Source organism: Theropithecus gelada, chromosome 15, assembly GCF_003255815.1.
Source record: "Theropithecus gelada isolate Dixy chromosome 15, Tgel_1.0, whole genome shotgun sequence".
NCBI lineage: Eukaryota > Metazoa > Chordata > Mammalia > Primates > Cercopithecidae > Theropithecus > Theropithecus gelada.
In genome coordinates, this window is record NC_037683.1 from 59,703,368 (window position 1) to 59,991,725 (window position 288,358).

The following is a 288,358-nucleotide window of genomic DNA, read 5'->3' on the forward strand; positions in this document are numbered from 1 at the left end:
TTGGGGGAGTCAAAAGTTATATGCAGTTCTTGACTGTGCAGGAAGCTGCTGTCCCTAACTGCTGCATTATTCAAGGATCAACTGTAAATAGTGTTTTTCTGAATTTTCTTTGGCTATAGTATGAAAGAGAACTATAAACAGTTTTATATCTAGATTTTTCATTTAACAATATGTCTGGCAGATCTTGGAATATCTGCTTATATCAACTATTTTATTTTTTCAGTTGTCATGTATTATTCTATTTTTAGATATACTATAATTTATTGAACAATTTCCTTATTGATGAACATTTGGTTTGTTTTTACTATTTTCCTAGCACAATACCACAATTAACATAATTGTGCATACATGTTTGTATATATTTGTGATCATATCTGTAAAACAAAGGACTCATAATTGCTGAATAAAACAGAAAGTGTGTTTTGATTTTTGACATTCTCAACTAATCTTCCAAAAAGTTTGTCCAATTTACATTTCCTCCACTACTGTATAAATATGACTGCTTCTGCATACTTTTGTCAACATAGTATTTGCCATATATCTTGCTTACCTCTGCGAGTGGCTGCTTTTGAACTATTGATCACATGGTTAGTGAGGAATGACAGTAGGGTAGTGACCATAAATTTGGAATGAAATGAAGTGTCATACACAAGTTGGAATATGAAGTAGAGTTGGTTTATTTTTATTTTATAAATATTTCAATAATTCGACATTTAAACATCTCCTCAAAATAGCATGAACGTTATTCTTTATTGAATATTACCAATATTCCAAATATCTTTGCAGCTCTACTTTGGGTATGATCTTCAGAGTCAGTAGCCCATTCATTTTTTACTTCTTCAGTGGTAACAGTGTCTTTTAATGACAGATTTTATTTTCCTGAGAGCCAAAGGCATTTACAGCCAAGTCATCTAATAAATAAAATTGGTTATCAAGCAAGATAAAACGGTTTTGGTTAAAAATGAGATGTATCTTAAAATGATGTGAGCATGTGTGTGTGCACACACACGTGCATGCACACACACGTGCGTGCATGCATGTACATGTGAGAGAGAAACAGAGAGAGAGACTGAGAGAGAAACTAGGTCTGAATGATATTTTCAGTGAAGAGTTTAAATATGTTTTATGCTAGTATGTGTGAAAAGTTTCCCAAGGTCACAGCCCTGAAGGACGGTTCTCATTTGCATGTATACATTGTGGTGTGTTTGCTTTAAAAGATTGATTGTTTTATAGCTATAACTCATAAAGCCTGTGGTCATAAAACACCTCACCCCATCTTGAAGGCAGGCCACCCTTGTGTAAATAATGGTATCACATTCTAACTTAGCTGAGACCACTTCTGGCCATGACATGGCTAGACTCCACTCCGTACCCAAGTAGCCAGGACTACCTCTAGTTCCACATAATAAATGTGAGTGATAGCTTAACTAGAAAAACAAGAGAAAAGTTAGGTTTTTTAAAAAATAGAGGTTAAGTGATGAGAAATTACTGAAAAAAATTTAAAGACGGAAATAAGCACAATATTTGTTTGTTATAAAAGGCGTTACAATTAAACAGAGAGAGAGAGAAGGAGAAACAACTCTGTCTTGATTCTGCATCTGCTGCTTACCAGAATGACCACACCCTGACTTGTCCCACAGCTCTGTCTGGTCTCAATTCAGTTCCAACTAACTTAACTGTCCTCTTTGTCATTTTCCAGTGACACTCCACAAATTGGCTGCTTGTTACTTTAGAAGCTTCTAATCTCTTGAAACTTTGTATTCTGTACCTACTACCTCCACATTTTGTCTACCCATTCCTTTCTTAATCCCCTTAAAATGTGGGATTATGGTTTCCTGAAAAAAGACCAGACTTTACATCAAATAGAAATGGATTAAAATCTTGGCTTTTAGCTGTGACCTCAGAAAATGCAATTAATCTTCCTAACCTTAAAAACATATATATTGCTGATTGTTCTAAATTGTTTGAGTAATATATGTTCATAAAAAAACTGAAAAAAGATTATACAAGGCAAATGTCCATCAGTTTGGTGTATTTGTCTATGCATATGATACCTGAATAAGTTTTACAAAATGGGAACTAATACAATATTTATTGTCTGCAATTTGCTTTGTTTCTATTTATACTTTCAGTAAATGGTTATTCAGCCTCTGCTTACACATCTATCTATACGGAACAAGAACTACACAATTGCAAAAATAGTCCTTTCCATTGTTGTTGTTTATGGTCATTGTAGTTGATTTTAGAAGGTCCTCTCTATTTGTTTTAAATCTTCCTCACTCTATTTGCATACATTTGACCTATTTCTGTCCTCTAGAACAACACAGATAAATCTAATCCCTTTGCCACATAACAGCCTTTAAACATTAAAAGTAAGCCCTCACTTCTCTCTGACTGTCTTCTTCTTCAAGTTAAACAACTTCAGGGTTTTTTAAATCCATCTTCTCATTCATCATTACTTCTGGATCCTTGGCCATCCTAATAGCAGCACCTGCCAGCTCTTTGGCCTCTCTTACCCCTCGAGACTGCCCTCAGTTCCATCCCTCACCTCTTTTGGTGCAAGCTTATTTCTCCCTAACTTCTACTGAAGTTTTCACTCTGTTTTCATTTCTCTCCTCAGTTACACTAGCATTTCCTCTAAGAACTGAAACAAGACAAGGATGCCCACTCTTAACATTCTTATTCAACACAGTATTGGAAGCCCTAGCCCAAGCAATTAGGCAAGACAAAGAAATAAAGGACATCCAAATTGGAAAGGAGGAAGTCAAATTGTCCCTGTTTGCAGATGATACGATTTTATATATAGAAAAATCTAATGACTCTACCAAAAAACTCAGCTGATAACAAATTCTGTAAAGTTTCAGAATACAATATCAGTACACAAAAATCAGTAGTATTTCTATACATGAACAATGAACTAGCTGAAAAAGCAATCAAGAAGGCAATCCCATTTACAATAGCTACAAAAACAATAAAATACCAAGGAATAAATGTAACCAAGGAGGTGAAAGACCTCTACAACTAAAACTACAAAATACTGATGAAACAAATGGAAAAGGACATAAACAAATGGAAAGATATCTGCTGCCCAAAGCAACCTATAGATTCAATGCAATGCCTATCAAAATACTAATAACATTCTTCACAGAAATAGAAAAAAAAATCCTAAAATTTATATGGAACCACAAAAGACCCTGAACAGCCAAAGCAATCCTGAACAAAAAGAACAAAGCTGGAGTTATCACACTACCAGACATCAAAGTATACTACAAAGCTATAGTAGCCAAAATAGCATGGTACTGGTATAAAAATAGACACACAGATCAATAGAACAGAACAGAGAAACTAGAAGTAATCCACATATCTACAACCACCTGATTTTTAACAAAGATATCAAGAACACTCAGTGGGTAAAGGACAGTCTCCTCAATGAATGGTGCTGGGAAAAACTGGATATCTATATGCAGAAGAATGAAACTATATTCCCATCTCTCACCCTATATAAACATCATTGCAAAGTGGATCAAAAACCTAAAAGTAAGACATGAAAAATAGAATTGCTAGAAGAAAACATAGAAGAAATGCTGCAGGACCTTGGTCTGGGCAAAAATTTTCTGAATAATATCTTAAAAACACAGGCAACACAAACAAAAATACACAAATGGGATTATATCAATCCAAAAAGCTTTTGTACAGCAAAGGAAGTAATCAACAGAGTGAAAATACAAACTACAGAATGGAAGAAAATATTTGCAAACTACTCATCTGACAAGGGATTAATATATAGAATATATAAGGAACTCAAACATCTCAACAGTAAAAAAAAAAAAAAAAAAAAATCCAATTAAAGAGTAGGAAAATGATCTGAACAGACATTTCCCAAAAGAATACATACAAATGGCCAATAAATATATGAAAAAATGCTCAACATCCCTAATCATCAGGAAAATGTGGAATTGAAGCCGCAATGAGGTATCATCTCACCTCAGTTAGGATGACTATTGTCAAAAAGACCAAAAAAAAAAAAATGCTGGTAGAGATATGGAAAAAAGGGAATTCTTATACACTGTTGGTGGGAACATAAACTAGTACAACCACTATGGAGGACAGAATGGAGGTTCCTCAAAAAACTACAAATAGAACTATGGATTCAGCAATCCCATTACTAGCAATTTATTCAAAGGAAAGAAAATCATTGTACCAAAGAGATATCTACAGACCATGTTTATTGCAGTACTACTCACAATAGCCAAGTTATTGAATCAACCCAGGCATCCAACAACAAATGAATGGACAAAAAAAAAATATGGTATATATACACAATGGAATACTATTAAGCCATGAAAGCCAATAAAATGCTGGATGGATGCTCTTAGAGGACACTGTGTTAAGTGAAATAAGATAGGAACAGAAATTTCCTACTAACTCCGCATGTTCTCACTCACATAGAGAAGCTAAAAAAGTTGATCTCATAGAAGTAAAAAGTAGAACAGAGGATACTAGAAGCTAAGAAAAGTAGGGGGAAGGGAGGGATAGGGAGAGAATTGTTAAAGGATACAAAATTATAGCTAGATAGAAAGAATAAGTTCTGGTGTTCCACACCACTATAGGATGACTGGGTATGCTATTTACCCTGATCTGATCACTATACATTATACATATCAAAGCACCAATATGTACCCTATGAATTTTGTACAGTAATTTTTTATTTAAAAAAAATAACTTTGAGCAAAGCATCAGAACCCTTAAAAGAGGATATATCTTGTGTTTCTTTTTGTGCAACCTCTACCCACCTACCCATCACCCTTGCCATTACCAATCCAATCTATCTCCAAGTTAGTTTGGTTGACGTAAGTGGCTATTTCCTCTTTTTTTTTAAACCAATACATTTTATGTGCATTGTTTTGATCTTTAAAACATTAGTGACTATGTGTTATGAAGTGAAAAAGTATTATAACATGAAAAGAGAGCTGTTTTTATTGTCTCAGCCCAGTTTTATTTTGTAAATTTGTATGTATATAGTGTAGTTGTTAAAATCGTTACTCTAAGGTTAGACTGCTTAAGTTCAAATCCCAGCCAATTACCAGCTGTGCAACTTCTTTATGCTTCTGTCTCTTCATATGTAACAAGGGGAAAATAGCAACCACCTTATAAGGTTGTTATAAGGATTACATGAGTTACCAGTAATATATGTAAAATGCCTAGACAGCATCTGGCACTAGGTAAGCATTATGTGTTGGCTATGGTGATGATAATGATGATGACGATGATGATGGTGATGATGATGATGATGGATATAATGATGATGGAGATGATAATGATGACAACACAGGAAAATATACCAGAAAGACATATGCCAATATGTTGTGACTTCTTAATATTTTGAAACAAGATTATTTTTATAATAAAAAAAATTAGTAGAGAGATACAGGTTCCAGTCCTGTTTCTGCCACTGCTTTTATCTATAGGCTTGGGCAAATCACTTTTCATCTTTCTGTGTTTCAATTTTCTAACCTGTAAAAGGAGAAAGAAAAGGTAGAAGTGCTTACAACAGTGACAGTAATACCATATAATCCTAGAGCCCTTGACATTTTACAAAGCACTTACTTATGCAGTAGCTCATTAGGGAACACACATTAGTATCTCCCATGCTCTCAGCCTCATGTAAAAATCATTTAACCTGATTTGCAAAAACAGCTGACCAGTGTGCTGCAAAACATAAATCTTGACTCTGACCCTAGCCTTCATGTAGTAGAAAGCTTCAAAGGCCTCAATAGCTTATGCATCCCACAATGTTCAACGTGCTGTCTGTAAGATACTGGGAAGAATGAGACAAGAAAAGAATAAAATGAAGGCAATCATATTTATGAAACATCTATAATATAGATCATTATAGTATACACAATCTTTATAACTCATTGAATCTTCACAACAACCTAAGTGGAAGATTTATTTCCCATATTTCAGAGATAGCTTTCTCATAGAGGTTTAATATCAGTGCCCAGGATCACACAGCTACTATATGTGATCATATAGGTCACACATATGAGCTACTATGTGTTCATATAGGATTTATATGAAAGTCTAGCTGAACCCAAGCCCAAGTTCATGCTAAAGTTCTATGCCACCTCACCGAGATTTGAGAGTCACTGGGTTTGGGATGTTGGTTATTGTTTTAACTTTACTGCTAAGCCTCAAGCCCACTGAAGAACTCTGCTAGATAAATGGTACCAAGAATGTAATGCGGTAAGGGAAATTATTTTACTACAAACAACTAGCCTATAGATGGCGACAGCTTTCAATCATTTCGGACCCAGACTGGCACTCATCATGAAAGTTTTAATCCAAAAATGTCACGTATGTCAAATGCGCCCTGAAATAGCCAGACCTCCCAAGTCTGTCAGGTAGTGACTGAGACAGCTATTGAGCAATGATAATTCTTCCATACCTACGGTACGGTAGAGAACAAACACTTCTGAAGGATGGTCATTGTTTCATATAACAAATATTGGCAGTGAATAAGCTCATGACCCTTTTTTTTCTTCCTTGTTCTTCCTCATTTCTCTTTCACCAACACACTTCTTTGCTCGCCTAACTTGATGAATTATAGCCCCGAGGGCACGTGAGAGTGAAGTCAGCATAATATACATTGCTAAGAAGTTCCGAATCAGTCAAATGGAACTTGACTGCCTCTTCAAAGGAAGTAGCATAAAAAGGAAAGAGCAATTAATTTACTGTGTTTGCCTAACTCCATTAAGTTGGAACGCCTGGCCTTGAATAAGAAAAATCATAATTACATGTTAAGATATATCTGTGTTATCTTCATGTCATCTTAATGAATGCTTACTAGATGCCAGGCACAGTGTACTATATATTATTGCACTTGGGTCTCACAATAATCCTATAAGACAGGCACAGTTATTATACCCATATTGAATGAGGAAACTGAGGCACAAAATTTTACGTAACTTTCCTAATGTCACAGAGAAAAGACAAATGAAAAATGATAGCATAATGATTCATACTCCAGCAGCCTGACTCCAGTGCCCACTTTTTCTTAAAGCAAGATCCTGATTGCCTAAGGACAATGGTGAGATAGGCAGGTATGCACCCCTAAATAAGAACTTTTTTCTTTAATCATTTTCATAATATCTCCCCATCCATTTAATAATCCTATATTCGGAAGTTCGTGTGATGAAAATGGACAAAAGGATTAGAGTATGCTAAAAAGCAAAGGCCACAGTGATTTTGCATGTGAATTTCAGCAGCAGAGTCACCCACCTGTTGGATCACAGACCATACTTGTATTGGAATTGCCCTGAGCTAGCTTATGGTGAATCTATTTAAGGGATTAAGTTTTATTCTTCTTATTACTTGTACTCCAAGTCTGGACCATGAGATACATAGCTGTTAAAAAGGAAAGGGAAAGGGAAAACCATCAGCCTATGGAACAAGGCTGTTCCACTGATTTGTTGCAGAGAATAAAGTTCATAAAGCTTTTAACTCCACAGAGGTTCTTCTCTTTCCATAAAGTTACCCTTCCCAAAGCCAAGGACTGAGAAGGAATGACGACAGGAAAACAGGTTCCTTGTTGTCTCGAGTGGCTTATTGACATCTTTGAGATTTTTCAGACTAAGTGACACCCATTTAGCTGGCTATGCCCTTCATAGCAATAATTTTCTTTGGGTACTTTCTCCCTGTTGAGAGGGAGTGAAGTGGGGTGCGGCAGGGAACATACCATAATATGAGTCTCTCTCTCTCTCTCTTTTTCCCTCTCTCTCTCTATCTCTCTCTATCTCTATCTCTATCTCTCTCTCCCTCTCCCCATTTTCACTTTTAGTGCATGTAACATAGGAGTGAGCCTATTCACACAGCTAATTGAAGGTGACTATGTGGTGCAACTAAAAGGCAATGTGGAGAGAATGGCTCATGACAAGGGAGCTAGCAGAGTCCCATCCTGGGCAATTCTCTCGTTTGTTAGAAACATCTGCCAAGAAGGCATGTGATCATCTGAAGAGAGCACAATCCTAGGAGTCAGAAAGTCAGGATCCAAGTGCTACCCATCCTGCAGTTTTAGGCAAGCTCCTTCCCCTGTTGAGACTCCAATTGCCTCCTGTTACAAGACATAAAATCTCATTAGATTGGCAGGAGGAGCTAATGAAATCATACACAGGCAGATACATTCTGTAAACTCCAGAGGCCTGTGCCAAATGCTGGCTGTGAGTTTATTTTTCAAAGGTTTGAACTTGCCTCTCACTCTAACCGGGACCTTGTCCTTGATCCTTGAACCTCTTCCCAGGCCCATGAGAGGTAAAAACCTGATATTGCCTTGGGTGTGACCCCAGTCAGTCTGGCTAATAAACATTCCTTCCTGTTTCTCCACAGTGACAAAGGAGGAGGGCAGCAAGGTCCCAGGAGAGTGGCAGGGGCCACACCAAGCGAAGACCTCAGCAGGGGATAGCAAGAGTTTGCTGAAGCTGAGTCAGCCCCCTGTTTTTTTTCCTATTTAAATAATTCACTTGCTAAGGCAAACCAGTCTGAGATGCATGAACCCTCCTCTGCCTCTCCCATGAGCTTCCAAATGAGTTGCTGCTGTTTGTTTTTGTTTTTCCTATTTTCCTTCTCTTTCCTTGGAAACATGATTTCAGGGTTTTCAATTTCACGTTAAGATTCCCCCCACCCACCCTTCATTTAAGTGCCCTGGGAGGAGGGGTTGTCATATCAAAGAAACACTGTGCTGATATTCTTAACTTTGAATATATTTAAATGGCCGTGTTAAATAGTTGTTTATATTCCTTAAGCTTCCTTATTGATTTTGCACTCAAGTAGGTTAAATTAAAAATAAACAAAATTTCAAATAAACAAAATTTCATAGTATATAATACACTGAGAAGTCTGAGCTCTTTAGAAATTAAGCTCTAAATATGTGAATTTTCTATATCTTAAAAGGTTTATTAAACACTCAAGACTTTTCCAAGTCTTTTGAATGGGAATTTCTTCTGCATATATAAGATGCATAATATTTTTCTTCATAATAAAATATAGCCTTTTGTTCATTATTAGAAGTCATTCCCCTTACATTCTTTTAACACTCCCAGCTTCCATTTGATCTTCCTCCCATATTTATGTGAGGTCAAGTTTAGTTGAGGCCTTTCTTCCATGTTCTGCTTAATCTTCATGTACATCTGTAGTCATAATATTCTTTTTAGCCAAGTTATTCAGGAAGAATGGTTTTACTGTTTGGTTACATCTGGACAGTTATGACATTCCCCAGTTTAAAACTCCCCAGTAACATCTCACTGTCATTAGAATAGTAACCAAATGTCCTTCCATGACCTACAGGACCTTTTATGGCCTCAGCACTGCCTATTTCTCCAATCAGTCTCCCTTTCATCCACTGTAGTCCCACATTGGCTTTGTCTCTGTCCCTCCAATGGGCCAAGTTGTCTCAAGTTCTCTGTACTTGCCATTACTACTTCCCTCATTTTCATCTGACTATCTCCTTCTCATTTAGGTCTCGGGTCAAATGTCACCTCCTCAGAGAGGCTATCCCTGACTCCCACTTCAAGCAGGCTGTATCTTCCTTCCTGCTCGATTTACATCCCACTAGTTATAGCACTATCTGAATACTTTTATTTGTTTTCTCATTTACTAGTTTGTATGTACATTATTCTCTGTCAGGTCTGTTATGCGTTGTGAGGGAAAGGCTTTATCTGTTAATTAATGTATCACAGTTTCCAGAACAGCTGTGGCACATAGGACCATTCAGTAAATACTAGTTGAAGAAATAAACCCTGGCTCATCTCTCTACCTACTCAAATGTATATCCATTTGATATACCCCCCCATATCATGGGGAGTCCAGACTGCCTTGTGTCTCATCACACATTGGGTAATCTAGTCCAAATTATCAATTATAAAAGTATCCTCAGATGGTTGTCAAAACAGTAGGAAGCTGATCATGTCCAATATTGTTTGATCCAATTTTGGAAAGAGACAAAGAAGTTAAGAGAATGTTGAGCACACACTCTAATTTATTGGGCAGTTCTTTTCAAACTTTTCCAAGACATAACTAATAGCTGAAAATAGTAAATAATGCTTAGCCGAAGGGATTTGAACAGGAGCATAAAGTGGTCCCAAGGGCTAAGTATCTTTGAGTTCTCATGATTCACTTATAAAATTCAGATGAATTTTTCATCCTAATTCATTACATATCTTGGTTTTACTTAATAGAAAATAAAATTTCCCCAAATTATTACAGATAAAATAAGTCCTCTGACACAATATGCCCTGTTTACCCCCAGAAAACTACCAATAATCCCCAAGTCCATGTGATCCAAGCTGATAATCATGTAGAAATGATTCTGGAAGAACCTTAATGGGAGCACAGGTCCCACCCATGCCTTGCTGGCCCATGTACTTGTTCCCATCTTCACCCAAGAGAGGAAACACTCTGGAACTAGGGCAGCATAAGTGAAGCAGAGTGAAAAGGAATGTGAAGTTTTGAGAAGAAAGAAAAGGCTAAAGTGTTTCTCTTTCTGCATTGCTTTTTTCAGGTTTCTCTTTGGAATCACTTCCCTGCTGTCTTTCTTTCCATTTACTTGGTGATGTAAAAGGTTTAAGTCTCCCTTACCCCTGAGAGGGGAGACCCTAGAGTGATCATATATCCCAGTTTTCTCAGAACCACTCTAGTTTATGCATGCATCCTGGCATAAGTGTTAGTACCCTGTTTTCATTTGTACAAAATATGCTCACTAAGGGACACCTTCCCCACTCTTGCCATCTTGAAAGAATAAGTAGAACCAAACTAAAGAGGTCATGCACAACATGATGTAAATCTTCTTCAGCCTAACTTTAAGCCACCAAGGAAGAGGAGTCCTTTTGACTCAGACACAAAAGCATTTGGAATCCAAACATTGGTACATACTAATGAAGTTTCCTTTGTCTGATATATCTCTACAGTTGGGCATCTATAATCACCATTTGGTGCTCATTGAAGATTGGGGGTTCAGGATTCAGGACATCTTGCAAATATTATAATAACGTTTCTAAGGAAAAGACAGAAGGAGCAACCAGGATGGTAAGCGAGAATTTGGTTAACTGAAAACCATTGGGCTATGAGTTAAAGTATTTTAAAATAAAGTATGATAAATGGAAGTATTTAGTCAGTAATGCAGCATAAATTTAATTGATTAGCTCTTTCAATGACATGGCTCTTGAAAGCAGGAAAGAAAAGACCATTATCTCATGAATTCACACACAAAAAATTGTTTGATAGTAATTATGACAACTATTGCAAGAATAATAATAGACTGATGGTCTTAGCCACTGCCTCTGAAATTCATCACCAAGTTTTTTCTGAGTCCATGCTTTCTGTGGCTGCTCCCAGCCAGTTACTAAGCACAGCAGATGTACTAAAGCAAGTTCGTTCCTGAAAGATGCAGTACTCTTCTGGCGGGCAGCTTTGCCTTAAATACTCCCAATCAACTTTGTCAAAACTTTCTTAAAATTGAAATCTTAAGGGTTTTCTTCTTTGCCTTCCTGTCCTTTCTCCTTCATGGGGATGAGTCTTACATAGCAGCCAGACAGTCTGCCCAGGCTCCTCTAGGTACCTCTCCATTTTCTCCCACAAGGTTTTCCTCAACGAATCTCTTGCACATCTAATTTCATCTTAGCATCTTTCTCTCAGAGGACCTGAACTAACATAGTGATTCAAGTAGAGATAAATATAAGGGGCAGGAGGAATCAGGACTTTTAATGTATTTAGGATTATTTGATCCAAGACCAAGAGGGAGAGTCACAGGTGATTGTAAGAGAAGTTTGACCAGGTATAAGAGGGAACTTTCTGAGAATAACTAGGTCATGACAGAAGTGGTTGTGACAGTGGGAGAGGAGGTTGGAGTAATCAAGGTCTGAAGTTGTTCATTTGCATACTTGATGCTACACAAGTTCCAAAGGCCAATTAGAGAATCTGAAAAGGTTCCATTGTTTTTGGTAACATGTAGAGTTAGCTGATATATGTGGTTGGATCCTTTTAAAATGACTCAATGTATTTTTATTTGGACTCTATATATAGAGTCCTTTTAAGAGAATTCTATAAATTTTTATTTGGCCCTAGTGGCATGTGGCTTGCAATTTTTACATTTGCGATTACAAGGTCTTGCATAATTAGAAAAAGTAAAATAGAAAGTTGACTATTTGTATCAGATATTGAAATTTTCAGCCAATAGGAACACATTTATTATAAAAGCAGTAACTTACATTTTTATATTCCTTCACCATCTTCAAGTGTGTAGAGCTTTGTATCCCCAATGAGATACAGTAATGTTTGTATAACTGAGTTACACATTGTTTGACATGCTATTACATTTGATCTTACATCTACGTTAAGATCCTGTGAGGCAAGCAGGGCAAAGAGCATTAAAACTCACTTTTGCGAATAATGAAACTGAGGCTTAGGAGAGTTAGCAAATATATGCTAGAGTCCAACCAAGAAACCAGGCTGTAGCAGGCAGAATTTCTAGGAATGACCCCCAAGATTTTATACCCTAGTCTCTGCAGTGTGCGAATGTGATGAGACATCATTGAGTCCTGTGATCGACTATGTTATATAGCATAGTTAACCTTTAAGTAAAAGATTATCCAGAGGGATGTAATCTGATCCCATAAACTCTTAAAAACCTCTTCTGCTGGTGGCAGAAGAGAAAAGAAGTTACAGAGCTGTGACTGAAAGGGAAGTCAGAGATTTTCAAAGAATGAGAAGGATTTGATAGGCCATTGCTGGCCTGAAGATGGAGAGGATTATATGGAAGGCTTGGTAAGGAAATAAATTATGCCAGCAGCCTGAGAGTTTAAAACGGACACAAGCTCCAGCTTGGGAGAACTGCAGCTTCCATTGATACTTTGATTTTGACTTGTGAGATTCTAAGCAGAGAGCCCAGCCAAGCCACACAGTGCCTAGATGTCTGACCCACAGGAATTGCAAGATAATAAATGGGCGTGATTTTAAGCCTCTTAAGTTTGTGGTGACTTGTTATAATGCAATAGAAAACTAATACATCAGTTTTCTCACTTCGTCACTATTTTTATCACATCATCCCTCCTCTTACCCAAACAGCAAGCAGTAAACTGAAGCACAGTACCAACCTTCTAGTTTTGCTGATGTGACTTTGTCTAGAATTAGGTCTTACCTCATTTTCTTTTGTTCTGAACCTGTGGACTTTCACTCATTTTTTTAAGAAGACAAGGCTCTCATTTTTTCACATTGATTACTTTTTGGAAAATATTTCAGGTAAATTATACATAGTTCAAGAAGAAAATATTATAAGATTAATTTTTGCTATAATAGTTTGGAAACACTTTAGAACTCTATAATGTACTAAAAATGTCATGGGGCTTATTTGAGCTATATAGTGAAGAATTACTGTTTTTGTTTGTTTGTTTGTTTGTTTGTTTTGAGACAGAGTCTCGCTCTCTCGCCCAGGCTGGAGTGCAGTGGCCAGATCTCAGCTCACTGCAAGCTCTGCCTCCCGGGTTCACACCTTTCTCCTGCCTCAGCCTCCCGAGTAGCTGGGACTACAGGCGCCCGCCACCTCGCCCGGCTAGTTTTTGTTTTTTGTTTTTTGTATTTTTTAGTAGAGACGGGGTTTCACCGTGTTAGCCAGGATGGTCTCGATCTCCTGACCTTGTGATCCGCCCATCTCGGCCTCCCAAAGTGCTGGGATTACAGGCTTGAGCCACCGCGCCCGGCCAGAATTACTGTTTTATCTGTCTATTCTACTACCTTCTATAAATTGCACTCCCTTTGTTTTGAGAATGCTTTTCTCACAGTCAAGCCAAGTGATTCCAAGAAAATATCCATGTTTTTATATAGTCCCATCAGCCACACATAATAGTATATTGGTCCAGAGATGGGCAATATCTCCAATCTGAGACAATCAGACTTTCCCTAGGTAATTTTTAACTTTTCACCAGAAAAACCATAAGCTAATCTCTCACCAGTGGTGGATGTTGTAGGATGTAGAACTCGGGAAGTGCTAGCAGCAATGTTTCCTGCCATGTGTGAGAAGCCAATCTACAGTGAAAGAGAAGAAAGTCAAGCCAGGGAGAAAAGCCGGAGCAAGAGTTGGACATTGATCCCTCACAGTGGTTGAACCCCTTGTTTTGGTTGTTCTAGAGTCCAGCTCTATGCTTGTCCTTCAAAATGGTTTGATTGTTCAGTCCTTTCTGGAATTCCATTAACCAGTATGTTTCTTCTCTTACCTTAGTAGTTCAAGATGAGTTTCAGCCACTTACAATCAACAGAGATATGACTCATACAACAGAAAAATTTTACTTTGTTTTCCTTTGAAAATACTTACTGTGGTGGGAAAAACCTCTAGCCAAGAAACTCATCCAAGTTTCTCCAGGACACTTGTGATTCAGCCGGACTTCCATTTTTATTCCTTTCATGTCAAAATCAGAGCTTTAACACTAACTGCCATAGTTACTGGGTTGTTTTTGCTCACTGCCACACCAAACACTCCTTCCAAAATGGTTTGTTCATATAAACACTTTTAACTTTTTAATGCTATCTTGATTATAGCAGCCCATAATTTGTCAGTGTCACATCATAAACATTTACTGGGAGCTTGTCTCACTTATCTTGTTATCTACTTTTGAATTTTTTTAATTGGCACTGAAATTAAATGCATTTATAAGTGTTAGGTATTGTGAAAGAGATTTGGTAGGCTAAAGAGAGAGAGAAAAAAAATGTATTTCATTGTAAAAACCTGTCTTTCTATTTCTACTCATATTCCTAAAGGAAAAATGTTACATCAAATATATATAGATAATGTGAAATTTATAGTTTTCACATTTTGACATCTGATCACTTGTAAGAAAGAGATAATAGTGCCAAGTATGAATTCATTCTCTTGTAATTAGCTAATACTTCACAAATAGAATCATAATATGTGCTTTGGGTGATTTTTTTAAAATGGAAGGCATTAGTCAGACTGAGCTTTGTTGAATCCCTGCTCTTTAGGAAGTTATTTTAAATTGTCCAGACCTTCCTTTTTAAAATAAGGATTCATACAGTATTGTGGTTAAGGATGAAAACTATGGTAACAGACTGCTGAATTCAGACTTTGGCTTCACCACCAACTCACTCCGACATTAAACAAGTTGCTTGGTGACTCTGGGTCTCAGTTTTCTAGTGCATCTTAAGGCAGAAAGTCAAACAGACAGATAGATACATACATATATATGTCAGGTATGTACAAGAATGTTCAAGGCCACATTGTTCATAACAGCAAAAAAATAAATAAATAAAATGGGAACAACCCAAATATCCAACAATGGTAGAATAAATTGTAGCAAAGTCATCTAATGGAATATTATTCAGCAATAGCAATGAATAAACTATAGCTACACGCATCAATATTGATGAATCTCAAAATAAAATGTTAATAAATTAATCAAATCTTAGAAAATTCATACTATAGAATTGCATTTACATCAAATTTAAAAACAAGTATAACTAAGCCATGTATTATCTAGGGATATATACATAGATGGCAAAGCTAAAGAAAACAAGTTAATGTTTGGCACAAAATTTGGATAGTGATCACTTTCAAGAGTAGGAGGGGGAAGAGATTGGAGAGGGAATACAGGGCATCTAAAGACAGGTAAAATTGTATTTTTTTAAAATGAGAGAGGTGTATAGGGTTTTTGAATTTTAATTCTTCTATAAACTCTAGATATATGGTTTATGCACTTATACAGGATGATTTCAAGACACAAAAAATAATCATAGTAACTACAACATTTTGAGAAAACTAAACAAGATCCTACATGTTTAGTGACAGTGTGTAGCATATACTAAGCTCTCATTAAAAGATGAGATCCATAGTGATGATGCTATGACATACAGATATTTGTACCACTTGCAAGAAGAAAATACCAAAAAGCAGTGTATCTTCATCTGTGTACGCTGTTGTATTCCAAGACTTCTGGGAATCTATGTTAAATCCACAGTCCTATTAGAATTGTCAAGTTAATGGTTTTCAAACTTTACTCATCCAAGTGATAGTACCAGAAGAGATACCTAGATTTTCAATCACAGCTAAGAAGTCTACCTGGTTAAATAACAGGCACCCAGTGGATGTTCATACTGACAAATATGAGATGTTTAGTTGCCTGATATCAGAGAATTCAGTTCAGCCTTTAAGGAAAAATATGATCAACTAGTAACTATATCTTAGAAGAGAGTAATAGTGGATTAAGTATCTACTTCAAGCTATCATAACTAGGGTCTAGTCATAAAATAATAGAATTGTAAAATTAGTAAATCACCTTAACCATCACCTCACACAATTGCTTATTTATAGCTGAAGAATCTAACATTCAGGGAAGTCAACTGACTTCTAGTTAACAGTGAGTTTGTTGCAGTGTCAAGACTAGAATACAAGTTAGGATGGAAGCTGCAGAAAGGATCCTACTGTTGGTGTTTATCAGACCAAATAGAAGGAAAGATAGGAGGTCATTGGGAGTGGAAGGGAAAATGAGTATGATTAGGCATGGAAAATCTTGCACCAGCTCCCTTCAAAGGGACCATACCAGTTGAAATCCACTAAAGGTACCCTACAATAGAAGCCTGATAAATCACTATTTGGGTAATACTTTTGAATGATCTCATTTAAGGCCAAATTCCTGGAAAAAAAGACAGACACAGCTAATACTAAATGGCATACAACATCTCATACGTAATTTCAGAGAACTCAGCCTCAATCACACTCTTACCTCCATCACCAGCATCTAATACATTTGATGGGCATACAATAAAATACTTGCTCTTACTTACTCTGCTCTTGAACCATGTTTCTCCCTAGCCAGTCACCGATCTAAGGCAGAGTTGGTCATTATTCCTTCAATAAGTACCCACAGGAGACCTATTAGGGTTAAAAGCTCTGTACTAGGCACTAGGAATTTGAAGAAAAGTGTTTAAACAAATTCTATTTACTCTACCCAATCAGGGGAGACGGCGATTTATTCCAAAGAAAAAATAGACCAACAAGAAGTAACTCTGTACAGATGAATCCCCTCAACCCTTATGTGGCAAGGACAATTAAATAAAAGCTCATAAAGAACCTTTGCTTGCTTCAGGACCTTATCAGCTTGAGCCAGCTGATAGGGAAAGTGGGTATTATGGCTGAACTCTTGAACCAGGAAAGGACCAGTCCAAAGTTTCTGTCAGGTGACGACCTGCAAAAGCACTTTCATTCCTTGGCTTATCTTTATGACTGAAGAATGATTGCCTCTTATTTGCTGTAATGCTTAGAAAATATTAAATTGCTGAAGGTGTCCCAAGAGAATTTTTCTTCTAGGGAAAAAAATAATCTCATAAATTCAAGGTTAAATAAAGGAAGACAGCTTAGGTTATCAAACTATGTTTTCATCTTTCAGTTTTGGGGGTTTTCTTTGTTTTATTTTGTTTTGGTTTTGGTTTGGTCTGATGTTCAATGGTTTGGTAGCCTTTGTAACAAGAAAAACAGCTTTTGAACAAAATCTAAACCCTTACCTAACCTTTATATTCTAATCTGTTGTTGCTCTGTGGTGTTTGTAGTAGTCCAAAACAAGGAAGTATGACCTCATCAGTTATTCACTCACTGCTGTTTACCAATTTAGTGAGTTTCATTGGAAATGGACAATTAAATATAATCCATTTGGGAGACTTTTTAAGTTGTGAAACTGCTCAAATTTGTTTCTTTGTAAATGAAAAGGCTGAGTTGTATACCAAGTATTTTTCTAAAGGAATAATTCAGTGTGCAAAGCCAAGTTTAAGCCTCCCTGTTTGTTAAGGGGAGCTAGGTTTGAGATCCTCATTTAGGACTGTGACCAAACTGTATGATTTTGCACTGGTGTAGCCTAAGTACCTTATAACTTAAATACTGGCACAGCTGAAGACAGAGTCGTAACCATTTATTGTCTATGGAATGGCCATACCACCCTGAATGTGCCAGATCTCATCAATAACTATTTATTGAATGACCAAGCAATGTGCATAGACAAGTGTTCAAACCATTAGAGTAATACTCCCTTCTCAACTGATTTATTGTCAGAAATACTGAGTTAAATGGAGTACCCAGTCTACCTAAAAGAAAACAATCAAGAGACAAAAGCTGTTCAATCAAATGCCAATCTCTGGAGCCCACTGGGAGAAGCACTGACTTATTCAAAATGGAGCATCAGGATACAGTAAAGTTACTTTTCAGAGATTAATTCTATTATAAAGAAAACAGAGTAAGAGAGATAGAAGGCCCAAACAAATATATAACAAAAAATACACCTATCAGACAAAGTCACGGCAACTTCTTTTTAATCTCAGAAATTATTTCAGTTTAAGAAAACATAGTCAGAAAAACTAGGATTTGGGGTTGTATGTTGGGTTCTTCATTTTGGTTAACTTTCCCATTGATGGCTGGTTTGTTTCTTAGACCTTGACCCAACAATTCATTGAAGTTCTTTATCTGAGATGTAGAATGCCTTACCTAATATATTCCTCCTCTGTCCTTCTAAGCACATATTGTCCCTCCACAGGAAGTTCACCTAAAACTAAGTAATACAGTCAACAAGTACCTCATGTGGAGATTCCCCCTGGCTGCCTGAAGACCACATCATGATACCAATCTCTTATCCTTTTGGAAGACTATAATGACCAGTCAGTCATTCTTTACAAGACCAGAAAATTGCATGTATGGTTGCAGTGCTGGGTGGAGAAAGTCAGGACAGGAGAAAGCAGCTTTAGGTCATCCGCTCCAAGGCCCCTGATGTGGAAGGAACAATCACCTAGTACACATAAATGATCATTGTAATCCCCAGTACAAGGACTCAGGGTGTGGGAAAGGAAGCTCAGCTTGGAATTTGAAAGCTAGAATTGCAAGGTAAGAGATCTGAGAGTTTCAAGTGGGGAGGGTTTCCAGCATTTCAGAGGAGGCTGCTTTGTTTGTTTTCAGTCTAGACTGAGAGTGCAAAGGCTTAGGAAATATGCTTTAGGTTTGAAGACACCCTGGGGTTGTTTTCTTTCTCCACTTAGAGCCCTGGGTAATAATGCACATGCCACAATGCCTGCACTCAGAGCTGACTAAGGCTACCGATGTTACCCCTCTTTCTCTCCACGCCCAATCAGTAATGAAGGATGATTACCACTGGCTTCTTAGAACCACTTTCACATCGCCCACACTACTGATGTCTTCGATATTTCAGATGTCTCAGTATTTCTCACCTGAATTAGAGCAACCATCTTCTAACTGATCTCCCTGCTGCCAGCATCTGATCTGCACTCCATACTACCTTCTAAAGAGCAAATTTGACCACAAGACTTCCCTGTTTAAAAAGTTTTAGTGGCATCTGATAGCCTTTACTATGAAATGCAGACTATCCTAGTACAGTTTCTGATAAGACCATTACCTTGGTTCGAATCCTGTCTTTGCTACTTATCAACTTGGGAAAGTTTCCTAACCTGTTTGATCTTACATTTCCTCATTTATAAAATGAGATAACATTAGTCCTGTTTCATAAGTTTGTTGTTAAGATCCAATGAGATACTCCTTTTAAAGAGTTTAGCACTGTATTTAGTTTTCCGTAACTTTTGGTTATTATTACTATTGTTATTTTACCACCTTATTATTAATAGCTACAAAAGCCTTCCCAAAAACTGGCCCCTTCTCCTTCCCCAGTTATGTACTTTACTACTGGTTCATCAATAATCACAGCTTTTATATATGAAGTGTCTACTTTGTGCCAGTCCCTTATGCCAAGGCATTTACATATATTATTTAATCTTTAACAACTTTCCAAATTAGTACTAGCACCTTCACTTTACAAATAAGAAAGCTGAGAATCAAGAGTCAAACAACTTGGGCTGGCCACAGTGGCTCATGCCTGTAATCCCAGCACTTTGGGAAGCCAAGGCAGGCAGATCACCTGATTTCAGGAAATCCAGACCAGTCTGGCCAACATGGTGAAACCTCATCTCTACTGAAAATACAAAAATTAGGCTGGGTGCAGTGGCTCATGCCTGTAATCCCAGCACTTTGAGAGGCCAAGGCAGGTGGATCACAAGGTCAAGGGTTCGAGACCAACCTGGCCAACATGGTGAAACCCCGTCTCTATAAAGAATACAAAAATTAGCCTGGCATGGTGGTGCGTGCCTGTACTCCCAGCTACTCAGGAGGCTGAGGCAGGAGAATGGCTTGAACCTGGAGGCGGAGGTGCAGTGAGCTGAGTTCATGCCACTGCACTCCTGCCTGGGTGACAGAGCAAGACTCTGGCTCGAAAAAAAAAAAAAAAGATTATCCAGATGTAGTGGCAGGCACCTGTAATCCCAGCTACTCAGGAGGCTGAGGCATGAGATTCGCTTGTATCCAGGAGGCAGAGGTTGCAGTGAGCCAAGATCGTGCCATTGCACTCCAGCCTGGGTGACAGAGCAAGACTCTGTCTCAAAAAACAAAAGAGTCAAACAACTTAACCAAAGTAACCCAGTTAGTAAGTGATAGAGTCCATAGTTGAAATCAAAGCACATCGTGCTCCAAATCTGCTTTTTATGACTACACTATGCTGTCTTTATCACACTTTTCAGAAAATTGCCACAACAGTATTTCTGGGCCCACATGCTTTTTCAGGACATTAGCATTTCTCCATTCAGAGGTGAAATTTATGCTCCCTCCTGAACCTGGGCAGGATCTTATAACCACCTCAACACAAGAGCGACTATTGATTTCCAAGCCTTGGTCCCAACAGGCAATATAGCTTCTGCCTGGTACTCTCTTTTCAGACATACACCTTCGAAGGACTAAGCTGTCATGTCAGAAGTTCTGCTCTCTGAAGCTCCCATGCTTGAGAGACCTTGTGAAAATATCATGCAAAAATAGAGTTGCATGAAGAGCTCCAGCTACCCAGACCCTCTTCATGTAATCATCCAGTCCCAGCAGACACTGCGTGGAAGAAAGGCGAGCTATCCCAGCCAAGCTCTGCACAACTTGCAAATTCATGAGCTAAGTAAATGATCATGTTTATTTAAGTCACTAAATTTTAGGGTGATTTGTTTTGCAGTAATAGAAAACCAGAATATGCACTGAAACCTCCAACACTAATCACTTTCATTTCCGCTGATGATATACCTTCCATGGTCTTCATATGTGCAGCTGCCTCTGCCTACAAGTCATCACGAGCCCACAATATCCCAGCCAGTATACACATACCCTCATTTAAAGAGTTACTTTGCTTTCAAGAGTCAGTGTAACTGTTACGGTTTCAATCATCTTTCTTCAAATTGGTGTGTAGGTGGTTAAGGACCCAAGCTTCTAGTCAGAATACCTAAGGCTAAGTATTTTTTTGTTCACTCCTTCCAGGCTGTGGGTCTTAACCTCTATAGACCCCTGTTTCCTCCTAAAGAGAGTAATAGTAAAACTTCCATCTTAGATGTACCGTGGAGATTAATTTATAGCTCCTCGCAAAGTCCCTGGTATTTAATATTCAGTGGTATTCAATATATGTTGCTCTTATTAGAGCACTATTATATTGCTCTATTTATTCTGCCATTTTCTCCTCTAAAGTGTCTATTTATTCTGCCATTTTCTCCTCTAAGCTGTCAGTCATTTGAGAACAATAACAGTGGATCTTCAATGCCCAGCACCTAGGATATGCAAAACATATTTTTATTAAATAAGTAAATGAACAAAAAAACAAACAAATGGTGAATGGATGAATAAATGAATGAGTGAATGAATGAAGGAAAGAGTAGGTAAGTATAATCTGCCTTCCCTTTAACTTCGTATACCCAGCATGTAGGAGAGGTAAAGTGGTAGAGATTTCCGGTTCTGTGGGAAGTAGTCTTAGTGGCTGGCTGCATGCTTCTCTTCATGTCAGGTCCAATTTTTCTCTTTTCCTAGTGGTGCTACAGTACCACAAACATTATTTCTGAGACTCCTTCACCCCCAAAACCATGTAGAGAGCATCCTCACTTGGGCAAGTGAAATGTTTTGATCCTGACAATCCAAACCAGATGGCAGGACTGTAAGAAAAGTCACTTCCATAATCTCACATGGCCTCTAGCTACAGGTTTCCTTTCCACTTCTAACCATTTTATAGCATGCCATCTAGGTGCCTGACCTTGCCAAGTAAAATCCAGTGAATCTTTACAATGTCATTCCTCTTTACGGCCTCCACGATATGGCAATGCCATATGGTGGCAATGCTATAGAAGGGACTCTGCTCTTACCTGATAAGCAAGTTTGCATTGCACTAAGCAAATAATTTGCCTTCTGCCTCATGTATATTTCCCTACTAATATCTGCTTAAGGAAAAAATTGAGAGAAATTATTAAAGAGTAGCACAATATTGACTAATAAGAAAGATGAGAAGATTCTACATTTTATTTTTATTTCACAATAGAATTTACATATATGTATATTTATAGATAAAATTCTGATAAGAAAAGCTCTCAAGCTACAGATATGCTGGCTGAGTTGCAATAACTGTCACTGAAATGCAGTGCTATTCCAGTACATCAGTGTTATGTCAGTACATTTTTATTTCAATAGCCAGAAAACCCCAATGTGCCTGTTAGTGTTTGGTATGTCCCCTTGCCTCAGCATTTAAAAAGCCTAAAACATTTTTTAAAGGAGTACAGTACGGGGCGGTTGGCTATCCACTCACATAAATTGTTTTCAAAGCAAATGTGGAGTTTATCTTATTGCTGTTATTATTGTAGGCTCTATGTTTTTTATAACTTTAATCTTATAAATTTAATTATTTCTACATTCTTTCTCAGGAGGAGTTGTTTGAAGTCTACAGAATGCTGAGGTTTAGAAAGATTTCTGAGGTGTGGCATCACATCTTCTGATTGGGCAGCATTCTCGAACGATGTGGGCCTTTGCTGCTGACTCACCAGAGGGCAGCAACTTCGAAGCTTGATGTCAGCATGCAGGAATGCCAGGCACTTCTCTCTGGCAACCCCCAGCTGTAGCCCAGAGTTAAGCAAAGCTTTTTGGGTTAGCCTCTGACCAACCTCCTGGCTGGACTTCTCAATGCCCCAGTAGCCAAGCTCCAGAAAAGAAAATCCAGATCTTAGCAGGGCAACACTGAACTCTTCCAGCTATATATCAGTGGTGATAATGACATAATTGCCCCGTCGTAGTTGGGATATGTGGGAAAGTGGGTATGGTTTTCTGGGAAGCCCTCCCTTCTCTTCACACATACACCACACACACACACACACACACACACACACACACACACTTTTCTAGAATGAAAACCCCAGAATGCAGAAAGTAACCTGTGAATAGTCACTAGTAAGATTTCTAGGTTTCTGGATAGATTGTGTTTTGTTTGTACTCCTGATTATTTGACCTGCCTCAATTTTCCCACATTTCTGACTGGCCCAAGTGAAGCCTCAGATGAGAGCGAGGACCATCTCTGAGGTCCATTCCACCTTAATAGTCTATCATCTCATGAATTTAGCTAACTGGGTACTTTCTGAGACGACTGGCTTTCTAATGCTGATAAAGCAGGGCAGAGTTGCCGGCCACACCCTTGCTAGGCCCAGATCTATGAATACCTATTTTTGTATGCTATCTAGTTTCACATCTCTCCTGCTCTCTGCACCATCTCCTCACTTAGCAGAAAAGAAAATTTTGGCTCTAAGATAATTAAAATGTTTATACTTGCAAAATCTTTTAGATTGTTTTTGGGTTTTAGGTGAGTGTCTTACAAGCAGCCACCTAAAGGAGAGACTAAGGGAAGAGAGTACAAGGCCATATGAAAACAGAGACAGAAATTGGTGTGATACAGCCACAAGTCACAAAACACCTGAAGCCACCAGAAGGTGGAAGAGACAAGGAACAGATTCTCCCCAGGAGCCTCTGCTGAGAGCATGGCTGTACCAGCAGAGGCTCTTAGGGAGACTCAAATCAGAAGTCTTGATTTTAGACTTTCTGCCTCCAAAACTGTAAATACATTTCTGTTGTTTTAAAGCCATCAAGTTTGCGATAGTTATGGCAACCATAGAAACCTAACACAATCCCTGACAGAGAATCATGTAGATAATGTAATGAGCAAGCCATCTAGCAGGGAAATTCTGGTTTTAGTATCCTAGATAATTTTTCAGTACTAAAACTGATCATTTCAAAGGCAGGGAAAAACCAGAAAGTGAGAGTGGCCTATAGTAAAAATAAGAGCAACTGTGCAATTCAGAGGAATCACTATGATTCAGACGCATCTCACTGTTACCATGAGCCCAATAAGGCCAAATCTTCCCATTTTTATCAAAGTTTTATCTTAAATTCCCTGAATTTTAAGTGTTTGTTTAAAAAGCAAACAAAACAGCACTCTATGGGCACAACCAAATGTGTTTGAGAGCTGAATTATGACCACATGCAGTTGGTTGCAGTCTCTGGAGCTAATAGACCCTTCCAACAGTGTTTAAGGTATGTGCCATAGACAATTCGTGACAGAACCAAGAACAGGGCCTTGTTGTCCTCCTTCAGAACCCAGTCTGCTAGCCCAAGTCACTTACATGCAAGCTCTCCCCATCCTTGGTATAGTCAGAGATAAATATTTTGTTGAAGCATGAGATAGTGTATCACCTCTTGCTTCTAGGCCTCACTTCTTAGTTTTTCTATGGTAGTTTGATTTCTACTCTTGTACATGTAGTCCTAGAGGCTGTGTGTGTGTGTGCATATGTGTGTGTGTGTGTGTGTTGAAAAGGGTTAGGGATAGAGGCCTTGCAATGAAATGTGTGATTATTTTAGAAGGAAAAGTAAGAGAAAACAAATTATTCACCAGAGAAAGCTGAAAATCAGAAACCATTTTTCTGTTCTTATTTTGTCACAAAGCATTAACAGATATGTTACTAAAGGGAATGATATTTAGGTCAGGTAACAAGATATAAAACTGAAATATTACTTAAAATTGACATAGCATCCATAATTTACTTTATTAAAAGTTGTTACTTCTGTGGCCATTTATCACATTTCTAGAGCTACCTATCTTTCAGTTTCAAACTGAGTATCTTATAAACGCATTATAAAGTAAAACAATTCAACTAGATTGACTTTTTCAGTCTGCCTATGGTGTTTAAGAAGATTGTTGGCCGGGCATTGTGGCTCAAGCCTGTAATCCCAGCACTTTGGGAGGCCGAGACGGGCGGATCACCAGGTCAGGAGATCGAGACCATCCTGCCTAACACAGTGAAACCCCGTCTCTACTAAAAATACAAAAAATTAGCCGGGTGAGATGGCGGGCACCTGTAGTCCCAGCTACTCGGGAGGCTGAGGCAGGAGAATGGCGTAAACCCGTGAGGTAGAGCTTGCAGTGAGCTGAGATCTGGCCACGGCACTCCAGCCTGGGCGACAGAGCGAGACTCCGTCTCAAAAAAAAAAAAAAAAAAAAAGAAGATTGTTATGAGCATTGAAAGTAATACACAGATTTATAACTCTTGGTTGAGTCTGCAGTGAGGAGGGAAAGTTGTAATGAATATTTATAATTGGTCCTTGTGTTATCATGGAAACACATACTCTGAAAATAAGAAATGCAGGCTGTTGAAGGGTCTCTCTGAAAGTAGAGGAATTTTAAAGATTTTCAGAAATACAGAAATAAGTATTTCTCCTTACTGATGGATCGTTATCCTCAGTCAAATTAAAGTTAAGAATACAAAGAATCCTAACAAGTCAATGATAGGAAGGTAAGCAAGCCAATTTTAAACTGGGCAAAATATTCAAATAGACATTTCATCACAGAAGATACATGAATGGTTAATAAGCACTTGAAAGATGTCCGACATCATTGGTCATTAAGCGAATGGAAGTCAAACCCCCAATAAGGTACCACTTCACACCCACTAGGCTCACGCCTGTCAAAAAGACAGGCAATAATAAGTGTAAGCAAAGATGTGAAGAAGTGGGAACTTCCATACATTGTTGGTAGAAGTGTAAACCACTATAGTCACTTTGGAAAACAGTTTCTTAAAAAGTCAAATGTTAATTTTCCATACAACATCCTACTCCTAGGTGTCTACCCAAGGAAATGAAAAAATACTTCCACACAAAGTCTTAAACATAAATGTTTATAACAGCATTATTCATAAGAGTCAAAAAGCAAAAACAGCTGAAATGTTCTTCAATTGATGAACGGAAAAACAAAAGATGGTATATACATACAATAGAGTATTTTGTAGACATAAATAAAAAGGAATGAAGTATCATACTGATATTTGCAATGTTTATAAACCTAAAAAACATTATCCTGAGGGAAAGAAGCTGGACATAGAACACCACCTTTTGTATGATTCCATTTGTATGAAACATCCAAAAATAGGCAAAGCTATTAAAAAAACATGGAAAATTATGGTTGCCTGGGGCTGGAGATGGGAATGGAGATTAAATAAATGAGCATGAAGGATCTTATCACGATGATAAAAATGTGCTATAACTGTTGTAGGAATCGTTACACTACTCATTGAATCTACTAAAAATCACTGAATTCATGCACTTAAAATGGGTGAAATTATAGCATGTAAGTTGTACCTCAATAAAGTTGTTTTAAGAAATTAGAGGAATAATTAAAAGAATAAAATATAGTCAATAAAACACTATTGCCTTTATCCCATAACCAATCTGTCAACAAACGTGCCAATGGTCCTTTCTAAATATCTCTTACTTTTTACCTTTTTAAATATTTCAAGTGCATAATAAATAGTTCAAACTATTAAATGTATAAAATAGAACACAATGAAAAATTTTCCTACCACTGTTCTCCTTCAGTCACCCAATGCCCCCCACTAAAAGCCACCAGGGTTGTTAGTTTCTTGTGTATCATTCTAAAGACGTTTTAGCATCCACATTAAGTTTATGAATACATACATGTGCATCTGTCCATGCAACCCTTTTTTCACAATTGTGGCACACTGAGTATGTTCTGCACATTCATTTTTTTTACTTAATAATTAATACCATATCAGGATCTAAATGTGGCTCAAATCTTTTCCCTCTTTACCACCCCACCACCTCAGTATTTCTTGCCTGGACCATTGTATTTCATCTAATTTGAGATGCTATCAGTTATATGACACACTATTATTTGGGGGCCCTTAAGAGATGAAATAATGCTGCCAATTAAATTATAACATGCCATTGATTGTAAGATTCGTTACAATTTCAGAAAGAAATGAAATATTTAAAAAGTATATATATGTGCGTCTAAAAATAATACAATATATAATTAGAACAGTCTCCCAAACAGTTTCTTGCTATCAAACCCAGCTCCCCATCAATTCATTGTCTCTTACCCTGCCAAAGTAATTTTTCTAAGTTTTAGATGGGATCTTTTTATTCCTCTACTTAAAATTTTGTAGGCTCCCATTGCTACAAGATGAAGTCCAAATAACTGAATGTGGTATTCAAGACTCTTCCCATTTCCGGCCTCCTTTCTCTCTACTACCCTGTTCTCTAGACATGCCCAGCTATTGGCTATTCCTCAAAAATGGAGCGTTCTTTCAAAACTGTGCTTTTGTACATGTTGTTCCCGCTCCTTGGAATACACTTGACCCTCTTTCCTCCTGGCTAAATACCATTTGTCCTCCAAGACTCATCTCTGGGAAAACTGCCATGAACTTTCCCAGTTCAATTAAATGTCCTTTCTGTACTAACACCCTCATTGTGCTTAATTCCATCAAAAGCACTTCTTGCCTAGTATTAGGCTTCTTTGTTTCCTTGACTGTCTTCACTACTCTTATTTTTCTTGCATTACAAAAGATTGCCACAGTGCCCGGAACACGGTAAGCATTCAGTAAGCATTTATTGGATGAACGTGTACTTTGGCCCCTAGATGTAATCAACACATCTGCAGTAATGGAGGTGTGGTCAGCACAGTGTAGGGGAAAGTACATGGGATCTGAAGTCAGAAGATGCCAGTTCTGGGCTCTGACATTTCTAACTCTCTGATCTTAGTTTGGTCATTTAATGTTTCTAAGACTTGGTTTCCTCATCTAAGAACATAAACCTACAAGGGCTTGCTGAAGGGACTCAATGAGAGAAAGTGTCTGAAGTAACTGACACAGAATTGGTGTTCCAAATAGGACATCTTTTGTTAGAGTGACTGGAACATCCTATGCTATAGAATGCATTTGTTGTACCCTGAAAGCACACATGCCACTGACATGTTGGTTACGAGTGGACTTCGTTTTTCATTTTTTATTTTACTTTATTTTTGTAAAGGTGTTACATATCATGTTGTTTCAGAAAGCATGGTGATAAAACACACACACACACACACACACACACACACAATTCTTGCCCATGGCATTTTCCATAACCCCTATAAGTAATAGTTTCTTTTAGATCTTTCCTGTGTTTTCTTTTTAAAATAAATGCTAACACATTTAAAGATATAGTCCCCTCTTGGCCGGGCGCGGTGGCTCAAGCCTGTAATCCCAGCACTTTGGGAGGCCGAGACGGGTGGATCACGAGGTCAGGAGATCGAGACCATCCTGGCTAACACGGTGAAACCCCGTCTCTATTAAGAAATACAAAAAACTAGCCGGGCGAGGTGGCGGGCGCCTGTAGTCCCAGCTACTCGGGAGGCTGAGGCAGGAGAATGGCGTGAACCCGGGAGGCGGAGCTTGCAGTGAGCTGAGATCCGGCCACTGCACTCCAGCCTGGGCGACAGAGCGAGACTCCGTCTCAAAAAAAAAAAAAAAAAGATATAGTCCCCTCTTTTTTAGTATATATATAGTAAATATATTTGATATATTTACTATAAATATAATATAAATACACACATATATAAATACATATATACACACACACACACAGAGAGAGAAAGATATTCCATCTACATTATCTACATTCTGTTCTGGTTCTGAGGGCTGGTTTTCTTCACTAAATATCTAAATGGACTTTATGAGCCTCTAAATTTGCCCAGAATGATTCTAATCAAGGAGACAAGCATATGGAAAGAGGGATTTTATTTATTGCTTCACATCACAACTCTGAACTATCAGCAAGAGGTAAAAGCTTTGACTCATAGCCTCAAGTCTTTCTAAAGGGAACCACAAAGAAACTGCATGACTAGAACAGTAAAAAACTAAGTTTGCCTTTTATATCAGGCCAGGGTCAAAGAAATTGCAATAGGGCTGAAAGGGCTGTGAAGATCTTATCTCCTTATACTGCCTTGAGATTAGAGGAATGCAGCAGAAAGCACAAACATGCAGACTCATAAGTCTTTAGCACTACCTGCTACCTGCTTTTTATCACATGAATGACATGTTTTCCAGAGAGCCTTCACCTTTAAAGGACAATATTATTCTTAGAATTATAAACAAGTTCCCTTTTAGGGTTGTGGCTCAGGTACAGAATAGGATTTGCACTTTTTAAAGCTACGTCTGTATGGAAAGCAAAAGCTAGTGGTATAAGGGGGTGATCTGGGCTTTGTAAGTAGTTATTATTCTTTCAATTTTGTTAATCACAGCAAATGATAAAGTTATAAGCACAAAGGTTTGGCAAAATGTACGCATTAGAATAACAGACCTTCATTTCATTGACAAGTTTAATTATGGCCCAAGTTGCACGTATCCTCTCTCCCTTTTTCTGATTTTTTTACTCACCTAAGTCACTGACCTGAGTTCTTAAACTCTCATATGAATGGCCCCAGTTTAATCACTGTGCTCCTCATTCCCAAATTCCTAACTCCCACTTCCTTTACTGAAGTTCTCCACCTGGGTAGGGAAACAGACTAGTTAGGGGAAATCCGATGGGCTCATCAGCACAGGCAGCAAGATCACCATCTCATGCTGTAAATTACCATCACCCTGACCCAATTGTCACAGCACACACTGCAGAAAATTTATCAGAAAGATTAAGAATGGGCTGGTGAAGAAGACAAAAGAAACTCCCTGATGGCCTTTGGTATGAATGGAAGACAGGACTGCATCTGACCACATAAGCCCAGAGAAGTGGGAGCCTCAGCTGGTTTTCTACACCATATAGGCCACAACACTGCAAATCCAGTAGGCAAAGAAAAATAAGGGCAGGGATCTCTGGGAACCAGCAAGCAAAGGCACAGAATCCAGCAAGGCGAGGGGGATGGGGAGGGTTATGAAGGCAAGCAGGTGATGCCTGAGTCTAATAGACTGATGAGCGAGCTGGAGAAGGCCAGGTGGAGGAGGCGAGAGGGAACAAGACATGCTGAGGCACTAAATCTCTGAGTCTTGAAATAACATGGGGCATTTTAATAACTCCACATAGTTCAGTGTAATTGGAGATGGAATGCCAGTGGGACAGGGCCAGGGTCATGGTGAAAAATTGGAGAGGTGGCCAGAGACAAATAACAAAGGACCTTGAGAGAGCATACTATATATCTTGTATTTTAACCAGAAGGCACTACTGGAAGCCACTGTAGGATTTTAAGCAGGGAACAAGAAGATCAGATTTAAGTTGTAGACAGTTCACTCTCATACCTATGTAGATTATGGATTTAAGCACTGTGTCCATAGCACCTTCCATACTATGGTGCATTAGGCATCTGTCTGTCTCCACACTAAGCTGTAACCTCAATGAGGGGAGGGAGCATGTCTGTTTCTCATTATTATATCTCTGGTACCTAGAACAATGCCAAGTTCATAGTCATGAATGAAGTGTGTCCATCACAGTCATGATGAATGGTGTTCAATCTCATTCAACTTTTTGTCTCTAATGCTCATGCAGTACTTAGTGCAATGTAGGGAACAGATAAAGGTCAGCTGAATAAATGAATAAATGCTAACTTCTGCCTCACTCTCCCAGTCTCATCTCTCAACATTCCCCAATATTTGTCCTATTACAATAAAATTGTATAGCTTTCCCAGATGCACTGTATTGTTTGCCTTACATATACTATTCCCTCTGATTAGAATTCCTTACCCTTATCTCCTATCTGTCTTGCGAATTTCAATTATGTCTCAACACTCAGCTTAGATTTGACCCACGGGGGAGAAGCTTTTTGTAATACCAATACCTCCCACCACTATGCTGACCCACAGAAGGCTCCTCTTCATCTACTTGCTCCTTGGTTCTTGTTGTGTACCTTCTCATTTATATGGTTTTTGTTGCATTCATCATTTTGCACTATAATTTATTTGTGTATAGCTCTAGATTTTGAGCTTCTAGAGGGCAAGGACTGTCTTATTTTGCTTCCTCAACAGTTCCCAGCCCAAGCCTCAATCATAAAGAAGATTCAAATAATGTCTTGTGAAATTTAATTGTCTATTTCTTGAAGTTAATTATATTCCATCACCTCCTAATTTGATTCATGTTTACTCTTCAATATATAAAGCAGTTTTTTCTTTTCGTATTCTAAAGTCATCTCAGGCTACCATTAGCATGAACCCTGGGAGCTGGAAAATATTTCTGTGGTTCACATAATCTATTGCCTTTGTGATTTCCTATGTGTCCTCTCAACTTTTGTGTCTGAGTCTCATAAAATAGCCCATTCATCTTTTGTTATATTTGCCTTTCAGAGCCTGTCTTTATCCAAATTATCTTGTAAGAAGCTACAGGGGTCACAACTGTACATAGCATTCTAGGGACAAACACAGGCTTCCTATCATTGTACAAATGAAGAGCAATGTGTTTTTGTCTCATTTTCAAAATTTTTCCAGTGACAATCATGATTTTGTTGACTTTTGAATTAGAAACAATAGTTTGAATAAGAATCTTTGCAACAACTGTTCAGTCTCCTTTTCATAAACAAGAGTTCAATGTCCAGTGCAGAGGTCTCTTTTCCCTTAGTATCTGTTTTCCTTAGTGTGATCATGGGCATTCTCCACTATTTGCAAGAGTTTCTTCCAACCCCGGTTACCAGGATCCTGTCCCACATGATACAGTCTACAACTCACTCCCTCCAACTAAAATATATTTTAAAAAACTAGAAATTGATTCTCTTTCAGTTTTTTCTAAAATTAATCATTTTACATTTTGCATCTAATTTCCACTCTCACGATAAAATAATTATCATTAGCACGTGTAGAGTGCTAGATTTGTGACACACTGTTTTAAGTGATTTATATTATGTAAATGGCAGTCATTTTAATCCTCACAAAATCTCTCTAACATCCACATTATTTTATCCCTATTTTACAAATGAATAAACTGAGGCACAGAGCAGTTGAACAATTTGCCGTAAGTCACAAAACTAGCATGTGGCAGAATGGAGATTTTAACCCGTATAGCCTGACTCTGCATAAAGCTGAAGCAGGAGGAAAGAGAAAAGAGAGAGTTTTATCTGAGCCTTTCCAATATCAGGGTCACTTAGGGCGGGTATCTAAACTTGCTGAGCCTCAGTTTTGACATCTGTAATGTAAAGATAGACACCTCACGGTTTGTTGACTGTAGTAAATATAACCACACATGTAAAGTATCTGGCTGACTAAAAGCGCATAACAAATGTTGCTTCTTTCCTCACCCAGTTAGTTCTCTAGTTTTAGGTCATGACAACCACTTTAAAGTCACTATTGAAAACCATAAAGCTTCCCTTCCCAGCCCTGTCCTGTACCAACTGCATGAACTGAAGCTCCTGTTTCCTTTCTTGTAATCTGGCAGCCATAAAATCCATTATGAGGATTAAATGAGGTCATGTTTGAAAGGCAATTAACATAGTGCCTGGCATATGGCAAATGCTCAATAAATGGCAGCAACTATAGCAGTGGTGATGATAAAGAAGAGGACAGGATTAGGAAGGATTATGTTGATAATGTCTTCAGCTTGATTCTCCCTTCTTACCTAAAACAAACTACCGTCTGTCCTCTAGAGCTATAAGAAATGGAAATGCTGTTCACAGTTAACTTTCTTCAGGGAGGGAAATGACTTGAATCCTCAGAGATAAACTCTCTAGGACAACAGTTTTAACCTCCTAGCACATAAAATAATCTGTGGCATTTAATAAGATGTCAAATAGCAGGGAAACATTCGGAAATTCTGGCCAATAGAAAAGTTCTATGGCCCAGAAACCCAGACATTTAGAGTTTGAACCAGCTCTTGGTGATTTTCAGTTGGTAGCTCTGGGACCACACTAAAAACACTGCCCTAGGATTAAATCAGTGTATTTATTCCTTTAAACCAACACCATTTTTAAGAATCTAAATGGGATTTTCAGTAAGATTTAAGACTAACTTTTGTTTTAAGGGGATTATTTATAAGGAAGCATTTATCACTCACCAACTTAAAGCATTTGTGCAAATATAACATACTTCAATGATTGAGAATAAAATCAATAACAAAATAGACACTCCTTTGACAAATGCAAGTGTATGCGTTCACATGAGAGCCTTAACAGAACTTTTAGTCTATTTTTATTACCCCATACAATCTAGTCTTAGATTTCAGTCCCCGCTAGACTATATATAGTCATATCAAATATATACCTATTGTTACATAAAGGATGATGGGTTGATGTTTTCTGTAACCCACAAAGAGCTAATCATGTTTCATTTAAACTACATTTCTCACACATTCATCAGAAATGTTTTAATGCACTTCAGAAAGTTTACCCAGTGAACATCTCCAATATTAGTAAAAAAGAAAAAAAAAGTATGCATGGAGAGCATCACTTCATAGATTAAGAAGTTGGGGAAGGAGAGTTTACATTTTCAGAGGCCACAAAGAAAGTCAGCATTATAATTTAATTGTCATCAAACTGATTCTGTGCTCAAATCCCTGGAACACGTTTGCCACCAACTAAATTCAGTCAATCTTTATTTGCTTTGGAAAAATAAATTTTGAATAAACATTTGTGGCTACTACTACAGTTTCATGATATTATTAAGAAATTAAATCTGAGGCTGGCATAGTAGCTCATGCCTGTAATCTCCGCACTTTAGGAGGCTGAGGCAGGTGGATCAACGGAGGTCAGGAGTTAGAGATCAGCCTGGCCAACATGGTGAAACCAACCAAACAAACAAACAAACAAACAAAACAAAACACCACAAAAATTAGCCAGATGTGGTGGCCCATGCTGGTAGTCCCACCTACTTGGGAGGCGGAGGCTGCAGCGAGCTAAGATGAGATCATGCCACTGCACTCCAGCCTGGGCAACAGAATGAGATTCCGTTTCAAAAAAAGAAAAAAATAAATAAATTAAATCTGAAATTCTTCCAGAGACAATTTTAAGCTCACAAGCCAGTGCGGCAGATAATTTCTTCTTTACTGACCTGAAATAAAGACACTTGATATTTGAGACACTTGATAACTTTTAGATGTCTCTAGCCAAGCCATGAGTAAACTAAAAACTAAAGGAAGCTGGTGGGTGTTTTGTAATATAAAACAAGTAACTTCACTTGCAGATACTGAACATCTAAGTTTTTATGAAGTTTTTCTAACATATTTCTAACATTTGTTATGTAAATAATTGTATCAGGTGAATATCATCAATTCAAGATTTTTTTCTCTTCAACATTACGTTGATCAAGTACTTTTAAGTCAAATATTCCTTTTAATGGTTGGAAGTAACATGTTAGAATTTAGTCATTTATAAATGTTTGAAATTAATCATTGGCTCAATCTAATACCAAATTTAAAAAAAAAAAAAAGTAAGACATTTAGGGGGGCAGAGTAGCTCATGCCTGTAACTCCAGCACTTTGGGAGGCTGAGGTGGGAGGATCTCTTTGAGCCCAGGAGTTCAAGACCAGCCTGAGCAACATGGAGAAAACTTCTCCCTACAAAATAAGGAAAAAAAAGAAAAGAAAGAAGTTAGCCAGGCATGGTGGCATGTGCCTATAGTCCCAGCTACTTGGGAGGCTGAGGTGGGAAGATCGCTTGAATCTGGGTAGGTCAAGGCTGCAGTGAGCTATGATTGAGCCACTCTAATCCAGCCTCCGTGACAGAGTGAGACCCTGTCCAAAAAAAAAAAAAAAAAAAAAAAGTTCAGTAAGTTTTTGTGGTTCTTAATACAAAACAAGTAACTTCACTTGAAGATAATGAACATCTAACCTATGAAATTTTTCTAATTTTTTTAATATTTGTTATGTAAAGAATTGTATCAGATAAATATCATCAATTCAAGATTTTGTCTTCAACATTAGTTTGATCAAGTATCCACTGAAATTTGCTCCAAAGACTATTCTGGGTCTTATTACATAGTTAATGTGTTAGTCCTACAGTTGAATTTTTAACTATTATCTTTTGAAATTAGAGATTAAAGTGATCTACTTAATCTTGTTGCTCAACCTGTGCCTTTTAAAGGAAAAATTATTTGGCTAGAAAAATGTCAGGGGGTGTTTTTAAAACGAATGGACCCTCATAAATTAGAATCATGTGATATTTTTGCACAGTTGACAATGTAAAAAACAAATGCCAAGTCTCTGAGTTTCTCTTTGGCTGGACAAGCAGGTGTGTGGTATGCTGCTGATGCTGATCCATCCAGACACTCAAGTTCAGACAAAGACAATCCAAAGTTCCCAGTCACTTCTGTTTATTTTAGCAAAGGGACTCATGTGAACTCCACCCAGGTCTGGGAGTCTGCTTACCCAGGGATAATTTTTACTAGGTACATACAGTGGTGTTTCAAAGTTCACAAGGATAACTTTATAGGGTTGGGTGATTTTTTTCTTTATAGAGCCTGAGCTAATCTCTTGAAGCCTCCTGGAAGGCAATATCACTGTAACTTATGTCTATTTAAAGTAGCTGTTGAGAGGACAGTAATTATCCACTTTAGTGTATTTAAATTAACATACCACTCTTACTAATTGATAGATATATTCAAAAACCATGTTTTGCACTTAACAGCAGTTTGGAGTGAACTGAATCACACGGTGACTTGTAAGAGAACACATGTAAAATACACAGAATGCTGGTTCTCAGCCTAGGGCCTGTGAACCTACTGACCTTCTGTGAAAATTCGGTGTGTGTGCGTGTGTGTGTGTGTTTGCACATTTGTGTATGTGTGCAACTGTGCATTCTCCTGAGTAGAAGAACCATGGTTTTCCAGAAATTCTCAATGGGGCACATGATTCCAAAAAGGTAAATACCACTGACATGGAGAGAATAATAAATTATTACTGGTCCTTGCTTTAATATCAAGTATAATAAAACATTGCAACATTCGCTTCTTACGACCTTTCATAATCCCACCAATCAAAAGCTGATTGCTCCTTAAGCCCTTCTCTTCTCCTCAGGGTTTCCTGGAGCTTTGCTCCAGTACATATCGTTTGGGACGCCAGGCCCTTGAGAGGGCTCTCTGCCTAGGTCAGCTCCAAGGGGAAACCGAGCACACCACATGATTTTAGAAGTCACAGCATGACATTTAGGTAAATTCATATATTAACAGATATCCTCCTTTCCTTTAGTTCTTCCGATTGTAGCAAGGAAATATTCTCAGTCAGGGGAAGGATTATTTTACCACTTCTATAACACTCCTTAGTCTCTCCTTTCAACAGAGACAGCAAGCCACAAGCTCAGAGTCTTCATAGGAAACTATATCTGACAAACATTTAATAACATTACTTCACTCATGGCATTTCTTTTTATGACAGTCTTCTATTTAAGGCAAATGATATTGGTTTTTAATTTATAGTTAGTGAAAAAGTTTCTCTTCAAAATAAATGGATTTAATTTTTTAAAGAAGAGACAACTTAAGGAAAAATATTTCTATTAGTGCAGATGATATAAGGATATGACAAAATCAAAGAAGTGGTATGCAAATGACAGAAATTTGGAAAACATCAGACTAAACAATTGCTAATCAAGTCATGCTTTTATTTTCAAAAGATTGACAGTCTATTCAATTTATTTAGGACAAATACAATCAGCAATAGAAATTTCCACTAGGCATTTCTGAAAAATAAGCATAAACTGTGAGAGATACATGTAGCATTGACTAGTTAGGATGCTTTCAGATACTTATAATAGAAAACACAACTAAAAGTATCTTTAAAAAACTAAGGATTGGCTGGGCGCCGTGGCTCACACCTGTAATCCCAGCACTTTGGGAGGCTGAGGCGGGTGGATCACGAGGTCAGGAGATTGAGACCATCCTGCCTAACATGGTGAAACCCCGTCTCTACTAAAAATACAAAAAATCAGCCGGGCGTGGTGGCGGGCACCTGTAGTCTCAGCAACTCGGGAGGCTGAGGCAGGAGAATGGCGTGAACCTGGGAGGCGGAGCTTGCAGTGAGCCTAGATCGCACCACTGCACTCCAGCCTGGGTGACAGAGCGAGACTCCGTCTCAAAAAAAAAAAAAAAACCCAAAAAAACTAAGGATTATTTCCTGATGGTTCCACGGTAGACTAAGTCAATGGTTTAATGTCATCAGGGATCCAGGTTCTTGCTATAGTGTCCTCTGCCACCAGTAGCACGTAATTGTGTCCTCAGACTTGTCCCCTCATGGTCTCCAGGTGGCTGCTACATCACCAACTCTTCACCCAACAGTGACCAAAGTCAAGAAAGTATAAACTACAACTTTTTGGTCCCTTTCAAGGGGAAAGAAAATTTACCTCAAAGTTTCCCATATTTGCCCTCTCATTTCATAAGCAAGGTTGCACCTCTTCTCCATATCTAAATCAAACATTTCCAAGAAAAAGGAGAATTACCACAATTGCCTTAGCTTACTCCTGATTCACCTATAGGGGCTAAGGAGGGGCTAAAGAAGATCATGTGACTAGTAACTGACCAATAATGGGGTTCTCTTGGCAAGGAAGCATGAGGAAAACAACTGTTGGGTAGAAAATTCACATGGCTTGCCATAGTGTGCATTAACATAGGTTGTAATAATTCTGGGGGGGCACAGAGAGGCTGATAATTAATGTCGGAAAAAATATTATTCAGAATCACAAATAAGTAATACAAATCTGGGACATATTGATAAAATAAACACAGTAGACACAGTTTGGAATCTAATATTTTTTTAAGGTTCCAGATAGAATATAATCTCAAAATAAATAAATGGATAGATAAACAAATAATATCTGGGGTTCAAAAAATATTGATTGGCTGATAATCCTTCTCTCCTATCCCAGCTGCCTCAGACCCTGTGAGCAGGAGAAAGATACGATAGGGCAAACTAGGGCAATAAAAATGTGGGTTACTGTTGTTTTTAAGAATTTCATATTTTCTAAAAGCTTCAGAGAAGTCATGAGGATAAAATTAAGAATATTATTGAACTCTAGTAGACATTTTCACTTTTTAACTTTTAACTTACCTGTGAGATAAGTGGACGGGCATCTTCATCTCACATGTGCACGGGACTTGTAAATGTTTTAATCTGGCCCTGACAGGTAAATTTCTCTCCAAAAAATACTGAGTTTAGACATAAACCTCCAACTCACCTTTCTCAAGTTACTTGTGTTTTAAATACTTTTAGTTATGCTAATTTTTAAGCATAATTCTTGGCTTTATTCCGTACTCCAAAAGGAACAAAATAAAATAAATGGCTGAGTAGGATCTGAACTGAGATATGAGAAGACAGGAAGGGCCATTAAACAAATAGTGATCAAGCTTCTTGGGGCTATCAAGTTCTTTGTATCTATTCTGATTTTCATCTCAATAGCTCTACCACATTGAGATTTTTATGCCAATTTTAAATATGTAGAATTAAGGAACAGAGTAGGAGAGTGATTTGATAAAGTTTATAAATCTAGTAATAGTAGAATGAAAATTTAAATTCTGGAAGTTTAAATCTTCTGACCCCCAAGGTTCATCTTTTTCTATTGAACTATCCTGCCTCCGGAGGGATTGTGTTGCCACATACTTAAGGACAAAATCAAGAGGTTGTGAAATTGAATCAAAGAAATGGGCTACGAGATGCAAAGAAATAGAAAAACAAGACAAAACCTAATCCAGACAACAAATAGACATTTAGCACAGGAGACCCGAACACTTGTCGAGACACGGTCAGAGAAAGGAGGGAGGTCAAGGATCAATAGTGACTCCAAGATACCCTGAGATCTAAAGAGAGGGATCTTTTTTTTTTTTTTTTTTTTTTTTTTTGAGCCGGAGTCTCTGTCGCCCAGGCTGGAGTGCAGTGACTCTATCTCGGCTCACTGCAAGCTCCGCCTCCCGGGTTCACTCCATTCTCCTGCCTCAGCCTCCCGAGTAGCTGGGACTACAGGCGCTCACGACCACGCCTGGCTAATTTTTTGTATTTTTAGTAGAGACGGGGTTTCACCGTGTTAGGCAGGATGGTCTCGATTTCCTGACCTCGTGATCCCCCCGCCTCGGCCTCCCAAAGTGCTGCGATTACAGGCGTGAGGCACCGCACCCGGCAAGATAGGGATCTTTTATATGTTCCTCGCTGTGGGGCCAGAACAAGATGTAAGTGTGGCAAGGTCCGTGGGATAAACAGGCACACCTGAGGAATAAGGAGTGCACCTGGCAAGGTGGGGTTGGGAAAAGCATACCTTGAGGGTAAGCTTGCTTTTTCCTATTTAGGTGCGATTTCCTTTGCCTCATACAAATTAATCTGTGGGCAAACTAGCTACCTAACTCTTAATTAACTGATAAACTTTTTTCTCCTTGATCCTAACCCAAGTATTTCCATGTCTTATACATGGAAATATATAAAGAAGTTCTTTAGAGATAGAAGTTCTTTTTGTCATGCATTTTAGTAACCACACTTTATTGGGGATTATCAAAGCTATGAGAGTGTTACGAGTTCTCTGTGGAAAAATGCTCACTCTACTAACATTTCTTCTGTTCTCATACCAAAACACTGTGCTGGTGTTGCCTGAGTTGTCGTCTGGGTGTTAGTGTTATCTTAGATATCTGTCACTTATGGAGATTAAGTATCATATTACAGCTGCTGGCCCAGATGATTCCACAATTTCATTTGTATGACTCAGCTTGTGGAAAAGAATGCAATTTCTTTAGTTTATCAGTTTTAACCAGCCAGTCTTCATAATGAATGCCCTGTGCATTTTTCATAGCCCTACTCATTCTTACATTGCTACCAAGAAGGCATGGTAAATGTCTGTATTTACCTAAACTTGAAGATAAACAATGTTACTGCTGAGACATATTTTCAATCTGGGATTACCAAGAACCCATTTTAGTTTCAACCCAAAGTTGGATATGCCCCACAAAACAAGTTGGGAGGTCAAATCATGCAACAGAACTCCCAGAGACAAAAACCAATGTCACACCCCTCCCCACCCGCTTTCTCTGAGAGTACAAAAAATGTAGACTACCCACATGCTGTTAAATAAAGGTTGAAAGGTGCTTTGATCAGGCTAATACTCTGCTCCCTGGGAAGTACACAAACTCTTTTATTAAATATAATTTACTACATGGCCAATTTCTCAAGAGAAATTCAACTGACTTTTAAATACACTTTTCTGTATTTAAACATAATATGACATTAACCTGCAAAATCTAATAGTGGTAGATTATATTCTTCTTTTATGAAGGTAATATAGAAGTTATCTGCCTGACCTAGGAACAACCCTTTTGTGAAATAGCCCAAAAGCTCTAAGCCTAGAGTCAGAAAGAGACTTGGGCTCAAATCCTGGCTCGATTATTTGACTATATTACCTTGGGTGTGTTACATAACGTGCCTAAGTCTCTTCATCTAAAACACAGGAACAATAAATTTTACTTTAACAATTGTTGGTTTGAATCCAATGAGATGGTGCAAATAAGTACTTATAACAATGCATGACTCTTAAGGAACTATTAAGAAATGGTAACATAAATTTTAAAAGCAAAAGTTTCAATCAATGGTCAGAAAGAGATTTAAGATCACAAAGATGTAAAGTGATTATTTAATTATTGAGGGAAAACTGAAGTTTTGAGTATTTTGAAAATTCCATGTAAAATATAGAACAACCACCACCCAAACACCAGTGTCCTCTATATCTAAATCTACAGCCTTGACTTCTGTTCTAAGATTTAGACGCTAATATCCAACTAAATCCACAGGACCAGACCATCTCAACATATCCAAAACTGAACTCAGCATCTTACCTACCCTCCAAAAACTTCATTTAGTCACAAAATTCAGAAACCTGGATGCCACCCCAAAATCTTTTCTTTCTCTCATGCTCCACCCCAAACCTCTAAATCAAGGCCGATTGAGCTGTGGTTCTTGAACCTGGCAGAGCTTCAGCATCACCTAGGGTGCTTTATAAGAATACCAACTTGTATTCCAGAGATTCTGATTCAGAAGATTCAAGGTATGCCATGGGAATCATCATCAAAAATAAATAAACAGAACCTCCATGAGAAATGGCTACTCATTGAGATCTGGGAGCCACTGCTGTAGTATACCTTCTTACCATATCTCATATCGGTACCTTCTTCTCTGTCCCAGCAGCAGCATTCTTACCTCTGACCCTCCTGTCTCTCTTGAATGAAATCATTCCATAAGTGGGCACTCTGCATCCCCTATACTCCATCCCATTAATTCATCCTTCCCAGTGCTTCCAGATCCATTTATCTAAACCCAGGCTTCAGAGAAAAATACATCTAAATTCAAATCCCTGCTTTGCCAATGACCAGGTCTATAGCCTTGAGCAAGTTAGTTCATCTCTGTATGATGCAATTTTCTCATGAGAAAAATGGAAATCTATTAAATGTGATTTAGATGGGATAACATATGTATAGTTCTTAGTACAGGGCATGGTATATAACAAGCTATTAGTGTTATTATCATTATTGTTTTTGTTATTATGACACAAATCTAATAATGTAATTCATGTTACATGTCCTCTTCCTGCTACCAGTCTTCTTTTCAGTGAGAGAATCCCAGGGTTAGGCCTTCTTGATTCCAATTGGCTTTCTCAAGTCTGAACCTCTAACAATCACTGTCGTGTGGCATCTTCTAATGTTGCACCTGTCCTTCCAGATTTCTTTCCGTGGCTTACACCTGATTATATGGCTTAGTCAAATGGAAATAGTCTAATTTGGTTTATGCCCTGCCCATGTCTGACTTACCTGACTATCAGCAAGCCAGAGTCGGGTATCCTGACTCCACATGAAGTTGGTAAACACAATCCTCTACATGTTTTCTATAGTGCCCAATTCACTACAGGTATAAAATATATATAATTATATGCTCCTCCTTAAAAATAAAATTCTGACTAATTCCTAGCCAGTACTTAAAGCTTAAGCTCCAATAACAGTGAAGTACTGGCTAGGAATTAGTCAGAACATCAAAATCATGATACGTTTATCTATTCCTTCATTCATCAAATTTTGGAGTGCAGTGGGATTCAGATATAATGGACTCAGTTCCAAGTCTGACTCTGCAGCTTTCCACATGTGTGATCTTGGGCAAGTTACCTAATGTCACTGGGCCTCTACATCATGATCAATAGAAGGAGGAAATAACATTTTCTGATGAAATTGATGTGAATAGTAAGCCACTAGCACACTTTATGCCTTGTACAAGAAATCAAAACACAGTTATGCTGCTACTGTTATATAAAGAACAATAATGAGGGTGATGACAATGTCATAACATATCACTGCTTTCAAGATCCGCTGCAACTAGCAGACCAGCAGAAAGAGAAAAGTACAACCAGACCAACAGGCCCAAAACTATAAAAATCAACTCTGCAGTAAGGCTGGCCTGTAAGGAAAGTGATTGATCTTGTGAATTAAAGTGTTAGGGAAAACAAGTGAACTGGGGACCAGCTTAAAGAGATGTCATTTTCTTAGGTATAGGTAGATCTGGAGGATGAGACCAACAAGAGGTCAATACCTTTATCAGGGAGTAAAACTTTTGGATTTCAGAAAGGTACATGGTGGTTGAAGCAAGACCTCAGCCACTGGCTGGGGGTATGTGGAGGAAAGGAGGAGACAGAATAAAAAAAACTCCTGGGAAAATACATTTGTAGGACACAAAAACAGCAAAAATGATGATAGCTAACTTTCACTGAGTGTCCATTATGGATTGGGTGCCACGTTCTTCCCTTCTACATTTTCTCTATTTTTCACAACACTATAAAAGATTGGGTGCCATATGGGGAAACGGAGTCAAAGGAAAAAGTGTTAAGAGATTTTTCCAAGATTACACAACTAATAGACAAGCTTCCTAGGCAGGAGTCTAATCATGAAAGCACTCGAAGGGGGAGTTTCCGCTCACTGATCATGAGCCTGTCCCAGGGACTGTGTTGAATTAATTTGCATGCTGCGCTCAGAGCCACAACTAGTTCCCATTTCTGTAATCCCTAAAATCTCTTTTCCTGGGATCAGGCCAGGCAGGGCCAAGCCTCTGGAGTAGAGAAGAACTTAGGTGACTCAAGTGTCAACTTTGGGTTGGTAATACCTAGCCTAAACAACTCTATCTTTCCAAATCACACAAGAGTTCACTCATAAATCCACCAGACTCTGTCCATCACTTCAAAGTAAATAACCTCCCTGAGAATCAATTCTAGAGAGTTAATCCAAAATACTCAAGACACATTGCCTCATTAGTTATAATGGGGAAAAAAAAAAAAAAAGCTAAAGAACAACATATCTGACAACATGGGAATGAATAAGTAACTTGGGGCACAACTCCATAAAAACAGCCATTAAAAACTTGCATGACAAAATGTATATGACAACTTCAAAACAATATGAAATAGACTTATGATATAAGCTACAGTTTTAAAAGGAGTCAAAATTATATTGCCATATTGACATAATTATGTTTTTATTTAAAGCGTAGAAAAGAACTAAAAGAAAATAAAATGTACTGCAGTATGAACAAGGGTTGACTCTAGGTAGTGGGACTGGAGATTAAACTGTTTATTTTTCTGCTAACTGGCATTTTATGATATTTTTAAGAAGCATAGGCTAATTCTCATGCAAAAAAACCACAAAATATTTCAAATAAAAAGAACTAGCTTCCTAAAAAGTCACAGTACATTTGGAATGGTTTCTGAGTCCGGCTCAGCCCACCCTCCTATTTTCTTTGTAATGTTGCTGTAATTCCATGGCCCAGCAGTCTGGTGGCCTGTGGTCATCAGAACTATCAAGTAATTTCCCTGAAGTTTTAAAGGTTTTGCCATTTTCTCCACTACCTGACAAAAAGCCTTCAACAGGTTTTTGGCTCTGTAAACTGTCAGAAATATAGTCTTCCTCCCAACAGCCCATTTCCATAGAGTGGTGTAGTAGAACACAGGACCACACATTGTGTTTAGTTTTCTTCTTCCTTATGGGCTCCACTAGAACTCATCTGTAAAGCTCTCCTTAAGGACTCTCAATCCAAACAGGGCTGCCCCCGCTGCCCCTCCACATTGTATTCTGAAGAGAAGTAGCTAGGTCACAAGCTCACATCAGCCAATGATAGCTCAGAATCTTTAGCTCAGAAGGAAACAGATGCCAACTTGATCATAGTGAACACGGAAAATATCAAAGGACCCTTGTTACTCTCTTCTAGTGGTCGGTACATTTCTAAGTTTCTGTTCCAAAATACTTTGGCAGCCATTTTACTCCAGGGAGCCAGGGAGGGGAAAGTCTGTTCTTGCAACATTACCAAACAGCTTGGGGAAAACCCAATCCTTTCACACATAAACAGGGCTGGCTACATCTGACTGCACAGAGCCTGCCAAACTGGGATTCCTTAACAGCTCACGCCTTTGGTAATTATTCATTCAGTATCATCTGAGATTTAGTCAAGAGCACAAGACACCCCAAAAGGCTTCATTGAGACTGGTGTGGGACACACCTGGTTTTTGTCACCTCCTGTCTGGCCTCCTTTGATGAACAGGCAGATTCTGTCAAATTCATTTTCATAAGGCATTGCTGCTCGGTATGACTCTACCAAAACCACACCAAAGGCATGGGGGGAGAGGTATCTGGATTACTAGAAAGACACTTTGACAAACAGTAGGTTTTCAAAGAAGTGTGACAAATGCAATGTGAGGCTAGATGAACACAAGAAGATTAAGAAGAAAACAAGCTTTGCCAGTGGAGAAGGGACATGGGCATCCGAGGTGAATGTAGATCAAGGATGGTGAAGGAATCAAGAGAAGAGTAAGAAAATCTGGAGTAAAGTCCTATTCTGAAAAAAAGGAAACACTCACTTTTTACCTCACTTTTGGTCTGTATCTCAGAGTGTAAACAGTGTTGAGGAGCCCCAAACATTCCAATAGGCCTCAATTCACTTTTCCACAAGTTGTTCCCTCACCCAGGATGAGACCCAGCACATCCTTCAGCCTTTTTTTTTCTTTCTTTCTTTTTTTTTAGATGGTGTCTCGCTCTGTCACACTCTGTCTTGCTCTGTCACCCAAGCTGGAGTGCAGTGGCACAGTCTCAGCTTACTGCAACCTCCGCTTCCTGGGTTCAAGCAAGTCTCCTGCTTCAGCCTCCCAAGTAGCTGGGACTACAGGCACGTGCCACCACACCGGACTCTTTTTGGTATTTATTTTTAGTAGAGATGGGGTTTCACCATGTTAGCCAAGCTGGTCTCGAACTCCTGACCTCAGGTGATCCACCCACCTTGGCTTCCCAAAGTGCTGGGATTATAGGCGTGAGCCACTGCGCACGGCCCCTTTTTCAGCCTTTCTCTCCTTTCCAGCCTCCAATGAAATTAAATGATCTCCAATATTTATGTTTTTCATTGGTTTCTTTTTAATTGTGATAAACTGATTAGAACTGGGGAAAATAGAAATGAAATATAAGGCCAACTAGAAAAACATTTTCCAGATATTGACAACTGCTTTGGGGTGAGTTCTCCCCATCTCTCTGGTAAGACTTCCATAATGGTGATGTTTTTCAGTTCTCTGGGGAATCCAAACAAACTCAGTAAAAGTGAGTGCCATTTAGTAATGCTCCTCATTTTACCAGACAATGGGGAAACCCAAAAGATCATACATGGCTCCTTCTCTTAAGCAAATAAGAGTTTCAAAACTCTGCATACCCAAACCTCAGCTAAGATTATAAAAAATCTCAGAGCTGATTTACAGAGTGAGAAGATGTATATTTTACTGCTAATGAAGAAGATGTCGAAGGGAGATCAGTTATTTTAAAAACCTTTCAGACACTCTAAGAATTTGTTGCTCAAAACATAATCCATAGAAACTTACTAGAAATGTAAAATCTTGGACCCTACTCCAGACCTGCTGAATCAGAATTTAGCATTTTAACAAGATCTCCTGCAGATCTGTTGTTTGCTAAAGCTTGAGATACACTTCCCTAAGATTTCTCAAGCCTTTTTATTCCTCTTGTTCAAATTGAATGCAACACTGCTTAAAATATTGGAAGGAGTAAGTAAAGGCCTAACTGCCTCAAACAGTATAGACGCAGAATCAATGGCATTTGTTATTTTTATTTTTTGGTCAAAAACAAATGAGAGACATTTCAGAAAGTGCAACAAAACTAGTCAAATAAGTACAGGAAGAGGGAAAATGGGGGTTTTAGTTACTGATAAGTTTGATATGAGTCAAGTAACTGTGGCTACCAAAATCTAAAAAAAAAAAAAAATTTTGAAATCAAGCAAATATAAAACTAGCAACTGCATTAATAGAAGGATAGCATGTAGTCTAGATCAAAGAAGATGACTGCCCTATTCTATCTTATGCTAGTCAAATCATATCGTAAGTACAATCAGTTCAAGACATAATAAGAAATATAGACACAAACAAAACATATTCAATAGAAAGGAACCAGGATAGTAAAGTTGAAGTCATGTCTGAGGGAGAAAAAAAGTTTCAGGGCTTGAAGATGGATTAAATAAAATATTTGGTGAAAAAAACCTTAAAAATATGAAGCACTGTCATGTGGGGGGAAAAAACGGTCTATGGTTAAGCATTTGAGAATCATTAGTCAAGACATCTGAGGACCATTCAAACCACAGAGATTTATTGTTTATAGATTTTATTGAACTTTCAATACATCATCTGTAAAACCCAACAAGATACAGAAGCAGGTATCATTCTCCTCAAATTACAGTATAGACAAATTTAATACAGCTAATCAGTGATGGATCCCGGTATAGAATGAAGGTATCTGTGTTTTTGTCCAAAGTGCTTTTATCACCCAGCTTCGTAGGAAATTCGTAGCTCCATAATCATCCTGGAAGAAAAGGAGCTAAAAGTGACCAAGAAAAATTATTTTGATTTTTTTTCTTCTTTCCTATGATCCAAAAGGGTTGTTACTAGCCTCAGGTGACTATTCTGCTCCTGAACCATGGCTAACGGAGCCAAAGAACTGAAATTTTATTTTCATTTAACCTAATTATTTATATTAAACTGATATTTAATTCAGTTATTGGAAAACTTTAAGTATGTTGAGAACAACTTGGATACATGTATCTATTTTTTCAACTGCAAATGTTATAAAATCTAAATATTATTTCCAGTGGTAACTTAATGTCCTAAATGGCATGTACTGTAACATATACCCCAAATTTTAAATACATACATGAAAAAAGTGCAAAATATTTCAATATTTTTACATTCATTATATGTTAAAATACTTTAAATATATCGAGCTAAATGAAGTATATTGTTTAAATTATATTCAGTAAAATATGCCAGATACAAAAAGAAAACTATTGCATTATTTTTCATATGTATGGAATTTTTTTAAAAGTCAAATATACAGAAATAGAGAATAAAATAGTGATTACCAGAGGTAGGGTGGGTGGAGGAAATGGGGAGATGTACCTCAAGGGATACAAAATAGCAAATATGTAGGATGAACAAGTCTGGAGATCTAATGCCCAAACTGCCAACTATAGTTAATATTAGTGCATTGTAGGCCAGGCATGACGGCTCACGCCTGTAATCCCAGCACTTTGGGAGGCCGAGGTGGGCAGATCACTTAAGCCCAAGGAGTTAGAGACCAGCCTGAGCAACATGGTGAAACCCTGTCTCTACAAAAATTAGCCAAATGTAGTGGCCCGTGCCTGTAGTCCCAGCTACTCGCAAGGCTCAGGAGAGAGGATCGCTTGAGCATGGGAGGTGGAGGTTGCAGTGAGCCAAGATTGTGCCACTGCACTCCAGCCTGGGTGACAGAGTGAGACCTTGTCTCAAAAAAATAAATTAAAAAAATAATAAAAACAGTGTATTGTATTCAGGATTTTTGCTAAATGAGTAAATTATAGCTGCTCTTGCAATGAGGGGTTGGGAGTGGGAAGGGAAGCTGGTAACTATGTGAGATGATGGAGATGTTAATTTGTTTCACTGTAATAACCATTTTACTCATAGCATCATGTTGTATACCTTAAAATATATTTTTTAACGTTAAATTAATTTCACCTGTTTCTCTTTACTTTTGTAATGTGGCCATTAAAAATATGTAGTTATATATTTTGACTAGACAACCCTGTTCTTTGCTATTTTGAGAGATTATATTATTTTTAGTTCTTTGCTTATGTTAAGCTCAGGCTGGGTGTGGTGGCTAACACCTGTAATCCCAGCACTTTGGGAGGCCGAGGTGGGTGGATCACCTGAGGTCAGGAGTTCGAGATCAGCCTGGCCAACATGGGGAAACCCTGTCTCTACTAAAAATACAAAATTTAAGATGGACGTGGTGGCGGGCACCTGTAATCCAGCTACTGGGGAGGTTGAGACAGAATTGCTTGAACCCAAGAGGCAGAGGTTGCAGTGAGCTGAAATCATGCCATTGCCAGCCTGGACGACAAGAGCAAGACTCCATTTAAAAAAAAAAAGAAAAAACTCCAATCTGAGGATGCCAGTACTTTACTTTCCTATCAATCATACCTGACTTTAAAAGGACAGACACAAATTCTTCCAAAAAGAGCAAGATCACCACTGCTTCCTGCCCTCACCCTTCTTTGTACTGTAGTACAAAGATTTGAGCAGAGCCCCCATTCTTAGAAATGTATAGTTTCTCTGCTTTAACAGTCCCAGATAATAAAGTGGTTCATTTCTGGGATGTATGAAATACAAAGGGGAATTTCTTCTCATCCCTGCTCAATTTCACATGAACGGTTGTCCCTTAGGTGTCCCACCTCCTTTGCTGTTGCACCCATAAGTGCAACTGATGATAGAGGCACCATCACCCTGTTCCTTTCTTCTTTTGCAGAGGAAATCGTAAATGTCAAGTTACATGCACTTGAAAGCCCGTGTCAGAAAAGAAGTCACAGATAGCCTGGTGCTTCCCATCCCCACTAAATGAAGACCCAGAGCCCACAATTTGGGGGTTGTGATTTTAAGAAACCAACTTGGCATATGTCATTCTTCTGCTTATGTCTTGGCATATGTCATATCCTATCTCCACAGGATAATTCCTGTTCATCCTTTGAAGCCCAGTTAAGAACTTCTTTTTACAGGAAACCCTCCTACATCCCAACTGCTGAGTCTCAAAGTCCTCTCTACTTTGGTCATATACTATGACTCCTTCTTTCATATTCATCACCACTTTTTAAGTTGAAGGTCTCCTACAATCTCCTGACGTGTAATTCCTCATCATTGCCTGACATTCTTAAGGTAAAGGCCAACAGGCAAAGACATCCTGACTTGAGAGAATTCAACTAGTTAACTGACCGGGGGATAGGGAGGGAGGTAGCCTAGAGTCTATAACATTGCAGTGCTTTCTAAACCTCAACTACTCACATGTCACCTTCATGTTTTTTGTCATGCCTGAGTTTCTCCAGAAGTCTTATTAATATTTCTCTTTAAATCAACTCACATTTTTTAAGTAAATGTAATTAAAGAAGAAATTGTATATTGCTACCATGAATGGAAAACATTTTTCTCACATGAATTAAAAATACATAACAATCACAATAAAAACATTTGTCTATGTACCACCTAAAATTCTTCCACCACCAATGGTATACTTATTCTTTACTTGGAGAAGCAATAGTCTAGAATGTCAGTAGCAGATCAGCTGAAGTCTGAAGTGTGGATCAGAGCCTGTGAAAGCCTTCATGGCAAGCTGGTCTGTCTGGCATAAGAGAAACCAGATAGAGCTTTCCAGGACAAGGCTTTCACTTAACCATAGTCCACAGATATGCACCTCACTTGCCTGGAATCAGTGCCCAGGAGAGGTAGTGGGTGGGGAAGAACAGGAACCTAGTAAAGTGCAAGAAAAGCAGAATAGTCCGAAGAAAGTCACTCCCCAGCCCACTTTACTCTCAGCTTCCAGCTCTCAGCAGTGGCTTCTACATGAGCAGTGTGCTGTGATTGACAGCTTGGATAAAGATTTTCAACAGGGAAACAAAAGGAAACAAATACATGAAATCTGAAGTTCACTTACATATATATTTACATAAATATGTTATGTATTCAAGAGTGACCAGATGCATCTCTGAAGTACTCCCTACATACCTCCCCCTATGTCCTCTTCATCAAAGACTTTATGTGGTGATAGTTTTATAATCCCCCTTAAACCAAGTCCTGCAGATAAAATAAATTGGGCTTGATTTTTTCTTCTAGTCAAAGTACTAGACTACTAGGGACTAGTAGGCCCTCTTTCTTATTTGGGACTACTAGTTTTACCAAAACAACATAGTTGCTCATTGTCCATGCATTTGAAATGAAGCAAAACTCCTTCCTTTGGAAATGTGATCTTAAAAATCATAGGACCTCAAATTTTATTGAAATCCTCTAGGTGCCAAGCACAGTGGTTCACACCTGTAATGCCTCTCATTTGGGAGGCCAAGGTGAGCAGATGACTTGAGCCTAGGAATTCGAGACCAGCCTGGGCAACATGGCAGAACCCCATCTCTACAAAAATACAAGAAACTAGCCAGGCGAGGTGGCGGGCGCCTGTAGTCCCAGCTACTCAGGAGGCTGAGGCAGGAGAATGGCATGAACCCGGGAAGCGGAGCTTGCAGTGAGCTGAGATCTGGCCACTGCACTCCAGCCTGGGCGACAGAGTGAGACTCCGTCTCAAAAAAAAAAAAAAAAAACAGAAAAGTTATCTAGCTGTGGTGGCACACACCTGTAGTCCCAACTACTAGGGAGGCGGAGATGGGAGGATCACCTGAGTCCAGGAGGCAAAGGCTGCAGTAAGCTCTGATCATAACACTGCTCTCCAGCCTGGGAGACAGAGCAAGATCCTGTCTCAAAAAAAAAAAAAAAAAAATATCTAGGTATGTACAGTGACTTTAGATCTAGACTGCATTGTATTTTTATTTACATGATCTTATTTCAATATATCTTATTTCATAGATATAGTAAGAACAGTCAAAGGAACACTGGTTTTAAAAATAAATGTAAACTAAAATAAACAGATACCGCCTAATTTATCCATAGGGATTTAGACAGTTAGGGTAGTAAACAGAGTTCCTAGTAGCTAAATGGGTCAAAACAACAGGCAGTTTCTTCATATCAAATAAAACTAAGGGTGCTGCAAAACAGGTTTTTTGGAGGCAGATTTCCACGAACTGTCAATCATTCTCAGTTAACAGAAAATTACACCCATATATTCTTAGAAATCTCTCTGTCTCACCTCACTCATAGTGCTAGGGTGGTAATGTTCCTCTTTGAGGTGGTGTATATTAAATACACATGGCTTGGTGTGAAAATGCTAGGGGATTTTTGCTAATTTTGCATACTTCCCAGCCTAGATGCAGAGTGCTTTTAAAATATTTTGCAGGGGTCAGTTATGGTCAGATAATCTTTCTGAATTGTGAAAATATTGCTCTAAACAGTAACAGCTCTTTACAGAGAAGGAATTGTTTTTTTGGTAGGAAAAATATTGACAATAGCCATCTATTTTCAAGAGTATACCTGTTCCTTTTTACTCTTTAGCCTGAATCATTAGACAAATATTGGTTTTCTAGGTCCCTTTATAAAAGTATGAAGACAGTATTATTCTCACAGAAATTAATAAGAGAAAATAATATTTTAATATGTGACAGGGGCCAATATGGATATAAAACAGTTTTCACTGTGCAAAAAAGGAATGGTCTGTAATATCAACTTTCAATATCAATTGTGCCATAATAGCATGAACTTTCACACTTACGATTTGTACTCTCATAAACACTTTCATATTTATCTCCTTTCAATTTCTATGAAATAGGAATATTATTCCCGATTTAACCATGAAGAAATAGAAGTCTGGAGAGCTTAAATATTTCCCCAAAGACACAAAGTAAAGATAGTGGTCAACGAGGGACAAATTCTACCACTTATTCTTCTAGTCAACTGAAATTCTAAACCTGTGGAGCATCTTCACACTGCACATCAACTCAGAAGTTAGGCTGTCTTGTGCTTCTGGCATTTTGCTTCTCTGGAGTCTAATATGTCACTAAAACATGGTCCAAGGAAAACCTGGCTGAGACTATATTATCTAATGACATTTATTCTGGCTGTGCTATAAATAATCACCATGTTGTGCAACCCTTGGAGGGAGATATCACTATTCCCCTTTGATTTATGACAAAACTAACTAATGCTTAGACAGCTTAAGCTATATGTGCAGGCTCACACAGGCAAAAATTATTAGAGATGAAACGGAACCTGGCTCTAGTAAACTGCATAACTAGTGGCTCTGCCCTGCCCCTGGACTCTTCAAGTGAGATTGAAAAGCTTCAGGGTCATTTTCAAGCAATGGAACTACTCAAAAGTAGACAAGCTAAAAAATAGGCCAGATCTGGTCTTTACATAAACTAGAAACTTGCTTTGGTGAATAAAATTAATTGCTTCATTATAAAAATTATCTAAAAACTCTATCAAGCAATTAAGTGCTTATAATAATGTCATTTAGAGAAAACTGTTAGCAAATTTTTATTTCCCTCAGAGGCAAGTACTGTAAATGGGCCCAAGTTACCCACGGTGATGGTACAGGTCTTATCAAGGCCTATGATCCAAACCCAATGATATGTAGGCATGAATGTGCTTTTGAGGCATTTTTAGTTCTTAATCCACCTGCACTGCTCAGGACTTTCCTCTGTCCCTCGCTCTGACTGCTGAACACTTATGGTCTTGCCTCTCAGACTGATGCAAAGTGACAGTCTAACACTCTTTGCAATTCTGCTCTTATTTGAAGATTCCACATGTCCTAGATTAAAAGGCATTGTTTAATGCTTTGGAAGAACAAACAATATCAAACTGCTACTGTGAAATACAAAAGTAAGCAATACTGACTAGAAATAACTATTCACTTTTACATCACCTAGCTTATAATTGGTGTTCAGTAAATATTTGTGAGGTCGAACTCATTAATATAAAAAAAAATTCAAAAGGAAGATTTTGTCAGGATATATAGCAGCATATAAAATCCATAATGGATACTTTAAAATTGAGTGTACTTCTATTTAGAATCGTAGAAGTTAAAGAAGATTTAGACATACTCATAGCCAATAAACAGAGTCCCAGAAAGAAATACCAAGGGTCGCAAAAATAATTAGTGGCAAAAGTGAGCTATGAACACAGAATGCCAGATTCTTGATTCAGTGCAATGTTCTTTTGACAGCACTACCACTTAAAAAATGTCATCTTTAAACTAAACTGAATCACACTCTCAAATACATAGTAGCTGCAAAATAGATTTCTAGGTACTTGTATACTTAGGCCCTCATATGTAGATGCTTTGAAAATTTGCAGTGAGCCAAGATTGCACCACTGCACTCCAGCCTGCGCGACAGAGGAAGACTCCGGGGGGAAAAAAAAAAAAAAAAAAAGCTAGATATTTCTAAGCCTGGCCTTTGAGTCATTAGACCTGGGTCCTCGTCCCAGTTTTTCACCAGCCATTTGGTAGCAAGTCACTTTGTCATACTAGATATTAGTCTCCTAAGTTGTAAAATGAAGAGGCCAGATGTATCTCCTAAGTTGCAACTGAATTTTTTTAAAACTGACTTAAGCAAATAATTCAAACTAACTTATCTCTTGTAACTGAAGAGTACAGAAATAGACGTTTCAGATGTGGTTTAATCCAGTGGTTTGACTCACATCACCAGGACCTAATCTTCCCCCATCTGTCTGCTGTGTCCTTCTACCTTGCTTTCAAGGCCCATGTATCACAAGATAACTGACAGCTACTCTAGGCCTACATCTTCCCAAATTCAAATCCTTTGGGTCAGGCAAAATCAATAACTATGCTGAACAAAATGCCTCTTATGTCACTTATATTTGCATTTATTGATTCTATGAGTTTCTGTTAATGTCTATCTTAGTTTATAAAATATATGAACTGTTTTGAGGAATCTTAATATCTCACTGTGCACCAGAGGCAGGCATTTGTTACACTGCTGCCATGGCTGGGACCAGTAACTAGCACTTCACCATGTGCCACCACTTCAGCTCTGCCTGATGGTAGTTTCCTTCATGTACAGTGTTGTCACATGTCATTTGGCCTTTGTACACAGTCCTTCCTCTGTCCAGGATGCCCTATCCTTCCTTGTCTCTATGTAAAATGCTTATTTGCCCAAGCATCACTTTCCCTGGGAAATCTTCTCTCATCATTGCCCTTCCCTGAAGTGAAATTGACCACTCAATTGTACTTAGACCTTCCTACCTGCCTTGACTGGACTATGCATCACATTATATTCATTTGTTTACATGTCTTCTCCAAGGACTACTGACATTTGAAGGTAAAAAACTATGCCTAATTTATCTGTGTTTTCCCAAAACCAAATACAGTGTCTGAAACAGCAGTCATTCAATAAATTTGACTGAATCAAATCAATCAATTAACCAATTAACTCTAATTTCTCCAAACTGGAACATTACTGACTCCTGTTCTGTCACCTAAAACACAATTTAAAATAATGCATCTTTCTCTCAACTCCACTCCAACCCTTGGCAATAATGAATGGTTTTATAATCATATTTTCATGAAGCTGAGCTGATCTTGCTTTCTACCCATTGTTAGGATAGTATTCATTTGGTTTTCATAAAATGAGTGAGATTTACCACCATTAAATCTGAGGCACCTGAGTATTAGATAATGCACTTTCCCAAAGAATAGAAAGAATCACTTGAACCTGGGAGGCGGAGGTGACAGTGAGACAAGATTGTGCACTGCACTCCAGTCTGGGCGACAGTGAGATTCCACCGAAAAAAAAAAAAGAATAGAACAGTGGCTACCAGAGACTGGGGAAGGAAGAAGGAAGGGGAAGAAGATGGGAAGAGGCTGGTCAATAGGTACAAAGTTACAATTCAATAGGAGGAATAAATTCTAGCATTCTATTGCATAGTAGAGTGACTGTGATTAACAATAAGGTATTGATATTACGAAAGAGCTAGAATAGAGGCTTTTGAATGTTCTCATCAAACAGGAATAATAAATGCATGAAGTGCTGAATACACTAAATACCTTAATTGGATTATTATATAACATAAAAATGTATCAAAACATCAAATTATATCCCATAATTATGTATAACTATAATGTCTACTAAATAAACAAATAAAAAGCAAAAAGAAAGACTGTTTCTCAGTACTTATACAATCATATATCTCTCAATGAATCATTTTCCTAGGAGTTCTTTCCTAGGAAAGAACTAGAATACTGAAATACTTTTAATAGTTTGTTGAGTGCACAATTTTGTCACTAATCTATATTCCTCAGCTATGACGGTTAATTCGAGAAAAAAAATTCTATGTACTTTGGGAATTTGTTAGCTAATCATAATATTCCTGCTACTCCTCCATTATCCATGGGTTTTGCTATTCCTCTAGTAAATTACCCAAGGGTTTGCCAGAGGTTATTATGCCAGAGGAGTGCCAGGTGCAAAACTTAGGGAGCGGCAAGACAGGGGCCCAGGAATGAAATTATTGCTCTGTATGACCTACCCATTTCCCACTCATTATTTCACACTAAAAGTAATAATGTAAAAGGGGCATCTGAAAAAGCCTAGAAAAGGGAAAGAAAGCTAACATGTAATGACAAGAGACTAACCACTGCCCTTATATCGGTTATAAAAGTGTGTAAATGAGTTTCTGATGGCATCTATAGCTGCTAGCAAGGACAAATCCCAGAGCATAGGTCCCTGGGGTAATTCCCATGACACGCTGTAGTCCAGGGGCCCTGATTGCCTGTACTGTTGACTGGATGTGGCTACTACTTGTTAAAGCCCATTGAATAGGTTAACCACCAGTTTACTATCAGTCTTACTTAAGACCAAGGAAATTAGTGGAAGATACTATCTAAGCTTGATTATGTTTCATTTGCTTGATTCACTGTTTATGACTTGGGAAAAACAAACAAATAGATTCAGAAAGCATGTATCCATGTTTACTAAAGAAGTTCATTCAGTAATGCAGTGCTTATCTTATTAGCATTGCAAAGCCACTTAAAGACCACAGACTATGTCACTGGAAAAGAGTTCAATAGAGACCTCCTACGAGTAACACCCTTACACTTCTGCTATGGAAACTACACCTTTTAGATTCCTTCCATAAATCATGCTCAGGCTTGGTATATAGTGTCTCATCTGCCGGGACACTCTTCTCCCACTGACTCCCTGATCCTTCAATTTCCCCTATTCAAATCTTATTTTTCCTTTAGTTCCCAATTCCCCAGTGATATTTCCCATGATCTCCTAGATTAGATTATATTCTCTTGCATTCTGAGTTTTCCTACCCTAACACTTATCACACTGGATGTTATATGTTAAATGTTTGCCTTCCCAAATTGATTGTAAATTCCTTGAGGTCCAGGACCCTTTCTGTCTTGTTCATAGTTGTGAACAAAGATGTATGTACATGGAGTTATCTGATTAAACTTGGAGAGAATGAAAAGAAAGCTTTTTTCATGCTTATACAAAAGGGGAAAAGGGAGATCTCTGAGAAAGAGAAAAAGTGAGGACAAAACTGATATGTAAGTGTAGAGTAAGCCCCTCTCATGTGTCAGACATTGAACTATGAAGCTGGGGGGCTACACAGACCCACAAGTCATGGTTTGTGCTCAATAAATTATTGTTGTTATCTTGAGTCAGAAAACAAAAGATTGATGAAACAGGATATTTGGATTCCTGAAATAGGGAGAAGAGAATGAGAGAAAGACAATTTTAAGAGAAAAGGCAGATTGGAATGCTTTTCCAATTTCACTGATTCCTTTGCCTTCCTCACCTGAACCCTAATGTACATATTGCCTTCAAATTTGTGTTTTGTTGAATTGGAACATAAAGGTCTACTTCTTAAGATTTATGAAAACACTTTAGGCTCTTTACTTCTACATTATTGCTTTCAAAAAAGAGACTTTAATCAACAAGCATTTATGAAACCCCTGCTATGTGGCCAGCATTGTGCTAACCACTGTAGGCTGTATACTTTGAAAGAGATGCTTTATTTTGCCTTCATATGTCAACTCTCCACATCCTGCCTAGACATGTAGTTACACGTGTGTGTGCACGTGCACACGTGTGTGTGTGTGTGTTCTTTTTATTTTCCTTTAAATCAGCACTCTGTAATGAGAATAACACATGTTGGTGCTAAGTTAGGTGAGGAAGCTAAAATAGTTGCTTACATGACTCAACCCTGCTCTTGTTCTATGAAGCTTCATTTATTTGACATCCTGTCCTCATTCTGAACACACAGCCTTGGCAGCACTGAGTACTAAAGATAACAGTGATTAAGTCCAGTCTTCTGAATAAAAGATACAACATTCTGATCTGCTCTCTTATAAGAAAAATCATGCTTAGTCTCCATCTGAATATTAGAGATTGTGCAGGGTTTTTGTTTGTTTGTTTGTTTTATTATTATACTTTAAGTTCTAGGGTACATGTGCACAACATGCAGGTTTATTTCATATGTATACATGTGCCATGTTGGTGTGCTGCACCCATTAACTCATCATTTACATTAGGTATTTCTCCTAATGCTATCCCTTCCCACTCCTCCCACCCCATGACAGGCTCTGGTGTGTGATGTTCCCCACCCTGTGTCCAAGTGTTCTCATTGTTCAATTCCCACCTATGAGTGAGAACACGGGGTGTTTGGTTATCTGTCCTTGTGATAATTTGCTCAGAATGATGGTTTCCAGCTTCATCTATGTCCCTACAAAGGACATGAACTCATCCTTTTTTATGGCTGCATAGCATTCCATGGTGTATATGTGCCACATTTTCTTAATCCAGGCTATCATTGATGGACATTGGGGTTGGTTCCAAGTCTTTGCTTTTGTGAATACATTTTCTGCCTTACTAATGCTGCTTTCCTAGCTTCTGAGAATTTCTTTTCTTTTCAACAGAATTAAATCATTTATTGATTACACATGATAATGGATGATACACAAGCTTCATTCCCATCTATAATTTTATCTGGTACCATTATTCAATTTAGATATATTGCATAGGATGTGCTAACGATCAATTTTATAACCAATAATTCCATGATTTTGCTTGGGTAATCCCTTTTAATGGTGAACTTCAGGTCACAATAGTAACTATCAGTTCAACTACACCAAGGTTTCCGAAGACAATGGCTCTCCACCCAAGCAGCTTGTGTATAAATTCCAAATAGAACCTGGCATCACCCTGAAGGAATTCTAACTTCACACTGTTGGGGAAATTTACCAAGATTGCTTCAGAGTAGACTAACTTTACACAGCACATTTAAAAAAAGACATTTATTCAGCATCACGATCAGACTATTACATTTAGCAATCAACAGCATGGGTGCAAAAAATAAAAATCTACATTAAAACCCTTTGTTGGAATGCTTTACACTTTCCACAGAACAGAAACTAAAATAACCTGTTACACAATTAGTCACAAATACAGTCCTTGAGTTTTTTGCCCATACACATGAGTGTTTGTCTAACACATGTCTTCTTTGTAGCAGCTAGGCCCTGCCACCGCTGTGCTTGGCTGAGTTCACAAATCTGTTGTAACCTGTAGCTTCCCTGTTGCTTCTCTGGCTCCCCTCTCCTGCTAAGCTTTGTTTCCTAATTAAAATCTTCTGCCACTGCCATAGCTACTGCTGCTGCTGGAACTGCCATAGCCACCTTGGTTTCGTGGTTTTGCAAAGTATTGGCCTCTACCGCCATAGGGGCCAGAGCTTCTGCCTCCAAAATTTCCTCCCTTCATGGGTCCAAAATTTGAAGACTGATTGTTGTAATTGCCAAAATCATTGTAGCTTCCACCACCTCCAAAATTGCTTCCATCATTACCAAATCCATTATAGCCATCCCCACTGCCACCATATCCACCACCACCATGGCTGCCACCAAAGCCACCACAACCACTGAAGTTTCCTCCACGACTGAAGTTGTCATTCCCACTGAAACCACCTCCACGACCACCACCAAAGTTTCCAGAACCACTTCGACCTCTTTGGCTGGATGAAGCACTAGCCATCTCTTGCTTTGACAGGGCTTTCCTAACTTCACAGTTGTGGCCATTCACAGTATGGTATTTCTGAATGATAGTCTTATCCACGGAGTCATGGTCGTCAAAGGTGACAAAGGCAAAGCCCTTTTTCTTGCCACTGCCTCAGTCAGTCATGATTTCAATCACTTCAATTTTTCCACACTGTTCAAAATAATCTCTTAGGTGATGTTCTTCAGCGTCTTCTTTAATCCCACCAACAAATACCTTTTTCACAGTTGAGTGGGCACCTGGTCTTTGAGAATCTTCTCTTGAGACAGCTCTCTTTGGTTCCACACCTCTTCCATCCACCTTCTGTGGCCTTGCATTCATGGCTGTATCCACCTCCTCCACAGTGGCATATGTGACAAACCCAAAGCCCCTGGAACACTTGATGTTTGGATCTCTCATTACCACACAGTCCATGAGTGTTCTCCATTGCTCAAAATGGCTCCTCAGGCTCTCATCAGGTGTTTCAAAGCTCAACCCTCCAATGAAGAGCTTTCTCAGCTGTTCGGGCTCTTTAGGAGACTCTGACTTAGACATGATGGCAGGGAGAAGAGAGATTTTAATGATGCTCCTTCCACGGCATCCACGGGCAGAAAGGAGCTTCTGAGAATTTCTAAGACCCGATGGTAACTCTATGCTAAAATTAAAATTCAAATGTTCTTTTTCAAAGCTGCACCATCTCTTTGCTATTGTATGTTTATTGCAGCACTATTCACAATGGCAAAGAGATTGTGCAGTTTTAAAAAGGACATTCGTATTTTAATTTTAGTATCAAGTTACCATCGGGTTTTAGAAATTCTCTGAACCTAGGAAAGCAGCATTACTAAGGCAGAAAATGTAATTTGAACAAGAGTTTTTGGCTGAGTGCAGTGGTTCATGTCTGTCATTCCAGCACTTTGGAAGGCTGAGGCGGGTGGATCTCTGGAGACCAGGAATTTGAGATGAGCCTGGGCAACATAGTAAGACCCCCTATCTACAAAACAAATTTAAAAACTAACCATGCATGGTGGTGCACCTGTAGTCCCAGCTGCTCAGGTTTTAGCCTGGGAGTTCAAGGCCGCAGTGATCTGTAATCATGCCAATACACTCCAGCCTGGGTGACAGACTGAGGCCCTGTCTCAAAAATAAATTTTAAAAAATAGAATTTTAAAAAAGCTAATGTTTACCTAGTAGATTTCAGGTCTTCATCACCCACATTGCCCTCACAGTAGAAGTGCAAAAGAAATGTGCAGGTGATTCAAATGGATATAATCAGACAGAGGGAGATAATTCAATATGAGCTATTAGAGAAAGAAGGCGCTAAGGTTAATCAGCCTTCCAGGGAAACATGAAGGCTTAAACAAAATCAGTGATAATTCGAAGAATTTCTGTGTCCAGGGAGTACTCCTGAGGCGGAGTTTCTACCTGAAGCCAAAAGGTCACATTTATGCTCAGAACGGTACAAGCAGATGCTGAATAGAAAAAGAATATATCACAGTATATTGTAAATCAAGTGAGTAAAGAGAATATATAGCATAGACTTGTTTCTCCCAAGACTGACTCACATTTTCTAAAAATAATGTGTGCACCTCTTAATAGCTGACCTGGAGTGTTGTACTGCACTGAATAATTGAGGTAGGTGTAGCTCATTACTCCACGGGATGTGGTTTCTGCAGAAAAACAGTCTCCATGTTCCAGGCCTTGAAAGGAAAAAAATCACTGTCAGTAGAAAAGTGATGATAGAACAAAGCTATTGAATCTGCTTGGGAGCTACCTTAACAAAAAGTTTGTTTAATCACAGAAGCTTCCTTTCCCCTTCCAAGAAATTGTAATAACTCAAGTAGTCTCAGTTACATTTCAAAGGAAGTAGGAGGTATTAATACATCTTGGTTAGAATCATATTTGCCTATCTTCATGAAAGTCTAGACAACTCTGGACAATGTAAAACTGCAATTCTCAAAGTCTAGTGGTTACTTTCTTGTCCAGTCATCAAGGGGGACCTGGAAAACTAGACCAGGCTGGCAATCTTTGCTTAGGGCATGTCAGTCCACGCCATTTCACAAATGAGCCAGGAGCTAAAGATGTCCTTAAGACTGGAAAGAGGAACCTGGTGGGTGGCCTAGGTGGGAGTCTGGGCTTTGTAATAGAAAAACACAGAGATGGAACTTCTGGATGGGAGAAACTGCTGAGGGAGGTACTCAAACTCCAGGGAAGGATGCCAGTCCACATCAAAACTACATAATCACTAGAGAGAATCAGCCCAGGTGCCAGCTTACCACTATAAATAGAGTCTTGGCTTTGTTAAAGGGTAGCCCTAATTATCCTACGGAATGTGTTACAGATACAGTGAAGAGCACAAAGAGAAATACATCAAAGGTGTGGGTAACAATAAAACCTAGCATATATATCGTAATTTAGAGTTGTTAAAGTGCTTTCCCACAAACAATTGCATTAAATCCTCACAACTCCAAGGATGGAAGAAATGCAGATGTTTTATTAACATTATTGTTACGCCCACCTTTTAAATTTATCATTAGGCTAGAAATGAGATGTTATATGAAAACCATTGTGTGTTTGGCCACTCAGCTCATCATGAGTCCATCCCAGGGAGAAAAGTCCAGATGCCTCCACCATGCACACAGGAGGCAGCCCATGTTCAGATCCTCAAGACCCCAGGCTCCACACAGTGAACCCACCCACACATGACTGGGCCAAATCCTACCTCAGACCCTCAGACCCTCATATATCTGTCTCTAATTGACTCACTCTATCTTTGGCATATTTGTGGTCAATTAATTCCAATTAAGGTTTCCATTCCTATAATCCTCATATGCTGAAAGAAAGTCAATTCACCTCCCCTTATTCTTAACCCTTTATTGACCTTCCTCCCTTTGGCTTCTCCTCTTTTCATAGCACTATGCCATCTGAAATCTTATTCCTTTATGTGAAAGAACAGAACCCATCCCCAATAAGCTCAACATTTTCTCCCCACACTATGCTGTGTATTTCATCTGACACAGAGCTAAGGGTAGGAATGACAATTTATTGGTTCCTTAATGCCACTTTAGGACCACCACACTTCCACCTTGGTACTCATGCCATCTGACTATGCCAGTGTGTATACTTCTATGTTTGTGTCATAATACCTCCTGATCACATTCTTCAAGACACCATAGAACTCTTCTCCCCCTCAACTCCAATTTCTGTCATCATGCTAGAAAACCCCAGTGTCTTAGTGGGCAATCCACCCAACACCCTTGATCTGTTCCTAGACCTTAAATATTCAATAACAAATCTCCTTCTACTCAAGTTATAACCCCTGCCACTTCCAGAGATACATCCTGTGTACCTCCAGTGTCATCTCCAAGGTGGCCACAGGCAACGTCGGCAGTGGTTTTGTGGCAAAATAAAAAGCCTCCATCACCTATGAGAATAAAAAAAAAAAAAAACATCCTGAGCTTCACTGTCACCAAAAATAGCTCTGCACCCAATATCATAACTGCAAATAACACACTCTCTGCCTCAGCTGCCTGTCCTCCAGGGCTCACAAAATCCTCACTTGCACATGTCTGCTCTCCAAACTCTTTGAGTCCTCCAGCTTCGGAGTCTTCATTTCCTCACAGGCCACTAGCCTTCCCCAAAACAGATAGTTGAAGTTGAAGAAACTAGTTGTCATCTGAACTGGTCACTCATCAGCAACCTCAAATCCCTTCATGTCTCTCTCACTATTGCACACACCTGGCAAACTCCTAACACAGGATCAATGCGATCTTGGTACCTACAAGGCTAAATACTTCTAAAGACATTGTTACAATAATTCAGATTATTGTCACAACAAACATATGGTCTCTGATCTTAGGACTTCAATTAATCTCTTCAATTTTTTTACTTCATCAATTCTATCTCCTACTCTTGTAGGTATTTTATTTTATTTTTTTTTTTAGGTTTTCTTTTTTTTATTTTTATTTTTTAAGTTTTCTTTTTTTTATTATTATACTTTAAGTTCTAGGGTACATGTGGATAACGTGCAGGTTTGTTACATATGTATACCTGTGCCATGTTGGTGTGCTGCACCCAACAACTCATCAGCACCCATCAACTCGTCATTTACATCAGGTATAACTCCCAATGCAATCCCTCCCCCCTCCCCCCTCCCTGTGATAGGCCCCAGTGTGTGATGTTCCCCTTCCCGAGTCCAAGTGATCTCATTGTTCAGTTCCCACCTATGAGTGAGAACATGTGGTGTTTGGTTTTCTGTTCTTGCAATAGTTTGCTGAGAATGATGGTTTCCAGCTGCATCCATGTCCCTACAAAGGACACAAACTCATCCTTTTTTATGGCTGCATAGTATTCCATGGTGTATATGTGCCACATTTTCTTAATCCAGTCTGTCACTGATGGACATTTGGGTTGATTCCAAGTCTTTGCTATTGTGAATAGTGGGTTAAACCTATATATCTCTATTAAGGAATCCCACCAACACCTGCCTTCCTTACTTTAAGCAGACAACATAATTTTCTTCTTCATTAAAAAATTGGTGTCTCAAGAGGTAAGAGTAAAATCAGGGGAATGTGGTATCACAAAACTGAACTTTTTGTGAAGAATCCTCCATCCCCTCTATGAGGACACTAAATAGCAAAGTTATCAGAGCTACCCTAGGCTTTCCTCTTTCCTCATCTTTAGAGGTGTGCCTCATCTGCTCCTATAGCTTCAATTATCCTCTTGATGTAAAGGCCTTTGGAATCTCTATTATCAGTTCAGACCTCTCTCCTAAGCACCACTAAAACTTCAACTGAACATTTCCACTTATATATCCAGAAACATGCCTTGAAATCATATGTCCAAAATTTATATATAAATCTCTCTCTAAATAAATAAATATGTATATGTGTGTGTGTGTGTGTGTGGGTGGGTGTGTGGGTGTGGGTGTGTCTCTGTCTTTCACACACACACATGTCACTTTTCTTATCTCCTCAGTCAAAGGCATCACCACCCACTTGTTTGAGACAGAAATCAAGGGAGCCAAACTTGCCCCCTCCCGCTGCTTCACCCAATACAACAATATCTACTAATATTATCTCCAAACCTTCTCTCAAGCCCAATTTTTAACTCTGTTCAAATAAGGAAACTAAAGCTGAGAACGGTTTAAAAAAAAAAAAAACTATATAATGTTACCCAACTAGGTGGTGGAGCCAACCCAGACACCCTTCAGTCTCCAAAACCCATGCATGAGATGACAGAATATCACCTCACTTAGGGGAAATTTTACAGCCAACGATATCTCCAAGAAACACGGATAAGACTACCTCAGAACCCCAGGGAAAGACGCTTGGAATCATGTAAGGAAATGTCTTCCTCATGTAGCCCCAGTAAGGGCTGCCAAGTCACAAGTGACACAGCCCACAGTCCTGGCTCTAAAAGAAAACAGAATAATATTTCCAGCAGAGCTAGCCCAAAACATAACATCAACCTAAATTTTCCTCAGATAGAACACAAACTATACCTCCACATCAGGCTATGCCCAGAAATGAGGCGTTAGCACCAGGGAACTGTATGCTGTAAATACTTCCTTTTCTTTTTTTTATTTTTTATTTTTATTATACTTTCAGTTCTAGGGTACATGTGCACAACGTGCAGGTTTGTAACATATGTATACATGTGCCATGGTGGTGTGCTGCACCCATCAACTCGTCAGCACCCATCAACTGGTCATAAAATATTTCCTTTTCAAGAATGCAGTATCTTCAATTGTATACCTAAAGACCCTTTGGAAAACTATTAACTTTTCGTAAGCTAAACAAAAAGAAATTCATTCATCATGCTAATAATAGCATGGTGCATTTTTCTTGTCCAGAGGTTATGGAGGCTTTAGTTGAACTAGCTCTAGAACTAATAAAGAGTCAGCAGAGATATAGAAATATCACCATCCTCTGCAAACACTGGCCCAGTTCCACCCGTATCCTCCCTTCTCAGACGCATTTCACTCACAACGTCAGTAACAGATGTCTAGAGACTCTAAAAAATTGTTCCAAAATTTGTTCTCTTGTGAAGAGATTATCTTCTTTCAACTTAAAAGTTCTTTGTAGGCTTTTGTTTAAATTATGAATGTGTCATATCTGATAATAATATGAGGATAAATATAATAGCTAGTACTTTTTAGTACTTAATGTCAGGCACAAGCCTAAATATTTTACATACATACATAAGTGCATATATAGATATACATGTAGAAATTTAATCTTGACAACAAAAGTAAAATCAGGTGCTATTATTCCCTCCCCCTTTTTATAAAGAAGAAAACTTAGGCAGACAGAGGAGAAATACCTTAACCATTACCACATGCTTTGTAAGGTTGGGACAAATAAACACATCTAATTTTCAAATATATTAAGAACAATATTATGAATATTAATTCCTGTTTCCAAATAGATTACTCTTTTAAACACATCTCTACTACTTATCTAATGATATCTAGTTGTTATTAATGGATGAATTTTGTATCTAACAGGCTTGATTATTATTATGCATTTTAAATGTCATTCAGACACATATTAATAATGATCCATGTTTGTAGCCAGGCCCAATTATATGCTTTTTAAAGATCTTTATATTTTTCTTCATGATGTTCAACCCTCACTTTCTTATAAACACACAATTGGTTCTCAAATTTAAAACTATAAATGGGAGAAAATTGAGTTTATTTGCTTATTGTTTTCCCTTTTGGCTAGTAAAGGAAAAAATGTCATCAGATTTTGGCTAGCAAAGGAAAAGATGTCATCGGATTCCTGGATTGTTGTTCCCAGAGTTCCAGAAATGGGAGGCCTGGGGAAGGAGTTCCAGACTGAGAACTTCCAGCTGTGATGGTCATGGGTGCTGTTCGCCAAATATTTCAGTTCTCCCACAATGTTGGCTTGGTGGGGCCATCTAGCTGGTTTCTGGCCAGTTGCAAGAAAATGAAATGTGCTTCACTTCCAGACCAGATACTAATTATCAGTACAAGATTCTCAAAAGTTTGTTTTTTTTAAAAAACTTGTGGTATAGTGACATGGTTTGCCTATGTCCCCACCAAATCTCAACTTCAATTGTATCTCCCAGAATTCCCACCTGTTGTGGGAGGGACCCAGAGGGGGGTAACTGAATCATGAGGGCCGATCTTTCCTGTGCTATTCTCATGATAGTGAAATAAGTCTCATGAGATCTGATGGGTTTATCAGGGGTTTCCACTTTTGCTTCCTCCTCATTTTACTCTTGCCACTGCCATGTGCCTTTCACCTCCTGCCATGATTCTGAGGCCTCTCCAGCCATGTGGAACTGTAAGTTCAATTAAACATCTTTTTGTTCCCAGTTTCAGGTATGTCTTTATCAGCAGCATGAAAACGGACTAATACAATAAATTGGTACCAGTAGAGTGGGGCGTTGCTGAAAAGATACCCGAAAAAGTGGAAGTAACTTTGGAACTGGGTAACAGGCAGGGATTGGAACGGTTTGAAGGGCTCAAAAGAAGATAGGAAAATGTGGGAATGCTTAGAATTTCCTAGAGATTTGTTTAATGGCTTTGCCCAAATTGCCAATAGCGATATGGACAATAAAATTCAGGCTGAGGTGGTCTCAGATGGAGATGAGGAACTTGTTGGGAACTGGAGCAAAGGTGATTCTTGTTATGTTTTAGCAAAAAGACTGGTGGTATTTTGCCTCTGCCCTAGAGATTTGTGGAAATTTGAACTTGAGAGAGATGATTTAGGGTATCTGGTGGAAGAAATTTCTAAGCAGCAAAGCATTCAAGAAGTAACTTGAGTACTGTTAAAGGCATTCAGTTTTAAAAGGGAAACAGAGTTCAGAAAATTTGCAGCCTGACTATGTAATAGAAAAGAAAAACCCATTTTTGGGGGAGAAATTCAAACCAGCTACAGAAATTTGTGTAAGTAGCACAGGGCCTAATCCCAAAGACCATGGGGAAAATGTCTCCAGATCATGTCAGAGACCTTCATGGCAGCCCCTCCCATCACAGGCCCAGAGGCCCAGGAGGAAAAAGTGGTTTCATGGACTGGACCCAGGGTCCCTGTGCCATGGGCAGCCTAGGGATTTAGTGCTACAGCTGTGGCTGAAAGAGGCCAACGTATAGCTCAGGCTGTGGCATCAGAGGGTGGAAGCCCCAAGCCTTGGCAGCTACCACGTGGTGTTGACCCTGTGGGCACCCAGAAGTCAAGAATTGAGGTTTGGTAACCTCCACTTCCATTTCAGAAGATATATGGAAATGCCTGAATGCCCAGGCAAAAGTTTGCTGCTGGAGTGGGGCCCTCATGGAGAACCTCTGCTAGAGAAATGTGGGGTTAGAGCCCCCACAAACAGTCCCTAGGCACTGCCTAGTAGAGCTGTGAGAAGAGGGCCACCATCCTCTAGACCCCAGAATGGTAGATCCACCAATAGCTTACACTGTTCATCTGGAAAAGTCACAGACACTCAACACCAGCCCATAAAAGCAGATTGGAGGAAGGCTGTACCCTGCAAAGCCTCAGGGATGGAGCTGCCCAAGACCATGACAACCCACCTCTTGCATCAGCATAACCTGGATATGAGACCTGGAGTCAAAGGAGATCATTTCGGAGCTTCAAAGTTTGACTGCCTCGCTGGATCCCTGGACTTGCATGGGCCTTGTAACCCCTTTGCTTTGGCCAATTTCTCCATTTGGAACAGCTGTGTTTACCCAATACCTGTACCACCATTGTATCTAGGAAGTAACTAGCTTGCTTTGATTTTACAGGCTCATAGGCAGAAGGGACTTGCCTTGTCTCAGATGAGAATTTGGACTATGGACTTCTGGATTAATGCTGAAATGAGTTAAGACTTTGGGTGACTATTGAGAAGGCATGGTTGGTTTTGAAATGTGAGGACATGATATCTGGAGGGGCCGGGGTGAAATAACATGGTTTGGCTGTGTCCCCACCAAATCTCAACTTGAATTGTTTCTCCCAGAATTCCCACATGTTGAGGGAGGGACCCAGGGAGAGGTAATTAATTCATGGGGACTGGTCTTTCCCATGCTGTTCTCTTGATAGTGAAATAAGTCTCATGAGATCTGATGGGTTTAGCAGAGGTTTCTGCTTTTGCTTCTTCCTCATTTTTCTCTTGCTGCCACCATATAAGAAGTGCCTTTCGCCTCCCACCATGATTCTGAGGCCTTCTTAGCCATGCAGAACTGTAAGTCTGGTTAAACTTCTTTTTGTTCCCAGTTTTGGGTCTTTATCAGCAGCATGAAAACAGATTAATACATATAGCGACCAAAAAGTGGCAGTTCCATCAGTCGAAGTTCCTAAGTGACTTCAGTGAGCAGATCCCCTGCAGATGATTGATGGATATGTGCCATGAGTAAGAATAATTCTGTGTATTTTAAGCCAGTGAGACTTTGAGGTTGTTTGTTACCACAGCATAACTGGGTTTATCGTGACTGATTCAACCTCTTTCTGTTTACATTTGGGCTTGTATGATATGCTCATTGTCAAACCTAGAAAGAAGCAAAGATTCAAATGGCAACAGAATAGTGTTCTTCTCCTAGAAAATGTTTCTAATAATTCCATTTGTCCTGTGTTAGGTCCATGTTTTTCCCTGGTGTATCTTCATGCTTTGGATATCAGTGAAGGTGTTCATTGGAGAGACTGAGAAGATATGAATGTAAGGGAAAAAAGTAAACAAATGGAAATTTGTCAGTACCCACCAAAATAAACTTATCTTGAAAATTGCATAAGAATAGACCATGAAGCAAGGGAAAGGCCATCTATTTTCAATACTGGTTTTCACTGGGTTTGTTTGTTTTGTTTTGTTTTATTTTGTTTTTGAAATGGAGTTTCGCTCTTGTTGCCCAGGCTGAAGTGCAATGGCACAATCTCGGCTCACTGCAGCCTCTGCCTCCCACGTTCAAGTAAATCTCCTGCCTCAGCCTCCCCAGTAGCTGGGATTACAGGTGCCCACCACCACACCTGGCTACTTTTTTATATTTTTAGTAGAGACAGGGTTTCACCATGTTGGCCAGGCTGGTCGCGAACTCCTGACCTCAGGTGATACATCCGCCTTGGCCTCTCAAACTGCTGGAATTACAGGCCTGAGCCACCGTGCCCTGCCTATCACTGGGTTTTTTTTGTTTTTTGTTTGTTTGTTTTTTGTTTTTATTTTTGAGACAGGGTCTCACTCTATCGCCCAGGCTGGAGTGCAGTGGCACTATCTCAGCTCACTGCAGCCTCCACCTCGCAGGCTGAAGCAATCCTCCACCTCTGCCTCCTGAGTAGCTGAGACTCCAAGTGCCCACCACCACAGCTGGCTAATTTTTGTATTTTTTTGTAGATATGGGGTTTACACCATATTGCCCAAACTGGTCTTGAACTGTTGAGCTCAAGCAATCTGCCCACCTTGGCCTCCCAAAGTGCTGAGATTACAGGTGTGAGCCACCACACCTGGCCAATACTATATCATTTTCTACAACTACATCTTTAAGTCTTCCTGAGTGTGGCCAGCAGAAATATCGTTTTGACTAGATGCTGCATCTACCTTTATTCTTTGGCTCAGAATATTTAATTAATTTTGATTAAAAATATGAGCTTTTGAAGATCACAATCATAATTGTTATATTCACCATATAATAGATATACAGGAACATGTACTTGTGTATCTAATCCATAGCACCTGAGTCTGTAAGCCAGGAGAATGTGAAGCCTCTTTTGGAAGATGGAACAAAATTATAACATACTGAAGAATACATAGCTCTGCTGAACAACTTATGAGTTAACTTCTGGAAAGAAATCAAGAGACAACCCCTGTAAAATTAATATTTTAAAAATAATATTTATTTTTATCAAAATAATTCACATACACTCAGAGGCAAATATTACTATTACTATCTTATAACAAAAGCAGCAGTTACCTATTTGGGGTCAGGTAGAGGTAAACTCAAAATAATATGCCATTTTATGGCAAGAGTAAGAAAAATGACTAAATCTAGATTAATCCCTAGTTTTGAGGACTAAGCTACTAGGTGAATGTCAGGTTCTTTAATTAAGATGGGGAAGACTGGTAAGAGCAGGATTTCCAGCAGAGAGGGAAAGCAAAGAATCGAGAATTCTAAATTGGACATAGAGATTTAGACATCAAAAGTGAGGATGTTTAGTAGACAATTTTATATACAATCTGGAGTTCAGGAGATGGGGCATGGGTAAAGTTACTGGTTTAGAGGTCACTTGGATGTAGATGATATTTAAAGATATTTGAATGATAGCAACTTAAGAGAAGAGAGGTTAAGAAAACTGAAGCTGACATCATTCAACGTGTAGCATTCAGGCCAAGGAAGAGAAGCCAGAAAAGAAGACTGAGAACTGTGGCCAAGAAGATTGGCAGAAAGCCAGGAGAGGTGGTGACTCTGGAGTAAGCAGGGGTTCAAAAAGGAGACAACAGTCACCTGTGTCCATGCAGCTCACTGTTATACAAACCTAGCCGTCCTTTATTTTCCTGCCTCTAATCTATGTGGCAATTTTCACTGTTCCCCTCCAATTTCTTGCCACTGTGCTTTTGTTCCTATTATTCTTCTGCATTGGAATACCTCCTTATCTGTCAAAATGCTCTCTGTCCGCCGGGCGTGGTGGCTCACACCTGTAATCCCAGCACTTTGGGAGGCTGAGGCGGGCGAATCATGAGGTCAGGAGTTCAAGACCAGTCTGGCCAACATGGTGAAACCCCGTCTCTACTAAAAAATATATATATTTATATTTTATTTATATATAATATATAATACATATGTAATTTTATTTATATTTATATTTATATTGTATATTTTATATATATATACACACACACACACACACACAAAATAGCTGGACGTGGTGGCGGGTGCCTATAATCCGAGTTACTTGGGAGGCTGAAGCAGAAGAGTCGCTTGAACCTGGAATGCAAGATTGCACCACTGCACTCCAGCCCAAGCGACAGTGCAAGACTCTGTCTCAAAAAGAAAAAAGGAAAAAAAAATCTATCTATCCTTCAAGACCCATCAAGAATGCCATCAACTTTGTAACACATTTCCTAACTCCACAAATAAAATATACTCTCTTCCTTCGTACTATCTGATAGCCCATTGTATGCCAAATTTTATTCTGATTTGTACTGTAATTGTTTGTATTCTTTATTCATCCTCCCTATATCCCAATATAGGCTCCCAAACCCCTCATATTGTAGCTGAGTGTCTGGTATGCAGTAGGTCCTCAATAAAAATTTTCACTGAATCAAATCCAAAACTATAGAACCCAAGCCAGAAAAAGTATCTTCAAAGGACAACCTCTTTTGTCCGTTTAGATTTCTGTCTGCCAGCACGTGGATCACCTGCACCCAAGCCCAAGAATTATTTACTCATATTCCTGGCCCTCTATAGAAAAATAGTGAAAGAGACCAATCAGAGAAAACAAAGGTTTTTTTCAAGTTATCTTTTTTAAAAGACTGTGGCAAATAAAAACAAACAACAACAACAACAAAAAAGAAACCAACCAACCTACCTATAGGAGAATGCTGGCAACACTACTTATCCTGCTTTGGCTGAATATGTCCTGAGCTAATGGCTATTTAAAAAACCATTTAAACTAATCTTTCCCCCAGATCTTCATTATGAAAACGGCAAGTTGCAAAAGCCCAAAGGATGAAACAACTTTTGTTATCCCTGAACCTAAAACTAAGCTACAAAGACTGTCCTAATCCAAACCTTAGGTTAGAAGTCAAACAGCAGAATATTAAAAACCGCTAAGAGAGTAGATCATAAAGGTTCTCACCACAAAAATATGGCATGCATATGAGGTGACAGATATCTTAGCTTGATTTAACCATTTTACAATGTATACATATATCAAAACATATATCATACTGTACACAATAAATACATAGAATTGTTATTAACTATACCTTAATAAAAATAAATAATTTTTTAAAAAATAAAGAGGCAGAGGCATCTGATAAATAATAAATATGAGTTTAATAATTTTAAAAAGTCAGGCAGGCCGGGCGTGGTGACTCACACCTGTAAATCTCAGCACTTTGGGAGGCCGAGGCGGGCAGATCACTTGAGGTCAGGAGTTCAAGACCAGCCTGGCCAATGTGGTGAAACCCCATCTCTACTAAAAAATACAAAAATAAGCCAGGCATGGTGGCAGGTGCCTGTAATCCCAGCTCCTTGGGAGGCAGATGCAGGAGAATTGCTTGAACACAGGAGGTGGAGGTTGCAGTGAGTTGAAACAGAGTGAGACTCTGTCTCAAGAAAAAAACAGCAGCAACAACAAATAAAATAAAATGAATAAAAATAAAAAGGCAGCAGAGCAGAAAGAACACAGGTTTCCACATAGGAAAGAGGTGGATTTGATTTTCAATCCTATCATTTGATATGTTTGTAATCCTAAACAAATTTGTCGGCTTTTTCAAGCCTCAGTTTTCTCACTAGAAAAATAAAAATAAGAATAAATCTCTTAAATAATTATTGAATTACTGAATTACTATGAAAAGAAGTGCCTGACACAAGGTAGGCTCATAATCAGTTATAACTATTTGTATTGTCACAAATCCTAAGAAATTGTTTGTGGCCTTTCAAGTATTGTCTGGTGATTATTTGTAGTCTGATTTAATAATATGTACTACCAACTGAGCACCTGCTATGTATCTTATGTGTTTTAGATTTGTAGACAAATGTTGCAGCGACTGAGAGCATGCATTCTGGCATCAAACTGCAGAGATTCACATTCCAGCTCCATCATATGGTAGCTGTGTGACCTTGAGAGAGTTACTTAACTTTGCTTCTTATGTCTGGATTCTTCATCTGTAAAACAGAAATTATAATAGTACCTCTCTCATAGGATTGTTGTGAGGATTAAATGAGATAGTGTGTATAAATTATTACCAGCTTATAGTGTGTGCACAGTAAATGCTAGCTAAGGTTATTATTATAATTTCTGTTTTACAGATTAGGACCCTCAGCCCTAAAGAGGGTCAGTAACTTATCCCAGGTCACACAGTTAGTTAGGAGTTTTTTTTTTTTTTTTTAAATTCAAGGCTGCCTTATTGCAAAGCCTATGCTTTTTCACTAAACCATCTCTTTTTCTGTTACGTATGTCCTAGGTAAAAATCCTTATTTTTTCCTTCGATGGCTATAACAATTAGCTAGTGACAGTCTACAAGACATCAAGGAGGACCTAAGGAATAAAAGACAGCAACCAGGTCTAAAATGAATATATGTTACTATTTCTTCTTCATATGCACCATAGTAGTATACTGCATTTCCATTAGAAGTTACGTTAATAAGAAAATTTTTTAACGTTCTTGCTCCAAACATCAGTACATACTTGCATTCTCTTACACTGGGAAGAAAGAAATTGGTAGAAAGAAGTCATCTGGAAGGTAGCTCTGGCTATGAGTTGGAGGAAAAGGGAAGAAGGAGAGAGAAAAACAAGTTATCAATGGTACACATAGTCAGGGCTAAAACTTTATAAACCAAATAGAACTTCCATAGACCTAATGATCACTGAGAATTATCTGCCAAGCTGCTAGGTGAAACACGCTGAAAACCAACCTGGGCCTATGGCGAACATGTTCAGCTTTATGATTTTCTTCATCCCCTCTTCTGTCTTGCATGATGTTGCCCCCAACTATCTTCTAAAACTAATCACTCTTTCATGGTCAATGGAAACTTAGAAACCTAGATTCTCAAACTTTTGCTAAAACAGCCCAGGTCTTCCTAGACATTTGTAGGTAGATAAATAACCTAGTGATAAGGAATATACATTCTGTTTAGGTCCATACTCCAGCTCTGCCCCATATTAATTGTGCGATAATCCCAACTGGTTGTTTTGTGCTAAGACTCCTACTTCCTGCACTTTCAGACTCACATACTCAGAGCCAGACAGCTTTTGAGAGTACAAGGTGATAACTACTGCAAATTCACAGAAGATTACCTAAGTATAAATAATCAACCTAACCTCCCTCTTCCTCTAACATTTTCTCACAAAACTAAAGTTTGGAAACTCCTTTTCTTAATGCTGGCGCCAGTTCAACCACACTCTAGAAGGTATTGGTTTCATGAACTACAATGCGGAATCATCAAAATAAAGGGGCAGCATGAGAAAAAATGACAGCATGGGGCTTTGTGGTGTATAGATTTAGTTGCTTATACAAGAACCTGGGAGGGGGAACCCCCCAAAAGATTAGTCACTTCATTTTATGTTGCAGAACTCAATTCAGGTTAACAAAGTGTTGCCAACAAAGGAGATGAGAGAATGGCAGCATTCACTTGCTCTGGACTGAATAAACAAATGCGGGATTTGTGGGCTGACTAATGTCCTGGGATAAACCAGGCAGTCAGCCAAACTCTAGGAGTTTTGATGAAAAGACAGCAAGCCCACACTTTTCTTCATGAAGAGTGCTCTGTGGGAGTATTGATGTCCACATGGGCAGCCTGGGTCTTCAATTTGCCTTAAAGATTCGCCCTTATCCAGCCACAGGAAATTCTCAATGCCTCTGTAATTGAACACCTAGATCAAATGACAGAAGCTAAATTCCTTCTTCTTGAGAAGTGTTATCTGTCATGCATCTCTTCGTAGAAACATGTTATCATTGTCCTTTTTTAAAAACTACATTACTCTGAAAATATACAGTTAGGTCACCAAAATGTGACTCTAGCTTTTCGTTCATTCATTTCATTCACTGAGTACCTACTATGCTCTAGGGACCATGTAGGGCTCTATATATAGAACACTTAATGAGTCAGACATTGAAGCCCCCCAGCCAGCCTTAAAATTTCAAGGGCACTGACAAAAGTAATATAGTGTTTGTTATTTCATTTCTTGGTTGGGGGAAACTATTAAAATTTGCAATATTTTGGTGAAAGAGGCAATAAGTTTTTCAATTAAGGTCTTAATATAAGTTTGTAGGGAAGTCAGAAATGAGAATGTGGAGTTTCCTTTTATCTGGCCATCAGGATCCCCCACCATGCTGTGAGGACCACAGTCATCATTTAACCTCAGGCTAAAGTAGATTTTATTACAAACTGTGCAGCTAGTGAAATGTCAAGGGTTGTTTCACAGGATCTTAACTAACACAAGGAAAACGTCCTAGCAGCAGCTGATGCAAACTCCTGTAAATGTACGCATCTAGTTTATCTATCCAGGTTATAAATAGACACAGTATATTCAGGTTGAAAACAAAATCCCTGGAGTGTTTCAATGTGAGTATAATATACCTAGAAGCAAAAACTTCACTGATATAAAGGATACATTTTATGAATCTCCACAAAAATCTCTGAATTTTTTATGAAATTTAGGGCCTTCTTAAGTAGTGTTTACTACATAGAGCTTTCATAGTTCCGATATGAATACCTACTCTCCATGATTTATCAACCCTTGAGAGTCCCAGTAGGATGCTGACAAGTTGCAAATTTAGAGAATTAGTTTTAAGAAACATTGTATATAACTGCCTTTGGAAGAAAATTCAGGTAGATTAGCAAAGATTTTAAGCAAGTCCTTTCACAAAAACCTGCAGAATTTCAAGGAGTCTGGGGTTTATGAAATCATCAAATCAATAGCAAGTTTAACATATTTATGTTAGTCTTATAAGCATAACTCTTTGGGAATAAAGGTATTACAAAAACAACGTTTGGAAAAGGAGGCTAGCTCTTGTTCAATTACTGTGAAGAGCAGAGAATTGAAAGAAAAAGCTACACACAAGTTGGAAAAGTGCTACTCGCGTTTAAAAAATAGAAAAAGAAAACCTGAGATTGGGAATGGATGATAAGCAAGTAGCAGAAGCAACAAAAAGTCTCTTTCATTTTCAGCTCAGGGGGCCTCTTAAAGGAGCAGGCTGAAATGTACAGCCCACAAACCAGAGGAAGGCCTGCACAGGAAGTGGAGTGGAAATTACAGTTGAATGGACTCTGAAACAGGATGAAGCCAGTCCATGTGAGGTTCATGAAAACCAAGTAGACAATATGAACATCCAAGTGTTTCCTTGTGTCATTAATTCAATATTACATTCTGATTTCAAACACCATGGAACCACAGTGAAAAAGCTGCAAAAACAGTAGCCGTTTTTTCAAAACTTCTTTCTGCTGTTTGCTTGTCAGAGCCCATCAGACTCTTCCTTGAGCACTTTGCAGGGCACAAACTGGATCCCACTGAGGTGAACTATTTGAAGGGTGATACCAGATTTCCCAGCAAAATTAGATAAGCAGATTGACATGACAAGAAGCATGAGGTAGCAAAAGGAGCTTCCCTAGACCGGGCCAGCGAATTAGGTGCCAAAAGCCTGAGGTGGTTATTAGCAAATGATTACCACCTCCAATTGTCTTAGTACAGACTTTTCACTGCCAGAAAACTGCTAGAGCAGAAGCTAGCCAAAGCAATCACTGCTCCCCTAGGAAGCATTCACTGGGAGCTCTTGTTAACATCCCCACTGTTTGAAAGTGGCTAGACAGGACAGTGGCAGCAATTCCTATTGTCAGTTAAGGAGAAATTGCCCAACGGGATTTTAACTGTTAACTGGATTTCAGCCATGCTGCTCCCAAATACTCCTTTCCTTTGGTTACCTTTCAGCTGGGACTTCCTTGGCAGCCAAAGAAGTATTTCACTTCCACAGTCATCAGAGCAGTACAGAGGAAGAAAAACTGAAAAGCAGTCAGGACTCCCTGTCTCTATACGTAATCAATTGCAAGGCCTCTGGCCAAGCCAGGCTGCTTTTCTGTGTTCCCTTCTCCTTTAACCATAAAACAGGATAATATAAAATCTACCTCACAGGATTATAGAAAAAGTCATAGGAAAGAACAGATGAGCTAAGTGCTATAGAAGGTATACACACATTTATGTACTTAAGTCTATGTGTGTGCATGTATGTGTACAGTACATACATTCAACTTTTTAATGTTTCCCAATTGTATAAAAGAGAAATACAGACTTACCACTTAACTGGTTAAGTAATATGGACAATCTGGATATTTTAGAATAAAAATTCACCCCTTGGTTTGAGGAAAAAAAAGGCAATGTCTAAATTGTTCAGACCATTTTTAATTCTGCAAGTCCTAGCCATGGAGTTTACACAAGACTAAATTTTATGATTGCTAGGAAGCCAGAAAAAAAATATTTTAAGGAAAAATAATAATAGCTACTAATTATTATATGTTTACTATATGCTGGCCAATCTATGAAACACTTTACAGACATTGTTTTGCTTCCTCTTAGTCACAATCTTGTAAAGTATCTATTATTTAACAGTACTATACATGATGCCTTAAGTGTATAAACAAATTTATTGTTGGAATTGAGATTCAGACTCAGGTCTGTCTTACTTCGGGGACCTTGATCTTAATCTGAGCCATCTTGGCTCTCTGAAGAATGCCATTTTTCTCATCTATCCCTACTCTAGGATTTAGCATTTTCTTTTGCTATTAAAAGTTGGCCCATGTGCCCTGGCCGGTGTGTGGGCCAGTCCCTGTGGGGCCCCTTGTGTAAGAGCAGATGTACTGGAGGGTGACATAGAGAAAGCAGTGTGCAGAAAGAGTTCTAAAAGCAGAGGACAAAAGAAGCTTCATGAGGAAAGCACCTTTGGGATTTATACCCAGCTTTAAAGGGCTGCATTTCTTTGATAAATGTCACAGAGGCTTGTGTTTAGACAGAGCAGGAAAGAACTCTTCCTGTACTCTCCAGCCATTCCATTTAGACTAAAACTCTTCTTCAGATGTTTGGGATGAGCTGCTTGGCAACTTTTATTCAATTAGGGTTCATGTCTAAAAGGTTGTTTCATATCCCCCACCTATTACCTCTGATGGTTTCTTTGGAGTTAGATACATTCCAACTGGATCTCCCAGTTTTGTTCTAGAAAGCAGTACTGACTTGGGAAAGGATTCCAGCACACCTACCAATAATGCTTGAACCCTGGAAGAACCACATAGTGTATTAGCCTAGTTATTAGATATTATTTAGAAACACCACTGGAAAACACTTAAATAATAGAATTTTAGAATTGAGATTGATACTAATAGGTAAAAAGCGAACATTTGTTGAGCTCTTACAGAATGGCAAGCATAGTACTATACCTTTTACATGGATTATTTCATTTGTCTCACACTATCCCTATGAGGCAAGAATTGTTATGATTTCCATTTTCAAATTAGAAGACTAAGTTTGCCATTAAATATTTCTCATTGTCACAACAGCCACCAACATGACAAGAAAGAGTAGACCTCAGGCAAGAGTATGCAAAATTTTCACAGAGCCATCCCTCCTTGACCTCCCCACTTCTCCTGTGTTCTCCCAAATGTCTTATTCCATCATCCAAGGTGGTTACAAATTTCATTCATTTGTCATACTTTTCCCCTGACATGGATTGGATTGGCGACTGGTTATCTCCCATGAAACTCAAAAAAAAAAAAAAAAAAAAAGTAAGACCTTAAAAGAAGAAATGAAAGATATTTAACTCTAAAAGACCTGAGAATGAACTATGACTCCAAGAAAAGTATGTATGTATATGTGTGAAACTGATTGCAAAATGAAAAGATCCAATGGAGACCTCTTAACTGCCAGACTAACCCCATGAACAGCCTCTTCCATGCAATTCAATGGAAATTATTCCACGGGAGTTATGGGAAAGAGAAGAAGAAAAAGTTTTGTTGAGAAATGCAGGATTGGGAGAGTTAGGCCAGCATGATGAGGAGCTTTGTTTGGTATGAGCACTTTAACCAGATCTCTCCCTTTCAGAGCCTGCCCCAGCTGAGATATTTCATACCAGTATCCACCTTAGAGGCACACACTTCTGCTGAGTGCATGGGCAATGGGATTAGGATGGAAAGACATTTACAGGATGACAGTGTTGAAAAGTTGTTGAAATCCAGCTCTAAAATATATCAAATTATTTATGTCATCTTTTGGGTTTCCAACTCAATATTTTCTCATCTAGGCCAGGCGCAGTGACTCACACCTGTAATCCCAGCACTTTGACAGGCTGAGACAGGTGGATCCCTTGAGCCTAGGAGCTCAAGACCAGCCTGGGCAACATGTTGAAAATCCACCTCTACAAAAAAAAAAAATACAAAAATTAGCCGGGCATGGGAGTGCGCACCACATAGTCCCAGCTACTCAGAAGACTGAGGCAGGAGGACAACTATAGCCCAAGAGGTTGAGGCTGCAATGAGCCATGATTGTGCCACTGCATTACAGCCTGAGGACAGAATGATTCCCTGTCTTTTAAAAAAAAAAAAGTTTTCTCATCAACAGTGTCTAACCACAGCAAAGCTGGATTGCAAAACCTCCTTAAAGGGAAAATATTTAGAAAAGAGTTATTTGGTTCTATATTCTTTGTATCTAATTAGCTATGTTTTGTTATGTATATGTATAACATCTTCATAAAATGATGGAAGGAATTTTGTACTGTATAAATGAGCTATAAGAATCATAATAAATAATAATATATGTCAGTATTTGTAATGTACTATAATGTTACACTCACTTCATAATTTTTGCTTGACTAACCCATCACAAGTGCTAAGTTCTTCAGCTCATTAGTTCTTGGAAGCATGGAGTTACTAACAGTAGTGAAGGGGTGCCTCTTTAATGCTCAGGTTGAAATTAAATCACAGAAATAGTTGCTTCTTTCCCACCAAATCACCAGCATCCAGTCTTTCTCTCTGAAACTTGTGAGGATGAAATATTTATATCAGCATATAAATGGATGCAAATAATGAGTCTCTCCTTTATACATTTTGCTGCAACAATATATAAATACAAAGTTTTAAGGCTTGGGAAAATCTATTGTGTACAGACAAAACAAAGAGGAAGAAAAGAAAAAGGAATGGAAAGGAGATGAGAAGAACAAAGCAATGCTTGAGCAAAGGAGGGAGATGAAAGACTCTATTTGTTTCATGTCTATTATTGTCATGAATTTACCTGTATCACATGGATTTTATCTTTATTACTACTCCAGAAGCAATTTAGATCACCCTCATGTTTCAGAAAAATAAACTAGGGCTCAAAGAAATGAAGTAGGCTACATTACTAAAAAGTGCTAATCACAGGATTTGATCCTAGGTAACTGTGATTTAAAGAATCTACATTTTCTTTCACTGTATCTCATTACCTCTCTTTCCAGGAGAATGCTCCTTTGATGTGTGTTTTTCAGTTCTTTAATCACAGATAACATATATCTGGTGGCCAGAAAACAGAAATCTTTTCTTTGATCTCTGCTGTTGAATCAGAATGAGGCTTATTCTCATCAAAAGGGGGACTGGATGTAGGAGAAAAAATAGGCAAATGTTAATTAATCCTTTGGTTGGACTGTGACCTAAACATAGCAGATATTTCCTAATCCCTCTTCATAAACCTTTTATCACCTTGGCTAGTGTATGAAGCAAAGAAATACATTGAATATGGTATACCTATACTCAATAAATAGAACACAATAATAGTTCCACCTTTCAATTCTAATACAGATGCCAATGCCTGATTTAAACCTATGCCCCAGATCCTCCTGCCTTTTTTCTCTCTTGAAACAACTATCTATACACAGTCAAGTCTCTATGACAACCTTAGCAGTTCCTTGACAGAGCAGGCAAGTAGTCCAATGGTTAAGTACATGAGCTCAAATTCTGGCTTCATCACTGATGTGGTCTTTCACAGGAAAATTATTTAACTTCTCTATCTTTCTGTGGTTTCTCAATATCTGAAATAGTGATTTATTATGATGATTTATTTCATGAAGTTACTATTAAAATCAAATTAAATGATATGCATAAAGTTCCTAGCATAGTGCCTAAGACATAATGGGTGTCGCTGCATTCTCTTGAATTATTGCTAGATATAGCCCTCTACTTTGTGAAGTAGACAAATTACAGTACTTTGAGGTAGCTAGGGAATCATTTGGATGACTTCCATTTGCTACAGAGAAATTTATTTGGAAAAAAAGAAGCTGAAGGGTTTCTCAGGAGACCTGAACTATTGAAGTTGTCCCAAATTTTCTTCTTACATTCTAAGTCCAGTGCAAACAAAGTTTCTGTCTATTTAATGTTTAATATTTAATATAGCAAGTGAATTCATTTTAGGTCCAATTCGTGTAGTATAGTATTGTGTTATTATAGGTACATATAAAATATTGTTTAATAAATGCACCTTCTGATTTATGAGCATTTTGAAGAGCTTGGACCACAATCTTGAACAATTTACTTTATGGTAGAAGTTTATAGTGCTATATCTTCACTTTTATAGATATTACTAAGTCTATATGTTTATTTAGTTTTTGGTGAAGAGTATGACACCCAAGGATGACTTTAGACTTTAAGTGATCTACTTTTTGACCTTCATTGTGACCAAAAGCATGAGCAGCCTATGCATTCCACCACTTCCTCCATCAGCACCACAGCTGCCACCAGGACAACTACTGTTCCCCCAGCCTATTTTGCTTCCTAAGTATTGATGTTTAGAAAAAAAATTGACTAGTTTAGTGAAGCTAAACTATTGTACATTTGCTGAGATAATACTATGCATTTCCATTAATAATGAATACTTGTGCCAAAAGCAAACTATAAGGGTTATAGTGACGATGTGCTGGATGAGAAAACCAGAGGATTCAAATTCCGCTTTCACCAGTGATTAGCAGTTTGGAGTTGAGTAAATTAACCTCTCTAAGTCTCAGTTTCTACATCTACTAAATCCAAAAAAATTCAAAACAGTGACTATTTCATTAGATTAGATATTTTGATTAGTGTTAAATGTCTAATATATAACAAACACTCAACAGGTAGTAGCTATTCTATGTTAGAATACAAGCAATTCATTTTTACCTTATCATGATACTCATATTTCCCCTTCTCCTATTTTTCCTTTATCCTCTTAATCCTATTGCTCATGTTTGTAAAATGAAATCCTTTGTGTAGGGAGACCACATATTAAAAGAAAATAAATACACACACACACAAAAAAAAATAAATTATATTTTTCCAAAAGAAAAATACTTCTCAACAAAAAAAGTTACAAAATAAGTATTAATCATGTGAAATGTATGCATGGTGGAAATGGATCATTTAGTACTTTATAACTTGAATATAGAGTAGCATTCTCAGGAGAGAGTCAAAAAGGTTGTGTCAGCATCCTAGTGAAACATATTCAGGCACCTTTTGCCTTCAAACTTCTTTCCCAGCCAAGATGACAAATGTGGGTTAAACATTTCCTCTCTTACTGACTCATTTGGCAGAAAAAGAAGTCCAGATACCAAGAGGAATAGAAAAAAACTGGTGGGGATACAGGCACAGGAAGGAGGGGGAGGGAGGAGAAGCATGTCATATTTCATCAAGTTATACAAAACCAATGCAGAGGATTAAAAGAAGGATGCATTGACTTTCACAGGTAAAATCTAGGTTCTGGAAATATAACAATTTTTAATGTGAACTTCACACCAAGGAATATTAATAACTAAAGTGTTTTTTACAGAATCACTGTACTATAATTCAGTTATTTACAGGATAATAACATACACACACACACACACACACACGTATATACTTACACAGGAAAGCCAAGGATCAAAACTCCAGAGCATTCACACTCATGTATACTAACAGACCCAAAGTTACACTTTAATTGAACTACTGTGAAAAATAATCAGAGTAATTGTTTGATAACTTAATTATAGGATATTCTACTCTGTTTCTAAGCATTTTACAATCTTTATCTAATTTGTTCCATAATAATTGCTGAAAATAAGTATGTTAATCTTCCACCATCACATCCAAATTTTTGTAAAATAATCAGGTGTGAAATCTGAGCTGACTAAAAAAAAAGTACAAATACTAAAACATCATGTCGTGTTAGTTATACCTGACCTAGGCAAAAAAAAGTTTGACTTCCACTGTTCCTTCTTTCCTGCCCTTTTGCCTCATATTTATCTGATATTCATGCCTAAAATTTGTTGTGAAGATAAAATAAGATAAATGACATATGTAAAGTCCTCAATAAACAATAGCTCTTATTACCATTGCTATGGTTACTATCATTATTTCTGTATTTTCTTTTACCATTCCTCACACTTGAAGGTGAATCTCATGGGTAGAGTTTCCCAAAGCATGATATGTGTAGTACTACTAAAGGCAAGATTTTGGATGCATACAGACAAAAAAATAATTTAGTAGTAACATATTTATATTAAAGTATATTTAAAACTTTTTAACTAGCACATCAACCTAGTGATGTAACAGATATTGTTTTCGGGGGCTTTGTTGTTGTTGTTGTTGTTGTTGTTTTTGAGTCGGAGTCTCGCTTTGTCACCCAGGCTGGAGTGCTGTGGCGCGATCTCGGCTCCCTGCAAGCTCCGCCTCCCGGGTTCACGCCATTCTCCTGCCTCAGCCTCCCCAGTAGCTGGGACTACAGGCGCCCGCCACCTGGCCAGGCTAATTTTTTGTATTTTTAGTACAGACGGGGTTTCACCATGTTAGCCAGGATGGTCTTGATCTCCTGACCTTGTGATCTGCCCACCTCGGCCTCCCAAAGTGCTGGGATTACAGGCATGAGTCACCGCACTCGGCCACAGATATTGTTATTATTAAACAAATTTAATTAAGTTGAAAATCATAGTATATTTTCAGAAGCATAATAGTACAGGTGGTATGTGAATAGCATAATCATGAAGATGGTACTTAAATAAAGTTTGGAAAACAATGAAATAAAGCATAAACAACTGCTTTCACAACCTAAGAAGTGGGGAGGTAGAGTCACATTTTGAAAGAAGCAAATCTGTCATCTGCTATCTTATAAATTCCTGAGGACACATAGTCTTCATCTAGGCAAGTATATTAATATGTGCTCAAGAACTGAACACTGGATATATCTGAAGAAAATCAAAACAGCACGTGTGTGTCTGTGTGTGTGTGAATAGATTTTGATGAAGAAAAAAAAATCTTATAAAGGCAGCGAATGTGGAAGAGCCTTAATTTGTAATTCATATCTTATTCAACATCATATGTTTTTTACTGTAGAAAAAAATCTATGAGTATGAAACAGCCTTTACCAGTGACTAAAATCCATAGAGAAAAAAAACTCTCAGATTACTAATAAAAGTGGAAAAGTTTTAGCCAATTATCCTTCACAATATTGGAAAAATCTAAGTACATAGTAGCACTCAATACATTTTTGCTAAATGAATAATTGATATGGCTATTATAACTACAAATAACCTAAAGCTTCAAAACCAAATAAAATACAGACCTGATAGCTCCTTACAATTTGGGGGATGGGGAGAAAAGATGGTAAAAATAAAAATATATAGAATTACAATTCCTGCATAAACATGTTACAATGACAGCCTGTTAATAGGAATATCATAAAACTCTATTGTGAATAGATTTTCCAAACATGTATACATTTAATAGTCATGAAAACACATCACTCAGTCGTATATATTAAGGATATAATTGATCAGAAGGGTTTAAGTATAGCCATTCTTGTGTGATTGTATGAAAGAGTCAGAATTCAAGAAACTTTTGCAGAAACGTAAGGTTTTTTTGAGAAGTAAATTCAGTGATATCTATTTTGCTTTCTTTAACATAATAATACCAAGGTTAATATTATGGACAGTTTTTAAAATCTTACTGTTGAGTTTGAGTACTTGTGAAACAACATTCTGAAGACACCCAAAGACAGCACGAATGGAGACCCCCTGGACTGGTGCTTCCATTGGGCCACAGTGGTGGCCATGGGGCAAGGTAGAGTCTGAGTACTTTAGGGAGGGTGGAATTTATTCTTGACTCACAACCAAACAGATGAAACAGTCTTCGTGCATTCCTTAATTTTATCTGTTGCAATGCATAAATACATTTCTATGCCATCCTCTTTTATGAGCATTTTTTACTTTCTGCTTTTTAAAGACAGAAATAATAAGGATTTGGATCACTGAGCTCTGTGAATTGTAGTATTTTTCACTGAGTATTGTAATTGTTTGTTCATAGACCCTTGAAGGCAGAAAATGTCTAGTTCACTATTATATTTCTAGTGCCCAGTGCCTGAAACATAGTTGGTAAATATTTGTTGAATTAGTTAAGAAATGTATGAATAAATGTTTTGGCCCCTAGACAGCTAGTAGATGAAAGGGTTTAGGAAAGAAAATAGGAAAGAGAGCTTCTGAAGCCCAAGTTCACATTATTTATTTCTTGGCCTCTTGTGCCTACCAAGCCCAGCACTGAATGAGCTAGCAGTGATCTCACCCGTCGAACCTGCTGGGCTAGTCCTTCAGCAAGTGAGATGAGTCTGTCAACTCATGTAAAACATAGTAAACTTGGCTAACATATTCCCAGAACAGTGTGACTGCTCTCACCATCCAAATCTGCCCTGGTAAGCTAGATCTAATTATCCACCATGGAATTTGGCCAATTACACAGAGATTATGGTATGTTGAGAAATATGAACTTTAGCTACCCATAAATAAAAGAACAGGAATCAAGGCCACTCCCTATTGCTTCTGGTGATTTCTGAATTTTTTTTCAAAACAGACAACAGTTGCTTTGGAGTCTGTGAGTTTCCTTCTCAAGTGGATGAAAACATAAGTCAAACTGCTTTAGATTTTTATGTAAAGTATCTTCAAATTTAAAGAAAATACAGTTTGTAGTGTTTTTTTCAGTAAGAGTCCAACTGAAGTTCAAAGCCCTAAGGAAGTGTTTTCACCTTTCAGCAGTAGATTCAGAGAGCCTAACTCTTTCCATTTACAACAGAAGGTCACCATGCACATTATCACATGTTTATGCAGTAGAACTAGACAAAGTTTAATGTTCCCTTTTATATCTTTTCCTGGTAAACAAAAATTGTGTCAGGGTTATTATGCATGTGTGATATTGTGAAGAAACTTTCTGGGTACAGTGGGGCAAAGTCTTCTCCATAAATAAGCCAGGGTTGATTGGCGTTTTCACTTTGAAAAATATCGCACAGTAGGATCTCAACAGCTAGATAATTTTCACAGTACATTTTATTTTTGTTCATTGTTGTTATACACAACTCTTTAGGATCACACCTACTGAAGAGGTTCAGGTACATCTGTAGCATTTGCTCCTCTCACCACTTCAGATGGTCTATTTTTCTCTCTTTTCTTTTTCTCCTAATATACTTTTCTGTTGCATTAAAGGACACCACTTTCCAACACATCTTCTCTTTATCCCAGTTTTACCGCTTATACCATCAACATTTCTGGTACATCTGTTTTCTGTTTTCATTGAAATTTTTACTTTTGCAGGCAGTTATTTAGTGAGAGAGAGGGAGTGGTGCGAAACCACAGAAGTGACTAAGAAAAGTCAGAGAAATCAAATCTGATTCTACATGCAGTGAGCAACAGCATAACGAATGCTGGGTTGAAATGAGAAAGCCTAGAGATACATTCTAGCACCAAAGCTTACCGTGTGGCCTGGGAAGTCAGGGAACCTCCTGAATACTTCAGTTTCCACATTTATATAATTAAGATGCTAACACTGACTCCATCTGACAGAAATGTCAATAAGATGAAATCCGACTGCATGAGAGTTTTATGTTGCATTAATTTGTAAATCATATATCTCTATATTCATGTGAGTGTGGCTGTTCATGATGTTAGACGCTCAGCTGCAAGGGAGGCATTCGTGCATACACAGTCTCCAATCTTCTGTTTACCTTCTGTTTACTCTTGCCTAAACTGGACTAACTCAGGAATATCAAGGAGTTCATTCCTCAGAAGATGGAATCCATATATCTGAACAATCTGACCATCTCTACTGTACCCTGCACAGTTGCTTGGCTTCATATAATTTCTCCCAGCCTGCTTCATTGACAGTCCGATGTTGGTTATGATCTCCTTCTCAACCCACCACCCACATCTCTACTATAGTCTGGTTGTTTGTGAACATCTGGATTGAACTAGAATTGAGTAGAGTAATGATGTTTTGGAGTCAAATTGACTTGTGTTCAAACAATGGCACTATGTTGAAATAGCCATGAAAGCTTGAACTTGTCATTTAATTTCTATGAGGCTCCATTTCCTAATTTATATATAGATGGCACTAATATCTACTCCATAGAATGCTGATGAGGAATAATCAAGATAATACATGATCACAGGCTCTTGCCTTGATCAACAGTTACAGTGGTGTGTTAGTCACCTAAGACTGCTGTACAAAGTGCCACAAACTGAGTGACCTAAAAAGAGAAATTGTCTCACAGCTCTGGAACCTAGATGTCTGAGATTAGCAGTTGGCAGGGCCATCCTCTCCCTCAAGGCTACAGGGAAGAATTTATTCAAGGTCTCTTCCCTAGCGTCTGTTAATTTTGTGACTTTTAGCAGCATAGCTCCAGTCTTTAAACAGCATTCTCCCAGTGCATGTCTCTATAGCCAAAATCCTACTTTTTATAAGGACACCATGATTAGGAGCTTCTCCTATGTCAGTAAAATCGCATCTTAACTAATTATATTTGCAATGACCCTGTTTCCAAATAAGGTCACATTCTGAAGCACTAGGAGTTAGAACTTCAACATAGTCATTTCAGGGGAACACAGTTCAGCCCAAAACAAATGGAATGAAAAAAATTTGAGGGCCTGAAGATTTGGCAAAGTTTATTTAGGAGCTGAGAGGTCAGAAAAACCATGCAGTGTGCCATAGTTAATTGCTCAGCCACTTCTTACTATAATCTGTTTTTTTAAGAGACTATATACATTATACAAATATCTATTATCAGTTGTCATTCTACTTTGATTGTGGTGATGTGTATTTTCTCATCCTAAAAATGGAGGAAAAAATGCTGGCCTCTACCTCCTAGAAGCTTACAGCCAAAATATTACAACAACACTGCTATGCATGCAGATGTTAAAACACAGAGTAAACAGATGTTGCACAATTAAGATACAGCTAAAACAGTGACCGAGGATTTACATATGGAGAATTGACTCTTGTTGCCACAGGAAGGTGAAGGACAAGAACGAAAAGAAACATTATACCGGTTTCATAAAGACAGGACTGCTGAGGGATTTGAGATGGTCCTTGCAGGGAGAGAACATGGGAAGCTCACAGGAGATTAAACCACTGAGTTGACATGGCTTCCTCTGAGTGAGATATTAATGATTCTAGTTCCACCGAGCAATGAAGTCTAAAGCTTTGGATCCCTTTTTAATGATTCTTGGCCTTAAAAAATTAGATGTGGTTTAAAATTTTTGTCATTTTAAATATTTTTTAAGGTATTGTTCCCTAGAATTATTTAGTAAAGAAATTTCTAAATCCCTAAACCCATTTTCTAAAATTCTAAACCCATTAAGAATAAATATTGACAAGAAAAAAATGTCCATGTCCTAACTGGAAAGTTTTTCAGATAAATGAATGTTAGGATCTCTTCCAGAGTAAGTTCCACTCCAACATAACCAAGTCAACAATGAAATTACTATTTCTTGAATACTTACTATGCACACACTACACCAGATATTGCTTGTAGTACAAAAGGAGATAAATAATTGTTTTTTAACTTTAAAAATAATTGAAACAAAGGAATACACATGCATACTTCGTCTTTACCAAATAACGGATTTTTTCTAGACATTATCCCCCTCATTAAAAATGCATCAGCATTGTTGGTCTCTATCACTAACCTGTTATCCTGTGGGTTCCTTGACAGAAGAAATTACATCTTGTCCATATCCAACTTGTTTCTTAAACATTAAAAAAGAAAAAGTAAAAGGACTGAATTAGTACAAAAGAATAAAGTTTTATTATAGTGCAAGAGCTCAAAGTAATATCCATCCCAAGTATGGATATTTAGAATTGTTCAAATATTTGTGTTATACTCTCTTAAAAGTAAAAGATTTTTAAAAGAGGCAGCTGAGCAATTAAAGTAAGATGCACTTTGTGGTTGCTTTGAGCTCATAAATCTTGAACAGATTTATCAAATCTGCAGGGGCAAAATAGTTAAGCTTGGTAGATAATTATTTTTGAATAATTAAATGAGTAAATAATTAAATAAATTAATTAATTCTACTAAAGAAATCAGAGAAAAGTTGAATTTCATCTCTCTCCTCTAGGTGGCAAACTCATACCTCCTACAGTGTTTCACATTTCCTGTCTCCTAGAACTGACATTTGAAAATTGCACTGAAAAAAATCCATAGTTTTACATCTGTTATAGTGTAGAAGTAAGCAAATATAAAAGTATTTTCTCCAAAAAGTGCTTCCTTTAGTTTTGCATCTTTAAGCTTCTTGTCAAGAACATTGTTTATAGCAAGCCATTATGAAATATGATTGTGTAAGTACTATAAAGAAATAAAATTGTGCAAGAGGCTTTTCAAAGCACTTGTGCAAGACTGCTTTGAGTACCTTCAGTTTTTCATTGCCTACTCTTAGGAAAATATTATTTTCCCTAACGTTTATTGTTATTCCCTAGGGTATTCATTTTCCCCTAAATATGAAAACTAAGCCCCAGATATATTTTTCCCAGATTCACTATGACCATAACAGACAAAATTGAGTAACAGCTTAATGTGTTATCCTCTAAATTGAATATAGAACAACCAAAGGAGATAAATTAATCCAAATACCTTGCTTTGATTTCCATTCACACCAATATACGAGTTCCCTGAATGAATTAAATTATGCCCCCCAATCTCCACTTCCCTTTGTGGTGACATAGTCTGTATTTTCTTGTACAGGAAATATGACTGGAAAATGTCTTGAAGTGTCATGAAAGCTGAAGAGCAAAGCTAAAATTAATCTAAGAGCACACCAAACAGGAACAGCAAGTATCGAAGATGCCTGCCCTGTTTCCAAAAGTAAGAGGAGATAAGTAAAAAGAACAATGACATGTTATAGCCCAAGAGCTAAAATTAAATGCATATAAACAATTCTTGTGGAAACTAGAAGCCAATGTAGATTACGCAAACCAGGTGGAGTCTTGCCAGAACATGCCAGGAAAGAGTCACCCAGCATTGAGACATGGCTAGAGATAGAAGGGAGGTTAACACTGGGAAACTAGAGGATTCTGCACTTGGATGGCAGCTGTTAAATTCTACATTAATACTGAATAGTATGTACTTTAAACCCCATTTTTCTTCTTTATCCCACTGAAGAAGCTGTAAGTTAGTTGTTCAGATACACAAATCCAAATGAGAATTTCTAGTTTATGTATGATTTCTCTAACACACATTTCTTGAACAACCACTTTAGGCCAAGCCTCATAATAGAACCCAGAGTAGAATCCTTGAATAATTCAAATATGAATAAAGCATGCGTGATCCTTGCCATCAGAGTAGTGACGAAGCCAGACATGTACACAAATAATTATATGAGGGTGGTAAAGGGAGAAGGGGAGAAAGAATGCACAGAGGCAAATTGGTACATTGATGTCAGGGTGTGGAAGAGCCACCTTTCAATCCCATCCTACATCTGGAACAGTGGCAACTTGTTTGACCAGAATCTAACCACAGTATTAGTTTTGGTAGATTTTGAGTTACACCTATACAGCTGGGCCTCTAATGCAGCTAAGTCATGGAAATAGGCACAAAGTAGATATGATCATCTATAATACCTCTCCAAAGGCATTTTAGCCTTGTTTCAAGAGATCATTCTCAAAGGTTTACATGAAGGCAGAGGAGTTACACAAGAAAATACCACCTGTTAAATGGACACACGACTCCTAACTTTGCCATTAGAAGGCAAATATAAACCTTTTAAAATAAACTAATAAGCTAAAAATATATTAATAGGGGAATGCAAATAAATTATAGAATAGTTCATAATTTTAAAAGAATGAGGTAGCTCTAGCATGGAAGTAAAAAAATATGCATAGAAGTGAAAAAAGCAGGAGGAAACAATTTAGGCTGTAGACTGTTATTTGATGCAACTTACACACTATTGTGTATTACACCGCTAGAATTATAATGACAATTTTTTATAATTTGGGGGGACTTGGATTTGCTATTTAACCTATCAAAAAATTGTGTCTTACAGTATTATTCAAATGTAGTGTGTGAAGACTTATACTATTGGTCCTAAGCACTACTGGTTGTTTTAGGCTTTTTCTCTGTCTCTGTAGCTGCTTTGCAAGCATTATCTTCATGTTTACAGCATTCAATCTAATTAGCCCATGCACAATATAACTTCAATTTGAAAGGAGAAAAGTGATTTTTGACCCACCTTTTGTTATTAAATGGATTCCCTGCCCTATATCAGCCGCAGGTAGATCTGTTATCATTTGTCTTTATTCTTCATCATAAGAAAGTAGAGAGAAAAAGAAAGGTGAAAAATGGGGCTCAAGAAAAGAGAGGAAGGAAGGACTGACCATCCCTTCCAATAGCAGAAACTGAAAGTTGTCTGTTAACTGTAGCCCTTACATCTGTGGCTAAGCCAACACCCCAGGCCCTGTCCTGTGGCATCTCTTTCGCTGTGATTGATGCAATTTTCTCCTTTAGTCAAAAAATTCTCTTTAATTCAGTACATGTCTACAATGACTCGGATTCCTCAGATGTGATCATGGCCTCTTCTCCTTCTAGAAAAATCTATAATGATAAAAAGCCACAGAGTCTGACTCCTATGAGGCAAACTTATCTCTAGAAACACCACAGAAAGAAAGCCAGTGTGGCATGCACAGGATGTGGCATAAACAGCCCAGTAGCTCAAACCAGCCAGTGACCTTTCACAAAGAAGACAAAGGCAAATACTCGGAGAAGCAGCCACTATATTGGTGCCAACATTCCACAAGTAGAACAGGTGCATCCAACCCCTCCTGGAACCACAGACCAAGTTAGACACACCTAGACTTTCCCACTCACAGGGCCACCAGGACTAGTCCGAATTCAAGTCAACAGAAGCTGATTGCCGTGGGGATAGGTGAGACCCATGTTTGATGCCAATCAACATGTTCACGATTACCCAACAAGGAAAATAAAGAAATAAAGTAAACACATGCACCCATATCTATGTAATTCTTTTCAAAAGAACTTGAAGTAGAGCAATAAGGACTGAGAGAGAATGGTATTAGTTCTCTCTTAATTCTTGTTGCTCTACTTCAAGTTCTTTTCAAAAGAATTAGTTTCATAATTATGAAATAAGCACCAACAAGAACTAGAACTTCAATGACGAACCAGCAAAACAGTTCCAGCTGCCCTCAACAGCACTTATTTTCTCTAAATACATTAGACAACAAACAACCTAAAAAAAAACTAAGAGAAATGTTTAAAATAATACAGTAATGATAATAATCATTACAGTCGCCATTTATTAGGGATCTATTAGATGCCAGATATTTTGCTATATTTAGCTACATAGCTTACTCTTCATAGAAGTCTTGTGAAGCAGGTTTTATTATCCCCATTTTACATATAAGAAAACTACATCAAATCTAAATTAAATAGCTTTCCTAAAAATACTCAACTAGAATGGCAGAGCCATAATCAAACTCTAGTTGAACTCCTATCACTATACCACAGGTCAGCAAATTATGACCCTTATGTCAAATCAGTCTTGCTGCCTAATTTTATTTTTAAAAGTCTTATTGGAACATAGATACTCATTCATTCATGTATTGTCTATGGGTGAGTCTTTACTACAACAGCAGAGATGAGTAGTTGTGACAGAAATTCTATGGCCCTCAAAAGCGAAACAAGCTACTATCAGGACTTCTATAGAAAAAGTTTGCCAACCTCTACACTGTAGTATGCCTTAAGGATTTTTGGAAGTTTGGGTATGATAAATACTTTCAAAGAATGATGAAATTCTGAGAAATGGGAGTTAATTGTCATCAATTTCTTTGTTAACAGCTACCCTAAGACATTCTGTCCAAAACCAAGTTGGAGAAAGAAGAGTTGCATTTCAGAATACAAGAAATTTGAATTTTATTGACTACTTCATCTCTTTCCCAATCCTAACTCCGGCTTCTTTTCACCTCAGTTTCTCCCAGGATATTTCACCAAAGTAAACACCTAAGGCAGAAAGTCAGGGAGGAACACAATGAAAAAGTAGTACTATAGCTTCACAAAACTTTTAATTCCATTTTCATTCTCACCACCTATCATAGAGGCAGTCTGAAAAAAAGACATGCCAAATTTCAGGGTTTAATTAGTTTAGGCAAGCCTGGGTGGGTGAATTTATAGACCAGAATAATAGAATTTTAATATGGAAAGCACATCAAGTAATAACCAACTGAGAACCAGGTAGCAACAGAGAAGAACCTTCTCTTATCTATCCCACCACATGTTCAACAGGATCTGGCCTAAGGCCACATTGTATCTATTCACCAGCTTTCATATATTCATTAACTTCACATCTTTCATCAAAGCTACACCCTTGATTTTTTAAAAAGCATGGTTTGGGGAAGCAAGCATACTTGGGTTCAAACCCTGCTATGGCCACCTACTACTTGTATAATCTTAGGCAAGTCAGTAAACGAATTTTTAAGCCTCAGTGCAATATAAATGTGGTTGGTTTTTCACTGAGTATAAAGAAACTGGAATGAGATAGCATATTCAGTGCCAACAAAGCATTTGGCACATAGTAGGCACTCTGTCAATAGATGGCAAATACCAGTGTTGTTCTTACAAAACAGGTGAAACTGCATCACCTCAGTCTCTTCTTGGACCAAAGTCAAAAGGTGTTGATTGTTGGAGCAAGTGGCATCTCACTACTCAAAGTATGGATGATAATCTGCTGGCTGCATACTGCAAAGGAAAAGCATTTTTACCTGAGAAAGATAACTTTTAACTTTCTAATCTAGCTTTGTACCAGTTGCAAATAATTATTATATGTTATGCTTTACGGACAGCCTTGTTTTTAATTATGAGGTTTTTATTGGAGTGGCAGGTTTCGGGGTAAGTCTGCCATCTGACTTGCCAGTACTTGTTAAAAGTGTTTATAGTGTGACTCATTTACATATGCATTTGTATGTTTAGGTGCTATTACTAAATTTTGCTGGCATACAGTGAGGAAATTGTGATTCAAATTCATCCGTATATACTCCTGCACCATCTGCTCTGCCCCTTCATTTACCAGAAGGCTAGCTTTAGGTGCTTGTGCATGTAAAACAGAAGCAAGCAATACTATGAAAGTGAAAATCTTTTAGGTAGTGTAGTGCAGCGGTGGTCCCCAACCTTTTTGGCACCAGGGACTGGTTTTGTAAAAGTTAATTTTTCTGCAGGTGGGTGGGGGGTGCTCTGGGTTGAAACTGTTCCACCTCAGATCATCAGCCATTAGTTAGATTCTCATAAAGGGCGCGCAACCTAGATCCCTTGCATGTGCAGTTCATAATAGGGTGTGTGCTCCTATGAGAATCTAATGCCGCTGCTGATCTGACAGGACGCGGAACTCAAGCAGTAATGCTTGCTCACCTGCTGCCCACCTTCTGCTGTGCAGCCTGGTTTCTAACAGGTCACAGCCCGGTACAAAATTAAAAACACTGGGTACGAGGAAATAATATTCATGCTTTAAATTGTCTTTTCTATTCATTACACCAGGGCCAGTCTGTGGCCTAGGGGTTGGGGACCCCTGGTGTAGTGAATTGAAAAGACAATTTAAAGCATGAATATTATTTCCTCATGCCCAGTGTGTTTAATTTTGTAGAGGGAATCCCTGCAGGAAAAATCATCTTCACATCTAAGACAGCAAGTGGTATTGATGACAGATCAGTGCTATAAATTGCCTGTGGAGGAACAGAGAGAGAGAAAACATGAGGATACAAACAAAGCTCTTTAAAAGAATAAAGACACTCTCATAAATGAAAATTCAAAATGGCATGGACAACAATGAATAAACTCCACAGTGATTCAGTAATACCAACAGCCAAGCCTTTGTTGAGCACCTTCTACAGATGCACCTCAGCCATGAAGCCCTAGGCAGGGCATTGTGGATGTGGATATAAAGTATAAATAATGACATTTTGTAGACACAGACATTGCTTTTGTGTTTCCAACTGCTCTATTTATTACAAGTACAGGAAAAAGTAGAGGGAAGGAAGGGAGGAAAAGAAGAAAGGAAAAAAATGGGAGAATAAGAGAGAAAGAAAAGGTGTCCAGTGTTAGAAGTCACAATTCTATCAGAACTCCAAGTGCCCGGGGCTCACAGCCACATGATTCTACCTCCACTCAATCACTTCTGGAATGACTCTTGTAGACTTATGCATAGCTGAATCACAAATGACCACTCTCCCCCTAAAATAAAAACCTCATAGCTTAAAACACCTATGGATTCTGAGAATAGCTCTGCTTCACAGTCTCTCACAAGACTGCAATCAAGGTGTCCACCAAAGCTGGGGCCTCATCTGAAGTCTCCCTTAGGGAAAGATTTGCTTCCCAGATAACACAACTGACTGTTGGTAGGATTCATTTCTTTGAGAGGTGTTGAACTGAGGGCATCTGTTTACTGCTTGCTGTTGGCCAGAGTCTGCCCTCAGGTCCCTGCCATGTGAGCCTCTTTCCTATGGCAGCCTGCTTCATCAAAACCAGCAAGAGAGGAAGTACTCTGGCAAGACAGAGGTCACAATCTTCTGTAAACTTATCAGAGAGGTGATATCTACTCTACTGCCATATTCTATTGGTAGGAGCAAGTTACTCAAGTGGAGGGGATTACACAAAGCTGTGACTACTAGAAGGCTGAGAAAACCAAAAGCCATCTTACGCTAACCTACCACAACTTGGTGATCTACTCTCAGTTTCTTTGTTTCCTCTTTTTTTTTTTTCTTTTTTTTTTTTTTTTTTTTTTTCATATTGACCTATATTCAAGTCACCACAAAATAGTCAGGTCTAAATATAAAAAATTTTGCTTTTAGCTCTAAGTTTCCTTAAAGAATTTGGTATTAATTACAGTAAGAGCACTGGGTTGATCTAAAGAAAGCATGAGTATCAGGACCAATTCTAGCAATTTACTATGAGATTTTATCCATGAACCTGCTTTTCTCATCTTTAAAATAGGTATAGTTATGCCTTCTCTATTCACCTCATATAACTATTATAAAAACTAAGGAGAATAATGTATGTTAGTGTTTTCCAAAGTGCCGTAACAAGCACTGGAGGTACTTGAGATGATTATGGGTGGTATATGGATTGTTGGTGTAACTCGTTTAAGGATTTGGTTTAGAGTGCATTAGAAAAACATAACTTGTACAACAAACCCATGATTTTACAAATTATGTGCTTAAGTGAGACTTCAATGAAGTTTTTAAAAAGGTGAGTGAATTTGAAGAGAAATGTTAAGAAAATAACATAATAGGCGGTCTGAGAATGTGGCATGCATTGTGAAGGTGATATATACAAATGATTGCATAAAAAATAAAATGCCCTGCAAATACATTGAATTCTGTTTATTAATTAATGTTCCATGATGCTGGTTTAAGAAGTTAAACAGACATATTCTTTGTCACCGTAAGAGCAAACCTAACTACAGCTGGTGAAAGAAATGACCCCTTGAAAATTCAATTATAAATTTTTTGTCCACAAGAATCCATCCCCTGTTATCAATAAGACAGTTACATCATTTGTTCCGTGATATGTTTTTCTTTTCCTAGCAATGTATTAATGATAACTTCCATTTATTAGGGGATCACTGTATGCTAGAATGTACATATACTATTTCAATTAATACTTACCTCAGAAAAATTGTATTATTATATCCTATAATGAGGAAATTAAATCTTAAAGAGGATAAAAGTCACTTACCTAGTAAGTTGCAGAGCTCAATTTACATTCAGGTCTACTTAACTGAAGCCTGTGTAAAATCTGCTCTGCCAATAGTTTTAAAGGGCTGAACTTCCATACCTCCTATTGTTCCACCTCTTACAATTTTACATAGTATCATTGTAACATTTTTTCTCTGGCATATGGGAAAATTTTTCAACACCAGGGCAAACAAAGAGAATGAGTCATTTATTGCCAAATACCCAGATAGGAAGTACAAACTAAATAGAGTAAAAGAAGCAATCTCTTCCTAGCCCAAACTCTTTCACACTCACCTCCTAAGGGCAAAGGAGCAACAGAAAAGATGAAGTTCAGACACTTTCTAAGGTTCCTGGTGTTGGCTACATTTTTCACTACTTTCCCTGTATAACCTCCATGCCAATGATAACTCTATAAGCAAAAAGCTGACATCTACATTACAAAGGAGGAAGTGTATAGTCTATGTACTCTAAACACGTGGTGAGCTGTTTAACTGCAGAGAAGTCTCTCCTCAAGAAAAGACAACACCTCCCTTCTTTTTTTCAGTATGACATGTGAGTTTTGACTAAAACCAGATATTTCAAGTTATAAACGTAACAAAATGTGCTTCTCTTCAAGAACTTTTAGCTTTATGTCTTTAGATCTAGCAAAATAGACTTAAAATCAATTGTAAGAAAACTGATTAGTAAAGTTATAGCTCACTACGGTGGGAATTAGAATTCAGGAAATTACAGAGAGTGAAATGGTCCCATATAGAAAATATTACTTCCTGTACTTAAATTATCCACTATCCATTTTGTAATAGAAAACACATTTTTCCTAATTTAAATCATGTAATATTAATATCACAATACTAACACCTTAGTGATTACAAACACAAGATAAAATAAACTGTCAGAATAAATACATGAAAATGGAAAATTATAAGAAAATATTTGAAAACAGGTTATTAAAATATTTTCTAATAATGTAAAGATTAAATTTGGAAGAGACATTTCCCCATGGCTCTTTTATCACACAGCCCTGAAAGATGATTTCCCAAACAGCACATACAGCAATAGGTGTGGGCCTCAGTGGCACATATCACACCCTAACTACCACAAAGAAAGTCATGGAAGCCAGGACAGAGATCAGATGAGAGGAGCTGAGGAATCATCATAGCATGGACACCAATATTCTCTCTTGGAATCCTTTGAAATGTCATGGCAAATAGAAATGTCATGGCAAATAGTCCTGCAGAACATCCAAAAAATCTGGATTTGTCAGACAAGTCTCTATGTGATTGCATTCAGACTAAACATTCCATCAGGAATCCCATTTAAATAAACTTCAGACCACACATGATCAGGCTCTTCTATTTGGTAAAGACGGTAATAGCTTTCTCTCTCTCAAAGCACATTTTCTCTTTTTAATTAATAAATAAATCCATGGAGTGATATCCTGAGACTATTCTGTTTCCCAACCACTGTCTACCAATGGTTTTGTCACCTTTTGGGAAAGGGGATCAAAATATAGTGATTTTCGGCCGGGCGCGGTGGCTCACGCCTGTAATCCCAGCACTCTGGGAGGCTGAGGTGGGCGGATCACGAGGTCAGGAGATCGAGACCATCCTGGCTAACACGGCAAAACCCCGTCTCTACTAAAAATACAAAAAATTAGCCAGGCGCAGTGGCTCACGCCTGTAATCCCAACACTCTGAGAGGCCGATGTGGGCGGATCACAAGGTCAGGAAATCGAGACCATGCTGGCTAACGCGGTGAAACTCCGTCTCTACTATAAATACAAAAAATTAGCCGGGCGAGGTGACGGGCGCCTGTAGTCCCAGCTACTGGGGAAGCTGAGGCAGGAGAATGGCGTGAACCCGAGAGACGGAGCTTGCAAGATCGCGCCACTGCACTCCAGCCTGGGTGACACAACAAGACTCCATCTCGAAAAAAAAAAAAAAAAAAAAATCACTATATATGAATATATATATATACTGATATTCTAATTCTAAGATTCATTCTATGTATATTAGCTGCTATTCTTCTAGAAAGAAGACTTTCACTACCACCCCTTGGATTATTATTATTTTTTTTTTGTATGGTTTAAGTTGCATTGTCATTCTTTTTGATGTCCAAATTGTCCCAAATTAAGCTAGATAGAGAAACAAGTTCATTTTCAAAAATATGGAGATGCTAAATTGCATTATACCATAATCAATCTGTAAGTGTTTCATGGTAATATGGTGGTATTGTCACTTATATTTATCATTGTCACTATTATACTTTAGTAATTTATTTGTATCATGCCAAGGAAAGGAGTGGATATCCTTAATCAATTCAAGTCTATAATGGCAGAGTTTTCTGAAGTGACACTGCATAAATGTTTCACAAACCATACAGAAAGAGCAGTCACATTGTTTTATAAATGAATCTGATACTTTGCTATTAAGTTTCAGGTACTACTTTGAAACTACAGTGCCAAATTAAACACCCTAAAATTGCCTTCATATTTTTTTCTTAACTTTTGATTTTAATTTGTTTTGAAACTTTCACTTCAGCACTGCCTAGCTATATAACCACATTAAACACAAATTTGAGACTAGGGTGTCAAAATTAAAATCCTAAAACTGCCATTATGATGATACCAATGTTTATGATTCTTTTTTTAAACTTTCATTTTAACTATGTCTTGTTTAAAACCCTAGCTAGTATTAGCTACTGAGTTTTGAATATTCATTTAACATGTGAATCGCAAAATTAGAAACCTAACACTGCCTTAATTTTGTAAAATTACAGAACTCAATACTAAGTTCTGTATTTTGAAACTTTTATTTTGACTGCCAAGGTTTTTCTGAGATGAACAATCACTTTGAAATCAGTTTATGATTACTGAGATAATGGTTTTATTATTGATTCACTCATATAACAAAAAATATTTTAAATGTGTTTATATGTTTTATATTTATAAGAAATCAATATTTTATCAGATGGGAGGAGCTGAGGAATCATCATAGCATGGACACCAATATTCTGTCTTAGAATCCTGTGAAATGTCCTGACAAATAGTCCTGCAGAACATCCAAAAAATCTGGATTTGTCAGACAAGTCTCTATGTGATTAGATTCAGAGTAATCTAATCTAGATTCGTCTGAATGAAGATATTGATGAAGATATTGATTTCTTAAAAGCCAGATCTTGTATGTTTGTATGTTTTATGATATAGTATAAAACAGGGAGCATATTCAATAAAACATAGTCTCTTTTATTTTTATTCAATAAAATATAGCCTCTTTTAAATATTATGTCACATTTATTTTTTAATTTATTTCATTTATTTTTCCTTTCCCTACAGCATCAATATCATTTCGCATTTCTGTTGTGTGATTACCTTTACAACAGAAATTGCTATCCCTCCTGGAATGTAAGAACCACGAACAGGAATCTTTTACTCTTTGTCACTGATGTATTTTAAGGACCAAAAAGAGTGCCTGTGACATAATAGACACTCAATAAATATTTGTTGAATGGCTATTTGATAAATTGAATAAATCAACATAGAACTGTACCCCAAAAAGAGTAACCATGAAAAAAAGCAGTCTTCATTCAGAAAGGTCATTATTTTTAGATTTTTTTTCTAATACTAATATTGTTTTGTTCACTTTCTGTATTTGGTAAGAATGAAGAGAGAGAGAAAAATTTTTGAGCGACTCTTATCAGCTATATTATGTGATAAACGCCTTCTCCTGGCATTGTTTCTGAGTGCTTTTATCCTGTCCTCTGAATTTTTCCCAATAGATTCTTCTGCATCTGAATGTGAATTTTATTTATTTCTTGAGATATGTTCCTTATATAAAAGTAATCCAGGAAGAGCTGGAGCTACAATTTTTTTTTTTTTTTTTTTTTTTTTTTTTTTTTTTTTTTTTTTTTTTTGAGACGGAGTCTCGCTGTGTCGCCCAGGCTGGAGTGCAGTGGCCGGATCTCAGCTCACTGCAAGCTCCGCCTCCCGGGTTTTTACGCCATTCTCCTGCCTCAGCCTCCCGAGTAGCCGGGACTACAGGCGCCCGCCACCTCGCCCGGCTAGTTTTTCGTATTTTTTAGTAGAGACGGGGTTTCACCGTGTTAGCCAGGATGGTCTCGAACTCCTGACCTCGTGATCCGCCCGTCTCGGCCTCCCAAAGTGCTGGGATTACAGGCTTGAGCCACCGTGCCCGGCCCAATTTTTAAAATAAAACAGCCTAACAGTGTAAAGAAATGTAAAAAAAATTCAGAGTGATTAAATTTAAAGAGAGAGAAGAGGTCGATCAACATGTTATTAACATTTTGTTTTGTTTTGTTTTGTTTTTGGCTAGAAAGGTTTAGGGCAGCAGTGGCCAAGATGGCCAACTAGAAGCAGTTAATGTGTGTGACTCTCACAGGGAGAAGCAAAAGGGGTGACTAAATACAGCACCTTCAACTGAAACATTAAGGTATTTGCATTGGAACTAATCAAGGAAACAACTTGACCCACGGAGACCAGAGCAAATCAAGGCAGGAAGACACCCCACCTGGGAGAGACATGGAGTCAAGGGAAGCTCCCTTCCCAGAGAAGTGGTGAGTGAATGCGCAACCCTGGGAACCCACACTGCTCTCACAGATCTTTGCAATCCTCAGATCAGGAGATCCCCTTGTTAACTCACTCCATTAAGGCCTTCAGTCTGACACAGACAGCTACATGGAGTCTTAGCAGAGCAGCCACTCAGGCATGCACGGAGACCCAAGAGTTTTAGATACTCCAACTTTCTGGGTGTCTGGGCAAAAGTAGCTGCGACTCTTGCAAAGCTGGAGGTTACACCCCCAAACATACCCCAGGAGGTTAGACTCCCATATATACCCCAGGAAAGAGGCTGAATCCAGCAAGATCAGCAGAGAAGGTCTACAGGCCCCACTTCCACAGAGCCTCACAGGATAAGACCCACTGGCTTGGAATTCCAGCTAGTCACCAGTAGCAACATTGTGCCTCCCTGGTACAAAGCTCCCAGGAGGAGGGGCAGGCCCCCGTCTCTGCTGTTTGGGCAACATAGCCATTATGGCCTTTGGGCTTTGGAGAGTCCAAACTAACCAGCGGTGAAAGAGATCCCGCAGCACAGCTGCTCTATCAAAATGTGGCCAGACTGCTGCTTTAAGTGGGTCCCCGATCCTATTCATCCTTACCAGGCGGGACCTCCCAACTGGGGCCTCCAGCCATGCCTGCCAGTGTTCTCCAGCTGACAGAGATTTGAAAACTCCCTGGGACAGAGCTCCCAGAGGGAGGGGCAGACTGCCATTTTTGCTGTTTGGGCAACTTAGCCATTCCAGCCTTCAGGCTTGGAGAGCTTAAGCCAACCAGGGTGGAAGGGGTACCCCAGCACAGAACAGCTGCCCGACAAAAATGTGGCCACACTACTTTTTTTTAGCGGGTCCCCAATCCCATTCCTCATCACTGGGTAGAGTCTCCCAACTGGGGTCTCTGGTTACCCCAACTGGTGTTCTCTGACTGACAGAAGTTTCAGACCTCCATGGGACCTTTGTCCCAGGGAGAGGAGTAGCCCACCATATTTGCTGTTTAAGCAAATTAGCCATTCCAGCCTTTGGACTTCAGAGTGTCTGAGGCGATCAGGAGCTAAAGCATACCCCCAGCATGGCACAACTGCTCTATGAAAATGGGGCCAGACTACTTTTGAAACAGGTCCCTGATCCCATTCCTCCTGACTGGGTGAGTTCTCCCAACTAGTGTATTCAGCCATGTCCTACAGGTGTGTTCGGGCCAGCAACAGGCCTGTATTTCCCAGGGACAGAGCTCCCAGAGAAAGAGGAAGGCCGCCATCTTTGCTTTTTCACAGCTTTCACTGGTGATACCTCCACGTACTGGAAAATCTGAAGTGACTAGGGACTGGAGCAGGTCCCCAGCATACTACAGCAGCCCTGTGGATAAGTGGACAGACTGTTATGTGGGTGCCCATTCCCATATCTCCTCAAAAAGCAGGTCCTCCAGGCCTGGACCTATAGCCACACCGCATCAGAGCTATCAAGCCAATAGCAACTCAGCCACTCCCTGGACAGAGCTTCCAGGGACAACTGAAAGCCTCTCTGCCACTACCTCTGCAGTGGAACTGTCCTTGCTACCCTCTGACTAATAAAGGAGCAAGGACCCTAAGTGTCGTATCCACACCTCCAATAAGCAGCAGTTGACCCAAGGAGAGGAGGCCAGTCCATCTCCCACAGGTCCCACCTCACCCCTCAACTGCTCCTCAGTAGACAGGGAGCCCCCAGCGTGGGCCCACAGCACAGACTCTCCATCCTGGGCTGACTGAACTGAGCAACTGTTGACCCACATCTCTCTCGGGCGGAGCCCCCAGGAGACAAGCAAAGTGGTAGAGCAGCAAGCCAGCTGATGTGGAGCCCAGAAGGTTTAGTGCAGGAGTGTCTATAGCAGAGCATGGACAGGGATGGCGATCCCTCTAGGCTCAACTTGCTCCCATAAGAGACTTTGGCCCTAAGGGAATTTTCAGACCTGATCTCTGCAGAGTGGTCTTGCACATCAGTCAGGGCTGGTGCAACCTGAGGGCTCCTTGGTCTGCTGGCCTCTTTCAGGGACATCTTGAGTGCTGTGGTGGCCCACAGTAGCTTCTGCACCAGTGGACCATGTCTGACCAGTAGAGAACTCCAGCAAGACAGCCCTTACTGCTGCACACCAGCCCAGGTGTTTGCTCCCCATACTGCAGCTTCCTCTGAGCCCATGGAGACTCCCCACATCACTTTGTAGGCACATGTCTGCACAGGTGGATTTTGCTTTACTTGCCCCACCAACATACAGGAATGAAGTATGCCCCTTGACCTCTGCCTACCACCATTGCAGACAGAACCTTAGCGGCACACAGCCAGCAAGCCCTGCTGCTGAAAGTGCCTCACTCTTGTGGTAATGCTGCATGGAGAACAGAGGATCCTCCCACACCCTGAGCAATCCCTCCCACTTGCAGGTGACCAAGAAGGCAATCAGATCTGCACTGGCCAGCGCCTCACCCCAAACCAACACCACCTCCATTGCAAACGCACGGAGAGCCTATAGCAGGAGCCCCCTGTTCCCCACAAAAATGCATTGCCTCCAATGGCATGGTGAGTGCTCACAGGGAGGCAGGCACTCCTGAATCTGCTAGCACTCAGCTGCAGCTGCCACACCTTGGTCCCCTCAGCAAAGTAGACTCCAAACCTCAAGGAACCAGAGAACAAAGCTGGGGCCCAATACAAGTCATCCAGAGTTAAAGTATGCAGTCCAGGAGTTGGGATGGCACCCTAAAATCTTGCAGATACAAAGCCAGTTGGTTGAATCGACCTTATACCACAATCAAACCCTCAAGGTCATCAAATAGGATAAAAGGAAAAAAAAAAATCCAAATGTCAGCAACCTCAAAGATTGAAGGTAGATAAGCCCACAAAGATGAGAAATAATCAGCACAAGACCACTGAAAACTCAAAAAGTCAGAGTACCTTCTTTCCTCCAAAGGACCACACTACCTCTCTGGCAAGGGTTCAGTACCAGGCTGAAGCTGAGATGGCTGAAATGACAGAAGCAGAATTCAGAATATGGATAGGAATGAAGTTCACAGAGCTATAGGAGTATGTTGTAACAAAATGCAAAGGAACTAAAAATTATAGTAAAACATTGGAGGGGCTTACAGATAAAATAGCTAGAATACAGAAGAATGTAACTGACTTGATAGAGCTAAAAACACGCCACAAAAAATGTGTAGGTTTGTTTTTGAGACAGAGTCTCAACTCGTCCAGGCTGGAGTGCAGTGACATGATCTCGGTTCACTGCAACCTTCGTCTCCCAGGTTCAAGCAATTCTCCTGCCTCAGTCTCCCCAGTAGCTGGGGTTACAGGCATGTGCCACCATGCCCAGCTATTCTTTTTGGGGTTTTTTTGTTTGTTTGTTTTTTGTTTTTTGTTTTTTGTTTTGTCATTTTTAGTAGTGGTGGGGTTTCACCACATTGGCCAGACTGGTCTCAAACTCCTGACCTCAAATGATCCACCTGCCTCAGCCTCCCAAAGTGCTGGGATTACAGGTGTGAGCCACCACTCCCAGACCCAAAAATTTCATAATGCAACCACAAGTATTAATAACAGAATAGACGAAGTGAAAGAGAGAATTTCCAAGCTTGAAGACTACCTTTCCAAAATTAGAAAAGCAGACAAGAATAGAGAAAAAAAGAATAAAAATGAATAAACAAAACCTCCTAGAAATATTGTATAGAGACCACATCTACAATTCATTGGTGTACCTGAAAAAGATGGAAGATAGTGTAACCAACTTGGAAAACATATTTTAAGATATCATCTATGAGAACTCCCCCATCCTAGCCAGAGAGGCCAACATTCAAGTTCAGGAAATGCAGAAAACCCCAGTAAGATACTCCATAATAAGATCATCCCCAAGACACATAATCATCATATTCTCTAAGGTCAAAATGAAAGAACAAATGTTAAACGCAGCCAGAGAAAAGCCAGGTCACAAAGGGAACCCCATCAGACTAACAGCAGACCTCTCAGCTGAAACCCTACAAGCCAGAAGTGATTGGAGGCCAATATTCAACGTTTTTAAAGACAAGAAACTCCAACCCAGAATTTTGTATCTGGCCAAACTAAGTTTCATAAGTGAAGGAAAAATAAGATCCTTTGCAGACAAGCAAATGCTGAAGGAATTAGTTACCACCAGACCTACCTTACAAGAGCTCCTGAAGGAAGCACTAAATATGGAAAGGAAAGACCATTACCAGTCACTATGAAAACACACTGAAGTGCATAAATCAGTAACACTATAAAGCAACCACAAAAACAAGTCTGCAAAACAACCAGCTAGCATCATGATGACAGGATCATAACCTTAAATGTAAATGGGCTAAATGCACCAATTAGAAGATAGAGTGGCAAGTTGAATAAAGAGCCAAGACACATTGGAATGCTGTCTTCAAGAGCTCCATCTCACATGCAATGAGATAGCCTCAAAATAAAAGGTTGGAGAAAAATATATCAAGCAAATCGAAATCAGCAAAAAGCAAGGTTCCAATCCTAGTTTCTGACAAAACAGACGTTAAACCAACAAGAACAAAAGAGACAAAGAAGGGCATTACATAATGGTAAAGGGTTCAATTCAATGAGAAAAATTAACTATCCTAAATATATATGCACACAACACAGGAACACCCAGATTCATAATCATGTTCTTAGAGACCTTCAAAGAGACTTAGACTCCCACCGAATAATAGTGGGAGACTTTAACACCCCAGTGACAATATTAGACAGATCACCAAGACAGAAAATTAACAAAGATGTTCAGGACCTGAACTCAACACTGGATCAAATGAACCTGATAGATATATACAAAACTCTCCAGTGAAAAACAAGAGAATATACATTCTTTTCGTTACCACATGGCACATATTCTAAAATTGATCACATAATTGGAAGTAAAACACTCCTCAGCAAATGCAAAAGAACTGAAATCATAACAGTCTCCCAGATCACAGCACAATCAAATTACAGATCAATACTAAGAAATTCACTCAAAACCATACAATTACATGGAAAGTAAAATGCCTGCTCCTGAATGACTTTTGGGTAAACAATTAAATTAAGGTAGAAATCAAGAAGTTATTTGAAACTAATGAGAACAAAAGATGCAACATACCAGAATCTCTGGGACAAAGTTAAGGCAGTGTTAAGAGGGAAATTTCTAGCACTAAATGCCTGCCCACATCAAAAGGTTAGAATGATCTCAAGTTAGCAACCTAGCATCACAACTAAAGAACTAGAGAACCAAGAGCAAACAAATCCCAAAGCTAGCAAAAGACAGGAGATAACCAAAATCAGAACTGAACTGAAGGAGATAGAGACACAAAAACAATTCAAAAGATCTACAAATCCAGGAGTTAGTTTTGTGAAAAAAATAATGAAAATAGATATACCACTAGCTAGATGAATAAAGTAGGAAAGAGAGAAGATTCAAATAAACACAATCAGAAATGACAAGGGGGATATTACCACTGACCCCACGGATATACAAACAACAATCAGGAAATATCATGAACACCTCTACGCACATAAACTAGAATATCTAGAAGAAATTGACAAATTCCTGGAAACTATACCCTCCAAAGACTAAACCAGGGAGAAATCGAATCACTGAACAGACCAATAAGAAGCTCTGAAACTGAGGCAGTAATTAATAGCCTACCAACCAAAAAAACCCCAGGACCACAGGTATTCACAGCTGAATTCTACCAGATGTATAAGGAAGAACTGGCACCATTCCTACTGAACTATTTCAAAAAAATGAGGAGGAGGGACTCCTCCCTAATTTATTCTATGAGGCCAGTATCATCTTTATACTGAAACCTAACAGAGATACAACAAAAAAAGAATACTTCAAGCCAATATCCTTGATGAACACTGATGCAAAAACCCTCAACAAAATACTGGCAAACTGAATCTAGCAACACCTGAAAAATCTTATCCACCACAATCAAGTAGGCTTTATCCCTGAGATGCAAAATTGACTCAGTATATGCAAATCAATGTATATGATTCATCACATAAACAGAACTAAAACAAAAACCACATGATTACTTCAATAGATGCAGAAAAGGCCCTCAATAAAGTTCAACGTCCATTCATGTTAAAAAACTTTTAATAAACTAGGTATTGAAGGAACATACCTCAAAATAATAAGAGCCATCTATGACAAGCCCACAGCCAACATCATACTGAATGGGCAAGAGCTGGAAGCATTCCCCTTGAAAACTGGCACAAGACAAGGATGCCCTCTGTCACCACTTCTATTCAACATAGCATTGAATATTCTGGCCAGAGCAATCAGGCAAGAGAAAGAAATAAATGGCATCCAAATAGGAAGAGAGGAAGTCAAACTATCTTTGTTTGCAGATCACATGATCCTACATCTAGAAGACCCCATTGTCTCAGCCCAAAAGCTTCTTAAGCTGATAAACAACTTCAGCAAAGTCTCAGGATACAAAATCAATATGCAAAAATTACTAGCATTGCAATGCGCTAACAACAGTCAAGCCCAGAGCCAAATTAGGAGCAAATCCCCATTCAAAATTGCCAGAAAAAGAATAAAATGCCTAGGAATACAGCTAACCAGGAAGTGAAAAATCTCTACAAGGAGAACTATAAACTACTGCTCAAGGAAATCAGAGATAACATAAACAAATGGAAAAGCATTCCATGCTCATGTATAGGAAGAAACAGTATTGTGAAAATGACCATATTGGCCAAAGCAATTTATAGAGTCAATGCTATACCTACAAAACTACCATTGAACCTTTTCATAGAACTAGAAAAAACTATTTTAAAATTCATATGGAACCAAAAAAGAGCCCTAATTGTCCAAGGTAATCCTAAGCAGAAAGAACAAAGCTGGAGGCATCACATTACCTGACTTCAAACTATACTACAGGGCTACAGCAACCAAAACAACATGGCACTGGTAAAAATAAATAAATAAATAAATATAAATAAATTTTAAAAATTAAAAAAAAAAAAAACAGACACAGACTAATGGAACACAATAGAGAACCCAGAAATAAGACCACACACCTCCAACTATCTGATCTTCAACAAACCTGACAAAAACAAGCAATGGAGAACAGATTCCCTATTCAATAAATGGTGCTGAGATAACTGGCTAGCTATATACAGAAGATTAAATCTGGACCCCTTCCTTACACATATACAAAAATTAACTCAAGATAGAGTAAAGACTTAAATGTAAAACCCAAAACTATCAAAACCCTGGAAGACAATCTAGGGAATACCATTCAGAATATAGGCAGAGGCAAAGATTTCATGAGGAAGACACAACGAACAATCGCATCAAAAGCAAAAATTGACAAATGGAATTTAATTAAACTAAAAATCTTCTGCACAGTAAGAGAAATTATCAACAGAGTAAACAGACAACCTACAGAATGGGAGAAAAATTGTTTAAACTATGCATGTGACAAAGGTCTAATATCTAGCATCTATAAAGACCTTAAATTTATAAGAATAAAACACCCATAGTAAAAAATAGGCAAAGGACAGGAACAGACACTGTTCAAAAGAAGACATACATGTGGCTAACAATCATAGGAAGAAAAGCTCAACATCACTGATCATTAGAAAAATGCAAATCAAAACCACAATGATATACTACCTCACATAAGTCAGAATGGCTATTATTAAAAAGTCAAAAAAATAACAGATGCTGTTAGTGGAGAAAAAGGAACACTTAGACACTCTTGAGTGTAAATTGGTTCAACCATTGTGGAGGATGGTGTGATGATTCCTCAAAGACCTAAAGACAGAAATACCATTCAACCCAGCAATCCCATTACTGGGTATATACCCAAAGGAATATAAATCATTCTATTATGAAGACACTTGTATGTGTATATTCATTGCAATAGTATTCACAATAGCCAAAAAAATTGAATCAACATAAATGCCATCAATAATAGACTGGATAAAGAAAATGTGGTACATATACACCATGGAATACTATGCAGTCATAAAAAAAGAACAAGAGCATGTCTTTTTGCAGGGACATGGATGGAGCTGGAAGCCATTATCCTTAGCAAACTAATGCAGGAACAGAAAACCAAATACCACATGTTCTCACTTATAAGTGGGAGATAAATGATGAGAACACATGGACACACAGAGGGGAACAACACACACTGGGGCCTATTGGAAGGTGTAAGGTGGGAGAAGGGATAACATCAGGAAAAATAACTAATGAGTACTAGGCTTAATACCTGGGTGATGAAACAATCTGTGCAACAAACTCCCATGACAGAAGTTTAACCTACGTAACAAACCTGCACATGTACCCCTGAACTTAAAATAAAAGTTAATAAAAAAGGGTTTGAAATTAATTCCTAGGATTAAATATTATTGCTTATACTCTACTATTCTTTTTCTGAAAAAAATAAATCTTTGTTCTATATTCAAATGTCTGCTCATTTTCTATACTCAAATATCTGCATTTCAGTATAAAGAAAATTGCATTACTATATCTGTTAGTGTGAATTGGTCTAAATTAGGGATACACACTCCTCCCTGAGCTCTAGACCACTCTCTCTAACTTCCATTGGATATCTGCACCTTGATATATCGTTCACCATGTCTCAAGTTCAGTTTTGCTGAACCTGAACTCATAATCTTCACCTTAAACTACATTCTTATCCAGCATTCCCTATCTTGATGGCTATGATCACCAACCTCTCTCATTGTAAAAATCTGCCTAACACCTTCCCTTCCCTCATCTTCCATCTCCAGTTCATTGCTAAGCGCTGCTGATGTTATTCTTCAAATATGTCTTAAAGCAGTCTACTTCTCTCCATCTTGGCTTAGGCACTTTAGTCCAAGCTACCATAACACATCCTCTGAAATACTGGCTCACAAAATCCACTCTTGCCTCTCCCCCAAACCATTCTCCAAAATGCATTCCAAGTATTTTTTAAATTTAACTGAAAATCTGATCACATCAAGTGTCTTCATAAACACATCAATGGCTTCTCCTTAAGATAAAGACAAAAGTCCTTAACATGGCCTATACAACTCTACAACATTTTTCCATGCTTATTTCTCAGCTAGCTACAATATTTTCCTCCATCCCTATGCTCCAGTCACAATTCCTTCAATGTGTCCATGTTTTATCCCACCTCAGAGCTTGCCACATGCAGTTTCTTCTGACTCACATGCCCTTCCTTGGAAAGACTGCCAGTCTTTTGATTAGCTAATTTTCTATAATACTGCAGACCTCAACTCAAATATCTCAAGTCCTTCAACTACCAGACCAGATCAGCTCTCTCACTATCCATTTACATAGCATCCAGGATTTTTATTTCATGGCACTTACCATGTTTTGAAATTAATACTCTCTGAATTGTTTATCACCTGTACCTAGAATATAGTGTATGATGTTTATTGGGAGGCTCAATATTTTGAGTGGATGAGTAAATATATTACAGATAGCTAATTATTTAAGATTTCATGTTCACATTATTGCTAAAAATGTAGATGAAGTAAAAGTAGATTGAAATAGGAGGATATAAACATGTTGGTGTTCTTTACATCACATACATGGATTATGTTTTTGTTTGTTTTTAGATGAAGTCTTGCTCTGTCACCCAGGCTGGAGTGCAGTGGCCTGATCTTGGCTCACTGCAACCTCTGCCTCCCAGGTTCAAGCAATTCTCCTCCCTCAGCCTCCTGAATAGCTGGGATTACAGGCGTCCATCACCAAGCCCAGCTAATTTTTGTGTTTTTAGTAGAGACAGGGTTTCACCATGTTGGCCAGGTTGGTCTGAACGGCTGACCTCAGGTGATCCGCTCGCCTCGGCCTCCCAAAGTGCTGGGATTACAGGCGTGAGCCACCATGCCCGGCCCATGGCATATGTTATCAGTAATATGTAAGTATGGCTTCAGTCAAGGCAAGGAAGTTGAAAGTAACAATAAAAAAAAAAGTCATCAGGATCGAAAGCTGTGGGAAAAACTCAACTTCTGCCTCCTGGGTTCAAGCAATTCTCCTGCCTCGGCCTCCTGGGTAGCTGGGATTACAGCTGCCTGCCCCCACCCCCAGCTAATGTTTGTATTTTTAGTAGAGACGGGGTTTCACCATGTTGGTCAGACTGGTCTCAAACTCCTGACCTCAGGTGATCCACCTGCCTCAGCCTCCCAAAGTGCTGGGATTACAGGCATGAGATACTTTTAGAAAATGTTTTCATCTAACTCAATACCTCACTATCCGTCCTGATATTCTATCTATAATAGCAACAGTTGTGAAATGCACTAGATTCTAACATTAACACTAGATCCATTAAAAGTAGACCAGAAGAGAGTCTGGATACAGAAATTTCACAAATAATTATTGGCTGCCATCAACATATGTAACTCAAGCATAAAGTTGTTTCAGCAGTAGCTTAAGTTTGGTTACTAATGCAACACCTCTTTGCATGCAACGGCCTATTAAATCATCTTCAACTTTAAAAGGTTCCCTTTGTTTTTAAACGCTTATAATAAACAAATATATATCAATACCTTGGCAGAATTCATTAACTTAATAACTTCAATATGTTGTTCATACAAAAATTTCTGGCAAATAAGAACTCTACATTACTGATGTGACAACGTACACAACCCAATGTTGACATAATTTTTCAAAATGGGATCTCTGCTGTAACTGAACTATATATAACTTTATTCAAGAATGAATTTCAATGATAGGACAAAACTTGATAAAATGAAGAAATAAACTATTCTATGCCAGAGTTCAGTAAACCCCGTGTATACACCTGAAAAAGCTCAAACTTGCCTAGCACATAGAGAGTCCGAATTCAGTTGGGTTTGTGTGAAAGGGGTAGGCTGAGCCCTAAAAAAGAAGTGGATAACCCATATAGGCAGACTTCCTTATTTTATTTACTTTTTTCTGCTTCAGCCTCCTGAGTAGCTGGGACTACAGGCATGTGCCACCACGCCCAGCTAATTTTGTTTGTTTTTAGTAGAGACAGGGTTTCACCATATTGGCCAGGCTGTTCTTGAACTCCTGACGTTGTGATCTGCCCTCCTCGGCCTCCCAAAGTGCTGGGATTACAGGTGTGAGCCACCGCGCCTGGCTGACTTCCTTATTTTAAATGCCATTTCCCACTAAAAATAAAACCAGCAATTCTTTGAAAAATAGTTAATATTATATATAGGACTGGAAGTGTATAAGATAAAACTGGAATAGATTGTCATATCAGAAATCAAAGATTTTGTCAAAGACTAATAGTTCCATGTCAAAAAGATTCAGAAATCAATTTGCAGAGGCTCCCACTGGCCAAAGACAGAGCTTGATCATCAACAGGAGTAATAACTATAATGGGTTGAAACACAACAATTATGTTTAAATCTATAGGTTTATAGTAATGTTAAAATCATTAGTCACCTTTGAAAGATGCTAGAGACTCAACTCATTATTTTGAAAATTTATAAATGCATTTCAAAATCTAGTGGCTTATCCTGTTTTTCTTACATATGCCTGAAGGCAATCAAGTAGATAATGAAGAGAACTTTCTACATAGAAATATTCCAGGCCAGGTACAGTGGTTTATGTCTGTAATCCCAACAGTTTGGGAGGCTGAAGCAGGAGGATTACTTGAGCCCAGGAGTTTGAGACCAGCCTGCACAAAAAAGCAAGACCCTCGTCTCTACAAAAAATTTAAAAATTAGCCAGGTGGTGTGTGCCTGTAGTACTAGCTATTGGGGAAGCTGAGGTGGGAGAATCACTTGATCCTGGGAGTTGCAAGTTACAGTAAGCTATGATCACACCACTGCACTCCAGCCTGGGTGACTGCACGAGACTCTGTCTCAAATAATAATAAATAAATAAATAGAAAATTTAAAAAGACATTCCAGCGCGTAAATGAAGGGATAGTAAAATTAGAATATCACCATTTTACCACCCCCAAGAAAATAATAAGCTATGAAATAATTATCCATGGCTGCTAGAATCATAGAAAGAGACAACCATATTATGTGTCTCTTGGTGAAAGTACATAACACCACTTATTAAATACTTTTGCCCAAATAGCAAACCTGAATCACATACAGACTCTAGGCCTAAATAATAAAATATGAGAAATACAAATGACAAAGAAAAATGTTAAGTGTCATTATAAAGAAGCATTTAGTAAAATACAAGCTTTAGAAAACTACAGATAAAGCTGATTTCCGCAATAGATAAATTGAAAGAAAAAAAAAAGGAAAAAAGAGGGAAACTGTAGATTAAAGGAAACAAGAGGCCAGCTGCAGTGGTTCACGCTTGTAATCCACCACTTTGGGAGGCTGAGGTGAAAGAACTGTGTGAGCCCAGGAGTTCGAGACCAGCCTGGGCCAGATGGCAAGACTTCATCTCTACAAAAAAGTAAAAATATTAGCCAGTCATGGTGGCCAACACCTGTAGTCCCAGATACTCTGGAGGCTGAGGCAGGAGGATCCCTTAAGCCCAGCAGTTCGAGGCAGCAGTGACCCTTGCTCACATTACTGCACTCCAGCCTGGTCGACAAGGTAAAATCTGTCCCTTATTAAGAAAAAGAGACAGAGAGATACAAGAGACTGGTAGCTATTTCAACCAATTTCAATGTCCTAGCCTTATTTTAATCCTTATTCAAATGAATAAATTATTAATAACAGTTTTAAAAGAAATGAAAAGTAAAATGTGTAAAAATTAAGATGCTGTTGTTATGGGTAAATTCTGTCACCTCAAAATTCTTATGTTAAAGTCCTAACTCCAATACCTCACAATTTGACTGTATTTGGAAATAGAGCCCTTAAAGTGACTAAGTTAAATAAGGCCACTGGGGTGGGCCCTAATCCAATCTGACTGGTGTCCTCAAAAGAGGAGGAAATTTGGACACACAGAAGAGATCCAGGGGCATGTGTGCACAGAGGGATGACTATGTGAAGAGGCAGTAGCAGGATGGCCATCTGCAAGTCAAGAAGAGAGGCCTCAGGAGAAGTTAAAACTCTGAGAAAATAAATATTTGTTGTTTAAGCTACTCAGTCTGTGGTATTTTGTTATGGCAGCCCTAGCAAACTAATACAGATGCTAAAATGATGAACAAGTCCACCATTTAATTAATCTTGAAAAACACATGGGAATACAGAAGTGGATATACTGTGGATCATGGGGCAATAAATTCCAACTCATAAAATGGAGAAAATCAAACCTCCTGATGGGAAGGTGTGTCATAAAAAATTTGAAAAAGCCCCAAAAGAGACTATGAATTTTCTTCTCTTCTCACTTATAAACACTATCTTAGACCTAACCATATGCAAAAGTGTGCATAAATGAGGGCAAGGTTAGGTTGCTGTTTCTCTTGGCCAGTCAACTAGTTCTATTCATACATTTTTTTTCTAGTCAATGAAAGGGACACTTTATTAAGGCTCCAGGGCTATGGGGCCTGGGCAGGAGGCTGCCCTCCGAGGAAGGAAGAGCTTTATTTGACCTTCTTGGGGCACAGGCTGTTAGTGTGGCCACACTTCTTGCGGCAGTTGACAGCACAGGGGTGCAGGCGAGCATAGCACTTGTGGCAGATCATCTTGTTGCAGCTGTATTTCTAGGTGAGCTGGCAGAGGGAAGACTCAGTAATGCCACCTTGCAGGTGCAGAACCAGGTGCACGGTGGACTGTTTTTGGATGTTGTAGTCTGAGAGAGTGCAGCCATCCTCCAGCTGTTTGCCAGCAAATATCAGACGCTGCTGGTCAGGTGGGATACCCTCTTTGTCTTGAATTTTGGCTTTGAAATTCTCAGTGGTGTAACTGGGCTCGACCTCAAGGATGATGGTCTTGCCCGTGAGGGTCTCCACAAAGAGCTGCATATCTGCGTCTGCAGCTCAGCCACCTTGTTGAGGAAAAAGAGGATGGCGGATCTATTCATACTTTTATAGCAAGGTCATATACAGACAATTTCACCAACTAGAATATAAAAATATTATTACTAGTGATCTGAGTTATGTGCAACATTGGAATGGATACTAATCATTCCCTTCCACTGACCTCCAAAATTCCATGCCAATTTGCCATTAACTTTCTCTTTCTTCTCATTATAAATTATGCACCTTATTAAAAGACATGACTCTGACAATTCCAAGTTTCAGCTGCCCACTATGTTCCCATTCACTTCACCTTTTAAATGTGTTTAAAGCATTAACAACAGATTGTGTTTCACCCTAGAGACAGCTGGGTTTCAAAGAGAGGAAGAGAGGTAGAATGTTTCATAATCTCACTCTATTGTCCAAGACAAATGTGCTATTGTATTACATGTGAAATGTCATCTTTGAAGTCTGTTAAGGGTGTGCTGTGAAGTGAGCCATCTGGAAAACACAGTGTAGACTGAAAAATAATTATAAGCCAGTTTATTACATTTTTCCAGTTAAGCCTACCATGACAGCTGCTAAAAACACACTATGTAGTATAAAGGATAAAAAGACTCTGAAGTCGCACAAGTTATACCCACCTCCAACCATGATTAGCTAGTATACAAGTCACTCAACTTCTCTGATCCTTTAGGGTTGTCTGTAAAATTGAAATATGGACACATGCCACAGAGGAGTTCTATGAGTGTTAAATGAAACAACAGTTGCAAAGCACTTGGTACAGAGTACACAATAAGTTTGATTTCTCTTCTCTTCTTCTAAATATAGACTATATAATATTCTTTATACAGAGAATATTAGATAAAATCCAATCATATTTGAAAACCAGGTTGAGCAGGTTGGTTTTTCAAAGAAATCCATTGAGCTCCCATAATGTTCTTTCTACTTGATGGGAGAAAAGGGGCTTTGGAAGATCAAGTGTGAAGCGTTAGAATTCTGTCTGGAGCTGGTCAGGACCACCCAGGCATGAGTATAAGCAAAGCGCTGTCCGTGGTGCTAGTAAGCGCGAATGCCCCCGGCAACATTCTCCCTACCCAAGGTTGTTTTGCATTCAGTCAACTTGCTTCGCAAAGCTCACACGTCTGCTTCGTGGAAGATTCTCAGTCATTCTACTTACTCATTGATTCTTTCCCTATCACCATTCTTTATGTCCCCCTCAAAGAAAAACATCATCTTCCCTTTCCTTATCAACTCCAAACAGTTTTCATTTTTCAGAGACATTACCTAAGAAAATGGCTCAGGAATTGGCTCAGACTATCTTGTCCTAACTTTTTTGATAGGTTTCAGAGAAACTCAAAGGTCAAAGCAAAAGCGTAAGAGTAAAAGGTAAAGAAATTAAGAACCCGAAGACTAGGAAATGGTGGTTGGATGGAAAGAGAAAGAAGTTGTTACTAATGCTACCCGGTTCCCTTCGCTGTCCAGGTGGATTTCAGCTCTGTTGAGGCTCTGTCAGTAGATTTTCAGCCCTAACCACCACTTCCATGGGCCCCATTGTCTTTAAAATAAAGAGCTTTTTAAAATTCTACAGGAATTTGGGGTAATGAGGAGTCAGAGCTAAGGTTTCCAAAAAAAAAAAAACACATGTGAAGACTCTCATTTTGCAATAAGCAAGCAATTGCCCTCCTGTTAAGACTTTTTCTTCCTCAGCACTCCGAACCAAAATGATTCTGTAAATAAAAATTGTTCACTTTTAGGAGAGGTCCACTTATGTAGTTCCTCACCAAAGTTTTTAGGCAACAAATCCATAACTTGTGGTTCTCTTCCTATCCAATGTAGCATCCGCTGAAATGTTTTAAATATTTAAAGTAATAAATGTTGATTCAAACTCACCCAGGAAGATTAGAAAGAAAATAAAAACACTTGGCATTTAAATCTTCAGAAGAGAATTTAATGACAGGTTCAGCCTGTTTAATGACAAGCCCAGCACCACACCCCTCTCTTATGTTTCATTATTACTGCATAAATTTCCTTTATTACTCATGATAAATAAAAATAAAATACTTGACAAAGTGGGTTTAAATAGGTAAGAGTGCAAAGATTTACTGTGCAAACATGATGAAACTGGGATCTCAGATTCTTAAAGCACAATTTTTTTTTGTCTTGTGTGCTAGGTTGCCACTCTCAATCTCGAACTAGTTTTCTCTCTCTCTCTCTCTCTCTCTCTCTCTCTTAAGGGTTGTATCCATAATGCAAACATGGAAAGAATTAAAAAGCACATGCAAAACATGATTCTCGGGATTTTTCTCTATTTTTATGGTTGACAAATTCAAATAGAAAGACACATCCAAGAGAAAACCGCTAAGGTTGACACAAGATATGAAACTTGTGAAGTTCAAGTACTGCCTAGGGATGAATTCAACTTGTATGACAGGTGCAGAGCTGTCGCTCTCAGACATCTTAAGAAAGACAGAGTTATTTTCAATGCCTTTCTCTCGGCCACAAGGGAGCCACTAACGTCTCCACAGTGAAACCAACTGGCATAAGGCTGAAGGAACAGAAATCCTCTGCTCCGCCTACTGGGGATTAGGAGCTGAGGATAGTGGGTCAACATTCCCAAAATATTAGCCTTGGCTTTACCGGACATCCAGCGAGCAGTCCAGCCGGCATTCCTGGCGGCTCCCTGGCCCAGTCTCTGGCGCATGCGTCTCAGCACCTTTGGACAGGCTTCCCCTCCCTCGTGACGCGTCGGCCGGGGCCTGGCCTCCCGGCGAGCACAGCGGACAGGGGGCGGAGCCTAAGGGGGTGGGGAGAGGCCGGCCCCTTGGCCCAGCTGAAAACGGAATTCTTTGCCGGCTGGCTCCCCACTCTGCCAGAGCGAGGCGGGGTAGTGAGGACTCCGCGACGCGTCCGCACCCTGCGGCCAGAGCCGCTTTGAGCTCGGCTGCGGCCGCACTAGGCGCTTTTCCCCAGAAGCAATCCAGGAGCGCCCGCTAGTTCTTGAGCGCCAGGAAAAGCCCGGAGCTAACTACCGGCGGCTCGACCATTGCACGGGGCCCCAAGCCGCAGAAGGACGGCGGGAGGGTAATGAAGCTGAGCCCAGCTCTTCTAGGAAGGAGAGAGTGCGCCGGAGCAGCGTGGGAAAGAAGGGAGGAGTGTCGTTAAGTTTACGGCCAACGGTGGATTATCCGGGCCTCTGCGCGTCTGGGGACTGCGGAATGCGCGAGGAGAACAAGGGCATGCCCAGTGGAGGCGGCAGCGATGAGGGCCTGACCAGCGCCGCGGCGCGGGGACTAGTGGAGAAGGTGCGACAGCTCCTGGAAGCCGGCGCGGATCCCAACGGAGTCAACCGCTTCGGGAGGCGCGCGATCCAGGTAGCTGGGGCCCCAGGGCCTCGCCGGCAGGGGGCGCGCGAACGCGGGGCGCGGCCTCGGCGGGTCGGGGCTGGAATCAAGGTCGCCGATGTAGACTTGTATAGCAGTCTCCCTTGGCCGGAGGTGTGCAGCCCAGGCGTAAAACAGGCTTTTATCCAGCAAAAATTCTAAAGAGAGACATTGAAAAATCCACTGTTTAAGCTTTTTTAGTGGTTTTTGTTCTGCCATCTCATCATCAGAGATGCAAGGAATAGATTGAATTGGGGAGAAAAGGCGAAAAGGAAAGGTTATTTAGGGAGGACGATTATCTTGTCTGTTTGCTTTCAACGATAAAGATAAGTAAACTATAAGTTACACATTCTGGATTGGATTTAAGGAATTCTACAAAATCATAGTACATGGAAAAAAATCAGTGTAAACTTTTAAGCTACAATATGAAATCTGTTGTATTGTTTTCTCATAGAGGCTAATTGAATTCAAAGGAATGAAACCGGAATCCTCAGCCACAGCACTTAGTTCCTTTTATGTTAGCAGTGTCTTATGAGTGATGCATAAGAGAAAAAATATATAGTTCTATAGGTTTCTCATTCTTTAATTATCATACTCAGTGCCCAGATTACAAAAATATTCCTGCAGCAACTGTTAGGTCCTTTTTGAATGGCAAAGGATCTTCATAAATAATGCATCCTTATCTTCATCGTTAAAATACACTTATTCAATGTTTACGAATCCTGCTTTAATTAGTACTGATATTTTTCATTTATTTTACAATCTAGGACAATGCTTTTGTACTTTACTGTTGGCTATTGGCCATATTCAGTATTCACCTCACTATCACCCTCCAAAACTAAGCTAATATTAAGGGATCTTGTTAATAGTGTAGATTTTAAAGAAGTGTTCATTTCTTTTGAATTCTTAGAATAGTGGTATAACAAATAAGGGATTTTTAAAGGAACAAAACTATTGTAAAGTGCTTCTTAAAAACTTAAAATTCTATTAATAATTATAAAAACAAGTTATATATGTAATTCACCATTTTCTGAAATACTAAGAACAGCTATTTTCCCCTCTTTTTTCTATGTAAACTATCCTTACATCACTAGTAGATATAACTTATGGTTTTCAAGAGATGAAATGAACATTTCTAATATTAATGAAACAAGCTGACAAAACATGAGAAGTATACTGCCTTTCAATTAAATGGTATATTTTAAAGTACATAAACCCATAACAAATAACTCAATTTTAGACATTTGTTACCAAAAATTGTCTTATAATTAACTTAAAATATGACAGCAAATGTTTTCATAATGTTCATGTTCACAAAGGGCTGCTACAGGATTACTCTTGCAAAACATCATTTTTTTCTAAGTTATGCATCATCCTGATTGCTAACATCCAAGCTCTATTTATTTATTTATTTATTTATTTATTTATTTATTTGAGACGAGGCCCCACTTTGTCAGCCAGGCTGGAGTGCACTGGTGTGATCTCAGCTCACTGCAACCTCTGCTTTCAGGGTGCAAGTGATTCTCCTGCCTCAGCCTCCTGAGTTGCTGGGACTTCAGGCACGCCCCACCATGCCCAGCTTATTTATTTATTTATTTATTTATTGTAGTACAGACGGGATTTCACCATATTGGCCAGGCTGGTCTCGAACTCCTGACCTCAGGTGATCTGCCCACTTTGGCCTCCCAAAGTGCTGGAATTACAAGCATAAGCCACTGTGCCTGGCCCAAGCTCTTTTTATATAGCAAAATATTTACTGTTTAACGTTTTTAAATCTTAGCTATTATAAAATCCTGTAGTATATATAGTTAGTTTTATGTTACATTAAAAATATTACACTCTAAAATAAAAATGATGAACTGTTTATTAAGGAAAAATCATTTATTCTTGAATTTTATAAGATTTTGCATGATTTAATTTACTTTTCCCTTCTAATCTCCAACTTTGGCTCAAATTATCACAGTACAATCCAGTTATGAGCACAGACACATGACAAACAAAAGCCTTCCACACGGGATTTGCTATGAGAACTAAATAAATTTTTAAAAGAAAGGAAGAAAAAAGAAACTTAATTGTTTATTTTCTCCCCTAAACCATTACTCCCAACTTCTAACAAACAGTAGTTGAGTACCTAATAAACATTTTTGGACCTGGATTATGGAGGAGGGGTCAGGAAGGCAAATAATTTAAAACTTTAAAAGCCAAATAAATTTAACTCTGCCCATAAATCACTTAACAAAATAGATTCCCATGTTCCGATGGAAATCAAGATTTGTTTTTCCACAATGACGATCATCACTTTACCATCAACTTTCTTGTCTCTACACGTTTAGAGAATAAAATGGCATTTAATTTGTACTGAGTGGAGTATAACCTGAAGGTGGGGTGGGAAAGCGGATTGCATCAGCAAATGAAGAAACACCAGACACCAGAGACCTGAACACCTCTGCACTGGGTGAATACTTCACAAATAGGTGTTTCTTTAAATGGCTCCACCTGCCTTGCCCCGGCCGGCATCTCCCATACCTGCCCCCACCCTGGCTCTGACCACTCTGCTCTCTCTGGCAGGTCATGATGATGGGCAGCGCCCGCGTGGCGGAGCTGCTGCTGCTCCACGGCGCAGAGCCCAACTGCGCTGACCCCGCCACTCTCACCCGACCGGTGCATGACGCTGCCCGGGAGGGCTTCCTGGACACGCTGGTGGTGCTGCACCGGGCTGGGGCGCGGCTGGACGTGCGCGATGCCTGGGGTCGTCTGCCCGTGGACCTGGCCGAGGAGCGGGGCCACCGTGACGTTGCAGGGTACCTGCGCGCGGCCACGGGGGACTGACGCCAGGTTCCCCAGCCGCCCGGTTCCCCAGCTGCCCACAACGACTTTATTTTCTTCCCCAATTTCCCACCCCCACCCACCTAATTCGATGAAGGCTGCCAACGGGGAGTGGCGGAAAGCCTGTAAGCCTACAAGCCTGTCTGAGACTCGCAGGAAGGAGGAGCCGACCGGGAATAACCTTCCATACATTTTTTTCTTTGTCTGGATCTGGCCCTCGATACTCACCATGAAGCCAAACACAGAGACGCAGATTTCCAGGGATATTTAGGAGTGTGTGACGTTCCAGAGGTTTTTCTGAGGGAAAGTGCATATGAAATCCTTGACCGGCCCTGGTGGCTACGGAAGAATCTTCCGATGGGAGAAGGCAGTGATTGGCATTTGGGTGGGGGCAGTCGATGCGTTCACTCCACTGTCTGCTGAGGAGTTAAGGCGAACCCACAAGTTAGGCCCTAGAGGCAAAAAGGAAAACCTGAAGACTGAGGACAAAGTGGACGAGGGCAGAGGTGGGCTTCAGTAAGTGCCCGGCGGCGCTTTAGTTTGTGTGCATGGCAAGTAACACGCGAAACGACACTCTCTGGAAGCCCTGGAGACCCGCGCCCAACTCCACCAGATAGTAGAGGGGTAAGAGAGGATGTGCAAGCCACCACAGATCCTAAAATCCCTGGATCACGACGCCGCAGAGCACCTTTGCAGAGGGTGCTGGCCTTTGCTCTAACTACACTGAGAGATTCCCGCGGCGTTCCGGAGGCAGACTCCACAGGATGAGGTGGTGGAATGGAGTGAAAGCAATTTTAACGGTTAACTGTAACGTTTTCTTTCATACACACACACACACACACACACACACACACACACATGCTAGGATGCGGAAATCGCCTTGTGACTTGCTGCTTTTTGATTTTGTGATATTTTGTACTTTTTAGTTGTTCAGCAACTGTCTTATTTAATGGGGAGATTTTAAGTAACATTATAACTGGTGGCTTTCAGTTAAAATGTGAGGAAGAACTACAGCTCTTAAATGTAGCAATGGCGCTGTAGCAAACTCAGTGCAAATGCCTAGATTGCTTTCTTCTTAACCTATTTATTTCTTTGTTAAATTTTTCTGATTGTTTCCTTTATAGAGTGTCTCAGGGTGCAGAGGTCAGACTAAGAAATATCCCAAATGTCTTTTAGAAGATAGATGCACGTATGCAATAAATTGTCTTGGCATATTTCCCAAAAGATTGCTGAAAAAATAGATTGACTATAAAAACTTGAAAATATGTGATGGCTCATGGGATGTCCTACTATCTCCTGAACAATCTAAAGGTGCACTGCTTTGGGATTTAATTTCCAGGGTTGCTTTATCATTATATCATTGGAACTGATACTTCACTGCTTTCATAAAGAATTAACAGAGATTGAACTCCAAGAGGTGGGTAATTTGGTTTAAAAATATATGTTCATGGATTTACCACTAACTCCTGAGAAATGTTAAAGGTTCACAGGGGTTCCCTTCTCTCACATTTGTAATAATTGCTCAGAAGCAATACCAGCAATTCATAAAAACTGCTTACATATGCCATAGAAAATTAAACACAAAATTTATACATGTATTATGCTTCTAAATGCTCATTCCACTAGATACACATTTAAAAGATAAAAAAGGAACAGAAAAAAGTAATTTGAGAGTGGAGACTTATAAGAAGGAGTACATCTGAGTTGAATACACAAATCTTTACTTCTCTACCAATTCCTATTCCCAAAGTGAACATATTACTGGGGAAAGTTAGTTGAGAATCAGATCTTATATTATTGGGGAAAGGATATATTTATTGACACATAATCTGTACCAGGTATGCATTAAAATATATTTGTTCATTTAATACATAAACCTGAGAGGTATTGTTTCCCAGATGAGGACAATGAGGCAAAGAAATATCAAATAACTTGCCAAAGATCACAAGATATTCATTCCATGGGTGCACAAAGTAAGTGCATCTAGTTCCAAAGCTGATTATGGTTGTCTTGCTTTTCTTCCCATTGCACCAGCTTGTCCTCCAAAATCAATAATGATACACATGAAGATAACTTAAAAAAAAAAAAAAAAAAAAGCAGAAATACACAGTGATCTCCCTTGTAAGTTCCTAAGGAGGCTTTTCTTTCTCTAACTTCTAGTGAATATAAACAGCTTGTTTGAAAACTATTTTAAAATGTCAACAATATGGAGAATACCCCCCCCAAAAAAACACCTATAAGAACCCAAATGTTTGGAACAAAGATTATGGAACCTCCATTTTCAAACTGAAGCACAGAGACAGAAAATATATTTCTAGTTATCACTTAAGCACTCAATCATTAGAGGTTACAAGAATAATATTTTTAAAGTGACAGTATTTTACAATTACTAGAAAACATTCTATGTAAAGGAAGTCAGTTGATAATTTAAAATCTCCCATTTGATTTATAAAATCCCTTAATTTGACCTCTATATCTTAAATTCCAAGACGTTTAGATTTGTTAGTTGCATTATACTGGGTCATGAAAAATTATCCCTTGAAATAGATATGAAACATGTTACTTCATTTCTAGTTTAAATAACTTGTGGAATCTTTCCTAATGACAACCTGATATTAAGGGAAACTAAAGAAAATGCTATTGTGGATCCCACAGTACTATATTACACTGCTTTTTAGTTTTGTTAGGTTTTTTTCTTGTGGGGGGCGGGTACAAACCTAAAACATTATTGGGTATCAATTACCACATGGTTGTGTTGAAATAGTAACTTATCGATGCCATGTAAAAATTAATTCCATATTCGAAGCCACCTGGCAGACAGGTTTAGCTGTTTCATCAGCAGCCTAATATATACTGTTAAATTTGTTAAGGATTTCACTTTGAAGGATACATGCAAAAACATATAGTTACTATTTTCATGAGTCCTGCTTCTGGCTCCATTGTGGAATTACAGAAAATTAAATATACCTGTTAAGTTTGTATCTAAGTCTAAGACATTACCAAGGTTTATACAAATTCTACTGACATTTATTCCAAGAAGATCTGGAAAGTGAAATAAATTTATAAATTTAATAACATTCATTTGGCTTCATTTTTGTCTTTTTCACCTAAGTGGATTAATTTTTTAAGGGTATTTTGCTATTAAATCAAAATTATGTAAAATTTCCTGTGCCTTAAATGGTTAAAATTAGTAATTTCATAACTAAGGAATGAAACAGTTTCAAGAGGAGAGCTCGAGACTGATAAAACCCCAAATGCCTCTAGGAAAATCTATACTTAGGAATACTTTCATATTTCATTTCCCTAGTATGGCAAACACAATATTGTGTCCAGGGCCAAATAATTTATAGTATGAAGCTAGGTAACTGACCTTCAGCAAATATATGCAAAAACTAATTTCATTTACACTTACATTGAGATTGCCTTCCCTTTTTTGAAAATATTAAAAACACACTGTGTGCATTGATATGTGATAAGTCAGTAGGGTTCTTTTTTTCTTTTTGCTGACTCTATAATTACTCCCTCAATTATTTTAAACAGTGAAAAATATACTCATTTTCTTTTTATGCTTTACCAGAGATGGATTTTTTTAATCATAGGGCATAATTTTTACAATGTTCAATACATTGCCACTCTATCAAAAGTGGAGCAAGTAGAACTAATGATATGCAAAACTTAGAGACGTTATCTGAAGAAGCACTCATGTGAATTCCCTTCTGCGGCAAATGTGAAAGCCAGTATCTTCTAAAGTACAGTGAAGTCTGCCCTCATGTTTTATGTCAGCAACTAATCATAACCAAATTCTGACACGTTTACTAGATTTTCAGTATTAACAGAAACTGTTTAGTTATTTGATGAAAACTTGGAAAATAATGCTTAGGTTGGTGTAATTCACGGTGTTCAACTACTAAGCTACAAATAGATACCTAGATACACAATCACATATATATGAAAATAAGACAATTTTAATTTTAGAAATTACTTAAAGGAGCAACAGTTGAGCCTCAACACTTTCAGTATCTTCCTATTCTACTCATAACGACAGGAAAGGAAGAGGGAATGAAGAAAAGTGAAACTAGGACTTGACTGGAAGATAGAAGACCTAGATTCCCACATTGGTTCCTTAACTAATTCAATATATGAGTGCTAACTCATGTAACATCTCTACTACTATCCTTCATACCTGAAAAGTTTCTATAAAACTTTTCTCAATTTCAGCTATCCAAATGAAATTACTCCTTTCTTGCCTCTTAAATTCCCTACTCAGGAGATTTTAATGTCATTCCTTTTATGAGGAAAAAAATACTTCATTTTACAGAAACACAGTAACTTTCAAACATAGGCCCTATTAAATACATAATAAAAGAAAATTTGAACTAATACTAGTGCCACTAATTAATAATATGTAACTGGCACGGAGTGTACATTAAGCACATTAATTGTAAATTAATGTGTGGGTCAAAAAGCACCAAGCCTGACTTACTAATTTGCGGTGTGAACTAAATGTAAAACAAAGAGTTTGCTGGAAAAAGAACTAAGAACAATGTATTAAGATGACACGCTGACTACCTCACAGCTATTCACATTACACTAGAAGTTTACAAAGGACCCCAAACACCTACTAATCCACTTCCCACTCAGAAGCCCCTGGCATTAGACTTCCAGTAGGTATAAGGAGTCAGCTCTGGCACAGAAAATATTTTACAACAGAGTTCCACTCAAAACTTTAAGACCAATTACAGTAAATAAACCATGTCTTATTTTTTATATTTGGCCTCCTCCCCAAATGCATAATCTATCTATCATCTCATTATCAGTGCTCTGTATTATGATGTTGTTGGGGCTACTTCCTCTAAACCCTGTCTTATGTGACCTCTGGGTCTCCATTCCGTTTTAAACAAATTCCCATCTGCCTTCTATCTGTGCACAAATTCTTCTATCCCCTTAGCTAAAAACTTTTAGTCTTGGCTAAAAACTGGGTCTTCCTGATAATTCCATTCCACTTCTTTCTGCACCAGATAGTAGGTACTGAGCTATGGATAACAGAGTAGGAGTCAGGACCAAGAATGGGTTTCTGGTATTTAGGTAGCTCTCAATGTAATCCCAAACCAAATATGTAAGGATAATCCATTGTTCTTCAGTTTTCTCTTCTCTCTTAGTATAAATAAGATACTTGCATTTTTTCTTTCATTAAGCTGCAAGTACTGTTATTATTTGTTATTATATATTTTAGAATATAGTTATAAGCAATAATACATAAACATAAAAGAAGAAACAGTTTATTCTGTTCACAAACCCACAGACAAGTCAGCAGATTTTTGTCAACACAGAGTTTTCTTCTGGAGGGTGACTGTTGGAAAGATGTATATGGCATGGCTCCTCATTCCATCTGAGTTCTGAGTTTCTAAGCTCTATCACTTTTCCTAGGGCACAGAGGTACCCTTTCACCATTCTCGGAATCTCCTGCCCAAATGCCACCTATGATATTTTCTGAAAAACATTTGATCATCCTCCATTACTTGCTAATCTCTGGACTGCCTTTGATATTTAGATTTATCACAATAAGCCTATTCCAAAATTAGGAGTTTCTAATATGTTTAAATACCACCATAAACAGAAAGATTTAAGGTCGTCCCCTTTCTAGGGAAGCATAACACTTTATTACACATTTGCTCCAAGTGTTTCTTATGTCTGTAAGAATGGTGTTTGCCTCAGTAGTCATTTGAGGGCAACAAGTTTAAAACCCCTTCCATTTGAGAAAATTATTTCTCAACGCTGGCTCCATGTCAGAATCACCCATAGGGATGTTTTAACATTTAGACTTGCTGATCAGCTCCAGGTGTACAAAATTAGAATTTCTAATTTTAACCACTATTACAAATATTTAATTATCCTTCCAGAAATATAAGTACATATAATTGCAAACATGTCTCCCCCAGCACGTGTTATTTGGAAAACATGAATGGGATCATACTATTCTGTCATTTGCTTTCTTTAATTAGCAATAGATCTTTGACAACTTCTGTTGTCAGTGCATATAGATGTACTTCATTATTTTTTATGGCTGCACGGTTTTGTATTTTATGAATGAGCCCTAACAAATAAATAAATAAATAAATAAAACAGTCTCCTCACAAGCATGTCAATTGTTTTTCTCTTTCTTGCACTTTGTTTGCTAATACACACAGCTATAAAGAAACATTTCTGCATACTTATACAAGTTGTCTGTAGCAATTTATATAGGAGTGAAATTGCTTTAGCTGAAGTTACACATCTAAATGTGTCTGTGGGTGTAAAATCTATCCATATATACATATGTATCCATACATAAAATACATATATACATAAGTATGTATATATGTGTACGTGTGTGTACATCTTCCCATACTTACAGATATGTGTGTACGTATGTGTATATAAACATATGTATTATATATGTTTCATACATGAGTTATAGGAATAGAATTGCTGAGTCGAAGGGTGTATATAAGTATATAGATATATACATAAACATATACATATGAACTATATATTATATAGTATGTATGTGTGTATATATTGCCATACATTATTTGTGTGTCTTTACATACTTAAAATAGTGGAATAGCTGAGTCAGAGGGTACAAATATACACATACAGTTTTGATAGATATTGTAATGCTGCCTTTCAAAACAATTATGCCAAGTTGTAATAGTAAGAGTGATTGTTTCCTGACAACTTTGTCAAAGTAGTCTTTTTTCTTTTTGCCACACTTGTGGTTATATATCATTGTTTCTGTTTACATTTGTTTATTAATGAGTAAGATTATCTTTTCATTTTTTTTACCATTTGCACATATTCTACTATAAACTATTATATCCTTTGCCCTTTTTAATTCAATTGTTGTTTTACTGGATTATGTATTTACTTATAGAGTCTAGTAATTAATCTTTTAACGTATATGATCAAATAATTGTTTTTTAATCTTGCTTATGGCATCTTTTTTCTTATGACTTTGGGATTTTGACTTTGAGCATGTGCAATGTTAGGAAAGTTTCTCATGAAATTTGGATAATCAAGAGTTACCTAAGGGATAAAGCTAGTGTCCTAGGACATTAAGTTGCGGGAGGAGGAGAACAAGACAAGGGATATTCACTAATATTTTTCTCTCCTATCTCCACCTATGGAATGAATTCACTGATCTAAAACAGCAAATTGTTTACCCCTGTTAAAAAAACTCAATTAACTCAGATTATTAGGCCAATGGAAGAGAACCCCAAAAAGTTCCAATATTCAGTGATTCTGTCTGTGTAACTGACCCACAGATAACTCACTCCCTATCGACCCTGGCCTTTGGGACAACAAAAAGGGCACAAGGCTTGTAGCTCAAAGGCCTGCCTGATGATTCCAGCCCTGGCTCTTGCTGGCTGTGAAGTGTTCAAGATTTGAGCCTTTCTAGGCCTCATTCTTTTCACCTGTAAAACAGGAGTAATAATCCCAATTTTGAAAGGCCACTGTGAGGATAAAATAAGTAATATAAGTGAAAGTGCATGCTCGGTTCTTCATTATTAATTTTTTGAAGAGCACATAGCCAAAACTCACTCCAAATTCCAAAAGGATTTGGAATACCACATACCCATTGTTATGCTAGAGAGTCATCTTCATCATTGTATTTTGCTGAGACTAATATTAAACTTAAAATTCCCCTGCATACTGCAACTGAAAGAGAACAGTTATTGGGCAGCAGCAGTGGCGGAAACTAACATGGAATTTCAATGTTCAAATTTTAACATTTACATTTTTTGAACAGAGAGCTTACTATGTAATTATCCTCTTATTCAGATGGCATTCCTCTGAAATAAGCAATTACCCTTATCTCTAGGTCTAGTTCCTGTGGAGAGAAAATGATTATACTTTGAGCTATATGGGTCCAATAAATAAAAACAGATCCCTCAATTTAAATTTGATCCTCAGAAAACTGAGGGTCAGAGAACCCCTCAGGCATGATGGGATAATATGATGGTTAATTTGGTATGTCAACTTGGCTAGGCTGTGGTACGCAGTGTTTTAGTCAAACACCAGTCTAAATATTGCTGTGGAGGTATTTTTTAGATGTGATTAACATTTAAGTCACTGGACTTTAAAAAGCAGATTATTCTCAATAATATGGGTGGTCCTCATCCAAGCAGTTGAAGAGCTTAAGAGAAATGACTGAGGTCCCTCAAGGAAGAAGAAATTCTGCCTCCAGATTGCCTTTGGATTCAAGACTTGCAACATCAACTCTCCCCTGTGTCTCCAATTTGTCAACCCCCAACATCTTCTGAGATAATTCCTTAAAATAAGTATTTTCTCTCTCTCTCCCTTTCTCCCCCCCAACATATGTGTGTAGACATATAATGTATGTATACATAAAATTGTATACACACACAGAGTCACGTGCTGGATAACGATGCTTCAGTCAACCACAGTCACATATTGATGGTGTCCCATAAGATTATAATGGAGGTGAAAAATTCCTACCCCCTAGTGATGTCATAGCTGTCCTAAAGTTGTAGCACAACATACTACCTTTTCTGTGTTTAGGTATGTTTAGATATAAAACTATATTCTGTTACAATTATCTACAGTATTCAGTATAGTAACATGTTGTACAGGTTTGTAGCCTAGGAGCAATAGACCATACCATATAACCTAGATGTATAATAGACTATACCATCCAGGTTTGCATATGATGTTTGCACAACAATGAAATCGCCTAAACATACATGTCTGAGAATGTATCTCTTGTTAAGCAACCCCATGACTGTGTGTATATACATATACATATGTGTGGCACGCACACACACACGATTGGTTCTGTTTCTCTGGAGAACTGACTGATATAGATAGCGACTTCAAAAGATGTTTAATAAGTTGCCTTTTCTCCTTCCCCCACCAGGCTTCATTGCAACAACTAGTTACATTGTCTAGGCCCAAGAAACTCTTCACCGCCCCCACTCCATTCCTCCAGTATCTTTAAATGACACTATGCTGGCATCCGACATCCTTTTTCTTCCAGGATGAACTAACCCTTTCTAAAGCGCCCTTTCTCTGTAGGACACAAAATCTAATGCCCTCCTACAGAGGCAGAGGCCGGGTGAAGGTGGTGGGAGGAGGGGAATGCTGGGGGCGTGGCATAGGTGCACAGGAAGACACATAGAAGGATCTGGTTCCCATGGAGCTGACATTCTACACAACAAAAAAGTAAACAAAGGAAAAAATCACGGTGGTATGAGGGTGCCTGGAAAGGGAAGCATTTCTGAGGAGGGGCTACTTCAGAAGAGACCTGAAGGAAAAAGAGCTAGATTTGTGAAGAGGGAGAAAGAGCAGTCATGCTAGACAGACAGGTGGCATGTGGCCCCAGCACAAAGCACGGTGTTGGGTAAATTCTAAGTGAACTCTACCTACCGGTGAGGTGCATTTGTAAATATCTAGATAGATATTTAGAGTGGCCACGTAAGAGTGATCACTAAATCTCCCTTTATCCAAACGGCCCCGTTTTGTCTTGGGTTTGGACAGAGGTCCGGCAGCAAAGTCAAGCGATGGGGCGGGGGATGGGGAAAGAGAAGTCTGCCGCTCCTCTAGGCTACCGCACCGCCTTAAGTGGGTGGCTCCGCCAGTGCAGGCCTCACTTTCCTCCCCTGTAAGGTTGGGGGGCTTGACTTCTGATCTGTAAGGCCCTGTCGGCTCACGCTGTGGTTCCACTTCTTCAACTAGGCCACTAGGCCCAAGCGCATGAACAGGAAGCCACTGAGAAGCTGGCCACATTTCCAGGTTCCGGGAGCTGGGCCTAGTCCCATATCCTCTGGCACACACCCAGCCACTCAGGCCGCGGGTTTAGGACAGATCCAAGCAGACCGCAGACTCCGGGTCGGGGCACCGGGTCAGCGCGCCGGCCTGAAGGCGGCGTCCTGGGCTCGACTTCCCGCGCGCGGAGAGCCTGCGAGCCCGCGTCCGAGTTCCTGGCCGAGAGCCGAGCCTCGCTTAGACCGCGCTCAGGACCCGGCTCCTCCGCATTCTCGGGCTACTGTGTCCTCGACTCACCCCTCCTTTCTGCCGCTCCTTCCTTTCCTTGCCCTGCTTTTACTGTTCCCAGACAGGACCGCTTTTCCTGTGCCCCAGCTGGAAAGGAAGAAGGGAGACCGTCCAGAAAGGATCGGCGATGTGGAAGAAAAGGGGAGGAGGGGACACGGAGGGGGAGACAGGAGCGAGAGCCTACGCCTAGGAGTCAGGCGGCGGGATCAAGGGGTGTCGGGGTGTCTGGGCGCCTGAAAGAGCGTGGAGGCGGCTGCAGTCAACGGTCGCCAAGACAACCATTCTACGCGAGGACGCGGCGACAGGAGGAGAGCAGCCCGCAGGGGAGGAGAGCGCGGGGGGAAGAGGAAAGAGGAAGAAGCGCTCAGATGCTCTGCGCCTGTCGTGAAGGTTAAAACCGAAAATAAAAATGGGCTAGACACAAAGGACTCCGTTCTTGTCCCAGTCCGGCGCCCTCGGCGACCGAGCAGCTGGGAGGGGAAGGGGCGCCCGGACCCAGTTGGGACCCCCGGGTGCGACTCCACCTACCTAGTCCGGCGCCAGGCCGGGCCCGCAGCTCCCGCAGCGCCAGCGCCACGCCGTGTCCAGATGTCGCGTCGGAGGCGTGCAGCGGTTTCGTTTAATTTCGCTTGTTTTCCAAATCTAGAAGAGGAGCGGAGCGGCTTTTAGTTCAAAACTGACATTCAGCCTCCTGATTGGCGGAGAGAGCAATGAGATGACCTCGCTTTCCTTTCTTCCTTTTGCTTTTTTAAACAATCTAGTTCGAAGAATGGAAGACTTTCGACGAGGGGAGCTAGGAATAAAGCAAGGGGAATAGGGGAGCGGGGACGCGAGCAGCACCAGAACCCGCGGGAGCGCGGCTGTTCCTGGTAGGGCCGTGTCAGGTGACGGATGTAGCTAGGGGGCGAGCTGCCTGGAGTTGCGTTCCAGGCGTCCGGCCCCTGGGCCGTCACCGCGGGGCGCCCGCGCTGAGGGTGGGAAGATGGTGGTGGGGGTGGGGGCGCACACAGGGCGGGAAAGTGGCGGTAGGCGGGAGGGAGAGGAACGCGGGCCCCGAGCCGCCCGCGCGCGCGCCTCTCTACCGGCGCCTCCTGCAGCCCTTCCCGCGTGCGCAGGGCTCAGAGCAGTTCCGAGATCTTGGAGGTCCGGGTGGAAGTGGGGGTGGGGGTGGGGGTGGGGGTGGAGGTGGGGGGCGGGCGCGCTCAGGGAAGGCGGGTGCGCGCCTGCAGGGCGGAGATGGGCAGGGGGCGGCGCGTGGGTCCCAGTCTGCAGTTAGGGGGGCAGGAGCGGCGCTGCTCACCTCTGGTGCCAAAGGGCGGCGCAGCGGCTGCCGAGCTCGGCAGTGGAGGCGGCGAGAACATGGTGCGCAGGTTCTTGGTGACCCTCCGGATTCGGCGCGCGTGCGGCCCGCCGCGAGTGAGGGTTTTCGTGGTTCACATCCCGCGGCTCGCGGGGGAGTGGGCAGCGCCAGGGGCGCCCGCCGCTGTGGCCCTCGTGCTGATGCTACTGAGGAGCCAGCGTCTAGGGCAGCAGCCGCATCCTAGAAGACCAGGTAGGAAAGGCCCTCGAAAAGTCCGGGGCGCATTCGACACTTGTTTTGTTTGGTGTGATTTCGTAAACAGATAATTCGTCTCTAGCCTAGGCTAGGAGGAGGAGATAACCGGCGGTGGAGGCTTCCCCATTCGGGTTACAACGACTTAGACATGTGGTTCTCGCAGTACCACTGAACCTGGACCTCCCTTCACACAGCCCCCTCAATCGTGTGAAACTGAGGCGAACAGAGCTGCTAAACCCACCTCAGAAGTCAGTGACTCCCGAATATCCTGGGTAGGAATGACTAAGACACACACACACACACACACACACACACACACACAGTAGGAAAGGTGTATTTCAAGCACACTTTCTTTCTCCTTGGGGGGAATTATTGCTAACCATCTAAGTTTTCTGGAGGCGGCCTTTTTTCTCCCCAACCTGCCGGCGGGGACACCCTCTCCCACCTTCCAGGAGAGTGGAGGACCCGAGAGAGAAGGACCACGCAGGCAGTGACTTCCTGAAATGCTAACAAGGATCGTAAGATCAGTTACTGCTGCGAGGAGCCAGCACTTGCTTCTGGGGGGAGTTTTGCAGCCAACAGGAAAATGGGCTTTCTTTGTGAGTTAGAGGTAGAGGTCCGGCGGCCTGAGTGATTGAAACTGCTCGGGACTTTGCTCGTATGTTTAGCAAACGACAGAAATGCAGAACTGTTCCTGAAAAATCCCAACTGCTAATATTTTAGTCATCTCAGACTACAGTTAGCACAGTTTAAAAATGAGGCCTACTTCTTGAAAAACAGAATCGGAGGTAGTTTTGTCCTCACATTGACAAATGTTGACACAGCCGGTGTAATTTCCTATAACCAGGAAAACTGAAAGAATATATATACAGTTAAAATGTGCACAATGCTAATTAAAACTTGTATAATAAGTCTAAAAGTAATTTAATGAGGCTTCGCCAGGAATATATAGCTTCAAAAAGCAAAGGCCAGCAGAGGGGTAATTATTTTTTTACTGCAATGTTAATTGTCTCTTTGACATGGAAATATAAACCTGTTAAAACTATCAGTGTCTAATTTAGTGTCTCACTTTCTATTAGCAAAAATTTATAATCTATAGGATAAATGCATATTTTACTTTTCATATTATGAAAGTTAATTTTTTTTTAATTTAGTCAAAGGAGCTTATAAAGGATTGCAGGGCCTGTTGCTGGATTTGATTTTAATTCATTTTGAAACATTGACAAGACCCTGGTGGTGGTTTTTTTAACAGTGGTTTAGCCGTATCAGCAAAAGTTTAGCCACTGTGATCCGTAACTGTTTGAATATAGTTCTTAATATTATTGTCTATATAAAAATATTTATTACTCTAGTTAATATTATTCTATATAAAATCATTTTATTTAAATTATTAATTTGCTTCTGAAAATCTATAGTAACAAAGTAGAACATATCAATGTATATAAATGCCATAAATATGTATTTTTTAGTTTAGGCCTATAAAACATAACACTGTGGTGATTTTAAGTTAGAGAAAATATTTTATAGTATGTTAATGTATATGCATGAAATGCAAAACTATTTAAATGATAGGTTCATTGAAATAAATCATTTTTTGTTATTTAGGTATAAATCAATATTCAGGACGTATGTGAAAAGCCCAATCTTCAGGAAGTTTCTGAAGATAGAACACACAGCTTGGATAGAATGTTTGCCTTGAAATATATGCGCTTTTCCAATTTCATATGTAAAATGATATACATAATATAAAATCTAGCGGTGTTAATTATAATGATACGTAATTATATATTTCACATTAATATATTTTATGCCTATGGTTATATTGATTTGGGAATATATATGGATACTAATTATGTTAGGATTCATACAATTCCTTGAGAGGCACACATGCTGAAAATTACCTGTATGAATTATTTAATATCATTGCAAGTAAGATGTTATTTTAAAATTTTTTAAAGTTTCTGCAAATATGTTTATTACTTTTTATTTTTATATGATTGGAAATATGTATACTAAAATTCCACATTACCAATTTCTTAACCACAGAAACCTGATAAATTGCCTCAGCTGATTTGTTACTTCTACCTTGGTGCATTTACAAAATAGTCATATTTTTATTATGAAGTTAAATAGTAATTTGTTTATAGCTACTTTAGAAGGCTCAGATTATTTTTTTCTTTAAGAGCATAGAGTTCTCTCAAGGTCAGCACTGTACAGTTAGTATAAACCATTATTCCCAATGTGTACATGATTCGCACTTCCAAATGAACCATAGCCCTTCTAGAAATTAAAACTTAATATTCATTTTACTACTTTGAGTACTCTTGAATTTTAGAAAGTCTGTTATCATCTTAAGGTAGCAACAACATAGCCTAGTACCATCTATGATGGTTTACAGGTCTGTTATTCCATGTTAGTTCATCACTATCAACTACCATGGCAGAGTTAAGCTAAACCATTTTCCCAACATATGAACAATTCCTGTTAGTAAAGCGATACAAATGGTATCAAAAATATTTTTTATAGCAAGGTTCAACAGTGGACCAAGTGTTTTTACACTTTTTCAAAAATCCTTGGAGAAACAGAGAAAATCTCACTTGCCTTCTGTACTAAAACGTTATAGGCCGAACTAAAACTGAAACTTCATAGTAGAACACTGTAGGCCAGGCGTGTCCAATCTTTTACCTTCCCTGAGCCACATAGGAAGAAGAAGAATTGTCTTGGGATACGTATTAAATACACTAACACTAACGATAGCTGATGAGTTTAAAAAAAAAAAAAAACTCATGATATTTTATGAAAGTGTATGAATTTGTGTTGGGCGACATTCAAAACCATCCTGAGCTGCATGTGGCCCTCGGGCCCACAGGTTGGACAAGCTTGCCCTAGCCTTTCCATCTGCTGCAAAACCCAGCCTGATACAAAAATCAACCTGATAAAAAGTTTTTGTGGTGCTTTATTTTGGCAGTTTAAGTTATATAAACAATGGGTACAGTTTCATTTTCTAAATATAAAATTATTACATTGAATACGAACTTTTAAGACAAATTATCTAAATTCTGATTCTCATATTACTAATATCTTCTCTATTTTTTGCCCAGTGAGATTAATCCACCTCTTAAACACCTCACCGTCAAGAAAAACAATTTTGTATTTTAAAATGAACCCATCCACTTTCATTCAGCTATTTTATATTCAGGCATCATCCTAAGGAAAGAAAGGTTCTGACAAAGATTAATACAGATGGATAAGTAGTAGCAAGAAATAAAAAACTGCATAAAATTCTAGCAATAAAGTGTTAAATTATGGTACAGTTATATTCTGGATCATCAGATATCTGAAGAATATTTCATAGACGGTTAAATGATTGCATTATAAAGTCAGGTTTTTTTTAAAGCAAGATTCAAAACAGTAAACAGTTTCCTCTCTCTCTCTCTCTCCTTCTCTCTCTCCCCCTCTCCCCCCCCCCCCCTCCCCCCCCTCTCACCCATTAGTTATAATGGTTTCCTCAGGATGAGAGGGGTTGGGAAAATGGTTGATGATACTTATTTTCTTCGTTTCACTTTTGAGTTTTCCAAAGTGCTATGACCATCACCAGTAAAATATACATTTCCAAAACCTTTGACACGGTAACAGTCCTACACAGTGGATGAACTAAGAACTTCTCTAGCCTTAGGTAGGTAGGGAGGGAGGAAAGACAAGGAAACTGAGTTGTTTAAGTGTCATACACGAGAACGTGGCTTTAAGGTCTGGGAAAACCTGCGAGGGCTGTGACTTCAGACTGTAATGTACGCTATGTCCGTTCACCAAGAAGTTCCATTTTTAAACCCATAAATCCGTAGCTATACCTGTTTCCAAGGTTCCTCGTGTTAGGCCTCTGGTAACAGCACTTGGCGCCCTTCTTGGGATCCCTTCTCTCCGCCCCCACTACCCCACCCTACAAGCACACTCTAGTCCCCTCCAATCAATTTCAGGCAGGTCTCGCTGCCTCCGAGCCACGCTGGGGATGCAAGGGCCCTGGACCCCAAAGAGCGACTGACGACAAGAGATGAGATGCACGCTGCTCCTCCATTCCTCAGCCCCCACCATCCTCCTCCTCGATCCTAACTTCCCCACTCTCTCAATTCCTAGAGACGCTGCGGATCCCAGAGGTTTAACTGGCAGCTGGAGCGAGGTCCTCCATCAAGAATTTAGACGCTTGGTCCAATTATCACTCCACCGCGCGCACTTTCCGCAGGAGCGATGTGATCCGCTATCACAACTGCAGACCTGGGGTTCCACGTGGAGGACGATTGGGATTTCACTAGCCGGAGTGGGGGTTGGAGCAGACAGAGTCTGAGTGGGCTTAGTGGACGAAAGGCAAGACATGACAGAAGGCAACTCTGGGTCACCTCTCCAGCTTGGAACTGGCTAGGCCTTGTTTTGGAGGGGATGGGTAGATGAGAAGTGAGTCAGGGTTACTCGGAGAAACCACGGGGAAAGTGCGCTTCTGAGACTCGACAGCCATTTCGTTCCCTTACATGCCAGATGTAGACCCAAGAGTGTTGAAAGGCCTCGCCTTCCCTCAGTTTCTCCATCTGGTGGTGCAGGATGGTATAGAGAGTGGCCCGTAGTATTTTTCCAGTGATGATGTCTGTCCATTGTTTTCTTCTTGTATTGCAGCTTTCCCCATGTTTGAAAATTTTCTTTTCAAATGAAATCATTGATTAGAATAAAAAAACGACAGTAGCTATTAAAACAAGATCAATTTCCATGACAGTAAACCAACCGATGGAAAAAACCTTAGGAATTAATAAATGAAGGATTTGTTTGGTAGATGATAAAAGGTCCTTTTAAAGGGTCTGACCTTTCCTGGAAAATACCCACCAACTTGGGACCTCAACAGATTCACCATATCCTAATTCATGCTATTTTAATGTGTATTCAGCAAACCCACTTGTGTTTACAATTGTCGAAGCTACCAAATGTCAATAGTGTTTTTTTTCTATTTGTTGAACGTGAATCTCATGTACGAAGCCATCTAAACAGAAGAAATTACAGGAATGATTTTAAATACAAAAAACCAGTAGTATTGCTAGAGGAAAATTAATCAAGGACGGCATTATGAAGAAAGTGAGGGAGAATTTTCAAAGGGCAGAAAGATAGGGCTTGGTGGACCAAGGAAGGTTTCCATCTAAAAGGAATGGCAAATCCTTAGAGTCCCTGAACCCACTGAGTCTTGGACTGTTTAACTAATATTTGTAGTTCCGGATATAGCACAGTGCATCGTACATAGTGGTATTTTTTTTAAAAAATATATAATGCCTCGTAGATTTTTTTTTAAACTTTTATTTTAGAAAGAGGGAGCACGTGTGTAGGTTAATTACAAAGGTATATTGCACCATGCTGAGGTTTTGAGTACAACTGAATCTGTCACTCAAGTAGTGAGCACAGTACCCAGTAGGTAGTATTTCAGCCCTGGCTCCTTCCCTTTCTCCTCCATCTGGTAGTCCCCAATGTCTGTTGTTCTCATCTTTATGTCCAATTAGCATTTGCTTTTTAAAAAGGGTGGTTGAAGAAATTCTGAGTGCTTGTCAGTGTTTCTCAGTGCACTTATTTAATTAATGAGCCCTGGAATGATGGTTGCATTTTGGCAGAACTATACAATCAAAAAGAAGTAATAAAAGGAAAAAAAAAAAGTGAAAGCCATCAACTACAAGACTGAAATTCCCAAAGCATCAGAGATCCTTTCAAAAAATAGTACGTTGATTTTTATTTTTTATGACATATTGATTGGCTTTGTTCGTGAAAATATAAACATGTTATCACAAAGGACTTTTTAATTCTTCTTCAACTATTTCTTAGTTTTCTCTTTCACCTTCAAAATAAAATATCATAAATTATTTAAATAGTTGTGAAGGCAGTAGGATTTTTTTAAGAGAGAAAGGTTTTATAGAGGTTCAGAATTATATGAACAAAGACATGTAATCTCTTAATCAAATTGAAACTAATAAAATCGTACAATAGAGGTAATGTAAATTGAAAAAGTCTTTGCTTTCTTAATTGAATAATGTGAGTAACTAGAAATTTTAAAAATATGGCAAAGGTTAACAACAGCATTATTACCTGGGCTGCCTTTAAAAATACATATTTCTGGGGTTCACTTTCAGAAAATTTGATTCAGATTTGCTGTGGGTCCCAGAAGTCTGCATTTTAAATAAACACTTGAAGGAGATACTATTACAAGTGGCCCATTGGGACACAATTTGATGAATATGACCAATTTTACTTTTTTAACCTTATTTCTGCTTATTTATCTTTGAACTGACGTCCAGGATTTTAGGTAAGATTTTAAGTTTAGAGTCAGTTTACTGGATCCCAGGGAGGACAGTCTGAGTAATCAGTGGAGGAGTTATTTCACCAAATGAAGGAGACCCTTTATTATTATGTGATCCTTTGTATGAATTGGAAAAGAATTTCTCTTAGATACTACATTTTTACAATCAGAACATAGTTTAAGAGAAAAAACATAACAAGGTATATTTGTGTTTTAAAGCTTACAGAACCATACAGAAATTTTCCACATAGGCGATACGTTGTCTTTTTAAAACACTATATACACTTACTTCTTTTTGTACAGAATGAATGGATCTCTCTCTCTGTCTGTGTGTGTGTGTGTGTGTGTGTGTGTGTGTGTGTGTGTGTGTGTGTTGTAATAGGGGTTTCTTTCATTTTATGATCCAGACCAGGCTCGTAATAAACATGACAACCTAAAATTATGTAAGAAAGAAAAATCAAAGCACAAGTGTTTCACAGGTTTAACTTGTGCTTATCTAAGATCAGGGCAAGATTGCATGAAAATGTAGCCATAGCAGAATAAAGCATTTATGGACAAAATGATGGTCTTTATGTCTCTGTAAAAGCACAGTGAGAAGGGGGAAAATATAGATGGAAAATGTAAGCTAAAAAGTAACAATTATAGGAAAAACTAAAATATCATGCCTTTCAAATGATCATTTTTCTGCTTTTAAGCTACAGTTTGTCTAATATTACACCAGTGACTTTGCTGATGTATTAGGAAAAAGCTTGTTTTGCTTTCTTTTCTCGAGTGCCACCATTTTCTTGCTCTCATTCTCTTTCAGGCTGCCAGATCATCTGACTCAGCAATTGTATAACTCTCTCACCCAATTTAAAGAAACAGCAGCTATCTAGAGAACAGTGACTCCCCCAGTTGAAAATCTAATTGGTAAATGTCCAACATCGGACACTTTGAATTTTACTCCATGCAATTTACATACTGAATAGTTGAAGTTGAATATAATAAACATTTAATTTTTAAAAGAAGCTTATTAAAACTTTCTTCCTAAATCACATGGTAAAGTTATCATTTTCTTCAAAAATAATTAGGAGGAGCTTAACAATAATAGGACACTTCAATTTCCATTATCTCATTTAATTATCACAATATCTTTATGTTATAGATGTTTCATTTTTTCATTTCGTAGATCTGGAGACTGAGGATCAGATAGGTTGCATGGCCTGCCAAAAGTCATTGACTGGTAATTCGTATATAGTTGAACTTGGTTGACCATGGAGTGCTGTACATATTTATATGGTTTCAGCTCCATCTTTTTTAGTTAATTATTCTTTTGAAAGTTGCTTAACCCCTTTGGGCCTCTGCTATATACTCAAGCATCAGTCATATAAGTCACAGTAAATATTTATTGGTTGAAAAGAGGTTAACATCTTTCAAAAATTTATTTTTTGATCAAAATAAAACCAATGAAAAATTCTCATATGACTGTATGTATAAATTACTTATTCCTACCTTAATTTAAAAGCAATAAATGGGATACCTATTCACCAGCACAGGAACCACTTGAAGCATGCAGTTGAAAGATTACTTTCTTTAGCATTCACATGACCTGTGAGCAGATTATTCCTTTACTTAATAGCTGTCATGGTACCAGAATGAAGTATGAGAAACTCTCAGTGCTTTCATGTTCTCATCTGTAAACCTGAGACCCTGTGGTATTCAGGTAATAAGAGGTAGATAAAATAGTATGTGTGAAGATTCACTGTAAATTTTTAAACAGCATACATTTGTCAGTTATTATAGTGCCTAACTAAACTATGCCCTTAAGAAAGCACATTAGTTTTTTATAGTAAATACCTACTTCATTATAATTTTTCAGTGTAGCTAGAAATTTCTAAACTCCACTTTAAAAATATACATATAATAAAAATGTATGTATTCAGACTCCTGGTATATTCCAAGATGTTAGGTAAAATCAGTGTAAATTTGCATACTTTTAAATTCACATCTGTACAGAAGTTCTATATGGTGACCTTTAGGGTGTGCCTCTAAACTCTTCTAGTATTCATAATCATTAAAGAAATATTAAACAGTAGGATATCAAAGAAAGACACAAAATACACTAAATAGTATGCTTTCTTAAGGCTAAATTGACTTGGGGGTTTTACAGAGTAAATATACAGTATATTCTGTTATCACTGCCATTTCGAGAAATTAATTATAGAAGTTATCTTAACTATGACAACACAAAAGATAAAACTCTACCCTCAAGTCAGAGACTCAAAGGAAAACATGAGTGGAAATGTTAAATCTGCCTGTGAAAACTGCTAAAACATGAATAGGAAGCATTTACTTATTTAATCAAAGTTGATTACATTTCATCAAGAAGTTGATTCCCCTGAGGGGAGTTAAATCACATTATCAGGTGAAGAATGTAATTTGAGGAAGAATGGTCTAACACAAGAAAATTTTCTTGCAATCTTTAATAATATCAGAGGGGAGATTGGCTTCAGAACTCTCCTAAGTTCAGGAAAGGACACAGAAAATTGAACATTAACAGTAAGACTATAGAGTCCCAAAAAAGCAGGCTACTTTTAAACGGTAGTTTTTTAGAGGGGCAAAAGGGAGACAACCATTCTCCATTTGATGAGGAAAGCTTCCATGTAGGTGGTCCCCCTGAAATTAGAGTATCCTAAACCATTGTTAAACCTATCAGTGAACCATGAATACTAAACCTCCACTCCCGGGAGTGAAAACCGAATACAATATTATTTACCTGTAACTTTCAACATTATCTCAGAACTCTAACAGCACATACATCCATCAGCAGCATAAGCAGAAATGAGATATTATATATGCTTGTGTTAGCAATTAAAAAGGACAGCATGTTTGAGAGGGGAAAATCTGTCCCATCAAGAAGGAAAAAGAGGGAGGTTAGGAATAGAAGTTTAGAGACAGAAAATTTTGCAATTCCTCAGTTTTAACTGTAGTTTCCCCATTGTACCTTCCACTTAAAATGCACTCCAAGCAGTGGAGGTGGGTAGCAATGAATGCAGAGGAAATACTGAACACAGTGACACTCTCCAGTGTCACTTCTCATGATTTAATGAGGGATTTTTTTTTTGGAAATTCTTCTGTCATAACATGGGCAGCTTTGTTACAAAGAAGCTGTTTTTTTTAGGAAGTTAGAATTCAGAGGTAGCATCACACCTTTTAGAAGAGAATTTGCTTGTTGAAATCACAGATACCTGCCAGAATGTACAGGAATTAATGAAAAATTACTCAAAAGGACATTTATTTTGATGACCTAAATAAATAACTTGATAATAAATGTCATACATATTCTCAAAAAATTAAAAAGCACCATTTATTGAGAGCCTACCGTGCACCCGGATTTTTATATATCTGACATTCTCTATTCCTCACAGTAACCTTATGGGGTAAATTTTATTTTCCCCAGTTTGTGAAGTGAGGAAATAAAGGCTCAGAAAGTTTACATAACTTATTCAAGCCCACAGAGCTGGTAAATGAGAGGTCAGTTCTATCTGAGTTTAAAGACTAGCCTTGTCCCACTTGCATATGTGTCATTTTCAAAATTATGATTAAGGATATGGTTGGCATTTCCCACCACCCACATTAAGTCCAATTAAGTAGCTGTGGCCATAGAAAGAATGGAGAATGGAGAGAGGAACTGAGTTCAACAGTTACAGCAAACATTTATTAGCTGAGTAACCATAGCTACATAGTTCCTCAATATGTACCACTCCTCCATTTTGTTATCTATAAATCAAAATGGTGACTTTTAAAAAAGCAGTTTTGCAATATATTCAAGACCTTTCTACCCTTAAAAAACTGCAATACTAATTTTAGTAGCAATTAGAAACACCTTAAATATCTGACAACAGGGACATCATTAAGTAAATTATAACTATTTTTCCAATGGAATGTGTTACAGCTGTCAAAAGTAGCATTTATGAAGTGTTTTTGGAGAAGTTTGGAAAATGCTCTAATAAGTTAGAAAAAGCTCATTTCAAAATTGCATAATATTCACAATGTAAAGATTAAGCAAAGAAAAAGAGGAAGTGTTCCAAAATGTTAATAATTATTGCTTTGTGTAGGGTAGTTTTTCATCTTCTATGTGCAGCTAATTCCTTAATTATTTTTACATGTGTGAGCTTTAATCAGGAAAGCAAATCATTCAAAAATGAGGGGACTGAATTAAGTGACTTTCAGGAGACTTTGCGTGTCTTTAAGTTCCAAATTTCTATCACTATGTATTACTACTGAAGAATAATCATAGAAGCACAGTAGTTTCTGAAAATGGAGAGTCAGTAATCTTGGCCCAGGTTTTGCAACTTGCTCTAAAGCACAATCCTCAAAGAAAAGGAAGCATTGATGAGTTGTCCACCACATACTGGATAAATTATCATTAGGAAAACAGATATTGTAGTAGGGAGAGTGAGGACCTCTCGAACAGAACTGAGAACCTTAAGTTTGAACTTTATCTTATTTTCCTTATTACTTAAGCACTCTGAGCCTTTTGTTGTCTGCATTATGAAGAAAGAATAATACTCGCTATCCCATGGGACAGCTGTGGAATTGTAAATTACACGTATAAAACTGCTTAATGCTTGTCACATAGTTGGGGTTCAAAAAATGATAGCCGTTATTTTCTGGGCAACTTTTAATGAATTTTTTATTATCTCTATTTCTTCCTGCCTATCTCCTCTAATTATGTTTATTACTTATTTTGTTCCTCAGGATGAGGCCAATTCTCAATATCTGTGCTGTACATAATATACATATATACCAAATATGTGCATATAATATGTACATACATACATACTGTGCTAATGTTTTAGTGTTCTCAGCTGATCAAATAGCTACAAATAGGTATAAGTAATTCACCACAAGTAATTTATCAACATAAAAAACATTTACCAAAACGTTAGGGAATAATTGTTTTCATGAGCTGCAAAGATTCCTCATTTCACAAGCATACACCCTAGAGACATTTTAATAGTAAATTTCTTACATAGATTTAAAATCACATTTGTTTTGCACATAATTTAGAAAAGACACCTGCTATATAATAAGTAATATACTTTTAAGTTTCCTTCAGAATATTCTTGGGAAGATGATAATAGGTACTGCTAATTCTACACCCAGTTAACATTTTGGAAACTAAGATTGGAAATTATGACTTAACTATAATTATGCATTAAGTCTGCAAAACATCAAAGAATTTTGCATTTTGTACTCCTTGCTAAGATCCAGTTTGAGCAGGAAGAGAAATTTTACAATAATTCTGAATGAGCGAAGATAGCATAGAGTTTCTAAAAGAGTACCTTCCTTATAGCAAATACTAAATAATTGTGTTATACTGAATTTAATTAAATAGAGGATAGTAAAGGGGAGAAAGAAACATCCTCTGTCTTGAAACTTCTACAGATCTGCTCCCAGGGACACATTGTTTTTTCTTAGCAAATCTGTTTGGAGGTCTGCTCTACTTTCTCAGAGGTCTCCCTTTCATGCTGAAGCGATCTTTTTTCCTTGTAGAAAATAAATAATTAAATACCTTGCAATTATTTACCTAAGAAAGTACTTCTTTCCCATTTAAAATACTCTCACCACCCACATTGGACCTTAATTATCAGAATTTTTAATTTTTATCTGGGGCAGCTTCAGGAGCACTTTGGCACTTCAGGGCCAAACCACAATCTGTTTTCATACATTTGTGATTTGCCCATTTTGTAGATCAAGACATTGAAGCTAGAAAAAAAAAACGTCATTTATTCAGGGTAATAAAGTAGGTGGTAGAGCTAGGCCAGGGACTCTAATTTCCTTACATTATTGCTTTTCTAAATTAAAGGGATGCATGGAATTATTCCTCCATCGCCTTTGCCTTCAAATAATTATCTATTGCACCCAATATCCTATTCTAGAACTCATCAAGAAGGCTTAACACAGCTGTACCTGGGAACTCCTTTACAGGGCATATGTCTTGCTCTCATAAGCTACTTCCTAAGGAATTCTCTTTAATTATGGGATTGTCTCCAGACTCTGAAACCTTTTTTTCCTGGTAACACAAGTGTGAAGTGTCATTTATCAGAATGCATCACTCCAGTCTTCCCTCCTCAAATGATTACTGTGGGCTCCACTCAAGAGCTCATCCCAGTTGATACCACCTTCCTCCTCCAGAGAAACAAATATACTGATGGTTGTTACCAACACATGCTCTTGACTAAGAACCCTTCTTTCTTAATTAATATTGACAACTTTAAGCCCAGTGCCTGACATATAGTAGGTACTCAGTTACTCTTTTTCAAATACAGTTATGAATGATGATTCTAATAAAAGTAACTCTTTTTTGTCTGCTAGTTTTATTATGTTTATTTAATTCATTAGAAAGGCCATGCATATAGTACAAAATTCAAACAGTACAAATCATGGAATGTGAAAAGTAAGTCACATGCCCATCCCAGTTCTTTATTTCCTTGCCTCACGGGTAACAGCTTTTCCTGTATCTCCCCAGAGATATTCTATGTATATTTTGTTTTTAACACCAAGCTATATTTAAAACAATTATCTTTAATAATAATGTTAATGTTGAAAGTGATAAAGAAATATGTGTGTATTATCTCACTTCAAGTATAAAGAATAGAACAAGAGAGAGCCCATTTTGAAAATTATGGACAATGAATCTAGATACAATCTCAAAAGATTTCACAGTCAAAAAAATAGTTCATTAGATACATGAGAACTGTCACTTGGTCTCAGTGTAGAGCTATTGCCTCAACTCCTTTTATTTTCTTAATGAAATCATCTGCTTATCACATGAAATACGTGCATATCGTACCTTGCCAATCCCACAATGCCACGTCAGAACCAGAACCTAACTCTAGGACACTACTTTCTCAAGTATCTTTCTGTCTCTTTCTGGTAATACGTTGAATTAATATTCACATCTAGTATGACTAGTCTTTGATTTGTAGGGTTGCTGAAGTAGTAACACCACTGCAGGGCTTTCTTTAAAGAAAGTAATCAGGTGTCCCTACTGTGTCATGAACCCTCAGTTGGGTTCTCCACTCTGATTTTAAAAAACAAAACAAAACGCTTCTCTATCTGAGTCTTACTCCTCTCTACTCATAAGAGGTATTCCAAACCTTTACCATTCTCAAACTTCCTAACCCACCATCTTATTTTCACTCTGCAAACAAGCTAACCTCCTTATTCATGGAATGAAGTGCCTCAACTTCCTCCCCATTCTGACCTTTTCTCCCTCCCAAATCCATGTATCTCCTGTGACAAAATCTATAACCACCACTGTACATTGAGTTCTATTTCTTCATTATTTTTGAGGGACCTCGGGTCCTCAAAAATATCCTATCTTACCTGTGTACTTCACTTTTATTCTCTTCTGACTTTCCCTTCTTTTCACTTGGCACTTGCCCTTCTAGGTATGTGTGTGTTCAGGTCTCTTCCACCTTCCATCTGCCTCACTTCATGGCATAGGGCCTTAAACTATCACAACCAAGTTATGAAAGAGTAGTCAACACAGTGTCCTCACTTCCTTGCCACCCCTTCTCCTAGTTTTTCTTTTGACTGTCTGAGGAGTCCTTCACAGGCTGTTTTTCAGGAATAAGTCTAAATGAATTACTTTCAGTTTTCCTAAATGTCTATGCCTTTGCACATCCTCTACCTCTGTCTAGAATATCTTTCTCCTGCTTTTCCATCTTTAAACTCACATCATTCTTCAAGACTGGGATCAGCTCTCAGCGTCCAGGAAGCCTTTGCCTACTAGAGACAAATGAGAATGAGTTTTGTCCCCTTTTCATTTTCTTGTATCATTCTGCACTTTATTTTGCTCTTCTAAGAGCATTACATGCCTCATTTAATCCCTAAACAACTGTTTGAGGCAAGTACAGTTATTATCCTAATCACGCAAATGAGAAAACAGAGGCCCAGACATGTTGAGTAACTTTGTTAAAAGTTAACCAATAAGTGGAACAGCTGAGGTTTGAACCCTGGCAGTCTGACTCTAGAGATATTATGTTTGACCTACTTCCCCCTACCCCCACCCCATGTCTGCCCTTAGCATCTGAGCTTGCTAAATGAATGAACAGGTGGTAGTCTTTTTTTGTTATAAGACTGATCAGAATTAAGACAGGTTTAAATTTCACAGTATAGATTTTCAAAACTGCCAAGGCATTGCAAATCTAAAAAAGAATGGCATTCTCAGGAAAGAGGAAAAGTAAGTGTGAGAATAATAATAACAATAACCAACAAACTTTAGTAAATTCTAGTAAATGTAGTAAATTTTTACATTAAAAGCTTTTGGACATACATTATCATATTTTATGACCACATGAAATATATTATAATCTCATTTTGCACATAGGAAATCTGAGGCTGGCATAAGGAGCACCGAGATCCAGGACTGTATATTTTCATTCTTCTAGGGGTTTGCAACTCAGGTCGATATGTATGAGTAAACTGGGAGCGTGGTGGGTTCTTTAATAGAAAAACTAGGAAAGTTTTCCCACTATTATTAACTATTTACATAAGATTTATAATAGATAATGGACTTCAATTTCTAGAGCAAAAGGGCCCCACCCAAGGAGGCCATAATCCTTCCAGTGCTCTACTGCAAGGTAAGAGAGTGTATACATATCTAAAACTTGTTCTTGGTATTTCCAAAGCAGTCAACTTTTACACCTGTATATGATGCATCCAAATGTTGTTTTTTGTATGGTTGCATCTCCCATCTTCTTCACCAATAGCTATACATGTATTTCAGAAGAGCTGAAAGAGTTCTTGATGTAGAAATCCATGGTAGAGTTTCAGAGAAATCCCTGAATTCCCTGAAAGTTTTATCTAGAAATACATGTGGAAGTGAACACATCTTTTTAAAAAAATCATTACATACTTTATTTTTTGAGAAGAAGGTATTTCAACAGCCTCTTGAAGGAGCCTACTCTTCCCACTCTCCCACCCCCATTAAGAACCATTGTAGGAAGGGCATGATGGCTCAGGCCTGTAATCCCAGCACTTTGGGAGGCCGAGGTGAGTGGATCACCTGAGGTCAGGAGTTCGAGACCAGCCTGGCCAACATAGTGAAATCCCGTCTCTACTAATAATACAAAAATTAGCTGGGTGTGGTGGCATGCGCCTCTAATCCCAGCTACTCTACTCGGGAAGCTGAGGCAGGAGAATCGCTTGAACGCGGGAGGTGGAGGTTGCAGTGAGCTGAGATCGTGCCATTGCACTCCAGCCTGGGCAACAGAGTGAAACTCCATCTCAAAAAACAAACAAAAAAACCATTGTATTAGTGATGGAAATGTGTTCCCTCCCTCCCAACCTGGCAACCACTCTTTCTTCCTCCTCCATCATAAAATACCTTAAGCTAAACTAAACGAATTTTATTTATCGATAGTTTGAATTTTCCATATCATTGCTACACAGCTAAATGAGAGGTACTCCGAGGAAAATATAAATGGCACAGTAATGCATTGTAGATTTTAATAACATACTTGACATCCCAAATTGTTTCCATTGGCTTCATTTTTAAAACTACATGTTTTAACATCAAGCAGACACTAAAAGTACAAGATATACTGGGTCTACAAGGTTTAAGTCAACCAGGGATTGAAATATAACTTTTAAACAGAGCTGGATTATCCAGTAGGTAGGTTAAGCATGTGCTTAAGGCATCAGCAAAGTCTGAGCAATCCATTTTTTTAAAACGTAATATATGTTTTTGAAAAGCTTAAAAAGTAATAGTCACAGGAAAAATTAGAACTTTTACCTCCTTGCACTTGTTATACTCTTTAGTGCTGTTTAACTTTTCTTTATAAGTGAGGGTGGTGGAGGGGCCCATAATCTTTTCAGGGAGTAAGGTCTTCTTGATCTTTCTTTCTTTTTTTTCTTTTTTTTTCTTTTTTTTTTTTTTTTTTTTTGAGATCGAGTTTCGCTCTTGTCTCCCAGGCTGGAGTGCAATGGCGCGATCTTGGCTCACTGCAACCTGCGCCTCCTCCTAGGTTCAAGCGATTCTCCTACATCAGCCTCCCAGTAGCTGGGATCACAGGCATGCGCCACCAAGCCCAGCTAATTTTGTATTTTTTAGTAGAGACAGGGTTTCGCCATGTTGGTCAGGCTTCTCTCGAACTCCTGACCTCAGGTGATCCTCCTGTCTCAGTCTCCCAGAATGCTGGGATTATAGGCGTGAGCCACCGCGTCCAGCCTTTCCTTTTATATAATAGTGATAATTCTATCCAAAGCTTTTTTTTTTTTTTTTTTTTTTTTGAATCGGAGTCTCATTCTGTCACCCAGGCTGGAAGGCGGTGGCGCGATCTCGGCTCACGGCAATCTCTACCTCCTGGGTTCCAGCGATTCTCCTGCCTCAGCCCCCTGAGTAGCTGGAATTACACACGTGCGCCACCACGCCCGGCTAAGTTTTGTATTTTTAGTAGAGACGGCCAAAGCTGGCCTCGAACTCCTGACCTCAGGTATCTGCCCGCCTCAACTTCCCAAAGTGCTGGGATTACAGGCGTGAACCACCGCGTCCGGCTCCAAAGCATTTTCTTTCTATGCCTCAAAACAAGATTGCAAGCCAATCCTCAAAACGGATAATTCAAGAGCTAACAGGTATTAGTTCAGGATGTGTGGCAGTGTTCTTAAGGCTTATATGTATTAATATACAACAATTCATTTAAACTCACAACAACCCCTGTAAAGCAGGGGGTACTCATATTCCCTTCTCCCTTTATAACTAAGAAAAATGCGAGGTATTTTCAGTAGGAAAGAGAAATGTGAGGAGTGTGTAGGAGACAGGACAATGTGTAAAGCGGGTCTTTGGATCACTGTGCAACTCTGCCTCTAGAACACTGAGCACTTTTTCTGGTCTAGGAATTATGACTTTGAGAATGTAGTCCGTCCTTCCAATGACTCCATCTCCATTTTCCTATCTGCCTACAGGCAGAAATCTCCCCCGTATTAAATAAACCTCATCTTTTCAGAGTCTGCTGTTATACCAGGCAATGTACACGTCTGAGAAACCCTTGCCCCAGACAGCCATTTTACACGTAGGAGGGGAAGGGGTGGAGAAGGAGAGGGTAGGCCAACTCTCCAAAAGGAATCCTTTGAACTAGGATTTCTGACTTAGTGAACCCCGCGCTCTCGAAAATCAAGGGTTGAGGGGGTAGGGGGACACTTTCTAGTCGTACAGGTGATTTCGATTCTCGGTGGGGCTCTCACAACTAGGAAGGAATAGTTTTGCTTTTTCTTATGATTAAAAGAAGAAGCCATGCTTTCCCTATGACACCAAACACCCCGATTCAATTTGGCAGTTAGGAAGGTTGTACCGCGGAGGAAGGAAACGGGGCGGGGGGCGGGGGGATTTCTTTTTTTCTTTTTAACCGAGTGAACGCACTCGAACGCGCCTTTGCTGGCAGGCGGGGGAGCGCGGCTGGGAGCAGGGAGGCCGGAGGGCGGTGTTGGGGGCAGGTGAGGAGGAGGAGCCCAGTCCTCCTTCCTTGCCAACGCTGGCTCTGGCGGGGGCTGCTTCCGGCTGGTGCCCCCGGGGGAGGCCCACCCTGGGGCGACTTCAGGGGTGCCACATTCTCTACGTGCTCGGAGTTAATAGCACCTCCTCCAAGCACTCGCGAACGGCGCCCCCCTGCCTGGGAAGATACCGCGATCCCTCCAGAGGAGTTGAGGGACAGAGTCCGAGGGGGCTCTTCCGCCAGCACCGGAGGAACAAAGAGGAGGGGCTGGCTGGTCACCAGAGGGTGGGGCGGCCGCGTGCACTTGGCCGCTGCGGAGAGTGGGAGAGCAGGGAGCGAGCAGCCGGGAGCAGCATGGAGCCTTCGGCGGACTGGCTGGCCACGGCTGCGGCCCGGGGTCGGGTAGAGGAGGTGCGGGCGCTGCTCGAGGCGGGGGCGCTGCCCAACGCACCGAATAGTTACGGTCGGAGGCCGATCCAGGTGGGTGGAGGGTCTGCAGCGGGAGCAGGGGATGGCGGGCGACTCTGGAGGACGAAGTTTGCAGGGGAGTCGGAATCAGGTAGCACTTTGAGTCTGGAAAAAAGGGCTTCCTGGGGAGTTTTCAGAAGGGGTTTGTAATCACAGACCTCCTCCTGGCGAAGCCCTGGGGGCTTGGGAAGCCAAGGAAGGAATGAGGAGGCACGCGCGTGCAGATCTCTCGAATGCTGTGAAGATCTGAAGGGGGGAACATATTTGTATTAGATGGAAGTATGCTCTATCAGATACAAAACTTGCGAAGGTTTGAGATAAAACGGGAGTCTTAAAGAAATGTAAGATGTGCTGGGACTACTTAGCCCCCAATTCACAGATGCCTGGATGGAGTTTATCTTTCTTACTAGTAGGGATTATCAGTGGAAATCTGTGGTGTATGTTGGAATAAATATCGAATATAAATTTCTGATCGAAATTATTCAGAAGCTGCCGGGCGCAGTGCCTCACGCCTTATAATCCCATCACTTTGGGAGCTCAAGGAGCGGGGGGATCACCTGAGAGTTCGAGACCAGCCTGGCCAACAGGTGAAACCCCGCCTCTACTAAAAATACAAAACTTAGCCGGGGGTGGTGGCAGGCGCCTGTAATCCCAGCTACTCGGGAGGTTGAGGCAGGAGAATCGCTTGAACCCGGGAGGCTGAGGTTGCAGTGAACAGCGAGAGGGAGCCACTTCACTCCAGCCTGGGTGACAGAGTGAGACTGTCGAAAGAAAGAAAGAGAGAGAGAAAGAGAGAGATAAAAAAAGCATTCAGAAGCAACTACATATTGTGTTTATTTTTAACTGAGTAGGGCAAATAAATACATGTTTGCTGTAGGAACTTAGGAAATAATGAGCTACATTCATGTGATCGTGCCAGAAGTAATATGTAGTCACCATTTTGGGAATATCTGCTAATATTTTTACTGTTTTGCTATCTTTAGCTTACTTGATAATAGTTTGTTTTGTGATAGAGTTTTCAATTCCTCATTTTTGAACAGTGGTGTTTCTCCTCTCCCTATCCAGTTTTGTGAGGGAGTTAGGGGATGATTTAAAAGTAATTAATGCATGGGTAACTTAGCATCTCTAAAATTTTGCAAACAGCTTGGACCCGGGAATTTGGCTTTGTAGTCCTAAAATATCTTAGAAGAGACCTTATTTGTTTAAAAACAAAAAGGAAAAAGAAAAGTGGATAGTTTTGACAATTTTTAATGGGGAAGGGAGAAGAACATGTAGAAAAGGGGAAGTGTTGTTGGCTTAGAATCCTAACTACATCGGTGTTTAATATAGGAACACTTATTTGTATAATATTTTTAAATGCTAAATTCATATCAATTTATTATCAAATGGGTTTAAGCATCCTACACATTTTAATTCAATGAATTCATTTTCTTTTTGCTTTGGATTTCTATCATGATTTAAATATTTACATATGGGTTACTTTTTAGGTTTTTCATTCTATGAAATATAATAAAAACCTTTAAGGCTAGTTTTATGACCAAGAGGAAGAGAACTTCAGTGAACACACGGAACAATAAATATGCTGCAACATTTTGTCTTTCTTTTTGTAGCTGCAATTTGGTTTGCTTATACTTTCTCTTTGTCTCTTTGAAAACTAAGTCAGTTTCACTTTCTCAGGACAGGATTTAATAACCATAATATAATTTAGTATAATTCCTTGATTTAGGCAAATTATGCAATTTGTGTTTAGTATGAAATGTACCTAAAAATAAGTAATTCCTCTTTAACACAACCATCCTCAAGCTAATATAACAAATAACAGTTATCCTAAAATAAATTGTCTATTTCCACCATGCAACACTCAAATTTTTAGGTTGCTATGACTGGAGACAGTATTTTAAAATTCCTCTCTGGAAATGGCTTTGTTTCCAAGATGATTTAGGAACCAAAAAGGTGACCATCTCTTGTTTAATGAACTCTCAAATCATAAACCTGGGAAGCCTTTTCGTTTCCTATTGCTGCTGTTACAAATTATCACAAATGTGTTAGCTAAAACAAACAAAATTATTATTTTACAGTACAGTTCTAGAGATCAGAAGTCAAAAATGGGTCCACTTTGGGAAACTCTAAGGGACAATCTGTTTCTTTGTCTTTTCCAGCTTCTAGTGACCATCAAATTCCTTGGCTCATAGTCCCTGTATTTTCTCTGTGGCCTGTGCTTCCATTCTTTTATCTTCTCTCTGACTGTGACCCTCTAATAAAAACACTTGGGGTTCTATTGGGCCCACCCTGAAAATTCTGGATAATCTCCCTCAAGACCATTACTTAAATCACATCTGCAAAGCCTCTTTTGCCACATAAGTTAATAAATTAACAGTTTTTGAGGATCAGGACATAGACATTTGTAGGGGGGGACCTTATTCAACCTACCACAGGAAGGAATTTTAGGGCTAGTTAGTCTAGCCTTCTTATTTTATACTTGAAGAAATTGAATTTTTGGAATTGGAGAGCATTATGCTAAATGAAATAAGCCAAACACAGAAAGACAAATATCACATGTTCTCACTTATCTGTGAAATATAAAACAATTACATTCTTAGCAGTAAAGAGTAGAATGGTGGTTGCTGGAGCTGGGGGGGGGAGCGGTGGGAGGAATGGGGAGTGGTAATCAAGATACAAAGCCTCAGTTAAGATGGAAGAAATAAGTTTGATTTTTTTTGAGATGTGTTTCACAGCATGATAAATATAGCTAAATAGTAAATCCCAAATGCTCTCATTTGACAAAAATATCAAATATTTGAGATGATGGATGGGTTAATTAGCTTGACTTAATTCCACATTGTGTTCAAAGATCATAACTTCATATTGTACCACATAAATATATACAACTGTACTATGCCAATATGTAATTTTAAAACTAATTTAATGAAAAAGAAATTTAAGTTCAACGTTCCCAGAAACTAAGGATAACTGAAAAGTTTTGTGAGAATTTGTTTAAAAAAACAAACAAACAAGTTTTCTCTTTTTAACAATTACCACATTCTGCGCTTGGATATACAGCAGGGAACCAAAAAAAAAAAAAAAAATCTCCAGGCCTAACATAATTTCAGGAAGAAATTTCAGTAGTTTTATCTCAAGGGAAATACAGGAAGTTAGACTGGAGTAAAAGTCAGTTTGTCCCTGCCCCTTTGCTATTTTGCCCGTGCCTCACAGTGCTCTCTGCCTGTGGCGACAGCTCCGCAGAAGTTCGGAGGTTATAATGGAATTCAATGTGTACTGAAGAATGGATAGAGAACTCCAGAAGGAAATTGGAAACTGGAAGCAAATGTAGGGGTAATTAGACACCTGTGGCTTGTGTGGGTGTCTGCTTGGCGGTGACGGGGCTTCACACAAGCTTCCTTTCCATCATGCCGGCCCCTACCCTGGCTCTGACCACTCTGCTCTCTCTGGCAGGTCATGATGATGGGCAGCGCCCGCGTGGCGGAGCTGCTGCTGCTCCACGGCGCAGAGCCCAACTGCGCGGACCCCGCCACTCTCACCCGACCCGTGCACGACGCTGCCCGGGAGGGCTTCCTGGACACGCTGGCGGTGCTGCACCGGGCTGGGGCGCGGCTGGACGTACACGATGCCTGGGGCCGTCTGCCCGTGGACCTGGCTGAGGAGCGGGGCCATCGCGATGTCGCACGGTACCTGCGCGCGGCTGCGGGGGGCACCAGAGGCAGTAGCCATGCCCGCATAGATGCCGCGGAAGGTCCCTCAGGTGAGGACTGATGATCTAAGGATTTGTACCCGGAGAGCTTCCAAAGCTCAGACCATTCATTTTCCAGCACAGAAAGTTCAGCCCGGGAGACCAGTCTCGGGTCTTGCCTCAGCTCACGTGCCAATCCATGGGAGGGCCTGAGTCTCCCGATCGCTCTTCCCCGCCAGGGCAGCAAATGGGAAATAATCCCGACATGAACTTGCGCACGTGAAAGCCCATTCTGTACATTATACTTCCCAAAGCATACCTACCCTCTCCTAGTTCAAGGCCTGGACTGCGGAGCAATGAAGACTCAAGAGGCTAGAGGTCTAGTGCCCCCTCTTCCTCCAAACTAGGGCCAGTTGCATCCACTTACCAGGTATGTTTCCTCATTTGCATACCAAGCTGGCTGGACCAACCCCAGGATTTCCAAACCCAATTATGGGTGGCATCATCTGGAGATCTCTCAATCTCGGCTCTTCTGCACAACTCAACTAATCTGACCCTCCGCTTTATGCGGTAGAGTTTTCCAGAGCTGCCCCAGGGGATTCTGAGGGCAATAGGACCAAGACTTCGCTGACCCTGGCAGTCTGTGCACCGGAATTTGCAGCACTCTGTGGCAGACAGAGGCCCTCTCCTTTCCCTCTTAAACTTGTGCAAGAGATCACTGAGAGATGAAGATAGAATTGTGGTCCTCTTTGCCCTTGCCTTTCCTTTTTTGCGATCTCAAAACATCCTCCCTCCGCCCCCATTCCATGACCCCAGTTCCTTACCCCCACAGCTGTCTGCTGAAAGTGCCAACATTACTCAATTGTTTCTAGAGGAGGAACACCTTAAAAAAAAAAAAAAAGATATATGGCAATACACGGGAATTAACACGAATATTTAAGGTAAAACATGACCTTGAAGATTCTGAAATCCATCTTATTTTGGCCTAGAACGGGGCACTGGGCTCCCTGGGCCATAGGGGAGCCGGAGAGGACGGGGTGGAGAGTTAGCTCTAAGCCCTCTGCTTGGAGATGCTGTAAATACAGAACGCAAAATCACCTTCGAAGTTAAAGACGCGAAGTTCTTCTTTACTTGGCCTCTGCTCCCCACCAATTCCCTCCAGTTACAGCTAGCATCCGGGTCCCGGTGAAGAAGGAGACTTCGCCTCCAGTTACAACTAGCATCCGGTCCCGATTTAGAAGGAGTTGCCAATTACAGCGCGGTTCCAGGGCTGAGCGAAAAGCTAGAGGAGCCAAGTGGGAGAGGGAGTAAAACTATCGAATTGGGCCACAAGCAAATGAATAAATTGAACGACTCAACCAAACTGAAGATATTTAATCCAAGCACACAAGTCTTTCATTTCTTCCTTCTTCCCTTCCTTCTCTTACTCCGCAACACCCCCTCTTCAAGCACAATTAATTACATGGTTAGATTCTACTGCGTGATCAGCCCTGTTCTAGGTGGTGGGCACGCCAAGGTGAATGAGACCAAACAAGAGTCTTGCCCTCATGGGGTTTACATTTGGAGACAGGGTCGATCTATTGCCCAGCCTGGAGTGCATGGCGCGATCACAGCTCACTGCAGCCTCAACCTCCCTGGCTAAAGGGGTTCTCCCACCTCAGTCTCCCGACTAGCTGGGACCACAGGTGCGCGCCACGATGCCTGTTTTTGTTTGTTTGTTTTTGTTGTTGTTGTTGTTGTTAATAGAGACGAGGGTTCACCCTGTTGTCTGGGCTCAAGCGATCCTCCCCCCTCCTCCTCCTGAAGTACTGGGATTACAGTCCCAAGCTATCGTGGCCGACCTGGGAAATAGACGTTAAGCAAGATAACAACCTATTTTCAGAGAGCCAGTTTATAAAACCAATGCAATGGGTAAATATGAAGTGTGAATAGGAGGAGAAAATAAAGAGTGGTTGGAGAATCTAATGAAAGCTAGGGAGGAAGAAACTCTCAAGTGCAAATGCTGCCTCAGGAATAAACATAAAAAGAAACTCTCAAGTGCAAATGCTGCCCCAGGAATAAAATAAACTTGAGACTCTCAAGTGTAAATGCTGCCTCAGGAGAACCAAACGGCGAGCTGGAGCCCGTACACAACGAGATTAGAGAGAAAGGCAGAAGCCAGATCATATGAATAAATGAGCATCCATTTTGTTTCAGAAATGATAGGAAACCATTTGTGGGTTTGTAGAAGCAGGCATGCGTAGGGAAGCTACGGGACTCAGCCGAGGAACGCCAGAGCCTGAGGCGCCCTTTGGTTATCGCTAGCTGGCTGGCTCATTCCGCACCAGGTGCAAAAGATGCCTGGGAAGGCGGGAAGGGAAAGGCCACATCTTCTCGCCTTTGCATGGTGAGCAACCACTGACACTCATTACATAACACTCGTTTTCTTCTTGCAACCCCGCGGGCCGGGCGGTCGCGCTTTCTCTGCCCTCGACCGGGCGGACCTGGAGCGCTTGAGCGGTTGGCGCACCTGGAGCAGCCAGGCGGGCAGTGGACTCGCTGCTGGACCAGGAAGGTGTGGGAGAGCGGTGGCGGCGGGTACACGCACGTGAAGCCATTGCGAGAACCTTGTCCATAAGTACTTCAATGCCGGTAGGGACGGCAAGAGAGGAGGGCGGGATGCGCCACACATCTTTGACCTCTGGTTTCTAACGCCTGTTTTCTTTCTGCCCTCCGCAGGCATCCCCGATTGAAAGATCCACCGAGGCTCTGAGACACCTCCGGAAACTTAGATCATCAATCACCGAAGGTCCTACAGGGCTACAACTGCCCCCACCACAACCCACCCCGCTTTCGTAGTTTTAATTTAGAAAATAGAGCTTTTAAAAATGACCTGCCTTTTGAAGTAGATATACGCCTTCCCCCACTACCGTAAATTTCCATTTATGTCATCTTTTATATATTGTTATAAAAATGTAAAAAAGAAAAACACCGCTTCTGCGTTTTCACTGTGTTGGAGTTTTCGGGAGTGAGTACTCACGTCCTAAGCGCACATTTATGTGAGCACTTCTTGCGAGCCTCGCAGCCTGAGGAAGCTGTCGACATCATTACAGGCTTTTGTGAACTAGGCAAGCTCAGAGGGGTAACTGGCTTCTCTTGAGTCACATTGCTAGCAAATGGCAGAACCAAAGCTCAAATAAAAATAAAATAATTTTCATTCATTCACTTATATATTATCAACATTTATTGAGCACCTATTACAACAATTTAATTGCATGGAATACAGCATCGTTTCTGACACTGTTGTTTCATGTATCTCTTAGAAAAACGCTGCTGTTAGACATCCAACACTATCTTGAGATGATAAAATATCAAAAAGCGTGTCTCAAGATGGATGAAATGCTGTTAAAATGGTGAATAGAAACTCTAGGGCGACCTCATATCGGTAGACTAGCACATCTGGAGATCCGTATTTATCCGACTTCCGGTTCCAAATCACGCGAGGTCTGGGATATTTTGCTCACTAGGCCTCAGCCAGGTAACTGAATCCGGCTAAACCTGGCCCACAGTCTCGGAATCCGACTTGGCTCCCCGGTTCCAGAGGGATGTGAGGTTGCGAATGACTGCCGCCAAACCGGAAGGAACTCTGCGGTTCTCTGCCACAGTGGGATTGTTGCAGGCACGCGGCGGCTCAGACTTCACTGGGGTTGGGAGATGCTCCTGTCCACGCTGCCTCATCCCAGGCTGGAGCACCGCGCCTCTATTTTTTTTTTTTTTTTTTTTTTTTTAGGTACACGCCACATAACATAAAACTAAAACTTTTAAAGAGTAGAATTCAGTGGCATTTAGAACAATGTTATGCAACCATCACTTATGTAGCCCGAAACATTTTCGTCAACTGCATAGGAGGCCCCGTTAAGCATACCTGTTAAACCCTTCTTGCCTCCAGCCCCTGGCAACTACAAATCTCCTTTTGTCTCTATTCTGAATATTTCTTATAAATGGGATCATACAATATGTGACCTTCCGTGTCTGGCTTCTTTCACCAAGTGTAGTGTTTGAGGAGTTCATTCCTGCAGCAGCATGTATCAGTACTTCATTTCATTTTATGGCTGAATCATATTCCATTGCATGAATATACTGGAAATTGCTCATCTACTCATCCAGTGATGAACATCGAGTTGTTTTTTTGGCTTAAATTTATTCATAGTGTTCTCATATAAATACAAATATGTAATTATTATTTTATTTCTATTTATTACATTATTATTTATATTTTTATATTTTATTGTATTATAACATAATAATTTTATAATATTATTAGACTATGATAACATAACAGACCGACTCCTATGGTCTGTCGGTGTGCTCTTCCACTGGCGTGCTCCCTGCCGCTGGGGTGCCCAGCTCCACGTCCAGTTCCTCTGATGAGTTCCTCTGGACGTACTACCGCTTGTGTGTCTGCCTGCTAGGGTCTCAGGGTTTTCATAGGCAAAGGATGGGAGCGTGGCGGGACAGGGTGGTCTTGGGATATGCAACATTTGGGCATGAAGGAAGGAGTGCCTGTCCTCACCTAGGTCCAGTGGGCATAGGCCCAGGGGAGGGCCCTTACCAGGGACCCGTCTTTGTCTACCCAACACTTCCCTGCCCCTCTTCCCTATCATTGTGTTTCAATTACATTTGTCTGGGTTCAGCACTCCCTTGGTTGCTGTAAAGTTTCTTACTGTTTCCCTGAGTTCCCACGAAGTCAATTCTGGCAGCTTTTGCTTATTTTTCTGTGTTTCTGTATAGGAATGGGCCCTACGAGCTCACTACTGTGCCACTGTCGCTATTATCTTTTGTTGTTGTTCAATTTGTGTTTTAGGGAGGAAGGTCAAATGCTTCTGATGTGCCAATTTCCTGCCTCCATATATCTCCTGTGTCTGGTACTCAGTGCCCATGCCCGGCATCCTCACTTTCTGGGCATCCGTCTGTCAACATTTCTCTGAAGCTCGCTAGCTCTACCACTCAGCTGTCCCCCTGAAAAATTTCTCCACCTCCCCCCGCAACTGTAGGAAGCTCGCCGTCCTCCTTACCCTTCCTCAACCCCACTCCTGTTCTCTCCTTTTTTCCCCCTTCCACCCCCATTTCCCCGACTTCTGCTGGGGGTGGGAGGGATAACCGGTTCGAAGACATTCCCCTCCCCCTCGCCGCTTCTCGGGCGATTGCTGGTTCGCAGTCCTACGCTCCACTCGCCAGCAGGCTCCGCTGTGGTGTGAGCACCTCGGGGAGCGCAAAGGCGTCCGCTTTGAGGCGCTGGACCTCAGGCCAGGAAGAGCCTGTCTCCGGGACCTTTTTATGGAGATCTGCTGTTAAAGCTGCCACGCGTTTCCCGAGCACACCGAGCACACGCGTACTGGGCCTGACGACTCCAGGGAAGGACCTGCTCCGGAACTGAGGACTAGACCCAGGTCCCAGAACTACCGGTGGAGGAGGCCGCAGTAACCTCCGAAGCAGGCTGAGAGACTCGGGTGGGCTTTCTCCAGTGAAAAAAAAACAGAAGCCAGAGGGGAAGGGTGGATGGAGCAGGAAAGAAGGATGGGTTCTAAGCATGGCTGTTCCAGGCCCTGAGGCTGCAGAATTGAATGCGGGACTGCAGTTTGGAGGCGAGGGCTTTCCATAACCACGGACGAAAGAAACCTCCGAACCAACCGACTGAGCGCCTGGGCTGTGGAGCAGAGGGGGAATAAAAGGCTCTGCCGACCGAAACCTGTAAAAGCTTCCTTTGGGGCGCGCGCCAGGAGGTTGGCGAGGCCCAGGCGCACCCGGGGTGCGGCGACCTGGGAGCCCGCGGGACGGGAGAGCAGCCCTTCCCTTGGCCGGGCCTCCAGCACCAAAACTCTCTGGGATCCTCCCTGGGGCCCACGCCAGTGCCGTACACCCAGGTACTCTGGATGCGGCCAGGTGGGAGGGTCTTCACTTCACCTCCACCTCCTTCCAGATCTCACGTGCCTTATTTACGTAATCAAGTTCAGGAAATAGCAGAAAAGAAGCTTTTTTTTTTTTTTTTTTTTTTTTTTTTTTGAGACAGAGTCTTTCTCTGTCGCCAAAGCTGTAGTGCAGTGGCGCGATCTCGGCTCACTGCAACCTCCGCCTCCTGCGTTCAAGCGATTCTCCTGCCTCAGCCTCCTGAGCAGCTGGGATTACAGGCGCCCGCCACAACACCTAGCTAGTTTTTGTATTTTTAGTAGAGACGGATTTTCACCATTTTGGCCAGGCTGATCTCGAACTCCTGACCTCAAGTGGTCCGCCCTCTTCGACCTCCCAAAGTGTTGGGATTACAGGCGTTAGCCATGGTGCCGGTCCAGAAAAGCACATTTAAAAACTACAGATTGATATCCTTGTTGAACATTGATGCTAAAATCCTTAACAAAATACTAGCTAACAGAATCCAACAACACATCAAAAAAAAAAAAAAATCCACCATGACATGATCAAGTGGGTTTCACACCAGGAATGTAGGAATGGTTTAACATATACCAGTCAATAAATGTGATACACCACGAAAACAGAATTAAAAACGAAAAATCAAATTATCATCTCAATAGATGCAGAAAAAGCATTTGACAAAATTCAGCATCCCGTTATGATTAAAACTCTCAGCAAAATTGGCATACAAGGGACATACCTTAATGTAATAAAAGCCATCTATGAAAAGCCACAGCCAACATAATACTGAATGGGAAAAGTTGAAAACATTCCCTCTGAGAACTGGAACAAGGATGCCCACTCTCACCACTCCTCTGAAAGTCCTGGCCAGAGCAATCAAACAAGAGAGAAAAATAAAGGGTATCCAAATCGGTAAAAAGGAAGTCAAACTGTCACTGTTTGCTGACGATGATTGTTTACCTTGAAAACCTTAAGGACTCCTGCAGAAAGCTACTAGAATTGATAAAATAATTCAGCAAAGTTTGTGGATACAAGATTAATGTACACAAATCAGTAGCTCTTCTATACACAAACAGCAACGAAGAAGAAAATCAAATCAAGAACTTAACCCCTTTTACAATAGCAGCTAAAATAAATAAATAAATAAATAAATAAATAAATAAAATAAAATAAAATCAAGTACTTAGGAATATGCCTTACCAAGAAGTCAAAAGACCCCTACAAGAAAAACTACAAAACACTGCTGAAAGAAATCATAGACAACATACAAATTGAAACATATCCCATGCTCATGGATGAGTAGAATCAATATTGGGAAAATGACCATACCACCAAAAACAATCTACAAATTCAATGCAATCCCCATCAAAATACCACCATCATTCTTCACAGAATTAGAAAAAACAATTCTAAAATTCATATAAAACCAAAAAAGAGCCCACATAGCCAAAGTAAGACTAAGCAAAAAGAACAAATGTGGAGGCATCATGCTTACTGATTTCAAACTTTACTATAAAGGCATAGTCACCAAAACAGCATGGTACTAGTATAAAAATAGGCACATAGACTGATGGAACAGAATAGAGAACTCAGAAATAAACCCAAATACTTACAGCCAACTGATCTTTGACACAGCAAACAAAAATATAAAATGGGGAAAGGACACCATTTTAAACAAATGATGTTGGGATAATTGGCTAGCCACATGTAGGAGGATGAAACTGGATCCTCATCTCTCACCTTATACAAAAGTCAACTCATGATGGATTAAGGACATAAACCTATGACCTGAAACTACAAAAATTCTAGATGATAATATAGGAAAAAGCCTTCTAGACATTGACTAGACAAGGATTTCATGACCAAGAACCAAAATGCAAATGCATTAAAATCAAAGGTAAATAGCTGGGACATAATTAAACTAAAGAGTTTTTCCACAGCGAAAGGAACAGTCAGCAGAGTAAACAGACAACCCTCAGAGTGGGAGAAAACCTTCACAATCTATGCATCTGACAAGGGACTAATATCCAGAATCTACAATGAACTCAAACAAATCTGTAAAAAAAAAAAAACAATTCCATTAAAAAGTGGGCTAAGGACATGAAAAGACAATTCTCAAAAGAAGGTATACAAGTGACCCACAAAATGCTCAGCATCACTAATGATCAGAGAAGTGCAAATCAAAATCACAATGCGATACTCCTGCAAGAATGGCCATAATCAAAAATTCAAAAAACAGTAGACGGCGTGGGTGTGGTGAGCAGGGAACACCTTTACACCACTGGTGGGAATATAAACTAGTACAGCCATTGTGGAAAACTGTGGAGATTCCTTAAAGAACTAACAGTAGAACTACCGTTTGATCCAGCAATCCCACTACTAGGTTTCTACCCAAAGGAAAAGGGGTCATTATTTGGAAAAGATACTTGCACATGCATGTTTATAGCAGCACAATTCACAATAGCAAAATCGTGGAACCAACCCAAAAGCCCATCAATCAATGAGTGGTTAAAGAAACTGTGGTATATATATAATGGAATACTACACAGCCATAAAAAGGAATGAATTGACAGCATTTGCAGTGGCCTGGATGAGAATAGAGACTATTATTCTAAGTGAAGTAACTCAGGAATGGAAAACCAAGCATCATATGTTCTCACTGATATGTGGGAGCTAAGCTATGAGGATGCAAAGGCATAATAATGATACCATGGACTTTGGAGACTTAGGGGGAAGACAGCAAGGGGTGAGGGATAAAAGACTACAAATATGTTGCAGTGTATCCTGCTCAGGTGAAGGGTGCACCAAAATCTCACAAATCACCGATACAGAACTTACTCATGTAACCAAATACCACCTGTACCCCAATAACTTATGGAAAAATTAATTAATTAATTAATTAATTAAATGGGCAGCACTTTCTACCCTTTGAAATTGGAAAAAACAGAACAAAATAAATGAATACATCATCATTTCCCTTTTCCACTATTAGAACTTTTCTTTGAGTGAGTTGTCTTACATTTCAGTGGTTTTCCGAATTCTCAACTGTCTCTCAAATATCTCTCAAAAATCGTAATTGACTGTTGCTACAATTCTATCTATAGACTGTTTGGTCTTAGAGAACTTTTTCTCTAGGGAATAGAAGCCAAAGAACAGATCAGAGGACGTAGCTGTTACATTTTCTGTCTATGGATTACCATTTGAGATTATTTAAGTTGTTACCTCCATTAATATCTTTAAGGCATTTCTGAAGAAATTGAAAATAAGCATTGCCAAATCCCTGTCTCCATTCAGAAGGATAATGTAGCTGCCCCAAAGTCTGTTTGCACTCATTACTAAAAAAAAAGATATATAAAATCTGGAAGGAAGTAATGCGCAGAGCTCTAACTCTGTAAGTAATATTCTCATTCCTTACCTCATTCAAGAAATAATCAGTGGCCACCTACTGTGTGCCAGGTACTGTGCTAGGTAATAACAGCAAAGGACTAAACATCTATCTCAAAGGGAAGATAAAACAAAAGTAGTAAGTACTGGTGTTGTTCATAAACTTTTCAATGTTCTGTTCTAGATGCTGCCTTCTGAGAGAGTCTTCCCCATGGCATGGAGAAAAATTTATTAACAGACCAAATCCCTCCTGTTCCCCTAACTAAGACGAGTCTTCATGATTTGGTAAAGAGTGCCAAAAAGATTTAAAGAGCAAATTGGGCTGGGTGCAGTGGTGCACGCCTGTAATCCCAGCACTTTGTAAGGCAGAGGCGGGTGGATCACATGAGGTCAGGAGTTCGAGACCAGCCTGACTAACATGGTGAAACCCCATTCCTACTAAAAACACAAAAATTAGCCGGGAGTGGTGTCACTTGCCTGTAATCGCAGCTACTCCAGAGGCAGAGGCAGGAGACTCGCTTGAACCTGGGAGGTGGAGGTTGCAATGAGCAGATATTGCAGTAATGCACTCCAGCCTAGGTAACAAGAGTGAAACTCCATCTAAAAAAAAAAAAAAAAAAAAATTGAATAGCTCTACCTAGAAAAAGCTAGGGATAAGTATTTTCTCATATTTGAAGGTGGGGAGAAAGAGAAATATTACTCTCCCAATTATAAATCATTTAATAAAATAATTTTTGATGTTCATGACTTAAGTGAGAAAACTATTGATACAGAGGAGATTTGAAGTTAGCAGCCTAGGAAGTAAATTTTAGGATCCTTCTACTTGTCAACCTCTAAGTCATCAAGACTGATTAACTGCTATCTTCTTTTAAAGCTAATGGTAAAGCTAATTTAACATGTAGAATGTTTTTATTAATTGCCATACTTTAAAGCTTTAGATAGGAATAGTAAAGCAAAACAGATTTGACCTCTAAATCAAAGACTTTATAGATGGGAAACTGAAGAAATAAGTATTACAAAGCTAAATAATAATCAAAAAAGTGTTTTTTAAGGACCATTGAAATGAGATTGATGTAAAGAGCAAGGAGAGAAATGGAATGTATTTCATGTTGTTAAGGAAAATACCCCAAGTAAGTAGTTCACAGGAAAGTGAGATTGTCCACTGGGTACTACCACAGGACCAAAGACTTCAAGAAAGTGCAGTCAGAAAGTGACTCAGGGTTGCAAGAGGCCCATCTGCTTGGAGGGAAATTTGCATAATACACAGATGAGCAGAATGAATAATCTCCATCCCAGTCATATGTAAAGTAGACCAGTATTGAATTAAATAGAAAAGAAAGAACGTGATCTCACAGTTTCAGCTGGAAAGTAGTATTAATATTCCAGGAAATGGGGATGGTGAGGGTAGGGTTGATTGAAACGCATAACTTCTGGGCAAGGCAAAAAAATGTATATATATATTTAGGTGCCTATAGGCAAATTAGATTGATTTTTCTTTCTTTGTTTTTCTCTTGTACAAGAAAGTGTTCCCTTAGTATTGAAAAGGGTATGGATAAACATTGCTGAGGGGAAGTATATTTGTATAACATCTATGGATAAAAATTAGCAATATCTAAGAAAAGTTTAAAGACCCTTTGTCTTTAAATTTGACTCAGCAACTCCAGCTCTAGAGATTTATTCTGCAGATATATTTGCACATGTGCAAAATGGCCCATTTATAAGAATGGTCACTGAAGCTTTGTAATAACAAAAGATACGAAACAACAATCATAAATGAGTAGGGATTTGAATAAAATTTGAGGCTTTCCTACAACAAATAACATATAGCTATTAAAAGAAATTCAGCAGATCTAGTAATATGTAATGATTTTGAAGATATATTGTTGGGTGAAAAAAAAGAAAGATTTGGAGTATGTAAAATACTCCAAATTAAATTTTAGAAGTATTCATATGTGTGTTGTATATACATAAAATATTTCTGTAAAGACACACAAGAAGTTATTGACTGCTGCCTGAGGGTAGTGTGTGGAGGAAGATTTACTTAGTACTAAATACAATTTGCTACCAGTTTTTGATTCAAGTGATGAATTATCTAATAAAATAATAAAATAAGCACTGGTAGGATGAAGTTTCTCCGGAATTGGCCACATTCTATTTAGTAACAATTGTGTAACTGTCAAATTGCACTAACAGGAAAAGAAAAAAGAACACACCAGGATAAATGAGTTAGTCTTATTTTCCTCATTTATAAAATGGGTACAAGGGTAACTACTTTGTAGTGTTGTTGTTTGGAGTAGACATAAAAATATAAATTACCATAGTGTCAGATACACAGTAGTTATTACCTATCAGTACACACACACACACATACACATACACACACACACACACACACACACACACACACGCAGTCCTCTGGTTCAGGCTTCCAGTTTCCCCAAGCAATTCCCAGACCTAGCTGAGCTTGAAGTAGAAAGAATTAAGCATAACCAGAGCATCTTCTCACCATCACAGGATTTAGTATTAACCGTATGTCCATCTCTTAGACTTCCTAACATTACCTGTTAAGGTACTATACTGGGTGTTTGGATACAATGATGAGCAATACAAAACTCCGATACCTTAAAAAATATTATGCAGTTTGTACATGGATGTATTTACGTTCAAACAATACAAAATAAAATTAGTGTTTCTCCTCACTACTACTTCTTTCCCTAGAGGTCACTGGTGATATCAGTCCTAAGAAAAATGATAAAAAACTATAAATTCAAAACTAAATATAGTCCTTAAAAGGGAGTGATACAGCTGAGGTGTCCTGACGGTTAAATGGAAGTTTACCTTCAACTTCAAGGGAAGTTTACCTTGATCTCTGGTAATCCTATAATCCAGTGCTGTCCAAAAGAGCTATCTACAATGATGGAGATGTGCTATATTTACAGTGTCCAATGCAGTAGCCATATTATAGCTATTTAATATTTGCAATATCTTTAATGTGACTGAAGTACTGAATTTTATTAAATCTAAAAAGCCCCATGTTCCTTGTGCCTATCATATTGGACAGTATAGCTGTGGGATAAAGATGTGCAGAATAAAATAGATAGCAGGATATAGCAGAGAACAGATACAGAAAAAGAGAACATCTTGGACTTCCTATAGCACTGCAGTTTCCAACTGTAACTTTTACCTGCATTTCTGTCCTCTTTCTGCTGTAATCTACCTAGAGTTGATTTCTATTACTTACAATCTAAGATTTTGTTTTAGTTTACTAGGGCTTCCCTACAAATACCATGGTACATGGTATAGCACAGAGAGGGCTGCTTAAACAATAGTTGTTTTTTCATTGTCTGGAGGCTGGAAGTACAAGATCAAGATGTTGATGTTGACAGGTTTGGTTTCTCCTGAGGCCTCTTTCATTGACTTGCAGATGGCCACTTTCCACTATGTCCTTACATGGCCTTTTCTCTGTGCACATGCACCCTTGGTGTGTCTTCCTCTTCTTGTAAAGACTCCAGTTCTACTGGATTAGGGCCCCACCCTTACAACCTCATTTAGCTTCAATTACCTCTAAAGGCCTGATCTGTAAATATTGTCACATTGGAGGTTAGAGCTTCAACATATAAATCTTGGGGGAACACAATTCAGTTCATAGCAGATTCCTAATTAATATACCTAGTTGCTTTCTTTCTTCTTTTTCTTTTTCTTTTCTTTTTTTTTTTTTTTTTTTTGAGATGGAGTCTTGCTCTGTCGCCCAGGCTGGAGTGCAGTGGTGCGATCTCAGCTCACTGTAACCTCCGCCTCCTGGGTTCAAGCGATTCTTCTGCCTCAGCCTCCTGAGTAGCTGGGATGACAGGCACCTGCCACCACACTGGCTAATTTTTGTATTTTTAGTAGAGATGGGGTTTCATCGTATTGCCCAGGCTGCATCTAATTGATTTCTCTGAATCTTATTCTTACTACAATTTGAAAATCTAATTAGATGAAGAAACTCTGGTAAAAATATGGATTTATAGGAACCCGTAACTTGTGGAAAGGTCTAGTTTCAACAAAATTTGTGGTGATACTTAGTTGGGAATATAATTCTCTTGACAAGATGTCTAGTGGAAGTATCAACCATACTTGTGGTTTGTCTCTTTAAGATTGTACCTACTACTTATAACCTCATATGTTCTCATTTATGTTTTTGATAAGGAATGTGTGTAAACAGCAATTTGCTGGTAACTGTTTAATAACAAACTGCAAAAAATAAATATATACATGTTTATTATAAATTTTACTGAAATAAAGGATATGTAATACACAATTTACAAATAATAATAAAATATACAATATTCTGTATTCTGTATGGTGAACTTATTATCATAGAATATTCTCACTGATTTAGCCAAACTCTTGTATCTTTAGTTAACCTATGGTTCCAATTAACAAATGAAAGTAATTTTGAAATAAATATCGATTGACAATTTCATTTATATTGATGAGTAAGATGAGAGTATAACAATAGAATTGAATGTCTGAAGTTGAGTCTTGTTAACAATATCAGTTAACCTCTTTGCTGAGTTTAAAACTGTTTTCAAACACTTAAAGTATATTCCTCAATATTTTGTGGTATTCACAATTAACATCTACAGACATTTTAGAGTTTAACCTACAGTATTAACCATGTTAACATTTCCCCCCATCTTTTTAAGGCCAGTTATTAAGCATATTCATTTTTTTTAAGTAGACAATCAAAAAAACAACAACTCAAGCTCTGATTTAAGTTTTTTCAATATCCATGGTAGAAATACTCCACCCATGGTCTATTTCATATCATATCAATGATATGATGTTATATCAGGGTGACATCACCAAATATAAAATCAAGAAGCAGCACACCAGTATGTAGTATTTCCATTATAGAAAAACAATAGACATAACCTCAAAAGTATAGATAATAGTAAAATAAATAGGGAGTAATGATATTATTTATAACCTTTGTTTTTAATATGATTTACTTAATTGTAACTTTATCCTGTAATTTTTAATAATGGATGTGCTTAACAACTGGTTTGCCATATTCTTGAAAATTTAACAATTGGATCTCACTAGCTGGTTTGAGACAGTTTCAGCACACCACTGTGTATGTATGTGGATGTGGATGAGTGTGTGTTTGCCTGCGTGTGCACAACCCCAACTCAATACCATACTAGAGAGTTAGGGTAGTGAATGGAAGAAGGTAGAATATAACAGAGGGCAAGCCAATAGTTGACATTAAGAAATTAGTTGTTGTTTTTAATCTGAGCTGAATGATTCAACAAATAAGTATCATTCAAACCTCCAGAGCTGAGCGAGGACACCCGAGCTAAACTGCCACTGGATGTTTTTAAGAATCGGGCTCAATGGGAAAGAAAAGTAAATGGAAATGGCTGGGCAATGCGGCTCATACTTGTAATCTCAGCACTTTGGGAGGCCAAGGTGGGCGGACTGCTTGAGCTCAGGAGTTTAAGACTAGCCTGGGCAACCTGGCAAAACCCCATCTCTACAAAAAGTATAAAAATTAGTTGGGCAGATGCACATCCCCAACTCAATACCATACTAGACAGTTAGTATAGCGAATGGGAGAAGGTAGGATATAACAGAGGGCAAGGCAGTAGTTGACATTAAGAAATTAGGTGTTGTTTTTAATCTGAGCTGAATGATTGAAACAAAGAAGTATTATTCAAACCTCTGAGGCTGAGGTGGGAGAATTGCTTGAACCTGGGAGGCAGAGGTTGCAGTGAGCCAAGATCACCCCACTGCACTCCAGCCTGGGTGAGAGACGGAGATCCTAACTCAAAAAAAAAAAAAGGTAGTAAAACAGAAGCAAGACAGTCAGTAATATTTTTAAAGTACACTTGATTTTTACAATAGTTTTAGATTTATAGAAATATTAGAATATATTCTAGTGAGTTCTCATTAACCCTGTACCTAGTTTCCCCTTTATGAACATATTACATTAGCAAGGTATATTTATTGCAATTAATGAACCGATATCAATACATTACCACAATCCAAAGTCCATGTTTTAATCAAATTTCCTTAGTTTTTGCATAAATTCCCTTTGCAAACCAAGAACCCATCCAGAATACCATATAACATTTCATCACCTTGTCTTCTCAGGCCCCTCTTGGTTGTGACAGCTTTTCAGTTGTTCCTTGCTTTGGTCACCTTGACAGTTTGAGAAGAATGGGTCAGGTGTTTTTTAAATATCTATCTTTTGGGATTTGTTAGATGTTTTTCTCATTATTAGATGGGATAATGGTTTATTTGGGAAGAAGACTACAGAGGTTAAGGGTAATTTTCAGCCAGGCATGGTGGCTCACGCCTGTAATCCCAGCACTTTCGCGGGCCAAGGAGAGTGGATCACCCAAGGTCAGGAGTTCGAGACCAGCCTGGTCAACATGGTGAAACCCTGTCTCTACTAAAAATACAAAAATTAGCTGGGCATGGTGGCAGGCACCTGTAATCCCAGCTACTCGGGAGGCTGAGTCAGGAGAATCGCTTGAACCCAGGAAGGGGAGGTTGCAGTGAGCCGAAATCATTCCATTGCACTCCAGCCAGGGCGACAAGAGCAAGACTCCATCTTAAAAAAGGGGGGGGGGGTTTTCATCATATATCAAGAGAACATACTGTTGATATGATTTATTACTGTTTATGTTGACCCTGATCACCCTGCTGAGGTAATTTGTGCATGTCAGGCTTTTCCATCACAAGTTGCTCTTTTATTTCCCTTTTTCACACTGTACTATTTGGAAGAAAGTCACTATGTGTGGCCTGAACTGTAACAGTGAGGAGTTATGCTTTATCTCCTTTAGGCTGGAGTGTCTACATAAATCATTTGGATTTTTTCTGCATGCAAGATTGTTTCTTTGCCACCACTTATTTATTTATTTATTTATTTATTTATTTATTTATTTATTTACTTATTTATTTTTATTCACTTATTTACTTGCATTAGTGTAGACTCGTGGTTATCTATTTTATACTTTGTGTTACAATTCAATACTGCTTTATTTGGTTCCCCAGACTGTTCCAGATTTGGCGTCAGGAGCTCTTGGCTCTTTCAGTACATCTCTTTGACACAGCCCCATCTTTGTGGACTTGTTTTTGTTGTTAGCACTTCTTTACTTTCTGGCACTACAAAATGTTACAGGTTCATCTTGTATATTTCCTGCCCTAGTCCTAGAAACACCAATTTTTCTAAGAAGCCCTGTTTCCCTTTATTGCAGAGTGCTATTACAAACCATGAACTGGATGCCAGATGTGCTTGTTACTACTGGGGTACTGTTGCTTCTAGGCTTTCTCATTTGTCAGTGGAAGGAAATGTTTGTATACTAATCATGTATGCACACATATCTATATGTGTCTATATGTAGCCATGTGTATGTATATGTAGCCATGTGTATCTACATTAAGCCAAATGTGATTTAATCTTAATATATCCAACTGTAATCCATTACCACAGAGATTATTTTAGCTTCCTCCCTTTGAATAGGCATAAACTCTCACTCCAGCAGAGAGAAACCAGCCTCACTATCCACAATTTACCATAATTTACTTAACTGCTCAATTCCAATACACGTCTATAGAAGTGTTAGACTTGTTAACCCATATCCCTGTGAAAAACAAGAGTGTGGTGTTTATAAACAGTTTTTCATTTAGTATTACAGACTCCACTAATTTCCAAAAGTTTCTTAGGTCTGCACTTCTTTCACCACCACCTGCAGTGAGGTTGTTTCACACATTTGTAATACAGTTAGATCATTTTGTCATATTCTACACTCTATCCTTGATATAGTTTGGATCTGTGTCCCTAAACAAATCTCAAGTTCAATCAATCCCCAGTGTTGGAGGTGGGTCCTTGTGGGTCTGGTGATTGGATCGTGCGGGTGGTTTCTAATGGTTTAGCACCATCCCTCTAGTGCTGTTCTTGCGATAGAGTTCACACGAGATCTGGTTGTGTAAGTGTGTAGCCCCTCTACTTTCTCTCTTTCCCTCCTGCTCCAGCCATGTAAGACATGCCTGCTTGCCCTTTGCCTTCTGCCATGATTGAAAGTTTCCTGAGGCCTCCCCAGAAGCTGTCATGCTTTCTGTACAGTCAGTGGAATTGTGAGCCAATTAAACCTCTTTTCTTTATAAATTACCCAGTCACAGGTGTTTATTTATAACAGTGCAAGAGCAGAATAATACAATCCTGGAATTTTCTGACATTCTTAATGATTTTTTAAAGTATTTATTTACTTATTTCAATAGTTATTTTAGGTTCAATGGTACATGTGCAGATTTGTTATATAGATGAACTGTGTGTTAGAAGGGTTTGGTGTACAGAAAATTTCATCACTGGGCAATAAACATAGTACCCAATAGGTATTTTTTCTGATGCTCTCCCTCCTCCCACTCTCCACCCTCAAGTAGGCAACAGTGTCTGTTGTACCCCTCCTAGTATCCATGTATTCTCACATTTAGCTCCCAATTATAAGTAAGAACATGTGGTATTATGGTTTTCTGTTCCTGTGTTAGTTTGCTTAGGATAATGACCTCCAGCTCCATTTATGTTGCTGTAAAGGACATGATCTCATACCTTTTTATGTCTGCATAGTATTACATGGTGTATATGTGTCACATTTTCTTTATCTAATCTGCCTTTGATGGGCATTTAGGTTGATTCCCATCTTTGCTATTGTGAATAGTGCTGCAATGAACATTTGTGTGCATGTATCTTTATGGTAGAATGATGTATATCCCTTTGGGTATATACCTGATAATGGGATTGCTGGGTTGAATGGTAATTTTTTTGTGAGTTATTTGAGGAATTGCCATACTACTTTCCACAATGGATGAACTAATTTACAGTTCCACCAGCAGGGTATACGTGTTCCCTTTTCCCTACAACCTTAACAACACTTGTTATTTTTTTGCTTTCTATTAGTAGCCATTCTGACTAGTCTACGATGGTGATATGGTTTGGTTCTGTGTCCCCACCGAAATCTTATGTCAAATTGTAATTTCCTCATGTCCGGAGAGGGACTCTGTGGGAGGCAATTGGATCATGGAGGTGAATTTCCCCCATGCTGTTCTCATGATAGTGAGTTCGTTCTCACAAGATCTGATGGTTTAAAAGTGTGGCACTCCCCCTGCAACCCACTTCCTGCCACCTTATGAAGAAGGTGCTTGCTTCTCCTTCACCTTCCCCCATGATTGTAAGTTTCCTGAGGCCTCCTGAGCCATGTGGAACTGTGAGTCAATTAAACCTCTTTTCTTTATAAATTACCCAGTTCAGGTAGCTATTTATAGCAGTGTGAGAATGGGTTAATATAGATGGCATCTCATTGCAGTTTTGATTTGCATTTCTCTAATAACTGGTGATGTTGAGCATTTTTTTCATATGCTTGTTGTCTGTATGTATGTCTTCTTTTGAGCAGTGTCTGTTCATGTTCTTTGCCCACTTTTTAATGGCGTTATTTGTTTTGTTTTGTAAATTTATTTAAGTTCCTTATAGGAACTTAAGGTATGTGGTGTAAGGTCGGGGTCCAGTTTCTGTCTTCTGCATATGGTTTGCCAGTTATTCCAGCACCATTTATTGAAAGGGGAGTCCTTTCCCCATTGCTTGTCTTCAGTGCTGCAATGAACACTTGTGTGCATGTATCTTTATGGTAGAATGATGTCAGCTTTGTCAAATATCAAGTGGTTGTGGCCTTATTTCTGGGCTCTCTATTCTGTTCCATTGATCCATATGCCTGTTTTTGTGCCAGTACCATGCTGTTTTGGTTACTGTAGCCCTGTAGCATAGTTTGAAGTTGGGTAATGTGATGTCTCCAGCTTTGTTCTTTTTGCTTAAGATTGCCTTGTCTATAAGGGATCTTTTTTGGTTTCATATGGAGTTTAAAACATTTTTTTTTAGGTTCTGTGACTAATGGAATTGCTAGTTTGTTAGGAATAACATTGAATCTGTAAATTGCTTTGGGTGCTATGGTCATATTAATGACATTGATTTTTCTTATCCATGAGCATGAAATGTGTTTCCATTTGTTTGTGTCGTCTCAGATTTCTTTGAGCAGTGTTATATAATTCCTGTTGCAGAGATCTTCCACATCCCTGGCTAGCTGTATTTCTAGGTATTTTGTTCTTTTTGTAACAATTGTGGTGGGATTGTGTTCCTGATTTGGCTAACAGCTTGAATGCTATCAGGGTACAGGAATGCAACTGACTTTTGTACGTTGATTTTGTATGCTGAAATTTTGCTGAAGATGTGAATCAGATTAATGAGCTTTGGGGCAGAGACTATGGGGTTTTCTAGGTATAGAATCATGTCATTTGAAACAGGGATAGTTTGACTCCCTGTCCTCCTACTTGGATGCCTTTTATTTCTTTCTCTTGCCTAATTGCTCCAGCCAGCACTTCCAATACTATGTCAAATAGGAGTGGTGAGAGAGAGCATGTTTGTGCCAGTTTTCTTTTCTTTCTTTCTCTTTTCTTCCTTTTTTTTTTTTTTCTTCTTTTTTTTTCTGTTGTTGCCCAGGCTGCAGTGCAATGGCATGATCTCAGCTCACTGCAACCTCTGCCTCCCGGGTTCAAGCAATTCTCCTGCCTCAGCCTCCCAAGTAGCTGGGATTACAGGCATGTGCCACCACGCCCACTAATTTTGTACTTTTAGTAGAGAGAGGGTTTCTCCATGTTGGTCAGGCTGGTCTCGAACTCCCAACCTGAGGTGCTGGGCCTCCCAAAGTGCTGGGATTACAGGCCTGAGCCACCGCGCCTGGCCTCTTTTTTTTTTTTTCTCTTTTTTGGTAGGTTTTCACTCTCACCCAGGCTTGAGTGCAGTAGTGTGATCACAGCTCACTGCAACCTTGAGCTCCTAGGCTCAGGTGATCCTACCACTTCAGCCTCCTGAGTAGCTGGGACCACAGGGGTGCGCCATTACGCCTGGCTAATTTTTGTTATTTTTTTGTAAAGACAGGGTTTCCCTCTGTTGACCAGGCTGATCTCAAACTCCTGGGCTCAAGTGGTCTGCCTGCCTTTGCTTCCCAAAGTGCTGAGATTACACGCATGAGCCATTGTGTCTGGCTTGTTCCAGTTTTCAAGGGAAATGCTTCCAACTTTTGCCCATTCAGTATGATCATACTGAATGAAGGCAACATACATTCAGTTTGCAATACATGGCTGTTATCATTTTGAGGTATGTTTCTTCAATACATAGTTTATCGAGAGTTTTTAACATGAAGGGATGCTGAATTTTATCAAAAGCCTTTTCTGCATGTATTGGAATTATCATGTGGTTTTCATTTTTAGTTCTGTTTGTGTAATGAATCACACAAATATATGTTTTGTATATATTAAACCAATCTTGCATCCCAGGGATAAAGCCTACTTGATTGTGGTGGATTAGCTTTACATTGTGCTGCTGGATTCAGTTGCTAGTATTTTGTTGAGGAGTTTTGCATATATGTTCATCAAGGATAATGGCCTGAAGTTTTCTTTTTTTTGTTTTGTCTCTGCCATGTTTTGTTATCAGGATGATGTTGGCCTCACAGAAGGAGTTGGGGAGGAGTCCCTCTTCCTCAATTTTTTGGAATAGTTTCATTATTAATGGCACCAGCTATTCTGTCTACATCTGGTAGAATTCAGCTGTGAATCTGTGTAGTCCTGGACTTTTTATGTTTGTTAGATGATATGGTTTGGACCTGTGTCCCCACCCAAATCTCATGTTCAATTTTAATCCCCTGTGTTGGAGGTGGGGCCTTGTGGGGGGTGATTTGTTCATGGGGGTGGTTTCTAATGGTTTAGCACCATCCCACTACTGCTGTTTTCATGATAGAGTTCTCACAAATCTGATTGTTTAAAAGTGTGTAGCACCTCCCCTCTCTCTCTCTTCCCCCTGCTCTGGCCATGTAAGACATACATGCTTTCCCTTTACCTTCTGCAATGATTAAAAGTTCCCTGAAGTCTTCCAAGAAGCTATCATACTTCCCATACAGCTTGCAGAACTGTGAACCAATTAAACCTCTTTTCTTTATAGTTACCCAATCTCAGGTATTTCTTCATAGCAACATGAGAACACATTAATACAGTTGGCTTTTTATTACTGACTTGATGTTGGAACTCATTGTCTGTTTAGGGATTCAGTTCTTTCTGGTTCATTGTTGGGATGGTGTTATGTGTCTTGGAATTTATCCATTTCTTCTAAATTTTCTTTCGTGTTTTTTGTTTGTTTGAGATGGAGTCTCGCTCTGTCACCAGGCTGGAGTGCAGTGGCACAATCTCGTCTCACAGCAACCTGCCTCCTGGGTTCAAGTGATTCCTCTGCCTCAGCCTCCCAAGTAGCTGGGATTACAGGTACGTGCCACCATGTCCAGTTAATTTTTTTTTTTTTTTTTTGTATTTTAGTAGAGATGGGATTTCACCATGTTGGCCAGGATGATCACGATCTCCTGACCTTGTGATCCACCCTTGGCCTCCCAAAGTGCTGGGATTACAGGCATGATCCACCGCACTCAGACTTCTAAATTTTCTAGTTTGTGTGCTTAAAAGTGTTTATAGTAGTCTTTGATTTTTTTTATATATCTGTGGGTTCAGTGGTAACGTCTCCTTTATCATTTCTAATTGTGTTTATTTGGAACTTCTGTCTTTTTTTCTTTATCAGTTTAGCCAGTAGTCTATCAATCTTATCAATATTTTCTAATAACCAACTCCTGGATTTGTTGATCTTTTGTATGGTTTTTAGTGTCTCAGTTTTCTTCAGTTCAGCTGTGATTTTGGTTATTTCTTGTCTTCTGGTGGCTTTGGGGTCTTGCTTTGCTCTTGCTTCTCTAGTTCTTCTGGTTGTGATGTTAGGCTGTTAATTTGAGATCTCTCTTAATTTTTGACGTGGGTATTTAGTGCTAAAAACTTTCCTCTCTTAACATGGCCCTAGCTGTTTCCCAGAGATTTGGATATGTTATATCTTTTTCTCATTAATTTCAAAGAATTTCTTGATTTCTGCCTTAATTTTATTGTTTACCCAAAGGTTATTCAGGAGCAGATTGTTTAATTCCTATGTGATTTTATGGTTCTGCATTATGTTCTTAGTACTTATTTCTAAATTTTTGTTGTGCTGTGGTCCAAGATTGTGGTTGGTATAATTTGTTTTTTTTTTTAAATTTGCTGAGTATTGTTTTATGTCCAATTTTGTGTTTGATTTTGGAGTATGTGCCATTTGGCAATGAGAAGAATGTATTTTGTGTTTGATTTTGGAGTATGTGCCATTTGGCAATGAGAAGAATGTATTTTCTGTTGTTTTTGGATGGCAAGTTCTATAGGTATCTATTTGGTCCATTTGGTCAAGTATTACATTTAGGTCTTAAATATGTTTGTTAATTTTCTGCCTTGATGATCTGTCTAATTCTGTCAGTGGGAGTGTTGAAGGCTCCCACTATTATTGTGAGGGGGTTCTAAGTCCCTTTGTAGGTCTCTAAGAACTTGTTCTGTGAATCTGGGTGCTCTTGTGTTAGATGTCTATCATATTTAGGATAGTTACATTTTCTTGTTGAACTGAACCATTTAGCATTATATAATACCCTTCTTTATATTTTTTGATCTTTGTTTGTTTAAAGTCCATCGTGTCTGAAATTAAGATTGTAACCTCTGATTTCTTCTGTTTCACAGACTTTTCGCCATCCCTCATTTTGAGCCTAAAGATGTCGCTGCATGTGAGATGGTTCCCTTGAAGACAGCATACCATTGGGCCTTGCTTCTTTATTCAGCTTGCCACTCTGCACCTTTTAATAATCATTTAGCCCATTAAGTTAGTACTAATATGTGTGGATTTGATTTTGTAATCATGTTTTTAGCTGGTTATTATGCAGACTTTTTTTTGTGTGTGTGCTTTTCCGTGTCATTGGTCTGTGTACTTAAATGTGTTCCTGTAGTGGCTTGTAATGGTCTTTCCACATTTAGTGCTCCTTTCAGGATCTTTTATAAGGCAAGTGTGTTGGTAACGAATTCCCTAAGCATTTGCTAGTATGAAAATGATCTTATTTCTTCTTTACTTATGAAGCTTAGTTTGGCCAGATGTAAAATTCTTGGTTGTAAATTTTTTCTTTAAGAATGCTGAATATAGGCTCCAACTCTCTTCTGGCTTACAAAGTTTCTGCTGAAAGGTCTCCTGAAAGCCTGATGGGATCCCCTTTGTGGGCAACTTGCCCTTTTTCTCTAGCTGCCTTTACCATTTTTTTTTTTTTTTTAAATTTCAACCTTGGAGAATCTGATGATTATGGGTCTTGGGTATGGTCTTTTTGTGTAATATCAGCAGGGGTTCTCTGCATTTCCTGGAGTTGAATATTAGCATGTCTCATGAGGTTGAGGAAGTTTTATGTATGATATCCTAAAATATGTTTTCCAAGTGTCTTGCTTTCTCCCCATCTCTTTCATGGATGTCGGTGAGTCCTATAATTGGTCTCTTTACATAATCCTCTATTTCTTGGAGGTTTTGTTTATTCTTTTTTACATTTTTATCTGAATGAGTTATTTGAGAGAGCCAGTCTTTGAGCTCTGAGATTCTTTCCTCAGCTTGGTCTGTTCTGCTGTTAATATTTGTAATTACATTATGCAATTCCTACAGTGTATCTTTAAGCTATATCAGATCAGTTTGGTTCTTTTTTATGATGGCTATTTTATCGATCAACTTCTGTATCATTTTATTGTGATTCTTAGCTTACTTGGATTGGGTTTCAACATTGTCTGAATCTCAATGATCTTCATTCTTATCTGTATTCTGAGTTTTATTTCCATCATTTTAGCCCTTTCAGCCTAGTTAAGGACCCTTGCTGGGAAACCAGTGCAGTTGTTTGGAGTAAAGAGGGCACTCTGGTTTTTTGAGTTGCCAGAGTTCTTGTGCTGGATCTTTCTCATTTGCATGGGCTGTTCTTTCAGTCTTTAACATTGCTGTAATTTGAGTGAATTTTTTTTTTTTTTGCTTTTTTCTTCTTTGATGCCCTTGGGTGTTTATTGTATAAGGCAGCTTTGGTTGACTGGTTTCAATTCTAGTCCACTCCTGGGTCTTGGAGGAGCCCCCTCCAATTACTGTCTCTGTGCCTATGTTTCTTTTGTTGGGTGTTTGGGTCCACAGTGTTCCCTCAGGCAGGAGCTGCTGTTGGCAGACAAGATGTATCTTTGCCAGGCAGCACTAATATGCTATCCATGTGCTTCTTGGGGACACGTGGGCTTGTGTCTGTTTACAGAGTTCAGGTAGAACAGAACTGCTGGGTTGGAAGCTCTAGTGGGTGGGCTCTGTCTGGCTATGGGAGGCAGGGATGAGTGGAGTTGCTCACCCTCCTCTCCAGATGTTTCCAGGGCAGCAGGAGGTTGTGACCCTCAGCAAATTCTGGCAGAAGTAGGACCACTGAGCCAGAAGTTCTAACAGGTATGGCTCACCTGGCTTCTAGCAGCAGGGGTGGTTGGGGACACCAGTCCTACCATCCAGATGCTTCCTGGGACAACAGAAGGCTGTGCACATTGGCTGAGTTCCCACAGATATAGGTCCTTTGGGCCAGAAGGTCTAGGAGGCATTGCCTGCCTGGCTACCAGTGGCGGGAATGGGTGGGGCTACACACCCTGCTGTCCATGTGTTTCTTGGGACAACGGGAGGCTGAGCCCTCCAGCTGAGTCCTCATTGAAGTAGGAGCACTGGGCCAGAAGCTGTAGCAGCATTGCCCACCTGGCTATCAGTGGTGAGGATGGGTACGTTCTCCTGCCTTGACGTCTGAGTGCTTCCTGGGACAACAGGAGGCTGTGTCCATGGGCTAAGTTGACACAGAAGTGGGACTACTGGGCTGGAAGCTCTATCGAGGGTTGCCCGGCAGGATACCAGTGGTGAGGGGTGTTTGGAGTGGCTAGACAAGTTCAGGCTGAAGTGGGACTGCTTGGCCAGAAACTGGCATCAAGCCCTGTCCAGCAAGAGAGGGTGGGGCAATCTTACTGCTCCCAGGCACTTCAACTGTGGCCTGCTTTGGGGCTGTGACACCAGTGCTGGTCTGCTCAAGGGGCCAAAGCTTGTAGAGGTACCCTCTCCTTTAAGCACACTGAATTTCCTGAAGCGTTTTCAAGCAAAAGCTTTTTGTCCTCTCATGATTAACCTAGCTAGGTCAGCAGGTAAATTTCAAATCTTCTTTGCTCCCATTGTCTCTTTCTCAACTGGTATGGGTTGTATTGTGTCCCTCCCAAAAATACATATGTTGAGGTCCTAACTGCAATACTTCAAAATGTCACTTAGTTTGGAAATAGAGTCATTACAGGCGTAATTCAATAAGATAAGCTTATACTGGATTAGAGTAGACTCCTAATCAAATACGAGTGGTGTCCTTATACAAAGAAGAAATTTATTCACAAAGACACACAGAAAAATGCCATGTGGAGATGAATGCTATCTCAGTCTGCTTGGACTACAACAAAAATGCCATAAGCTAGTGGCTTAAACAACAGAAATTTCCAAGTCTTTGCTATTGTGAATAGTGCTGCAATAAACATACGTGTGCATGTGTTTTTATAGCAGCATAATTTATAATCCTTTGGGTATATACCCAGTAATGGGATGGCTGGGTCATATGGTACATCTAGTTCTAGATCCTTGAGGAATCGCCATACTGTTTTCCATAATGGTTGAACTAGTTTACAATCCCACCAACAGTGTAAAAGTGTTCCTATTTCTCCACATCCTCTCCAGCACTTGTTGTTTCCTGACTTTTTAATGATCGCCATTCTAACTGGTGTGAGATGGTATCTCATTGTGGTTTTGATTTGCATTTCTCTGATGGCCAGTGATGATGAGCATTTTTTCATGTGTCTGTTGGCTGTATGAATGTCTTCTTTTGAGAAATGTCTGTTCATATCCTTTGCCCACTTTTTGATGAAAGACTTGGAATCAGCCCAAATGACCATCAGTGACAGACTGGATTAAGAAAATGTGGCACATATACACCATGGAATACTATGCAGCCATAAAAAAGGATGAGTTTGTGTCCTTTGTAGGGACATGGATGCAGCTGGAATCCATCATTCTTAGCAAACTATCACAAGAACAGAAAACCAAACACCGCATGTTCTCACTCATAGGTGGGAACTGAACAATGAGATCACTTGGACTCAGGAAGGGGAACATCACACACCGGGGCCTATCATGGGGAGGGGGGAGGGGGGAGGGATTGCATTGGGAGTTATACCTGATGTAAATGACGAGTTGATGGGTGCAGCACACCAACATGGCACAAGTATACATATGTAACAAACCTGCACGTTATGCACATGTACCCTACAACTTAAAATATAATAAAAATAAATAAATTTAAAAAAAGATAAATAAACAACAGAAATTTGTTTATCATGGTTCTGGAGGCTGGGAAGTCCAAGATCAAGGCACTGGCAGAATTAGTGTCTGGTGAGGGCCTGTTTTCTGCTTTACAGATGGTCCCCTTGTCACTGTGTCCCCACATAGCAGAAGGGATGAGAGAACTTTATGGACTCCTTTTTCTAAGGGTACTAATTCCATTTATGAGGGCTCCACACTCATTACCTAATTATTGCCCCAAAGAGTCACCTCCTAATCCCATCATATTGGGGGTTAGGATTTTAACACATACATTTTAGGGGGAGACAACATTCAATCTACAACAAAGGCAGAGGTCTACAAGTCAAGAAACACCAGATTTCCAGCAAATCACTAGAATCTAGGAGAGAGTCATGAAAAAGAATCTCCCTCATCAACCCAGAAGGAAACAGCCTTACCAGCACCTTGATCTCAGATATTTAGCCTCCAGAACTTAGAGGCAATACATTTCTGTTATTTAAACTATGCTATTTGTGATACTTTGTTATACAGCCCTAGTAAACTAATATACCAACCCTAAGGTATAAATCCTATCTCATTTTAAGATTTAGGCCATTCAACCCAACTCTTCCTTCAGCTATCAGTTTAATGATTATTTCCTCCAGAATACTTCTTTGATCAGGATCTTTGATATAAACTTTTACAGAACCTTTTTTTTCTTCAGCACTTATCTACGTCAGTCTGCAATTACACAAGATTTAATGTTGCTAGATTAACATTAGCCTTACCTCTATACTCTAAACTCCAAGATAGCAGCAAAAACTTTTTTACACACCATCATATCCCTAAAGTAGGTACTTAGCAAATACTTGTTGAATGAATTAAAGCATTCCTTTGTCTCAAAAGTTGATTCCTTTTTGAAATACAAATAACCTTTGGCAAATATAATCCACCAAGCCCTATCAGTTATACAATATTTAATATGTACATGAATGGAAGCCCTAAGAGGACACTGAGTTTTGTTGTCAAATAATTGTTTCCTAAATGACAATTGGCTTCTTTCTGAATCCTAAATTTTTATCTTGTCCACTTTGAGCATTATTTTATTGACTTCCACAGGCCTCTGGTCTCCAGAATCATCTTTATGGTCTTTTAGCAGCAGCTGCCTCTGAGACTTTTGTGGGTATCTTGGCAGCAATCGCCAGATTTTAATTTGTTATGGGCATTACCTGACATCTTGGCCACACTCCTACCTTTGACAGTGTTTGTCTTCTAGTGAGGCTTTAGAACATTCAGAAGCATATAGTCTGCCATAAATTTTAGTTTCAAGTAGAGAAAACTTTTTTTTTTTTTAACTTCCAATACTATGTTGAATAGGAGTGGTGAGAGAAGGCATGTAGATAAAACTTTTCTAAATGGTATCCACAGACAGCTAGTGCTAATCTTGATATTAGCCAGGGATATACTATTACTCACCTTGGGGAAGATAATACCGTGGTGATGAGTGTGGATGCAAGGGAACCACAGCCTATGAGATGCTTCTTAGATTTTTTCTTTAAATGTATTTTCCCAATTAGATCTCCAGTGGCAGACATTGTACAGGGAAATGATGGTGGATTCAGATACCACACAAAGCCAAGGGAAAACGTACCAAAATTCAGCTGCATAACTGGTACATTTTAAAATTTAATTTAAAATTTTAAGTAACTATTACATGTGCAGGGTTTGAAAAATCAAATATTACTATAGGGTGTCATGATTTCATACAAACACATATTTGATCTTTGCTCCAACTCACTTTGAAAGTTGTCACCTGAAAGCAAATATAAGAGGGTTGTAACTTTTAGCACCCCTGTCCACTTCTGGGGGTTGGGGGAAGGAAGGGAATAAAGATAATGTTCAAGCACCAATGGTTGACAATTTAACTAATCATACCTATGTAATAAAACCTCCATACTAACCTCTAAACTTTGGGATTCAGAGAGCTTCTGGGTTGGTGAACACAATGAGGTGCTAGGAGGATGGTGCACCTGGAGAAGGCATGGAAGAAAGAGCCCCCATACCTTGCCCCATGAATCTCTTACACTTAGCTATTCCTAAATTGTATTTTTCATTATAAACTGGCAATCAAAGTGTTTTTCTGAGTTCCCGTTAATCATTCTGGTAAATTATTGAACGTGAGGAAGAGGCCAATGGACCCTCAAATTTGTAGTCAGCTGCGTGGAAGTCATAGCCAGATACTGGAGGAAATTAGAATTCAGGACCCAGTTCAGTTTACAAGTAGATAACAAAACCTCAAAGACAGTGAACTAGGCTAGAATCTAACAATGAGTGTGCTATAGTTTTCTACTAATACATACTTTTTCTCTTTATAGTCATGCCCATTCCAAAAATAATCACAGTAAAACTGATTTGTTTGCAAAATAGGCCTAGTCCCATTACACTTGGCCTGATTACTTACATATGAATAGTGATTCATTATATAAGCTTTTTCAAAGTATACTTTGCTGGGACTTTTAATAAGGAGTCTCAAATTAGAATTTAAAAAGTCTTTCCAAGCTAGGAAGGCAAGCCAAGCACTTGTCATCAGACTTCATCTGCAATACCTATAAATTTGGGTGAATTCTCTTCTTCGTTAGGTTCTTAAAATCTCCTTAAGGGTCCTCACCCTTCAAAAAAGTAAATTTTCTCTCAATCTGTAAGGTCAGGAATCCTGTGAGCAAGGTACCAGGGCGGTTTTTCCCAAGGGGCTTTATTGGGCTCATAAAGTCAAACTTTGTTCCTAAAAACTGTATGGTCATATAATTATTATTTATTTATTTATTTATTTTTTGGAGACAGAGTTTTGCTCTTGTTGCCCAGGCTGCAGTGCAGTGGCGCGATCCTGGCTTACTGCAACCTCTGCCTCCCAGGTTCAAGCGATTCTCCTGCCTCTGCTTCCCGAGTAGCGGGGATTACAGGTGCCCGCCATCATGCCTGGCGAATTTTTTTGTAGTAGAGACGGGGTTTCACCATGTTGACCAGGCTTGGTCTCGAACTCCTGACCTCAGGTGATCCACCTGCCTCGGCCTCCCAAAGTGCTGGGATTACAAGCGTGAGCCACTGCGCCCAGCTGGTCATATAAAATTTTATGTGTATTTTTAAATATGATATTCTAGTTAAAAGCCTTGGTAATACAACCAGTGTTTCTAATTGTGTCTTGTTATAGGAAGAATATATTCTTTTTTTTTTTTTTTTTTTTTTTTTAGTAAGAATATTTTTTTTTTTTTTTTTTTTTTTTTTTTTTGAGACAATCTCATTCTCTTACCCAGGCTGGAGTGCAGTGGCACAATCTCAGATCACTTCAGCCTCCACCTCCCAGGTTCAAGCAATTCTTGTGCCTCAGTCACCTGAGTAGCTGGGATTACAGGTATGCACCACCATACCTGGCTAATTTTTGTATTATTATTATTTTTCATAGAGATGGGGTTTCACCATATTGGCCATGGTGGTCTCGAACTCCTGGCCTCAAGTGATCAGCCCTCCTTGGCCTCCCAGAGTGCTGGGATTAAAGGCATGAGATACTGTGCCCAGCCCAGAAGAACACATTCTTATTGCAGTTGTGCATATAACGATATTGCCTTGGAAATAATAACACTTGCTAGTAGTTTCTGAATTCTGGAGGGATCAGGTAAGAGAAAAATTATATGCTTCTTTTCTGTTGATAAAGGCATAATCTGCTAAATTTCTGTAAGCTATAGATAGTTTAAGGAAAAAAGAAAAGAGTTATCTTAAATCTGAAAAACAAGACATTAAAGAAACAGCAATGTTTCAAACACAAAGTCATAAAATTATCATTATTATCAATACATTTTATCCCATGTGCATTAGTCTGTTTTCACACTGCTGATAAAGACATACCCGAGACTGGGAAGAAAAAGAAGTTTAACTGGACTTACAGTTCCACATGGCTGGGAAGGCCTCAGAATTATGGCAGGAGGTAAAAGTCACTTCTTACCTGATGGTGAAATGAGGAAGAAGCAAAAGCAGAAACCCCTGATTAACCCATCAGATCTCATGAGACCTATTCACTATCATGAGAATAGCGTGGGAAAGACCAGGCTCCATGATTCAATAACCTCTCCCTGGGTCCCTCCCACAAAATGTGGGAATTCTGGGAGATACAATTCAAGTTGAGATTTCCGTAGGGACACAGCCAAACCATATCACCATGTAATTAATTTTTCTTCTACTTGATCTTGGGTTAGCAATTTTATACATTTAGTTTTTCCAATAGAGTCCTGGAAATTGTTATGCAGTCCAATGTTATGACCTTAAAGTTACCAGAAACCCATACCTTTCAATATTTTCCATAAATCTTCCTGAAAACAAAGCATTGGGAATAACTTTCAGGAAAGTATCAGAGTAAAACTACTGTTTGTGGATGACAAGAGACTTAAAAATGGCCATGGTTAAAGATCTGATGAAAGTTCATTATAATGCAATTGACAATGTAATTTGTTATTTCTGAGAAATACATTTTAAGGTAACTAAAATTATGCCTGATAACATATCAGGACATATCAGAGTTCTAGAAGTTCACAGAACATCTGGAAAACTTACATGAATAACATTATAATGTAAAAAGGTTAAACATCACCCTTATTTGACAACTTCCTATGCAATTCAACATATCAAATCAGCCTAATTAGTGTAACTTCTCTTCTTTTAATTTTTTTTTCTTTCTTTCCTTTCTTTCTTTCTTCTCTTTCTTTCCTTTCTTTCTTTCCCTTCCTTCCTTCCTTCCTTCCTTCCTTCCTTCCTTCCTTCCTTCCTCCCTCCCTCCCTCCCTCCCTCCCTCCCTTCCTTTCTTCCTTTTTCCTTCTTTTCTTTTCCTTTTAGACAGGGTCTCACTTTCTTGCCCAGCCTGGAAACTGTAGCATAATCATGGCTCACTGCAGCCTGAACCTCCTTAGGCTCAGGTGATCCTCCCACCTCAGCCTCCCACGTAGCTGGGACTACAGCCACGAGACACCATGTTAGGCTAATTTTTTTTTTTTTTTTTTTTTTTTTTTGAGACGGAGTCTTGCTCTGTTGCCCAGGCTGGAGTGCAGTGGTGTGATCTTGGCTTACTGCAACCTCTGCCTCCCGGGTTCAAGCAATCCTCCTGCCTCAGCCTCCCAAGTAGCTGCAACTACAGGCACACATTGCCATGCCAGGCTAATTTTTTGTATTTTTAGCAGAGATGGGGTTTCACCTTGCTGTCCAGACTGGTCTTGAACTCCTGAGCTCAGGCAATCAGCCCGCCTTAGCCTCTCAAAGTGCTAGGATTACAGGCATGAGCCACCATGCTGGGCCGCCAGGCTAATTTTGATAGAGAAGGGTCTCCCTATGTTGCTCAGGCTGGTCTCAAACTCCCAGGCTCAAGTGATCTACCTATCTTGACCTCCCAAAGTGCTAGAATTACAGTCCTGAGCCACTGTGCCTGACCTCTCTTTCTATAAGGAAAGAAAACAAAGTCTTTTGAGATATTCCAGGAATCCATCTGGAAAATCCTACTTAGATTGAGGTTAAAAAACAGATTTAGTTTAGAATTTGGTTTTAGGAAGTCTGGCAAAAATATCAAATGTTTTAAACACTTGATTAAATATATCACAAGTCACTGTGAAGACATAAAAAGTAACAACTAAAAGGTTTCAAAGGCAAATAAAGTTTAATAACTGTTAAACAAAACAAAACAACCAAAACTTTAGCTATTTTATTGGGAAGATTCAATTTTCTTAAGTAATTAAAGACCAAAAAAAGGCAACATGAAGCACAAAGAATTATTTTGAGAAACACAAAATCTTCATTTTGTAGGCCGATTAGTTACAACGGAAAGGAAAATTTTTCACAATGACTTTTAAAAACTGGAGCAATACTCTTAAAAAAGAAAACTGTCATTTTTCACAGAGAAGGCCAAATTCTAGTTTTGCATCGGTTTACTTTTGATATTAAGACTCTTTTTTATTTATTTATTTAGTTTGAGATGGAGTTTCGCTCTGATGCCAGGCTGAAGTGCAGTGGTGTGATCTCTGTTCACTGCAACCTCTGCCTCCTGGGTTCAAGTGATTCTCCTGCCTCAGTCTCTGTAGTAGCTGGGACTACAGGTGCGCACCACCACGCCCAGCTGAGTTTTGTATTTTTAGTAGAGACGGGGTTTCACCATGGTCTTGATCTCTTGACCTCGTGATCCGCCTGCCTTGGCCTCCCAAAGTGCTGGGATTACAGGTGTGAGCCACTGCGCTTGGTCAAGACTCATTTTTAAAACCTTATAATACATTCAGTTCTAGCCAACTTGTCCTTACAAGAGTCATTCATTTTGTGTGTGTGTCGTCTCTCTTCCTTTTTGTATCCATTTCGATTTTATCTTTCATTCATTCTGAAACAACATTTAACCTCCAAACTAGACAAAATTATTCTTCCTTTTCCTTAAAAAAAAAGTACATCCTTATACCTTATAGCTTTCCTTACCAAAAACATGTCTTATTTTCTTTGCATTATCTCCCTTATTATTTTTAGTCTTTTTAACTACTATATATTAGTCAAAATTGTTAACTCTTAGTAACTTCAATTTCTAGTGAAAACTAGGAAATAAGAGATTGTGAACTGTTATGGGGCATTCCATAAATTGGTAAATCTATAAATATACCATTTTATAATTTCTATAGAAGCATATTCTTTCTCATGGTACATTTAAAAGTGTTTTTAACAGATGTAAATATATTTAGTTCCTTTATAATAAAAAGCAAAAGTAGATTAACTTATGTTAAGTAATTAATGTTTCAGCATTTATGTTATTTGGAAATGATCTAAATATTTAGTGAATGTCCATTACCTAATTTAATTTAGCAAAACTCTACAGGCATAAGTTAACAACGAGAAGCTATTGAGAAAGAAAAGTAGCTCAGAGCAGTCTGAACTATGTGAGGTATGCAAAATTTATCATCATCTGTCTGGATAGATATGTCCAAACAATACAGTGTGGTTCCAGGAGATGAAGACATCAAATACCATGGCCTCCAATGTGGAACGCCATCAAATAAAAAACTCCCTCCAAACACCTCGGAAGCGACCATATCTGTGTTGTTAACCAATACTTGTGGAGCTAAGCTCAAATACATTGACTTATGGATTCATAATTTTTATTTTAAAAAGGCAGCTCTGCCTGAGTGGACAACCTCAACACTGGAGATCTCCTATACCTTGATCTTTAGATCAGCACAAGAAGTAGACAACATATTTATTTGATTGCCGTTGGAAATAAAAACATTTTTCAGATGTGGGTTTTGTTAGTAATTGTCTTTATTTGCATCATGTCTTTTATTCTCAAATTGATTATGCTTTGCATTTCTAGATGTCTAAAATCAACAAAAAACTAAAATAATGATAGCTAGATGCTTAGAAATGATCCAACATACCATGGCTCCTTTGTAAGCAGATGACCTGAAATACCATTGCCCTGTCCCTTTGCGTTGCCAATCAACTTGGCCTTGAGACTTCACTGCATTCTTAAGCCATTTTATCTCTCCTCTCTTCCTCCAATGTGGGATGAGACTAGCTGAAACCAAGTTTTCCCAGTGACATGGGACAAACTTACATCTAAAATGTTGATCAATACTTTCAGAAAAAAAAAAAAAAAAAAACTCAACCAAAAGGAAGAGAAAGAAATGTAGCTCAGAACAGTCTTAACTATATAAAGTATGCAAAATTTATCAGGCCCAGAGAGACATGAGTATGAGATTTTTGTCACGCCCTGCCCCAAATCCATGCCCATTCCCAGGGGATGTGACCCTCACCCATTATGTTCATGCTCCTGGAATTTATGATTTTAAAAAATGTATAGCCAATCAATAGTTTACATGCAACTAAAGAACTGCCCCTTCTTTTTTTAAAAAACAACAACAACAACAACAACAAAAAAAACAAAACACTTGTAACTGCTGCTAATTGGAGTTTATATTCATAGAAACTTGAAGATGTGTCTCCCACGTTGCAGCTCTCAAACTTGGCCCAAATAAACTATTTATATTAATTTTGCCTCCATTTCTTTTGTTAAGAAGTTGACACTGTTTTTAAGTATCCGTATTAAAAAATAATTACTATTGAAAAGTTCACTTATAATTTCTATTCTATTTACATTAATCCAATTGTTCTTCATTGTAATTGAGTTATTTGTGAAATGTCATTAGACATTAGACAAAGGTAGTCAACATCTCAAGTTATTAATATTTTCCTATTAACTATTTTTAAGCATATGTATGTTAGCCAAACATCACAAAAGCAAGAACCTAAAAAAAAGTTAAGGCCGGGCTCAGTGGCTCATGCCTGTAATCCCAGCACTTTGGGAGGCCGAGGCAAGCGGATCACGAGGTCAGGAGTTCGAGACCAGGCTGACCAACATGGTGAAACCTCGTCTCTACTAAAACTACAAAAATTAGCCAGGCGTGGTGGTGCATGCCTGTAATCCCAGCTACTCAGGAGGCTGAGGCAGGAGAATCGCTTGAACCTGGGAGGTGGAGGCTGCAGTGAACTGACATTGTGCCACTGCATTCCAGCCTGGGCAAACAGAGTGAGACTCCATCTCAAAAAAAAAAAAAAACTTAAATACTTGTTTTTTTTTCTTTTTTTTTCTTTTTTGCTTTACTGCTATACTTAATATATACTTGCTTTACTGCTGTACTTAATAAAGTAGTAGCTACTACATTTTCACTTTTGCTGTTAGATTAAACTGATAGTTTTATAATCTTAAACATCTAGTTATGATAACAAACTTGTTTGCCTAGTAACCCCTGGTAGAAAAAACTGTATGTATGTATGTATTATATTTAATGTTGACAGCTCTGAAGACATGCCTGCTTTAGTTAATCCAACAAACTTTAATTTTTATTTACTGAAGATTTTCCTATATCATATTGTTAAAGAGAACTAAAGATAGCCTGAGAAGGACTCTGTACTTCTATATTTGAGTCCTTGCAGGTGAACTGTAACCTAACTTAACAGGTAGACAAGATTGAAAACCTAACTTAGGAGTATGTGCCTGTAAGAATAGCTGAGTCTTGGCCAGTTCTAATAGCCATACTTCAACCACTTAGACACTTCTGAGTGTCTAAGGCAAACACCAACCTGCAACCAGTCTAGCTGTTTCTGTACTTCACTTCTAATTTCTGTATGTCACCTCCCTTTTTTTGTCTATAAATTTCTTCTGACCATGAGGCATCCCTGGAGTCTGCATGAATCAGCTGTTACTCTGAGGGCTGCCGGATTCGTGAATCATTCATTGCTCAATTAAACTCTTTTAAGTTTAACTTGGCTGAAGTTTTTTCTTTTAACAATATCAACTTGAAGAACATTTGGGCTAGGTCTTATTTGTCTGAAAGTTTAAAAAATACTTAATTTGTATAAGTGCTTTTCCTTTAAGGCAATTAAATACAGCTCTTTACCAGTTAATTTTAGGATAGTCTCTAGAGGTAGAAATATATTACACATACATGCATACACAGACATGCATAAAATATAGACAGAAGCAGATTTCACAGTTTTCATTTGAAAACTGTAGCCATGTGCCAGGTACAATAATACAAAAACAGTTTATAAAAGAATTTCTGAATCCAAATTGTGTTTCTGGCAGATGGAACAAGTTAAGATTATCTACAAGATGGCTAAAGCTTTTCACTGTTTCTGGGAGAAAAAACAAGATTTTTTTATTTGCTCAATTTCCAAATAGCTCTTTTTCTTCTTATTCTTCTGGTGAGTAATCTCCCTGGCATTTGCATGCCAAAGAGATAACCCTCAGGTCCCAGAGGAGACAGGGTGGAAAATGTAGATCTTAATGGCAGAGAGCCAGAAAAAGCACCTTAAACAAAGGGAAGGTTTGTTACTTAAACTCCTTCTCTATTGGTTAAGACTGTTTGGTGATTTAGTCCTTCTTTTCTTCCTGATGCAGAGAGAGAGAGAGACGAGCTTATAAATATAGACTTCCTTTGTAGACATAAATTTCTCCTACAAAGAGTCTCAAAGTAACTCTCTCAAAATAATCTTTATGCCAGATAGCATATTTTGGCAACTAATTCAGTTAGATCTGTGTCTTCCCAACCCAGCTTAAAAAAAAAAGCTAGATTACTGAGTTCAGGATGGTGCCCATGAGTAAATAGGGCAAAGCATGTTCTATACCTAGATTCAGCATGGATAGCGTCAGCAAATTTCTGAGAGTTTTCCTTTGGGATAAGAAAGCCTTTCACTATTGTCTCTCAGCTTAGATTTGACTAAGGCATACAGGTGGCTAAAGAAAGCCCAGCTGGTTTATTCTGAGGGACTAATTTCAAAAGGCATTTTTTTTTCTAACTTTTTGTCTTCAAAGTGGAAAAATAACTGAGTGAAAAAGTTAGTAGATTCAGAGTAATTAGGCAGAGGAGTGTAGAAAGAAGGATACTGTAAGGACTCAACAGGTTCTTCTTGCCTGCTGCCCAGATAGAGCTGATTTATCATTTATCAAGGCAGCAGGGGAATTGCAATAGAGAAAGAGTTTTACACATGTAGAGTTGGCTAAATGGGAGACGTGTTTTATTATTGCTCAGATCAGCTTCCCTGGAAATTTGAAAGCTAGGGTTTTTCATGGATGGTTTGGAGAGGAATGGGGCTGGTTAGGCAATAAGTGCTTGCTGCTAATTGGTTGGGGATGCAATCATAGCGGTGTGGGAAATAGTCCTTATGCATGCTGAGTCACTTCTGGATGGGGCCACAGGAGTGGTTGGTGGGTCCAGGTGGAGCCATCAGTAGTCAGACACAGAAAACCTGAAAAGACAGCTCAAAAGGCCAATCTTAGATTCTAAAATACTGATGTTATCTGCAGGAGTAATTGAAGCAGTTGTGTATTTTGTGACCTCCAGAATAGTGGCTGGAAATTGTTTATATCTACACCTTAGCAGAATTCAGGTTCTTCTATCCTCCTAGCCTGCTGGCCTCTCATCAGCTTTGCTGAGGTGATGGAATGTTAGGGAAGGACTATTATCATTTAAACTACAGACCAAGTGTCTCCCAAAGTTAGTTTGGCCTAAGCCCAGGAATAATTATGGGCAGCTTGAAGGCTAAAGGCAAGATGGAGTTTGGCTTGATCAGATCACCCCTACTGCCATAATTTTCTCACTGTTACAATTTTTGCAAAGGTGGTTTCAATTGAGGGAAAAAGCAGTTGGAGTTAAGTCAGTCAACGTACATTTTTAGTTCCATTATCATTTTGCTTTTTGTAAAAAGTCTTATTAGAATTAAAAAAAAAATAGAGTCTCATTCTGTTGCCAGGCTGGAGAGCAGTGGCATAATCATGGTTCACTGCAGCCTTAACCTTCTGGGCTTAAGCTATCCTCCTGTTAGCAGCAGCAAATCTGTATGGGTCTGCAGCAGCTGGATTTTTGCCTCCTTGAAGGAAATAATTCTTCCAAGGGGCATAAGGCAGAGTGAAAGACTGAGGCAAGTTTCTGAGCAGGAGTGAAAGTTTAAAAAGTTTTAGAGCAGGAATGCAAGGAAGTAAAGTACACTTAGAAGACGGCCAAGTGGGCAACTTGAGAAATCCAAGTGCCCTATTTGACCTTAGACTTGGGGTTTTATATATTGGCATGCTTCTGGGGTTTTACATCTCTCCTCTTTTGAGTTTTCCTTGGGGAAGGCTGTCCACATGTGCATGAGTCATGTGTTTCTAGAGGAAGTCCGTATACCAGTTAAACTCCACCATTTTGCCTCTTAGTGCACATGTTTGAGCCTGCTTGCCCAACTCCTGAGATCTTACTAGGAAGCGGCTGATCACTAGCTTCAGGAGTTTTCTATCTATTGGGAGATTTTCTTTCCCTGTTGCCAGTTGCAACCTATTATTATTTTAGAGAGAGAGTTTAACAACCACCTGACGATCATCTGATGGTCACCTGACATTCCTAGTTGGAGGGGGTCTCTCCTCCCTTGCTCATGTCTGCCTGATTACCTACTCTAACATTTCCCCCCACAAGAATTCACGACCCAATTCTTTGGGAAAATGGATGATGATCAGTCTTCTGTAACTGCTTCCTGCCAACAGAGGTGTGGTGGTGATTGTTCCGTGAGTCTTGGCCTCTTGCTAGCTGTCAGGGCAGGGTGGCTGCATGGGTTGGTGAAAGTAGTACCCAGTCAGGTCTAAGGGAGATGGGCAGGATTTCACCTCTGCCATGTCCCACTGATGGGAAGTCTAGGGGTCCTCTGTAGAAGGGTGACTCTTGAATATTAAGAGGATGGTATCCCTCACTGAGGATCATCTGGAACTTGATCATCTAAAGGTGAGAGAAAGGAGACAAATTGGGTTATTAGATTTTTGAAGACATGGACTGAAAGGAGCAAAAGTAGAGGCTAACATGTGGGCCTAAAAAGGGAAGAACCCAGGGAAGATCCCATTTCCATGGTCCTTACCAATCTAACCATGAGAGGGTTGTTCTTGTAAGCTGGAGGCTCGATTTAGGAGTTGTCTGATGTTTTTTGTACTTTTACTGATCGATTTACCCAAAAGCAACATTTTTCATCTAAGGCTAAACAAATTTCTCCCTGTGCTGCCATTAACATATCTAGACAATTTTGGAGGACTACAGCTGCTAAAGAGTTAATTTGTTTTGGCATGGTTAAGGTTTTAGCTATCACATTAAAATTGCTGGCTATTTCCTTTGAGAGTTGCCTATAGGTCAAGGAGGCTTTTGAGATTCTGGCAATTTAGGTTCCCGTACCAGCTATAATGTTGAGGCCCATAAGAAGGGGAATTAATTGGATAGCGCTTTTCACCTGGACAAGATAGAATTCCCATGGATTGGTACTGGAAGAGAGAGATTGCCAGGGAGTATAAAGATGGCCAGGGGTGCATAATCTATGGTACAAGTTCCAGTCCATTTAGTGAGGAGGCATTGGTAAACTGGCCACAAACACAGAAGGCTCCTTGGGTTTTAAGACAAGTATAGATGTCGAAACAAAATAAGAGATGAGGACAGCCCCCAAAAACACCAAGGATGACAACACACTCAGGTAGCCAGTAGCTACAGTCATGCCTGCTAATACTTGGGTGCATGGGGTTTGATTCTGACTAGCTGCCTTGGTTTCATTTTCCCAAAAAAAGAGAATTTTGAGTTTAGTCCAATAGAACCCATTCTGCTGTGGAGGTGAGGTTGGCAATTTGCAGACATTGGTTTCAATCAGCAGGCTGGAACTAGAAATTTCAAGTACTGCATGAGCTTGGGCATTTCTGGCAAAACTGAATGAACTTATTTAGCAAAGTCCCCTGAAGAAAGATAATATTTGAAGGTTTGGGGAATCTTGGTTGATGGTGGAATTGGTTTTGGGTGTATGTTTGATTAGTCTGTTGGTTAGAATCTACAGAGCGAGTAACATTACAGGCTATATTGGGAAATAACCTACATCCACTCCATTTTTTTTTCTTTTGGCCATAAGACAAAATAGGGGTTATTCCCATTAAAGTGATATTAGAAAAGACTGATCCAAAAATGGGAAGTTCCTTGTGGATGTCAAGGAAATACTGCTTTGCTTTTGCAAAAAAATGTTATTTGCAGACCCAAATAGCTCTTTCAGATTAGGGTCCTGTTGAGAGGAAATACATAATTCTATGTCTATGTTTGTCCTATCTCTGGTACAGGCTGGATAAGCTCTCCCTGGTGTTTTAGAAGAAGAGCTAGTACATAACCAGCATTTGGTGGAGTGAGGGGATCCTGTGTTTTGGAGCAATTGCTGAGCTTTTTCTAATAATGGGAAATCAGGATGGCAGTGTGCTGCCAGTAAAGCGATGAGTATGAGAACCAAAAGGGGCAGAGCCACGGTGACCTAAGGTGATTGTGAAAGAGATAAATTGATTATAAAGCAAGCTGCCACTGGAAATCCTGGTGGTGTACAAGTTGGGGTTAAAATAGTGATAATAATTGGAGTAATTATTAAGAAAATTCTGAATACTAGGATCACCTTACTTTGATGTGAAAGGATGTTGAGGGGGAATTACTTATGTTTTCACCAAAAGAGGAATTTCAGATCTTCCAGTGCCTCACAAGTGTATTCTGGAGCTGAGGGTGTTGGTTCCGGCTCTGGTGTTCCATGGCCTTTCCATGACTTCACGCAGGTATAATGTATCCAGCTGGCTATCTCTGGAACTTTAATGGCTGTGGGAATAGATACTGGAGCAGTGAAGTGGCCCCTCCAGACTGGAGTTAGTTGGGAATTTGGGGTTTCAACCTTCCAAGTTTTAATGAGAACTAGTGAGCCTGGAAGATACAAAGGCTGGGATTTTTCCCCTTCCGATGCTGGGTTTGTTTTTAATCCATATTCCCAGAGAGTCTGTTGGAAGCCTGCTAAAGAAGAAACATACTGGGTGATTTTGGCAGTTTCTTCATCTAGTATCAGATAAGTCCGAATATAGAAATGGCCTACCATATAAGATCTCAAAGGCACTTAATTGCTAGGGAGCCTTAGGGGCAATACAGATTTGAAGGAGGGTTAAAGGTAAGAGGTCTACCCATGACTGCTATTTCCTGACAGAGATTATTGAGGATGCATTTCAGGGTTTGGTTAATTCTTTCCACTTTTCCTGAAGATTGCAGTTCTCAGGCAAAGTGAGGGTACTACTTTATGCCTAGGACATTACTAACCTGTTGAGTTACTTGAGGAAAAAAAGATGAATCATTGTCACTCTGCAATGACCTGGGGAGTTCAAAGCAGGGAATGAGTTCCTTTAGGAGCAAGTTAGCTATCTTCTGTGCCTTTTCAGTCCTTGTGGGGCCGGAGTCTTCCCAGTCTGTGAAGGTACCTACACAGACCAAGAGGTACTTATACCTGTGGCATGTGGGTAGCTGAGTGAAGTCCATCTACCAGTCCTCCCCAGGCTTGTATCTCTCCTTTGGATTTGACTTATTAATGGAGAGGGCTTCCCCATCTGGGGATTATTTATGGTGCACAAGGTGCAGGCTTGACAAACCTATTGAATAGTTTTGTTTAGTCCCTTCCCACTGAACGCCCATTTACAAATTTGCCCTAGACTGTCCTTTTCAAGGTGGCATGAGTCATGTAAACACTTGATGAATTTCCACTGGGAGGCATTAGGTAGATGGAGAAGTTCTCCCAACATGTACCCTCCATTGGTTTCTTCTTTATACCCATGCTGGATGGCCCAATCTATTTCTTCCTTAGTGTATTGGAGAAGGGACAGTTTACTTGGGAGAGAGGGCAGTAAGGTCCCCACGGAGGTATCTTTTGAGATGGCTGCCTCTTTAGCTTTTTGGTCAGCTAACATATTTCCCCATGCGGTTTCATCAGAACCCCTCTGGTGTTCGTTACAGTGCACTATTGCCACTTCCTGAGGCAAATGAACAGCCTCTAGTAGCTCTAAGATTGGCGGTCTGTACGTAATAGGAGTATTCCAAGCTGTTAGGTATCCCCTTCCCTTCCGGATAGCTATGTGGGTGTGAAGCACCAGGAAGGCATATTTAGAATCTGTATACATGGTTATTCTTTTTCTTTCCCCAAGTTTTAGGGCTCTGGTCAATGTGATGAGTCGGCTAGTTTCACTGAGGTCCCCAGGTATAGAGCTACTGCCTCTGTAACTGGGTGAAGGGACACTATAGCATACTGTGCATATCTATCTCTATTCTTGACAAAGCCAACCCCATCTGAAAACCATATTTCATCTAGATAACCTAGGGGCTGATATTTTAAGTCTTCCAGGCTGGCATAAATTTGGTTAAGTATCTCACAACATGAATGTGTTCAGTTATCCTCTCCTAGTAGTGGCAGTAAGGACGCTAGGTTAAGAGTGGAACACTACTCAACTGTTACCTGTGGGCTTTCTGACAACAAGACTTGGTAGTTTAGCAGTTTGTTATCAGTGATCCATTGTGGTCTTTCTATATCCAATAAGGGACCTATTTGGTGGGATGTCAGGAGCCTGACTGTTGCACTGTGATTTTGAGGGCCTCCTTGAGTAAAAGGGCTGCTGTAGCCACTACATTTAGGCAGTGCAGCCACCCTTGCACTACTGGGTCTAGGTTCTTTAAAAAGTAACTTATAGGATATTTGATGGCCTGATGGTTTGAGTTAGAACTTCCAGGGCTACAACTTACCTTTCAGTGACAAAAAGTTGAAATGGTTTGGTTAGTATGGGTAGCCCAAGGGCTGGGGCTTGTGAGAAGGCAGTTTAGAACTAAAACTGACAGTTTTTAGTTCAGTTTTTACTTGCTTCTGATCTTTTTCCCAGAGAAGTGGGTCCCAATCAGTCCCTTCTTTTAGAACCTGATATAAGGACTTAATAATTTCACCATATGCCAGTATTGAAAGTCTGGAATATCTTGTGACCCCAGAAAGGTATAATACCTTTCCTGGTACTCTTGAGCCCCATGTCTCTGGATTAATGGAAAAGTCTGTGGAAAGTTCATCCTTGTGTGTGACTTCCTTGAGGCATAAGATTGCTTTTGGTAAAGGTTAACTGAGCCCAAATCTTAATAAAATATCTCTATTCAAAAGCAGTGTAGGACATTCTGCTATCATTAAAAATGCATGAGAAAAGACAGTCTCCCCTCACAGGCAGCAAAGATGAGGAGTGACCCTTTGGGTTATGGGCACCCAATTTACCCCCATCACCTTGGAGGATAATTTCCCATGAAGAGATATGCACCAAGCAGGCCATTTCCCAAATAAAACTTATAGTCCTACCTGCCACATCCAAAGCAGCCCTTAGCTCCATCCCTTCAATAGTAATATTCAATCCAGGAGCTGGCTGGAGTGGAGGATCCCTTCAGCTTAAGGCCGTTAGGAATTGAGATTCTGTCCTAGGGGCCCTTCAACCCTCAGGGTAGTCCCATTTCCAATGGTTGAGTTTGTGACAGAAGGGGCAAGCCATGTAGGGATTTTTCCCATCTGTCCCACTGTGGCAGTTTGTCTTCCAGTGTCTTGGCTTCCCACACTGATGGCAGTTAACTGGGAGGGTATTCTGAGGGCAACTTGGAGAGGGCTGGTGGATTTTCAGGGCAGACAATAGTTGGAACTGCTGCTTTTCCTTTCACCTCTTCTTTCCCTTAGCGCTTTCCTCTTCAGTCCTGGTTGTAAAAGACAGAGGAAGCTATTTTGAAGATGTGAGGCATAAGGGTGTTGGGGTCCAGTGCTAGTTTTTGGAGTTTCCTCCAAATATGTGGGCCTGCCTGAGTTAAAAAATGATCCTTTAGGACCAGTTGCCCTTCTGGTGTCTCTAGGTCTAGGTTAGTGTGTTTCACCAGGGCCTCTTGTAGCCTCTCTAGGAAAGTGGTGGGGTTTCCAAGAGGTCCTTGATTTATTAAGACCAATTTTATTATAATTTACAGGCTTGGCTCTGCTAGCTTTCATTCCTTCTAACAGACATAGGAACATGCAATTCCTTGCTCATATACCCCTCTGGGTATTGTAATCCAAAGTGGGGCTGACCCAAGGAACTGTGGTGACCCATACAGGGTAGCCCCCAAGGGAGTCATGTGCATTGCATTTGCAAATTGTTGGGGAGCCTCCATAATGGAGTCATGTTCTCCCTTAGACAGGGTTTGTCCTAGTATGACTGAGAGATCCCTCCAAGTGAGTTCAAATGTTAAGCCCACTTTATGGAACCCTTTGATGCATTTGTCAGGATCTCCATAAGCTTCCGTAGTTCTGTTTTAATTTGACTCAGGTCTTGCATATTAAATGGAGTCTGAACTCTAGTAGGTCAACTAACTTCTTGAAGGGAGCATAACTCAAGGGGGTGGTGTCCAGAGGATGGCCCTGGGTATGAAAGGGAAGGCTCCAAAGCCAGGAGACTTGGATATAATGGGGTCAAAGGGTAGGGTTTGAGCTAAGCTCCACTCTTGGTTCCTCCAGGGCTTGAGCCCTGGGTAAACCCAACGAGGGGTCTCCCGAACCAACCAGATGGGGCAGCCTGACTATGGCTGCTATCATCACTGGATCAATTTTACAAGCCCAACAAAGGTCTGGGTTTTTTCTTAGGGCCTGTACATAGGGGATTTCTGTCTATTTTCCCTGCTAGTGGCAAAACAAATCTAGTTGATAGAGCATATTAAAATTTATGCTTCCACTTTCTGGTCAAGATTTCTGCTCCTGGAGCTTGTATTAAAACCAGGCTGTGATATAGAAAAATATTAGCCTTTTCCTTTTCAGGGTTTGGGGGTCAAAGTTTCAGTTCTCGAGGATGCATCCGAAGGGTTTATACTGTAGTATGGAGATGTGATTACCCATCTGTGAAGACAGAACAAAGGAGAAAAAAAGGAAAAAGAAGGTATCTCCTTTTATTTCCCTATTATCCTTTCCTGAACAGGGCATCCCCCATTCATCATTAGGGTTCCAGAATGAACATGTCTTACTGGGTACCCAAATCTCTGTCCCATCTCATCACAATTACCCACTTGAGAACAGAGGAAATACCCAAGTGAAAAGGGGTCCCCTATTTATCCTTGGAGTTTCAGAATGAACCGGTTTTACCGGGTACCCCTAAGCTTGCCTTCATCTCTGTTCTAATGGTAGTCTGTTCTGTGCCTGTAGCCTGGGACCAGCCTTTATCTCTCTCTGTCCTATGGGTACTTTGTCTCTTGCACCTGCAACCTTGGGCCGGCCTATATCCTTATCTCCATGATCTTACAGTGACTCTTACTCAGAGCATTCTAGCAACAAAATGATTATCTCTTTTTTTTTTTTTTTTTTTTTTTATGATCCATTTCCCGTGTTCTTTAAGTAGATGAGAAGCTTGTTTTTCAGCCAACTGCTGCAAGGGGCTGGACTTCCCTCCCTTTAAATATGACCTTGAGAGTCCTTATGTACATTGAGGAGGGTATGGAAGTGATTAGAGGAATGGAGAAAATTTTGTTTTTGAGGTTCCCTGTCCTCCTGGGGTAACATCCAGAACAGATGCTTGAGTAGACAGGACAATCCCTCTGCTACAGGAGAAAGTGGGAGGAAGCGTGAGGAATACTGATGGAAAGCCTTCATATGCTCACATAAACAGCAGCCCTGGGATTCAAAATACCAATGTTTATTTGCCCTCTTGACATAAAGAGGAATCTTTGGAGAACTTGGAGCTTGGGATAAGAGCTCACAAATGGCAAAGGAAGAATTTTCTCTCCTCCCAAAGGGGTGCTAACTCAAAAAAAGCAAGTAGGAGAGATCCTTAAAGAACCATAAAACGATGTTCTATGCGGCCATTAAAAACTGCTTCAAAAGCCACCAAAAACTTGACCCTGGAGCATAACAAGGATGAAAAGTGTATGGTAAGTCATAAGGAGCTGACAGAACTGGGGTTCTGATTCGTGTCTATCCTGGCAACAAGCCAACAGACATCTGCAAGGGAGCCTGTTTCTCTGCTGCTGTACAAATGCAACAAGAGCCATGGGTGCACGAATAACAGGGAGTGTGTGTTTAAGGTAGAGAAGGAACTTGCATGGCATACAAAACGAAAGAAGAGAAAAGGCATACTTGCCCCTGAGGCAGACAGAGTGGTGGGTACACAAGGCCATTTCAGAATACACATAGAGAAAACAGGAGAATAGGTGGTGTGGGTTTTGGGGAAAAAGCCAATTATATTTGAAAAAGCAGAGGAAATTGCAGACATTGCACAATCTTAGGCTTTAGCCCTACCACTCTCGTGAGCCTCCTGTCTAGGAGGGCCATTAGTATTTCAGGTCTACATGGTGTGGACTCCAAGGTCCTTCCCCCTCCCGCCGTAAGCCACCTGTCAGGATAAGCTGAGAGATCAGCCCAGGGGGTGCAGAGCCACTGTGGCTGAGAATAGTTGTTCTGGGGATTGGTTAGTAAGCAGGAGAGTGAAAGGGGAGAAGAAAACTGCGTACAGGTCTCCTTCTTCTCCAGCCAAAGAAGGAGAGGCATAGAGATTTCTTATCACTGGGGAACGTATCCAAGCCATGTGGCATCAAACTGTTAGCAGCAATGAATCTGTATCGGTCTGCAACAACTTGATTCTTGCCTCTTCAAAGGAAAGAATTTGTCTGGGGGGCATAAGCCAGTGTGAGAGACCAAGGCAAGTTTTTGAGCAGAAGTGAGAGTGTATTAAAAAGTCTTAGAGCAGGAATGAAAGAAAGTAAAGTAACTTGGAAGAGGGCCAAGTGGGTAACCTGAGAAATCCAAGTGCCCTGTTTGACCTTTGACTTGGGGTTTTATATGTTGGCATTCTTCTGGAGTTTTTTGTCTCTCCTCTCTTGATTTTTTCTTGGGGTGGGCTGTCCACATGCACAGTGGCCTGCCAGCACTTGTGAGAGGCCACATGCACAGTGTATTTACTGAAGTTGTGTGCATGCTCACTTGAGGTGTTTTTTCTCAAGTGTTCATAGAGGAAGGTCATACACCAGTTAAACTATGCCATTTTGCCTCTTAGTGCATGCTTGAGCCTGCTTGCCCAGCTCCTTATTGGGAAGCTGTTGGCCACCACCTTCAAGTGTTTTCTATATATTGGGAGACTGCCCTTCTCTGGCACTGGCTGCAACCAATTATTATTTTAAAGAGACTGCTTAACAACTACCTGACCATCACCTAATGGTTGCCTGACATTACTGGTGGGGGATGGGCTTTTCTTCTGATGTTCATGTCTGCCTAACTACCTACTCTAACACTCCCACTTCAGCCTCCTGAGTAGTTGGGACTGCAGGCTTGTGCCACCATGCCTAGCTAATTGTTATTATTATTTTTGTTTTTAATAGAGATGAGGTTTCCCTATGTTGTCCAGGTTGGTCTCAAACTCCTGAGCTCAAGCAATCTGCCCTCTTCAGCCTCATAAAGTGCTAGGATTACCACTGCTTCTGGCCAGAAGTCTTTAAGAGAGGCAAATTTTGATTCATTGAGTCTTTTGGAAGGCTCTGCATGATCATCAAAATCTACATTCCACTGTTCTTGAGGAATTCTGAATTTCTTCTTTTCCAGTCCACTTCATAAGGGATCAGTATTGTCTAGGTTAAAACTTCCTTACAATGACCACTGTAATTCTACATTATCTTTGAACTTCAAATTAACAAACTAATGATGTACCTCAAGGAGCTAAAAAAGAGAACAAAACAAAACCAAATTTAGTAGAAAGAAAGAAATAATAAAGATCAGAGCAGAAGTAAATGGAATTGAGACTAAAAAATACAAAATATGAACAAAAAGGTTTTTTTTGAAAAATAAATTAACAAACCTTTAGCTAAACTAAGAAGAAAAGAGAAAAGACCCATGTAAATAAAATCAGAAACAAAAAAAGAAAGTTAACAAATGAGACCACAGAAATACAAAGAATCATTAAAAACAATTATGGACTACTTTTTCCAAAAGAAACAACACGTTTCTTTTGGAAAATCAAAAAGAAATCGATAAATTCCTGAACACATACAACTTGTTAAGATTGAATCATAAAGAAAAAAATAACTTGAACAAACAAGTAATGAGATCAAAGCGGTAATAAAAAGTCTCCCATCAAAGAAAAGTCTAGGACCTGATTGCATCAATGCTAAGTTCTGTCAAACTTTTAAAGAAAAAACTCAAACTCTTCCAAAAAAATGGGAGAAGTGGTAATACTTCCAAACTCTTTCTCCAAGGTCAGCATTACCCTGATAGCAAAACTGGACAAAGACACAAGAAAAAAAGAAAGCATTAGGCCAATATTTCTGATGAACATAGTTGTAAAAATCCTCAACAAAATGCTAGCAAACCAAATTCAACAATACATTAAAAAGATCTCACGCCTGTAATCCCAACACTTTGGGAGGCCGAGGCGGGCGGATCACGAGGTCAGGATATCAAGACCATCCTGGCTAACACGGTGAAACTCCATCTCTCCTAAAAATACAAAAAATTAGCCAGGCAAGGTGGCGGGCGTTTGTAATCCCAGCTACTTGGGAGGCTGACGCAGCAGAATGGCGTGAACCTGGGAGGTGGAGCTTGCAATGAGCCGAGATTGTGCCACTGCACTCCAGCCTGGGTGACAGAACAAGATTCCATCTCAAAAACAAAAACAAAAAATCATTTAGCATGATCAAGTGGGATTTATCCAAGGGATAAATATTTCCAGAGTAATAACAATCTCTGGCTTCCAAGGCATGTTTACTACTTAATAATTATTTAATCAAGTTTGACAATATTCTTTGCTCAGAAAGCCTGATCACGCAGAAGGATGAAAATATCCATAGAGAATTGTTTCCCAATAGCCCCTTTCAAGTGGGTTATTGGAAGGTAAGTGGATAATAGATTTACATAATTGTACTTTTTTGTTGGTAAAATTTGGGAAAATAAAAATTTTACATTCTTTCCTTAAAGAAAGTCCTCCAAACTAAGTAAGTTTCAGGTCACATAAAACCTGAATTTGTCCATGCTCACAACTGTGCCTGCAATTGTTTATTGAGGAAAAAAAACATGTTAAAAAAGCATCACGCAGTGGTCAAGGAAAATCTCTTTTCTTTGCTCTAATAGAATTACAGCTCTCTCTCCTGCTTATCTTACAGTCTTCGCAGGTGGGCATTGTTTATTTATACTCCCACGCTCTCTCTTGTCATGGGCTAATTTTTTCTTGATCCTCTTTGCTATGTTCTGAATATACTCCCTCCTTTCTAAAATCCACCAGCCACTCCCATTCTGTAATTCAACTCATTTCTCTATGATTTTCGCTCTTGAACTTAGTCTCCTTATCTGTAAATCTACTCTAGTCTAATTCATTAACCCATTTCCTGTTTGCCCGAAGAATATTCTTGTTCTCTTGTCTCTAATTCTAATGTAATATTATATACATTTCTGTTACATTAGGATTAGAGACAAGTTCTGTTTAGAAATAACTCCATGAACAGTTTTTATGTTTTATTTTCACATTGAAAAATCAGTCAGATTTCCTTCAGCCTCAAAGAGTGTGTTTATGTAAAATTCAATGAGTGCTGGCAGCAAGCCACACTTTTTTTTTTTCTAAACAGGAAATGGGTTAACATACACGTGGACGAACATTCTCTGGCTTATTTCCTGTAAGCCTGCTTCTCTGATTAACTTGTACTCTTTGACTACCACCTCTTTATTACCCCACCTTGACCTCTAATCTATGATTCTACCACGTTGTCAGTGTATTTCATCCACTTTATGTCATCACTCCACTCCTTACCCAGCTAAAATGCTTATGGTCACACAGTCAATTTTCAAAGGATAGTAATCAGTCCTTTGTATACACCCTTGAACCCTCACACTGTTTTATGCATGGCAAAACCAAAACCCTGGTTAACTCCAATTCTCTTGCTAGTCCACATCTGAACCCAGGGATCCAAATGTGGTTTACAAATGTCTTCTCTTAACCTCACTTCCACCTGCAAATTACCATATGTTTTTCTCTCCTTTTACAGAAAAAGAAAAAATGCAACAGCCTCAAAGCAGAAGTCTAAATTTTTATGAATGAAGTTAAATGATTTTTCAGAGTGTCTTCAAAATAATCTGGTAAGGTAGGGACAGAGGGAGTGGGGAAATAAATGAACAACATTGGCTATCAGTTAAAAACAACTGAATGTGGGTGATGGGTTTCATTTTTTGTTAATTCTTACTTTTATATGCTTGAAATCTTCCATGACAAAAATTTCAAGTGTCTATAATTGCTGTCTCCAATTTCCTCTCTTTCAAGCTACAAACCTACTCTGACCAAGCTTTTACTTTCAACACTGCTGAAACTATTGTTCATCCTAGTCACAATAATCTTTGTATTGCTAAATTCAACGATCAATTCTTAGTTCTCACTTTTTCCTATTAATAGCGTTTGATGGACCATCAAACTCTGCTTTCCTATGTCACACCTTGGTGATCACTTCGTGTTTCCCTTTCTTCAAGTGGATTCTAGTACAGGCATAATTGTATTAGTCTGTTCTCACGCTGCTAATAAAGACACACCCAAGACTGGGTAATTTATAAAGGGAAGAGGTTAATTGACTCACAGTTCACAGGGCTGAAGAGGCCTCACAATCATGGCAGAAGGCAAGGAGGAGCAAAGACACATCGTACCTGGCAGCAGGCAAAGAGGGCATACGCAGGGGAACTCCCCTTAATAAAACCATCAGATCTCGTGAGATTTATTCACTGTCACGAGAACAGCACGAGAAAGACCCACCTCCATGATTCAGTTGCCTGCCACCAGGTCCCTTCCACGACATGTGGGGATTACTGGAGCTAAAATTCAAGATGAGATTTGGGTGAAGACACAGCCAAACCATATCAATCACTATTTCTTTTTTTTTTTAATTTTAATAGTTTTTAGGGGTACAGATGGCTTTTGGTTAAATGGGTAAGTTCTTTAGTGCTAATTTCTGAAATTTTAGTGTGCCTGTCACCCAAGCAGTGTACACTGTACCCAATATTCTCTTATCCCTTACCCCCTCCAAACCTCCCCCACTGAGCCCCCAAAGTCCATTAATCACTCTTATGCCTTTGTGTCCTTATAGCTAAGTTCCCACTTATAAATGAAAACATACAATATTTGGTTTTCCATTTCTGAGTTACTTCACTTAGAATAATGACCTCCAGCTCCATCCAAGTTGCTGCAAAAGACATTATTTTGTTCCTTTTTATGGCTGAGTAGTATTCCATGGCGTATATATACCATATTTTTATTATCAACTCTTTGGTCAATGGGCACTTAGGTTCCATATTCTTGCATTTGCAAATGGTGCTGCTATAAACATGCATGTACATGTGTCTTTTTTAATATGACTTCTTTTCCTTTGGGTAGATACTCAGTAGTTGGATTACTGGATTGAATGGTAGTTCTACTTTTAGTTCTTTAAGGCATCTCCGTACTACTTTCTATAGTGGTGGTACTAATTTACATTCCCACAAGCAATGTAAAGATGTTCCCTTTGCACCACATCCATGCCAACGTCTATTGTTTTTTGATTTTTTAACTATGGCCATTCCTGCAGGAGTAAGCTGGTATCTCCTTGAGGTTTAATTTGCATTTGCCTGATGATTAGTGACAAGCATCACAATTTCTTAGTCTTCCCCTTTTTCCTCACCAGTTGCTCCCTTCTAGTCTCCTTTGCTGATTTGTTCTCTTTTCCTTGACCTACTAACAGTGCAGTACCCAGGTACTTCTTCTCTGCACTGCATTTTTGCTTCTCTTCTTGCTGTCTTCTCTGCACTGCATTCCTTAGTGATCTCTTTCAATCTTGTGCCATCTAATGGCTGAAAATGCCTCTGTCATGTGGACCACTCACAGATTTACATCTTTAGCTGAGACCTCTCTCCAGAATTCAAGACTTTTATGTACAACTGCCTACTTGACATCTCCACTTGGGTGTTAAATAGGCTTGTAAAACTTAGCAACTGGACTCCTTGTATTTCCCCTGAGTGCTGCTCCACCCAAAGCCTTCCTCATTCAGTTTATGGCAACATCTTTCCAATAGTTTCGATTAAAAGTCTTGGATTATTCTTGGTTCCTTTATTATTCCCTCAAAACCTACATTCAATCATTTGGTAAATCCTATAGCTCTACTTTCAAAATATTTCTAGATTCTGACCTTTTTTCTTTACCTTGACTTCTATCACACTAGTCTGGACCAACTCTATTTCTCACCTAAATAACAACAATATCCTCTGTATTCATTTCCTGGGGACGCCATAACAAAGTACTGCAACTTGGGGGACTTTTAGCAACAGATTTTTTTTTGTTTTTTCTTTCACAGTTCTGGAGGATAGAAGTCCAAAATAAAGGTGTTAGCAGTGCCATGCTCTCTTCGAAGGATCCAGGAGCGATATAGGTTCTTCTTTCTAGATCTGGTACATCGAGTGTCAGTGACATCAGGGATTTCTTGGCTTGTAGATGCAACATTTGTATCTATGTATCCACCTTCACATGGATTTTTTTTTCCCTGTGTCTGTGTCCAGGTGTCTCATTCCTTTTTTTGAGATGGATTCTTGCTGTCACCCAGGCTGGAGTGCAGTGGCATGATCTCGGCTCACTGCAACCTCCACCTCCTGGGTTCAAGTGATTCTCCTGCCTCAGCCTCTCGAGTAGCTAGGATTATAGGTGCCCGCCACCATGCCCAGCTAATTCTTGTATTTTTAGTAGAGATGGGGTTTCACCATATTGGCCAGGCTCGTCCCGAACTCCTGACATCAAGTGATCCACCTGTCTTGGCCTCCCAAAGTGCTGGGATTTCAGGCATGAGCCACCATGCCCAGCTAAAATGTCTCATTTCTTATAAGGAAACCAATTGTTAGATTAGGGTTCACCCCAACCTGGTATGACCTCATCTTAATTTCCAAATGAGGTCGCATTCACAGGTTCCAGGTATACATGAATTTTGGAGGGTAGTTATTCAACCCAGTTTTTTTTTGGTTTTTTTTTTTTTGAGACAGAGTCTTGCTCTGTTGCCCAGGCTGGAATGCAGTGGCGCCATCTTGGCTCATTGCAAGCTCCACTTCCTGGGTTCTCGCCGTTCTCCTGCCTCAGCCTCCCGAGTAGCTGGGACTACAGGCGCCCGCCACCACACCCGGCTAATTTTTTGTATTTTTTTTTTTTTTGTAGAGATTGGGTTTCACGGTGTTAGCCAGGATGGTCTTGATCTCCTGACCTCGTGATCCACCCGCCTTGGCCTCCCAAAGTGCTGGGATTTCAGGCATGAGCCATCGCGCCCGGCCTACCCAGTACAAACTTTTAACTAGCCTCCCTCCCTCCCTCCCTCTTTCCTTCCTTCCTTCCTTCCCTCCCTCCCTCCCTCCCTCCCTCCCTCCCTCCCTTCCTTCCTTCCTTCCTTCCTTCCTTCCTTCCTCTTTCTTTCAAAACAGGGTCTTGCTCTGTCACTGAGGCTGGAGTGCTGTGGTGTGACCACAGTTCAATCTCAACCTCCTGGGCTCAAGTGATCCTGTCATTTCAGCCTCTCAAATAGCTGGGACTACAGGTATATATCATCATACTTGGCTAATTTTTATATTTTTCATAGAGACACAGAGGGTTTCTCTGTGTTGCCCAGGCTGGTCTCAAACTCCTGGGCTCAAGTGATCCTCCTGTGTTGGCCTCCCAAAGTGTTGGGATTACAGGTGTGAGCTGCCATGCTGGGCCTGATGGTTCTCTGCTTTTTAAAAAATTGTTATCTTACAGTATATTCTCAACACCATAGTCTGAGTGATCTTTTAAAATGCAAGTCAGATTATATCACTCTTCTTTATACTTATTTAAATAAGTATACTCAAAGAAAAATTTTAAAACTTATGTGGAGTTACCATGTGGTCCAATAATTCCACTCCTAGGTTCTTACCCAAGAGAAATGAAAAATATACTTGTACAAGAATGTTTATAACAGAATTATCTGTAATAGCCAAAGAGTGGAAACAATCCAGGTGACAAATGAATAAACAAAGTGTGGTATAGCCATAAAATGAAATATCATTCAGCCCTGAAAAGGAACAAAGTACTGATACATGCATGCTACACTATGGATGAACCTTGAGAACATTATGTCAGATGAAGAAGCCAGACAAAGAAGGCCATATATTATATGACTCTTTTTATATAAAATGTCCAAAATAGGCAATTTCATAGAGACAGTGAGGAAATCTGTGGTTTCCAAAGGCTAGGGGATGGGGACTTGAAGAGTGGTTGCTAATAGATATGGTGATTTTGGAGAGTGATGAAAATACTCCGTAGTTGGACTGTGATGACAGTAGCACACCTTTGTGAATATATCATAAACTACTGAATTGTATACTTTATAAACTTTATATGTGAATTATATCACTGCTATTAAAAAACAAACAAACAAGGACTGCCCCCAAAACATCTCCAAAACTTTCAGTGATTTTCATGATTATACATGTCTCTTTTACTTTATTTCCTACTACTCTTTCACTGGATCATTTACTTCCATCACACTAGCCTCCTTGCCAGTCTTCAGGCATGCAGGTGCTTTCCCAATTTAGGGATATAGAATTGTCTTCTCTAGCTGGAATCTTCTTCTTCAAAGACAAATTCTCTCATCGTCATATGTCATCTTCTGATACTGACCACCCCATTTAATGTTGCTTGCTTCCCTGATGATCACACTTACCTACACTAGTTTTATGTTTTTCATCTTTACTTTCAAATATACTATATAATTTATTTATTTCTTTTTTTAAAGCTATTATTTTATTCCTCCCTCATGCTAAGATACAAACTCTTTAATGGTGTGAATCTTTGTGTGTTTTGGTAATTTATGTATCTCATGTACTTAGAACAATGCCTGGCCCATAGTAAACATTTTATGCATATTTTTAATAAACAAATTATGGATTTCCTTTCAAATAATATATTCTTATGGAGATATTATACAATGGTGATTGCTACATAGTAGATGAATAAATGAAAGAAACAAATATCATTTTTGAATACTTTAAAGTTGACATTTTGTCCCTTTTCTGACCCAGGCAAGATGGGTTAGAGTTCCCTGGTGCAATTTAATGCTATAAAAGATATCACTCTCATGTAAAAGTTAAACAGCATAGAAAGCATGGATTCAGGGACAGACTATGGATTTAAATTCTGGTTATGCCACTATTATTATGTGTGGCTTGGGCAAGTTACATAACATCCCAAGCTTTAGTTTTCTCATCTATAAAATGGGGAAATTAGTAGTATCTGCCTCAAACAATGTATTGTGGGAACAAAAATAGTTAACACCTGTTAAATAAATACTATACTATGTAGCATATGGAAAGTGTTAAATTAATGTTAGCTATTGTTTATGCTTAGCACAGTTATTTTAATACTTACCATTCATCTTTCTTTCCCTTTTCACGATGATGGTAGAGTTAATTGTTTACAAATATTGAATAAACCATTTATATTGCTGATGTTGAGGAATAAGAGAAATGTCCAATGTTGAGAGAGAGTGCAAGAGAATGTACATAATCCATACAGAATTAAATTTGTGTCACGGTGGGGTACTCTATAATGGTTTTGCTGTTCAGTATAGGGCTTGGGTATTCTCAAATTTAATCTTCATGAATTAAGCTATTCAAAACCAACTACAAACATGCTTGATATGTAGTAATGTGTTATATTTCCAAGGCATACATTTACCTTGTGGTGTTATGAATTTGTTGTGTAAGAGGCATACTAAGCTAATAAGTAAGCCTAGGTGCCCATTCAGTGTAGAATCTATGTGGTCTTGTCTTCATAACTCTCATGAAGTAATAGTAAAAATAGTATATAAAAGTAATTCATTTCCTTATTTTCTACTCTCTCTGCTTAATTAGAATGATCTTAACAATTTTTAAAATAATACCTATATGAAAAACTGCCAGTGGTGGTGGTAAAAGTAGAGAAGTAGTTCAATGAAATTCTAAAACTTATGAATATAAAATGGTAAAACCATCTCAGAAGGCAGAGCTCCAAAATGATAAAACTCTACTCTTCTTAAAAGACAAATTCAAGTATTTGAAATATACTTTTAAGTTAGAAAAATTAATATTATTCAACTTTAGAAAAAAGTAATAAACTAAACTAAAGGAAAATAAAATAGGACTTCTACTTTCAGGAAGATGAAGTAAGACGTACTTTTCCCTAGTCCTCTAGTTAAGCACAGCTAAAGACCTTGGATGTTATACATAAAACAAACATAAGAAGATTTTGAAATGTGGAGAGAAGGAAGAAGACCAGGTCAGAAACTCAGGAAAGGAAAAACGCAATGATGAGTTTCCTAGGTTTTCTTTTTGACTCCTATATTCCAGGCCTGCAGCTGGAAACCCAGCAGCTGGAAATACCAATGGGCACAGATTAAAAAAAAAGAAGAAGAAAAAGAAAAAAAAAGGCTCCCAGAAAAGCATCCTTTCTCTAGCTAAAGGACCAAGTAAGCAGCAGCCTAATAAGATAAAATTTTTAGATAATAGCTGCTCTACTCCAGCCAAACACCACAGAAAAAAATGTCAACCCAGCTCACTGGGTTTTTCAGCTCCAGGCCTGGGATATATAGGAGTCAAAAAGAAAATGAAAGAAAAAAAAATGTCATCCTAACTCCCATCTTCACTAGCAAAGGCTCAGTGGGGAGCCTAGACTTTCATTTTTGCTAAGCTGTAATTAGACTGTGTAGGTAGACAGCACAGTCATCCCACCTGCTATTAATAAGCCTCCCTCCTTTTTAGTGTCAATGGACACAGAACTCCTGGTGCCAACCTGAAGTTACAAGGTGCTCCCATCCTTGGGTGCCAACAAAGGCCAAGTGGGAGAACTTGTTACTTCTATCTCTGTCTGTTCTTCAACCTCCACCTGCACTTGTACTCCCCAACCCTTACTCTGCTACAGCAATGCCAAGAAAGCTAGCTAAAATAGAAGGGTTAAGTAAGATCCAGAGTCTCATCACATAAGACAAAAATGTCCAGGTTTTAATTAAAAGTCACTTATTCCGAGACCAGAATCTCAAGAAGAATAAAAAAGACAATAACGGATGCCAAACCAAGACATCAGAGAGTTAGAAATAGCTGATGAAGATTTTGAAGCAACCATGATAAAAGTTACTCGATGGGTTATGACACATGGATTTGAAAAAAATGGGGATGAAAAAGAAAGCCTCAGTAAAAAAACAGAAAGTCTAAGCAAAGAAATAAAAGATATAAAGAAAAACCAAATGAAAATCTTAAGAATTAAAAAAACACAATAATCAAAGTTAAAAGGTCAGTGGATGGAGTCACCAGTAGAATGGAGGAGACTGAGGAAATAATTATTGAGCTGGAATATAGAACAGTAGTGCAATTTAATGCCCAATTTGAATAACACAGTGAAATAGACTAAAAAAAAAAAAAGAAAAAAGAAAAAAAAGAACAGACTTCAGGGACCTGTGGGCATATAACAGAAGATTACACATTCCTGTCATCAAAGTCCCTGAGGAGAGGAGACATAGGGCAGGGCTGAAAAGGTGCTTGAAATAATAGCCCAAAACTTCCCATATTTGACAAGAGACATGAATTTACAGATTCAAGAAGCTGATCTAATCCCAAATAGAATAACCCCCCCCCCCAAAATCCATGCCAAGTTACATTATAACTAAATATCTGGAAACTAAAGACAAAGAAGAAAATCTCAAAAACAGCTATTGAAAAATGATGCCTTACCTATAGGAGGAAAAATTAGAATGACCAAACATTTCTCATAAAAAACCATGGCAGGAAGGAAGTGACACAATATTTTTCTAAGTGCTAAAAGAAAAGAATTGTCAATCCAGAATCCTATATCCAGTAAAAATGTACTTCAGAACCAAAGGGAAAATTAAGACATTCTCGGTTAAAGGGAAACTAAGATAATCTGTTACTAGCAGACCTACTCCTTTTAGGCTAAAGGAATTTTTCTAAACAGAAAAGAAATGATGAAAGAAGGAGCCTTAAAACAGCAAGAAGGAAGAAAGAAGATGCTAAGCAAAAATATGCATAAATGTAATTAGTTTTCCTTTTCTTCTTAAATTTTGTTAAGTTATATTTACCAGATTAAGCAAAAGTTATAACACTGATTGATGTGGTTCTAAATATATGGGTAGGAAATAGTTACAATAATCATACTACAAATGGGGAAGGGTAAGGGATAATATAAAGAGATGAGACTTCCGTATTTCACTCAAAATAATAACACAATAGACTGTGATGAGTTATGTACATATAATGTAATATCAAGTATAATTTAATATCACTAAAAAAAGCTATACAAAGAGATATGCTCAAAAACACTGTACCTAAATTAAAATAAAGTTTTAAAATATTCAAGTAACCTGTAGGGAAGCAAGAAAAGGAAAACTAAAACAAAAACTAGAGAAAACAAATAGAGGAAAACAACAACAAAAAACGTCAGGGTTAAGTCATAACACTATTCTAACTACACAAATTAAAAGACAGATTGTCAGAGCGGATTTAAAAACATGACCTACTATATAATAAACTTACTTCAAATGTAATGATATGAAGTTGGAGCTTGTTAAAAAACTAAACATGCAACTACCATATGACCCAGCAATTTCACTTCTGGGCATTTACCTCATAGAAATTAAGACATGTAACACAAAAAACCTGTACATGAATATTTATAGCAACTTTACTTACAGTAATCAACAACTGGAAACAAATGTCCTCCAACAAGTGAATGGTTACACATATCCATACCATACAATACTATTTAGTAATAGAAAGGAATAAAAGTATTGATACGGGCAACAATCTAGGTGAACCTCCATAGAGTTATGCTAAACAAAAAAGTCAACCCCAAAATGTTACATACTGTATGATTCTATTTTATATAACATTACTAAAACGATGAAAGTATAGAAATGGAGAAAGAATCAGTGGTTACCAAGATTAAGGAAGGAGTGAGGGAAGAAGGAAAGTGATTGTGACGATCAAATAACAACTTCAGGGATCCTTGTGGTGAATGAAATGTTCTGTATCTTGACTACATCAATGTTAATATCCTGACTTTTAAGCTTTATAAAAGCTTTTCTTTTCTTTTCTTTTTTTTTTTCTATGACAGTCTACCATTGAATGTACTATAGTTTTTCTATACTAAATGTACTAAAGATGTTACCATTGGGAGAAACTGGGTAAAGGACACCCAAGATCAGTTGATTATTTCTAAGACTTGCATGTTAGCAACTATCTTGAAATGCAAAGTTGAATTAAAAAAATTGAAATCAACTTAAAATGTCCTAAAAAGCTGATTAATATTTTCTCTGGGTGGTAAGAGTAAAGGAAATTTAAAAATTTTTCTTGTGATTTACATATATATCTTTCAAATTGTCTATGATCACCACGAATTACTTTTATAGTTAAAAAAAAAACCCATACAAGTATTATTTATGAGAAAGGATAACCCTGAAATTTAAGGAAAGTATGTGAAACACATTGCTAGCTCTGGTTTATCACATAAAATAAATAAATAAATAAATAAATAAATATATATATATATATATATATATTTTTTTTTTTTTTTGAGATAGGCTTTGGCTCTCTCACGCAGGCTGCAGTGCAGTGGTGCTATCTTAGCTCACTGCAACCTCAGCCTCCCAGGCTCAAGCCATCCTCTCGCTTCAGCCTCCTGAGTAGCTGGGACTATAGGCACCTGCCATCATGCCCAGCTAATTTTTGTATGTTTTTGTAGAGATGGGTTTTTGCCATGTTGGCCAGGCTGGTCTTGAACTCCTGAGCTCAAGCAATCTTCCCGCCTCAGCCGGCCTTGGCCTCCCAAAGTGCTGGGGTTATAGGCAAGAGCCATCCTGCCTAGCCTTATATACAAACTACTTAATCACTAACAGCATTGTGTGACAGCCTTTACAGGTTAGTATATTAGAACCTAATATAAGTTAAACACTACTGACCATCGTGATTCCATTGTCTAAATATCCAAACTCTAGATGAATTGACTTCAACATCTGGGATTGTACTTAGTCATCACATGCTGTTTCTTCAATAAGCACACCCACTCACCCCCCTTAACCCAACCACATGCCTTTATACAATCACATACCTTTAGTTGGTGGAAAATAACTATGGTATAACATTAAATTACTGGGTTCAGCTTTCAGTTTCCAGGCTATTCTGCTAATTTACTGAATTACTGCCAAGGATTCTTTGACAGGAGATGATTCTGTCTTTTTTCTTGGCAAAAAGCGTTTATTTTTACAATCAAAGGGCATGGTTTACTCTATATTCTGGTAATTGTTTCCATTAATTTATATCTGTATTACTGCTACTGACATAAATAATTGCTGTTATACCAATAAATGTTCTTTTATAGATAATCTTTATCATTTTATCTTTAGTTGCTTTTAATTTAAGCTAAATTAATTTCATTCCTCCAGCTTGGAACTTATTTTCTTTTCTGAATCTAAGTATTTAAATGTTTCTTTAATTTGGTAAAGATTTTCATTCATTATATTTCCTTCAAATATTACCCACCAATCCTCCATTTCCTCTGTTCTTTCTGTCTGGTACTCTTAATAGATTTTATGTCAGTCCTTCAGTCCTCTCACATCTTCTCTCTCCTCTCTGCTCTCCTCCTCTCTCCTCTCTTGCATTCTGGGTAACTTCTTCAAATCCATTATCCAGTTAACAAATTCTCTCTTCAGTTGTGTTCAATCTGACGTTTAACCCTTTCAATGATTTTTATTTTTAATTTTTTTTCACATCTTCAATTCTACTTTGTTTTCTAAAGTATATTTTAAAAACACACACACACACACACACACACACACACACACATATATATATATATTTTAAATCACGTTTTCATTTCCTGCTTTGACATCTTACCCCTTATTTGGAAATTTGAGCTGATAATTCCATCTCTTCTTCTGCTAACATTTGTGCATGGAAGACTGTTCCCTTTGTAGTTTTGTATTTTGGAAGACAAGTTAATTTTAAGAAGCGTTTTACCTATAGAAATCTTGTGTAGTCTGGGTTTTAGGTGAATTCCTTAGAAACATTTTGCTTCTGTTTGTTTCTTTCTGGCCTCACAAAAATATTACCAATTTGTAACCAGTTATTGGTTAATTTCTTAGCTGAAGGTACTCATATCATGTAACTAAATTAAATACCAAACCCACTTGACAGCAGGCTTTTACACAAAATAATTTCTCCCCACCCAAAGCCACTATAGTAATATAAGTGTTGTCATCTCCCTTTGCAGTATTTTCTAGGATCTCCTCACCATCAATGTATAGCTCTTCAAATGATCCAATTCTGTGTAGGGATTTAAATTCTGAGTCCTTGTTTTCTTAGTCTCAAAAAGTCTTGTCTCCATCAGGGAACAGCTGGTATAACCTAAATCTTGATTCCTAATATCAGAAGCTCCTTCTTATTCTCTTAGTGCTGTTTTTCAGTTCCCACTTGTTTTGGGTCACTTGGGAATTATTTCACTTTACTGAACTCTCACCTATGGACTTAACAGAATGTCTGCTACATTTTGTCCAGCATTTCTAACCTCCTGTAGTGAAAAAATTTTAATTTTCTAGTCTTCCATATTCCTGGAAAAGACAGTGATTTTATGTGTGTGTGTGTTTTAAATTTGGAGGGGAGAAACATAACTAAACCTTTTTTTCAATTTATGGTGGTTTTAATTTATTGCCTTATGTTTAAAAATGCAGTCTATTTGACACAGGGAGGGGGCAGGGAAGTGCCATGCCCATCCTGTGCCTGTAAAACCCCTGGAAACCCTAGCGGGCACACACACAGGCAACTGGACGCTAAGACACTCCATTCCCCTTCTGGCTCACCACCCATTTGCTGAGAGCTACTTCCATGACTCAGTAAAACCTTGCACTCATGCACTCATTCTCCAAGCCCACGTGTGATCTGATTTTTCCGATACCCTAGGGCAGGAACCCAGGATACAGAAAACCCTCTGTCCTTGCAATGAGGTGGGGGGTCTAACTGAGCTGATTAACACAAGCTGCCTGCAGATGGCAAAACTAAAAGAGCATACTGTAACACACGCCCACAGGGGCTTTAGGAGCTGTAAACAACTCTAGACACTGCCACGGAGTCGGAGCCCAAAAAATGCTCCCCCTAGAGGTTTGAGCAGCGGGGTACCAAAGAAGTGAGCCACACCCCTATCACATACCCTGTGAGAAGGATAAGAGAACACTTTTCCCATTTCATATTCACTAAGGAATAATGAGTAGGTCAAAACTTAATGATAATAGCTGTAAGCAATTCTGGACATTTCCCACCATAAAATTAGAATCCCTGGATGTCTCTAGGACAGGTGGCAGCAATGTGAGAAGCTGAAAAGGACTTTCTTCTCCCAATGACTCTGTTCAATATTTTCCATCTCCTCTATCCAGAAGCATTTTCTTCTGTAACTTCTTTACATATTATCAGTAAAGGATGTTTCTGAGTTGGGCCTGAAGATTTTTTTTTTTTTAATCTTGTGTCATATATTTCAGGATAACTTGTTCACAAAAGCCATGGATCATCGTTTTGCAGCAAGCCTAAGTATGCCTCCCCCAGACTCACTGGCAGCTGGAGTCTAAATATAGTAGTCCATGTATCCACCTTCTGAAATATCCTGCAATTGAAGTCATCTAACAAAGCAGGCCCCATTCAATGCTACAGAAAGAAGCAGGAAATCCTCCAATCCTCCTTCCTTATTTGTAATCACTATACTTAAGGAGAAGACAACACAGCCTCATTTTCAAATAGCTGCACATTTAGTTGAATTCATCTTTTCCACAATGCCTTTTTAAAATGTTTACAATTTACCTTTTAAATTCTTTACATTTTGGTGGGAATTTGTTTTTATTCATATAGAAGGTTCGTTTTAAAGTAAACAAGCATAATGTGTTGATATTTTTGTTCTTACCTTAATCATTTGCTTTCGTAACTGGTGAATTCAGTTTTGTTTAACAGCTCTTAAAGGCAATAAAAGAAATTTTCTATTCTATCCAGACCTCCAGGCATTCCGGGTTCTATTCTGATAGATTCCAGAATAACCTAGATCAAGTTAAATTGATCCAAGAAAGTTACATATATGGATGTATTTTTAAAAACCCTGATGAAAACAGTAAATAAATGCAGGATTATAACTACGTTATTGGATTGAGAATACTTAGGTCAGAAAGTTCATAAGGGCACAAGTAACAATTTGTAATCTTAATTTAAGTCCCTCTAAGGATTGACTTAATTGGTTATGCAGAAAACTTGAAAGTGGATAGTATATGGTTATTGTCACATTTGTCATGTTGTTTTAGTTGTGTACCAGTATAACTAGTTTTTATGTTTGGGGAATTCATAATGTCACAAACATGTGGTAAGGGTGAACGATCCACTATAGGAGCTAAAAATACCAGATACTTACTTTTCCTTCCTCTTTTGCAGGTAGGGCATAGGCATGTGACTTAAGACTCTGGAACTAAATGCTACCAAATGGGATCTGACTCATGAGCTACAGAAAACAAGGGTTTGAAGGGACACTCGCTTTGCAGGTGGAAATGGTAGTATCTGTGGAACTGGAGGAAGCTGTTTTATCTCCAGACCAATTCTGAAACATGCTGCAGTGTGTCTTTCCTAGTGGCTTAGCCTTGAGCCTGTACTTCTATTCTTCCTAGTAGATTTTGTGAGCTATTGCAGTATCTGTTTAGTGAATTACTCTTTTGCTTAACTCAGTTGGAGATGGCACCTGTTCCTTGCCCGTAGGAACCCAGACTGAGAGCTATTTCTTATACATTCTTAGGGATTTCAGGTGGACTTAACATGTTGCCTCATTTCTACTTTTGAACACTGTAACATTTGTCATATTTTCCTTTTCTTTTTTATTTCTAGCAGGTAGAAAACTCAAACAAATTTGGAACTTGATCATAGCACAGAAAGTAATCTCTATAATCAGTAAAACTAGATTACTTTTGTTTTTCCTCACTATTTTAAATTTATTTGTATTGTGATGGCATTGGCTGTAAATAGCCTATGAGAAAATGTCACAAACTTCTCCAGGCCCATGTGGTTCCTTATAAGCTCATTTCTTCCTTGTGGCAAACCCCTGAGACTCAGTTGTTTTCCTTTGCCCTTATAGCTATTATCCTTTTTTAAAAAAACTTCATACACCTGGCAAAGGAGGTTGAGGTAGCCTTCCTAGTCCTTTATTCCCTTTGATTCCTAATAAAGGCTCATTTATGGGTTTTATAGTTAATAATCATATGAAAAACTAGCAAAATACAAGTAGCCAAGAATCTAAAATGTGGCAATTTTGTGTGCTTCATGTCTGATTCTTTATGAGATAGTCAATCAAAGTGTCATTAGGATTCTGCATCCCTTTTAATTTTCAAGCTTCATTAATTTTCCTCCTGTGCTATTAAACTTAAAATTGTTTTTGTTATGAATACTAAAAAAATTTAAAAGGCTCAACTCTTCAAATTTTTAAATTGGAATTGTATTGGATAGTTTATATTAAGGAGAACTAACATTTTTGTAATATTGAGCCTTTCCATCTATGAAGATCTCTGTTTAGGTTGTCTTTAGTATCTTTTTTTTTTGTGAATGTGTGTTTTGGTATTTTCTTTACAACTTTTGTTTTAGTGGTACATGTGCAGGTGTGTTACACTGGTAAACTGTATGTCATGGAGTTTGGTATACAGATGATTCCATCACCCAGGTAATGAGCCTAGTACCTAAGAGGCAGTTTTTTAGTCCTCACTCTCCTCTCACTCTGCATCCTTAAGTGGGACTTGGCATCAGTTGTTCCCTTCTTTGTGTCCATGTGTACTCAATGTTTAGCTCCCACTTGTAAGTGAGAATATGTGGTATTTGGTTTTCTGTTCTTGCGTTAGTTTACTTAGGATAATCACCTCCAGCTACATCCATGCTGCTGCAAAATACATTATTTTGTTCTTTCTCATGGCTGTGTAGTATTGCATGGTGTATATTTACCTCTTTTTCTTTATCCAGTCCACTGTTGATGGGCATCAAGGTTGATTCCATGTCTTTGCTGTTGTGAATAGTGCTGTGATGAACATAAGCATGCATGAGTCTTTATGGTTGAACAGTTTTATTCTTTTGGGTACATACCCAGTAATGGGATTGCTGGGTTGTATGGTAGTTCTGTTTTTAAATCCTTTGAGATATCTCCAAATTGCTTTCCACAGTGGCTGAATGAATTTACATTCCCACCAGCAGTGTATTAGTGTCCCATTTTCCCTGCAATCTCACCAGCTTCTGTTATTTTTTGACTTTTTAATAGTAGCCATTCTGACTGGTGTGATATGGTATTTCATTGTGGCTTTGATTTGTATTTGTTCAATTATTAGTGATGTTGAGCATTTTTGTCATATGCTTGTTGGCTGCATGTATATCTTCTTTGGAAAAGTGTCTGTTCATCTCCTTTGCCCATTTAAAATTTTTTTTTTCTTGTTAATTTAAGTTCCTTATAGATTCTGGATATTGGACCTATTGTCAGTTGCATAGCTTACAAATATTTTCTCCCATTCTGTAGGTTGTCTGTTTAATCTGTTTATAGTTTCTTTTGCTGGCAGAAGCTCTTTAGTTTAACTTGTCAATTTTTTTTTTGTTGTTGCAATTACTTTTGGAGTCTTCCTGATGATATATTTGCTAGGGCCTATGTCTAGAATGGTATTTCCTAGGTTTCCTTCTAGGTTTTTATAGTTCTAGGTTTTACATTTAAGTCTTTAATGCATCCTGAGTTAATTTTTGTATATGGTGTAAGGAAGGGGTCCAGTTTCAGTCTTCTGTATATGGCTAGCCAGTTATCCCAGCACCATTTATTGAATAGGGAGTCCCTTCCCCATTAATTGTTGTTGTCAACTTTGTCAAAGATCAGATGATTTTAGGTGTGCAGCTTTATTTTTGAGTTCTCTAATCTGTTCCACTGATTTGTGTTTGTTTTGTACCAGTATCGATATGGTTTGGCTCTGTGTTCCCATCCAAATCTCACCTTGAATTGTAATCCACATAATCCCCATGTGTCAAGGGCGGGACCAGGTGGAGATAATTGGATGGGGGTGGTTTCCCCATGTTGTTCTCATGACAATGAGTGAGTCTCACAAGATCTGACGGTTTTATAAGCATCTGGCATGTCCCTTGCTTGCACTCACTCTGTCCTGCCACCCTGTAAAGAAGGTGTCTGGCTTCCCGTTCACCTTCTACCATGATTGTAAGTTTCCTGAGGCCTTCCCAGCCATGCTGAACTGTGAGTCAACTGAACCTCTCTCCTTTATAAATTACCCAATCTTGGGCAGTTCTTTCTTTCTTTTTTTATTATTGTACTTTAAGTTCTAGGGTACATGTGCACAAGGTGCAGGTTTGTTACATATGTATACATGTGCCATGTTGGTGTGCTGCACCTGTTAACTTGTCATTTACATTAGGTGTATCTCCTAATGCTATTCCTCCCCCCTCCCCCTACCCTGTGACAGGCCCCGGTGCGTGATATTCCCCACTGTGTGTCCAAGTGTTCTCATTGTTCAATTCTCACCTATGAGTGAGAACATGTGGTGTTTGGTTTTCTGTTCTTGCGATAGTTTGCTCAGAATGATGGTTTCCAGCTTCATCCATGTCCCTACAAAGGACATGAACTCATCCTTTTTTATGGCTGCATGGTATATATGTGCCACATTTTCTTAATCCAGTCTATCATTGATGGACATCTGGGTTGGTTCCAAGTCTTTGCTATTGTGAATAGTGCCACAATAAACATACATGTGCATGTGTCTTTATAGCAGCATGATTTATAACCCTTTGGGTATATGCCCAGTAATGGGATGGCTGGGTCAAATGGTATTTCTAGTTCTAGATCCTTGACGAATCACCACACTGTCTTCCACAATTGTTGAACTAGTTTACAGTCCCACCAAGTGTAAAAGTGTTCCTATTTCTCCACATCCTCTCCAGCACCTGTTGTTTTCTGACTTTTTAATTTTTGCCATTCCAACTGGTGTGAGATGGTATCTCATTGTGGTTTTGATGTGCAGAAACTTCTGCAGACTTAAACGTCCCTGTCTGACAACTTTGAAGAGAGTAGTGCTTCTACTAGCACAGAGTTTGAGATCTGAGAACAGATAGACTGCCTCCTCAAGTGGGTCCCTGACCCCCGAGTACCCTCACTGGGAGACACCTCCCAGTAGGTGCCGACTGATGCCTCATACAGCCGGATGCCCCTCGGAGACGAAGCTTCCAGAGGAAGGATCAGACAGCAACATTTTCCATTCTGCAATATTTGCTGTTCTCTAGCCTCTGCTGGTGATACCCAGGCAAACAGGGTCTGTAGTGGACCTCCAGCAAATTCCAACAGACCTGCAGCTGAGGGGCCTGACTGTTAGAAGGAAAACTAACAAACAGAAAGGACATCCACATCAAAACTCCATCTGTACGTCACCATCATCAAAGACCAAAGGGAGATAAAACCACAAAGCTGGGGAGAAACCAGAGCAGAAAAGCTGAAAATTCTAAAAATCAGAGTGCCTCTTCTCTTCCAAAGGAACGCAGCTCTGTGCCAGCAAGGGAACAAAGCTGGATGGAGAATGACTTTGACAAGTTGAGAGAAGAAGGTTTCAGATGATCAAATACCATGTGAATGGGACTGCATTCACAATATGGCTCTCAGCTTGGATGTTATTGATGTATTGAAATACTACTGACTTTTATACATTGATTTTCTACCCTAAACTGTTGAAGTTTTTTTTTTTAAATCAGAGGTAGGAGGCTTTGGAGAGACACTATGGAGTTTTCTAGGTAGAGATTCATGTTTGTGAAGAGATAGTTGACTTCTTTTTTTTTCTATTTGGAAACTGTTATTTCTTTCACTTGCCTTATTGCTCTGGCTAGGATGTCCAGTACTATGTTGAATAGGAGTGGTGAGAGTGGGTATCCTTGTCTTGTTTCAGTTCTCAAGGGGAATGCTTCCAGCTGTTGCCTGTTGAGCATGTCAGCTGTGGGTTTGTCAAAGATGGCTCTTATTATTTTGAAGTATGCTCCTTCAATACCTAGTTTGTTGATTTTTTTTTAAAGTGAAAGGATGTTGAATTTTGTCAAAAGTCTTTTCTGCATTCATTGAAATAATGTGGTATTTGTTTTTTGCTTTGCTTTTGTGACAAATCACATTTATTGATTTGTGTATATTGAACCAACCTTGCCGAACAAGAAAAGGCTACTTGATCATGGTGGATTAGCTTTTTGATATAATGCTGGATTTCATTTGCTAGCATTTTGTTGAGTATTTTTGTACATATATTCACCAGGAATGTTGGCCAGAATTTCTGTGTGTGCGTGTGTGTCTGCCAGGTTTTGGTATCAGAATGATGCTAGCCTCATAGAATGAGTTAGAGAGGAGTCCCTCCTCCTTCAATTTTTTTTTTTTTGAATAGTTTCAGTAGGATTGGTAATAGCTTTTGTTTTTTACATATGGTAGAATTCAGCTGTGAATCCATCTAATTTAAGGCTTCTGTTTGACAGGCTTTTTGTTACTGATTCAATTTTGGAACTCATTATTGGTTTGTTCAGGGTTTCAATTTTTTCCAGGTTTAATCTTGAGAGGTTGTATGTCTCCCAATTTATCCATTCCTTCTAGGTTTTCTAGTTTGTGTGCACAGAAATGTTCATTTAATCTTTGAGGGTTTTTTATATTTCTGTGGGGTTGATAGTAATGTTCCTTTGGTCATTTCCGATTGTGTTTCTTTAGATCTTCTCTCTTTTTTTATAAGTCTAGAAAGCACTCTTTCAATCTTATTTAATTTTTCAGAAAACCAACTTTTGGTTTCATTGATGTTTGAAAACAATTGTATGTATTTTGCACATTAACTTTGTTCAGTTAAGTTCTGATTTTGGTTATTTCTTTTCTCCTTCTAGCTTTTGGGTTGATTTGCTCTTGTTTTTCTAGATCCTCTAGGTATAATGTCAGATTGTTTATTTGAGATTATTTGTGTTTTTGTTTTTGTACCAGTGCTGATATGGTTAGGATCTGTGTTCCCACCCAAACCTCACCTTGAATTGTAATCCCCATGATCCCCATGTGTCAAGGGCAGGACCAGGTGGAGGTAATTGGATTGGCAATTTTAATGTCGGCATTTAGCACTGTATGTTTTCCTCTCAACACTAGATTCTGGTATGTTGTACTTTTGTTTTCATTCGTTTCAAAGAATTTCTTAATTTCTGCCTTAATTTCATTGTTTAGCCAAAAGCCATTTAGGAGAAAGTTGTTTAATTTGCCTGGTAGATTTTTCTCCATCCCTTTACTTTGAGCCTATGGGTCATTGCATACGAGATGGGTCTCTTGAAGATAGCATAGAGTTGAGTCTTGCTTCTTTATCCAACTTGCCACTGTGTGCCTTTTTAGTGGGGCATTTAGCCCATTTAGGTTAATATTGCTATGTGCAGATTTGATCCTGTCACTGTGTTGTTAGCTGGTTGCTATGCAAACTTGATTATGTAGTTGCTTTATAATGTAAATAGTCTATATACTTAAGTGTGTTTTTATGGTGGCTGGTAACAGTCTTTTGATTCTGCATTTAGCACCTCCTTTAGGACTTGTATGGTAGGTTTGATGGTAACAAATTCCCTTAGCATTTGCTTTTCTGAAAAAGATTTTATTTCTCATTTTCTTATGAAGTTTAGTTTGGCTGGATAAAATTCTTGGTTACAATTTCTTTAAGAATGTTGAATATAGGCCACAATTTCTTCTGGCTTATATTGTTTCTGCTGAAAGGTCCATTTATTAGCCCGATGGGGTTCCCTTTGTCAGTGACCTTCCTATTCTCTCTAGCTGCTTTTAGTATTTTTTTCTTTTGTGTTGACGTTGGAGAATCTGATGACTATGTGTCTTAGGGATGGTCATTTTGTATAGTATCTCACAGGGTTTCTCTAAATTTCCTGCATTTGAATGTTCGCCTCTCTAGCAAGGCTGGGAAAACTTTTGTGCACAGTCTCATTAACTATATTTTACAGGTTTCTTGCTCTTGCTCCCTTTCTGTCAGGGATGCCAGTCATTCATAGGTTTGGTCTCTTTATATAACTCAACATTTCTTGGAGGTTTTTTTCATTCTTTTTTCTTTATTTTTGTCTGATTGAGTTGATCTGAAGAACTGGTCTTCAAGCTCTGAGATTATTTCCATAGCTTGGTTTATTCTGCTGTTAATCCTGATTGTATTGTGGAATTTTTGTAGTGAGTTTTTCAGCTCTATCAGATAAGTTTGGTTTTTTCTTAAAATGGCTATTTTGATCTTTTAGCTCTTGTATCATTTTACTGTATTCCTTAGATTACTTGGAGTAGGCATCATCTTTCTCCTGAATCTCAATAATCTTCATTGCCATCCGGATTCTGAATTCAATGTTTGTCATTTTAGCCATTTCAGCCTGGTTAAGAAACATTGCAAGGGATCTAGTGTGGTTATTTTGAGGTAAGAAGACACTTTGGCTTTTTGAATTGCCATCATTTTTGTGCTGGTTCTTTTTCATCTGTGTGGCTTGATGTTTCTTGAATCTTTGAACTTACTGCCTTTTGGTTGGGAATTTTTGCTTTTATATTCGTTGGTTCCCCTGATGGTTTGACTATGGCCATATAACCTTCTTTCAAAGTTATGTTAGAAGAACTGTTCTCAAACTATGATTCCTAGACCAGCAGCATCAAAGTCACATGGCAACTATTAGAAATGCAAAATATCGGGGAAAATGGTGGCTAGAAGGCAGGACTAATGTGCAGCTCCCACTTGGACGAACAGAACAGTATGTGGAGGCTTACATCATAAACTTTTGCTCCAAGAACTACCACAAGAATGAACCAGGAAAACTGAAATAATTCACAGACCTTTTGAAGGAAACAGCTTGCCACTGCAAGCTCTGTGAGACAGTCAAAAAACTGGGAGTGCCCAAAGTGTCAGGGGGAAGGTCCACCTCTAAACACACATCCTCACTAGGGAACCTGAAAATTCAGATCACAGAAGAAGGATTTAACCTTACCTAGAGCTGAAACGAATTTAGAGAACACAGCAAAATGTAAAGGTAGAAGCAGCAGCAGTAAGAGCCCTGTGGGCACTCCTGATCCCCAGGGAAGCCATTTCTGACTTTTTCTCACAAGGGTCCTTGGGGAGGGCTGCCAGTGGAATTGGGAAAGAACCACAGGGAGAAGAAAACATCCAGTTGAACTTTGTAATAATTTTGACCAACCATGAACTTTCCTGGGCAGAATCCAGAAGTGAGAGGTCAATGAGAAGTGCAGATATGAGTGCAGAAGCCATGGCAAGTGAGAAGGGATGGGGCCTGAAAGCCCTGCTTGGATTCTCAGCAAGGAGGCATGTAGCCTGGGGCAAGATCTCAGCCCTGATTGCTGGTTGCCTGAATATAAACTTGGTGCTGGTGGTGGGAGTGAGACTGGCCTTGCTGGCTGCATGGGAACTGGGTGAGGCTGGGCACTACTAGCTTTCCCCCACTTCCGGGCGACCTATATGATGCAGGAGAGGCAGCCATAATCCATCTGGGAACATAACTCCATTGGATTGAGAACCACACCCCATTCCCCACAGCAGCTACAGCAAGTCCCACCCAAGGACAGTCTGAGCTCAGACACACCTAATCCTGCCCCCATCTGATGGTCTTTCTCTACCTGCCCTGGTAGCTGAAGACAAAAGACATAATCTCTTGGGAGCTCTATGGTCTTTCCTATCACCTGAGAAACCTGAAAAAATTGCTCAGGTAATTTCCTATCACCTGAGAAACCAAGTAGAAGAAAGAACTCCAGAGCTTGAAGACAAGGCTTTTGAATTAACCCAATCTGACAAAGACAAAGAAAAAAGGATTTTAAAAAATGAATAAAGTCCAAAAAGTTTGGGATTATGTTAAATGACCAAACCTAAGAATAACTGATATTCTTGAGAAGGAAAAGAAATCTAAAAGTTTGGAAAATTTATTTGGGGAAATAAAGAAAATTTCCCTGGCTTTGTCAGAGATCTAGACATTCAAATAGAAGAAGTTCAAAGAAAACCCAGGAAATTCATCTCAAAAAGATCATCACCTAGACACATAGTCATCAGGTTATCTAAAGTCAATATGAAGGAAATAATTTTAAGAGCTGTGAGGCAAAAGCATCATGTAACCTATAAAGGAAAACCTATCAGATTAACAGCAGATTTCTCAGCAGAAACCCTACAAGCTAGAAGAGTGGGGTCTTATCTTTAGCCTCCTTAAGCAAAACAATTATCAGCCAAAGAAACTTGTATCCAGCAAAAGTAAGCCTCATAAACGAAGGAAAAATAAAGTCTGTTTCAAACAAACAAATGCTGAGAGAACTCACCATTACCAAGCCAGCACTAAGAACTGATAAAAGGAGTTCTAAATGAAACAAAATCTCAAAATACACCAAAATAGAACCTCCATAAAGCATAAATCCCAATGGGCCTATAAAACAATAACACAGTGAGAGAAAAAAAAAAAAAAACCCACACAAAATATTCAGGCAACAGCTAGCACAATAAACAGAATAGTACTTTACTTCTCACTTACCCATGCTAAAGATGAATGTAAATGGCCAAAATGTTCCACTTAAAGATACAAAATGGTAGCATGGATAAGAATTCACCAACCAAGTATCTGCTGTCTTCAAGAGACTCACCTAACACATAGGGACTGACATAAACTTAAGGTAAAGTGGTGGAAAAAGATATTCTATTCAAATGGATGCCGGAAGCAAGCATGAGTAGCTATTTTTATATCAGACAAAACAGACTTTAAACCAACAACAGTTCAAAAAGACCAAGAGGGACATTATGCAATGATAAAAGACTAGTCCAAGAGGCAAATATCACAATCCCAAATATATATATACATCTAACACTGGAGGTTCCAATTTTAATAAACAATTACTACTAGACCTAAGAAATGAGATAGACAACACCACAATAATAGTGGGGCCTTCAATACTTCACTGACAGCACTAGACTGATTATGAAGACAGAACAAAGAAACAATAGACTTATCTATACCCTAGAACAAATGGAATTAATACATTTACAGAGCATTCTACCCAACAATTGTAGAATACATATTCTATTCATCAGTACATGGAACGTTCTCCAAGATAGAGCATATGATATACCCCAAAACAAATCTCAACAAATTTAAGAAAATCAAAATTATGTCAAGTACTCTTTCAGACCACAGTGGAACAAAAGTGGAAATCAACTCCAAAAGGAATCCTCAAAAGCATGAAAATACATGGAAATTAAATAACCTGCTCCTGAATGATCATTGGGTCAACAGTGAAATCAGGGTGGAAATTAAAAAATTCTTTGAGCTGAATGATAATAGTGACCCAATCTATCAAAACCTCTGGAATACAGCAAAAGCAGTGCTAATTGGAAAGTTTACAGCATTAAATGCCTACATCAAAAAGTCTGAAAGAGCACGAATAGACAATTGAAGGTCACACCTCAAAGAAGTACAGAAACAGGAACAAATCAAACCCAAGCCCAGAGGGAGAAAAGAAATAGCAAAGAACAGAGCAGAACTAAATTAAATGAAATAAAGAATTACAAAAGACAAATGAAACAAAAATCTGGTTCTTTGAAATGGTAAACAAAATAAATAGACCATTAGTGAGATTAACCAAGAAAAGAAGAGACAAGATCCAAATAAGCTCAATTAGAAATGAAATGATATCAACTCAACTGATATCACAGAAATACAAAAGATCATTCAGGGCCACTATGAACACCTTTATGCGCACAAACAGGAAAACCTAGAAGAGATGACTAAATTCCTGGAAATATACAACTCTCCTGGATTAAATCAGGGAGAAACAGAAACTCTAAACAGATCAATAATAAGCAGTGAGATTAAAATAGTAATTTTTAAAAATTGCGAGCCAAATCAAGTCCAGGACCAGATGGATTCACAGCTGAATTCTGTCAGACATTCAAAGAATTTGTACCAATCCTACTGAAACTATTCCAAAAGATAAGAAGGGAATCCTCCTTAAATCATTCTATGAAGCCAGTATCACCCTAATACCAACACTAGGAAAGACATAACCAAAAAAGAAAACTACAGACCAATATCCCACATGAACATAGATGCAAAAATCTTCAACAAAATTCTAGCTGACCAAGTCCAACAGCATATCAAAAAGATAATACCCCATGATCAAGTGGGTTTCATACTAGGGATTCAGGGATAGTTTAACATGTGCAATTCAATAAATGTGATACAACACATAAACAGAATCAAAAACAAAAATCACAGGATCATCTCAATAGATGCACAAAAAAAACCTTTGAAAAAATCCAGCATTCCTTTATGGTTAAAACTGTCAGCAAAATTGGCATACCTTAAGGTAGTAGAATCCATCTATGACAAGCCTACAGCCAACATTATACTGAACAGGGAAAAGATGAAAGCATTCCCCCTGAGAACTGGAACAAGGCAAAACAAGACAATCATGCCCACTTTCACCACTTCTATTAAACATAGTTCTGGAAGTCCTAGTCAGAGCAATCAGACAAAAGAAAGAAATAAAGAGTAAAAACTCACCAAAGTGGAAGTCGAACTGTCGCTTTTCACTGATGATATGATCGTATACCTAGAAAATCCTAAAGACTGATCCAAAAAGCTCCTAGATCTGATAGATTAATCCAGTAAAGTTTCAGGATACAATGTCAATGTACACAAATCAGTAGTACTGCCATATTCCAACAGTGACCAAACTGAGATTCAAATCAAGAACTGAAACCCTTTTACAGTAGCTGCAAACTCCCCCCCGCCAAACTTTGGATATACCTAACCAAGGATGTGAAAGCTCTCTACAAGGAAAACTACAAAACACTGCTGAAAGAAATCACAGATGACACAAACAAATGGAAACACATCCCATGTTCATGGATAGGGAAAACGAATATTGTGAAAATGACCATACTGACAAAAGCAATGTACAAATTCATTGCAATTCCTATCAATATACCACCATCAGTCTTCACAGAACTAGAAAAAAACAACCCTAAAATTAATATGGAATTATAAAATAGCCCACATAGCCAAAGCAAGACTAAGCAAAAAGAACAAATCTGAAGGTATCATATTATCCAACTTCAAACTATTCTATAAGGCTATGGTGACCAAAACAGCATGGTACTGGTATAAAAATAGGCACATATGCCAATGGAACAGAATAGAGTACCCAGAAATAAAGTCCAATACTTACATCCAACTAATCTTTGAGAAAGCAAACAGAAACGTAAAGTGGGGAAAGGACACCCTATTCAACCAATGGTGCTAGATAATTAGCAAGCCATATAGAAGAATGAAACTGGATCCTCATCTCTCACCTTATACAAAAGTCAACTCAAGATGGACCAAAGACCTGAAACCATAAAAATTATGGAAGATAACATCAGAAAAACCCTTCTAGACATTGGCTTAGGCAAAAAGTTCATGACCAAGAACCCAAAAGCAAATGCAACAAAAACAAAGATAAATAGATGGTACTTAATGTAATGAAAAAGGTTCTGCACAGCAAAAAGAAATAATCAGCAGAGTAAACAGACAACCCACAGAGTAGAAGAAAATCTTCACCAACTATGCATCTGACAAAAGACTAATATCCAGAATCCACAAGGAACTGAAACAAATCAGCAAGAATAAAACAATCCCATCAAAAAGCAGGCTAAGGACATGAATAAACAATTCTCAAAACAAGATATACAAATGGCCAACAAACATGAAAAAATGCTCAACATCACTAATTATCAGGGAAATGTAAGACAAAACTACAATGATATGACCTTACTCCTGCAAGGATGGCCATAATTAAAAAATAAAAATAAAAAAATAGATGTTGGCATTGATGTGGTGAAACAAAACACTTTTACATTGCTCGTGGGAATGTAAACTAGTACAACCACTGTGGAAAACAGTATGGAGATTCCTTAAAAAAAACTAAAAGTAGATCTACCATTTGATCCAGCAATCCCACGACTGGGTATCTACCTCTACCCAGAGGAAAAGAAGTCATTATATGAAAAAGACACTTGCACAGGCATGTTTATAGCAGGACAATTCAGAGCTGCAAAAATATGGAACTAGCTCAAATTCCCATCATTCAAAGAGTGGATGAAGAAAACGTGATATGTGTACACACACACACACACACACACACACACACACACACCATGGAATACTACTCAGCTATAAAAAGGAATGAAATAATGGCATTTGCAGCAACCTGGATGGAGTTGGGAACCATTATTAAAAGTGAAGTAACTAAGGAACAGAAAACCAAACATCGTATGTTTTCACTTAGAGCTACGCTATGAGGATGCAAAGCCACAAGAATGATACAATGAACTTTGGGGACTCAGTGGGGAAGGGTGGGAGGTGTGTGAGGGATAAAAGACTGGATATTGGGTACAGTGTACACTGCTTGGGTGATAGGTGCACCAAAATCTTGGAAATCAACACTAAAGACCATCCTCAGGTAACAACACCTGTTCCCCAAAAACTACTGAAATAAAAAAAGAAATGCAAATTATTGGGCCCCACCCCAGACCTACTAAATCAGAATCTTGGGGGATGGTGCCCAGAACTTTTAGGTTCTACTAATCCTGCCCAATATCTTAAGAACAAATATATTGGAGTATACAAGATTCAAAGAAGAGCTTTCTCCAAAGTATTCTTTGGAAATAATTACATAAAATTATGATTATTCGTTCCATAAATGTATGATATACTTTGCCTATAAAATCTCTGGGTGGGCCTGGCTGGATTTTGTTGTTTCCTGGCATAAACTGTTTTTCTTTTTAAAAGAGACAGAAAAGCACATAAAATTTATATATAAAGTATGAATCATAAATAAGCATTTATAAAGCAAACATCAGCTTAACTATCATCAGATTGAGAGAGATAGTTCTGGTACCCTGAAAGCCCCTCCCACCATATATTCCTTGTCTATCATAACCCTTTCCCTCCCTTCTAAAGGTTAGTATAATCCTGAATTTTATGGTAGTGGTTTCCTTACTTCTCTGTTTTACTAATTGTGTATGTGACCTTGAATTATATAGTTTAGTTTTGCCTAGTTGGGGACTTGATATAAAGGGAATCATGCAATTTTATGGACTAGATGGTTTGTGTCCCCACAATGTTCATATGTTGAAACCCTAACCCCCAATAAGATGGTATTCAAAGGCGGGAACTTTGGGAGGTAACAAGGGTTAGATGAGGTCATGGAAGTGGAGCCCCCATGATGGGATTAATGTCCTTATAAGAAGAGAAAGAAACTAGAGTTCACTAGTGGCCGTGTGAGGCTACAGCAAGAATTCTACAAGCCAAAAAGTGGGGCTCCACTACATACCACATCTGCCAATACTTTATCTTGGACTTCCCAGCCTTTAGAACTGTGAGAAATAAATGTTTGTTGTTTAAGCCATTCAGTCTATAGTATTTTTACAATAAATAGCTTGAATTGACTAAGACATGTAATTTGTATTATACAGTGTCTTGCTGTTTTTCACTTAACATTATGTTTGAAAGTTTCAGCCATATTGTTGCACAAGCTCTACTTTGTTGATTTTAATTGATGTTATTATTCCATTATACCACAATCCATTTATCCATTCTGAGCATTGTGTTGTGTCTATTTGGGGCAATTAAAACAAAGTGTCTATGACCGTTTTTATATATGTGTTGGTGTATCCAACACAAATTCATGCCTTTCAAATTACAGGGTATTTCCATTAGCAATTGTTCACTTTTCAGCTCTAAATGCACTCTTCAATATATGGTCTACAATTAATAATAGAATTCTCCCAAGTGCTTCTCTTTTAAAGTGAGCATTACGCTAACTTTTTTTCAGGGAGGATGTTGACCGGACATTGCAGGATAAAGAAGTTTCTTGCAATTTTTTCAGAGGTGTGGATGTGAGGACATCCACTAGAACCCACTAAGGCCTAAGATTACTCTGCAATATTGCAGCCTCAGCTTGATGATAACCTTTCCACAGCCCTCTGGACATAAAAACCAAAGCTCCCACATGACCTTCACAACAGCCCCCTGTGGCACAGAGGCTCACAACACAGAGCTACCACTTCCTGTGCGGGCTCCCGTGTGTGGGTATGCTCTGGTCTCCTGCTTTCATCCCCAGCTTCCTATTGCAGGCCACACTAGGTATTGCTGATTGCCTGTTTCCCTACCTGTACACTAGAGGGTTCCCTATTGTTTGCTTGGAAACTCCAGACCAGCTGTGGTCTGGCTACATCAGCAGATATTTTTTTGCTATCTAATGGCCAAACACACGTTCTCCAATGAGGTCCGAAACTCTTTCAAGTTTGTCTTTCCTTAGGTACTCTTTCCTCATATTTTATAGTTGCTATTTAATCATAGGTACTAAGTCTGATATTTAACTTCCATGTTTAGCCTACTGTGGGGTTTCTATCTCCTGACTGGATCCAGACTGCTACAGTAAGCTTATCTTCAATTTAGTTGGATAATGTCACATTATTTTCTCAATGTGGTTTATCAATTTATGCTGTCACTAGCACTGTATGAGAATTCTTGATGCTCAAACTTGGAGTTGTCAGACTTAATTTTTTGTTCAACTGATGGGGTGTAGAGGTATCTCATTGTATCTCATTGTAGAGGTATCTCTAAATTTTCATTTCTCTTATCACTAAGCATTTATTCATAAAGTGATTGACCAGGCAGAGTTTCTCTTTTATTGAACTGACTATTTAAGTCTTTTACTCCCTTTTCTAATTGATTGTCTGCCTTTTTTCAGTGATTTGTGAAGGTGTTTTTGGATACTCTGGATATCAGTTTTTTTTTTTCATTTATAAGTATTGCATATATCTTCTCCTGTCCTGTAACTTATTTTTAAATGTATCCTCGTTGTTTTCTACTTCATTAATTTAATTAAGTTCTGCTTTTCTTTTTAAATCACTTCTTGAGTTAGGGGCCTCACTTCTTAATTTTTTGTTTTTCTTTTTGAAAATAAGCATTAAAAACTATAAATTTCCCTCTGAATATATTTGGCTACATCTCATGGTTTGATAGGAAACCAAAATTCCTCTGCAGTGGAACAGCCCTTGCTACTCTCAGACTAACAAAGGAACAAAGATCCTAAGTGCCCTATCCATACCTCCAATAAACTGTTGTTGACACAAGGAGAGAAGGCCAGTCTGTCTCCTGTGGGTCTCACCCATCCCCTTGCTCATCACCAGACAGGATACCCCCAGCTTGGGCCCACATCACAGACCATCCATCCTAGGCTGATTACACTGACTGATTGCTGATCTGCATCTCTGGGGTGGAGCCTCCACCAGGAGACAAGCAAAAGACCCTTGGCCACAGCCACTACTAAGGTCCCTTCCTCTGCTGCCTCCAAGTTGGGGAGGGAACATAAACCTTGAGATCACCAATGACAGTCAAGCTGAGAGCCAAATCAGGAATGCAATCCCATTCACAACTGCCACAAGAAGAATAAAATACCTAGGAATACCTAGGAATACAGGTAACCAGGAAACTGAAAGATTTCCACAAGGAGAATTACAAAACACTGCTCAAAGAAATCAGAGATGACAGAAACAAATGGAAAAGTATTCCATGCTCATGAACAGGAATAATTAGTATCATTAAAATGACCACACTGCCCAAAGCAATTTAGAGATCGAATGCTATTCCTATCAAACTACCAATGACAATTTTTCACAGAAAAAAATTTTTTTTTTAATTCACATGGAACCACAAAAAAGAGCCCAAATAGCCAAGGCAATCCTATGCAGAGAACAAAGCTGGAGGCATCACGTTACCCAACTTCAAACTATAATCCAAACTACAGTAACCAAAACAGCAAAGTACTGGTAGAAAAATGGATACATAGACCAATGGAACAGAACAGAGAGCCCAGAAATGAGGCTGCACATCTATGACTGATCTTTGACAAAACTGACAAAAACAAGCAATGGCGAAAAGATTCCCTATTCAATAAATGGTGTTGGGATAACTGGGTAGTCATATGCATAGGACTGAAGCTGGACCCCTTTCTTATACCATATAAAAAAATCAACTGAAGATGGATTAAAGACTTAAATGTATAACTCTCAACTATAAAATCCCTGGAAGACAACCTAGGCAATACCATCCTGGACATAGGAACGAGCAAATATTTCATGACAAAGATACCAAAAGCTATTAACAACAAAAGCAAAAATTGACAAGTGTGATCTAATTAAACTTAAGAGCTTCTGCACAGCAGAAGAAACTATCGACAGAGTAAACAGACAACCTATAGAATGGGAGAAAATATTTGCAAACTATGTATTTGACAAACATCTAATATACAGCATCTATAAGGAACTTAAATTCACAAGAAAAAAACAACCCCATTTAAAAGTGGACAAAGGAAATGAACAGGCACTTTCTAAAGAAGACATACATGTGGCCAACAATCATACTTTAAAAAAGCTTGGTATCACTGATCATTAGAGAAATGTAAATCAAAACCACAATGACACACCATCTCACAGCACTCAGAATAGCTATTATTAAAAAGTAAAAAAACCCAGATGCTGACAAGGTTGTGAAGAAAAAGGGAACACTGATACACCGGTGTGAGTCGAAATTAGTTCAATCATTGTGAGAAGCAGTGTGGGGATTCTTCAAAGAGCTAAAAACAGAACTACCATTTGACCCAGCAATCTCATTACTAGGTGTATACCCAGGGGAACATACATCAATCTATCATAAAGACACATGCAGCACTATTCACAAAAGCAAAGAAGTGGAATCAACCTAAATGGCCACCAATGACAGACTGGACAAAGAAAATGTGGTACATATGTACCATGGAATACTATGCAGCCATTAAAATGAAGGAGACCATGTCTTTTGTTGGAACATAGATGGAGCTGGATGCCATTATCCTTAGTAAAGTAACACAGAAACAGAAAACCAAATACCACATGTTCTTACTTACAGGTGGGAGCTAGATGATAAGAACTCACAGACACAAAGAAGACACAACAGACACTGGGGCCTACTTGAGGGTAAAGGGTGGGAGGAGGATGAGGAGCAGAGAAAATAACAATTTTTGCAATCTATCCATCTGACAAAGGGCTAATATCCAAAATCTACAAGGAATTTAAACAAATTTACAAGAAAAAAACAAACAACCCCAACAAAGAGTGGGCAAAGGATATGAACAGACACTTCTCAAAAGAAAATATTTATGCAGTCAACAAACATGAAGAAAAGCTCATCATCACTGGTCATTAGAGAAACGCAAATCAAAACCACAATGAGATAACATCTCATACCAGTTAGAATGGCTATCATTAAAAAGTCAGGAAACAATACAGTGTGGTGATTCCCCAAGGATCTAGAACTAGAAATACCATTTGACCCAGCAATCCCATTACTGGTCATATACCCAAAGGATTATAAATCATTCTACTATAAAGACACATGCACACGTATGTTTATTGTGGCACTGTTCACAATAGCGAAGACTTGGAACCAACCCAAATGTCCATCAGTGATAGACCTGATAAAGAAAAGGTGGCACATATACACCATGGAATACTATGCAGCCATAAAAAAGGATGTTTTTTTTCCATGTCCTTTGCAGGGACATGAAGCTGGAAATCATCATTCTCAGCAAACTAACACAAGAACAGAAAACCAAACACTGCATGTTCTCACTCATAAGTGGGAGCTGAACAATGAGAACATATGGACACAGGGAGGGGAATATCACACACCGGGGCCTGTCAGGGTGTGGGCTAGGGGAGGGATAGCCTTAGGAAAAATACCTAAAGTAGAATGACGGGTTGATGGGTACAGCAAACCACCATGGCACGTGTATATCTATGTAACAAACCTGCATGTTCTGCACATGTATCCCAGCACTTAAAGTATAATTTTTTTAAAAAAGAAAAATGATTAAAAAATAATTTTCACTAGTCTTTCCGGGAACTGAATCCAGAGTTCTTTTCTGCACAGTAGAAACTACCATCAGAGTGAACGGGCAACCTACAGAATGAGTGAAAATTATTTTAAAACAACCATTCAAAGTGTCTGGAAATGGTCCGTGAACATACAGCAAGTTAAGAAACATTCAAGGACATTTACTAAAAGAGATGGCGTAGAATAAAAGAAACACAAAATATGTGTTAACCAATTGCAATGTACAGACTTTACTTGGATCCTGATTTAAATAAACAACATGTAAAAAATGGCATTTATAATACATTTGAAATTTTGAATACTATTTTCTGACTTAAGAAATTTTTATTTTTTATGTGTGCTAGTGGTATTGTGGTTATCTTACAAATATTTATCCTTTAATAGTATCATTGAAATATTCATAGATGAAATCATACATGAGAAATGCTTCAAAATAACATCGGAGGTGAATAGTCAGTGGGATTATAGAATAAACAGATTGTCTATGAAGTAATTCTTGAAGCCGGGTGGCAGACAGGGGTTCACTATATTGATCTTTGTATTTCTGTATACATTTGAAGTTGACTTTCCTATCACTTACTGCTTTAGTCTTGTAATCTTGATTCCTAAGGGGTGGGAATTTGTAAACTAAAGTGAGGTCAAAGAGAGCAGCTAATGAACACATCATCACATTCCGATGTGTGGAGTTTTTAAGACTGAATCATCTATAAAACGGAGGGCACAGTTTGATAACACTATTTCCTGTTAATTTTCCCTAAATGAAATCATCAAATGTTTTTATTTTTTATTCTGAAAAAAAGTGCTCTGCAACAAAATGCTTACTAAACCAAGAACAGGTCCCCTTTTCACTTATATGCTGAATTCTGAAACATTTTCATTTTGATATTTATACTTTTTCAAAAATAACTTCCTTAGGATCCAATTAGTATGACTGTTGTTCAACTTCTATAGCTGTTCCTTTTAAATTGCTGATTGAGATAAAATGAACATTGCTGTCTTAGTCCTTTTGGGTGGCTATAACAACGTATCTTAGACTGAGTAACTTAAAAACAATAGAAAGTTGTTTCTTACAGTTCTGGGGGGTGGAAGTCCAAGATCAAGGCACCAGCAGATTCAGTGTCTGATGACGGCCCACTCTACTTCATAGACGCCACCTTCTAGACGTGTTCTCACATGGCAGAAGGGGCAAAAGAGCTCCCTCAGGCCTCATTTATGAACTAATCTCATTCATGAAGGAAAAACTATCACCACCTAATCACCACCAAAGGCTCTACCTCTTGATACGATTGCATTGGAGATTAGATTTCAATATATGGATTTTATGAGGACACAGAAATTCAGACCACAGCAGCTGTTCATTAAGTGCAAATCATGTGCCAGGCCCTCAGGAGTGGCATCTAAATTAGTTCACAATTTAATAGAAGCCTACAGTCTCAAGAAGACAAACTATAAGATAAAAAACAAAGTAAGTAACTGTCAAGACAACAGAATACATTTTATATAATTTTTTTCCAACTTAAAACACAGTATTCAGAATTCCAAATTCCTTCCATCCTAGGTACTTTTTCAACTTAATTACATCCTGATTAACTCTCACATCTGTTAAGGTAATAAGGGGGCATGAATTAGGAAAAGAGGAGAGAATAGGAAGAGGGCTCTAGTAATGTTAAGGAACCAATGTATTTATAAACATTCATTCCCTTGGAAAATGTGGACTTTGGTGTCTGTCATGCCAGGACACCATGATCCTTACCAGGCATGAACTGTTAGAGAGCGCCAGACCCCAGACTCACACTCCTCCCGCGAGGGAGTGCTCACTATCTGGGGAGGTAGAATTTTACACAGTAAAATTATGTATTACAAATGGCCTATGAGTAATATGAGCTCCAGGTGGTTTGGGAGTACAAAAGAGGAAATATTTGCTGTAGACTGCTCTGACAAGAATCCTGGGAAGAAGCAATTTGAGTTGGAAACAGAAGGATGGCTAAAACTTCTATAGGCATAAATTTCATAGATTTATAAATTTATTTAACATATATATGTTATATATATATAGAGAGAGACACACATAGTATCACTTAAATGACAGGTACTGTCTGAAGAGTCTGGGGACACAAAAGTAAACAAGGTAGAAATAATTCCTGAACCATCAGACAATGAATCAGACAATTATAATACAGTATGACTAGTAACGTAACAGAGCAGGGTGTTTGCAAAGTGCAGAGAAAGGGCTAATTCAGACAGTGAGTCAGATAAAAAGAGATGATGGTGGAGCAAAGAAGAGTCTTCCAAGTGGAGGGACAACTTACAAAAGGCTAGAGACAAGGAGGAGGCTGGCCTGCTTGGAGATGGAATCAAAGTCATGCTAATACATCACTAGCCAAGTGTGCCTGTTGAACACTTGAAATGTAGCTAGTGCAACTGAGCAAATGAAATTAATTTTATTTAGTTTTAATTAAGTTAAATTTAAAAGTTGATAGCCACTTCAATATAACTGGAACAACTTAGGTATGTGAGTCTATTTTTTCAAAGTAAATTTTACGAATTTTAAACACAGATAGAACATTTCTTATAAAAATTTAGCCTTATAGCCAGGCATAGTGGCTGACGGCTGTAATCCTAGCACTTTGTAAGACTGAGGCTGGCGGATCACTTGAGGTCAGGAGTTTGAGACCAGCCTGGCCAACATGGTGAAACCCTGTCTCTACTAAAAATACAAAAATTAGCTGGGCATGGTGGCAGGCACCTGTGATCCCAGCTACTCGGTAGGCTGAGGCAGAAGAATTGCTTGAACCCGGGAGGTGGAGGTTGCAGTAAGCCGAGAACACGCCACTGCACTCCAGCCTGGGAGACAGAGACTCCATCTAAAAAAAAAAAAAAAAAAATTAACCTCTGAATTGAGATGTACTGTTAGTATTAAAATATCTGATTCCAAAGGTTTAGTATTTGAATAATATAGCATTTCATAATTTTAAAATATTACATGTCTCCATAACATTTTGGATATATTAAAATATATTACAAATAATTTCAACTGTTTTTTAATTTGTAAATATGGCTCCTAGAAAATTTAAAATTACATATTGGCTCACATATTTCTATCAGACAGCACTGATTTAGAGTGCCATGAGGTGTAGGAGGTGAGAAACAGGCTGGAGTAAGTCAGAACATGCAGGGCTTTGCAAGTCATATGTATTGGGAAGCTGTACATTCAAGATAGTATTGGCTGGAAGCCTACTAAATCCCAAGCACTAGTCTGGTCATTTGGGATATCAGTAAATGACAAGTTTCCTGCTGTCACAGAGGTTCTATATTTTGGAGGAACTGTGTGTGTTGGGAGTCACAAAACAATAAACAAATATATACAAACACTAGAGTATGTAGGGAGAAGTTAAGAGCTATGGGAAAATTGAAAGGTTGTGCTTGTAAGAGTCCTTAGGAGTACTTTGGGCACGGAGTGAGGGGTATTATCATCTGTTAAAATACGATATTTGGGGTTGACCCACTAAGGTGATTCTGGAGCAAAGATTTGAAGGAGGTGCTGTAGTGAGGCCAGGTGGTTATCTGCTGGGAGAGTTTTCCAGGTAGAAGGAACACAAACCAAATACTCTAATGTTAAAGGCAGGAGGAGGCCTGGTGTGTTCTTGGAAAAGGGCTGGAGCAGAGTGAGCGAGAAGACAGTAGTGAGAGGAAGTCAGAGAGGTAGGAGGGCAAGTGCAAATCACATGAGGATTCATAGGCTATCATAAAGATGTGGGATTTTAATACAAGTGAAATAGCATTTTGAGCAGATCATTCTGCCTCCTGGGTTGCTTGATCTAGGGAACAAAAGTAGATGCAGGACCTGTTAGGGGTTATTACAGTATCCAGGTGAGATGAGAGTGGCTCAGACTAGGTTGGAAGCAGTAGCTGTGGTGAGGAATAGTCAGTATCTTGACACATTTGGATGGTAAATAAATTTTTCCTGGTTTGAATGTGGGTTTTGAAAAGAAGAGTCAAGGACTTCAAGTTTTTAGTCTGAAGAACTAGAAGGATGGAACTGCTAGACTGAGATGGGAAAGCAGGTGTAGGGGAAGTTGAGGAGTGACCACGAAGGAACAAGTGAAGATGGAGAAGTCCAAGGATTGAGCCCTAGGGCAGGCAACGTTAAAAGATCAGGGAGAAACCAGCAAAGGAGACTAAGAAGCAACCATCAATGAAGGAAGAAAAGAGTGTGGTGTCCTTGGAAGTGAAGTAAAGAAAGCTTCCAAAGAAGAGGAAGGGGTCAAGTGTATCAAATGTGGCTGATAGGAAATGAAGGGTTAAGTGTGAAAATTGACAATTAGTAAATCGGCGACCTTGAGAATCTTGGTGGTGCTGAAGGTGGTGCACTGGCAAAATCTGAAATGAAGAGGACTAAGGAAAGTCTGGAGAAGAGGAATTGCAGGCAGGAGAATCAACTCAAGGGACTTTATGCCAATGAAAAGCTTAAAAATGAGACAGCACATAGAACTGGGGTCAAGAATTCAATGGGAGAAATAAGCATATTTGTGTGCTGAAAAAGTGATTCAATAATAAGGAGAAAAATGATTATGAAAGGGGTAGTTACTAGACTGATGTCCTTACTAGGTGAGAAGCATGGGGTCTGGTGGTGCATAAGAGAATGATTAGGGAGAAACACCTATGACAGTAGTTCTAAGTGGGACCAGCATCATCTGGAACTTGTTGGAAATGCAAATTATCAGGCCATGCCCCAGATGTCCTGAATCGGCAACTCTGGGATGGCGCCATGCAACCTGTTTTAATAAGCCCTCCAGGTGATGATGATGCATGCTCCCGTTTGAGAAGAACTGTCACAGATGGTAACAAGAGGGAAAACAGTTTGGGAGAGAACAGAGAGGGGGTCTTGAAAGTGTGCTGCTGATGTTTCAGTTCTGTCTGTGAAGAGGGAACTAAAGTCACCTGCTGAAAGTGAAAATGGGGAGGTGTTTGGGAGAGCTGATGAAGGGTTTTAAGTAGGAAAGAAATATAATCAGATTTTTATTTACACAAATATTTGTTGAGCTTGTGCTAAATACAAGGAAAAGAGGCTCCTAAACTGATGAGTTAAAAAAACAACTTCCTGTCTTTACAAAAGCTTACAGAACAGTGAGGGAGGCACATGTCTGTAAGAGAATGACAGCCCCTAAACAAAGTTATCATTCAAGGCTTTCTCCTAAATAGTTAGATATACTTAACCCATTTAAGTATTACATATGTGGCATGGTTTTTTTTTCAGTCCCTTCACCCTTCTCTTGGTGCTTTTTAGATAGTCATCCTCCTGAAAGCATGGTGCCCAGAACTGGATACAGTGCCTCAAGCATAACCTATCAGAAGTTAAGGCCAAGAATCATATATTTTATCTCATGTTACATGAACTGCTATGAAGCTAGGTCTCCTCTAGTATCCACTCCTTAAAATATATACATTAAAGGAACAGTTGCCTACGGTGAAAAGTTCAACCACTATAGAAAGGTATGAAGTCGGCCGGGCGCGGTGGCTCAAGCCTGTAATCCCAGCACTTTGGGAGGCCGAGACGGGCGGATCACGAGGTCAGGAGATCGAGACCAACCTGGCTAACACGGTGAAACCCCGTCTCTACTAAAAAATACAAAAAACTAGCCGGGCGAGGTGGCGGGCGCCTGTAGTCCCAGCTACTCGGGAGGCTGAGGCAGGAGAATGGTCTAAACCCGGGAGGCGGAGCTTGCAGTGAGCTGAGATCCGGCCACTGCACCCCAGCCTGGGCGACAGAGCAGGACTCTGTCTCAAAAAAAAAAAAAAACAAAAAACAAAGAAAGGTATGAAGTCGACAGTTTAAGTCTCTTGATTCATCCCTCAGAATCTATCAATAAGTTTCTTTCCAGAAACTTTCGGTAAATATAAACATCCTATCTATATATCACCACAAACTTACACTTATTTTACTCTATGTATTTTTGATTTCCACTTTTGTCATGAACATTGCTCCATACTGGTGCATAAACAGGTATCTATTCTTTTTGACAACTTCACATTACTTATTTGAATTGATGTACCTTAGTTTATTCAGAACATCCTATGACCCTGAGAATTTTAGTCATTCCCAAGCTTTTGCCTAGAACAGTTCCAAGATGCACTTATATCTGCAAAATATTTTTAGGTATCAAATGTAACCTGCTGTTCCAGCCTTTTTCAATCTTTTTGGTTAACATTCTGTATATAAACAATTCAGGCTGTCATCTTTTTTTTAAGTTTATTTTTATGTTAAAAATATATGTTTGTAAATGTCAAAATTAACCAAGCCCTGACACCTGACAAGACTTACAAGAAAGGAAAATCACAGACCAATCTGTCTCATGAGCATAGATGTAAAAATCAAACAAAATATTTGCAAACCAAATCCAGCATTATATAAAAGGGATAACATACCATTACTAAGTAAGGTTTGTACCAGGAATGCAAGATCAGTTTAACATTAAAGAATCTACATTAACGAAATAAAAGAAAAAAATCAAGATTTTTTCAGTAGATGCAGGAAAAAGTTCTTGGCGAAATTCAAGCGCACTCATGACACTCTTGGCAAAATAGGAATAAAAGATCTTCAATCTGATAAAAACATGAAACAGAAAAAACTTATAGCTAACATATTTTAATAGTGAAAAATTAGACGCTGTCCCCTGCTGTTGAGAGTAAGACAAGAATAACAACTCACACCACTTCTATTCAACATTAGGTTGAAGGTCCTAGCCAATACAACAAAGCAAAAAGAAATAAAAGGTAAAGACTGGAAAGAAGAAGTAAACTGTTGTTAATCATATATGAAATGATTGTGTACACAAGGTATCCCTAAGGCACTTGCAATAAAATAAAAATAAGAACTACTACTGAACTAACTGAATTTAATAAGATTACAGAATATAAAGTCAATATAAAAAAATAAAACGTATTTCTGTATACCAGCAATAAACTTAAAAATGAAATTAAAGTACTATTTACAATGACATTTCCACAAAATATTTAGGAATACATTTAACAAAAGATATACAAGACTTCTTCACTAAAATTACAAAACATTGCTGAGATAAATTTTAAATTTTAAAAGACCCAAATAACTGCAGAAACATACCATGTTCATGGATTGAAAGGTTCAATATTGTAAATTCTTCCCAAATCGACCTAAAAATTCAGTGCAATCCCAATAGCAATTCCAGCAGATTTTTTTTCTTAAAGAAAAATGGACAAGCTTAATATAAACTTTATAAAGAAAGGACCTGATAGCCAAAACAATCTTGGAAAAGACTGCAAGGCTTAACAATACTTAATTTCAAGACACCATAAAGCCACAATAATCAAGACAGTAGAGTATTGGCATAAGAAGAGACACAGATAAATGACATAAATAGATCATCCAGATCCATAGATAAACGGTAAATTGATTTTGACAAGGGCACACAGGTAATTCAATCAGTAGGCGAAGATTTCTTGGAATACACAAAAAGTACCAACCATAAAAAAAAATTGATAAACTAGGCTTTGTCAAAATGAAACACTTGTTCTTTGAAAGATATCATTAAGAAAATGAAAGGGCAAGCTAAAGACTAAGAATAGTCACAATACGTATATCTGAAAAAGAGTACATCCAGAATAAACAATTCTTACAATTCAATAATAAAGCAAAACAATCTAATTTTTTTTTTTTTTTTTTTTTTTTTTTGAGACGGAGTCTCGCTCTGTCACCCAGGCTGGAGTGCAGTGGCCGGATCTCAGCTCACTGCAAGCTCCGCCTCCCGGGTTTACGCCATTCTCCTGCCTCAGCCTCCCGACTAGCTGGGACTACAGGCGCCCGCCACCCCGCCCGGCTAAGTTTTTGTATTTTTAGTAGAGACGGGGTTTCACTGTGTTAGCCAGGATGGTCTCGTGATCCGCCCGTCTCGGCCTCCCAAAGTGCTGGGATTACAGGCTTGAGCCACCACGCCCGGCCAACAATCTAATTTTTAAATAAAAATATTTGTACAGATAGTTCACAAAATATGTGAATGGCCAATAAGCACATGAAAAGAAGTTCAACATTTTCAATCAGAAAAGTGCAAATCAAAACCACAGTGAGATATCAAAATAGACCCAACAGAATGGCTAAAATTAAAAACGCTGACAATACCAAGCTTTGTTAAGAATTCTTGTAAATTACTGGTGGGACTGTGAAACCCTGTCTCTACTAAAAAATACAAAAAAACTAGCCGGGCGAGGTGGCAGGTGCCTGTAGTCCCAGCTACTCGGGAGGCTGAGGCAGGAGAATGGCGTAAACCCAGGAGGCGGAGCTTGCAGTGAGCCAAGATCCGGCCACTGCACTCCAGCCTGGGCGACAGAGCGAGACTCTGTCTCAAAAAAAAAAAATTACTGGTGGGAGTGTAGGCATTTGCACAAGTGAAAATATGTTCACAAAAAGACTTGTAATTTCATGCTTATAGCAGCTTTATTCGTAAAATTCCTCAAATGGAAACAATTCAAACATTCATCAACAGGTGAACAGATAATCAAATTGTAAGATAGGCATATGACAGAATACTACTAGGCACAAAAGGGCACAAGCTAGAGATGCATGCAACAACATGAGTGAATCTCCAAAACAAAGAAATAATGCATGCTGAAATTGTCTTTCTGAAGAAATTCCCCTCATTCTTCTGGATCCCAAGGTTCTCAAAGGCATAGCTGGCAACAGGCCCTGAAACGGCTTCCTCTGGACTACCCTACTAGTCTTGGTAGATTTCCTCTATCTTTGGCATTCCTTTTTTTCTTCCACGGTCTTCATTCACTGCTGTCCTTCTTGCCTATCTTGAATTATTCTATACTATTATGAGGACAACACAGGTTCTTCCATGTTGAAACTTCAGTTCTTTGCCTTGCTGGGCCAATACATATATTGAGCCGGATTCCATGCACACTGGTGTTCCAAGGTGCAACAATCTTCAAAACATTTGAGGAGTGTATTAGTCTGTTCTCACACTGCTGTAAAGGACTACCCAAGACGGGGTAATTTATAATGGAAAGAGGTTTAATTAACTCACAGTTCCACATGGCTGGGAAAGCCTCAGGAAACTTACAACCTTGGTGGAAGGCGAAACAAACACGTCCTTCTTCACATGATGGCAGGAAGAAGTGCTGAGCAAAAGGGGGAAAAGCCCCTTATAAAACCAACAGGTCTTGTGAGAACTCATTATCATGAGAACAGCAGCGTGGGGGTAACCACCCCCATGATTCAACTACCTCCCACTGGGTCCCTCCCACAACATGTGGGGATTATGGGAACTACAATTCAAGATGATATTTGGGTGGGGACACAGCCAAAACACATCAAGGAGGCACTCTAGAAATTGTGGCACAAACTCCTCAGTCCGTGACTTCCTAACCCAGCGGATGCTCCTCGAAACCTTATCAAATTGTTTCACTGGATAAGTGCTGGCTAAATGCTTGTTGAGAAAATTAAAAACATGTTCAGGCCACTGTCACAAGAATGAATAATTATTTGGAAAATACGTGTTGCTGTGGTCACAACCATGCCCCTGAAGTAACAGCCAGAGAAGAGGCTCCAGGAGCATCCTGTGGATGCCAGAGCAGGCTCACATGGCACTTGCAGGGTGGCTGGCTCAGGGCAGGTTGGGGGTCACCTTAGTCACTCCCTCTTCAAGGAAGTTCGCTGTCCTCTGCTCCTGAGGGTGCCACTGTCCCGGAGTTTTCTTCCTTGAACCAAGCCATGGTAGCTACCTCTGGCCCTGCACAGCGACTCATGCTAATGAAGGGGGCAGTGAACAGGGTACAGGTCATAAGGACCATGACCCTCGGGGACCACAGGGCCAGGATGTCACTCTCAAAACCATGAAAATCAATGCCAAACACAACAGCAGATTATGCCAACAAAGACTTCTATGTACATGCAACTCTATTAATCAGTAAGGGCTAAGTCACTAAACTACAGCTTCTCATGATGCTCACCATTCATCCTTTGGGGAAACCAAAATGCTCACAACTGACCATGGTGTTCACTTAATATACTAGCTTAAATAATAATTAAAAAAAAAACTAGTACAGCATCACAAGTGAGAAGTGTTCCAGGAAGTGTTCTTCAACAATATCCTCAAGCATAAGGTATGAGGAAAAGTATATTGGCTTTGTGTAAGGCATGAATGATTGGGTGAAAGAAAAGAGTATACTGCATTCATTTGGTTAGTCTGAAAATGATGTTGCTAGAGAAGGCTATTTAATCAAGAAAAGTACCTCTGCAAGTTGGAGAGAACTGTACTTTCTGAACACAGCAGGAAAAATGCCCATATTTTTGCCCTGACATTCAGACACCTACTAAGAATGAGGAAAAGTAAGGTACCATCTATGTACCATATTGCAGCGAAAACAATCACAGGTTACAGAGCTAGAGAAGCCTGGGTTCAGGTTCATTAAGTTCTCTACGGATTGCTAATGGATAACCAGAGTTGAAATTTAATACTACATGAGGGAATCCAAGGGTCATAATCATACTTGACCCAAATGGCTCACACTAATGACTCAGATTAATAATGGAGAGTAACTGTTTTGTTTACAATCAGCAGCTTATTATCTTGAAGTCAATCTCACAGACACAAACAAACACATTGACTTTACAAACTCTTTAAATAAAAGGTTCTGTATCCTGATCCTTAAGTATCCTGTAATAGTCTACAGTGAAAAGAAAATAATTCTGAGGAAAAATATCTCCCCATGATAAAAACCTGAAGAAAAACCAAAAGCCATTTTTATAAAATTAACAATAAAAAAGAGTTAAAAAAGCAAGCTTCCACTTTATTAAAAAGCAAAAATCACCAACTCGTGTAAAATAATTTAACTCATAAAAAGGAGAATCAAACATTACTTCTTAAAATATCAGACACCATAAAATGTGCCTTTAGTCTTTTAAACAGTTTGCTTTTAGACTACCTCACTATTAAACACCTAGCTCTTCTCAGAAAGCTGTTGCAAACCCAAGTATTGTTCTGACTGTACAGAAATCAATGATCCTCTTCTTTTGCAGAATAAAGATGTAACTCCCTTAAATGACATTCACCTTAATATTACCGTCTTAAATTCTGCTTCATTACCAGAAACAATGTTTTCAAGAACTGGATCTTTCTAAATCCATTTTTATTTTTACAACAACTTTACTATTTGATTATATTCATTGTAGAAAAATGTGAAGACACAGAAAGATTCAAAGAAAATAAAAATGATCCCAGTATCCCTCCCCTAAATACAATAACAAGATTATATATATATTTCTTTCTAGTTTTGTTGTATATTTACACAGCATTTAAAAGCAAAACTAGTACTATAAAATGCTACCGCATCCTTTTTTCACTTCATATATAGAGCAACCATGTCTTTTTAGGACATTAAAATATGCAAAAAGGATTTTCAGTTGGCTGATTCACAATCTAATTATAACTAAGACATAATTTGCCTCCAATTGCTGGGTATTCAGATTGTTTTAATTATTTGTTATTATAACTATCATTATTAAACACCCTTCTTTATATGTAATTCTTTGTATGTATCTCTGATACGGTTTTAAAGAGAAATTCCTAGATGTAGAGTTCCCAGCACAAAGTACATCAGTATTTTTAAGTCTTTTGATGCATTTTACCAAATCGTCCTCCAGAAATACTGTACCAATTTATAGTCACATCAATAAATAACCAAAGAGTCCCATTTCTTCCTCATATTCTTTGGCAGTATAGGAAAGTAGAGATTACCCTCCAACCTTTATTGTTGCAAATTTAATAGGGGGAGAAGATAATGGTGGTTTTTTTTCCCTCTAAAATGTAATATTTTTTCCCACATGTTTACTGATCATTTGCTTTTCTTCTGTATTTTGAAGTTGTCCAAGTCATTGAGGAGTCTCTAATACACACAATGTCTTGTCTTTCTTACAACATGCTCTTTGACAGGCAAGGGCATGAAAGCTGCATGTCTTTCCCATATTTTTTTCAAGTTAAGCAGGAATTTCCAAAATGACTGGAATTAGAATGTCTTCTTTTCTCCTGGGCAGTCATGCTACTTTAATGTCTTGGTAATAAAACAGAAAACTGGGCCATATTCTGAAAGGAAGAAAGGAGGCAGTGATATTCACATGTAGGCGTAATTACTGAGATGTTTGTTAAAAAAAACCAGATTTTGATTTTCTAGATCAAAGTGAGGACTCAGGAAACATATACTTTAAATAAATTCTACAGATAATTTTCAAGTTCACTAACCAGATGTGGAACTTTAGGTACTCTAAACTCTTGGTTCCTCACCTCCCTTTCCTGTTAAGTGAGGTTAATAATGCTTATCTCAGAGCATTGTTCTGATAATCACTTACTGCCACACCAACCCCCAGCCTGGATTATTGTTTATGCAACCTCTATCCCTTATCCTTATCCCACTGTAAGAAATCATTGAAATTTTTATGTGTCTGTATCTCCAAACACCATAGGATCATCATCACAAGTCTTTAACTTTGCAAACCAGACCTTGACATATAGTAGGTGCTAAGTGTTTCTGAAATGACTTAGTGAGTGAATGAATGATATATATTTCAGTGCTTAGAGGACTAAAAATACTACCCCAGAATAAGGGATTATTAGTATGGTGTTCCTTAATGTTACAGAATGAAGGCCAAGATTCTCAGTTTTGTCTAGAGCAGGAATTCCTAATTTTCTCTCTCTCTCTCTCTCTATATATATATATTTATATCTATCTATCTATCTATCTATCTACCTATCTATCTATCTATCTATCTCATAACCCCCTTTGAAAATCTGATGAAAGTTACGTAAACTAAGCCTCTTTAAAAATGCATACAAATAAAACCACACAATTTCAGAAGCTCCAGGAAAGGAGAACACTGATTTCTACTCTCCAAGCATTTTTACTTAAAAATAAAGCTAAAACAGTAAATATATTACTTGAGAAATTAACTTCAAGCTTTTGAAAGACTATGGTCAAAGTGGGGTCAGTTGGGAGACTTAAATAAATGAACTTGGCTGGGCGCAGTGGCTCACGCCTGTAATCCCAGCACTTTGGGGGGCCGAAGTGGGTGGATCACGAGGTCAGGAGTTTGAGACCAGCCTGATCAACATGATGAAACCCCGTCTCTACTAAAAACACAAAAGTTAGCTGGGCATGGTGGCGCGTGCCTGTAATCCTAGCTACTCAGGAGGCTGAAGCAGGAGAATCGCTTGAACCTGGGAGGCGGAGGTTGCAGTGAGCTGAGATCGTGCCACTGCACTCCAGCCTGGGTGACAGAATGAGACTCCGTCTCTAACAAACAAACAAGCAAACTTTTATGACATTTTGCTAATAATAGTACGAGTCACATTTCTGGCAAACCAACATGCGTTTTTTATGCAAGCTCCAGTTGTGCCACTTGACTGCACTCAAATGTATTTTTTCCCTTTTAATTCTAATAATAAGGGTTTCCTGCATCTCTATTATGATAAAACACTTCATGGGGGAAAGGGGATATCATTTATTCATTAAATAACATTTAGCTCCTAGGTATACAGTGTTGAAACCAATAGATTTGTTTCTTAGTAGGAAAGATAAACTACAAATTCCAACATTCCTGACTGTCAGTCCTAACTGCTGAGAGACACCTTAGTTACAGTGGTGTGCTGGATCCTGTTCGTACCAGCTTGCAAGAGCTGACTGTGTGTATCACTTCTCAACTTGTCAGTGGCTTCACATTAGTAGTGTGAAATTGGCCGTACTGGAGCACTTGTACTATGTAAATCAGCAAATATTACAAATCAAGGGTCTGCCATGCCCAGTGATTGGCAGTCACTTACCACCATACAACGTCCTCATTATACTAAAACTGTGGCTCTCTTATTTGAGAGCTCCTAGGTGGTAATTCAGGTAGGGAGGGCTTAGATCAACCTTTCAAATCCTCTCTCCACCACCGCCAGAAGACCCAAAAGTACAGGTGTATTCTAGGAGACTTCGAGGTATGGTCCTCTTTGCATAGTAGGGGAATGCAATATCTGATCAGTTTGAGACAAGTCTTTCCCTATGTGGTTAAGAGTCACAAAGTGCCCAAACAAAAATCATGCAACTCTGAGTTTATCAGTTAGTTTAAATTATATTCTGAGAATTAATACTAGAGTTGGAAAGCTACCAATCTACAAACATCCCAGAGGTATCATTAATTACTGTTTAGTTTGATGCATGATTAACCTTAAGCAGATATTTTCTGGCACCATTTTGGTACTATTGTCAGAATTTTGGCTTTAAAGGATTGCCACAAATTTGAATGGATCTGCCAAAGAGAAAATAGCTTTGTCAACAACGTAAGCAATATGCAGAGAAAGCACTATCAGTCTTCTGAAGTAAGACTTAGGGATATTACAGAGCAGGATAATGTGAAAATCTGGTACACTAGATAATAAAACTCTCTCAATGGTCTTGCATTACCAGCCAGAAAATATGACTACTCAATTTCACAAGTGGTTAGTATGGTAGTAGATGTCACAAAAACTTGTTGAAAACATCTAGGGCATAAAATACATGAGGACCAAAGGTGAAATGCATGTAAGAAAAGAATAGAGAGTCTACAGACATGCCTGATTGTACATGGCTGACACTTACCTTCAGGTTATGGAGGGTTTCTGACCATTCCGTGGACCCTATCTGAGGTATAGTAGTCAGCAGTAAGCTTTTGGCTTTATTAGCATTTTCTTTCAGGGTCTTTAAGACCCGGTCCACCGAAACCTAGAGAAACAATAGCACTGGAGGTTACTAGAACTTAAAATTCCACTGCTTGTCATAAAACATTTTTCTGAGGTCCAGCCTTGCTATAGTCTAAATGTTTGTGTCCCCTCAATTTATCTGTTGAAACCTAATCCTCAATGTAGGAGATTTGGAGGTTGGGCACTTGGGAGGCAATTAGGTCATGAAGGCAGAGTCCTCGTGGATAGGATTAATGACCTTACAAAAGAGGCCCCAGTGCCATTCTTCGAGGGCTCCTTCCACCGTGTGAGGTTCCAGTGAGAAGATGGCTGTCTATGAGAAAGTGGGCTCTCACTAGACACCAAATGTGCCAGTCCCTTGATCTTGGACTTCTCAACTTCCAGAAATGTGAAAAATAAACTTCTGTTATTCAGAAGCCACCCATATTATGGTATTTTGTTACAACAGTCCAGAGTAAGAAAAACATGACTTGTGAAGGCTTTTTATTCTACATTTAAACCCCTGAGTTCAAGTTCTGCATTTATCAAGATGGTCTTAGTCCTAGGAGACTTAGGGAGGTCCCGGAGAAACTCAGTGACATCTCTGAAAAGCACTGATGAATTTTGATATGATTTGGATCTGTGTCCTCACCAAATCTTATGTCGAACTGTTGGAGGTGGGGCCTGGTGGGAGGCGGTTGGATCATGGGGTTGGATTTCTCATGGTTTAGCAGCATCCTCAGGTGCTGTTCTACTGACAGTGGGTTCTTGTGAGATCTGATTGTTGAAAAGTGTACAGCACCTCTCCCCTCTCTCTCTCTCTCTTGCTCCTGCTCCCACCATGTGAGATGCCTCACTCTCCTTTTGCCTTCCACCATGATTGGAAGTTTCCTGAGGGCTCCCAAGAAGCTGAGCAGATGCCACCATCACACTTCCCGTACAGCCTGTAGAACCATAAGCCAATTAAACCTCTTTTCTTTATAAATTATCCAGTTTTAGGTATTTCTCCATAGCAATGTGATAACAGACTAATACAGATTTCAATATGGTATCTGAGAAAATATCTCAGATGTATAATGGGTTAGTATGGTCTAGAAAGATGTGGCTGTTCTCTTCATGTCCACAGTAGAATGGATTACAATGTTAAAACTGTTGCTACACTGGATAATCCAACAGAAGTATGTTTCTCCTTAGAAAATTATTCCAGCTAATAAAGAAAAATATTATGGAATTAAAATACCACCATTTTTATGGCTCCCAGTGAATTAATGGATTGGCTGCTAACATCACAAACAGAACCAAACAAACAAAATCCCAAATAAACCACTCATTATGTGCTTCCTGATGAAAAAATAAAATGCTACCTTAACACACCTGAATCTGATTAAATATCTAAATCTAGCTACCAATTTATAGACAACACAGAGGACAGAGAAGCCTATTAAACTACTCCAAGGAGACGATTTCAGCAATTCAGACTGTGGGAAACTCAACAGGACAAATGATCTGGTTCCTTCATAAAAGCTTGCAACCAAAAAAATAATTTAAGGCATTTAACAAGAAATTTAAATTTTGGCTGGGTATATTAAATAATTATTATTGGAGAATGAAAATGATAATGTGCTCATGTTAGATACCTCCTGAAGTGTTTATGGATAAAATTATTGATGGGAGCAATAATCATGTTGGTTGTAAGTTAATATAATGGTTGAAGCTAGATGCTGAATTCATGGAAGCTCGTGCTATTGGCTACTTCTGTATATGACTAAAATAGCTTCATAAGAAAAAGTTGAAGAAAGTGAATATAAAATTACCATCAAAGATAGAGTACTTGACATGCCTTCCTATGCTTCGAAGAAATCCAACATTCAGGGACACAAGGATTACACCTTTCTATTTCCTTAAGTATAGTCCAGACCCTACCCAGCAACACCAAGATGTGTGTAGGAAAAAATGATGAAGACTGCAGCAGAGGGGAGTCTGCACCACTATGGGAACACAAAGCAGTGACAGGCTGGGTATCTGCCAGGTACATGTAAATGATGTATTTTAAGCTGAGTCTTTGGATGCAGAGACATGAAGCATCCAAGAAATTTGCCTTGTATTTACTTATTTCCTTATATATTTTTCCTGTGACTGGTTATTTCTGTATAGATACTGACCTCCCTTTTCTTTGTTCCAGCTGTTGGGCTTCACCCAAAACATCCTTTCCACAATAAACCCTCTGTTCAAGGTGCAGTTCAAATGCTTTTCCCCGATACTACCCACCTCTCAAGCCCCCCTACTCCATCAGAGTCACCGTCTGATGACCACCCTCTTATAAGCCAGCATTATACCAGTTGTTTTACATATATCATTTGGTTTAATTCTTCCAGTAATCCTTCAAGGTCTAACTGACTAAACAATGACTAAACAACCTCCACTCCTCACCCAGAGCCCTGGCTTCATTCTACAGAAGAGTAAACAAGTGAAGTAACTCGCCCAATGTGACAAGCAAATGGAGCAACTAGAATCTGAAGATGGGTTTAGAAAACTCCAAATCCTTCTTGCCACGCCAGGCTGCACATCTGCGCAAAGCACAACGATACACACGATTGGCTGAAATAATGCCATCTTTATGTGGGCCCTCCTTGTGGCATTTAACACTGTCTTCAAGCCTTTCCACTTACAGAGCTTAATTTCTCTGCTTTTCAAAAGTAGCTCCAGCTGACTATTTCCCCCAACCTCCTTTGGCTACTAAAGGAAATCACTGCTGGTTCTACAAAGGAGGAGACATATGTTATTAGACTGAGCAGAAAGCCACAGGCAGGAAGCAAACCGCTCTCAGGGTGTGGCAGGGGCTGGAGTTTCCTATTAATTGGAAGCAGCTTCTTGACATTAGGAGGCTGAGTTGTTCCTTAGGTTACCAAAGCTGCCAAATAAGATACTACGTTGTGACTTAATGTAAGAATTTGCAAATCTCTTACATAAAAGGCATCCTAGTACTAAGAAAACAGTCTATTACACTGAGGAGTCATCATAAGGAATTCATGAAAAACAAAGAACCTGTGTTCATCTACGACCCAAAATACTGTACACATGGATGGACAGATGGCAAAAAGATCTAACCCCATTTTACGTGAAATGAGATAGTAAAACAAACAACTCTCTAAAACAGTGGTACAATATTAGTCCTCTTTGGAGATGTCACTTACCCTAAATGTGCTCAGAAAGGTCACCCCTAAATTTTTTCCCTACTTCAAAAGTGACTGCAGTTTTGTCCCTTTCTTTATCTTAAAATGAGATAAATGACAGGACAAATGATCTAGTTTCTTCAAGTAATACAAGGAATAAAAAGAGAAAATCAGATTAAAAGAGACAAGAGGTGTATCATTAAAATACAATGTATGGATTCTAAGGGATTCTGATTTGATCAAATTGTTAAAAATTATGAGACTGAAGGAAAAAGGAATAGTCTGAATAGTTGATTATATTAAGAAATTAATATCACTATTTTTGTACAATGATGGCATGGTTATAACTTAATTTTAAAAAGACCTTTTAGGAAAATATTTACTTCACAATGAGGGCAGGGGAGAGGGAATTAGGTAGGGACGTACCTATGACACAAGATTGGCCATGGCTAATTGTGGAACCTAAGTGATGGGTACCTGGAATTCATTATATTCCACCCTGTACTTACACAGATGTTTAAAGTTTTGTTTTGTTTTGGAAGCTGACATTGTTTCAGTGTCCTCAAATTCCAGCTGGATCCTGCTGCCTTCTCTGCCTGAACCCCTCACTGAACTTCCATCTGAAACCCTTACCATGGTCTATAAGGCCTGGCCTGGCTGTATCGCATCCCTCCTCTCTCTCCCTTCTCCCCGGTCTCCCTCCTTTCCACTCTACTCAATCATGCCCTTCTTGCCCATCACACTTAAAACAGGAAGGCTTCTCATACTTCAAATATTTAGTCTGGTCAACTCTATTCAGTTGACCTACTGTGCCCTTGTACCTCGCCATTCTATTTCTTTATAACCATTAGCTTTCTTATATTGGTTTGCTTAACTTCTGTCTCCATTAACAGAATGTTGTCTCCTTAAGGACTTGTCTATTTGCTGTCACATTTCTATGCTGAACATAGTATCCAGCCACGGTAGGTTAAATAGATGGATGTGAACATACAGCCCTCTCACGAGGAAAGGGTTAAGTTATAGATTTTTTCCTTCTTGAAAACAAAAAGTAGCACAGCAGAAGAAATTGGCAATCAAAATACACCTTTATCCTTAAAATAAGGACCAGGTCATAGCATGATTCTCAACACATCTACATGCCTACAATGTACTATTCACTGTTAATCCTTGGGTAAAAGTGTCTCTTTCTTTCCTATGATCTTTGTTCTTACCTTCCAATAGGAACTATAGAAAATGTTGACAACTTAAAACCTTGTAGAAAGGCACTTTCTGAAACTAATGTAATAGAAACAAACAGTTAAGACATCCTCTTATTGGCACCCAGAAACCCATGCTATATGTGCTCAGAAGAGAATTCCACCTACTGCTTCCTCATGCTCCTTCCAGCAGTCATAATCTGTCGCCATGGCGATACTTGCGTAACAGATTCCAGCCTCCTTAGCAAGAACCACCTCTGGAACTGTGGTCATGTTGATTACATCCGCCCCCCAGGTGCGGAACATGAAGCTTTCTGCCCGGGAGCTAAAACGAGGTCCCTCGATTGTGACCATTGTCCCCTTGGAGTGGCACCGGAGTCCTAGCTTCTTAGCAGTCTCTATAAGAACCTAGAAAAGAAAAACCAGAAACTTCAAAACATACAAGCACATGCACAACTTAAGGCTGCATTTCCCCCCAGTGTTTAACAAGTTGATTTCTTAAAGACGATTTGTCACCATAATAAATGCCTACTATCTGCCAGGCTCTCAGAAACAACATAGAGGACCACAGAAGGGTGTTTCCTGGACCCTTTCTCATTTACATAATCCTCTTGTTTCCCCACCCTTTGCATATAGAAACTAATAGCTACACAAGTGAGCACCCAGCTCTTTCTACTCACCAGACATTTGTTTATATGCTTTAATCTCATCTGCTTCTTAACAACTTTAAGAGACTAAGCTGGTTTGAGAATACAGACTTGAGTCTTAACTTTCAACCTTGCAGGCTAAGCTAAGATGCCTCTCATTGCTCATCTTCTCAAACAGGTGTGTTGAGTTCTACTTCCAGGTTCCTGAAAAGTTAATTCTCATTACTTTTAAAAACACAGAATCTGAAGACTTCTGTAAAAGCTTTTTCTGGTTAGAAAGTGATTTCTCTTTTGCCTACTGCCTTTCCACAGACTTGTGCTGACTGTTTTTCTATCCAGGGATAAACATCTTGGAATTCCTTTAGCAGCAAGGTTAGGCATGGGTTTTTAGAAACATCATTGAAAAGTTTGATGGTTTTCTCCAGTGTTTTATTTAATACTTCACATCTAATCTTCAAGTTATTAATTACCTTCATTTTTTCTTAGCTTATGCTTCAATATTCCCTTTAAATTAAAAAAAGTCTTTTCAACTTAACTGTTAACTTACTGAAGCACTGTTGAAAAATCATCTCTGTATGCCTTAGTTTTCTCAAGTGTAAACTGAGAATAATGATATCACATAACTCAAATGTATGAGGAAGATGAAATGAACTAAGGTATACACAAGCAGAGAAGCATGCCAGGTACGCTGTATGCACTAAGCTGGTCTTCTAACAATTATTAATACTGGCAGCTTCTACACATATTTGGCTAACCTTCCTGGGATACTCTATAAATAAAGTGGAGTGACTCAAAGTCAAAGTCTCCAATCTGGGCAAAGTCTCACCTGCACGTGTGCTCATCACATAAACAAATTAACTTATTTCCTTAAAAAATAACTTACACTATGCCACTGCAATGGGAAACAGAATTTTAACAAGAGTCTTGGCAACTCAAAATTTAGCAAGCTATGGACAATGAACAGTTGATGCTACATCATGTTTATCTTATAAATGCTGAAAATACAATTATGCTTCATTAACACTTTTCCCTAAAAAGTGTATGTTACAAATGCAAAAGTCTAAATCTCTACCCCACCCCATTTTCCCCCCAAAATTAAGACATACCAAGCCCACTCCTGCTGGTTCAATAATGTCTTTAAAGATCCCGAATAACTGAGTTGTATGCCTTGGCTAAAGTTCAGAGTGCTTCTAGAGATGAATGGCTCTTGACAAGTCCTCATCGTCACTCTGGCACTTTGGGAGATAGGTACCATGCTTGTGAGGAGGAGGAAGAAATGGAGGCTATTAATATGTGTCAGCCACCTGAATGAGCATTTTGCACTCCTTTAAGAACAGCTAACACTATCTTAAGGTAGCAAAAAATATCAAATACAGGGTCAAGGTCCAGGTCTGAGGTTAAGATGATTTCATTTTCTTACTTCGTGTAATCACTGTGAACTACTAAAAAGACGGATGTGGTAGTGAAACTACCACAACCCTCACCAAGGAACTAGCAGTATTAGATCACCAGCCTAAATAGATTTAATGTCAGGACTTTCATATTAACTCCTAAAATGAATAGAAGTAACACTGCTTTTGGAACACATATTTGTACATGGTACAAAACTTAAATAGTACAAGTAAAACCACTGTCCCTTCCCAAGGGAAACCACTATTACCAGGCTTTTTTTTCATTTCGATAGTTTTTGGGGAGCAGGTGGTTTATTGTGATATGTATAAGTTCTTTAGTAGTGACTTCTGGGATTTTGATGCACCTGTCACCCAAGAAATGTACATTGTACCCAACGTGTAGTCTTTTATCACTGATCCTCCCCTCCCACTTCCCCACGAGGCCCCAAAGTCCATTATATCTTTTTTTTTTTTTTTGAGACGGAGTTTCACTCTGTTGCCCACGCTGGAGTGCATTAGCGCGATCTTGGCTCACTGCAACCTCCACCTCTCAGGTTCAAGCAGTTCTCTGCCTCAGCCTCCTGATTAGCTGGGATTACAGGTGCCCGCCACCACGGGCAGCTAATTTTATTTTATTTTTTTGTATTTTAGTAGAGACCCCTTTCACCATCTTGGCCAGGCTGGTCTTGAATTCCTGACCTCCTGAGCCACCCACCTCGGCCTCCCAAAGTGGTGGGATTACAGGCATGAGCCACCGCGTCCGGCCCCATTCGCACCCGGCCCCATTATATCATTCTTATGCCTTTGCATCCCCATAGCTTAGCTCCCACTTACAAATGAGAACATAATGATATTTGGTTTTCCATTCCTGAGTTACTTCACTGAGAATAATGGTCTCCAACTCCATCCAGGTTGCTGCAAATGCCATAATTTTGTTCCTTTTTTTATGGCTAAGTGGTATTCCATTGTATTAGAGTTCTCTAGAGGGACATAACTAATAAAAGGGAGTTTATTAAGTATTAACTCATGTGATCACAAGGTCCCACAATGGGCCATTTGCAGGCTGAGGAGCAAGGAGAGCCAGTCCAAGTTCCAAAACGAAGAACTTGGAGTTTGATGTTGGAGGGCAGGAAGCATAAAGCATGGGAGAAAGATGTAGACTGGGGGACTAGGCTAGTCTCTCTTTTAACATTCTTCTGCCTGCTTATATTCTAGCCATGCTGGCAGCTGATTAGATTGTGCCCACCAGATTAACGGTGGGTCTGCCTTTCCCAGCCCACTGACTCAAATGTTAATCTCCTTTGGCAACACCCTCACAGACACATCCAGGATCAATACTTTGTATCCTTCAATCCAATCAAGTTGACACTCCGTATTAACCATCACAAGTCCACATGAATCCATATACATCTCCTGAGATAATAATCTTCAAATAAAGACAATAAGGTCATAATTACACCTAACATAATACAACTATCCTTTGTGCAACTAGAAATGCACCAAACACCAATCCAAATACTACTACATAAAGTTAGCAATATTTAAATGTTGATGTGAAGTCAATAAATCTTACGTCATATGATAAAGGAGAAAGAAAATAAAATGAAGATATTTTCTTAGTACAATTGTATACATGCACAAACGTGTGTTTAACAAGAGGAGGAGGAAATACTCATGACAATTACAGTCCTCATTTCCGTAGCTGGTCACAGGGTTGCAGCTGGTATCGATGACTACCTTCTTCTACTACCCATTCTGTATTCCCTTTGCCTTCAGCAAGCACCTCAGTAGGTTGTGGTTTTTTTCCTGGTGGAGTGACTGAAATCTTCATTCCTGAAGAAACTGGGTCATTTGTAGTCCTGCCTGGATTGCGCTGTTGTAGTTTCCCAATGACCTTAATTACAGGGCAGGGTAATACTAAGAGACACCCTAATGGATCTCCTGTATTCCATGCATACTCTTCTTTACCTCCATTGGGGATTAGTAGACTGATTTCATCTTGATAGTCCGGGTCAATCACTCCAGCCAGCACTGTAATTCCCTTCTTAGCCTGTTGACTTAAAGGTAGGAGGAGCCCCAAGTATCCAGGTGGCAAGGATGGAGGCTATGCATGGGCACAGCAACGTGCCTTCAGGACCTGCTTGAGCATATACCATTTTCATTTGATAACTGAATGCTGCTGTGCACAACCCACTTTATGGCTAGATGACTGAGAAAGCCCCCAGTTCATGATAGGCAGTTCAGGTGGCATGGTGACTTGATGACCCATAGTCAAATGTTCACTTTCCACCAAAGTCCAGTAACAGGCCAAGGGCAGTCTCTCAAAAGGAGAGTAGTTATCTGCAGAAGACGGCAGGACCTTGCTCCAAAATCCTAGAGGGCCTCACTGTAATTCACCTATGGGGGTCTGCCAAAGGCTCCAAACAGCATCCCTATCTGCCACTGACACCTCAAGCACCATTGGATTTGCGGGGTCATACGGCCCAAATGGCACAACAGTTTGCACAGCAGCCTGGAACTGTTGCAGAGCCTTCTCCTGTTCTGGACCCACTCAAAATTGGCAGCCTTTTGGGTCACTCGATAGATGGGCCAGAGTAACACACTCAAATGAGGAATGTGTTGCCTCTAAAATCCAAATAGGCTCACTAGGCCTCTTTCTTGTGCCTCTTTCTTGGTTGTAGGAGGGGACAAATGTAGCAACTTATCCTTCACCTTAGAAGGAGTATCTCGACAGGCCCCACACCACTGGACCCCCTAGAAATTTTACTAAGGTAGAAAGTCTCTGATTTTTAGTCAGATTTATTTCCTGTCCTCTGGCATGTAAAGGCCTCACCAGTAAGTCCAGTGTGTTTGCTACTTCTTTCTCACTGGATCCAATCAGCATACTGTCATCAATGTAATGGACCATTGTGATATCCTGTGGAAGCAAAAAGCGATCAAGATCTCTCTGAATAAGATGATGACACAAAACTGGAGAGTTGATATACCCCTGAGGTAGGACAGTAAAGGTATACTGCTGGCCTTGCCAGATGAAGGCAAATTGCTTCTGGTGGGCCTTATGGACAGGAATGGAGGAAAAGGCATTTCCAAATCAAAGGCTACATACCAGGTACCAGGAGAAGTGTTAATTTGCTCAAGTAATGAAACCACATCTGGTACAACAGCTGCAACTGGAGTCATCACTTGGTTAAGCTTATTATAATCCACTGTCACTCTCCCCAAGATCCATCTGTCTTCTGTATGGGCCAAATGGGAGAGCTAAATGGGGATGTGGTAGGAATCACCACCCCTGAGTTTTTCAAGTCCTTAATGGTGGTACTAATCTCTGCAATCCCTCCAGGGATGTGCTATTGTTTTTGTTTTACTATTTTTCTAGGTAGAGGCAGCTCGAAGGGCTGCCATTTGGCCTTTCCCACCATAATAGCCATTACCTTACCAGTCAGGGAGCCAATGTGGGGGTTCTGCCACCTGCTAAGTATGTCTATGCCAGTTATGCATTCTGGCACTGGGGAAATGACCACAGGATGAGTCTGGGCACCCATAATACCCACTGCAAGTCAGACCTGAGCTAAAACTCCATTAATTACCTGACTTCCATAAGCCCCTACTTTAACTGGAGGACCACATTACGTTTTGGGTTCCCTGGAATCAACGTCAGCTCACAGCCAGTGTCCAGTAGTCCCTGAAATGTCTGATTATTTCCCTTTCCCCAATGCACAGTTACCCTAGTAAAAGGTCGGAGGTCTCCTTGGGGAAGGATGGGAGAGAGATTCACAGCATAAATTGCTGGTAATATAGTGGGGTTCTTCCTCAAGGGGACCCAGCCTCCCCTTCATTCAAGGGGTTCTGGGTCTGTAAACTAGCTCAAGTCTGGAAATTGGTTGAGGAGCTGTGATTCTGTTTTTATAATTCAAATTAGTCTTTTGTCCATTTGACCTAGAAGTTTCTGCTTATATAAATTAAGTAGGAATCAGTAGGCCTCCTATCAATTTTACTTCTAGGAATGCTGTAATTAATTAGCCAATGCCAGAGCTTTACACAAGTCAGACTATTCTGATTGCCGTTTTGCCTCTGCCGCCCATTATGGTAGCTATGCCCACTTTGCCTTTGACGGTTGAGTGCTGCCATGGCCCCTGCCACCTTGGAATCCAATTATTTCCACCGTATTTAAGTTTTATAGTTGAGTGACTGTGGTTCCCACAGTTAGATCTGACATACAGAGAAGAGCAATTACAGGGCTCTTCAAAGATCCCAGTGCTGCCCTCACAAATCTTTCTGCAAGGCATTGGTCAAGGACATATTTTCTGGACCACCAGGGATGAATAGGTCTAAAGTGACTAATCCACTCCACCATCTGAATTTCCATAAGCCTTTGGATCCCCTCCTCTAAATTAAACCAAGGGAGATCAGGCATTTCCAGCTTGTTCACAGTGGGCCACCTTTTAATCCACATTTCAGCTAACCAAGCAAGTAAACAATTAGAACCTTTTTTAACTCCCAGAGCTGCAACATTAAGTGCAGAGTCCCTACTTAGTGGGCCCAAATCAATAAATTCAGCCTGATCCAACTCCATTTTTCCTTCGACCATTATCCCACACCATTAGTATCCATTCCCATGCCTGTTCTCCAGATTTCTGTTTATATAAATCAGAAAACTCAAGCAGTTCTTTTTGAATGTAGCGCACCACCTCATGGGTCACAATCTCAACCTCACCACTAGGGGCCTGCTGAGACTTCAGTCCAGTTATAGATCTAGAAGCAAATGGTGGTTTTAGGGGTGGCTCCTGAGAAGAATCAACATTATCTTGCCTGGCAACTGCCTCAGGGGAGGCCATCACTCTTGCCTCAGGCTGCACAGGGTTTATCTCCTCAGACAAAGGTGAAAAGGCTGATGGCAGCATAGGTCAGGGAGGGAATGTTGCCACTTCTGGGGATGGGAAAGCTGCTTCTTCTGGAAAATAAGGTACATCAGTTTTTTCAAACTTAGGGTCCCCAGCTTCATCAGGGTCCTACCACACATCCCAGTTCCAAGTTGCAGGGTCCTTTCGTTTTCAATCAATGCTCTCAGTTTAACAGTAGACACCTGGCGAGGCTGTGCATCTACCTTTCACTGCAGGTCGGCCACGCACATGATAAGAGCTTATGTCTGTTTTTCCACAATTTCAGCTCTTTCTCTACAGGAGATAGGACTCTCATTCAGAGCAATCTTACCAGATTTGAGGTTCAGTATCTGCTTCTGGAGCTGAGAGACAGAATCCCTGAGTTCATTATTTTCTTTCATCACTTTGTCCACTGAACTTAGGAGAACCAACCAGCTTCATTATGTTCCCTGGTTCTCCACACATGGTCAAAGTTATAATGTACAGAGTCACTAAGGGTGATTCCACACATGGTCAAAGGTATTATGTAGAGTCCTTGCCTCTCACGAGTGATGAATCAGGAGTCTCAAATGTATTTATTTTGCATAACTCTCTAAACAGTTCATGCCAAGGACTATTGGTGTTCTCCATATTATAAGTAGAGTCCTTAGCATCTTTGGGTCTAATCATATTAAGCAGCCAACTCCAGAAACCCCCATACCAACAAAAGAACTCCATCATTAATATTCTGTTCCTCTATAACCAGTCCTGGTACTAAAATCTGTATAGGTCAGGATTCTCTAGAGGGACAGAACTAATGGGGCAGATAGAGAAAGGGGAGTTTATTAAGTATTAACTCACATTATCACAAGGTCCCACAATAGGCCATCTGCAGGCTGAGGAGCAAGGAGAGCCAGTCCAAGTTCCAAAAATGAAGAACTTGGAGTCTGATGTTTGAGCACAGGAAGTATCCAGCACAGGAGAAAGATATAGGCTGGGAGGCTAGGCCAGTCTCTTTTTTCACATTTTTCTGCCTGCTTATATTCTAGCCATGCTGGCAGCTGATTAGTCTGTGCCCACCCACATTAAGGGTGGGTCTGCCTTTCCCAGCCCACTGACTCAAATGTTACTCTCCTTTGGCAACACCTTCACAGGCACAACCAGGATCAATACTCTGTATCCTTCAATCCAATCAAGTTGACACTCAGTATTAATCATCACACCCGTGCTGTATATATACCACATTTTCTTCATTCACTCATTGGTCAATGGGCATTTAGGTTGGTTCCATTATTTTTACAATTGCAAGCTGTGCTGCTACAAACATCTGTGTGCAAGTGTCTTTTTAATATAATGACTTATTTTCCTCTGGGTAGACGCACAGGAGTGGGATTGCTGGATCCACATGGTAGTTCTACTTTCAGTTTTGTAAGGAATCTCTATATGGTTTTCCAATGTACTAGTTTACATTCATACCAGCAGTGTAAAAGTGTTCCCTTTACACCACATCTACACCAACATCTATTATTTTTTGATTTTCAAATTATGGCCATTCTTGCAGGAGTAAGGTGGTATCGCATTGTGGTTTTAAACTGCATTTCCTGGATTAGTGATTTTGAGCATTTTTTCATATGTTTATTGACCATGTGTTTTGAAAATTGCCTATTCATGTACTCAGCCCACTTTTTAATGGTTTTTTTTTTTTTTTTTTTTTTTTTTTCCTTGCTGATTTGTTTCAGTTCCCTGTAGATTCTGGATACCGGTCCTCTGTTGAATGCATAGTTTGTGAATATTTTCTCCCTTTCTGTGGGTGGTCAGTTTATTCTGCTGATTATTATTTTTTGTTGTTGTGCTGAAGCATTTTAGATTAATTAAATTGCATCTATTTGTCTTAGTTTTTGTTGCATTTGCTTTTGGGTTGTTGATCATGAACTCCTTGCCTAAGCCAAGGCCTAGATAGGTTTTTCCAATGTTATCTTCTAGCACTTTTATGGTTTCAGATCTTAGATTTAAGTTTTTGATCCATCTTGAATTGATTTTTATATAAGATGAGAGATGAAGATCCAGTTTCATTCTTCTACATCTGGCTTGCCAATTATCCTGCATCCTTTGTTAAACAGGGTGCCCTTTCCCCAGTGTATGTTTTTGTTTTGCTTTTTCAAAGATCAGTTGGCTGTAAATATTTGGCCTTATTTTTGGGTACACTATTCTCTTCCACTGGTCTATATGCCTACTTTTATACCAGTACCATGCTGTTTTGGTAACTATAGCCTTGTAGCATAGTTTGTTGTCAGGTAATGTGATACCTGCAGATTGTTCTTTTTGCTTAGTCTTGCTTTGGCTATGTGGGCTCTTTTTTGGTCTCATATAAATTTTAGGATTTTTTTTTTTTAATATTTCTGTGAAGAACGATGGTACTACTCTGAAGGAAATTGCATCGAATTTGTGGATTGCTTTTGGCAGTATGGTCATTCTTACAATATTAATTCTACCCATCCATGAGCATGGGATGTTTCCATTTTTTTGTATTATCTATAATTTCTTTCAGCAGTGTTCTGTAGTTTTCCTTGTAGAGATCTTTCATGTCGTTGGCTAAGCATTTTACTTTTTTTTTCCTGCAACTGTTATAGAACAGGTTGAGTTCTTGATTTGATTCTCAGCTTGGTTGCTGTTGGTGTATAAAAGTGCTATTGATTTGAGTATATTGGTTTTGTATCTTGAAACTTTGCTGAATTCATTTATCTAGGAGCTTTTTGGATGAGTCTTTAGGGTTTTCCAGGTATATGACCGTATCATTGGTGAACAGCAACAGTTTGACTTCCTCTTTACCGATTTTTTACCCTTTATTTCTTTCTCTTGTCTGATTGCTCTGGCTAGGACTTCCCGTACTATGCTGAAGAGAAGTGGTGAAAGTGTGAATCTTGTCTTGTTTCAGTTCTCAGAGGGAATGCTTTCAACTTTTCCCTGTTCCATATAACATTGGCTGTGGGTTTGTCATAGATGGCTTTTTTTTTTTTTTTTTTTTGAGACAGAGTCTCACTCTGTCGCCCAGGCTGGAGTGCATGACATGATCTTGGCTCACTGCAAGCTCTGCCTCCTGGGTTCACGCCATTCTCCTGCCTCAACCTCCCAAGTAGCTAGGACTACAGGTGCCCGCCACCACACCCGGCTAATTTTTTGTATTTTCGGTACAGACAGGGTTTCACCGTGTTAGCCAGGATGGTCTTGATCTCCTGACCTCGTGATCCGCCTGCCTCGGTCTCCCAAAGTGCTGGGACTACAGGCGTGAGCCACTGTGCCTGGCCCATAGATGGCTTTTATTACCTTGAGGTATGTCCCTTCTATGCCAATTTTGCTGAGGGTTTTAATTATAACTAGATGCAGGATTGTGTCAAATGCTTTTTCTGCATCTATTGAGATGACCATATGATTTTTGTTTTAAATTCTGTTTATGTGATGTATCACATTTATTGACCTGCCTATGTTAAACCATCCTTTCATCGCTGGTATGAAACCCACTTGCTCATGGTGTATTATCTTTTTCATATGCTGTTGGATTTGGCTAGCTAGTAATTTGTTGAGGATTTCTGCATCAATGTACATCAGGGATATTGGTCTGTAGTTGTCTTTTTGTTATGTTCTTTTCTGATTTTGTAGTTAGGGGGATACTGGCTTCATGGAATGAATTAGAAAGGATTCCTGCTTTCTCTGTCTTTTGGAATAGTTTCAGTAAGATTGGTACCAGTTCTTCTTTGAATGTCTGATAGAATTCAGCAGTGAATCCCTCTGGTCTTAGATGCTTTCTTTGCTGGCAATTTTTTAAAATTACTGTTTAAATTTTGCTACTTGTTATTAGTCTGTTCAGAGTTTCTGTTTCTTCCTGATTTAATTGGGGAGGGTTGTATATTTCCAAGAATTTACTCATCTCTTCTAGATTTTCTAGTTTGTGTGCATAAAGGTGTTCATAGTAGCCTTAAATAGTCTTTTATATTCTGTGGTATTGGCTGTAATATCTCCTGTTTCATTTCTCATTGAGCTTATTTGGATCTTGTCTCTTCTTGGTTAATTTCACTAATGGTCTATCAATTTTAAATTTTCAAATATTTATGTTTCATTTATCTTTTGTATTTTTTTGTTTCAATTTCATTTAGTTCTGCTCTGATCTCTGCTGTTTCTTTTATTCTGCCAGGTTTGGGTTTGGTTTGTTCTTGTTTTTCTAGTTCCTTGAGATGTGACCTTAGATTGTTGATTTGTCTTCCTTCAGACTTTTTGATGTAGGAATTTAATGCTATGAACTTTCCCATTAGCACCACTTTTTCTGTATCCCAGAGGTTTTGATAAGTTGTGTCACTATAATCATTCAGCTCAAAGAATATTTTAATTTCCATCTTGACTTTATTGTTGACCTAATGATCATTCAGGAGCAGATTATTTAATTTCCATGTATTTGTATAGTTTTGAGGATTCCTCTTGAGTGGAGTTAATTTCCAATATTATTTCACTGTGATCTGAGAGATTACTTGAAATAATTTTGATTTTCTTGAATTTGTTGAGACTTCTTTTGTGGCATATGTTCTATATTGAAGAATGTTCCATGTGCTGATGAAAAGAATGTATATTCTGCAGTTGTTGGGTAGAATGTTCTATACATATCTATCAAGTCCATTTGTTCTAGGTTATAGTTTAAATCCATTATTTCTTTGTTGACTTTCTGTCTTGATGACCTGTCTAGTGCCGTCAGTGGGGTACTTAAGTCCCCCACTATTATTGTGTTGCCATCTATCTCATTTCTTAGATCTATTAGTAATTGTCTGATATATTTGGGAGCTCAAGTGTTAAGTGCATATATATTTAGAACTGTGATACTTTCCTGTTGGACTACTCCTTTTATCATTATATAATGTCCCTCTTTAACTGTTGTTGCTTTAAAGTCTGTTTTTTTTAAATATAAAAATAGCTATTCCTTCTTGCTTTTGGTTTCCATTTGCATGGAATATCTTTTTCCATCCTTTTACCTTAAGTTTATGTGAGTTCACATGTGCTAGGTGACTCTCTTGAAGAATGCAGATACTTAGTTGGTAGATTTTTATCCATTCTGCCATTGCGTACCTTTTTGTAAGTGGAGCATTTAGGTCATTTACATTCGACATCAGTATTGGGATGTGAGGTACTGTTCTATTCATCATGCTAGTTTTTGCCCAAAGATGTTCTTTTGCCATTGTATTATTGTTTTATAGGTCTTGTGAGATTTATGATTCAATGAGGTTCTATTTTGGTGTATTCTGAGGTTTTGTTTCAAGATTTAGAACTCCCTTAAGCATTTCCTGTAGTGCTGGCTCAATAGTGGCAAATTCTCTCAGCATTTTTTTTGTCTGAAAAAGACTATCTCTCCTTCAATTATGAAGCTTATGAAGCTTAGTTTTACTGGATACAAAATTCTTGGCTGAGAATAATTTTGTTTCAAGAGGTTAAAAATGGGACTCCAATCCCTTCTGGCTTCTAAGATTTCTGTGAGAAATCTGCTATTAACCTGATATGTTTTCCTTTATAGGTTATCTGATGTTCTTGTCTCACAGCTCTTAAAATTCTTTCATCTTGACTTTAGATAGCCTGATAAATATGTGCCTAGCTGATTATCTTTTTGTAATAAATTTCTCAGGTGTTCTTTGATCTTCTTGTATTTGGATGTCAAGATCTTTAGCAAGGCCAACAAAGTTTTCCTCAAATAAGTTTTCCAAACTTTTAGATTTCTCTTCTTCTGCAGGAGTATCAATTATTCTTAGGTTTTGCCGTTTAACATAAACCCAAATTTCTTGAAGGCTTTATTCATTTTAAAATTCTTTTTCTTTGTCTGATTCAGTTAATTCAAGAGCCTTGTCTTCAAGCTCTGAAGTTCTTTCTTCTACTTGTTCTAGTCTGTTGTTGAAGCTTTCCACTGCATTTTGTATTTCTCTAAGTGTGTCTTTCATTTCCTGAAGCTGTGATTTATTTTTTCTTTATATTTCTCTGGAGAAGTTTTCATCCATATCCTGTATTGTTTTTTAAAATTTCTTTATGCTGGTTTTCACCTTTCTCTGCTATTTCCTTGAGTAGCTTAATAACCAACCTTCTGAATTCCTTATCTGGCAATTCAGAGATTTCTTCTTGGTTTGGATCCCTTGCTAGGGAGCTGGTGTGATCTTTTGAGGATGTTACAGAATCCCATTTTGTCATATTACCAGAATTGCTTTTCTGGTTCCTTGTCATTTGGTAGACTATTTCAGTGGAGAGGCTGAAACTCAAGGCCTGCTGTTCAGATTTTCTTGTCCCATGGGGTGATCCCTTGATGTGGGCTCTCCCCTTTCCCCTAGGGATGGGGCTTCCTGAGAGCTGGACTGCAGTGACTGTTACTGCTCTTCTGGGTTTAGCCACCCATTGAGGCTACCAGGCTCTGGACTGGTGCTGGGGGATGTCTGCAATGAGTACTGTGATGTGATCCATCTTCAGGTCTCCAAGCTGTGGCTACCAGCACCTGTTCTGGTAGAGGTGGCAGGGAAGTGAAGTAAACTGCAAGACTCATTGGTTGTAGGTATATTTAGTGTGCTGGCTCTCTTGAATGCTGCTTATGCTAGCAGTGAAGTTGTCATGTGGACACATTCAGGATCTCTGGTTAGCTAGGATGTTGCAGGCAGTGAAATTAGGTGTTGTCTTTTCTGTCCTGGGATCAGGGTTATTCTTTCACGAGTTGCTGTAATGGCCTGAGTTGACAGCCAGCCAGGAGGTGGTGTTTTCAAGAGGGCACCAGCTGCAGTAGTTGCAGTGGGCTCTAAGCTTGCCCTAAGATGCCCAAGGTAACTATTTTGGTTTCTCAGGCAATAGGCAGGGCAATAAAGCTCCAAAGAGTTTCTATGTTTTGTGTTTGGCTTCCAGGGTGGGTAGGGAAATATTATCAGGTGGGGGCAGGGTTAGGTGGTTCTGGGCTCAGACTCTTCTTGGTCAGGGCTTGCTGTAGCCACTGTGGGAAATTAAGGGTTGGGGATGGTTTGTCAGGCCACTGGGTTTATGTTCCAGAGGGGATCTTGACTGCCTCTGCTGTATCATAAACTTCACCAGGGTAATGGGGGATAGCCAGCAGCAAGAGGCCTCATCCAGCTACTATGCAATTGGTGAGGCTAGTTTCACTCCTGCAGTGCCCTGCTTAGACCTTGCCCCAGGATGTGAGTTACCCCACTGGGAAAGCAAGCATGGCCTTTGGACCTCACCCCTTCCTGTCTGCCCACTCCATTGGCAGCAGCTCCCATACTCACTTGTATCTGCCACGGCTCCCACTAGTTCCCTGGACTCTGCCCAAGAAAATTTGTGCCCAGCTGAAACCACTACTGATTTCATTTGGGAGCTTCCTTTGCCCTGCCACCACTCTCCAACTCCACTGGCTGCCTTTCCTGAGGGCCATTGTGAGATATAGTCAGGGTTGGCTTCCCTGGACTCAAGCTGGAGACTAGGAGTACATCCAAAGCACTTCCCGCTGCTACTTCTACTTTCATATTTCACATAACCCCCTAAATCCGTTTCATCTTTAGGTAAGGTTAAATTCTTCTTCCATGATCTGGATTTTTAGATTTCCCCAGTGGGGATGTGTATTCAGAGGTAGGTTCTCCCCGACTCACACTTTGGGAACTCAGTATTTTTGCCTGTTTTGCAGAATTTGCAGTGGTGTGCCACTTCTTTCAAAGGATCTTTGAATTCTTTTGGTTTTCCTGGTAAGTTCCTGGTTCTTGGAACAGAAGATCATAGTGTCTCTATATGCCATTCTGTCCATCCATGTGGAGCTGCATGTTAGCCCTGTCTTTTCTTTTTTTTTGAAATGGAGTTGGAGTTTCTGTCACCCAGGCTGGAGTGCAGTGGCATGATCTTGGCTCACCGCAACCTCTGCCTCCCGGGTTCAAGCGATTCTCCTGCCTCAGCCTCCCAAGTAGCTGGGACTATAGGCGCCTGCCACCATGCCTGGCTAATTTTTCGTATTTTTAGTAGAGACAGGGTTTCACCATGTTAGCCAGGAAGTTCTTGATTTCCTGACTTCGTGATCTGCCTGCCTTGGCCTCCCAAAGTGCTGGGATCACAGGCGTGAGCCACCGTGGTGGCCAGCCCTGTCTCTTATCTGCCATCTTCCCCATTTCCTGTTACCAGCTTTTTTGGTTAACTTTCCAAAAATATTTTATTTGCATATAAATATTTACATACTTACTTCTTTGTATATATACATACTTTAACATAAATGGTAGAATATGGTACAACCACTGAGTATCTTACTTGCCACTTGACAATTCATCATGACAGTCCTATTCCATCAGTACATGAAAGATCATGTGGATGTTAAAAGTGAAAATTACCAACTGGCAGCACTATTTACTCTTCATGTTTTTGGACAATATTTAAAAATTTCTTTCTGAATGCTTATTTTGCCATTTTCTTAAATTGTCTTCCCCAGTATTCTCTCAGTCTTTATGTAGGGTTCTTTAGCTGAATTAATTTGGCTTCAAGGGAGGCTAACTTGGATTACTGGAAATTATCACCACAGACTCACATTTACATGTGCTCTCTATAGTTCCATTGTGCTTCCCCCACCTACCTCTACTCCTAGTTCCCCAAATCACTGTATTTTGCCTGAGAACTGACTCAGATTCATACCAGCATGCATACTGTCTCCTTAGACTTTTTCTTCCCAAGCTGCCCCCATTTTGAAGTAGACAAGAATTTTATCCATACTCCATTTCCCCCAGGATAGCAAATTTATTATGTGGACTGATCTGTGCTTCAGAGGAAGACTAGCAGCATTCTGATACATTCTGTGGATAACTATCCAGAAACATGCTATATATACATATACAAACTTTGCCTGCCACATTTTTTTTTTTTTAAAACAAGTAAAAAACATACTTTCCTAGAAGTCAGAGAAAATCCATGTGCAGTGGTAACTCTGAAATGGCTTCACTCAGTACTCAGTTTTATATTCCAAATTCTTGTTTGAGACTAGAAATATTTCTCCCATCCCTGTGTCCTCAGTTTAGGTGCCCTTGCTGTTAATTATAAGGAAATGGGTTTTCTGTGATTATGTAAGATAAAACATAACTGCTAAAAGAAATCATCTCCTCTCTATATGCAGGTGTTAACATTATCTGAATGACTAACATGTTTAGGTATTTATATTCTCTAAGTTAACTTATAAGGGAGATTTTTTGAAGCAGTTAATCTCTAACAATACTTCTGATCTTTTGAGTTGTACCTGACTTTCAAACCTGGGATTATAAGAGAAGTAGCACATGTGGACCAAGCCACGGACTTCTTAGTCATGGTAGCCATTTTTGTTCCTTGGGAACTAAAACTATGATTCCACACCTTATACCACCACTGGCCCTTGTGGGGCTGTCCCCATAGTTCTGATTTGGCTATAATGGTAGACAGAAGGCTGGGCAGTAATGACCAAACTCAGGTCAAAGGCAACAGCTGCCAATCTGACCATTTTTAGAAGATCAATAACAGTAATTTAATTCATAAAAGCAGTTACCAGCCATTGGATGTTCCACAACTGACAGGCATGGTTCAGAGACTTCATTAAGTATTAACTCTCTCATCCCTCACACAGTCTTATAAGGTACATGCTATAATTATCTTCATTTTAGAAGATAACTGAAACCCACAGATGTCAAATAATTTGTCCTCTTGGACACAGCTACTTTGTTGAAGAGCAGAGATTTGATCCCAAGTAATCTGGCTCCAGACTGCATACTCTTGAGTAATGTGATATTCTATGTTAAATCATTTAAAACTTATCCAGATAGCAAAATCAAAACTTATTAAAAAGGTAGGTTGCAACTTTGAGTGGTTTAGCTTAAAATGAGAGTAACAGAGGCATTATGAGCAACAGGAAATAACTTTTCATAAAACTTTGCATAATATAAAGCAAACTTGAGTGAGGGTATGGGGCCACCTGCTCTGCCAATTAACCAGATGCCAGATGCCACCCCAAGCCCATATGATTTATTCTGGTACACCTTGCAGAAAGACTACACACCTCTCTCGTTTTGGGGCAAAACGGCTCAGCCATTGGAATATGGCACACTCCTCTGGCACAAGAATGACTTCCATCATAGAAGGACTGAGGTCTCATAGTGGTCCTACAAAATAAAGCAAAAAAGGTTTTTGTTTGTTTTACTTTAAGGCCATCTTTCCATCCTCCAAGGGCTGGTGAGTCAACTTTATCTAGGTCAATATTTTGGTCTTTACTCTAGACTCAATTCCTCTGGAGAAGCTGAAGACAATTGTTTACAAAAGCTTCAGGGTGGTATTCAGCTTTTTTGGCTCTGGGCTGGCAGCAACACACCACACAGCAGGAATTAAAGTGTCTGTGGTCTGGCAGCCGTGATGGGGAAACCACTTTGGATTGCAGGTGCAACTCAACTGTGGGCTCAGAAAGGCCAGGTAAAACACTTAAGAAGTCAATACGAAAATGTTTCATCATCACAGATGTGGAAAATCATATAGTTAACACCATATACACATCAGCCAGATTCAACAATTTCTTAAATTTTGTCCAACTTGCTTCCTCTATTAGCTTTTTCACAGACACAAATCTCAGGCTTTGACTCAGAGCAGATGCAAATTTCCCCAATGTCTTAAGAAAATTTGTTTTTAAACAGTTGCTTTGTTAGTTTCAGGGTCCAAACAAATACTTACCTTGCATTTAATTCCCATGTCTCTAAGAGTAATTCCTGCCTGTAACGCCAACTACACTGTTTCATGCCAGTGACCCACTGAAATAAACAGCCACTTGTCTTGCTCCATATTTAGGAATCTGTTTGCTGCCTCATTTGGATTGTTCTTTTTCCCAGCCGTAATTAATTCTAAAGTGTCTTAGTTCAAGTCCTATAACAAAACAGTTGTGAATCCATGAGAGGCTAAAATTAATCTAGCACCAAGTCACCTGGAAATTTCTTGTCAGAAGTTTTCAGAACAAGCCACTTTCTCTGTGCATTCAATTATTCTAAATTTGAACTGATGAGTAACACAGGGAGGAGGGGACAGCATGGGAAAGATGGGTCAAGGGAAGCCAACAGGGGCAGGTAGATAACATGATGTCCTCTTCCAGGGGTGGGAGGCAGCACTGAGAAATAGTTTCGCTGGTTCCGTTTACACAGCTGGCATGTCTACTGGCCAAAATTAACCTGTTACTTCTAGTCCATCACACACTAAACAGTGGCATTAGCTGGCACCAAGGCCACCTCACTCAGAAATAAGGCTTCAGTGCTCTGGAGGAATGAAAACCCCATCCGAGCTCCTCCCAACCCTCTGTCATATGTGCTTTAGGGGAAATGCTAAGTTAACCCCAAAGCAATTCCAGATGGAGTTGAAGAACAGGTCAAATGACTGTTTCAGCCTGTATAAACAGAGGCTTTTCTCTTTTTGAAAGATTAACCAATAAAACAGTGCCACGTACTCAACTTCAGCTCTGGCTTTGTTTCAGCCTTTGATGAGTCAAGCATTAGCAACATCCCCACTTATAACTATGATATGAAAACAGGGCCACAAAAGCCTCCAGTGGCTATACTCCAACTGACTTCCACACCATAACACTCACATCTCATCTACCTCTGCCCATCTCTTGTCTATCCCCACCCACTTGCCTTGGAACCCCCGCCTTTGTTTTGAACTTTTTAACGTTAAGAATAACAAGTATTTATGTTAAACTTCATGCAACGTTAACATGCACCTGATAATTATTAACTACAGTCTTAATTTCCTCTCATGCATTTTTCTTTCTCAACAAAGCTCCCTAACTACTAGCTATGTGGACTTAAACCAAATTGCCATATCTTTTTGAGTCTTCATTTTCCAATTGTAAAACATAGTATTCATCCACCTATTTACAAGGATGTTAGGAAGATTAAGTCAACCAAGGTGTCCAGATAACTCATAGCAGCTCACAAGTGTGGGTCTGGGCTAGAGACAGAATTGGAGTCAGCACCAGATGGGGCCTCACAACACTCAACCTTGTAAGGTGCAAGCAAAGAGTTTAGCTCTGGGGAAGAAGCAAGGCCTTAAAACCATTTTTGGGCTATACTATCAAGACACTAGAAGGGAATGTGCAAATGAGGAACACCTCTTATAGTTTGCCCACCTATTTGCAGTTTTCTGCGTCATCAACTTAATTGTCAATACATCCAGTATTGAAACGTTTAATGATCTACACTTAAATTCCTATAAACAGCAACACACCTGCACAGCATAACAGGATGTGTCGTTGTTAATGCTGAATGAAATTCTGACCAAGAGCAATGGGGTTTACAATCACAGCTGAGGGGAGTGGATGATGCCCTCAAAAGAAATTCTAGAATGAAATGTGTATAACTTTAATAGCACCAGTCCTCCTTCTGAAGGTCTCTATCAGAGAAATCAGAAGTTTTACAACTTAGCAAGAAGCCTGGAATAAGTCTGCCAGTCACACCCCACAAAATGGGGACTGTTGCCCAATTAAGCCTGCCTGTTCACTTCCAAGTTCCAGTCAAATCAGCTCTTCTATATTAAGAATCATATTTCTCCCTCATGCTGAATTTTCTGAGTGACACGGAGAAAACACAGGAAACATAGTTTTGTCCCTGGATTCAAATGAATTTTTGTGTGGTCTTGGGCAAATTACTGAGCTTCTTCAAGTTCTTTCTTCATGAGGTATTAGCAACATCCCTATTGCTACAGTCTGAAGTTTTGTGTCCTCCCAAAATTCCTATGCTGAAATCCAAACTTCCAAGATGTGATGGTATTAGGAGATGGAGCCTTTTGGAGGTGATTAGGCAGCTCTCTCATGATTGGGATCAGACCCCTTATCTTATAAAAGAGATCCCAGAGAGCTAGGTCGTCCTTCTACCACCATGTAAGGACACAATGAGAAGGTGCCATTTGTGAGAAAGAGGGTCCTCACCAGACACCAAATCTGCTGGCAACTTCCCAGCCTCCAGGACTGTGAGAAATTTCTGTTGTTTAGAAGCTACCCAGTCTATGGTATTCCGTTATATCAACCTGAACAGACTAAGACACACATTTACACCCTTGCTTAAATATAAAAACAAGGCTGCAAAAACCTCCAGTGGCTACCTCCCAATAGATGATGATGCAATAACATCTCCATTTTAGATTTCAAATAATGGCCCCTCCAAAGATGTCCACATGCTAACCGTTAGAACTTATGAGTATATTACTTTAGATGGCAAAGGGGAACTAAGAGAGCAAATGGAATTAAGGTTGCTAACAAGCTGACTTTAAAATAGAAAGGTTATTCTGGATTAACTAGGTGTGTGGCATGTCTTCACATGAGTCCTCACATGTGGAAGATGGAGGCAGAGGAGTCAATGTCAGCATGATGACAGGTGAGGACTCCACTGCCATTGCTGGCTCTGAAGATGGATGAGGGCCATAAGCTAAGGAATGTGAGTGGCAAAGGGCAGGGAAAGGGATTCTCCCCTAAGCCTCCAGAAAGGAATGCAGCCCTGCTGACAATTTTTTTAGTTTCAGTGAGACCCATGATACACTCCTAATTTACAAAACTAAAAGGTAAGGTCTGCTTCTTACTCTTGCTTTAACCAGTAAACCCCTCTAGCTAGGCAAGGGGACTAATTTTTATCTCCCAATTAGCTTGGGCTCCTACTGGAAAACATGGATTTCAGGGACTGACTTATCCACTGGCTTTACCACTCACTAGCTGTGTGCCTCTGGGAAAGTCACTCTCGTCTCTCTGCACCTCAGTTGTATCAGTTTCCTTAAACGGGCGCAATCCCACTGACCTATAAAGTCCCCGTGAGAACCGAATGAGACTACATGAAGCAAGTGCCTGGCATTTGTCACTATCATTTATGGAAAATATGCTTCTGAACATTTCTTCTGCCAATCCCAAAGTATGACGTATTGATGGGCCTCAAGTCAAGGGTATCCAACAAATTGCTTAAGGTTGTCAAGCAGGGATATGTGATAAGTTAGCCGACAAATTAAAAAAAAAAACCTGCCTATGGAAAAGTAAAGGAGACAAAATGATGTGTGCTGGCAAGAAAAATGAGTTCAAGACAGTTAAAGAGAGAACACTGGCACTTTCAAAGAGAGGGAGAAAAGCCTAGACATAGATTGACTGGTAGGTTGTTTCTTGAATCAAGACTCTTACATTGGCTTGAAGATAGCCGTTGGTTAATATGTTTCCTTTGAGGAAATGTGGTGTTGCAAACAAGCTGAGGGCAAACACCCATCCCCCAGCAGAAGCAAACACAATATCGACCTCTGAGGACGTTTCAGAATATGGTCTGTATCCACAACAAGCCCCAACATGCAGAATCATGAGTCAATTAATTTACTGGCAGAGCAGAATAACGGCTGCTCATAAGGAGGATGGTTTAGGGGAAGTGCATCTACCCATCATTTAAAATATATCCCAAGAATCAAACAGCAGCGTGAATAGGCAGTCATGAGAAAAAATTCGGACAGAAACAACATCAGACTAAGAAGTGGAACAATTCTGTCTTAATAACCAGAAGTAAGTGAGGTTCACACATGTAATCCCAGCACTACAGGGGGCCAAGGTGGTTGCAGCCTTTGAGTTTAGACGTTCAGGACCAGCCCAGGCAACATAGTGAAACCCTGTCTCTACAAAAACATACGAAAAATTAGCTGGGAGTGGCGTCACACGCTTGTAGTCCCAGTACTTGGGGGCCTGAGGTGGCAAGATCACCTGAGCCTGGGAGGTCGAGAGGCTGTAGTGAGCTGTGGCGCCACGGTACTCCAGCATGGGCAACAGAGTGAGATCTTGTCTCAAAAAAAGAGAAGTGAAAACTTATGAATTTGGAGCAATATCATTAAGATCCTCCTACTGTTCTAATATCAACAGTGCCCCTGAGTGCTGATGGTGGCATAAAAAAGGAGGAAAACCAATGGATGTTTATATCCCAGTCAAGCAAGGCTGCTTAATAAACAGGTAAGTTTTCCCTTATTTTCTATTATATTTCATGAGCTCATGCTAAACAGTAGCACAAAAATAAAAATCCTCACTCTACACAGGTGGTGACAACAATCTCTTTGGGCCTCAGTTTTCTCACTTTTTGTAAAAGGGAAGGATAAGGTAGACAGAAGATGTCTTCTACAGCTATGATAATAAGCAGTGTCAGAAACATAGTAAGGGCCTAAGTTTCCTCAACTATAAACTGGAATGACTGCTGTATGCCATAAGTGGGATTAACTGATTGTGACACCTAATAGGAACTCAAAAATTGGTAGTGTAGGATTTTTAATAACAGGATATATTATGGGAAGTTAATAACACAACTAGGTTATGGAATAGAACGTAAGAATGAACCTCATCCAGGGGAACAGTGGACACCACTTCAAGGACAGCTACAGACAAGAGGATGGCAAAGAATGGGGATGCAAGTAACTGGGGAAAGGGAAGGTGAAGGAAGATGATGAGTTCATGCTTAAGTTTCTGTCTTCTCTATAAAGGTGCAGGTGACATTCTCAGCTAAAGAGTGAGGGAAATGAGGAAGAAGCAGTAAGAACAGTAAGGGTTAAAAATAGCTGTTGACAGGAATGAGAGAAGGAGCTAAATAAAGGCTTCTTGCGTAACTCTTTACCGTAAAACACTTTCTAGTCATCAAGAGACAGAAAGAGAATGACAAAATACTTGACATCAGAGCATACTCCCAACCTCAGGGACCAGAGCTTTATGCTATGACATAAAGTTCTAGGGGAAGCCCAGGCAGGGCTGGTCTCTGGGAGAAGAAAACAAGACTGACATAACTGATCCCTCAGCACTGTGTTTACAGCGGGGCTTTCCTGATGAGTAAGAATGCGTGACAAAAGCGAAGTTGAACCCCTCCCAGTTCTAGCAAGAAAATAAGTTGAAGAAATCATCTGAAGAGGGGAGGATACCAGAACTTTTAGGAATCAATTCAACACTCTCATTTAGCAGATGAGGACATTAAGTGACAAACGAATTTCACAGCACAGCCAGGAAAGAATTCTGGATGTCCTCACTTCTAAGCTGGGATTCTTTCACTGCATTCTTTGAGAAGGTAGAATCCAAACACGGGCCTTGGGCACAACAGGCCAATATGTTATTAGCCACATTTTACAGAAACTACTTAGCTCCAGGAATCACACTGTGCTTCCTTTAATATTCAGTTTTTGGTCATATTTTTCTCATTGTAAAAAAAAAAAAAACAAAAACAATGTCTGCAAAACATTCCTGATAAAGAAGACTATTAAAAAAGAAATCTCATCCTTCTCCTTACTGATATGTTTGCAAGTTTCATCTTGAGATACTTCTGACAGTGACAGCAGTTGAGCAAGTCCTACTCATCTGATCCTTTTTTTAAAAAATATGTAGCTGGGTGCAGTGGCTCATGCCTATAATCCCAGCACTTTGGGGAGGCCAAAGCAGGAAGATTGCTTGAGGCCAGGAGTTTGAAACCAGCCTGGGCAACATAGTGAGACCCCCATCTCCTTAAAAAAAAAAAATTAGCCAAGCATAGTAGCAAATTCCTGTAATCCTAGCTACTAGAGGGGCTGAGGTGTGTGGATTGCTTAAGCCCAGGAGGTCGAGGGTGCAGTGGGCCTTGATCAGGCCACTGCACTCTAACCCGGGCAAGATCCTATCTAAAAAAACAACAAAAAAATACAATGTGGGCATCTTTTCAAACAGTTTATAGATCTTGTTTTTCTTAGATTTGCATAATAAAAATGGTGTACTGATTTCCTACAATCATCAGGATTAATGGTAAAGAGAAAGAAGAGCAAGTGTAGAAATTGTTGGAATCCTCTGCCCATGTATCTTTAATGGCATGGACAGTTAGTAGTTGGGGGTGAAAGAAAGGCCATATCACCAGTTCCCCCACACATACAAATGATTGTGTAGAGGTATCTCACAAGAACTGGGCTAGAAAATGGAGGGCCCATGTACCACAAGTACAGGAGGAAACAACAAAATGTCTCATGATTTGAATAAAGCAGCTGGCAGGGAAACAGTCTTGCTTTGCTCCAATGGCAAAAATCTCATTAAAAACCAATCCTGTGCACCACTTTATAATGCATCATCGAAGTTGAGCTTTAGAAGTCGGGTGGGTGCGGGAGGCAGGAAAGAGTCATGCCTTTCTTCTCCATGGCTGATGAATAAAAACTAAGCAAAGGCCAGTGATGCGTAGTCATGCTTCTAAATTTCTCTAAGTCTCATTTACTTTGACTCTTTTATGAGGTCTTTTTTCCTCCATAAACAGAACATCTTGCTTCAGTTTCCCATAAGTGACTCAGTGAGAGCCAGGTGTGCATACATACAAGGGTGTGTACCACAGGAGAGAAGTTCCAAAATTATGAACTTGGAGTACATATCTTATGAGAGCCTTTTAATGTATAAATAGCCTGATGACTTCCTTTCAGGACAGACCAAAGGTCAAATACTTTCCCCAGTTCAAACAGACTGTTTAATCGCTGCAAAGAGGTGGAACAAATCCCACTCCTAACCATCTTTTACCCTCAGTGGCCAAATGACTTGTGGCTCTAACAATGGGGACCTTGTACAAGTTGAAAGAAATGGATTAATCAAACACAATCCAGCAGGAGGCATAGGCACTGAAGAAACCTACTGCAGACAAGCCTTCTAGACAAAGTGCTTGGTAGAGATTCTGATTTTCCTATTTTTAATTTTTGGTTTGGGAAGAACACTACACACAGAGGCCAGGACCGATGGCAAGGAAGCATCAGGAAACTCGTCCCTGTGCAACAAAAATGGGAAAATGAAAAATATAACCCATTCTTTTGGGTTCCAGAGCAAGATATATGTTGCTTTCTATGGATGCTCTTCCACAAATGAAAGATTATTATTTTCACTTTAATTGCTATGGAATTTCCTCGAATGAGAAAGACACAAAGACTGACTGCACATACGCAAACATACTTGAGCCTACTGCACTCTCTATCCCTCTTTCCAGGACAGTCATAACCAGAGTTCCCCTTTTCTTATGTCCAGGCTTTTTAACTTCATCAGCTGTAATGTAGCATGAGAAAGAGAAGAAAAAATATTTTCAGAAAAGAATGACGTTTTTCTTAAAAGAGCTTCCAGCATTGTCAGAGTCCTTCAAGAGTATATTTCATTATCAGAGCAGAAATCTAATGTTTCTAAAAACAACCCTAAAAATCAGCCACATGTCTTTCTTAAGTCTGAGGTTGGTCCCCCTGCCCTGCTCATGCTGGCACTGAAGGAAAAGAAAGTGATGTGCTTTAGCTTGGCCATCTATAAAATAAGAATAGCCATATTATTAAACAATCTCGATAGCCTTTGAAGCACACTTTAGGATGAGGATTTTTTTTTTTTTTTTTTCTGAGACAACATGCTGACAAAGTTATGGCAATAGGTCAATGTGTGTGGTTCTAGATAAGTCCCTGCAGAGAATACACGGGCAGTGTAGGGAAAAGGAGCCTGGGCCAGGCACAGTGGCTCACAATTGTAACCCCAGCACTTTGGGAGGCCAAGATGAGTGGATCACTTGAGGCAAGAAGTACAAGACCAGCTTAGCCAACATGGTGAGACCCCATCCCTACTAAAAGTACAAAAATTTGCCAGGTATGGTAGTGTATACCTGTAATCCCAGCTACTCAGGAGGTTGAGGCATGAGAATTGCTTGAACCCAGGAGGCGAGGTTGCAGTGAGCTGAGATTGCATCACTGCAGCCTAGCCTGGGCGACAGAGTGGGACTGTCTCAAAAAAAACCAAAAAACAAAAAACAAAAAAAACAAAACACACACACACACACACGAGTGAATGTGTGTGTGTGAGAGAGAGAGAGAGAGAGAGAGAGAGATGGTACAATTCAGCCCTCCATTTGGAAGAAAGAACCAACATGCAGTGGGTAAAGTGATTTGCCCAGGGCCAAACAGAGTCAAGATGAAACCTCCTGATTCAATGCTCCTGCCCCAGCTGCCCTGGAATCTATAATCCACCGGGTGGCTTTACAGGATGTTACAATTCTGTTAAACAAGTTGAGGCTGTGGGTGTGACTCTGGGAAACCCCAGGCTAAAAATGGCACAGCCTGTAGCTATTTGTATCTGATGCCATCAGCAAGTGGAGGTAGGAGATGCCTGTCTCAACACACCAAGATTCACTTTACTAAGAAATGTGCTATCAGTAAAACACATAGAGGGCATTACCCACAAGGCAAAAAGTTCTGATTCTCTTCTGCTATAAGATGTTCAAACACATAATGAATCATATACGTGCTCAAGCCTGGTTAACTGGAACCCACTCAGCTCAATCAAAGGCAGTAGCACTTAAAAGATGCATCCAACAGCAATATGATGTTAGCCACCTAGGTAATTTAAAAATGTCTAGTGGTCACTGAAAAAGTAAAAGAGAAACAGGTAAAATTAACTTTAAAATCTTGTCTAACCTAATATATTCAAAACATTATCACTGCAAATAAGTAATCAATGTAAAAATTGAGATTTCATGCTAAATTATATTCTCTTAGGGATCCTTCTTTTTTTTTTGAGACGGAGTTTCACTCTTGTTGCCTAGGCTGGAGTGCAATGGAGTAATCTCGGCTCGCTGTAACCTCTGCCTCCCAGGTTCAAGCGATTCTCCTGCCTCAGGCTCCCGAGTAGCTGGGATTATAGGTGCTCACCACCACACCTGGCTAATTTTTTTTTGTATTTTTAGTAAAGACGGGGTTTCACCATGTTGATGAACTCCTGACCTCAGGTGATCTGCCTGCCTCAGCCTCCTCAAAATGTTGGGATTACAGGCGTGAGCCACTGCGCCCTACCAGGGATCCTTCTTTTAACAGATTCTTTTCTCCTGCTGTTATAAAGTAGTATCAACTAGTGGACCCTCCAGCCAGTCCGCCCACACTCTCAATAATGGCACTTAGTTATTCAGAAGGTTAACACATGCAAGATCCCACAAAAGGCACTTGTTAGAGACTTTGAACTTCCAAGGAAACATTAAGAAGGCAGGTTATCCATATGTCTCATAAACAGAAAAATACTAGAAGATCTTAAGGTTACCTGGCCAAGATGCACTAAGATAGAATGAAACCAGATCTGATGGCAATACCTGTTCTCTTTCTATTCTCCATCTTCTGACCCAACTGCTTTCTTGAAAGAGCCAGTATGTGAGTAAAAGATCTGGGAAATGCAACAGCATATAGTTATATCATTTAACTAACAAATTAACCCAAGGCTCAGTGCCCAATTCGGACTTTACAGTATCGTCTGTAATACTTCATAAATCTGGATCATCCTGAATATGGAGTTTTGTATTCTGCTCTATTTAGCAATCATATTATAATCATTTTCTTAAACTATTACCTCCAAACACATGGACGTTCACAGCCATTGAGATTATGATCAAGATGTTTCCAAAATACAAACTCCAGCCTATCCCTCTATTCAAATGACTATGTTCAAGCCCTCAAAAAATACTGACAGAGCAAAGATGGGCCAGGAACTGTGGGCGTTGGTGATATGGTGCAAACAGGGCAGACAGGGCCTCTTATCTCACATGGCTTATATTCTAGAGGGAAACAGGTCATAAATATATAGTGTCAGGTATAAATACATGATAAGGACATAACTCAGGGTAAGAGACATGTAACCACTTTAGTCTAAACCCATTATTTATTAGGTTGAACCACATGAAACTGCTGATATTCAACCATTTCTGACCAACGGGATGGGCAATTTCAAAACAGTTTCATTCCGTCAGGAAACAACCAAGAATGCTTCTGATGGAACAGAAATTATAATGAATCCCTGAAAGGCAGAAGACACAATGGCCTGGACTGGACAACCCTCTCTCCCACAGCAGAAGCTCTAGGAGAGGGCTGTGAGTGCCGTAAGCTCAGAGATAACTGACGGGAGGAGCAGCATGGACTGAGGTGGTAGGCAGGGTGATTGGATGGGGGACTGTGGAAGGATCCCCAAATGATTTAACTCTGTGCTACTCCCCACTCTCCACCCAGCCCAGGAGGCTCCTGTCTTCATCCAGAGCATTTTGAGAGGCAATTATTTCTACTAGGAATAGGGGAGGGGGTGGCCCTAGTACAGCGGCCCCCAACCTTTTTGGCACCACGTAAGGAAACTAACTGAAAGAAAGTTCCAAAAACACAACCTGATTAAAAAAGTAGGCAAAGGACTTGAATAGACATTCCTCAAAAGAAGACACATAAATGGACAACAGCTGTATGAAAAATGCTCAACATCACTAGTCATTAGGAAAATGCAAATAAAAACCACAATAAGGTATCACCTCACACCTGTTTGAATGGTTTTTTTTTTTGCTGTCATCCAGGCTGGAGTGCAGTGGTGCATTCATGAATCATTCTAGCCTTGACCTCCCAGGCTCAAGCGATCCGCCCACCTCAGTCTCCTAAGTAGCTGGGACAACAGGTGTATACCAACACACCTGGCTAATTTTTGTTTTATTTTTTATAGAGACAAGGTCCCATTATGTTGCCCAAGCTGGTTTCAAACTCCTGGGCTCAAGCTATCCTCTTGCTTCAACCTCTTGAAGTGCTAGGATTACAGTTGTGAACCACTGTGCCAGGCCACAAATGACCTTTATCGAAAAGACAAAACATAGTAAGTGTTTTGTTTTTTTTTTTTTTTTTTTTTTTTTTGAGACGGAGTCTCACTGTGTCTCCCAGGCTGGAGTGCAGTGGCGCGATCTCGGTTCACTGCAAGCTCCGCCCCCCGGGTTCATGCCATTCTCCCGCCTCAGCCTCCCAAGTAGCTGGGACTACAGGCGCCCGCTACCGCGCCCGGCTAGTTTTTTGTATTTTTAGTAGAGACGGGGTTTCACCATGTTAGCCAGGATAGTCTCGATCTCCTGACCTTGTGATCCACCCGCCTCGGCCTCCCAAAGTGCTGGGATTACAGGCTTGAGCCACCGCGCCCGGCCATAGTAAGTGTTGATGAGGATGTGACAAAAACAGAACCTTTGTATACTGCTGGTAGGAATATAAATACAGCCATTACTAAAATTCCCCAAAAAACTAAAAACATCAACTACCACATGATCCAACAATCCCATCTCAGGGTGTATAAGGAAATGAAATTTTATGTCAAGAAAGACATCAGCCCTTCTATGGTCCCTGCAGCATTATTCACAATAGCCAAGACATGGAAGCATCATAAATGTTCAACAACAGATGGACAGATAAAGAAGAGGTGGTCTATATACACAACGAAATACCATTTAGCCTTAAAAGAGAAGGCAATTCTGTCAATTGCCACAACATGGGTGAACCTGCAGGACATTATGTTAAGTGAAATAAACCATTCACAGAAAGACAAATACTGCATGATCTCACGTATATGTGGAATCTAACTAAGTCAAACTCATGGAAGTAAAGAGTAGAAAGGTTACCAGGGGCTGGGGTTTTGGGAGATGTTGATCAAAGCACAAAATTTCAGTTAGACAGGAGGAATAAGTTTTTGAGATTATACTGCAGGGTGATTATAACTAATGACAACGTATTATGTATTTCAAAATTGTTAAAGTAAAAATCAAATGTTCTCAGCACCAAAGATGATATGTGGGGTAATATGTTAATTAGCTTTGCTAATCATTGTACAATGTATACATGTATCAAAACATAATGTTATACCTCATATATACATTTATCATTTGTCAATTAAAATTCAAAAACAAAAACTCACAATGAAAAGCTTAAAGCAGGCTGGGTGCGGTGGCTCACGCCTGTAATCCCAGCACTTTGCACTTTGGGAGGTCGAGGTAAGTGATTTCCTGAGGTCAGGAGTTCAAGACCAGCCTGACCAATATGGTGAAACTCCTTCTCTACTAAAAACACAAAAATTAGCTGGGCATTATGGCAGGCGCCTGTAGTCCCAGCTACTCGGGAGGCTAAGACAGAAGAATAGCTTGAACCTGGGAGGCGGAGGTTGCAGTGAGCCGAGTTCATGCCATTGCACTCCAGCCTGGGTGATGAGGCTCTGTCCCCCCGCCCAAAAAAAAAAAAGAAAAAAAAAATGGCAAGAAAGTCTGTGGCCCTGCCCTCCCGGTTTCCCTGCTGGTTCCCAAACATCGTCCATTTGAGCTGGAAATGACCAGCTACAAGCTACAATAGCCTAAAGCATTTTGTATGACTGCTTACCTGTCAATGAATTGATCAATAATGACAATATCACCGGGCTGAATCTCCTCCCTCAAGGAGCCACAGGCTGTGGTCACTATGACATGTGTACAGCCCTCTTCCTTCAAAGCCCAGATGTTCGCCTGGTAGTTGACCTTTGAAGGCATGATGGTGTGCTGCCTTCCATGCCTAAGGAAGGACAGAAGAAATCGTCAACCCGTGATGAACACACCACCAACTGTTTTCTCCTAGAGTCCAGAAAAAATTAAGTGATTCTCTAGCAATGACCACAGACTAACACAGGGGGTCTCCTAGAACCCACTCCAGTGACCAACTAAAACTAAAATTTAGGTTCCCTGGATTCTGAGAAGCCACTTCTGTTTCAAAAATGTAGACTGGGAGACAGAGCATAGTGTGGTTCCCACTGTCATGCTCTGTATGAAGTGTCAGTGAACCTGGGACTTGCATCCGGCCATTAGAAAATGGCAAATGGGCTATAAGTCACTCCCATGATTAGGCTCTACCTTGCAAGCATGCACGTGAGATTCTCCTACTGGCCTCCTGCATGCTTGCAAGGTACAGCCTAGCCATGGAGGTGACTTCTAGCACCTTTGCCATACCCTAATAGCAAGCAGCAAGCTGCTGCCAAATGAACAGCCTGTGGAGCAGGCCACACGACGGAATGTGAACCACCTCTAGCAGCCAAAGGCCTCTGCCCTGTAACTTCTAGGAAGTGAATTCTCCTACAACCACATGAGCTTGAACAAGGACCTCAAGCTCCAGATGGGAACTCAGCCCTTGAATATGCCTTGTGGGGCCTTGTGCAACCGCAAGCAGAGGACCTGCTAAGCTGTGCCAGACTTCTGACCGACAGGAACCAGGAGATCATGTGTGCTCTTTTAAGCTGCTAAATTTGTAGTAATTTGTTACACAACAGTAGAGAACTCATACATATATCTTGACTAATTTCTAACAATGGGATAAAAATGACTTGGCCTCCTCTGTAATACGGAGCAGCACCAGCCTCCTTAAGGAAACAACAGCACAGACACAAGTAACCCACTTCAGAAGCCCTAAGCCCACTCTCCACAGATATGTAACTACTACTAGCAAGAGGTCATTAATGATGGATTGTTTTTCTTTATCTTTATAAGAAAGGGGAAAAAATGAACAAAACATTTCTTCTTGCCTTTAGAACTAAAACCAGAGCTTTGATTTTAGTCATCTGATCTACTTTCCCAATCTAAGGGGCAAGGGCATGAGATCTTTGATCTCCTAAGTCAATATAACTTAACCAAAAATGAAACATTGTAAATAAAGGTTACTAAGATGTTCTGATTCTGTCAACATATAAAAACTCATACCTGTATCTTTACTCTTTCCAGAATTTAAGTTTAAATTATCCTTTAGTAGTAACATCCAAAAAGCTTAAAATACCATACCTTGCAAGAAGGACGCAATCAACATTTTTTATCTTCCCCAAAATTAAGGCATCAGATGGCTGCATGCAATGAAAAAATGTCAATTAATTCAGTGATTTAAAAACAGGTATGTAAATTAAAATTATTCAACCACAACAGTACTCATGGAATCTGAAGAGTCTGAGGATACAACTTAGAGAAGAGGCAAGATCTGATCATCAATATAATCATTTAATCAATCACTTATTGATCCCTCTTGCAAGCATAGATTCACAGGACTCAAGGTTACCATGAGTACCTATGTAGGTACCATTTAGTCAGATCTATTCGTAACGAGTACCCCAGGGAACTATGACGGTAGACTGGTCAAACTTAGATGTGTCAAGATTATTGGGCAGGTTCAAGAACAGGTATGAGGGTGAAAGGCAGAAAGGATAAGAAGTCACTGTCATGACACTAAGAACTCAGCACTGGAAATGTCTGCTTGTGTTAACCAGGTCTAAGATGATCCTGGAAATGACCTGAGGTAACAAAGGCTGGAAAGACCCTTAGAACCAAGGGGTTTAAGAAAATGAACCAAGATGACTGCAGGACTGGGAGCACGCAAGGTCAACCTAAGAATTTAGCTGAAAAGGAGGGTTTGGTTGGGACAGCCAGATAGAGAGATCTTACAGAAGGACCAGAGGACGTAGTAATATGAAATTAGGAGAATGCAGACACCCTCACCCTGGCATAGGCTAAGTGACACGGGATTGGAGAACAAGCAA

At 39.2% G+C, this 288,358-nt stretch overlaps 4 protein-coding genes, 1 long non-coding RNA gene and 2 pseudogenes across 17 annotated transcripts in view; 3 read left to right on the forward strand and 4 right to left on the reverse strand.

Moving 5' to 3' along the window:
- Positions 1–5,473: 5,473 nt before the first annotated feature.
- On the reverse strand, positions 5,474–132,620 carry LOC112607792. Its single transcript, XR_003115906.1, has 9 exons — positions 132,016–132,620; positions 80,273–80,419; positions 77,954–78,075; positions 29,641–29,751; positions 13,998–14,073; positions 12,261–12,393; positions 7,282–7,407; positions 5,608–5,818; positions 5,474–5,514 (listed from the first exon to the last, which is right to left on the reverse strand). It is a non-coding gene; the product is annotated as an uncharacterized LOC112607792 (long non-coding RNA).
- On the reverse strand, positions 58,060–59,704 carry LOC112607785 (annotated as a pseudogene). The gene has a single exon (XR_003115905.1). The product of XR_003115905.1 is annotated as a heterogeneous nuclear ribonucleoprotein A1-like (transcript).
- Positions 114,851–115,264, reverse strand: LOC112607791 (annotated as a pseudogene).
- CDKN2B (cyclin dependent kinase inhibitor 2B) lies at positions 117,786–124,511 on the forward strand. Of its 2 annotated transcripts, none has more exons than XM_025358918.1 (2): positions 117,786–118,599; positions 121,177–124,511. In XM_025358918.1, the coding sequence occupies exons 1-2, from the start codon at positions 118,444–118,446 to the stop codon at positions 121,435–121,437; spliced, it is 417 nt and encodes a 138-aa protein (XP_025214703.1). In that variant the 5' UTR covers positions 117,786–118,443; the 3' UTR covers positions 121,438–124,511. The 2 variants fall into 2 exon arrangements, with proteins under 2 accessions (XP_025214703.1, XP_025214702.1); XM_025358917.1 differs by having other exon boundaries at positions 117,786–118,722; positions 121,177–121,518.
- LOC112607787 (cyclin-dependent kinase inhibitor 2A) lies at positions 131,794–158,203 on the forward strand. 7 transcript variants are annotated; one of them, XM_025358911.1, is made up of 4 exons: positions 131,794–131,821; positions 151,169–151,321; positions 154,763–155,069; positions 157,716–158,203. In XM_025358911.1, the coding sequence occupies exons 2-4, from the start codon at positions 151,196–151,198 to the stop codon at positions 157,727–157,729; spliced, it is 447 nt and encodes a 148-aa protein (XP_025214696.1). In that variant the 5' UTR covers positions 131,794–131,821; positions 151,169–151,195; the 3' UTR covers positions 157,730–158,203. The 7 variants fall into 7 exon arrangements, with proteins under 7 accessions (XP_025214696.1, XP_025214700.1, XP_025214699.1 ...); XM_025358912.1 differs by lacking the exon at positions 131,794–131,821 and adding an exon at positions 150,793–150,818 and having other exon boundaries at positions 151,174–151,321; XM_025358915.1 differs by lacking the exons at positions 131,794–131,821; positions 151,169–151,321 and adding an exon at positions 132,138–132,356.
- Positions 132,724–137,780, forward strand: LOC112607790 (tumor suppressor ARF-like). The gene is made up of 2 exons (XM_025358919.1): positions 132,724–133,294; positions 137,174–137,780. Exon 1 carries the CDS (start codon positions 132,724–132,726, stop codon positions 133,111–133,113), a length of 390 nt encoding a protein of 129 aa, XP_025214704.1. The 3' UTR covers positions 133,114–133,294; positions 137,174–137,780.
- A 25,141-nt stretch (positions 158,204–183,344) lies between the features above and the next one.
- MTAP (methylthioadenosine phosphorylase) overlaps positions 183,345–288,358 on the reverse strand; it is a 114,745-nt gene continuing 9,731 nt past the window's right edge. Inside the window, exons 3-9 of one of the 5 annotated variants that reach the window (XM_025358908.1) lie at positions 287,613–287,671; positions 286,192–286,359; positions 273,071–273,173; positions 256,291–256,530; positions 251,674–251,796; positions 185,541–185,599; positions 183,345–183,415 (exon numbers count right to left, since the gene is read on the reverse strand). In XM_025358908.1, the coding sequence (XP_025214693.1) occupies positions 185,570–185,599; positions 251,674–251,796; positions 256,291–256,530; positions 273,071–273,173; positions 286,192–286,359; positions 287,613–287,671 (723 nt within the window). In that variant the 3' untranslated portion in view covers positions 183,345–183,415; positions 185,541–185,569. Of the gene's footprint in view, positions 183,416–185,540; positions 185,600–247,832; positions 249,144–249,299; positions 249,351–251,669; positions 251,797–256,290; positions 256,531–273,070; positions 273,174–286,191; positions 286,360–287,612; positions 287,672–288,358 lie in introns of those variants that run through there. The other 4 variants (XM_025358903.1, XM_025358909.1, XM_025358906.1 and 1 more) reach the window with 4 other exon arrangements.

Excerpts from the sequence above, each read along its gene's own strand:
- CDKN2B (XM_025358917.1), top strand. The coding sequence starts at position 118,444 with ATGCGCGAGGAGAACAAGGGCATGCCCAGTGGAGGCGGCAGCGATGAG. Across the intron at positions 118,723-121,176 it reads GCAGTCTCCCTTGGCCGGAG|GTCATGATGATGGGCAGCGC; the intron begins GTGTGCAGCCCA and ends TCTCTCTGGCAG.
- LOC112607787 (XM_025358911.1), top strand. The coding sequence starts at position 151,196 with ATGGAGCCTTCGGCGGACTGGCTGGCCACGGCTGCGGCCCGGGGTCGG. Across the intron at positions 151,322-154,762 it reads ACGGTCGGAGGCCGATCCAG|GTCATGATGATGGGCAGCGC; the intron begins GTGGGTGGAGGG and ends TCTCTCTGGCAG.
- LOC112607790 (XM_025358919.1), top strand. The coding sequence starts at position 132,724 with ATGGGCAGGGGGCGGCGCGTGGGTCCCAGTCTGCAGTTAGGGGGGCAG.